At 42.7% G+C, this 288358-nt stretch overlaps 5 protein-coding genes across 5 annotated transcripts; 2 read left to right on the top strand and 3 right to left on the bottom strand.

Annotated features, from left to right (window-relative positions):
* The first annotated feature begins 61212 nt into the window (after nucleotides 1-61212).
* Nucleotides 61213-70593, top strand: mylk4b (myosin light chain kinase family, member 4b). Its single transcript, XM_041935605.1, has 13 exons — nucleotides 61213-61867; nucleotides 63268-63349; nucleotides 63969-64389; nucleotides 64546-64775; nucleotides 65256-65361; nucleotides 66170-66263; nucleotides 66887-66996; nucleotides 67098-67239; nucleotides 67611-67681; nucleotides 67779-67907; nucleotides 68007-68238; nucleotides 69114-69162; nucleotides 69260-70593. The coding sequence occupies exons 1-12, from the start codon at nucleotides 61340-61342 to the stop codon at nucleotides 69156-69158; spliced, it is 2190 nt and encodes a 729-aa protein (XP_041791539.1). The 5' UTR covers nucleotides 61213-61339; the 3' UTR covers nucleotides 69159-69162; nucleotides 69260-70593.
* Nucleotides 70594-77759: 7166 nt separating this feature from the next.
* gmds (GDP-mannose 4,6-dehydratase) lies at nucleotides 77760-234414 on the top strand. Its single transcript, XM_041935297.1, has 11 exons — nucleotides 77760-77986; nucleotides 90066-90110; nucleotides 91757-91844; nucleotides 92620-92729; nucleotides 128588-128780; nucleotides 129953-130057; nucleotides 139285-139412; nucleotides 199194-199312; nucleotides 199653-199749; nucleotides 232645-232713; nucleotides 233895-234414. Exons 1-11 carry the CDS (start codon nucleotides 77888-77890, stop codon nucleotides 233955-233957), a joined length of 1116 nt encoding a protein of 371 aa, XP_041791231.1. The 5' UTR covers nucleotides 77760-77887; the 3' UTR covers nucleotides 233958-234414.
* A 5856-nt stretch (nucleotides 234415-240270) lies between these two features.
* LOC121605542 (forkhead box C1-A-like) lies at nucleotides 240271-242456 on the bottom strand. The gene has a single exon (XM_041935491.1). It carries the CDS (start codon nucleotides 242149-242151, stop codon nucleotides 240736-240738), a length of 1416 nt encoding a protein of 471 aa, XP_041791425.1. The 5' UTR covers nucleotides 242152-242456; the 3' UTR covers nucleotides 240271-240735.
* A 12812-nt stretch (nucleotides 242457-255268) lies between these two features.
* On the bottom strand, nucleotides 255269-259487 carry LOC121605556 (forkhead box protein F2-like). Its single transcript, XM_041935511.1, has 2 exons — nucleotides 258026-259487; nucleotides 255269-256114 (listed from the first exon to the last, which is right to left on the bottom strand). Exons 1-2 carry the CDS (start codon nucleotides 258999-259001, stop codon nucleotides 255942-255944), a joined length of 1149 nt encoding a protein of 382 aa, XP_041791445.1. The 5' UTR covers nucleotides 259002-259487; the 3' UTR covers nucleotides 255269-255941.
* Nucleotides 259488-263882: 4395 nt separating this feature from the next.
* On the bottom strand, nucleotides 263883-265713 carry foxq1b (forkhead box Q1b). The gene has a single exon (XM_041935588.1). The coding sequence runs from the start codon at nucleotides 265527-265529 to the stop codon at nucleotides 264633-264635; it is 897 nt and encodes a 298-aa protein (XP_041791522.1). The 5' UTR covers nucleotides 265530-265713; the 3' UTR covers nucleotides 263883-264632.
* Nucleotides 265714-288358: the final 22645 nt, after the last annotated feature.

The raw sequence follows: 288358 nt of genomic DNA, 5'->3' as shown, positions 1-288358 counted from the left end.
CAAATCTCACTGCATACAATACAAACTCCTGTTCTCTGAGTCGCAGAGTCTTTTTAAGTCGACCATTTTGTCATTTTTCTAAAGAATATCTGGACATAAAACACACGTACATCTGGCCCAGACTTGTCCGCATCTCACAGTGTAATCGGTTTTTTGATAGCAGCTACGGTTTTGACACAATCGCAAGTTGTTCGGAAGAAACCGACAGCGAAAAAGCCGCTTTTCAAGGGAAGAGTTTAACAGGTGCAACTGTCATTTACACACACACCGGTCAATAACCCACGCACACACATCTGCAGGACAACAAGCCTGAGAATGATTATCTTAACGAGCTCAGTCAAAACAAGGGCATTGTTTGAAAACAATCTCCATCCAACAAACAGTTAAACTCAGCTTCACCAAGCGCTTTGCCAAAAAGGTTGAGACAGTAGTCACACAAACACACACACAAGCAGGGCTAACCAACAGCTAAAAAGTGATTAAAAACAAGCACGTCAAAACTGAACAGGAACAGGTAAAAAGTGGGAGAGGTAGAGAGGTAATTATCAGCAGGTGGGGCAGAAGTTACACACGCACACAAACAAACACACACACACACACACATTCAGACACACATATACCAGACACATCTCCATGTAGGAGCTGGTTGGGCTGCTTGTGTAGTTCAAGCAGACACACACACACAAACAGACGAAGACACACACATACGCAGTCACACACAACGACAGATACATAAACACACACACACAGACAAATGCATAATGAAAACCCCATCCCCCCGCCCCCTTGTTAACGCCGTTGGCTCTGTTAGCTCTGTTAGCACAGTTAGCTCTGTTAGCGCTAGCGCCGTTAGCTATATTCGCACCTTTAGCTGTTAGCTCAGTTAGTGTTAGCTCTGTTAGCTCCGTCAGCATTAGCTCCATTCATGTTTATTGATTCAGTTCATTAATTCATGTTAACAGAGACATGAAGCAGAGGAGAGCAGCAGACACAGACAGCTGAGGTGATCAACAGAGACAGACAAGGAGAAAGCCACAGAAACACAGCTGAGAGCAATTCATTAATCAGGGACTGACTACCTCTGATATCTGCCGTTTTCTCAAATTGCAGCCTTTTTCAATTGTCCGCTGCTTCGCCATAGTTTCTCCTAGAGACTTCATTCAAACTTTAAAACGTAGATAATTTTGTCGGCTCAAAATGACCCTCGGCACATTTTGATATCTCTTACGGTTTTCGAGCTATGACCATCGAAGGCCGACGTAAGACGCAAACAACTGCGATAAATTTCCCATAAGAAATGAATGGGGAAATTTCCTCAAATTTCAGCCTTTTTCAATTGTCCGCTGCTCGGCCATACTTTGTCCTAGAGACTTCATTCAAACTTTAAAACGTAGATAATTTTGTCGGCTCGAACACACCCCGTGTCCCTTTCAAAATTTCCCAGAGGGAATTTTCTAGTTATTTTTCATCTTCCTCCAAGTTTTCGTCCTCAAACTCGCCCCGCAGCTTTGAGAAAACCCTCGCAAATTATATATCAAAACGTGCGTATTGTTCGGGATCGGTGTGCTATTACTTTTCTCAAATTTATCGCAGTTTTTCGCGTCGTAAGACGCGAAAAACTGCGATAAATTTCCCATAAGAAATGAATGGGACGGCCGAAAAAAACAAGATTGAAATTGGAGTTTTTCAAACATCTGTAGCTCAGGCATACATTCACCGAGAGACTTCATTTCAACTTTAAAATGTAGACCCAAGTCTGGTCTATTGGTGTGTTCATCCACATTTTGATTGGTCCTATAGTTTTTGATCAGTCACTGTTCAATGACAGTGATCGTTTGGCGGGAAATTTTGAGATTATAATGGGTGTGTATTGCGCGGAATGTTCGTGCTAGAGTGCGTGCTAGAGTGGCACAGAGTCTAAAAACGATCTGAAAATCTTCTCTTTTTCTCGTCGCTACGGCCACAAATTACACTCTACACGCATAATTTTGGGATCAGTTTGTAGACAAACTTGTCCTCTTTCGTGTGATGTCCTCGAAAAAGCCGAGAGACTTACTGAATTTAAATAGTGAGACGTTTTGTGCAGCCAGCGCCCTCCTGTTCTCCCATTAAGTCCCATGTTAAAATTCAGAGCTGTTTTGTGAGCAAAGCAGAAATGCCTCCTGTCTTTAGATCGCCATAAAACGAAAAGTTGTTGTGTCAGGAATAAAACGAGATGATGGTCGGACTCAGGAAGTTCTCGGGAGTCCGATGATCTATAGTACACTCTGATACGAGGTACGGTTCTCTCACCAGAGGATTTAGTTCAGGAGGTTCGCCGAACCCAAATCTCACTGCATACAATACAAACTCCTGTTCTCTGAGTGGCAGAGTCTTTTTAAGTCGACCATTTTGTCATTTTTCTAAAGAATATCTGGACATAAAACACACGTACATCTGGCCCAGACTTGTCCGCATCTCACAGTGTAATCGGTTTTTTGATAGCAGCTACGGTTTTGACACAATCGCAAGTTGTTCGGAAGAAACCGACAGCGAAAAAGCCGCTTTTCAAGGGAAGAGTTTAACAGGTGCAACTGTCATTTACACACACACCGGTCAATAACCCACGCACACACATCTGCAGGACAACCAGCCTGAGAGTGATTATCTTAACGAGCTCAGTCAAAACAAGGGCATTGTTTGAAAACAATCTCCGTCCAACAAACAGTTAAACTCAGCTTCAGAAAGCAGTTTCGCAAAAAGGTTGAGACAGTAGTCACACAAACACACACACAAAAAGGGCTAACCAACAGCTAAAAAGTGATTAAAAACAGCACGTCAAAACTGAACAGGAACAGGTAAACAGTGGGAGAGGTGCAGAGGTAATTATCAGCAGGTGGGGCAGAAGTTACACAGGCACACACGCACGCACACACACACACACACACACATTCAGACACACATATACCATACACATCTCCATGTAGGAGCAGATTGGGCTGCTTGTGTAGTTCAAGCAGACACACACACACAAACAGACGAAGACACACACATACGCAGTCACACACAATGACAGATACATAAACACACACACACAGACAAATGCATAATGAAAACCCCATCCCCCCGCCCCCTTGTTAACGCCGTTAGCTCTATTAGCTCTGTTAGCACAGTTAGCTCTGTTAGCGTTAGCGCCGTTAGCTCTATTCGCACCGTTAGCTGTTAGCTCCGTTAGTGTTAGCTCTGTTAGCTCCGTTAGCATTAGCTCCATTCATGTTTATTGATTCAGTTCATTAATTCATGTTAACAGAGACATGAAGCAGAGGAGAGAAGCAGACACAGACAGCTGAGGTGATCAACAGAGACAGACAAGGAGAAAGCCACAGAAACAGACGAAGACACACACATACGCAGTCACACACAACGACAGATACATAAACACACACACACAGACAAATGCATAATGAAAACCCCATCCCCCCGCCCCCTTGTTAACGCTGTTAGCTCTATTAGCTCTGCTAGCACAGTTAGCTCTGTTAGCGCTAGCGCCGTTAGCTATATTCGCACCGTTAGCTGTTAGCTCAGTTAGTGTTAGCTCTGTTAGCTCTGTTAGCATTAGCTCCATTCATGTTTATTGATTCAGTTCATTAATTCATGTTAACAGAGACATGAAGCAGAGGAGAGAAGCAGACACAGACAGCTGAGGTGATCAACAGAGACAGACAAGGAGAAAGCCACAGAAACACAGCTGAGAGCAATTCATTAATCAGGGACTGACTACCTCTGATATCTGCCGTTTTCTCAATTTGCAGCCTTTTTCAATTGTCCGCTGCTTCGCCATAGTTTCTCCTAGAGACTTCATTCAAACTTTAAAACGTAGATAATTTTGTCGGCTCAAAATGACCCTCGGCACATTTTGATATCTCTTACGGTTTTCGAGCTATGACCATCGAAGGCCGACGTAAGACGCAAACAACTGCGATAAATTTCCCATAAGAAATGAATGGGGAAATTTCCTCAAATTTCAGCCTTTTTCAATTGTCCGCTGCTCGGCCATACTTTGTCCTAGAGACTTCATTCAAACTTTAAAACGTAGATAATTTTGTCGGCTCGAACACACCCCGTGTCCCTTTCAAAATTTCCCAGAGGGAATTTTCTAGTTATTATTTTTCATCATCCTCCAAATTTTTGTCCCTGAACTCGCCCCGCAGCTTTGAGAAAACCCTTGCAAATTATATATCAAAACGTGCGGTTTGATCAGGATCGGTGTGCTATTACTTTTCTCAAATTTATCGCAGTTTTTCGCGTCGTAAGACGCGAAAAACTGCGATAAATTTCCCATAAGAATGAATGGGACGGGCGAAAAAAAAAAGATGGAAATTGGAGTTTTTCAAACGTCTGTAGCTCAGGCATACATTCACCGAGAGACTTCATTTGAACTTTAAAACGTAGATAATTTTGTCGGCTCCAAATGACCCTCGGCACATTTTGATATCTCTTACGGTTTTCGAACTATGACCATCGAAGGCCGACGTAAGACGCGAACAACTGCGAAGACTTTCCCATAAGAAATGAATGGGGAAATTTCCTCAAATTTCAGCCTTTTTCAATTGTCCGCAGCTCGGCCATACTTTGTCCTAGAGACTTCATTCAAAGTTTAAAACGTAGATAAATTTGTCAGCTCAAAATTAATACCGGCACATTTTTTGATATCTCTTACGGTTTTCGAGCTATGACCATCTGAAGACCATCAAGTTTCTCACAAAAATGCTCAGAATCTCTCCCTCTACAGTGGGTGATGTCATAAGTTAGAGTGAGACAGCCGGTGAAAAATCGCCTGAAATGTGTTTCTAAAATTGCCGTAAAATACAAACGGTGAATAGGAGACACATAATTTTGGGATCTTTTGTAGACAAACTTGTCCTCTTTCATGTGATGTCCTCGAAAAAGCCGAGAGACTTACTGAATTTAAATAGTGAGGCTTTTTGTGTAGCCACCTCCCTCTAGCTCTCCCATTGACTCCAATGTAAAAATTCAGAGCTGTTTTGTGAGAAAAGCATAAATGCCTCCTGTCTTTACATCGCCATAAAACGAAAAGTTGTTGTCTCAGGAATAAAACGAGATGATATTCGGACTCAGGAAGTTCTCGGGAGTCCGATGATCTATAGTACACTCTGATACGAGGTACGGTTCTCTCACCAGAGGATTTAGTTCAGGAGGTTCGCCGAACCCAAATCTCACTGCATACAATACAAACTCCTGTTCTCTGAGTCGCAGAGTCTTTTTAAGTCGACCATTTTGTCATTTTTCTAAAGAATATCTGGACATAAAACACACGTACATCTGGCCCAGACTTGTCCGCATCTCACAGTGTAATCGGTTTTTTGATAGCAGCTACGGTTTTGACACAATCGCAAGTTGTTCGGAAGAAACCGACAGCGAAAAAGCCGCTTTTCAGTTAACAGGTGTGTCATTAACTGTCATTTACACACACACCGGTCAATAACCCACGCACACACATCTGCAGGACAACAAGCCTGAGAATGATTATCTTAACGAGCTCAGTCAAAACAAGGGCATTGTTTGAAAACAATCTCCATCCAACAAACAGTTAAACTCAGCTTCACCAAGCGCTTTGCCAAAAAGGTTGAGACAGTAGTCACACAAACACACACACAAGCAGGGCTAACCAACAGCTAAAAAGTGATTAAAAACAAGCACGTCAAAACTGAACAGGAACAGGTAAAAAGTGGGAGAGGTAGAGAGGTAATTATCAGCAGGTGGGGCAGAAGTTACACACGCACACAAACAAACACACACACACACACACACATTCAGACACACATATACCAGACACATCTCCATGTAGGAGCTGGTTGGGCTGCTTGTGTAGTTCAAGCAGACACACACACACAAACAGACGAAGACACACACATACGCAGTCACACACAACGACAGATACATAAACACACACACACAGACAAATGCATAATGAAAACCCCATCCCCCCGCCCCCTTGTTAACGCCGTTAGCTCTGTTAGCTCTGTTAGCACAGTTAGCTCTGTTAGCGCTAGCGCCGTTAGCTATATTCGCACCTTTAGCTGTTAGCTCAGTTAGTGTTAGCTCTGTTAGCATTAGCTCCATTCATGTTTATTGATTCAGTTCATTAATTCATGTTAACAGAGACATGAAGCAGAGGAGAAAGCCACAGAAACACAGCTGGGACCAGTTCATTAATCAGGGACTGACTGCCTCTGATATCTGCTGTTTTCTCAAATTGCAGCCTTTTTCAATTGTCCGCTGCTTCGCCATAGTTTCTCCTAGAGACTTCATTCAAACTTTAAAACGTAGATAATTTTGTCGGCTCCAAATGACCCTCGGCACATTTTGATATCTCTTACGGTTTTCGAACTATGACCATCGAAGGCCGACGTAAGACGCGAACAACTGCGAAGACTTTCCCATAAGAAATGAATGGGGAAATTTCCTCAAATTTCAGCCTTTTTCAATTGTCCGCAGCTCGGCCATACTTTGTCCTAGAGACTTCATTCAAAGTTTAAAACGTAGATAAATTTGTCAGCTCAAAATTAATACCGGCACATTTTTTGATATCTCTTACGGTTTTCGAGCTATGACCATCTGAAGACCATCAAGTTTCTCACAAAAATGCTCAGAATCTCTCCCTCTACAGTGGGTGATGTCATAAGTTAGAGTGAGACAGCCGGTGAAAAATCGCCTGAAATGTGTTTCTAAAATTGCCGTAAAATACAAACGGTGAATAGGAGACACATAATTTTGGGATCTTTTGTAGACAAACTTGTCCTCTTTCATGTGATGTCCTCGAAAAAGCCGAGAGACTTACTGAATTTAAATAGTGAGGCTTTTTGTGTAGCCACCTCCCTCTAGCTCTCCCATTGACTCCAATGTAAAAATTCAGAGCTGTTTTGTGAGAAAAGCATAAATGCCTCCTGTCTTTACATCGCCATAAAACGAAAAGTTGTTGTCTCAGGAATAAAACGAGATGATATTCGGACTCAGGAAGTTCTCGGGAGTCCGATGATCTATAGTACACTCTGATACGAGGTACGGTTCTCTCACCAGAGGATTTAGTTCAGGAGGTTCGCCGAACCCAAATCTCACTGCATACAATACAAACTCCTGTTCTCTGAGTCGCAGAGTCTTTTTAAGTCGACCATTTTGTCATTTTTCTAAAGAATATCTGGACATAAAACACACGTACATCTGGCCCAGACTTGTCCGCATCTCACAATGTAATCGGTTTTTTGATAGCAGCTACGGTTTTGACACAATCGCAAGTTGTTCGGAAGAAACCGACAGCGAAAAAGACGCTTTTCAAGGGAAGAGTTTAACAGTTGCAACTGTCATTTACACACACACCGGTCAAGAACCCACGCACACACATCTGCAGGACAACAAGCCTGAGAGGGATTATCTTAACGAGCTCAGTCAAAACAAGGGCATTGTTTGAAAATAATCTCTGTCCAACAAGCAGTTAAACTCAGCTTCACAAAGCTCTTTGCCAAAGAGGTTGAGACAGTAGTCACACAAATGCAGAAGTTACACAGGCACCCACACACACACACACACACACACACACATTCAGACACATATATACTATACACATCTCCATGTTGGAGCTGGTTTGGCTGCTTGTGTAGTTCAAGCAGACACACACACACAAACAGACGAAGACACACACATACGCAGTCACACACAACGACAGATACATAAACACACACACACAGACAAATGCATAATGAAAACCCCATCCCCCCGCCCCTTGTTAACGCCGTTAGCTCTGTTAGCTCTGTTAGCACAGTTAGCTCTGTTAGCGTTAGCGCCGTTAGCTCTATTCGCGCCGTTAGCTGTTAGCTCCGTTAGTGTTAGCTCTGTTAGCTCCGTTAGCATTAGCTCCATTCATGTTTATTGATTCAGTTCATTAATTCATGTTAACAGAGACATGAAGCAGAGGAGAGAAGCAGACACAGACAGCTGAGGTGATCAACAGAGACAGACAAGGAGAAAGCCACAGAAACACAGCTGAGAGCAATTCATTAATCAGGGACTGACTACCTCTGATATCTGCAGTTTTCTCACATTGCAGCCTTTTTCAATTGTCCGCTGCTTCGCCATAGTTTCTCCTAGAGACTTCATTCAAACTTTAAAACGTAGATAATTTTGTCGGCTCAAAATGACCCTCGGCACATTTTGATATCTCTTACGGTTTTCGAGCTATGACCATCGAAGCCCGACGTAAGACGCAAACAACTGCGATAAATTTCCCATAAGAAATGAATGGGGAAATTTCCTCAAATTGCAGCCTTTTTCAATTGTCCGCTGCTTCGCCATAGTTTCTCCTAGAGACTTCATTCAAACTTTAAAACGTAGATAATTTTGTCGGCTCGAACGCACCCCGTGTCCCTTTCAAAATTTCCCAGGGGGAATTTTCTAGTTTAATATATTATATCTATTATGTATTTATATTTTTGTCTCACTATGGTGTTGTAAGGTATCCACCTAAGAAAGAGACACACTTTATTTTGATACGCCCAATCAAATCTTGTATAAAGCTCTAACAAAGCCACAGACCTTGGAAGAGCATCCCACAGGGAAAGATGCACTACATCAGCTTGATAGCTACGCAGCTACTCTCTTTGTTGGCACTTGCCTGCCAGCTGCTTTCAATCAGACTCAGACGTCAATATGAGCTTCCAGCTGGCTGAGACGGAAAGGAGCATTTCTGATGTTTCCCCAAATAGCGTTGCTTTGTAAGTGTCGGATGTGTAAAAAAAGCAAAAGCAACGGTTGTGTCCAAACTACTACTCAGTCACTGAGATGGAGAGAATTTAATTGGAAAAATTTAATTCGATATTTTGTTACACCTAGAATCAAAAGCAAACAGTTGAGTACTCACCAGCCATGCTGGAGACTGTGTAATGACATAGATTCAGACCACACACACATTTTGTGGAATTGCACAAATATTCAGCCCTTCTGGGAGAATGTTCACTCAGTTCTCTGCAATGTGCTGGGATATATGATTCCTAAATCTTGTCTTGTTCTGTACTTTGGACATTTGGATGGATCGGTGCATATAGGAGACCAATATCTGATTAAGATTCTCTTGGTGGCTGGGAAGAAGGCCATTACTACAAACTGGCTCAAGACTGAAACAATGGATGTCAATCATAGACGACATATTAGCGATGGAACATTTCACATACAAGTTGAAAGTGAAAGAACACATGTTTGTTAAAAGATGGAGGAAATGGTTGTTATATACGGAGAGACTGGATCTTACATAATTGTATACAGGCTCTGCTCTTGATGATTGTATTTTCTGTTTGTTTGTTTGATTTTGTTGTTGTTGTTTGTTATTTGTTTTTTATTCTCCATAATCCAGAGGAGATTGTATTGCAATGTATTGTTAACAAAAACAAATAAATAAAAATTGTTTAAAAAAAAAAGCAACGGTTGTGTACCAAATCAACTTATCAAATCAATTTGTTTCTATCGCCTCCAAGTGGCCAAATAAAAAAATCAGTCGTTGCAGGTTTACAGGCAGATTCTAAATTAGTGTCCACTATTAATCAAGAGTGGTCTATGAATTATTTTTCTCAGATCCTTCTCAAGAGCCACACGAGTCATTATATGTCCTTTTCTACAAGCTATCGCAGTACTCTGCATGACGAGTAAACTGAGTTTGACATTAAAACCAGGGGGGTACCCCTGAAAACATCTGAAATCAGAATCAGAAAACTATCTTATCTTATCTTATCTTATCTTATCTTATCTTATTTTAGTTGTCTGGACCTACTCTGGTTCTAATTGATTGTAATCTTGTATTTTGGACTGTTTGGACCGTTAACTGACCTCAAATGGAGGCACACATCTCTGTTCAATATGTTCAATATGTTACACCTGACAGGAAAAGAGGGGGCTTGTTGGCAGAGTATCTGACCTTTCATAAATCTCATCATCGTTACTCTGACTGTGTGAGATGAAAGCGTACCAGCTTGCCACCAGCAGCAGGGGACAGAGGCAAGGTGTGTTTGTTTGTGTGTGTGAGGGGCTATTTCACACTGTTTCACCCACTTTACCTTCATGTCTCAGCGGGTACATGAAGGACACTCTAATGCCTCGGACCCTCAGATGGGTAAACACCTCCAACCAGAGACAGCGGCATCCTTTTGCCCATTCTGCACAGGAGTCGCCTCTGGAAGACAGAAGGACCTTGCGGGAGAAACTCTCCAGCGCAGAGGAGGAGAACAAAAAGTTAAAGGCCGACCTCCGGGATGCCATCAAGGGGATCGGCGAGAGGGAAGAATGGATTGACTATTTGAAGCGTCTGAAGCGCACACATGAGGAAGCCATCAAAAGCTGGAACCACAAGTGCAGGGCGCTAAAGGGGACCTGAAAAAGAGAGCTGAGGAGTTGGTCTCTCTTAATCAGAGCCTCCTCACTGAGAAAGACGAACCTGAGAGGATGGGCGCCTCGGTAGAAGAGCTTGAAGCCTCCGGTTTAGTGACAGCCCTGAAAGAGAAGTGGCAGGCAGAAGTGAGCCAGCTGAAAGAGGTCCTCATGCAGAAAGACAAACAGATCAGCAGGGCCACCAAAAAAAGACGAGCTCGGACCAATGCTTACATCGTCACCTTGGCCCAGCTGACGCAGAGTCGGCTCTAAATCAGAGCAAAGCGACCTGCGAAGAACTACGAGAGCGGCTGGCAGCAGAAGACCGAAGCCACCAGAAGGAGCTCTCTGAGAGAGAGGAGAGCTTTAGAAAGGAGCTCTCAGATGACAGAGACAGGTGCAAAGAGGAGCTGTCCACACTGTCAGAGAGTTGGGCCAGAAGAGCAGAGCAGTGGGAAAAAGAAAAGAAAGAGCTGGAACAGATGCTGCTGGTCAAAGACAAAATATGGGCCCATGAAGAGGCAGCAAGGAACGAAGACATCCAACAACCGACGCAAGAAAACATCCAACTCACGACGAAGAAGAAGACAAAGAAGAAGAGCAGCAGGAGGTCATTTTTTGAAATTTGATGACCCTCCCCATCTTAAATTACTTTTTGTTTTTTTTTCCAAAAACTCCAAAGAACGAATCATTTCGATAAAATAAACAAATTTAAACTAAACCCGACACAAATTGTATTTGACTTGATGGAATTAGGTGGTGGCTAAAGTGTCTTGTTTGTGTAAATGGGATTGTTAACAGCCTGAAATAAAGTTATTGGACTTGTAGCAGAAAAACCAAAGTGTGTCTTATAATTATAAAGGGGAAGAAAAAGGTCACAGATGTGACTACTTTATATTCCAGTGGTTGTTTTGGTGTGTTGAGAACAGCGGCTGACCAAATCAGCAGGAGTGCAGGTTAATGACAGCATCTGTGTGATTGGCTGTATGCACATTTGAGAGCAGAGATCACAGTCTTTCAACTGAAACACATGCACACTGCTTCGGTCACAACCAAATCGACATGAATGAGTTACTCTCATTGCAACTGGATGGAGGTCAGAATTCAAAATGAATGGGAGGTGCAAAAAAAGCACCTCCCATTCATTGTGTGATCATGCCTCTTTGTTGCTGTAGAGGATTGAGCAGCGGTGCTTTGTAGCGCCTGTAGATGGTGGCCTGCACTTTCTTGATGACTTGAAAAATGTGTCAAATTGACTGAACTTGCTTTATCAAGTTATCAGTTGAAAAAAGAAAAGAAAAAATGGTGGGAGTGAAGGTCTGTGAGCTACACAGAAAAAATACTTGCTTCCTGTTTGAAAAAGAAAACACCTCTTTAAACTAATGGCAAGGTTGAAGCATAGACATTAACAACTTATTATATCCTGGAGATATGTGCTTTAAGTTGGAGGTCACCTAATAATCAGCTGATGAAATGAGTCCAGCCTGGAGTGCTCCTCCTTGGTTGGAATGAAAACCTGCAGCCACACGGCCCTTCATGGGATAGTTTGGTCATGCCTGGACTAAAGCATAAACACATTTTGCTCTCAATGAGAGGACTACTGCTGCCGGCGGAGGGATTCTATGTACCTGCATACTGCCATCCAATTGAGGCGGAGTAATACGTCAACCTACGGTCTGAAATACAGCGGCCCATTTAATTCCTGCTGAAAGACAGGCAGGAGATGAGTGTAAATGAGTTTAAGATATATAAATAATAGAGATAACTTTGTACATCATGCTTACTAATAAGTTTTCATAGAAAGCTAAAAATGTTTTGATAGAAAGTGAAAGTATAAAAACGTGGGTTTGTTTGAATCTGGTGCGATATTTGTTTTTTATTAATGAGCTACTGAAGTTCTTCATGGACCTTCGACATGAAGTTTGCTCGCTTCAGCTGACATTGGCAACGTTAGCTGGCTAGCTAACTACACAGTCGAGGGCAAAGCTGTGGCAGCTTCAACTTCACTTTGGGGGAGGGGTCTGACGGTGAGCACTGAGACGCAGCGGGGAGAAATGGCAGAGCGTACTGCTCCACTTGATTTATTGTGAAATAACCCAAGTGTCATTTCATTTCTTTTTCAGACCTCGCGTTGCAAAACATTACCTCACCTTACAATGTGGCTCCGTGACGAACCACACCGGTAAATGACTTTTAAAAAAAATTTTACTATGAAAACTATGTGATAAAAAAGTGAACCTTAATTCTACAAATTTAACTCAGAATCACCCCAAGCATCGGTTTCTGCCTCCTAATCTTTAAAAACCAACTAACCTTTTTTAAATCTTAGCTGATATGACCCCTTAAGTGCTGATACCAATATATCTGTGATTGGACAATATCAGGGCACACTGTAAACCCAAATGTTCAAAATAATTAAACTAAGTATTGCAAATTTAAATTCTAACATTTCTATTGACTTAAAGATTTTGTTTTTTTTGTCATTTTTTTAAATTTTCTTTTTGAGTTAATTAAACTTTTAATTTTTGATTAACTTCAACTGTTTCAACATTACTGCATGCGTCTGACATCACTCAGTAAAACAAGTAACGCAGGAAAGTGGATCTGCTCTCCTAATTTTCGGCAGTAATCAGCATCACTGAACACTTCTAAATTTTTAGAAGTTTTTCAAAATTAGCAGGACAATTTGTCAGAATACACACCACACTGCTAATTTTGAAAAACTTCTAAAAATGTAGAAGTGTTTCTATTGGTCTATAAATGTAAATTAACTATACAAATTATTTTAACGATACAGCACACAAGAGGCTCTGGATATCATAATGTAGTCTGAGTGTGAGGACAGCTCCTCATCCTCCTCTGGGGACTATGAAGACTTAAAGACTGACATGGAGGAAGCCTCATAGGTAGAAACAGATCCGCTGGCTGACACATCTGAAGATGAGAGTGAAGGGGAGATGGATGAAGCAGATCAGCAGGAATGGACATCAAGAAATGGGGAAATATTTTGGTCTCCCACAAACTCTGCAACACTCCGCTATGTCCCAACATCCACAGGTTTGATTCCAGGACCTACACACTAGGCTGCTGCCCGAATCAGTGACCCGACGTCCAGCTTTGCTCTGCTGTTGACGGATGAAATCCTGCACCATACTGTGGCCATGACAAACCTGCATTGGAAGCGCTCAATGGCTGACTGGAGAGACATGGACACAGAGGAACTGCAGGCTTACATAGGGTTGCTCAAAGAAGAGAAAGCCCATCATCATCCAGGATTACAACAGATGTAAAGGACATGTTGACAGTCTTGATAAGGTAGGTGCCATTATGCATCAGTCACACACACATTCATTTATTCTTACTCTTATGTACTTGTCAAAAATATATGTAGATTTTTTTTTATCATATAAAACAAATATGTGTGTCATGAGAAAGAATAATTGGATCATTTATTCATATTGTCTTGTTTTCTGTTTTGGGGGTTTCTTCTTGTTAGCACCTACTCCTGCAGGAGGAGAACCAATCGGTGGCCACTGGCCCTCTTCCACAACCTGGTTGATGTGTCACTCTACAACGCTTTTGTCCTGTGGACATCAATTGACCCATCCTGGCAGCAGCAGAAACCACACAGGAGGAGGCTCTACATCGAAGAGGTGGGAGACATGCTGCATGATGCTGACGTTGACGCCACATATCCAGAAAAGAAGGCATCCTCCCTGCTCATCAGCTGCTGCAGGATTAGTTGCAAATCTCCAGGCTGCTGCTGCTGCAGGTCCCTCTCTCATTGGCAAAAGTAAGGGCAGGAGGCAGTGCGAGTTTTGCAGAGACAAAAAGAAAAAAGTTGGGAACACCTGCTGCAAATGTGGGAAGTTCACCTGTAAAGACCACAGTCTGTCCATCTGCAGCCTCTGCTCCACCTGAGATGGACTCCGCCCAGACATGCTCTCTATTTCTGTCTCCTGCTCTTTCAGTCTTCATTCATTCAGTGTTCATTTTTCTAAATTAAAGGTTTTCTGGTTCAAACTGATCTTGTTGACATGACAGTGTAATCAGCATTTAGTAGGAAAGAAAACGTTTACCTGTGGTAAGACAAGGGCTTGTGAAAATCGTTATATAGCAATATAGGCGTAGATTATTACCTTTAATCTGACACTCCAAAAAAATAAATTATGCATCAAGTTCAATATTGCTGCCAATCATTGACCCATCCCAGGGCCTAATAATAATAATAATGATCAAATACTCATTGAAATGTATGTTATGGAAATTATTTGTGTTTTTTGTTTTATTCCATAGGGGAAAAAAAGCAGATTTATGTAAAGATACTGGCATTTAAAGGGTTAAAAAAAAATCAAAGATGAATTAATATATGGTATATATGTTTCAGGCTGAAGTAGTTTTAAAAAACTGAACCATTTAAAGTGTAAAGAAATATTAATGTATAATATTTTTAGACCAGTTTTTGTGAAAGTGACATTTTTTGCCACGAGGGACAAATGAGTTTTTTCTTAAATCTGACGTTCCAAAAAAATAAATTATGCATCAAATTCAATGTTGCTGCCAATCATTGACCCATCCCAGGGCCTAATAACAATGATGATCAAATACTCATTGAAATGTATATTATTGAAATTATTTGTGTTTTTTGATTGTTTACACTGAAAAACAGCAGGTTAATGTAAACTTACTGGCATTGAAAGGGTTAAAAAAAAAGATTGCTTAATATTTGATATGTATGTTTCAGGCTGAAGTAGTTTTAAAAGACCCAATCATTTAAAGTGGAAAAAATATTAATGTATAATATTTTTATAGCAGTTTTTGTGAAAGGGACATTTTTTGCCACGAGGGACAAAGGAGGATGGATTTTCAAGGGTCTTTTAAGGGTTATATTAACATTATGTAAGGTGATGTATCGTTGTATTTCAACATTTTAGATCTTTATTGTTGAAATACTTTTGCTTCTGCTTGTTAATATTACCTCGACTGTTACTACCACTGCTACCAGTAGTAGCACAAGAACTCACTGTAAAGACTCAGTAACAGAAGGAAAGGGCCAACCCCTCCCTGACCCCAACCCACTGGTAATGTTCCATCCAAATTTATGCTTCCTGTTGCTCAGAGTGAAATGAGAGACAGGTGTGGACCTTCAAGAAGTTCATTTTATTCTGCTGTTCTTGACAGACTTATGAGCCAGTGAGAAACTTGCTGGAAGCAAAGTTGCAAAATCAAAGCGCTTGATTTCATCCAGTTCTGATATTTAGCTGAGTGGAAAGTTAAACACTGATTTTCTTTTTTCATCTTTATCTAAATATGATGGAATATAGATGAGTGAAATAATGACTGTGAGCCTGCTTTTGTCATTCATTCTAATGCGTTTGTCTGATGGAAGTAATCCAGTAACAAACCTGTTTCAGTAGAAACACACTGAAGGATTTGGATGTTGCTCCTCAATACGCACAATCATGCCGCTGCTGCAAATACTGTGAGACTTAATGTTCGGTGATCAAAACATCAAACCGTCTGTGACAGTGAACGTGACAACACAGAAAACATAAGTCTTTATATATTTAACTGTGATTCGGACTTTGACTCCATAGAAACATGACAGCTGTGATGAGGCTGGACGCGTCCTGAGGACGGCTTCTATGTTCCAGATGTTTTTACTGGATAAACCTGGAATCTGTGAGAACAGCAAAGACCTAGAAAGGTCAGTCATTGTCAGATGCTGACTGATCTTGTCGCCACTTAGTGCGATTGAAATGATTCATGTCATTACTGCGGCTGTGCTGTGTGCGTAAAATGCGTCACTTTTTGTGGCAGATGTGGATGCTGCTGCTGTGTGATGATAACAAGTGTTTCATCAAGTGACAGGACAGAAAACTTCATATAAACAGGTGTGAGCAACAAACAGAACATCAGCACTGACGGTTCTCCAAAAATACGGATTCTATTTATGAACATGAGCGACTTTACTGATAAAAGTCATTCATTGAACCTTTTACAGGCTCTTTCTTACTCGCTTAAAAACAACATACTTTAGTGCATACTTTCATCAACAACATGGTTGCTATGTTTTGTCTCCAGGGGCAACATTTCTGGATGATCATCATTTAAAATCCGACAAAAGCTCAGTCGCTCAAGAAAAGAGGTGCAATTAATCACATGGATTAATGAGGTGTAGAAGTGTGTGTTCAGGTCAAAGCTCGAGTGTTTACAGACATTCATGTGTCATATATTCAGAAAAGCAAAGAAAATATTGAAATACACATAAAATCATTCAAATGACTGATAATTTCATCTTTAAAACTGCTCAATAAAAGAATCAAAACCACCCATTTCTATCATCTCCCAGCTCAAATCGATCCCACACTGTGAATTTGAACCATAAGTATTGTGAAGTCTTTGAACACAGCAGTAACTTCATACATTATATGGTGACACTCTGGTTTGCAGAAATCTAGCTGGAAATGTTTCCTTGAACATGCAACACTCAAACACAATAAAACTGACATGATGAGGGCCTTTGATTATATATTTTGGCAGATGTTTGACATGTGTCAATTTGATTCTGTCAAATGGGAGATATTGTTGTGTGTACAGTCAGTGATAGTATAACAGCCTTTTGGAGGCTGCGTAATTGCATTTTCCTCTGTCGTATATCATGATCATATATTTTATCATATATTTTATCTTTCTGTCTTTGTTTAAATATACTTTTAACATTATTTAGAAATATTTTTGAATAAAAGCAACAGATTTCTTTTGATTTGTAGAACCTAATAACTCCTGGACAGTCATCTGGAAGATTTTCATTTTCAATTGGAATTTGTAAAAAAAAAAAAAAAAAAAAAAAAAAAAGCATTTTCAAGTGCAGTGACAGCAGAGCAACATCCTGAGCAGAAGGACAAGCAGAACTGAAAAACCACACAGTACATGATGCACTCAAGGGGACTGGGACTGCTGCAATAAGGCAATCAGTGGACGACCTAAAGTTTAAAAACTGAACTACTTTTGATGAAGAAAGTTGTCCGTTTTATGTATGAAGGGTGTAAAATTTCTATCAAAGTATAATCTAGAAATGTAGTAAATGTTGTCCACAATATAATAATACAAAACAAAAATCTCATTGTTAGAATTAGAATTACATTTTTACAAACAACCCAAACAAATGTCTTTGAAATGTGCCCATATTTGAGGTTTGACTGACACAAAATCAATGTTTTTGTTTCTCACGTGTTTGGCCTCACAGACCACATGACGCTTCATTGCTAAATATGACTTAGTCGTAAAACTGCTGGGTTGTCAGCAAATGAGAGGAAAATATTGACAGCTCTTCAGACAGGAGGACAAGTTCATTAAACTGTATATTTAATAAACAACCAGTGCAATGAACACATGACCAAGAGCAATGGCATGAATAAAGATTAGAAAAAATGATTGATGCTGCACCATGAGTCAAAGTGGAAAACAGTTGAAAAGCTTTGGATGAATACACTCCTGAGCCCAATAGCTGATCAATGACCCTCATAGGCGTAGGAACCAGGTGGGATGGGGGCACGTGTCCCCTCCAATATTGGAGACAGGGGCATTTGTCCTAGCCACAAATTATACCGCCAAGGAGAAAAATATTTGATTTTGAAGTCTTTAACTCACGTGCTTTTATTTTGAAACTGACAACTGACAAGGGATTGAATGCCCTGAAGCTTACAATGACCTGGATGAATGAGAATATTCACAGGCATGCGTCACTACCTGGTTACAACGTGATGTATCGTACACCTGAGTGGTCATTATGCTTTGGCTCATTGGCGTTCATCACATAGCCGATCAAATGTTTGCCCAAACTCTATCTGTTGTTCATTAGCTTTGGGTGAATTTCTTCTGAGTCGTGTGTATGAATGAACTGAAGTATTTCTAATTGAACTGTTACAATATGAAGTTCAAAAAGCTGCTTTAGAACGAGGCCCAGAACAGGATGAAAGAAAGGGCACGAGACTGTTTGTTTGTTCCTCGTACTGAAATAATTCACGTTTCATCGGTGGTTCCCAAACAGAGGGCAGGAGACGAGACGATCACAGATGAACACTGAATAATAAAGAATAGATAAATGAAATAAAAATGAAATGATCTCATGTCTAATCAAAGCTACATCGTCATTGTACAAACACACCTTAAAGATAATGGATCAGATGAAATCCTTCAAAAGTATAATTTGATAAAGTTTGATAAAGTTTTGAACATTTCCAGCCATAAAAACTACATTTGCGTGTATAAATGGCCTCCCCCCAGATACAAAGTGTTGACTGAAAATATGCCCATCCCTGTGTCAATATAGGGTTCAAGATTGAAGATTGAAAAACTTTATTGGCCATTAATGCAGACGACAATGGAAATGAATGTGTGGGGGGTTCATGGCTGACGCAGGTTCATTTGGATTTTTTTGGTTTTTGCATTATTTGAATTGTTCACACTAAAGTAAAGTTAATGGTGTCCAAACAGGACTTCAGTGTTGTTTCAGTCAACACTAACTCAAAAAACAGTATTTGATGACAGATAGCAGCACTTCTTCTTCATCACCACCATAATGTCGTACACTTATTCTTATATTGTTTGTCTTTATTGACGGACACAGACACATGCCTTTTTATTTTATCTGATTGATTTTTATTTGATTTTTATTGATTGCCTTTTTAAAAAATTTAAATGATTGATTTGATTTGATCGCGCTGTCCTGAAATTTACAGGACAGAGGGATGGGGGGAGAGGGTAGGGGGGTGAGGGGGTAGGGAGAGGGGGCTATGGGGGAGTTTAGGACACTGAAGTGGGGGACGGAGAGGGGAGGAAGGGAAAGGGGTGTCAGTGCTTCTTATGTCAAAATATAAGTGAGCACCAAATAGGGGGTTGGGACGAAGGTAGGGGGGAGGAGAGGGAGTTGCGGTTGAGCAACCAGCAGCTTTCTTCACCTTCTCCTCTTTTTCTTTCTTTCTCCTTTCCTCCTTCTCCTCTTTTTCTTTCTTCTTCTTTTCCTTCCTCTCCTCTTTTTCTTTCTTCTTCTTTTCCTTCCTCTCCTCTTTTTCTTTCTTTTCCCTTTCCTTCCTCTCCTCTTTGTCTTTCTTTTTCCGTTCCTCCTTCTCTTCTTTTTCTTTCTTTTCCCTTTCCTTCCTCTCGTCTTTTTCTTTCTTTTCCCTTTCCTTCCTCTCCTCTTTTTCTTTCTTTTTCCTTTCCTTCCTCTGCTCCTTCTCTTCCTTTTCCTGTCCAGTCTTAGAACTTTCCATCTTTGTCTCTGTCTCCTTCCTTTTCTGACAGAGCTCTTCCAGTTCCTCCAGCTGTTGGATGATGGTCTTCCGGCTCTGTTCCTTCTCAGCCAGCTCTTTGTTTTTGGCCTCCAGCTGTCTGAGTCTGGTCTCCCAGCTCTGTTCCTTCTCAGCCAGCTCTTTGTTTCTGGCCTCCAGCTGTCTGAGTCTGGTCTCCCAGCTCTGTTCCTTCTTGGCCAGCTCTTTGTTTCTGGCCTCCAGCTCTCTGAGTCTGGTCTCCCAGCTCTGTTCCTTCTCGGCCAGCTCTTTGTTTCTGGCCTCCAGCTGATGGATGATGGTCTCCCAGCTCTGTTCCTTCTCAGCCAGCTCTTTGTTTCTGGCCTCCAGCTGTCTGAGTCTGGTCTCCCAGCTCTGTTCCTTCTCGGCCAGCTCCTTTGTGAAGTTGGCCTTGAGAACTTCAGCACTGTCTGTAGCCGCTGCGAGCAGTTGAGAGAGATGGTCTTTCTCCTCTCTGAGGACCACGATTTGGGCGCCCCTCTGTTTCACCTGCCGCTCCAGTTGGTTCACCTGCATCTGCAGCCTCTTCTGACTCTTTGCCATCTCGCTGTTCTCCAGGTGCTGGATGTTTTCCACCCGTTCCACCTGTTTACTGTTTTTGTTTTCCAGAAGCTGCTCCAGTCTACGTATTTCTTCTTTTAAGTTGGAAATACTGTAGACGTGTCTGCGCTTTGCATTCAGAGATTGATCTCTTTCATACAAGGCGCGGTTCAACTGTACTTTCAGATAGTTGTTCTGGTGGCGACTGTGCTCAAGAGCACTTTGCAGACGAAGAAATTCTGCAGGATGGATTGGATTGTTTGGGTGGTTTCTGGGGTTGCTTCTGTAAGCCATTGCACTGTCTGTAGTAGAAAGTATTTGTTGGTAATAGACTGTGTTGGTCTGCAGCGGACTGTACTTGTCTCTAGTAGAATGTATTTGTCTGTAGCAGACTGCAATTGTCTACGGAAAATCTGGATCGTACGTGTCTTACTTGTGTGTAGCTAATACAAGTTAGTACAACTCTGTTGTTGTCTGTTGTTGTTGGGGTTCCAGTTGCTTGGCAACATAGCCACTTCCATTCTATTGGTTGGTTGCACTGTTGGTGGGCGGGGCTATTCCTTCTATTGGTTGTAACACACATCAAAGCACTGTTGGTGGGCGGGGCTATTCCAGTATCCCAGTATTTTTTTTTTCCATACTTTATGTATTTTTAGTTTTTATTTTTAGTTTTTACACTTTTAGAGTTTGGATCCACAGGAAATTGTAATACCCACCCCAGCCACAGCCTGTTCAGCCTGTTGCTGTCTGGCAAAAAACAGACAAGTATCTGTTGCTGGACCACCAGACTACAGAGCAGATTCCTCAACTCATCCTGTCACTAACGAACTTGCACTTGAACCCAAATGCACGACTCAGGAGAAAAAGTGCAAATCAAACAATCTTTAATGACAAAGTAACAAAATAAATCACTCTTTACAGAGGAAGACACAAACTACTCTAATAACTAAAGATTGCTCTCAAGGAGGAAAACAAAAATCACTCTTACGAGGAAAACGACTGTGACAGGAAAAGGCAAGGCAAAGTATCAAAATAAAGCATGGCAAGACTGTGGTAATCAATCAGACAAAGTAACAAAGAAATACAAAACTTGATAACAAGACGTGGCATGGAATGGCATGGGTTCAGACTGCACAAGACAAGAAGAACTGGCACAGGACAAAGGGAAACGCAGACTATATGTACATATGAGGTAATGGGGAACAGGTGGAAACAATCAGGGCGGGGTAGACAATCAGACAGGTGGGAAGGACACCAGGAAGTCAAGGGCCTGAAACAAGAGGAGAGTTAGGTTTCACAATAAAAACAGGAAGTCACAAGACAACATAGACACAGGGCAAAAACATAACTTAACACAATTTCTTGGACATGACATCCTCTGCACTTAACCATAAAAACACAAACAATACTTGGATACTTTTGAAGTGCTTGTATTTGAGTATTTGGACTTTCTGCCATTTTAAAGTTTTGCTCCACTACATTTCAGAGGGCAATATTACCTCTCCAATTTTTTTTTTCCATTTTCCATTTTTCTATCCAACATTTTGCAAATAGAAAATTAGAAAAACACCTCGCAATCTTACTTCTACATTGATCTGATGAATAAAAATACAATTTTATGGAAAATTAAACTGAACTGTCTTTTAAGACCTGTACTGCACTTGAAGTTCATGAGTGATAGCTGCTAAATGTGAAACAGCCTCAACAAGCACACTGTGGGCTGATCTGAGTTGCGTCCTACAAGAGGAGATCCACGGGTCAGCGAGTTTTCAATGTCACAAAGGTGGCTCTCTTTTAACCTGGCCTTGCTAACCTATGCTACACACCTAACCTGCACCAGAGGAGGTTACGTTCAAAGTTTCAGATTTAAATCGCCAATAAAAACGGCCATCCTATCACTAAATCTGTTGCTGACAATATTCTTTATTCCACAGGAGCCTAAATGCAGTTAGTTGATGATGCACAAAATATATATATATATTTTTTTCCATTTGTCTTCAGGTCATATTAACACTTCAAATTGTATCATATCATACATACACTAAAAGAATGATGAAGGCATAGCAACTACACACCACTCTGTTTGATTGTGCTTTCTATGCTTGGTCCTCATTTGCTGCCAAGTCTGTTTTACACTGATGGTATTGCAGGTAAGAGAAAACGGAGAAGAAAACTGATTAGTCTGTTCACTGTAAAAAAGAAAAAGCTGAGAAAACGTAAAATATAAAGGCAATGTGATGAAAGAGATTTTTCTCAACTTTTGCCTACTGTTGTTGACTTAACTAAGGTTTACACGTTCTGACAAGAGTTCTGCCAACTTGGATCTTCTTGTTCACCTAATTAGTGTCTGTGTGTCCAGCAACACACAGTCACTCATACACACACCCTGACTGTTTTGTAAACCTGAACTTGACCACTTGCACAATAGAATTATTGGCTGTGTACCCAGACACTGAAGTTTTACATGGGTATAACTATGCAGCAGTTAAAAGTTCTTTGAAATTTTACCATCAATGAACAGGAAACAGTTAAAACACCAGTTCTGTGCTTCATGTGAGGTGGACAACACATCAACAAATCTTTTAAAATACTGCATGACAAAATACAACCATATATTGTGAACAACATCGATTCCTCTGACTAAAATTGGCATTTCGAATAATGATTTATCCACTTAACCTTCATAATGTCCAACCAGGTCAAAATGACCCATTCTGTTTTGACTGTTCCCTCCTTCCTTCCTTCTTTCTTTCTTCCCTTTTACTCCTTCCCCTCCTTCCTCTTTTTTCTCCCACTCTCCTTCCTTCTTTCCTGCTGTTACGGCCGCCGCCGTATTCTGAAGAAGTTACTCCCTCTCTCCTTAGTATGCATGAGTGTTTGTGTGTGTTTGCGTGTGGTTGTGTGTGTGTGCATTGGAGTCTGCCCCGCTGTTCCCAGGATGCCTTGCAGCAGAAGCTGATTGAAGCTTGGATCTCCTGACCCTGTCCACCTGCGCTGAGGAGCTGATCCATCAATCAGGAGCCATCTGGAAGGATAAAGAGCCAGCAGACCAGCATCCAGGGGCAAGCTGTTGTCGGCTCTGCTCGTGTGCCTCTTTGTGTTTTGTGATTGCTAAATTCTGTAAATTTACTGAGGCACTAGTTTTGTAGAACTAATGCACACATCTTAAGCTATCTGTTAGCCACCCAAGTTGTTGAGTGCTGTTAGTGTGTTTTCTGTAATTAGATTGCATTAGTTAATTGTTTTATTGTCTTGATCTTTTTGTTTTGTTTTGTTTTGCCTATATTGTAACTATTTTAACTCCAGGTTAGAGACTCATTTGTTCGTGTTTTACAGCACTCATCAGTCCTTAGTTGCCTCCCTTTTCATTTTGTAATCAAAACTTACTTTTGTTGATAAAAAGCTTTAATTTAACCTCATTACATCTGGGTTTATGTTACTTCCCTTCCCCCTGGCGAGCTGGTTGTAACACCTCCGCTCCTTTCCTCTTCCCTTCCTCCCTCCCTCCTTTTCTTCCTTCTTCCTCCCAGTACTTCCTTCTTCAATCACACAATTTACATTGAAATGTTGAATTTTTGTGGATTTTCACCCTTGAGTGTGATCTTGAGATGTGTGATCGTCATGCTCCAGGTGTTTTAAATACACATACACAGTCTGTGTGAATGCAAGGCCAGTGTGCACCTTGTCCGTGATGAAGGCGTACATGTTTCACACCGTCATGTGACTGGCCAGCCCCGCCCCCTCCCTCACCGGCTCTGACAGTGTGTGGGATGCGGGAGACAGCAGCGACAGTCAGACCGGTGACTAGTTTGAGCGAGGTGAAACGGTCTGTAGGGCACGTTTCCAAGAATATGACTCGTTTATAAAGTCTTGTTGTTGGTTTACATTTATGTTTAGAAACCATGTCTTTTAAGTTAAGTCATCTTAATCCTGGGATGGTCGCTCGTCCAATACTTAACTGCTAACTTTTTCAGTGTTCCCAAGTAACGTCGTCATATTGTCACACCGCTGTGGGATTTGTCTCGTCATGGGGTTGTTGTCTTGTCATTTCCTTTTTTATTTTGAAGGTCTAACTCTCCTCTCATTTCAGAGCACTTGCCCTTCCTCATGTGTCCTGTGTGTTCGCCCCGATCACCTGTTGTCTCCACCTGTTCCTGATTACCCTTCATGTGAGTCTCCTGCCGGAAGGTAGGAGCTGGCACTCATGGTGTAAAATGTGAGTCGGGTCAGACACAATTTTCTGTGCCAGTCTGGTGACGGACTGCTCTTAAAGCAACTGGAGGGGAGGATGATTCCTGACCCCTATAATCTTCATGGCGCACCAGACTGGCAATCTGTGACCTTGACTGCACAGTCAGGTTGCCGTACCAGGCCGCAATGCCATATCTGATGATACCTTCCAGTGCAGCCCGGTGGAAGAGCAACATGATCCTCTGCTCCACTCCATAGACCCTTAGTCTGCGTAGAAAGTAGACACGCTGTTGGAGTTTGGAGCAGAGGCTTCCAACATGTACCTTCCAGCTGAGTGTGTGTGTCAATGTGGACCCCCAGATACCTGCTTGAACCCACCTGACTGATGTGTTGGTTCTTAATGACGACTGGCTAGCGACTGGCTAGCTGTCCCTGCATCTGGTTGTTATGCTAAACTAGGCTATCCAGACTCCATCTCCATACTGTGCATACATACATACATGCACAGACATGAGGTGTCGGTGTGTAGGCTTTAGTGACATCTTGTGCTGAGGTTGCAGATTCCAGCTGTCTGAATACCCCTCACCTCACCCTCCCCCACGGTGGCCACTAATCACACAAAAGGCGCTCACTAGAGCTGGTGTTTTGTTTGTCCGTTCTGGGCTTCTGTGCAAACATGGCAGTGCATCATGGCGGACTGCCTGGAAGAGAACTTGCTCCCTCTGATATAAAGGACTCATTATAAGGTAACAAAAACATGATTCTTATTTTCAGGTGATTTTACACTAATGAAAACTGTTCTGAATATTCAGTTTATTTCTGCCACTAGATCCTTCTAAATCCTACACACTGGACCTTTAAATGACTTTTGGCTCCAAAACAAATCCAAAACAAGCTGATAGACACACATCTCTGACATATTATCACCCTATGAAGTTACATGTAAGAAAACACTTTCCTACTTACAGATTTAGCAAACTGCCATTTATTTGGAGTCACGTTGAGGCCACCAGATGAATTCACTCTGTCCGTCTCTCGAGCTGCTGGGTGTTCCACTTTCATCACCTGCTTGTCTCACGCTCGGTGCTGGCCACATGGTGCACAGTGGCTTTATCAGAGCTTGTGTGCTAAAAAAACAAGCACCTGCCTGCTGCTTCTGGAAATGGGGTCGAGGAGAGCGCTGAAACTGAATCATACAGTAAATGTGGAGCAGCAGAGCCGGGTGATAATTCTCTGTTGGTTCATGACCTGGTCACATTACGTGGGGCCATTTGATTTGTTGATATAAAACATATCTTTTAATGCAGTGCGGTGAAGGTGACACCTTCATGCACGGCTGGTTCATGAGTGCAAAGCGTGTATGTGTGTTATTGAGACTGAATAAATGCAGAACATACGGTACCATGGTGCATAGTTCATGACATATCACCAGATACCTCAGCTGCATATCCACAATACTGACTTCATCTTAATGCATGACTCTAGAGTTAATGCTCCTCTTAGATGCAATTAAATACGGTGTTATGCATTTGATACAGATTCTGGAGCGATTCAGCTGCTCAGTTTGAACCGACAGAGGGTGAACACTGTGTACCAGCTCTTTCAGTGTTTGCTCAGATTTCTCCAGGTACTTAACTAAGTACTTACACATTCGTCAAAGAGCTTGTTTGTAATTACATGCTCTTATTTACAGCTTTAAGAATATATACCTAAGATGGTAACTTGTGCCATCAGCAATCAGTGCCAACATGCTATAGTTATGTACACACTGGCACCACTGGTGAAACTTTCTGTTACTGTGAATAGTTAAGTGAGTGGAGCACAAGTCTACTATTTTTGATTTGAACAATTTTAGAGAAAAAAAGCAGAATCAAGAGTTTGGGCACCCCAAAAAAATTGAGCCTCTAACCATAATTAACTTGTTCAGGCTATGGCTGGTTCACAATCATTTGGAAAGACCACAAGATTTCAGTTTCAAAGCTTTAGAAAGCAGCTATGGGCTCCTCTAAGCAGCAAGCACTCTGAAAATTTTAATTACTGACACCCACAAAGCAGAGGAAGGCTGCAAGACAACAGCAAAGAGTTTTTAGGTAGTTGTTTCCTCAGATTGTAATGTAATGATGAAATGGCAGTTAACAGGAACTGTGAAGGTCAAGCTGAGGTCTGGGAGACCAAGATCAACTTTCAGAGAGAACTACAAGCAGACTCTGAAGTGGTGGTGCACGGTTCTACAAATATGACCATCATGGAAGTAATCAGAAGAAAACCTTTCCTGAGTCCTCACCACAAAAATTAAAATTAGATGCATCATCTAAATAAGCCTGATGCATGGTGGAAACAAGCCCTGTGCACAAATAGAACTTATAGATATGTTTGGAGAAAAGGGTTCAGAATTTCATGAAAAGATCACCTCTCTAAGTGCAGGGGTGGATCGATCATGCTTTGGGCTTGTCTTGCAGCCAGTGGCATGGGGAACAATTCACTGGTAGAGGGAAGAATGGATTCAATAAAATATAAAAAGAAAGAGGATAGCTTCTACAGTAGCATAATGGTCCAAAACACACCTCAAAAAATTCACAACGGACAAAAATCTGTGGATAGACCTCAAAAGAGCAGTGCATGCAAGACAGCCCAAGAATGTCACAGAACTAGAAGCCTTTTGAATGGAAAACTGGGTGAAAATCCCCCAAACAAGAGCTGAAAGACTCCCAGCTGGCTACAGAGAGTGTTAACAAGCTATGATAGCTGCCAAAGGGGGTGTTAGTAAGAAATGACCATGCAGACTTTTGCTTCGGACCCTTTTCCATTTTTGTTACTTTGAAACTGTTAAAGATGGAAAGAGTCATGTTTAACTTTATGACTTTTCAAAATCAGGTCATCTTTTACTCGCTTAGCCGTTCGCAGAAACAGAACTTTTGACCATGGGCCAAATACCAGTGTATGTCATATCCACAGAGGATTACTCAGCAAAGCACAAACTGGTCCAAGAACGCAGTGAACACCTGTGCATGTGTGCAGTGTGTGTTTCTGATTCAGTGAGTCAGTGGTTAAGCTTCATTTTCAGTTCCGCTAGAGACAGCATGTATTAAAAGCATGTTATAGAAGGGTTTCTCAGCTTTCCTGACCTCAGTGGATAGGGTTATCAAGTATAGTGAGCAGTAATGTACATCTAATCTTCCCACTGTAAGAAAAAGGAGGAGGTAAAGAGTGTTTACATACAGGGATAACTGTTATAATAATTAGTCAGCCACTGTCCCCAGTTCAAGATTTACATGAACACCTGAGTCAGTCAGAAAGTGTACAGTCTGAAAGCAGGTAAACGATGAACAAACAGACCCAAATGCTAAACTCAGACAAGGGAGGCTTTAGTTGAGTAAAAGTCAGTGGTTTTTAATGAGTACTCAAAGAATGTGCAACAGACGAATCCAGATGATCCACACAAAAACTGCAGAGACGACTGAGAGTGAAGAAGCCAGAAGAGTGTCCAAATCCAGTGAGGGCACAGACAGACAGACAGAGAGACAGACAGGGCACGGACTGAAGCAGGCGAGGGTTTGGATCCTGAACTCGACAAACAAGACTCAGGAAAACAGGAAAAGGAGGGAAAACTGCAGATCCTCACAGAAACAGCAGATTCAAATACACAAAAACTACATTGTCCATCATAAAGTGGTTTAAAATTAAATTTTAAATTTTTAAAATTTTAAATTTTAAATTTGTCTTGAATATGCTAACAAGTAAAAACACACAGCGGGCCTGCACAAAAAGAAACATCATGGTGTATTAAAAAAGGTTTGTGTCATGCAATGTTCAATGCTTTCTGTTAATGTACAGCTAAAACCTGTTGATACTGAACGCATGCTTGCTGACAACGTATTTCATTTGTTTTCCACTGAAAAATCAATCTTGCAATACACTATCCATTCGTTGTGACTACAGCATTAATCAGCGTTAATTCAACATAGCTGAATGCTGGCAGAGGAGCGCTGACTCGTGTTTTGTATTTTATTCACAATATCAGGTCATAAAATACCTGCAGGAAGCCACTTGGTCAGCCACTGGACTATTTATTTAGCCCTGCATCATCATGGACTGTCACCAGGCAGCACAACCATAAATGTGCTGCAGCTTTCCAGACATGAGATCATGTCAGCGTATTGTACTGACCATCGCCATCCTCCATGAATGCACCTCAGGTCAAGGCGAACACGGGTGCCCTCAATTCTGCCCGCCGAGGGGAGCAGCCTCTGCGGCCGCCCGCCGCGGTCAGCTGGCACGCCAGCCTCATTGTGTGCCCACACAGCTGTGACCTTCTCAGGGATCACCAGAGAATCTGCCTTCCTGATTGAGTTTCCAGTTAAGATTAAGCGCGGCCCCTGGAAATCTGTGTCAAGTGTGCAGCGTGTCGCCCGTCGGCCCCCAAAGTGTCCACCTTTTGTTCGCAGCTCTCGTGCAGTCAGCGCCTGAAAGATTTAGACTTCACGCGATGTCCGTGTCCCTCGAAAAACAGTGATATGATACATCTTTAAAACTCTGCCGCAACCATACCAAACGGTTTACGCAGCATATTAGGCTGAAAATACCTCGCAGTAAACGCAGCTCTTAAACCTGACCTGACAGGAGGCCCCATGTCACACAGCGTGTCTGCTTCATGACTTCCTGACTGGGAAACTGAGTTGCATTGCTCTGTTGTACAGTGATGGCAAGATTTGTTTGTTTAATGAGGCTTTTTTAATAATAGACTCAGAGATGTTTTATAGTTTTGTTGACTTTCACTTTTCAAATGCTTTTTCTCTCACTACAGTTATGACGTGCAGCTTCGACACAGGTCTGTTTCAGTCTACAAATGATCTTAACACCTCCTGTTCAACGTTGATGTTAATCCTTCATCATCCAAACTTTAATGTTTTTCAACTAGATTTGATCCGAAAACCTTGTAGCACTTCATAACAGCTTGACCTACATTACCTTAATTCACATCAATAAATTCAAGTGATTACTGCTGATGCTCACCCACTATCACTTCACCTAACAACTTCATTAAAGGGAGATCTTGCTCTCTTGTTCTAGGTCACGGTCTACTGTTAAAATGACACGTCGTGGCGTTTTACTGTATGTACAAGTGAGAGATGTTTTGTGGCTGGTTCTTGAAGGACCCAGTTTAAATCAGACTGTGGGGGCAAAGGCAGGTGTTGATGGCGGTTGGGTCAGCCAGCAGCTGTCTGTGTTATCGTCCGCTTGCTGTTTTCTATTAGTCTGACGAAGACCATGGTTTTCACACGCACCGCTCGTCCAGTCATTGTACAGCATGTTGATTTTCAGGTCTGAACAACAGAGACTTTATCTTATCTCTCAGTGAATTATGGGGCTGTTCATGAAAACTTTGAGTGTTCCTGTGGCTGCTAATATTAAAAGCTTCCAACATTGATTGTAATGATTGCTATAGAATGCTTTGAATACACATATTCCCCGTGACATTCGCAGAGTGTGACAGCACTCTGCCATGTTTCTTGTGTGGCAAACACCACTGTTGTCCCAAGATAATCTAATTGAGTGTGAGCTAAATATAGCATGAGTGGAATACAAACATTTGGCCCAGGGCGACGGTCTTGGACTGATGTAAAGCACCGTTAAACCCTACAGCAACAGGCACCAGTGTAGCCAATTAGCACAGAGAGAGAAGGTAGAGGGCCGGGATGGAGACAGAGGAGAGAGGGGGGATTCAGTGTCAGGACCGAAGACTAAAGACTGAGCTCACTAATGGGAAGGTCAGGACAACAACAGATGATGATAAACACAACAGACGATTATGAGGCAATCCTGTGAAAGGCTGGTGCACCGGAGAAACTTGGGTTTCACAGCAAAATGTTAGCAACTAATCCGTTGAAAATTCACTAAAATCAATTCAAAACCGAAATAATTGAAAGGAAGTTCATGAAAATATTTTGCAATATCAGAGATTTTAAGTTATTCAGTGAACATAATGCTCATCTAAACTTTGTGTTTATTAATCTGAGTGTATGAGTGCATCTCTCTGTGTGTGTGTGGGTGTGTGTGCACATGTCTGTCCTGTGACATGATCATTTAGTTTGGTATGAATATGCTGTTTTGTGTAACTGCACCAGGAGCTTGCATATTTCTTTTCCTCCTAAGAAAACATGAATTTTTTAGAAATGTGAATTGGTCTCATGTGTTCCTTTGCAGCCATATCTCCTAGAAATGACTTTTATATGCTACTAATGTCAAGAATGAGGTTACAGGGGAACTAAGGGTTGAACCCAAATGCAGACACGAGGGGGAGCTGGTCAAATTATCAAATTTATTTAACTCAAGGAAGCAAAACCAAAACTCAAGGAACTAAGGAAAGCAATCAAACAGGTAGGTAGGCTTACACAGAGAACGATGACGACACAGGGAAACATTGAACAAACTCAACGAACGGGGCATAGGTTAAAACAAAGACAAGACTAGAAACTCGCTTACATGACTCATGGCATGACTACGACAACACTAGAAACACACTTACGTGGAACATGACCTGGACGTGAAAAAAGACAGCACATGGAAAAACACTTACTAAAGGCACAGGGCAAAGGCAAGGATTCACAGACAAAGACAAGACTAGGAAACACTTACATGGACAAGAACAAAGACAACATCAAGGAAACAGGCTCACACAGAATCTGGAAGGACAGGGTCTCTGACAGGAGGGTAACAGAGACAACGACCTGACAAAGACTGGGGGGAAGACACGGACTTAAACACACAAGGGAGGACAACTAATGACACACAGGTGAAACAAATCAGACAATCACAAAGGCGAGAAAACACAGGGAGTAAAGCAACCTTCAAAATAAAACAGGACGTGACAAAAACGGACTATGATAACAAAAAAGGAGAATCTTCAACATAAAACAGGCGTGGCAAGCACGGATCATGACTAATTAGCAACAGCAAGTAGGTTTAGAGGGAAAAGTATTGCTGACAGAATTACGTTGTGTATTTTAACATGATGACAAAATGTGTTCATTAACATACCTGGCAACTCACAAAAATGTTGATCCTGATGTTTACTGGCAACGTATTTCATGTGTTTTCCGCCAAAACAGGCAATCTTTTAGTGACTCGGGTTGGTTAATATTAGGGAAAGATTATGGTCTGTTTTAATACAGAAAAAGTCAGCAGTGACTTGAAACTTATAAATCTTAGAGTCACATAACATCTGACTCTGAGCACAGTCCAGGCAGTGATTAGGTCTATCACCATCACGTAATAATCAATGCAAATTAGTTGTAAATAAACATATTCTAGGACACACTCGACTCTGCACTCTGCTCATTGTATGTTTTCTGGCCTGCAACTTTTACTTTTTGGTTCATTGTCACTGCTGTCATCAGTGTAGGTAGCAAGAGCCACAGCAGGCAGCTGTTTTAATATCCTGTTTATATGTACGACAGCTCTAAAAGCTGACTGGACACCACTTGCCCAGCAGACAGACAAAGTTGGTGACAACCAGAGGACACAGTGAAGCATTTCACAGCTAAAGAGCCAAATGCTTCCCCCAGGCATTAGCGGAGACCCCGAGCTAAAAGGGTGAATATTGGACAGAAATGATTGCTCATCATCTGTGGGATGTGTAAATATAAGAGTCTGTTTGCCATACCGGCTTAACGGGTGATAATACGTTGATGTTGTGTTCACATCTTGTTTTCACCGCCTTCAAGTGGCCAGAAAGGTCTGCCAGCTTAAACAAAAAGTAAACAACAAGGAGGATATTTTTTCAAAGCCCGGTCTGTATCTTTGCTCCTTCGTCATTTCGGACCCCTGCCTCCCCCTGCCTCCCCCCACGCTGTATCTCTCTCCCTCTCTCAGTCTATCATCCCTCCTCTTGCAGAGACACATGGCACTCTGGCATGCCACTCATTCCATTATAACAAGCCACATTCCCTGGATCACTTCCACAGCTCTGTCCCTGCTCATGGTTCCTGGTCCCAGAGCAGACCCCCCCCCCCTCCTTCTCCTCCTCTCACCCGCCCCCCGGTGCTTATTCCTGGGCGTCTGTGACTCCCACTACAGAGAGCCACAAGCAGTCAGAGCTTGCCATTGAGCTGTCTGTCTGCCAGTCACACTGGATCAGTTAGTCCTAGCTGTCTGGTCTGTAGGACGGAGGAGAGCATCCAGCACCAGGACCTAAAGACATAAACCAGTGGAGGAAGGAGACCTGGAGAGACGGACTCCATCACACCCATGAGAGACATGGGAGGAAAGGAGAAGAAGGTTTTGGTGATTGCAAACGTGCCCAGCTACCAAGGGTGAGTCTTGCAGGGTCGTTACCACGATGACAGAGGTCTTGTTTGTACAAACATTGCTGCGACTCTGTTTCATGGCGCTACCTTCACTGTCCCTAATTGGAACAGTTAAAGAGACATTTTCGACCTGCCTGCGCTGACTATTTATGCTATTCTCCAGAAATGCAAAGCAATCTTAAACTTGCATAATGACCGTGTTTTGAATTCTCACACCTCTTTTCCTGTGATATCAGTTACAGCCCAGTGCAAGGTGCCACTTGTCAAGTTACCCAGCTGACACTGATTTATTTAGCGCACATTTAGTCTCGGCTCGGTTTGAAATAATATTTGGCAAAATGCTTTTTCTTCTTATCTGTTTTAAAGGCAAAGTGAGTTTGAAGGCAAACACAAACTGAAAACTTTGCTCTGGTGTTAGAATTTCAAATAGAGCTCCTACATCACAGTGGCAGGGTTGAGTCATTATGTAGATTCAAGTGCAATGGCGCAACAAACCAGGCAAAGGGATCATTTATCCCGATTAAAAAATGAAGAAAGCAAGAGAATCATTTATGTAAAATCTGAGTTGCTGAACCAGTGCTGATTCATGGATAATTTTTGGTGCAAAGCAGAACGCAACTCTATCTGCTGTGGACTAAAATAAGAGCTCTGCTTTGTTCTTGGCGAAATGGAAAAGTACATTGAGTGGAAGTTCTACAGTTACACTGTTCTGCAGAGGTTGCTGAGTTGTCCGTGTGAAGCATTGGAGGGGCTGTGGGAACCGAATATGTCTATTAGTAAATAAGGAAGTCAGTAAACTTTATTTATATAGCACTTTTTTCAAACAGCCGTTATAAAATTGATAGTGAAAATGCATTAGTACACAGTACGAAAACGGCAAGTAGAAATGCGATTTATATGACAGAAAACAATACAAATAGAAGCAAATTTAAAAGGCAAATAAAACCAGCTGCAAGCAACAACTTGTACCTTATACAACCTGTATAAGTGGTTCCTTAAAAGGTCTTTAAGACATGGCACCGACTCAGCTGACCTGACAGTGAGCGGCTAAGATGGTTAAAGAACAGTATTAGGCCACAAATGGCATACAAACACAGTATCTGTGCATGCTGCACAGCCTGTGTGTGTGTATCTGGGACACCTATGGTGAGTTACTGTATACGTGCTCTGTGTACGTGTACGTGTGTGTGCATTGCATGTGGCAGCATTTCAGGGTCGCCCGAGTTCGTTAACACTTTGGCTCGGCCATAAGAGAACATCCTCCGTCCAACTATTTATGCACTGGACGCTCCGGAGAGCAATGGTGATGATACGTTGATCATGACTTGGCTTTGAAGCTGCGGCGAGCTGGCAGGCTGGAAAAGAGAGAATGCCGAGTTTAGAAAAATAAACCTGCTGACCACTTGATAGCATCGCGTCGGGCAGTCAACATGTTTAACCTGATGCCTCTTTGAAAAGTGGTCGCCGTCATTTGAGTATCCTCTCTAATGAAGCAGAGTGGCCTGGGAAATATATTCAATGTTTTTCTTTTTTTTTGTGGTCCTGTTTCCTGGTTAATGAGGCTGCAGTTGGACAGTTTGTCCTTTAACAGAGGGAATTCAGAGATCTACACTTTTTGCCCCTTTAAAAGTGTTTTGACCTCGTGTGTTTTCTGTGTTTTACTGACTTTTATGTTTGAACTTTAACCTTTGCCTGCCTTGCTGTCTGAGCTGAGACCAAAGACAAATTTGGTGGGATGATAATGTTCTGTGCTGTTCTCTTCTCTATACACACACACACACACACATACACACTCAGAGACACCTCCCCCACATTCCTATGGTTTATAGGCTTTGATGGCTGTTTCCATGCCACTACTAAACCAGGACATCAGAGGCCCCTGAGGGAGATAGCACCCTGGGGTGAAGACTGTCCATTCGAGGCTGCCCCTCCTACCCAGGCTGTCTGGGACTAGACCCTCTGTCCTGGCCTGATACTTAAAAAAGGCCCCTAATCTGCCCTGTTGCTGTTTTTGTACCATGTCCACATGCAACAAACAAGCCCTAGCAGAGTTAGGCCTTGGATTACTTACACACTTTTACATAAGTATGCACTATATACGCAGATGCATGCACACGTGCACACAGCACCAGCAGACTCTGCGTCTCCTCTCGCCACTTAATGTTGTCTTAGCTGAGAGCGACTGCTATGTCTGTTTACCTATCAGCGGATACACAAAGCAGAAGCCGAGGTGCTTTCTCGATTTTCATTTCAGAATGCGCTGCGTGAAATGTGGACTGGGCAGAAGGGGCTCACTCTGAGTCATTGTGCAATATTCAAGCCTGCCTTGTTATTCTACACCAGATCAGATGAAGACTGAGAGACCCACTGCTGTGGCAGATAAAAATAAATCATTTTCAATTCAAATATGGCCATACACTGCCACTTTAAATATAACATCTTGGATTATTTCACTTTGATTATATCAACATATTGGTATTGACTCTCTCTAAATATCCCACAAAAAAAGATAAAGTGGCTATTTCACATGAAATTCATGCTATTACAAGAGGGTAAACAACACGAACAAGACTCATCTGGATTTTTTTAGAGTTAGGAAAGAGTGGAAAGCACAGCTGTCACTGTAAATAACTGCTGATAATCGAAAACTAGCACAATGTTATAAGAAAACCACATGTTCTGTTTCTACATGAGCTGAATACACAAGGTACAGTGTGGAAATATGCAAGCATACAAGTTGTTTGAACAGAGCTTTCATGGTGCAAGGCCAGCCCTTTTCCCTTGCTTCCAGTCTTTGAGCTAAGCTAGGCTAAAGGCAAACCCCTCCTTTTACTGGATGCACAGAGAGGAACCTGATTTACATGTTGTTGCTTAAGACAGGAGGTCAGAGTAGGCTTTTCACACACCCTGGTGCAGCTAAAGTGTTTTGATTCTGATTAGGTTCCTGTTAGTGCAAAAATGTTTTATACATTTCTAATATTTTAAAAAGTAAACCATTTTTGTGCATATAGTGAAAAGTATAATACTCCACTGCGATTAGGCTCCTTTTTAAGCTACACTTTGAGAAGGAGTGTATGTTTTCCTGTGGACCTGATTTGTAGCCGTATATTTTCACTGCAATGGTTTTCTTATCACGCTCTTTATAACCCCAGTAGCATTTGTGTCCTGTCCAACACATAAAGAAGAGTGACACAGAGGAGTGCATTATCACCTGTTGCTACCGTCTTTCATGGCCTCTCTCTCTTTAACACCCTCCATTGTCCCCAGCTTGTACCTTTACACAATTAGCCTGATACAATAAACCCACAGCTATGTACAGACATTGATACAACATTTGGCCACAGTCCTGCACATGTAGAAATATTTTTATCATACCAAAAACATCCTGCTGGTGCCCCTACCAATTAGCATCACAGTCATAATCAGCGCTTATTGTGCATATGTTTTTTCTTTTTCCTTTAATGCCCACAGACAGCCATATTAATAGATTTTGGGCTATCCTCTGCCTGTGGGGACGTTTTAACAATGATGTTTGCTCTCGTCACTTTGTTCTTGTGGCACATTTGGCACTTTAGAACGATGCAGACCCTCCCTCTCTTATTCTTTTGCTCTTTACTCTTCTAAACATACACTCCTTGACTCACACAGGGTCTTCATGAATCATAGCTACTTTAAGAGGTATGAGACACACGCAGTTCTTCCTATCAGTTACATGGAGGGATTATGATGGAGAAGACAGATAGGAACCCCCTTGCCGTTTTATGGAGGGGGATTACCGAGGGCCGCCAAGCAAAGCAAACATACACAAACTACAGCATTGCTTTGACAGTGACTCAGTGGCTACTTGCACACATACACGCATAAAACACAGCCACATACCACACACAATACCCTTATGTAACGGATTGGTTAAGGAAACAACTGCAGTGAGTCAAAGCGGCCACAATGGAAAGGCATCCATTCAGCTTTAATTCCTGTCTGCCTGGCAACAAGCATTGTGAGAGCTCCCACCTACTAACGGTTTTTCATCAACGGAGGTTTTCCATTTCTGGCGATAGCGTGCCCCTTGACCCTCACCCTGTACCACAGAGCACCCAAAATAAAGCCCTTTAAAGTGAGTGACCCAGGGTCACCCAGCCCGCCACGAGCACCAGGGCTCTCCAGGGCTGTGCGCCATCTCAGCACCGCGCCGTCAAAACAGGCATGAGGTTTCTTGGAAGGCCCTCTTCACAACACCAAATTTAAAGAAACAGGCTGGGTGGTGCTCAGGTCAGACAGCTGTTCTCTCTCACAGTGAGGAGGTGGTGGAAGAGGTACTCAGCTCATTTCCAAAGGAAGAGCAGTGACATATAAAACATTACAAATAAAATGCTTGCATTTGAAATTCATGTTATAAAATAGTAAAGGAACAGTAAGAAGTCTTCAACACCATAAATACTCAAATAAAAGACCTGCAACTCAAAACTGAAGTGACACATGAGTACAGCACGGCCACTTTGTACCTCTGCTTGCAGTTTAACAAACTGATCGAACTTGTGGCACTTCCAGATGCACGCTTTGAGAATAGCTGCCATATTGGTTTAGATAAGGGCGTCAGCAAATTAATTACACAGACTTGTAGATCAATATGAGTATTTCTTGAGTCTGGTCACTTTAGCGTGTGAGTGTGATAATCCAAATCTTCTTTGTACTTTGTGCCATGCTTTTTTTTTTAAATAAACAATACAAATGAATTAGTTTTGTAAATGTATTTGTAGAGTTGATGCATCTGCAGCCTCAACCCGTTCCTTCCGACCAAAGGAAAAAAAAAAAAGCAGAGAGACGATTATAGAATTTGAAGTTGTGACAACTGTAAATAAATCACCAAACGTAAAAGGGCCAACATAAGGAACAGTGACAGGTGCATCCTTGGCCACTCTCTCAGTTTTAGCACTGGAGTTGAAATCCTACCCTGAGAGAGCCCCTGATGCTGAAGAACAGCCCTGGCTGCAACATACAGTCTGCATTAGGGGCTCATGCACCATGCTGAAACTACAGCCACTCTCTGACCTCAGTAATTGTCAAGCAAAGGCAGGACATTTACACTCCGGAGGTATAAATATCTCCAGTGATCTTCCATGACTCCCCCAGAGGCTCAACAGGTAGAGCGCAGCAGAAAGCCAGCTGTCACCAGCGGGCGTCAGGGTGGATTTCTCCACCACATCATCAGTCATCCCATTGGGATCTGTGATACTGCCGCTACTACCGGACTACTGGAGGGCTGGATCAAAGCATATGGAGTGCACCGCTATTTCAACAGTGTCGACAAGGGTTGGGCAATAGATTAGGCAAGAGGTTTTGCTATACTGCTTATGCCAGTGCAGCTATCCCAGTCATTTCAGCAGGTGCATTAGATAAGTGAAGGCAATGTTGTTAATCAGTTTTATGGCCGTGTTTACAGGATCACGTACTTTGATTTTCCTGGTATTTGATTTACAAAAACAGACATTCCCTCCCGCTTACTGATTCAAATATTCTGTAACTGAAAGATTATATTTTTCAGTGTTTTTTTTAATGCTGAATACATTTTTCAGCAGATTTTTTCTTTATTAATCGTTTGGTCTATAAATTGTCAGAAGATGGTGGAACTGCCCATCCCAGTTTACTGAAGCATCAATCTATACTATCTAAAGGGGCTGGAACTAAGTAATGTTTAGTTCTTGAAAAAGTGTCAACTTCATTTCAGCTCTAATTGGAATAAAGAAAATACATACGCCCTGAAAGAAATTTGCAGAGGGGCTGCAACAACTCGAAACAGGACTCAGATGCAGAGATTTCAATGAACACAGGTGTATGATCACGCAACCCAGAGACCTCTTCGCTGAGTGAAAAAATAAACAGGCTATGAAATTAACCGAAAGTTAATCTATCTTGGCGATGTAGCAGAAATCGCAAACTATACAATGCAATGAAATGAACAATAAACAAAAACGTACTGATGAAGGATAAGGAAAAGAACACTAAAGGCTACAAAAACTTAAGCAAACACTCCCGAGGGAGGAAGAACTCAAAAGGCTATGTAACGAAAAACACTCCAAAAGGGAGGAAACCAGACTAGAGAAAATAACCAAAATTCACTCCTAAAAAACAACAGAGGACCTACGACAGATAATGAACAATGACTATGAAACAAAAACACTTTTAAAGAGGACTTTATCATGACTATGAGCAAAACAAAGACCAAGAAGGCAAAAACTGAACTATGAAACTTACAAACAAAAAAGTCACTGGAACAAAGGCTTATGTAGATAAATACTGTGGCCGTGAGCAAGGGACAAAGACACTCTGGCACAAGACAAGGGAGACGCAGACTATTTAAGCACGTGGAGGGTAATCAGGAACAGGTGGAGACAATAGGTAATCAGGGCGGACACACCAGTGACACATGAGGAAGGGCAAGTGCTCTGAAATGAGAGGAGAGTTAGACTTTCAAAATAAAACAGGAAATGACAAGACAGAAAACCCAAGACGAGACAAACCTCACCACGGTGTGACAGCAACATTCTTTTCATTTGATACTTTACATTCACAAATTAATTTAGTCAAAAAAAAGGTTGAAAATACTGAAAAATGTCCATCTCCATTTTCTGAAAGCTAGGGGTGCAAGGTGATGCCTTCACATCAACGTAATCAGTAATTCAAAACCCAAATCTATTAAATTTACAGAGATTTAAGACAGAAAAAGCATAAAAATCTGACATTTGAGATGCTTGAAGCTGCACGTTTTGTCTCATGAAAGATGTAAAAGAATATTGTGGAAGTGGCATTGTTTGTAAAGATAATGCAGGATACTTCTCACGTTTCGACTCGGAGGCGTGAGTCTCATTTATTCATTTTTCAACACCGTTAAAACATGGCGCTGCGCATGAACAGTAATGCTGCATGTGTAAACATCACCGGAACATATCATAACCAGAACTCTTAAAGTGACCGCACGTATTATGCGCAGTGAAACATTAAAACCCTTAATACAGAACTGAACACAAGTGTACAAAGGTGAATTATGCATATATCTGTAAACGCTAAGAGCGCTACACATGTCCCCCCAGAATTCACTGTACAATCAAAACCTGAGACACAAGTCATTGATAATCAAAACCTGAGAAACAATTTAACGATTAGGCGGGCGAATCAAACGTCCACAGCGGCTCCGCTGAATGGGAGGTAATGGAATGGGAGGCAATGCAACTGCCTGTGGGGCAGCCCCAGAGGAAGGCGTTGGCGTAACAGGGGCGGGCGGCGGAGGCCTAACCCTGGGACGGCCTCGTTTTGGGGGTTGTGCCAACTCAACTGGCCTGGCTAGATCCAGGTGAGCTGGTTTAAGACGGTCCACAGACACACATTCCTGTTTGCCCCCAACGTCTATCACAAAGTGCTTGTCCCCTGTCTCTATGACACGGAAAGGGCCTTCATAAGGTGGGCGGAGAGGCCCACGGTGACCATCCACACGGATGAAAACGTATTCAGTGGACTGTAGGCCACTGGGGACATGAGTGTTCGGTGAACCATGGCAGGACGTAGGGAGTGGAGCAAACAGCCTGGCATTGTCTAATAGGTTAGACAAGGGGCTGTGGCGCTAGGCATGAAATCCCCAGGGACCCGCAATGGCTGGCCGTAAACCAGCTCTGCTGAGGAGGTCTGCAGGTCTTCCTTCGGCGCTGTCCTGATGCCAAGCATGATCCAGGGGAGCCTGTCTGCCCACGAACTGTCCTTCAAACTGGCCCACAGGGAGGCTTTCATGGATCTGTGGAAACGCTCACAGAGGCCATTGCTCTGGGGATGATAGGCCGTAGTACGGTGTAGTTTAACTCCCAGGTTTTCAGCGACAGCGTTCCAAAGTTCGGAAGTAAACTGAGCACCACGGTCTGAGGAAATGTCTGACGGGGTGCCAAAACGGGACACCCAGGTGCCAATGAACACACGTGCAACGTCTGCTGACGTTGTGGAGGACAGTGGAACGGCCTCTGCCCACCGTGTGGTCCTGTCTACCATCGTCAACACGTGAGTGTAGCCCTGTGAGGGTGGTAGTGGACCGACTAGGTCAATGTTGACGTGGTCAAACCGCCGCTCCGGCACTTCGAAGCACTCCAGTGGAGCTTTTGTGTGACGGTGTACCTTAGCACGTTGGCATGCCACACAAGTGCTCACCCAGTCCCTCACGTCTTTCTTAAGCCCATGCCACACAAACTTTTCTGCCACCAGCCGCTGCGAGGCTTTGGTGCCTGGGTGCGAGAGGCCGTGGACGGCGTCAAACACAGTCCGCCTCCACTTTGCAGGCACAACAGGCCTTGGTGAGCCCATGGAGATGTCGCAAAGCAGAGTGGTGCCAGCATCGTCGAACGCCACCTCTTGCAGTTGTAGACTAGTTGTGGATGAGAGGCAAGCCTGCACGTCCGGGTCTGTGGCCTGATCTGCTGCCATGCTGCTGTAGTCCAGGCCGAGGTGGACTGCCCCCGCAAGCGCACGGGAGAGGCAGTCCGCGACATGGTTGTTCTTTCCTGAGATGTGTACAATGTCCGTCGTGAACTCAGAAATGTATGTGAGCTGACGCTGCTGCCTGCCCGACCATGGCTGAGTGACTTTGGACATGGCAAAACTCAGTGGCTTGTGGTCCACAAAAACGGTGAACCGGCGCCCTTCCAGTAGTGAACGAAAGTGTCTGATGGCCAGGTACACGCCAAGTAGCTCTCTGTCGAAAGTGCTGTACTTCTGTTCACTGGGGCGCAACTGCCTGCTGAAAAAGGCCAGAGGCTGCCAAGCGTTACCCACCCACTGCTCGTAGACCCCACCCACCGCAAAATCTGAGGCGTCCGTGGTGAGTGCAATTGGGGCGGAGGGGGCAGGATGTGCCAACATTGCGGCCTTAGCCAGGGCCACCTTAGCATCCGCGAAGGCCTTGTCTCTCTCTGCTGTCCAGTCCACTGCACGTTTAGGTTTTCCGCCTTTTAAAGCTTCATACAGGGGTCGCATGGTTTAGGCGGCTTTGGGCAGAAAACGGTGGTAAAAATTAACCATGCCAAGAAACTCCTGTAAGGCTTTGACAGTGACTGGGCGTGGAAAAGTGGTGATGGCTTCCACCTTCGATGGGAGAGGGACAATCCCGTCCTTTGTGACTCTGTGTCCCAGAAAGTCAATGGCGGACAGGCCGAACTCGCACTTGGCTGGGTTGACTATGAGCCCGTGCTCCGTGAGTCGCTCAAAAAGTGTGCGAAGGTGTGACATGTGCTCTGACAGGGATGAGCTTGCCACAAGGACATCATCAAGGTACACAAAAACAAAAGGCAGGTCCCGTAGCACAGAGTCCATGAGCCGCTGGAAAGTTTGAGCTGCATTCTTGAGCCCAAAAGGTGTGCGCAGGTACTCAAACAACCCAAAAGGTGTGATCACAGCTGTTTTTGGGATGTCGCTGGGGTGCACGGGCACCTGATGATAACCTCTGATTAAGTCCACCTTTGAAAAAATCACTTTACCAGCCAAGTGTGCAGAAAAATCCTGGATGTGCGGAACTGGGTAGCGGTCAGGCGTTGTCGCGTTGTTGAGCCGCCGGTAATCGCCGCAAGGGCGCCAGCCTCCCCCAGGTTTGACAGCGAGGTGAAGGGGTGAGGCCCAAGGACTGTTAGAGCGTCGAACAATCCCCAAGCGCTCCATGGCCTCGAACTCCGCCTTTGCTGCTGCAAGTTTCGTTGGCTCGAGGCGCCGAGCGCGGGCGTACACAGGCGGGCCAGCGGTGGCTATGTGGTGCTCGACGCCGTGCTTGGCAGTGGTGGAGGAGAAGGTGGGTTGCGTGAGTGCTGGGAACTCGGCGAGCAGCCGCTGGAAATCGTTCGTGTTAGAGAGCAGACTGGAAAAGTGCACTGTGTCAGAGTCAGTGGGCATGCATGCATAAGAGCAGAAAGTGACAGCGTCGATCAAGCGGTGATTTTTAACGTCCACCAACAGTCCATACGCACATAAAAAGTCGGACCCTAAGAGTGGTACGGCCACCTTGGCCGTCACAAAGTCCCAGCCAAAACGCTGCCCCCCAAAACACAGTTCAACGTGTCTTGTGCCATACGTACGGATGGGACTGCCATTGGCGGCTTCCATGGGGGGGCCGTGGGTATCAGCCACCACGTCCACCTGTGAAGCAGGCAGAAGGCTCCGTTGTGCCCCTGTGTCGCAGAGGAAACGCCGGCCAGAGATGGAGTCGCGGATGAAGAGCAGCCTGCCAGTATGGCCGACACTCACGGCCACTAGTGAGCGCCGGCCTTGAAGTTTCCCACTCCACTGTAGCTGCATGGAGAGCGGCAACGTTTAGCCTTGGGGCCAAACTTCACATGGTAGAAACACACACCTGAAGAATGCTGACCTGAAGGCTGCTGACGACGAGGAGCTGCTGCTGCGATGAGTAGGTGATCATCCCCTGTCTCGGAGACGCCCCCTGCAGGGAGGAGGGCTGCTGCACAGGGCTGCTGAGAAGCCAGAAAACACTTATCAGCCTCCGCGGCCAGTGCTCTGCAATCAGTGGTCGCAGTGTTGGCCAAAGCAGCTCTCACGTGTGTAGGCAGTTGGCGCAGGAAAAGGTGCATGAACAGAAAATCCGGGTTGTTGTCCCCCAGCAAGTCGAGCATGCGGTCCATTAACTCGGAGGGCTTACTGTCGCCGAGCCCTTGAAGAGAGAAAAGCCGGTTGGCTCTCTCCGCGTCAGACAGTTCAAAAGTTTTAAGCAGAAGTCTCTTCAGTGTTTCATACTTTGTTGTCGTAGGAGGACGTTTAAGAAGGCTCACCACTCTCGATGCCGTGGAACTTCCGAGGGCAGACACCACGTAGTAGTATTTAGTGTCGTCAGCGGTAATCTCACGCAAGGCAAACTGTGCCTCCGTCTGAGCAAACCATGCAGAAGCCGAGGATTCCCAGAATTCGGGGAGCTTGAGAGATACAGCGTTGGCCGTCATGGTTAGGCGATCTGGATACGTCCAGCAAACAAACTTCGTTCGGGGTCACCAGTGTGGAAGTGGCATTGTTTGTAAAGATAATGCAGGATACTTCTCACGTTTCGACTCGGAGGCGTGAGTCTCATTTATTCATTTTTCAGCACCGTTAAAACATGGCGCTGCGCATGAACAGTAATGCTGCATGTGTAAACATCACCGGAACATATCATAACCAGAACTCTTAAAGTGACCGCACGTATTATGCGCAGTGAAACATTAAAACCTACGAATTAACACAGAACTGAACACAAGTGTACAAAGGTGAATTATGCATATATCTGTAAACGCTAAGAGCGCTACAATATTTAAATTTTCTAAATGCTTTTTCTGTTGATTAACTAATTGCTTTGACCAGTAATTTCAGCAACTGTTGCGTTGAATGATATATTTTCTATATGTATTTCAAAGGTTAATAAAAACCTTTTTGTTATTTCAGGTCAGACAAGAACGCTCTGTGCAGTGAGTCTGTTTCTGGAAAGAAGAATGGAAAACTCCCACCACCCTCTGCCGTACCACCACCGATACCCATGTCCCCCATCGTTGAAAAGATGGAGGGGCTGAAGGCCATCCGCAACCGCAGCAACAGCCTCCGTCTGGGCCGCCTGGCCTTCTACCGGCACCTGGAGAAGGTGGAGACCATGCGCTCCTTCTGGGAGCTCAAACATGTGGAGCTGGAGGGCAGAAACCAGCAGGTAACATGCGCTGCCTTTACTCTGCTCACTCTTCTCATCACACAGAAGCGTTACACTCACTCCCTGACAACTGCACCATAACACTCTTTCAACCCTCCTCCTTTAGTTTTTTGCACTCAAGGACACTTTATTAGAATAAATCCTGACAAACTGATCTGAACTCTGCCGCCATATTTAATTGGATCTACTCAATCAAATGTTGACATGCTCATTTGTCAAAAAACATACCAGACTTCCTGTTGAGCCCATTTACTAAAACTTAAGTATTCATGACTGCTGACCATACAAAGCATGCAATTGTGTTGTAATTCTGTAAGCTGATTTCTGGGCCATAGCGAAAATGCCTGGAAGGTATAAGAAACAAAACTCAAACGCTTTTTGAAAAACATTCAGAAGTAATTATATTCAATTTGTACAACTGAATTAGGACTTTTAATAGACTTTTAAGGTCGATCACACAGCCGGTATTCATGCAAGTGAGACTGTATGTGTTTGATCTCTTTGCAACAATGCGTTCAAAACCTGAGCCACACTCAGCAGGCTGTGCAGAGGGGAGGAAGAGGGGAACTGAAATAACCAGCAACAGACACTGCTCCAGTTCCAGCACCTGTTGGCAGGCACAACATGCCCAGACAGGTGGAATACTGTCCAACAGGCTCACTAGAGGGAGCTGCAGATCTTTTAATGTTTTTTATTGTCTGTTTGAACCTCCTCAACTTACAGCCTGTAAGACACACACACACACACACACACACACACACACACACACACGTCAGCCACAGACTGAAGTGAATGTGGCGCTTGGTCAATGCACACAGATCTAGTTGCCACAAGATGGCGGCCCTGAGCCGGTTTGCTGTGCTCGCTAAGAAAATGAATGCAGAAGACACAGATTTGATGAGTTACAGTTACAGTCAAGAGAAGATTTTCATTTCAGATGCTCCTGTGGTACCAACAAAAACTATGAACTATATAAATAACTATACAAAGGTCATCTTAAACTATGGAGGTTGACTTCTAATGTTAATAGATGGAGTTATTTATTTGTGTTTAAACAGTGGCACAGGTACTTGATCTGTAAGGAACCAAAGGAAACATGTAACATTACATAAATACAGTTATTTAACATACAGTATGAGGTTCAATATGTTTTTTCTGAAGCAAGTTGGCATGTTTTTCTATCAATGCAAAGTAAACTGAAGCGGCTGTTATCATCCACATTCTGCGATCTTGATCTTAGTGCAGTAAAGTAAGTCCAGTAAAGTTGCAGAAAGTCTTTGCATTGTGAGCACGTCTACATTATGTTGGGAATTTGCCTCATTTCTTTTTGTCTGTCCAACTCTACATCAGTGGTGCTCTCACAGTGACCACCAGGCAGCGCTCAGGGGAGCGTTCCAGTTAGATGGGAGGCACCATCTGTAATTCATCATAGTGCCCAACTCACCTTCCTCTTTATCTCTGACCTCCAACCTCAGCTGCTCCTGTGCTCCACCACCTTTTCTGTCCCCCATCCTCCCCCCGACTGCAGTTTGCACTCTTCACTTCAGAGTGTAATTACTACAAACTGATCCAAACATTATCAGAAACAAGCCGCAGATCCACCAGCTTCATTCACAAACGCTGCCGCTCTGGCCCTGCTCCCTTCTCCTCAGATTCCCACTGGGGAATATTTTCCCTCCCAGGGGTCCTGCTCTGTCACACCTTTGACTCCTGAACCCCCCCAGCTGTTGCTGCTTGTTAAACCAAGCTTGCTTTGGACTTCTGCACTCTACAAAAGTCGACAATCTTGAAAATCCTGAAAAACATTTTGCCTTTTTATTTGAGTTTTTAAGTTTTAGTAGAATTATGCTGTTTTGTGGCAAAACAATTGCCACAGTCTACAGTGGGATTTAGTGAATATAATCCACTTTCAGTTGCCATTTATATTGAGTTTTTGATTAAACAGAACTGCATGATTTCCTGAGGTTGCTAATGGATAAAAAAAAAAATCAAACTTCAAAGAAGTCATCCTCTCTTAAAAAAATGTGTAAAGTCACAGAGGTTAAGCTCCTCGTACTTTAAACCAACATGTTTAGCAGGGCACGGGGAGGGATCTGATCTGCTTAGCTGCAGTGGTCACATTTCATCATCCAGAGTAAATCATCACCTCCATTCAGACAGATAGCTGTCATACACACAGAGGCACGTACAGTCCAAACTGTCCTCTGCTGACAGCACAGAGTGGATCTGTACAGTCTGAACATACAGTGTACAGGAGGGACAGAGCGGTACTGTGGGTTTCTTTGTGTTTTATTTTTCATAATGTCGGTTAATATCATAAGTTGTTTCTCTCTTTTGTCAGAGTGTGATTTATTACTTTGCACCCCCAAACATTTGTCTTAGTTTTGCCTCGCTGTGTGGCGGGGCCTCTTTTCTTTCTTCTCTCACACAGTGTGGACACAGTAGCTCACTTAAAACCACAGCTACTTTAGCGCTGGTGCAGCATGTGGCCTCAGAAAAAGATAAACTTAGCACCACACAGATGCAGGTGTTTGTTTACACGTGCGCGTGATCGTCGACTTGTTTGCCATTGTACTGCAATGGTGCATGAGCACGACGTCTCTGTTTGTGAGGTATAGAGGGCGGCAGTTGGACAGATATACTTGGGAGCATGCACGCTCGCATGAAGTGCTGTGTCTGAAGTTAAAGGATACCGCTGGGGTCTCACTAGCATACCGGCAGCAGCAGCAGGCATCTGATTCTGCGTACAGCAACGACACCCTGAACCCAACACCACCTGTCACGTTCTCGTCTCAGAGACAGCATGTTCTCTCCTTTTAGGTCCTGGGGTGGGAGGCAGGGAAGAAGTCGGGTGGAGGGTGAATGGTTGGCTGGGTGGACAGGTGACTTGAGAGCACAGACCTCCTGTTCTTGTCCGGGTCTTGTCGTGGAGTTTGTAGCGAGCGAGAGACTGAGCATTCAATGCACAGCGACAAAAGCTCTGCTATCCCATAATCGACGGCCGCTGTCTCGCCCGATGTCAACAACTTGTTGCCCAGCACCTGAGACTCCTTCGCCACAGGCGGCAGAGAGGCTGAGCTAAGACAGACAGCCTGTGAAGGCGGACCACAGGGACAGGAAGAGGAAGGATTCCACCATGGAGAACTTCCTAAAGGATAAAGATATTTGGATATTGGGGAGTGTGTGTCTGGTGGCCACTTTCCTGTGGCGACGGTGGTGGAAATTATTCTCCGTTAAGAAGAGAGGAAAGACCACATCGTCCGCAGACATACAGGTAATGCGGCGAGAGAGGAGTCTGGGTCCTCACACCTGTGCTACATGTGAGCAGGAACATGCCAAATGTTCATTCAGTCTGAATGAACATCTGAATGGTTATAAATAATGTCAAAATCTTTGTTTATTGTACTCAGCTGTCATGCTGTGGATCACGGCAGACGCTGACAAGCTGCAGGCCTGCGTGGACCGGAAGTCTTATGACCCGCCCTAATGCTGCCACGTCATCAGAATGATGCAATCTAGAGAGTTTCCTTTGTAGCCACTTTGACTGATCTGACCAAAGCTGATGTTGCCTTGTGTTTACTGATTGGAATGACATTTGGTGGGAAGTTAGGCCATAAACCAAGGAACAGGAGACACGGTTTGTGTAGATCCAGGTGCTGGAATTTAAAGGATTTCTCAACATAACAACTATGCGTATTTCTAACCATTTTCACAATTTCATTCATGAAATATAACATTAACTTGAATAAAAAAACCTGGTGGTTGTCTGCCACAGCGTGTACCCCGCTTACAGACATGTTTGTGTCAGCTCAGGCTTTGACAGATTTACACTCTGCAGAGAATTATAATAATGTGAGGGTCACAATTAAAAACATTTAACATATTTCTATTGATAATAAAGAAACAGATTTAGATTATTTATGAATGCATTTAGGCCTCCTAAGCTGGCTAGTGGAGCAGAGCAGTAGCTGCAGACATCGCATGTATCTGGTTTGATTGATGATATCTTTGACTTTGGAAAGAAGATTCTGGAATATCTGAGCTCAGCAGTGCTGCTCTTATCTGTGGGTGGCCGAGTGTCTGCTTTCACTGCGAGAAGAGTGACAGGCTTATGAATTTCAGAACAGGTCTTCCCCTTGCTAGACTGTTATTGACTAATCAGGCCTGTGTGTACAGACTACATCTTACTGGCAGTAAAGCTAATCAGCTGAGGCATCCCTGAAGTCTGTGACATTTCTGCTGTCGTGCTGCTGAAGTGAACTAAACATGTTGCTTTGACAAAACAATGCAAAAACCGCAGTCTTTGAGCAGCGAATCGGTATTTCATCAATGTGTCGCCAGAGTGTGAGCACAGGGCGGTCAGTGGAAAACATAACGTCATCTTACATGCGTCACACACTTGTCACAAGCAGCGACATCTAAATTCATCTAACTAAACCACTCCCTCCACGCTACGCATGCCGTGCCCAGTATAAACCAGTTTATTATGTTAACATAATCCAGCAGGAAGCAAATGTAATTGACTCCTCATAAAGCGTGAGAGCTGTGGTGCTTTGAGCAGTTCAAGCCTGTCAGTGTCAGCTCAATATTTTTATTAGTCTCGGTGCTCTTGGCCCAGCTGACAGTGGGCTTATTACTGCTAGATTTATAACTCTATTCATCCTTTCTACTAGCCTGGACCGCAGCCTGGTGGAACTACAGTTTTTTAAAACCTGGGTTCAGGACAGGTTAATCCTGTTTCAGTGAGATCTGTCCAGGGTGCTGAAACAGCCCTCTTCCTCATCTTAACTTTCTTACTTTAGTTGTGGAGCCATGTCTCATTCACATCAAAGTCCATGAACCTGAACACATGTGAGCGCTCCCTCAGTTGAACTGGGAGAATTTTCATCAACTCCACATTTACTCAAAAAGCCAACACGCAGTTACGGCTGCGAGGCAGCTGGATTCAGGAGGATTCACCAGATCACAAGAGATCGTGGAATGGACCAATCAGCTATGTGAGGTGTGGTTTAGGTGTGTGTCGACAGAGAGAGAAGCTACTGTTCACCTGAAAACAATAAAATACGTTAACGTAGGTGCTGTTATAGCATCAGTTATATCAGAATTGGACAGTATTCAATTGGAAAAAGAGCAAAGAACGGCCCTGAAGGCTTTTGGCTCTTCTCCTGACAGGCTTCTGCAAGAGTTTCAATCTCCTACACACTCATATGGTTGGTTGGTCTGATTGGTATAAGTTAGCCTTATAGACAGATAGATAATCCAATCAACTGCCAGTATTTTTTCCAAAGAGTTTCCAAGGTTACACCCACAACATCCTGGAAATAATGTATTTGTGTCAAAAGAACAAACCAAGTGACAGGACCTGTGTTTGAACAGGGACTCGTTCAATGAGCACAAAATAATGACATTCACTACAGTTGTGCAGCTTTTACCAGCCATCCTGCATCATCTTTATGCTGTACAGTGTTTTCTGACCGGCATGCCATAAATATAATAATTTTTATGATAATAGACATGAGCTACTGCGCAACAGGAGAAACCATTTATTGAGTGGATCAGTTTTATTTTTGGACACTAATTAGGCCTGTACTTGTAGTTTGGTGTAATTTACGTGTGTTCAGCTGTTGCTGATTGAAAAGTGTTGATGTGATGTGATCAAACATGTCTTGAAAATGAACAAGAACATCCGGAAAAGAAGCTAGATTGCAGGCGTGTCTTAGGCCAGTGACACGCAGTAATGGGTTTGTACGAGGCTGGTACAGAGTAAACTGTAGCTTGTGCTAATGTGTATGAGCAGGGCTAATGTGAGAAGGGCTTCTCCTGCCTCAGATTCTCACACTCGCATAGCTCAGTCGAAATTAGCACACAAACAAATAGAGGAGTGGTGGGAGAACAGAGCCAGGGATAGTGCCATGAGACGGATCAAAGACTTTAAAAAGACAAAGAAGGATAATGTATAATGTCTGTTTTATAGATCCTGCAGTTGACAAACCCCTCACATTTTCAAATAAAGGTATCCTGAGCACTTGTATTTTCTGCTACATCGATGTCTGGGCAGTGAGGAGGACTTCCCAGTGTCCAGATTTTGACTGAAAACAGAAAGACTGGAATCCCCTGGTTCACCAGCAGTGTTCTTATTGATATTATAGATAAGCATAAAAAGTGCAATTGAAGCATAGCCTTTGTTTAATATAGTGAAGTGAAACTGAAGGATAAGGATCTTTAAGCTGATTCCTATTCACAAAGACATTGCTGTGTTTTTTGCCTTTATAATACTCAGGACTGAACTATATTTCCTTGCTGTTGTTGATGTAAATACTTGAGCATTTATTTACCTACTGGCCCATGATGAAATTTCCCCTGAAGGTACCCTGCACTCTGAGAGAAATACTTTCTCATTTCATCTGCAAAAATGATCAAATACACTTTATGGTAGCATCTGATCAAACTTTGGGAAGAAAAGCCTTTACTTTAAAGTCAGGGCATTAAAGAATTATTACTGTATTCAGTGTTGCCAGTTTTTCTGTGCTTATGGCATTTCTTACACTGTTGAGTGTTTCCACAGCAATTTTATGACCACAATAAATCCCTAATGCACATTTTAAATGCTGTGAAAATATTTACTTGACATAAAAAAATTGCGTTCACATCAATAATTGAGTGTAACAGTGCCATACTGTATTTTATATTGACCAGTTACACAATCGACCGTCTGTATTTGGAACTGAACCTACATTTTACATTTGACTGCCGATCCTCAGCTCTCCTGGCTCCATGTTTCTTCCTCTGTCTCTCTCTGCCATGAGGACTCAGGAGGAATGTGCTGTTTTAGCCTGGACTCATCTGGCCTCTCGGTTGGTGTCCACTTTCAGCCGTTTGCATAACTCATTACCATCACAGCGCTGATGCAAAGTGGTGGGGCCTGATACACACACACACTTGCGCACAAGCACAAACGCATGCATGCAGCCATTCAGGTTCATGCAGGTTCATCAAGTGCAATGATTTACTATCTTGTTGTCAAACTGCCTCTGAGGGTCTTCCCACCCTTGGAGTATTTCTCCAATGTTAAAAATGTAAATGTGAGTCTTATGTGTGCACGAAGCCATGCTGACTTTTCCATGATGCCTTGTGTTGCAGAAAAGCTACATGAATGGGCAAATGTCACATTTACATCACTGGTGTCAGTAGTAGCTTCTGTAAAGACCACGATTATGATACAGAGAGCTAATAAGAAATACCCGGGGAAAATACGAACTCAGCTTCTAGCTAAGTGCAAACATACGTAAGTATCATTTGTTTCTGTGGTGGGAGTCAGTGGCATGAGGCATTATAATGGAGGTGTCCAAAAATATACTCATGAAATTAATCTGCACGGTCCACCAATGCTAATGAGTAGATGCAGCCATAGGAGCAGGGCTGTGTCTCTAATCCCACCCTGTCTACTACCTACTGCACGATGTTTAATTTTCAAGCATTTTATTTGAGGGGCTACATTCCAACTGTTACTATGAACTATTTCATTCACTCAAACCGTTGTCGCAGTGGAATGAATAATGGGGTGTCCAAAGCACAACTACCTCCAAACAAAAATGTCATAATGCAATGCTTTGCTTTTGATAGATGCGAAGTTACTGTTAAATGCAAAAATACACCTTTCAGTGGACGGGACCCCTGAAACTAATAGTCTGCCTCGTAAGCCCATTTGGCATGGGCATCTATTGCTGCAAGATACTACACTATATCAGAAAACAGACCCCCCAATAGTGGCCATGGTCACTATAGGCTAAATACCACCCCACTTGCCCCCCTGCACAGCACCATATTTCAGGTCTTTTTTTTGTTGTTGTTGTTGTTTGTCCTGAACTTCTTTACTGCTGCAGCTCCACTGGGGCCATATTTTAAAATTTTCCAACTGACCACCGTCAGCCCAACAACTGGCGATAACCTACATATTCATGCAGGTGTGGCAGTTTCAGCTGGGAGCAAGTGCAAGTGGTAATTTCACTATGTTTATTTGTTAGTCTAATTAACAACAACAACAAAAAAAAAAATGTGTCAAGACAGGATATATCCTCACAGCTATTTTTGAAAGCTAATTCACAGCTGCTGTAGTCTGAGGGGAGGTCAAACCCATGCTGTTGCTGACTTTTACTAAGTTTTGTTCCACAAAGACACGAATGGGACGTGAATTTGGGTGTTACAGTGTCATGAACAGCGTTGTGAAAATCCGAAAAGCTGAACTCCAAACAGCAGGAATTCAGGTACAAGCAACAAATGTTACATTTTCTAGAGTATTAGGACCCAGAATGCTACGCTCAGACAGACAGGAGGCTGGGCGAAACTTCATCAAGTTAATGAATGTTCAGGAGAAGGCAAATCCAGATGAGGCTTGGTCCAAGATGACAGGGTCCAAGTAGTGACTGATCCAGGTTCCTTGGCTGAGAGCAAACATACAAGAAGATTTGGGCAGCTGGGCACAGACAAACAGGGAGAGTCAGGAAGGCAAGTTGCAGACAGACAAAAACTGACAAACTGGTACTTAGTTTTCTCTGGGGGTCTTTGTCGTTACCATGTTGGAAGGCAGATAATTCAACAAATACTGGTTGAAACCCCGCAGCCTAAACACTGTGTTGGCAGGTGAGTCTTGACTTCTTGATTGAGCGCAGGCCTGCAGTAACACAGACCAGACTTACAGACAGGGGAGAGACAGACAGGAGACAAAGGGACTGGAAAACACAGGAGCACAAAGGGGGGAAGGAGGAGCGACTGCAGCCTCCTCTGCTGCTAATGATCAATGATGAATTAAAAGCTGCTGCTTCTCTGTTAATGCCTGCAGACATCATAGTCAAACACCATGCAGAAAAACTGAATAAGTAACTCATTTCTGCACCACTTCAAAGTGAGTACTGGTCTGGTGTTTCAATTGGCATCTAAATGTCAATATATCTTAGCAGTGTTTAGTGGTACATATTTTCCAGTATAAAATTGTGATGGTCAGAATGAGGATTTGTCAGCTGTCAGGTGAAAGCCATTCGCTGCAGGTAAGTCTTGTCGCAGTTGCAGCTCAGCCAGCAGCACCAGCAGCAACAATCTAGCTGTATGGGCAAAAAGTAAAGAGAGGAGCCATTGTGAGATGACAAGAACGCACATCAGACACACAGCACTCAGGACGTAGGGCAGCGGCTCCAGGTGAAGTACCAAATTTTCAGAAAGTCCCCTCAGTTGACAGCCCAATGTGGTGCTTCTTACAGTTCCCATGAAGTCAAAGTCAGTATTTAAAGTGTTGTATCACAAATGTCTTTTGCTATACAAAAGACTCAGCTCGATATCACCTTGATGCTGTTTACCTGTCATCAAACTGGCCTCAGTCAGTCTCACACAGACATATATCCTGATATATAACCTATATCAGTATGTACCACATTTCCTGATTTTTGAATTATATGCTTGACAAATTAAAGGAACTTACTCATATCTGATATTTCTTCTCGAGAACCTTTGTGCAAATTTTCAATGAAATATGCAACAAATATAAAATATTTTTCCATTGTATTTGCAGACAAAATAAGTCTGGAGCTTGTTCTGAGGACTCCACTGTACTTTTGTGGAGATTCTCTCCGTCCTGTTTGATGTGATTGTTGTGTAGCTGGTAAAAAAGGCTCATGGGGTCCTCCTCCTGTTCAGAACTACCCCGTTTGTCTGTTTGTTAGTTTGTTTCTTTTCCACTTGCATCTGTGTGAAAGAAAGCAAAGCGTCATCCAAAAAATGAAACATTTCCCATCATGCCTAGCGCTGGATGAGTAGTTTGTTAAGTTTGTTTTTTTATGTTCCAAACTGCAGATGTTGCTTTTTGTAGTGTTTGTTCAGAACATGCAGGTTTATGTTGGTAATTGTCATTTTAGTGCAGGTTTGTAGTTTTAACCCTTAGTGATGTGGCTGCTTCATTTCTCAACACCAGCTGTATTTCATTATTCTGGAATGGATTTCATCACCCCTGTGTCGAACGTTATTATAATCAAACATAATAGACTGTGTTCGTAAGTAACAAGTATCAGCGAATACCAGTATTGTGAGTGAGGTATTTAATCTGTTAAAGTAAATAGTGTTTGTAGTTACTGCCAAAAGTAGTGGACTTTCAGTAAAGCATTACTCTCAACACTGCTCACCACTCACACACACAGTGAAACAAGCAAGATGAACAGCAATAGAACCATAGTTCTATAATGACGACTATAAGAATAATAAAAACCAGCACATCAGGACTATAATGAACTGTTTCTATTGTCAGACTGCTGACATGCTGACACAAACCTGAAATACTGAGAGAAAATGTTAACAATATGCTACGTTAACTTAGCATAGCATCAGTAGAATTGGTAAAACTGCAAAAAACCAAACAGAGCTGTCAAATGAACATATCTGTACTGGCAGATATACTTTTTCTTTTTTTTACACTATCCCCATTTATTAATGCAACAAAAAAACAGTCTTCTGTCTTGAATAGTTGGCCACTGCTGATAATAAATAGCTTGCGGGTGAGCTCACGGTCCGGAAAGCAATGGCAGAAGGCTCAAAAATTCTGCAAAAAAAACCATCTGAAGTGACATTTTCACAGACAGCAGTCAGTGGTGGAAGAAGCACTCAGACTGTTTTTACTCCAGTTAAAGTGACACGACAACAGTGCAGAAGTATTATGCTGCAAAAAAAAGTCCTGCATTCAAAACATTACTGAATATGCAAAAGAAACCAAACAGTAAAGTACTCATTACCTAGAATGACCCCTGTCCTGATTACAATTACAATTATAACACATTCATTGACATAAATTAAGGTATATCTTATCTTATCTTATCTTATCTTATCTTATCTTATCCAGGACTGTCTTAAAACAGTTTCAATAAAAACTGAACAGGGCTGCTGCATTACTGTTAACTCTGCGTTAACTGAATGTTTCACAATACATCTAAGAGCATCTTAATCCAGATCAGCACAATTTTACATGGATTTCACCTTTAGACCTGCAAACCACAAATTTCACCCTAACCGGGGGAGTAGCAAAAAGCAGCACAGTGGGGAGTCAGGTTAATGTTTTTGAAGAGTGCATTGGATATGTTGCAGTGTGTAGAATTTGTCATGTGTGGATGTACTTGGAGTTCACAAATGGGAGATGTCACTCACATGACTCCAAACACTTTTCATGTGCTGTATGTGCAAGTTGATTGTCATACAGAAATTGATGGCAAGCAATGGCTGCCTGATTTACTGGAAGTTGAAAACACTGAGTATTGAAAATGGTCTACAAAAGAAATAACACTAAGTAAATAATACTAGAGGTTTTTGGAATTGTTACTCAAAGAGTGTAGAGGTAATGAATGAGAGCAGGATGAAATCAAGATGAATTAAACTTATACCCAAGATGAAGTCACACTGGCAGTCGATCTGGCATTTGACTGCAGGTGGTGTTTATGATCTGTCACCATGTTCAGCAGATCATATACTGCAAACATTGACGAGTTGGATTTGTGTGAATATGTGTGTGTCCGGGTTAGTAGGTCAGGGTTCAAGGTAACCAGAGAACAGCTTCGTGTTACACTGTTTTCTGGCTGCTCCCAGGTCCCAAGTAGTCATCAGCAGGTTGTATGGTCAAAGAAGGACTAAAGGGTATATGGTCCTCTTCTGCCATCTAGTGGTGGAAATCAGAAGTGCAGCTTCCCTATAGTTACAACATCACAGCTTACTAATGATTTACATGTTTTAGCTCATTTACTCCCAGTTATATGCACGTTACATTGTTGCTGACATTTTGACACATATTGACTGATTTACTATGCAAATTTTCAGTACAACACAATTCAATTCGGTTTCAACACGTTTCTTGTATTTGTCTATTTTTAGTGTTGGTGGATTTGGTTGTCCACGTGGGAGGAGAATCCTCACATGAATTTGTTGAGCAGTGTCGTCCGATATCAAAATGGGCTGCGTGTGTGATTTTCAAACACTAAATGGCAGCACAGTAAGGCAACCCTGTGACATATCATGCAGTAACAGGACGGAGTAATAAACCTCATTATATAGAAAACATGCATGTCTTCATTTTTGTATTCAGCACCAACCTGACTCTGCATCATATAGCATTTATGTACTTATTAAGGTAATAAGGTGATCTCAGACAGGAAGAAGCTTTTTTGCATGCATTGTTTTTGCTTTCCTTCCTTCCTCCCCTAGAGTCCAGCCTACATGAAGACCAGAACTTGGTCCTCAAGCTGCAAGTTTGTGCTGGCACTGTGACACTGAGACGCCAAGGGAGACATGAGACCCTCTGCTTGAATTCTCCACTAAGCTCTGCTCGTTTTTGCGTGCATGTGTTTGGATGTATGTTTTTGGGCGGTGGGATGGACCGTCATTCCACGGGGTCAGAGGTCAGCATTTACCCTGAATCCTCTTTCAAACACTGTCTGCCCAGTTGTCTTCATGTTACATAACGCTGACAGCAAGCAGCAAGCTCAAGATAACCGAGGGAAGCTGGTTTGTGTGGATGTATTTCGGAGTCTGTGCAAATACTTATGTGACTTATGTAACATATTTACAGGTGGAGCCACATCACCCTCTCCAGCACAAACACACACACACACACACACACACACACACACACACACACACACACTTTACAGACGTCATACAGCACCTCTATTCCATGAAAGGAATTTTTTAGCGCCTGTCTGAGGTCATAACAGAGAGAGCTGAACGAATGTTATCACAGCAGCTGAACTGTCAAAGTACAGACTGTCATCAGCCACTGGTGACACAAGTAGGTTTGTCAGATAGAAACGCAGCAGGTGGAGCTACAGAGATAATGTGCAGCCTTCTTTCCATTGTCATGTACTCGCCAGGTCAATGAATTACACGTCATAAAAAGAGCCGCCTTCCAAAGCCGCCTGGTGATTCCGCCAATAATACTGCACGTTCACACTGTTCAAACCCTCATAACTTTATTTGAATTCTAGTTGTGACACAGAAAGTTTCCAAAGATCTGTCAGAGTGAATTATGGGAAAATGCAGAAGTAGATTGTCTAAGATTTGTGGCTATAAAAACGTGACGTCTTGAGTTTTAACATTTTGCATTAGTGAAGAAGCTACTTTGCAATGTAACTAATAAAAGCTGTGCACACACTTATACTGTGTGTGCTTAGCAGCCTCTATATGTAATTTATCACTATAACGGACTTTGTTGGCCAGTGAAGTAAAACCCGCTTATGGTGAACTTGGAGAATGACAGGCTTTACGAGTTGATGAGTACCTTTTGAATGCAGTTATTTGAATGCCATTATTTTGGTCTCGGTAAGGCTGCTGCATGTGGGGCGAGCCATGATGATGGTGTGGTAAATACTTTGTGGGCAGGGATGCCATTTGGGGGGGAAACCCTGGATGGTTCAGGGGCACCGGAGCTGGACCAGGGCCTGGCAGGAGATCAGAGAGCTGTCACTGAGCTGTTGTTGTCAGGTGGAGTCTAACTTCTAGTCTGTTACTAGGCACCCCTAGTAGTCTGGATGTGCATAATTCAAGATTCAAATCAACTGAACATGAAAATGAAGCCAGCACACTGTTTCATATCTGTAAGAGACTTAACAGAGGCAAGTCTTTCTCTGCAAAGTTTGTCTGATAAATTAATCGCAGTAGAAACTGGAGAAGAATAATTCAGTAAAGGCTCAAAATATAGAAATAAACATGTGTATTTTACTCAGCTTCTTTCCACATCATTCTGCTTTAGCTTGCCAGGCGACAGTACTGTTGAATAAGGACTCACCACATCAGCAGCCATTAGCCTGAGACACACGTTTGTTGCATGCAGGCAGTCTATTATTGTGGTTCTGGCCTGAAGCTTGTTGCAGTCATGTTGTTCAGGCCGTTGCACTGAAGCGAGACAGGATTACTGGACATTCTGTGGCACTAGAATAAGCATTATGTATTGTCCGTGTCTTCCTACTGAGTAACTCTATATGTGCTGAAAGTGGCGAGGCTGCGTCAGTCTCATTCCTAACCAGCGCTTCTACACCACACCTGCTCTCATCTTACCATGTAACCTTTTATGAGTGGGGATTTCAGAAATTGTCCAACAGGGTACAGTTAAACCTGCTGCTGGCCTCAACAGCAGACCCAGACTAACCAACCACCACCCTGCTCCTCTCCTCATTCATCTTACTACCGTCTACTTCGCTGGATTGTTTAAGTTGTCCAAATATGTGTCTTTAATTTTGTCAGCCATCTGTCAGAAATCATCAGCCATCTGTCAGAAATCATCAGCTCATCTAGTGGTTGTGGTGTAAGCAATAACATAATGCATGGTGAGCCGATATAAGAAGAGTCCATAGTTATCGATATGTCATTTCATATTGACAATGGATCAAATGACCATGTCTAATGTTACTGTTATTGTCTGAGTCTTGTTTACATCAGGAGCAGTTATTGGTTTTCAGTGAAATAGCTCTTAAGCCCAACTTGCTCAGAACCACAAAGTTACATACAACAAAGTTAGCAACTAGCTTGTGAACAGTAGCGACGGAGCCAGATACTGTATGTCCCCCATGAGTTGTTGAAGACCAACACAAAGCTAAAAGCAGTGAACATTGGACTCACATGACTCCAAATCAGTGCTAATGTTGCATTGCATCCATTAGATGTGTAAATCAGCAGCTGCTAATGAACACGTTTGTCATAACATCCTCATAAACTGATAATATGGTGAGTCTATAGTTACCACTACCACTAACTGATCAAATAGTCAATTAATGCTGCTTTTAAGTGTGTTTGGAGTCAAATGAATTGGTTTAACTAGTTTCAAGATGGAGATATTTGTTGTAAATACAGTGTAATAGAATGATGTGTTCATTTGCAGTAAAAACTCAATGTGAGAAGTTTCTGTCTTTGTCGTAAAGAGAAACATTTGGCTGGTAAATGGTGGTTAAAAGCAGTTTTCAGTAAATTTACTTAGAATGGGATCTGTGGATTATGACCAGGTTATTGTGATCTTCTTTGTGTATTTCCACAGCATGTGCTGCGCTCTGTCTGCACTTGCACAGTGTCCTCTTTCCTTCTCACCTTAGCTGGTAAGTTGGCACTGGGGATACGAGTGTTAAACCTGACAGCTGACGAGTTGTCTGTACTGGGAACGGTGCGAGGGACAGAGTACAGGTCAGTTTTTTCCGCTGTTGACAGATGGGTGCCAGTATATAGGCGCCGGCGCTTTGTCACCCTGCCTACTCCAGATACCACTGTACTGAGACGTGGAAAAGTTTGAGGTCAGTGTGCACAGTCAGACACGTCTCAATAAGTGACAATTGTTTGTGTCTGTTCGTGAAAATGATCTGATGTGTTGTTTCCACGTGTATCTGTGTCAGTTCATCCTCTTTAATTCTCAGCTAAAACACATGTGCAGTGAGTTTCCTGTATCAACACTTCTTAAGTGTCAGCTGCATCACCTGCTTCCTGTTTTCTCTGTTGTCTCGTCCCTCACGTTGCAGGGACAGTCAGTCTTTATTGGGAAGCTTGCAGACTCTTTCCGACTCCAAATGAAACCAACCCTGTTCAAATTTCCTTTACTAAACTTTTTCCTCTTTGCAAAAGATATGATTCAATCTGTAGAATTTTAAATGATCAATAATATGAACAAGGAACAGATAATTACAGTGTTAAACCAAAATACACAGGTACATATCTTCCTGTATAACAATGTTTAATATTTGTATTGAACTGTAAACATGAAATAAATGAAGTCAAAACCTGCATTTGGACACAAACCTGGGCTATAAAGGCAGTGGTATGGAGCATTGGTCCATGTTGTGTACTTGGTTCTTTCCAATAACAAAATAATAGCACAATAACGTAATTTAGGGATTATCATAAATTATACTTTAGTTAACAAAGCAAGTTATTGATTTTGGGGATTATCATCTTTTTTGAAGGTTTGGTATATAATAAAAACTCATTGACAAAAACATTAATCTAAGAGCGTGGTTTGTTTGCACTGTTACAGCAGGAGAATCGTCAAGAATGTATTTCCTCAACATTAAAAAGTGAGGGAGTATTTTTCTCTGAGAAAGCCTCCACCCTGGGGATTTGTGGCAATTATGCAATGTTCTGCTGACACATCCTCTGGGTAAAAACAAATCAGTTATGAGACCCGAGTGGCATTTGACGAGGTTCAGAAATACCCACAATGCTTGTGTCTTTAACAGAGGTCCAAGTGGTTAATAAAGTTTTTGCGGCCTTGCACGCGCTTGCACCTGTCACCCTGCTTCCTTTTATGGAACAATGCGAAAACCTCTGCATAGAATCTGAAAAAAAGATCCATGTGCTGCAAAATATACTGTATACTTACACTACTGCATCTACCTAAACTCCGCTGGTGTTCTTCTGTTCTCCTTTATCGACTCTTCATTTTATTTGTTTGTCGTACTTTTTCCGGCGTCGTATTTCAGTCCCAGATTCTTGGGATTCTGACACCTGACTGAAGGGCTTTTGAAGTGTCTCAAATGTCGCATAGTGATCCTCTCCAGCACCCCCCCTCCCCAACCCACATCAATCCCCAACTGCACACCCGAGCCCTCAGCTCTTATCACTGGCCACTCAATCCCTGACGTCCACAGGGGGCTGCACTTTAATTTGGAGGCCAGCCATTTGCTATTCTTAAAACTCATCTTTGCGGTCCAGTGTTGAGGGAGAGATCTCTGTTCTCCCTCCACTCCTTTTCTTCTGCCCGTAGCTTTCTCTTGCTAGTATGATTTTGTTGTCGTTTCCACTGAGCCTGCATGAAAGTGAACTTAATTGTTGAGTGAAAAGTTTTTGCCTTTTGTGAGGACGTCTGCTGTAAGTCAGCCATGAGCTCCAGTCTTGTCAACTCTTTAGCCAAAGTCTACGATCCAAACCCTCTTCATGGTCAGAAGCCTGGTGGAAGGAAGCTCTCTCTTAATGGATCGGACAAGACCCAAGCTTCATCATCTTCACCATCACCTTCCCCCCTTCATGACGCCGCCCTGCACTGCGTGGAGACCCGAATGGACTCCCTGAGCTCTCAGATGGAGCGCTTGCTCAACATGCAGCAGACCGTCTTGACCCGTCTGGACGGCCTGTCCCAGGATGTCCGAGGCATGGGTCGGGATCTGGCCTCCATGCATGAAGACGGCCACGGGGGGAGACGTGGGTCGGGAGTCAAGGTGTGCAGGGAGCTGCGCGGGACCGTGGAGAGGGTCAGCGAGCGGGTAGAGAGTCAGGGACGCAGGCTGGAAGGGGTGGAGAAGCTGGTGGAGGGCACCCAGCAGGTGATCAGCTTCATTGGCGAGGTGGTGAAGAGCTCCAGGCTGGTGGAGCTGTTGTTTAAACAGCCTGGAAACAAGGCTAACAAGAAGGTGAGAGCTTTAACATTACAGGCAAGGCTTTCCAGCAAGATGTGGCCTAAAACAACCTGAAAATCAAGTGTTCTTCCATCGAGCTGTCTGTGCTAATTCAAAGAGGAAGCTGCAGGGAAATGTTCCCATAGTTCTATTACTGTGTGCTGTGTCGTTAATGGCAACATAGTGAGAGGTGTTATTGCATTGTGATCATAGCGGCAGATGCATTAAGTTGCCCCAAAGGTTGCAAATGACATCGTCTTCATTTAGTATGTGACCAACTGACAGTGACATAATAAATAGCGGGCTCTTAAACCTGAAGATTTTGTAGGTAAAATATCAGCATCTTTAAATGGCTCTTACAGGTCTTTTAAATTCCCTCTTGGCGTGTAAAGCTGCTACTTATTCCTTCTGATATGGCTCCTTGTAAATCTATTATTAGCCGCACTGTACTCCAACATGTGTTCTCTGTAATGTTAAGTAATTTTCCTTCGTGCAGTGAATGCCGTATGCTTCGGAGGTGTAAATGATTACAGTCAGGCTGGTTATCTTATCTCAACCATGTCTTTATCAGCAGTGGGTTGGACTGCACTGCACAGCCTCAGTTTAGCACTCGTCTGCTCTGTTCTGAATAGGTGACGCTGCTGCATTGATTGATAAGCCGCGCTGTCGTCCTTCTATGACAGCCACACATAGTCTGCGTCACATTGTGCTTGTTTGTTATTCCCGACGCTTGGAGCAATATGAGGAATGCACAGAGGACTGTTGCATAGCTTGCACTGGCCTGTCTTTGCAGGATGTCTGCGTGTGTTTTGTGTGCCAGGTGGAATATCTGACATTCTGCCGATTCAGAAGCTGTTTCGAGGAATGGGCTTGTGCTTAAGCAAACATATTTATCACACCAGACACCATCTGTCAGACATATTAAATGACAGGGAAGGAGGGCAGGAGGGATAACCTCAACTTCCTTTCTGCCATTCTGTCAAAATTATCAGTGCCATTCATCAGAAGCATCTTTTAAAGATGTTGTCCTTACAGTATGTTCTTTAATCACCGTTTAGTATAACAGGTTTCCTGTGCTGTGCAGCATGTCATCTGCTGTAGATGTCATGTGACCTTTCCTCTTACTCGCCCAGAACATCATACTTGAGTTATGGGAGCAACCATAGAAACACTAACAAACACTCTGGCTTGCTCCTTGACTACTGCACAAATGGAAACACATATATGACCATGCTGTTGACATCAGAAATCAGTTTCTTGGCTCCGTAGCCATAGCTTACTTTTGACCCCATCCGCAATTGAAAAAGAACTGCTGCAGACACAAGACCTCACACAAGAGTCTGGACTTCTCATGTCTGTCACTGCGTGAATCCTTTATCTGATGCTTGATCTTTGTTTCTTCTTTCTACAACAAGGCAAAGGATGACAAGGATAAAGCCAAACTGAGCCTGAAGGGCTTGAAGGCCCAGAAGAAGAGGAGACCCCAAGACACGTCAGGTACGCTCAAACAGGAAATAATACTTTACCTCCAAATCTGGTGAGTTTCTGCAGAAACGTGCTTTGTTAATTGACGATCGACTGGAATAAATATGGACTTTAGCCAACAAATACTGTATTTTCGAAGCCAATATAGACATAAACAGTCTTGACACAGATGCCTTAGATTTCTTTTTAAATTGTGACCATGTTTCTATGCTCACATAACTGCGCATTTGAGCATGGTAGCATTAGCTAAGCATGTTAGCATTAGTCTAAAAAACAGTGACACTGACAGGAATTGAGGCATTCAGGCATCATGTTAGAATTATGCTGTTATGGACTTAAGCATTGCACAAGTGGAAATTTTGACCTGTTGATGGTGCCACATGAAAAGCTAGAGGGGACACCAAAGTCATTAGGATTCATCCTCTGATGTCATGCTCTAAATCTTATGGCAATCCTTTCAATAGTGGTTGAAATATTTTACTATGGATCAAAAGTGGAGGACGAGCTGACTGACATATATGATATATGTATATATCATAAGGGAACTGTGTTCATGTTGAGGTCTTTCATTCAAAACATACAGAATGGCAGTAGTCTCTTACGGTCGTTTGCTTTGTTTCTCTCACATCAGACACATCCTCGCTGACTGAACCTGTGCTGCAGAAACAAGTGGAGAAGCTCAACAGGCAGAACACTGAGCATTCCCATGGAACTGCAGAGGCTGACAATCAGAGAGGGGAGGACAGGGGAAGTGGAGGAAGAAGACAGGAGCCGGCAGAGCTGATCCTGGACGGACCACACACCTCCACCGCCCGGTCAGAGGAGAGGAAGAAGCCAGCCAAGGAGAAAGAGGAGGGGGAGGGGGATGTCTTTGAGGACTCAGAGTCAGAGGAAGAGGAAAAGGTGGAAGATGTTAGTCCAGGAGAGGCTGGACAAGTGGAGGATGATGGGAAGAGGAAGCATAAAGGAGAGGCAGAAGAGTCTTCAAAATCAGAAACAGCATCAAGCGTCATCCCAGATATCTGCAAGACCTCCCTCCTACCACAGGACAGGTATGTCAGCATTGTCTTTATTTTTAACATATACTTTTCTTTTATTTATGCAAGTCAGTGAAGTCACATAAGAGCAAATTCTCTGGAAGAAAAGGAAAAAATGGAATAAAGTAAAATCTTCGCGTTCTCGCTGTCTTATCTTATTAACACGTGCAGCTCTGAGGAGGTCGGCGATGTGGCCACTTGCAGCAAACGTCGAGTCACGGAGGAAGACCTGGTGAAGGACGACCTCAAGAAGAGCAGAGTGGAAGACAGTAAAGTGGAAAATGCCGACGGACGGGTGGCGGAGGGGGACGAGCCACAGGCCTCCAGATCTGACGAAGGAAAGACAGAGGTGGAAGAGGAGGGGAAGGAGGGTGAGGCGGCAGCGAAGGAATTTATCATCGGTGAGACGTTGTGTTTTGACAGCGCGTGGATGCATGAGAAACAATACCAGAAGACTGGACTGCTGCTCCCATTGAGAACACTGAGATAATGTGTTTGTTTTGTTAGTTTATTTGCTTGCACTTCAGGCAAATGCATGTAGGACTCCTGACCTCAGTAGCTGCATATGGGCCTGTTTGAAATCTACTTTTGTACCATGTTCAGGTGCAGCAGCTCTCCATGTAGACCCAGCCTTGTTGTTCGTTGGTGACATTTGACTTTTTGTGCCTCAGACTTTGAAACAGATCCAATGTCATAACACCATGCCTGTTCAAGTGTCACTAGCATGTCAGCCGGCACAGCAGATAATGAGACATTAGCATGCTGCTATTTTGATCCACTTTGTTCCTGGGGGCTGAGGCCTCTTTCTCCGTCTCTGTTTCACACTCAGCTACAGCAAACCTTTGATTCATTTTGTCTGTATGTCTTTATGGTTTCTCCAGACTCAAGCCCTCCGCCGTTAGCACCTTTCGATCACCGCATCGTGACTCCCAAACCCCATCAGATAGCCACCTATTACACTATCAACAGGGACGAGGTCCTGGGAGGGTGAGTGAAAAGAGAAGCTCTCAAGAGTTTATTTTCTTTCCGACACATCGGCCTTCTCTAATGAAATAACAGCAATCAGTGTCAGTGAAATAACGCAATCACACCCTGTGAGGGGACACCTAATAGTTTTTTCTAAGACTTTTTAATTGCCCTCTAAAGGGCGGATGATTGTGAGCCTCAGGGGAGAACTTGCGAAATAGCGGGTCTCTCTGATGTAATAGACCAGTGCTAAATCCTGCCTCTCCAACTGGAGATTACCCCTCAACATGCAAGCACATTTCTCAGATCCCTGACATTATGGCCCAGAATAAAGCCCTAATTACTGAGTGACTGAAGGAGCTTATTATGGTGAAGTAAGAGCTTCTATTAATTATTATTTTCATTATCAATAAATCTGAGTTATTTTTTTTTACAAATAATTGTTAATAGTTTGGTCTGTGAAAGTCAGAAAATAGTAAAACAAAATGACAAGTTCTCAGTGACCAAAAAGACATTTGGACATCTACAAATTGGGTCCGACCAATAGTTCAAAATATAATCCAGAGATAAACAGTTTACAATGATGTAAAACAGAGAAAAGCAGACAGTTCTATTTGAGATGATGGAAACAGCTATTATTTGGAATTTGACCATGACAAACTCAAAAAATCAAAATAGTTGTTGGTCATTTAGTGTTGATCCTGTATTTCTTTCAGCTCTAGAATGTGTTTTATAAATGCACACTCCAGTCCGTGGTACTTCTTCTGCTCTGCCTCTAGTATCCATGCATGTGTTTGACCCGTCGGTGTGTTTGCGCTTCTTTCTCTAGGGGGCGTTTTGGACAAGTCCACAAGTGCATGGAGAACTCGTCTGGTCTGACGTTGGCTGCCAAGATCATCAAAGCCAAGAGCCAGAAAGAGAAGGTGCAGTCATGATCAGCCAATGAAAGCTGAATACGAAACAGAATATGTCACTGGGATGCCTGCTTCCCCAGACAGTCTAATGGATGGTTACTTTTATCACTGCTAAGCACCATTAAGGATTACATTTCAAAAATAGACACAGCTCAACAGCCAGGGGGTGTGGGCAGGTGGCAATTTGTCAGCCCCATTGTGTGTTTTTGCCCCGGGTCACCCGAAAGCGATGTGAGACAGGTCAGATGTCCGAGCATAGCTCTGTGGTTACAGTATCATCTGAGATATACAAAAAGCTCAGAGCCCACCAAAAGCCCACAAACACAAGGCCAAGTCCTTGGCTGGCTCACATTGCTGTCTGTGATCATCCGTGACAACACTGACCGTGTTGGCAAGTCCTGACTGTCTGTCTGTCTGCCTGCCTGCTTGTCTCTCTGCACATTTTGATGACGCAGAGCAAAGGAAGCCCTGCTCCTCATCCCCAGTTTTTCTCTGAACTTTTTAAATGCACCTCTCAAATCTTGACTGACTGCTTCCAGTTTTGTTCAGTTTTGTTGTGAATTATCTTCAATTAATTTTCCACTCTGTGTGTTGTGATGTGTGCTGCATGTGTTTCTGTCTCGCTCTCTCAGGAGGTGGTGAGGAATGAGATCCAGGTGATGAACCAGCTGAACCACGCCAACCTCATCCAGCTCTACGCCGCCTTTGAGTCACGCAATGACATCATCCTGGTCATGGAATAGTAAGTCTGGGTACATGTGTGTGTGTTGGTGTGCGTTGTCTGTTCTCATTTGTCAGTACAAGAAAGCTACAACTGTGCGTGTGCTTCGCTTTGTGGCGCAGTGTGGAGGGAGGAGAGCTGTTTGACCGCATCATTGATGAGAACTACAACCTAACAGAACTGGACACGGTGCTGTTTATACGCCAGATCTGTGAAGGGCTGCAGTACATGCACAAGATGTACATCCTACATCTGGACCTCAAGGTAAACCTGCTTCAACTTAGGATCTCACATTTTCTCAGTCAGTGATATCTTTAGGTTTGCTGCTTTTCAGCTCAAACCTATACTAAAATGCCATTTTCCATTATTTATACTCTATTTTTCTTCTATATGGCTTTATCTTATTTGGTTTGGTTAAACTAATACAAACACTCCACTGCAATGACCATAAGAAATCTCCTTTTGGATGACAGGATGCATTAAAAAAAAATTCTGTCCTGTTTTAATGGCTATTTCTCTTGGCTATGTCCACAACATATGAAAGAAGAAAGAAAACACAAAACACAAAACCAGCAATTTAATTGAATTCTACTAAGCTGCTTTATCTGTAATCTTTCTCTTTTGTTCCATTTCAGCCAGAGAACATTCTTTGTGTCAGCAGAGCTACTAACAAGATTAAAATCATCGACTTTGGCCTGGCCAGGAGGTAACATTTCTCATCTGTTTCCAGTTAAAAGCTGTCATTGCAGGACTTTGTCAGCTGAGATTTATCTCTCACGTTTCTGCTCGCGTGTCTCTGACAGGTATAAACCCAGGGAGAAGTTGAGGGTCAACTTTGGAACGCCTGAATTTTTAGCTCCTGAAGTCATCAACTATGAGTTTGTTTCATTCCCCACAGACATGTGGAGCCTCGGCGTCATCACTTACATGCTGTGAGTTGTGGATGCTCATTCGCACACACACACACACACACACACACATATAAAAAGACACACAGTGGCATCCCTGACCTGTGTTTCCTCTTGGTCCAGGCTCAGTGGCTTGTCTCCCTTTCTGGGGGATGACGACAACGAGACACTGAACAACATCCTGGCCTGTCAGTGGAACTTTGAGGAGGAGGAGTTTACGGACATCTCTGACGAGGCCAAAGACTTCATCACCCGCCTGCTGGTGAAGAGTAAGAGCTGGAGGATGAGCGCAGCAGAGTCCCTCAGACACCCCTGGCTGTCAGACCGGAGTCTGCACTATCGGCTAAATCAGAAGGTAACCTGCACCTTATATTTAAGACCCTGTCTAAAACCATCTTAGTGCACGGTTAACCAGAGCTGTGGTCAGACCTCTGAACAGACATGACTCCTGCTGCCTTTTCCTGCCCACAGCAACAGCTAGTGGCACCTTGCAGAACATAACAAGCAGCCAGTCAGACCTCTTGTTGCTCTTCTGTGGGTTTTAGGTGGTACACTGCTTAACTAAAATTAAAGCAGTCATGAAATGGAAACAATGAATATTAAAGCCAAAGACAGACGATTATGAGCTGGAAAATGATGCCCCAATTTATTTATTGTTTAAATATATATATATATATATATATATATATATATATATACACTGTGGTGTGAAGTTGAAGTCACACCACAGTAATTTATTTTGTATATAACCCAACCCTGCATACGCTCATTCCCCTGAAAAGTGGGAGTTTCTCAGTGGCTGAATACTTCCCGGTTTGTGCCATATATATATATGTATATATATATATATGTATATATATATATGTGTATATATGTGTATATATGTGTGTGTGTGTGTATATATATATATATATATGGACACATTTTTGACTTTAGATAGTAGATGGTGAAGAGTGAGAGATACAGCAGGACTGCTTGAACACTTTTTTATGGAATCTTTTGAATGAATATTAAATCTTAAATATTTATCATACTTTTTTTTAATGTTTCAATTGAAAAGCATGGAAGTTCATTCCTGACCTTGCAGAGCTGTGAGACAAAGCACAGCCACTGTTATTGAACATTAGCTGCATAAACAAGTTGAAATAGATGATATGTGGACACATAAATCAGCGCTCATACAGGCGTTTGCTCCAATTCACTAAATCAGTGGATTCTCTCTCCCTGCAGAAAAACAAGTGCCACTCCACACATGCTCCTTCTCCAGAGAGCTAGACAGGTAAGAGCAACAACCTAAAGCACTGCTTCTCCACTATCAACAGGACTACTTATAAACTTGAAACCTGAAATCTGCCTTTCTTCTGTTTCCCTCCTAGAAACACTGTGAGGCCCTCAGCATGCCTTCTGACAATGTGTGGCCCTGGAGCCAAACACTGGACCAATGCTGCTATACCTGTATGGCTGCTGGAAAACTACTCTCTGCTTGGCATCCTTACTTTAGCTTAGCTCCACAGCTGGTAGTTCTGACCCGAATAGTGATAGAGAAGCCTGCAGGAAATAAAGAGACTTTTTAAAGGCTGCCTTCGAGGCCCAAACCACCTGTTAGCATGCTAACTGTCCCATAGAGCACAAACACCAGACTGAACCAGTGAGGACCTTCTAGCTCTGTGGTGAGTTACTGTAGCTGCCAAAGTCAAAGAGCCACCGGTATCACAATAGGGAATCACAGCAAAGTGTTAGACACTAAAAGCCTGAATCGCTTGTCACTTCTACAACTTCCACGTGTATCACTGAAAAAACCTGTAACTCATCGGTTTAGCATCAAACAGACACTGTTGTTCTCCCTCTGCCAGTGATCAGTTTGACATGTCGTCCTGGTTTGTTGCATGCTTTGCACTTTTTGGCCTATTTCTTCAAGATTAAGCAAACAACTTTAAACAAAATGTAGAGTGAATGCTGTTATTTAAATGATATATTTTTGTGAATACTGATTTTCTTTCTTTCTTTTCATTTACAAGTCTTATGAAATGTTAATCTGTCGCGAAACATAAAGTAAAAATAGGTGTAGAACTTGGTTGAAGTTGAAGTCACACCACAGTAATTTATTTTGTATATAACCCAACACTGCATACGCTCATTCCCCTGAAAAGTGAGAGTTTCTCAGTGGCTGAATACTTCCCGGTTTGTGCCATATTCAGCCCACATTTCTGGTATATTTCCTGTAGAATGGATTTCCTTCTGGACGCGTTCATGCCACTAGCTCGCCTTTGCTTCGGCAGTTTGGAGTAGCCCTCTCACCTTCCATGAAGGCATAACGAACAACAGAATACTACCTATGAACGATTCATGTTTATGACTGAAGTGGGTTCTTATGTTCATTTATTTACTGGTTCAACACCAGACTGTACTTGAAGTGCAAAGCTTTGGTTTAAGATGGGGTTATTTTCAGGGGAGACAAGCAGGCCTTCACTCAGTTATGCACATCCTACATGTGTAGATGCACAGTTCAGCTCGATGGAAAGCCATTAACAGCGCAGAGAAGTGCTTTATTGTCCCATTCTCTCTAAGAGAATGGAAGCTGGATGAATTTTCTTCACTCAGTTGTTGGCTGTTCCATTTGGAAATGGAAAAGCTTTGTGATTTTGAATACTTGTTTATTTGAATTTATGATACTTTTTTTCAAGTTTTCTTGTGCAATGATGAGACATAAATAAATGTAGAATATGAATAAGCAAATAAAGAAAGCACACTAGAAAACATTTGCAGCATTTCTTACAGTGTATCTCTTTGGAAATTAAAAATTTATGTTATGCTGAGTTTTGTAAATATATATGAAGAAGAGTACATGAGATTGTAAATATGTGGGCCTATCAACATTTTAATGTTTCATATTACTGCATGTCCACGCACTCGAATCAGCATTCTGCAGAAGCCTTGACGGAAAGAAGTAAAGGGAAAATGCCCGAACATAAATTTCTAAAGAAATATGACAAATATTTGCAAATCACGTTCCATGGGAAATAATCAGACAATAATACCTCCTGTAAGGGCATCTTGCCTCCAGAATACAAGTGGGAAATGAAAAAACATTGCATAATCATTATATACATACATTATATACAATACTTAAGTATAAGTGCTTTTATGACAGTCAGGGAGAGCAGCATTAGACACAACTCCTACCAGTACTTCATCCTTAGACTATGATTTCATCTTTGAAGCTGAGAATTGTACAAGAGAAATTATTTAATTAGATTTAATGATTAGATTTAACTCATGAGATGTTCTATTTGAATCTCTGGACCAGTGGTTGAATGTCCAATGATTAACCAGTGGTGGAAGAAGTATTCAGACCCTTAATTTACTTAATTTCGTAAAAGTATCAATACCACACTGTGAAAAGTCTCCATAAGTAGAAGTCCTACATTCAAAACCTTACTGAAGTCAAAGTATACAAGCAAACTGGAAAAGTAAGTTTTCCAAATGGGTCAGTAGCAACACAAGGAAATTATCTCCTCTTCTTTTCTTTGTGAGTCCCTCAGCTCTGCGTCTCTGTGGGTGTGATACTGACACACCCTGAGGACGTCTGCACCCACGTTTGCATCTGCCAAGTTTTCATTGTCTTTATCTCTGGTGGCGGCTCTGGTGGAACATGTATTCAGATCCTGTTCTTAAGTAAAAGTGATATCACCCTGTGATAGAAATCCTGCATTCAAAGCCTCATTTAAGTAAAACTATGAAAGTATTATAAGCAAAATGTAATTAAGTATGAAAAGTGAAAACAATGATTCTGCTGTAAAATAGCAAAATGCTCCCTGTCACTGCTTTACGGTCATATGATGTTTTTGGATTAATATTACTGCTGCACATGCTGTACATGTTTAAGGTTGATGTCATTTTAACTGCTTTATATACTGTTGACTGATTTAATCTATAACGCAATGCATCATATTCTATAAGATCATCTCATTTGTAGCATCACTGTCCTGCCAGAACCACATATCTCTAAAAAGTCAGCTTTCGTGAGCTCAGAAAAATGGCGACGTGACAATGTGTTTTCCAGCTAATCCAAGATGGTCTGAAATAGTTTATTTGGCTTAAGAATGGAAGAAATTTCTAATTCAAAATCACCAAATCTGGAGATATGTGGTTTTCACTGGATAGGAGGGGTATGAAAAATAAGAAAAACAGTTTTTAAGAAAGTAATTAAAGCTAGAAAAGTGTAGAGTAAGGAGTAAAAAAATTACAATATTTCCCTCTGAAATGTAATGATGAGTAAAAGTATAAATTTGTATGAAATGGAAATACTTGAGTGAAGTACAAATACCTCAAATGTATACGTAAGTCCAGCATAGTACACAGTGGTTACACAGTGATGGACACTTGGAGCTGCAGGATTCTTCATCTCTGTGTGATGGAATTTTATGTCACTTGACTGCACCTGGTGGGGGCCTTAGGGTCGTGGTCAGGTAAAGGGGTCGTCTTCAGGCCAGCTCTGGATCCAGGTGAAGGGAGAGGTCTGTTTTGCTCTGCTGGAGTAGAATGAAGCTGTTGGGTTGTTTAGGGAAAGTGGCGCCCTTCGGATAGGGAGAGAAGCCCCGTTGCTGAGGCGACCAAGGGCATAGGTGATAAGCTGTGCTGTCCTCCAGACATTGCAGGTAGACTGTCTCCTGTTAGAGGAATGTGTTGATGGCGACCTGAAGACGCTTGCAACATGAGCTGGGGAACGTGGACGAGCATAGTTTCTTGTTTAGGTATGGAGAGCCAATCAATTGATCACACATATTCTTAATGCCTGAAGAATGACCATGATTGGCCATGAACCAGATCTGGCGCTCCCAGCTAGGATAAAGGACTGATCATGGGATGCATCCCTCAGAATCGAGGTGGCACGAGGCAGAGTTCACACTGTGTTGATAATCTCTCTGTTCTCCTCGGCCGAGCATCAATAAACCCTCCTGCATTGAGACATCGAAGTCTCCAGACAGCTTTCATCGGGGGGGGCACGAGTAGACCAAATACAACATTTTTCTTTCAGACTCTTCACATAGTCAGCTCTTGAGAATTCAAACCTCATTTAACAACTGAGATCCAACTATTTCCCTTCCGTATCACTCGCCTGAGAAATCGAACCTCTCTCTGTGCATGAGGAGACGGAGAGCGTAACGAAGAGAAGACAGCCAAAGAGGGTCAAGGCAGAAAGTCTTGGACAGAAATGTGAGGACATTTCTTATCACTTGATATGCTGAATTTGCAGTTAGCTTCCCAGCTGAGAAAAGAAAACTTTTCCCATAAACATACCAGACAATGGACTGGGTTCTGGGTTTACACTGTCACATAAAGCCTCTCTCTGACGTCTGTATTTGTATTTGCCATCTACACTGGGAACTTTTCACATCCCTCAAAGTATCAGGTTGCTGTCCCATAATGAGCTTCATTTATCAGTGCAAATCAAACCTTTGAAGCAAGCGAGGGGCTCTGAGAACAGGAAGAGAAGAGGAAATCCACCTCCGACCAAAATTCAATTAGTTAACATAAATAATTTCACAACCTCATCTCAATTAAATCTCCAAGATCTGTTTATTTCTGCCTGACGTCTCAGTAAAATACACAGACACATTCCTTCTGTCCAGTGCTGGAACAAGGAACATAGATGATGAGACACAAGGATTTTTACCAGTTAAGCTGAGATCTGGTGACTGTGAAGGCAATAACATATGATCTGCATCATTTTCATGCTCATCAAACCATTCAGTGAGCCCTTGTGTCCTGTGGACGGGTGCTTTGTCACTCTGAAGGAGACCACTCCCATCAGGAGAGAAATATGTAATGAAGCTAGTTAGATTTTTTCCTCTTGTCACTTTGATCCAAGCTGCAGAGGTCACCTGGGCCTCAGCCATGTATGAGCGCCTGAATGCGTTCTTTCTCCATTTATTTATTGAGGTTTTCCCTTCAGTGGGTCACTCATGTGTATTCATTCGTACATATAAGTACACTTTTACAAGACTGCCATCCAGTGGTGTTCTTCAAGAGACTTGAGTATTTCCATTTTATGCAACATTATACTTTTACTCCACTACATCTCAGAGGCAAATATTATACTTTTTACCCCACCACACTACTGTCTGACAGCTTAGATACTAATTACTTTTCAGTTTACTATTCCTTAACCCTCTCCTGTCCAGTGAAAACCACATATCTTGAGATTTGGTGATTTTGAATGTGAATGTTTGTGATAAACTGAAGGAACTGTTTCCGTGTGGGTTGAAAATTCCCCTACTTAGATAAACTTTTTTTAAAAAAACTCTTGGAGTAGCTGGAAAATGCGTCATCACAAAGCTGAAAACAGGCTGCTTTTCTGTCTAGACTTTTTAGAGATACATAGTTCTCACAGGGCAGCGACTGTAAGAACATATGCTGATTTTATAGAATGTGATGCACTGCTGCAGATTAAACTACCCAACAATATATAAAGTAGCTAAAATGAGCTCAACCTTAAAAATCTATGCAGCAGTAAAATACAACATACACAAAAATACAACAGTAACATTAATCCAAATACACAAATATGGTACTAAAACACTGTCAGGGACCATTTTACAGCATAATGAGTGCTCTCACTTTTCATACTTTAAGTACATTTTGCTGATAATGCTTTCATACTTTTATGTAAATAAGGATTTGAATGCAGGACTTCTAACACAGGGTGATGTCACTTTTTTTAAGAACAGGATCTGAATATGTGTTTCACCAGAACTGCCATCAGAGATAAAGACAATAAAAACTGGCAGATGCAAACATAGGTGCAGACATCCTCAGGGTGTGTCGGTATCACATCCACAGAGACGCAGAGTTGTTTTCTTTGTGTTGCTACTGACCCATTTGGGAAACTTACTTTTCCAGTTTGCTTGCGGACTCAGTGTGACCCATGGGCCCCTCAGAAGGAGTGGGTGAATGCCGAGGGGGACATCAACTGGAATCTTGCTGAAGAACAAACGTATAACGACAGGGTTGATTGCTAGCTGCAATATGAAAGAGACCTTCTATCTCCTATTCTCTCAGTTGAACATAAACCTGCACTCTGTAGTGTTCCCACACACACAACACATGTGTGAAGGATTGAGGCTTCTGCACAGCAGTGGACACACAGTGAGAGTCAAATACCTCGAAACACACAGCGAGACACCTGCCGTCCAAACAAGAGAAGAGAAGAAGAGCCCCGAGTCAGGACAGAGCTCTGCGTTGTTCTCTTTTGATCAGGCGGGGTGGATGAGCAGACCGCTGTGCTTCTCAGGACCCCAGGCACTTCTTGTTTTTTTTCTTTTTTACACGAAGATGTTTTCTTAAGACAGTAATGAAATCACACCTCCCATCATGCTGTGCACTCTGGGAAGTCAGGCAGTGAGAGAGTGCTTTCACAGCGCTACTGACACTCTCAGCTGGAGCAGATGTTGTGATGTATGCTCAAATATACAAGAATAATAAGAGATTAGGAGCTGCTCTGAGTGTTTGATCGCTCCTGTTAAGATAGTGTCTCAAGTGATGTGAAATGTATCTCTCTGTCAGGGTCGATATGCTAAATTCTGCTCCTGAAATTGTGTTTACCTTGGCACTCTGGCAGATCAATTCTATAATAAATGTAACCAGTCAAAGCAAGATTTTCCTCTTAAATTTCCCCTGAAATAAGGTTAGAAGAACACCCTTTTTCCAGACTTTATGACAGTATCACATGCATTATATTCTGCATTTGATTCCTACCACATTTTGAAGCTATGATACTTGCAGTTTGCTTCATTGGCATCACCAAATCCAACATATCAACATATTTGGGATTTTCAGAAACTTGGGATTTTTATTCAAATTAGAGACACGGCTCTGTGGGTTCGAACACTGACCCCAACATATGTTTGTAAGACAGGAGGAGTTTTCTTGACAGTGAGACTGAGTAGGCTATTTGTTCCTCTGGCAGTGATGCACATTCAACAAGAATCATGTCCACAAAGTGCTGACTCATTAGGCCACAAGTCAACAGATCCTCCTCTGTGATGTTTTACCAGGATGTTTACTGAACTACGTTTACACAAAATGCAGGCAGGGCCATTGTGTTTTACAGTTTCAGAGCATTTTTTCATTTGGTTTTTGACAATGCTGCTGTAAAGAAACGTTACAGTGTGTGCACACACACTCCAAAACAAGCACACACAGTCAGCAGTGTTGCTACTGGATGTTGATTTCTCAGTGGATGTTTTTTTTTTGCCTGTTCCTGTGTGTAGGCTTGCTGCAAGTTTAAATCCAGAATATGGCAATTCATGTGAGTGGTGTAGAGTTGCATGTACAGTACTTTGTTACTTTTTCGTTAACTGTGGCAGGACTGAGACAGATGAAAAGCATTCTGGTGGACAATTAATGCATAAATGTCAAAGATTTATCTGGGGTCAGAGGGAAGAATATGTTTCCAGTGGTAAAGAAAGCAGATTTTGTACCTTGAATGGCATGTCTTTGCAGCTGCCAGCTTATGTTGTTTGTGTAGCTTATTGCTGAAGATTGTAGTATTTGTTCTTCTTGCACTGAAGTTCACTCAACAAGAATAATGTCCACAATGTGCTAACTCATTAAATGTATTGCTTAAATGTGAACCCATTAGATCCTCCTCTGTGATGTTTGACCAGGATGTTTACTGAAGTGTTAAGTTTAGAATGAGTATTTGTTCATCTTACAGTGGCACTCATTCAGCAGAAAGAGCTGCCATGTATAAAGTGTCTTAGCTTCATCCAGAGCCAGTAGAGACCCACATTTCATTGCTGCAGTGATTTTGAAAATAGATTATTTTTGGAAAAACAAAATCCTCTTTTTGCTTCAATGTCCCCTGATTTAGAGACTTAAATTTGAGACACACATGCCCAGGACCCTCAGGTTAGAGAGGGAAAGGCACTCTGATACCTAACAATACTTATATTGGATTCCTTCAGTACTACTTCTTGCTAACAAGACAAATAATGTTTAAAGATTATTTTTATTGTCCTGGTATAGACTTTTGGTCTACAGACCACCTGTCATCTGAATACTGCAAATTCCTTGAAATATGTCCACAATTCTACAGAAATTGCAACAAAAAGTGTTATAGAAGGATTCCTTATTATTCTGAACATTTTAAGAAATGGAACAACTCTATATATGTATGGAAATGCTGTGGTGCTTTAAAATATGTGCAGGGAACCCTACATATGCACTTATTCAGTAACTGATATGATAGTGGGAGAAACAGCATTGTGGGGAAAAAAGCAAACAAACATTTAAAATAAAAACTGCAGTAGTTCAATGAAAATGACCTACAATTCTCTCTGTTATTTTGAAACCACAAAAGAGTTGAGTTCTAATTTTTTCTTAAATGTTTCCCAGTTTCATGGTTATATTTCAAATTCCATCTTTATTTATCAGCATGACATAATTTCATTATGTGTCAATCTAGCTCAACACATTTTTTTCTTATTTAAGTAAATGTAACAGACAATTGTAGAGACAGAATAGGTTCATGAAAGAATAGCAAGAAATTTTTAAAATGTTAGGGAATAAATTTGGGGATTTGCACAATAAAACTATGTCTAGTACTTGGAATAATGAAGTATATTCCGAACAACTACAATGAAATACTGAAAACTTTTTTTGAGATTCTCTACGTAACAATAAATAGCCACACAAAACAACCTTTCGGATATAAAACAGGAAGCTACCTTTCCCCCTCCATCCTCCAGGGAGCGCTGTACGGAGCCACCTCCAGCTCTCGCAGAGACCCTACCCTCTTAACTGAAGCCTCCTCTGTTGCTCCCAGATACTCTCTTTCCATTGGCTCGTCTCATCGCCGCTTCCTGATATGTACTACAGCCAAGCCCCCAGGAAGTGCGCCGGCTTTGAAGCAAATTTGACAGTACGTCTATCTGCGGACACACAGTAGCTTTTTGTCGGTTCTGTCGTAAGTTTCGCACTAAACATCCAGACGGTGAGAGATGGCCCAGTGTTCCGAGCCTGCTAACGTTAGCTCCGCGGTGAACGGAGAGCCGAAGAGGGAGAGGAAGGTGGCCGTTATCACCGGCATCACTGGACAGGTAACGTTACTCATTCATACTCCAGCATCTATTCACACTGTCGGATTCCTACAGTTGCTCAAAGGCAAAGCCACGAACAGCTGACTTTCTTCTGGACTTTTTATTATTTCTTTTATTTTTTAAAAGACCTTAACGTCTCCTAACTTCCGGTGCGGTTGACACCTGTGCCAGGTCAGTATCGCCGCGGTCGAAAAGTGGCTGATGGGAAAGTTATGCCACTGGTGCGTTAGCGGCACGTGCCGATCGTTAGAGCGGTATGCCGCTCGTGTTCCACCGGCAGTAGGCACCGGTGAAGATAAGCTGTTATTAAAAAAAACAAAAACAAAGACAAACAAAACACTGTGTGTCCAGCACACATGGACATATAGACTAAACTCTCTCTCTATCACACGCTGGCACCCCTTGAAGAACCGGTGGAACCAGACGTGGTATAGTCTACCACCACCGAGTGACTACCTTTGCCCTAAAATGATATCTGACCCGTGTTTTGTCTGTGGTGTGTAAACTGTGCTAATCCCTTACATTGACCATGCTAGCCAAATGACACTGAAGCTGTGTGTGAAGCTATTGTCTCATCAACATTAACTTTCCCTGTTTCAATGTAATGGCAGAGGGGAAGAGAAATATTTCTTGTCCAAGACAACACATGCTTCCATTACAAGGAAGTTGTCAGGTTACACATTAGCCATCTTTCCATTAAGTGATGTTTGCCCACTGAAATTCCCCCTGTAGCAGCTAAATAACACCAACTAGCTGGGCAAGCAGGTTGTTAGAGGATGTGAACTCTGCCCTAATGTTCCCTCAGTGATCCTTCCATTCAGGGCTGTGTTTATATCATGATCATATACAGGTTTTAACTGCGTCTCCTTGTCACCTGCGCTCTTGCTTCTCTGCTATCTCAACATCAAGGACCAGAGTGGAACTAAATCTTGCACTTTGTTGAGTCATCCTTGACATTTTTGTAGTTGTGTGTGATTGGATGTAAACTGAGTAGCTAAGTGACCCGAAAGTGAAGTGGAGGATGTAGAACATGGCCTGGCAGGGTTGAAATCCTTATCACAGTGTTATATAAGGTCCATACTGTGTCATATTTCACAATTAGGGCATCAAACAAATGATTATTTCAATGATTGATTATTATCCTAATTAATTGGTTAATTGTTAGTATGTTATTAATATTTTGCTGTTTCAGAACCCAAAGATATTCAGTTTACTATCATGACAAAGACATGCACCAAATCCTCACATCTGAGAAGGTGTGAAGATGAAACAAGCAAGTGTTTGATATTTTTTTTCTTGAAAATTCCACAAACAACTGGGTAGTTTCTTCAGCGGTGTGAATGCTAGATGTCGAAAAGCTTATTGCTTGCTTTAAAAGTTGAATAATGTCAATAACGTAGATGTAGGGAAGATGTGAAATTTTCTAAGGTTTATTGAAAAGCTGACACTTTACTGAATTGCTGCCTTTAATTTGAATGGAGAAGCAGCTGAAGGTGATTGAAGAGCTGGGATTAGGATGAAGGATGCAAAATGTGCTATAAACTGGGAGCTAAACTGCATAGCTGGTCTTCATTAGCATGACGAGGCAGCTGAAGGAGTATGTATAATGGCTGGGAGCTAAATTGCATTGCCTGACTAATGGCTTGGAGCTAAATGCATTTGCTTGACTAAAGAATGGATGGCAAACTGCATTGCTTGACTTAGATGCAGCCCACTATATGTGCAATTCACCTAAATAATCACAACGCAAACAAAAGTCTGAACAATGGGCAGAGAGGAGTGGTAGCCTGGCAGAACTGGCCTTACTGGTATTCATGTCCAAAGAGAATGACGTCAGCGTGAGTCAGTGGTTAAGTGACACTACAAGAGTGATGATGGTGTCAAGAATGTTTGCTATCATATTACTCTTATGGCTTTGTTTTTTGGAGTTTCTTTGCCAAGAGGTGGGGATGTTGTGTCAATAGGAAAGGATCAGGACCCGTAATTCATTCATTACGTCATGACAACTCAGGCCACATTCGTCTGTCTATGTGGTTGAGCTTTTGCTAGCACGCTGCCTCTCTCTCTCTCTCTCTCTCTCTCTCTCTCTCTCTCTCTCTCTCTCTCTCTCTCTCTCTCTCTCTCTCTCTCAGCTTTGGCACTATGAAAAAATTCTTATAACGGTATTGTTAAATTCTGTGATTCCATCTGTTTTCTGCATTGTGGAAATCTTAGGGCCCTATAAACTCTTGTGACATTTACTGATGATCAAAGTAATATCTTTTTCGCATTGTCATTGTCCTCTTCGATAATAAAGTTTATTATTAAGTCTGAAATGTACTGCTTCAGTACATGTCTATGTCATAACTTTTATTAGACCCCAAACTGAGGGATCCCCTTTATTTACTCTGTGTTTAAAAAAAAAATTAAAAAGTTCATATTGGCCAAACTATCATCTTCCATCCTATTGCATTATTATTTCTTGTCTCAGCGTATACCTTGCTCTGAGCACAGGTGTGTATAAATCAATAAATCTGAAATCAGTATTAAGGATGAGCCCAAAATTTGTGGTTTGATATGAAAAAAGTAAAAATAATATATTTTATTAAAATAAAATGAAGACACTCAGTTGTGCTATTTCATCCCCCATCCACCCATGCTGAGTATATAATGAGACATTCAGATTCTCAGATTTTGTTGATACCAATGGCATAATGATTCTGCATATTTGTCCTTCGTCCTATTTGTTCTTGCTTATTAATTCTCATCATTTCCCTTATTGATTCCTGATCAGTTACGTCGTAAAAACAGTAGGTCTACACAGGTTTTCAGCATCATGCAGCCTCTTTATTAACTCTGAGTCTGAACACAGTGTAGAAATGCATGCATGTGACAGAGGTGTGCAGAAGCTCCACAGGTTAACCGCTGTTTAATTTGGAACCGGTTCTCATCTGGAACGGGTTCTCGAATCCCATCCCTATATACCGTGGTATCTATCCCTGTAATATCTGTAGGTTTATTAGGCCATTGCAAGCAATGTTGATGGGATTTACATCAAGTGCCTTGATTTGTCAGGTATTTATCAGACATTCCAATATGATATTTTATCCATAAATGCAAATGAATTAGCATAAAATGTCCTATATATCAGTACATATTGTGAAATGTTCTATATATCAATAAATATTGGAAATAAAACTTAAGTAAGAATTGATAAGCCATGATGGCAGTTTTTTTTTTTTTCATACTGCTTCTTCTTTCAATCAGCACTTATGTAGTGGTGAGATATTTGCATCAGTGGTTGTGTGTATGTAAATAGAAGTGTGTGTATCTTTTGTTGTAGTGGTGTGTGCATTGTCAGTTTCTGGGAGTTAATTTTCATCAGAGCAGCATAATAATAAGCTAGCTATAATAATAATTAGCAGAGACTTGGGGATTGTTTCATGGTATGAGGTGAAAGTTGTCAACTGACAGAGGTCTTGGAAAGTCATTTTAAACCTCTCACATTCTTTTGTCAAGTAGTACTTTTCAAAGCATCTTCTCCCCTCGTCCTCTCTAAAAGAAAACAAAGAATAGCAGCGTTAATTCATTTTTATTCTGCCTGTCATGCCGATACCGGTGAATACCGAGAGCCAGTGCAGGAGGCGTGCAGGCAGGCATCTGGATAGACCATCTCCGAAGTCACTAGCCAGGGTGTCGGGGTCACAGTGATGCCATAAATCGCCTGGTGAACTACTGTTCATAAATTTCAGGGCAGCATGCTGTTCAGTCTGAATATTTTTGACTGCTGTCTCAGTGTGAAGTATTGGGGTGAGAGGGTGTGAGTTATGGGAGACCACCTTAGTGCCAAGGCAGCGCTGCAGAGCCGGGCAGGGGCTCTGGCCGATAGTGCTGTTTTACGATCCGGGGTTGTGAAGAGGACAGCTTTGGCCCCTCTGTTCAACAGTAAAACTTTATTTTGGCTGAGAGGTTCAAACTTCTTGTTCAGCTCCTCTGGTTGGGAAAACAACTTCACTGTGATACGACCCCTCGAACTGTTTGATGCTCCTGCTGCAAGCCTCTTTTCTTCATCCTTTGTTGGCGTTTGATACACTCCTCTCATTCCTTCCTCCCTCCTTCCACTGACTCCACTGTTAGCAGCGCAGGGTAGAATCTGAGTGAGTGCCAGCAATAATAATCATAAAGCTAAGAATCTGTGCACACATCTCCTCTGTTGCTCATAATGGCTGCTGATGGCTCCTTCAAGGCTGATTCCTCCTCTGAATGAAGTCTGGTAACTTGCAGTTAGACAGGAAGAGATGTGTGTTCAGCTGCAGTTTGTGGTAAAAAGCTGAATCAATTTAGCCAACAAGCAAACTGCATATGTCAGCCTTAGTGTCAGTGGTGGAATGAAACTAAGAACATTTACTCAAGTGCTGTTCTTAAGTACAAATTCCAGGTACTCTACTAGAGTATTTCCATTTCATCCAACTTTATACTTCTACTCCACTGCATCTCAGAGGCAAATATTGTGCTTCTTACTCCCCTTCCCTCAGATTGCACATAACTCAATGATTTTATAAACTATGATGCAGTTCTGTAGATTAAAGTAGCCAACAGTATATAAAGTAGCTAAATGAGCTCAACCATAAACATTTACAGCAGTAAAATGCAATTTACACAATAATGCAGTAATATTAACCCACAAACATCATATATAATACACTGAAGAGTTTTACTGCACGATGAATGCTTTTGCTTTGATAACTCATCATACTTATTTTAACCCAAACCTTGATCCTTTCTTAAACCTAGTTTGGTTAGCTTGTTTCTGGAAAAGGTCCGGTCCATCCTGAGAGCGATCAGCCTGCCAACCCCTCTCAATGAGCCAAAAAGTCTGTATTTCATAGTTCATCCATTCTACGGATGATTGTGGAGAATCACAAAGTTGTCTATTAGATGCAGGAGGTGTCACTTGGGTTTATTTTCGTTCGCCAACTCTGTATTAAGTTTCAAACTGAGTAGTTTTGTTTCCTTCCTGCGATCCTGAAGAAGATTTTTTTGTTGGGATAACGACTCATTCACTCACTAGTTTTATATTATATATAAAACAGCACATATTTCATAGTTTTTCTGTTGTACAGAAGCTGATACTCACAGAGAATTATAAAGCCTGTTTATTAGATGCAGGAGTGTAGCTGGAGATCATTCACAGTGATCCTGTACCAGATGAATGTGGTTTTAATGTGGCCTATTTCCCCATGGTTGACAGTGTTGTCATGGTGGCGTTAACTGCTGGAGACAGTGTTGTGTGTTGTTGCTGCTGCTGAGTACACACATTGACGTTACACCAGAGGATTTGCTATCAGCTCCTAAACTGCAGATACAGAATGTGTCTCGTTTTCTCCTAGACACAGTTTCTACAGCTCATGTACACGCAGTCGTAAGAATAAGTCTGAGTCAGAAAATAATATGGACCAACTGTCTGAACCTTGTGTGCCTCTGTCTCATGCTGGCCCAATCACAACAGATGTGACATTAATTCATTGGTTAAGTGTTATTTTATCACCAATTGTCCCATATGTCTGACCTTTTAATGAAAATATGATACAGACCTTTGAGTAATAATTTTGAGAACCCCTGATCTCACTGTAACAAAAACAAAACGGCTAGGGGAAAGTGAGCATGATGGTTAATAATTGCAACATCATGGGAATATTTTTTTTTAACTTTCTATATACTAAAGGTTCCATAGGGGGGAACTTCTGTGGCTCCATGTTGTCATGGATTTATAAAGCAGCTAGTGCTGAGACACTGCTTGCGAAGCACGACTACACAAAAACACTCTGATGATTGGCTCTCTGACTGAAATGAGTTTCTGGCCAGGATTATAGACAGGGTTACAGGACACAACAGGCTGAACAAAAAGCATGGGCTGGGCCAAACTAATTCTCTGAGGGACGAAATTAAACACTGAAACTACCCGTACCCAGGATGTGTTTTCTGTGTCAGCCCCGGGGGGAGACCTCTGAGAGACCCGACTCACAAGTCTCTCTGAGTAGAGTTACAATAAACCACTGTTTCACAAAGCAAAATGTGAACAGATTTCCAGGAATCCTGGATAAAACAGGTTATACTTGAATTGAATTTCAGCACCCTGGATAAAACAGGTTTTTATTCTTCAGTGTTTCAGATTGCTCTTGTAATGACAAAACACCAAAAGGGAGAGCGGCAGAGATTGTGGAACAAGTTGGTTTCCTGTGATAGTTAAGGTGTGACTGGCCTCTCCTCACAATACAAAAGGTCTCACTCAGGTTTCTGTCAATCACTGTGGAATATTGTGTGCCACAGAATTCACTGTAGTGTAGAAAGGCAGGCAGTTGGATCAGGGTACACAAAGACGGTATCAAGAGGAAAAAATAAAATCAAGATTATTTTCTTCAACAGTAGCCATACATTGAATAAACTTAACATTTTCTATAATTACTTGTCGCGTTACACTAGTCACACTAGTCTCTCAGTGGCTATTCCGGGATACTCAGTATAGATAAATCAATATGGCTGAAATGGACTCTTGAAAATGCTTCTTGCATGCTGCTGGTATTGCTGCCATCAAGCTCTGTTCATTTGCTTCAGTGACATGCCTGGTGTACATGTGCTTGTGGGTGTTGTGGGCTCCATTAAACCCTATCAAGCCTAATTGCAGACCAGTGGCGTGCTTGGCAGCTTCTCCCTGCGGTCTAAAGAAAGCACATTAAAGTGATTCGTCTGTAGCTTGTACACAATGACAAATAACCTCACGTACAACCATGAACTCAGTTTGCATAAATACATAATGCCTGCAGGCACACAGACCAAGGCTCTTTGTGCCTGTGTTTTCTTTGTTTGGGTCCAACAAAAAAACAAAACCAGAACTAGCTTCCATTAGGTATTTTTGACAGAATGCTAGGCAGGTGATCAAACCCTAATTTGGTATCAAAGGTTGAGCATTGCCAGTGATACTATTGATAAAGGCCCCAAATAATTCACTGTCCCACCAGCAGGGGGTACTAAGCTCATAGTACTGGGGTTTGTTCAAGGACATCATCTTCTCTTCTCTTCTCTTCTCTTCTCTTCTCTTCTCTTCTCTTCTCTTCTCTTCTCTTCTCTTCTCTTCTCTTCTCTTCTCTTACTACATCATATTTGGCCATACTGTTACAATATATACAAATATGATCAAATGCCAAACATCCAATGCTCTTTGCTTCTCAAATGTGAGTGTTTGCTGTTTTTTTGGTCTTTGATGATGGGGATTTGAACTGGTAATTGGACAAAACAAACAATTTCAATAAGTCATCTTGGGCTCTGGGAAATTTTGATGGCCGTTTTTCACTTTAATCTGATTTTACAGACCAGATGCATAATCAAGAATATAATCTCTGGATTAAACAATATAAACATAATTGTAGTTGCAGCCCTACACACACAGTCAGGCTTCCCCAACATTTCCCACATTGAAAAATGTTGCAGTTCTTAGAAATATTTAATCATAAATTGTTAAACATTCATTAGAATCATAATTAACAGACATCAGATGCTGCTTCTCCAGCTTTGTCTGTCATATGTTTTAAACATTTCCCAAGGGCACATTGTTTTTAATGCGATGGACAGAGCTGAATTTTTTCAGCTATATTTCCTGTTGCTTGAATTTTTTTTATTTTATTGTTGACAGGATTGCATATACAGCATTGTTTTATTGTCAGTCACCTGTTAAGATTGTTCACAGAGTGCATCTCACCAATATAAGCTTGAAAATAAGTTAAACTAATAAACAACAGTGTTCTTTCTGGTAAGAGTTTTGGCCACAGCTAAGGATCAGCACTGAACCTCGATACTTGTGTACTTTTGATGTTAACCACAATGTGTTTGTTTCATGTCATGTTGAAACTGTCACGTAACAAAACATTGCGTAGAATGTCTGGTCAGAGTGCCAGTCTTTTTTGTTTTCTTCCGGTAGTCCCTCATTTTAGTTAGCTAGTGTTTGCAGTGATGAACTAAGCATGCTGGAGTGATATGATTATGTTAGTACTTGAGAAACACACACACACACACACACACACAGCAATGTCACCTTCTGATATTGATGCGTATCCATCCTCTTAACCACACCACACGCTGATGATGTGTTAATGATGATGATGATGATGGGAATGTTGATTGGAGCTAATGATAGCGCTCAGGGGGTCGGGGGGGGGGGGGGGTTTGAGGAGCGAACATTGTTCACATTTTTCCGACACATGGAGTGATTTAGTCTAACATCAACATCAGATTTAGTTTTTTTTTTTCTTCTATCCCTTTCGCTCTTTGCTGATTTTTTTTTTGTGTTTGCATGTTTCGGGAATTCTGTTTCACTTTGTCCTTCTTAACCTTTGTTTCCCTCGACTTTTAGGTTATGTTGTTCGTTGCCACTTTTGAAATAGTGGAATTTCAAAGGCATAGAGTTTTACACCACACATGTTTCAAATCTGTAATATGTCTAAGATTTTGTTTTTGAAAGCATTTAATATGACTAGTGTCTGTAATTATACAGTGCATGCTTGTCATTACTCCCATGTACCTTCTATTTGATTGTTGGTGACAGTGAGTTCTTTTCATGTGTTATGGCGTAATTGAATTGAATTATAGCCTTTTAAGTACTAAAGATGTTGGATTTCTTAAACATGAAAATCAAAGTCTGTATGGCAAGAACAATGCCAGCGAGTTCACCACACTCTGTTCAGAGGCAGTAAAAGGTTTCACACCTGTGCCTGAATGCAGCATGAGTTTTTTGCACTCTTGCTCCCCCTGCAGACCATCCTTGCTAATGCAGACAATCCTCAACATTCAGAGGAGGGACTCAGTTAACGCTGGTGAAGCATATAACACAATTGTGTTTTACTCAGTCTAATACAATTAACGTTCACCCTCCTGTTGCTGAACCAGCCTTTTGGCTTACAGTGTTCAGTGTTGTTGTAGAGTAAAGAGATCATATTGTGTCAGGGGTTGAAATAAGTCTTTAAGGAGTTTGTGCAGTGGCATCGGCCAGGCAGGTGAGCATGTATCTGTGTGTGTACGTGCGTGTGTCCAACCTCCTGCTCTTACTAAGCGCCCAACTCCCCATAACAGGAAACAGCGAGGTGAGGCCAGGGTTTATGGGCTAATACGGCCTCAAAGGAGCCTCTTGTTTTGAAACAGAGCTGCAGCTCTTCATGCTTGTTTTCCATATTGGTCTGGCGTGGAACGCTTTGACCCTGGCACGGTGGCAGGAAAACATGACACCGGCCGGAGCTTTGAACGCCGTGGGGACAGGAGAGGGGCTTTTTGTGCCCGTGCCCATCTCCCCCTCTGGGTTAGGCAGAAACAGGTTGTGCATCAGTGCCAACTGACCGCACAACCTGAGTGCTCAACCTGCAGAAGCTGAAAATTATCTTAAAAAAATATTTAGAGTAGCACTAAGGCATACATTAATTTTTATAAAACAAATAAAACATTTGCTGTTAATGTGTCTTTAGAGGACTATAACAGCTTTTTAGCATTTTTAAGTCCATCCAAATTTGTTTCAGGGCAAAAACCATGACAAAAGTGAGACGTATGTACAGCCAAATTAAAAGTTTCCTCAGAAAAAATGGCCAAATTTATCGTCTTATACCCTCTTCCTTGTCTTCAAGCAGCAGCCATGAGGTATGCAGACTAATGTTCTCAAGAAACACCTGTAGAGATTTCACTAAAAGCTCTTGTATACAACATTAACACATGCAAAAATAAACACACACCACCATACATTGGACCATCAAAGTTCATTCTCAACCTTGGAAACAGTAGTTGGGTATAATATCCACACGTACTAGATCTTCTGCTGCTTTCAAGTGCATATCACAGTCTTCATCACTGGATGAGATTGTCATTGAGTCATGGGCTGCTTTACGCAAACCAGAACATGTGCAAAGGAAGTCAGCAAATCTTCATCCTCATAACACACAGATTTCAGTTTCTTATGATTGAACACGAGAGCCAAAACATAAAAAAACGCCTTCTTGGATGCATTCATCAGACTAGAAATTTGAAAACAGCCATATCAACAACCAGAGAAGTGACATCTAAATGGGATGTAGTGTCTTGTTTTGGCCTTACAACATATTGAGTCTGTGGTTCAGTCTCAGCGTTGTCATCAACCCTGTTCTCAGCAAACAAGCAACTACAGTAACAGCAATCTGTCAGGGCTGTGTGTCCATCAGCTCCTTGTCGTCTGCGCTCTGTTGGCCATAAATGGACTAACACAGCTTTAATGCAACTCACTGTGAACCAACCTGAGAGATAAAGTCTCTGCTTTTTCTTTTTTTAAACAACTACCAGAGTTTTTCCATCTTGTAGTTGTCAGTTTGGGAGGTAAAGCTTCTACAGACAAATCTCCCATGTCAGTCTTGGCCCACCTGTGCAGTCTTTCCAGGAGCAGGCCCTAATGCAGCCGAACATTACAATCCCGCCCGCTGCCGAGTGCAGGTTCCTGGGTGTCCCCCAACCTGCAGCCCTCCCTCCAACCCTTCCTCCTCCGCTCCCCATCGCCCTCCACCTCGACGGTTACCTCCAGACCTGGAGAGGACACATGGGGCAGGCAGCGTGCGAGGACGTGTGTCTGCTTGTGCGTGCACGTGTGTGTCTGCGTGTGTGCACGTATGTGAGGGGGATTGAGGGATGAATGCCATGACTAGTTCGGAATGTTCCAGAGTGTTCCAGAATGTGCGGTCGGAAAGTCTGAGCAGGGAAAAAAGACGAGGAGTACCATGGGTGAGGGGAACAAGACCTTATTGACAGGGCTCGCACACACGGTCACACACACACACACACACACACACACACACACACACACACACGCTGGCCCAGTGTCTGCCCAAGGCTCCTGATTCATGTGGATGTTACACCTAATGATCCCAGTACTCTGTATTCAGCTGGAGGTTGGAGGTTTCAGGAAGGTTGTGTTCCAACACCATAAAAGAGTTTTTCTTTGCTACTCATATCCATTAATGTGTCATGGAGTGAACAATATACAGGTTTACTTTCCAACAAATCACTTCACCGGCCACTTTTGTACTTCGTCCATTTAGAGCTTTCCTGGCGGGTTTCCCTCGAGGGTTCCCTGCGACGCGTCTGATGTGTCCGTGCATTTGGACATCTTTTGGCATCAATGAAATGATAAAAATTAGTCGTTTGCTTTGCTTTACCTCTTCAACGAAACAGCTTGTGCTTCATTGAAAAGTTCTTTGTCCATCTTTGTCCAGCTCTCCACATTAATATTGACCCTCGTTTTCTGTTTTTCTTTCTTCCTTTGTCTTTCTTAAAGCAGCATTGTTTCAGATTTTCCCATTGTTTACTCGAGACCTCCCACACGTCACTGAGCACATAAGAAACGTGAATCATTTCATTGATGAGATTATTATCTAAAAAAGCAGGAGCATTAGCCAGCATGTACAAACCATTTTTATACCATTTGCCTTTTTTTTTTTTCATTAAATAGGCTGGACAATGTATGAATAAAATGATTATTTTAGATCTACTTTCAACCAAATGGTTTAGGAATAGTGCAGATTAAAAATAAAAGTAATAACTTGGGCTATTGCATCAAAGCGTATTTTACATAATCGATTTATTACATTATCAATTTTTTCCTTGGGAAGAATTTACAGGTATATATTTAGCTTATTTTTTATTATGTTTTTTTCACTAAAAATATTATGTGGATATTCTGGGCCTTTTGGAAGCCCTGTTCTCCCACTGTTAGTTTTAGTTTCCTACTAGATAGAAGTGATCAACATTTGGTACACTCCTGCCTGTGTGTGTATCTGCTCTCACGCTACACTGTGGAGCATCAGTTTTGGTTCTCCTTGAACTTTAGAAAAGACTTAATGCAACTACAGCAAAGTCTGTCTTCTAAGACCATGTGAATCAATTACACTTGATGATATCTTGATTAATTCAATGATAACTGTGGTGGTGAATATTTTATCGTGTTTTGTGTCAGCAGAAATGATATGTGTGTACCACACACTTGTGTATTTGTCAATGGCGTTTTACAAGTTCTAAAGGGCGCTGTCTTCTATCTTTTCAGGATGGTTCCTACCTGGCTGAGTTCCTACTGGCTAAAGGCTACGAGGTGAGAGAGAAATCCAAGCTGTAGACTTAACAGTACCAAGAACTTGCCCTTTGAAAGCTCAGACACACACATACACAGAAATGAATGCAGACACTCCTGAATGCCAACAAACACAGACACAAGCAGCGCGACATTCCCACGATAAGCTACATCCAGCCACAGCAGTGTGTGGGAGCTCCTGACGTAACTCGACAGTCAGCTTTGTGCAGGGACTCACACCTCACCCTGATAAGACCCTTTGTGTTGCTTTGAGCCCGTTCACCCCTCACCTTTTACCCCTGGGTCAGACCATTAGCAGGGAAATGGTTGTTATTATATGGTCGTACGAGTGAGGTCACAGACTTTCACCTGCCGCACGATGTGTTTTCAGGAGCACAAAAAGTCAACAGCCTGCCGATGCATGCAGAGGTTAACGAGCTGTTTCTGACTAACTGAAGCTACGTAAGGCTTCAGCGGTTGTGTCACGCCCCTGAAACATGATGACTATACATACAACACATTTGCACATACAGTTCATGCACGTTGCAGCAGTGCTCATTGTGTTTTTCTGCTCTGGTAGCTGCATGACTTCATTTCCCCTCTGATGTGTAGTGGCACATACACAAACACACACCATCATCCCAGCCTGCCTGGTCAGCTTCGCCATCTGCTGCCTGCTTCAGAGACAGCAGAGAGGAAGTGGACTGGGTCCAGGCAGGAGATGCTGCATGAGGAGGGGGTGGGTGGCATTAAAGAGGAGCGCGCAGGCAGGCAGGAAGTGCACAGTGAATAAAGGAAGTGAGGTCAGGGCACAGCGTCCTCCCACTAATGGACTCCCCTTGGATCAGGTTCTGTTATCTTACTTGAGCAGAGCTTCCTCACACATCCCCCTCAGAACATGGAGTACAGATCACAGGCAGCATTAAAAACACAGTGACCTGGAGCAATGAGACACAATATTGTTACATTAACTTTTTAAAAACAAAATGCTGCTCTATCCATAGCTCTTTCACACAAACACAATGAATCAAAGCAGACCGCTATATCATATTTCACATCTTTATTAAGGCCAGAGAAGTAATGGCAACATGAAATATGTCTGTTTTATGTATTGCAATATAAAATGATCAGATTTTATGACCCATTTAACTCAGTTTAGTGGGAGCCTGCATCTCACTGCAGAGCCAGTTCACTTAGAAAACTGATCCACTGGCAGTATGTGTGTGATTTATAAAAAAAAGTATGAAATCATCAATACCGACTTTGAACTGTGTTAAAGACTGAACCATCTGCTCCAAACTGGATCTCCACCAGTGACTATAACACCCTGTTCACACACACACACACACACACACACACACACAGTACAGGTTCAACGTGAATCTGCTTCTTTCAGGTTTGGTTAACATAACAGTTCATTTCCTGCTTCTTATAATACCTCCTTGTTTTGAATTACTGCATATTCACCTTGCAAGTATGTGTGAACACATTTACACTAACAAAGAAATTGTAAACATACTGTATTGTTTCAATACAGTATGTTAAAGTTTGTGCTCATGTTAATGTTAAAAAGTCAAGTGGTTTAAATAATTATTGTGAAATAATAAAAATATGGTTTTCTAGCCTGACATGAATAAATTTCCTTGTATCCATTTCCTCTGTCACAGGTTCATGGCATTTTGCGTCGTTCCAGCTCCTTCAACACGGGCCGCATTGAGCATCTTTACCAGAACCCACAGACGCACACTGAAGGCAGTAAGTATCCTGCCCACACCACCGCTGTCTGGTTCATTCACAGAGAATAACAATTTAGATATTACCTATCAGGCTATTTAATATTACCTGAGATTTTTATTGTTTTTGTTCAAGTTTTGACAAGAAAGTTAGTGAGGCACTTTTATTACATGTCTGCATTGTAACTGAAGGTTACAAAATACAGTTCATCCATCAAATGTGGCAGCTGCCAACAGATCAGATCCTGAATGCCAATTTACTTCAGATCCTTTCTTTGGTAGTCCCCTCCCCAACCTATAGACATTAAACTGTGAAGGTGTAAACACAGGCAGTCTATATTTATATTCAGGCTGTAGGAGGATGTGCATTAGAGCTTGGTACCTTAGTGAAGAACGCTTCCTCCAGACTGCAGTAAAGCTCCATATCATGCACATGTAGCAGATTTCACATTGACAGTAACAGCATGCCAGCTTCCGGAAAAAAATCTTTTGGGAGGAAAGAGGAAGGAATTAGAGTTACTCCAGAACATAGTTGTCTTATCCCCAGAATCAGCTGGCTGTAAGCTGACGTCCATCAACGGGGCATCAAGTTTTCACATCTGTCTGTTTTAAAGCACACAGACACAATCAGAACAGCAGCTGCTGAGTTTTCAAAAACACAAGTCAAAAACTGAGTCATGATGTGTGAATTGCTGTAGGAGCTAGTGTTTGTCTTTAAATATGACAGCAGCTGCTTTTAAGTGAGTCCTGTTTTGCACGTGGGGCTAACAGCGTTTGTTCACCCTACTCTTTGTCAGACATGAAGCTGCACTACGGCGACCTGACCGACAGCACGTGTCTGGTGAAGATCATCAACCAGGTGAAGCCGACAGAGATCTACAACCTGGGCGCTCAGAGTCACGTCAAGGTAGGTTGATCCCACACACACATCTCCAGGATTTTCATGCATCTTTACTGTGTCTTCTACACACTGCGCTTCTCCAAATGAATCAACTCAACTTCCCCATACGACCTCTGACGAACACGGTTAACTTACTTCCTATTCCCTGGAATCACTGCGCAAGGGTTTGTTTTGAAGAGCCACACAAAGGAAAAGAGCTGATAACAGTCTTGATAACAACAAATATGCATTCCAACAACATACTGTAATCATAGTGAATCTGAAACCATGCAGTTAGACTAGATGAGTAATGAATACAGTTGTCATGGCCAAAATAAAACTAGTTTCTGTTTGTGCCACCACAGATGGTGATGATCTGTTTTAACTGATTTGTAATCCATCACAGTGAACTATTTGTTTTTATTTTACATAACTTTTTATTCAGAGATATTCTATCATCACATGATGAGACTTTTGAGCAGGGGCTGTTATGACATTTCTCCATGTTGCAGCATTGAAGGACATTCTGTAGTGTGAAATTTAAGATTTGGTTATTTAAGGCGGGGGCTAGCCTCAAGCAGAGATGAGGAGTGGGCTACAGAGGTCTGGTAAGCCTACTTCTCTGCACACCAACAGATTTTCATTCATTTTTCAGAATTTAATGCATTAAGTTCACCTTTAATGAAAAAAACATGGATTAATGGAACTTTGAGAAGGATTAGCTAGTAGTAGCAGTAGTAGTAGTAGCAGCTTCCATGTCCGTTCAAGTTCATTTTCATGGCAACCTACATGAGTTGTAGCCAGTGACTGCAAGGAAAGCAAACTGTTCCAAAAACTGCAGTTATGCTTTGTCAGCTGTAATTTAAGGCATGCAAGGTTTGTAATTAATGGGCTTAAACATGTGTGCCTTCGACACACTGCTTCAAGCCTCTAAAACCTATTTTTTCTTTTGCCCAGCTTGGGTTTTTGCCATCGCGTGCAGTAAATGTGAAAAGCTTCTTGTCCATTAACATTTTTATTTGTCAAGTCAGTGTGAAACTTGGTGGATACCATTTCCTCCACAAGTACCATGAACTGTTTTTGATTCCTGGTGCTGCGTATGGTCAGCACTGAGTGCTGCTGTGAGTATTAAACAGCAGATGATGTTAAAAAGGGACTTTCAGTTCTGGGAAGTGAGCAGCTCATGTGCGGAGGATGCTGGAGCTGATGGGACAGGAAGTAATGTTTTCTTGGATGGGTCAGTCAGTGCCACAATGTCCCTTTTGTCTTGGAGCTCCGCGGTGATCCCAGGAGATCCTTCGGCGCCGCCCCCCCTCCTCCTCCTGCCCCTCCACAGTGGGATCTGACACACAGTCTCCAGGCAGCGCTGATCCTCCGTCACCATGGCGGTTTGGGTGGGATGTGGAGCCAAAGGCTTAGTCAGATCATAGATAATAAGGCCGTTTGTAATGTGAACATGAGACACTGCTTTTAAGTAGCAGTAGTTTCTTCATTGAATCCAACCACATTTTGGATGAGTTTGGTATCATTTCATCATTCAGCTCAGTATAGTTAGATTCCAGCCTTTGAATCCCGGAGTCAAACTGGAAGGGCCAGGTCAGCCCGCACATCTAATAGTCCCATGTAATGTAAGCTTTTCTAAAACTGCTGATTAATTGATTGATTAGGAAATAACAGAAAATGTTTGAGTTATAGTTTTAATATGAATCCTTTTTCTCAGTTATTATTAAAAATACCAAACACATGCTGGTTTCACTTTCATCTAAAACTGTTTCACTGTTCTCCAGTATCATTACGAAATTAGTATGAAGTAACTTGAATCACATTTTTGGCCCTTTTGGCCGAAGAAAAGTCAAATGAGCTGGCTGACAAGCATTCGGTGTGTTTTTGGCTAAAATGTTAGCAAACAGATGCTTATTAACACACCAAGCAGACAAGGAGTAACATTATCATTTCTTTGTAGTTCTGTTTGTGTCCACTTGATCAATATAAGCTGTAGCCGCTTTCTTTTTTAGCTGCTAGATGTTCCAGTTTCTTCACCAAACTAGTTGTTAACTTTGTCTGTCTGTTGCTTGGTGCTGGGAAGGTTTATCAGTGCTTGTTTGTTGAAAACAGCTGCCAGCTGCTGCTGATGCTGCCATCGTTTTTGAGCAAAAGTGTCAGAAATTATCTGGAAATTCTCTGGAATTTCTCTCCAATGTGAACATTTACTGCTTTTCCCTGCTTTATTGCATATTCTGAATATCTTTGGGTTTTGGACTGTTGGTTGGACAAAAGAAGATCACATATAACCATGGACTTAAAGTAATTGTTATGGCCATTTTTTGGCAGTTTTTTTTAATGATTAACCTGCAAGTAATATATTAATTGATAATGAAAGTAATCCTTTGTTGCAACCCAAGATCCGAGCTCATAGTAAATCTATGGAAATGTAAAAATAAACCTTTAAGCTAAAAAAGTTTAAGGATTAATTTGATGCAGTGTTTAGTGTAAAAATGGTTTAAGAGTCATATTTTGGATGTTAGGTTTACAACAATTTTGTACTGAGGCTTCGAACATTTGCCTTTGTTTCATTTTTTGTAGACTGAAGGATTCTGATTGATCGTAAACAGACGGATTGCTCACAGATAAAGAGAAGCGCATGCCGATACTGTAAATGTGCGACTAAGACTGAAGTAAGAGGAGAACAGAAAAAAAAGCAATGCGGGAAGATAGAAAGTAAGAAAAAGAGAGTGGGAGAATGAGTGAGAGAAAATGATGACTCCTCTCTCCACATCCTTTGTGGTCAGAGGCCATGACTGCTCCCACCTCCCACATGGAAGATCATCCTCAGGCCACACACACACACACACACACACTCACACACTCAGAGTGACAGAAAATCCCTGTACCTGTGTGCGGCTCTGCTGTGTTTATTTGTTTCCACACCAATAAACCCGGCTCTGGTAGCTCTTCACCACATGCTGCCTGCTCTGAACAGCTGAGCTGCTGGATTACTGGCAGCGGTGGTGTGGGGCAATTTCCAGTCTGTCCCACCACAGAGGAAAAGATCACTCACACTGGCTGCTCAGCATCTCTCTCTCTCCCTTCCCATCAGCCCTCACCCCGCTGCCGTCGTTTTACAGGGATTCCCTTCTGAGGCCAGCGTGGTCATCAGACTCCCCCAGGATGCTTTAGTTGTAGTATTGGTTTGAGTTGGAGTGTCTGTGTGTGTGGGTGCTGGTTTCCGTTTTACAGAGTCATCACTGAGAACAGAGAGAAGGTTATTTTCTAATGCTGCAGGGGCGGAGGTGGACAGGGAATAGTGGATGGATGCTGGAGGGCCAGAAAGGCAGCCAGCTGCAGTATCAAAAGATCAGCACACAAGCAAACAGAAGGGATATTCTGTCTTCTCTCTGTGGCTCTAACAGAACAGCAGAGGAGTTGATCAGTTGGATGTTTGTGCTCGGACGTCTTTCCCTAGAGCAATATTCCAAATATGTTATCATAAGCCATAGGAAATATGGCTAAAAGACTTGATAGACAGTACACATAGACAGTAGTTTCCTTATAAGTTTCTGTGGAATTGTTTATTACAGTGCTCCACACTGACTCCACCAGTATAAACTATGAGGATGGATTACAGCCAATGAGCATCATCCAGAAAGCGATTATGTACTTAAAAGCCTTTGGGATTAATTGCACAAACAGTGAACTGCTTCACTGTTTGCAAAGGAATCGAAGATGTTGGGTGGTGAATTGATGATAGGAGACACTGAGGTAAAGTTAAATACATCAGTTCCTCTTGGAATTTGTGCTTGTTAGTTTTACTAATTGTCATCGGTTCAGCAAAAAATAATCAAATTCACACTTTTATGAGCCAAAGCAAAAGCAAGGAGACAAAGATGCTATAGCTACACTATTGGCTGTATTCTCGCACAGTGACCATTTTAAAGCTGATCTATTTCTAATCTAATACCAAAAACGAATAATTTTGTTTAGGTGCTACATGGTAGGAAGCGCTCTGCTTACCTAGCAGAAAACTGCAAAGTTTGTCAGTCCCAGTTTGCTCTGCGAGACGTACAAGCCAGCCTGTTTTCACAGTCCCAGCTTCATCCAGAACTTTGTCTGTGTCTTGTTGCTTTTTCTGGTCAGAAACCTTCAGGAATGCAAGTTTGAGTGACAGGTTTGGGGTCAGTTGGGTCTCATGTAGTTGTGCAAGTTGTGTGTGTAGTTTGTGGGCTTCAGTGACCAAAAGAGACTTGACTGGTCAAAACTCCTCATTTGGGGGGGTCTCCAAATTGGAAAATGGAATGTGTCTTACTTCATATAGTGTATTCTAAGCTCATAACAGGATGTGCTAAAAATAAGAATCACCAGGAACATATGGATGGATTTAATGTCTTTGTTCTTTAAAAAATCCAAATAGAAAAAGAGAGCTCAATTTCCTAAAATAAGAAAAAACAACACTGTAGCATTAATTCATGAATTATGCATCTTTCTGACATTAATGAGAATTGAATATTTTGGAAACTGCACTCGTGAAATATGCATGAACAACGAATCCGAATGGGGAAGTGCTTACAGGCTGCTCACGTTAATCTGTTCTGCATCTGAGGGTTCAACACGACCCCATTGTGTTCTCCCACTGAAGCGCTTCACAGGAAAGCCGTGAACAAAACCCCTCAACGTGGCTCTCTCCGTGCGAGTTCTCCCACCTGCAGCTGTCACAGCAGACGCACAGGGAGACGGGCTGAATTATTAACACACCTCGCTCATGACAGGGAAAATGACATGACTGGGAAGGTGGAAAGAGTTTGGGGAGGTGAGAGGGTATACATGAAGCAGCTCTAGGTTTCCACCTCATTGTTTTTTAAGGCTTTTGAAGACAAAAGTGCAGATTGCATTCAGGAGACAGACTTCCTTCATCTATATCCTTCATTAGCCATATCCGAATTCCTCCTCAGAAGGACTTATCATCATCCTATTATCTTCTTACAGCTCACTCTCTCGCTGTTAGCCTTTGGTCTCTCCCCCATCCGGGTTTGCAGAGTGTCCCACGCCAGAGACACACACAGGATTTAACACGCCTGTTTCCCCACAAAGCTCGGTACTGTTTGCTCAGAGTGTTGATGCGTTTATAGGCCTAAAGCGGCTATTGTGCAGCCTGTCAGCAGTTTACTCTCATACACAGGCAGTAATACCACTCCTTACTACAGTTTGTGGGCATGTTATGCAATCCTTGTAACTTGTTAGTAATGTGATTCAGTTGTTTTGACTCATGTGTCATCCAGCAGTGTGTGATGTGTGGGTAGAGGATATTGTAGTGTGTTTACATCCACAATTTTCTGCCTTATTGGCCCTCCAACTGTTAAAGATGTATTTCTATGCACTTGCCAATTCTGCTCCAAAAAAGCATAACTTTGCTTTCCAGTGGAAATCATGTACTCCCTAATTTGGTGATTTTTGTTTCAGATAAACTGAAGCATTAAGTGCTCTTTTATGGGTTGAGATTATTCACCTGAGGCTAATAAAATTGTCTTTAAACCAATTGGGTTATCTCATAAATGTATGACCATGAGGCTAAAAATAAGGCTGTTTACCCAAATTCATGAAAATGTTCAGATATTTTCAAGAGATGTTTTTCACTGAACAACAACAATAAATCTAGATTTTCCTGCTACCTTGGCCAATAAAACATTAAAAAAACCCATTAAATTATCTAAAAAAAATTCACAAAGCTTAAACAAGACTGTTTTTATCACATTTTGGGGAAATATGGGTTTCTCAGGACAGTGAGGATAATTGTGTGAGCACCAAATCTCATACTTGTTTGACTGATAAAACCTTTGAAGAACCTCACAAATCCCACGAGTCACAATCAAGCTAAAAACTCTTTTTCCTTCATAAATTGATGGAAAGTTGCGTTTTAGAGAAGCATGTCTTGCACAGTACAGTGACAGTGATTTTGCTGCTTTTCTAAGTCTGCCAAAAATTACAATTCTCCTAGTTCTTAATCTTAAAAAACACTAAAACACCATTAGGCTATAGCAAAACGCACGTGGCTTAAAACATGACTTCTCCTTTGTTCCTAAAGGGCTGACATTTTAGAGAAACATAGCTATCTTAAAAGTGAATTGATGCAAACAAAGATTTTTCCTTAGATCATGAAAGCTTTTGGAGAAACCTGTTTTTTGCAGGACAGCGGCAAACATTTTGTGTAGCCCTCAGTGAGTGATGAGCGGCCTCGTCTCTGTAACAGCCCATTGGCCGGGTGTACTCACTCTCTGATTGGTGTTTACGTTACTCCCGTCCAATCAGCCCTCAGTGGCACGCTTGCAGCGGCGTGTGTATCTCACAGGGATAAAGACTCGGCTGGAACCAAATTAGCGTACTCCCCACTGAAGTATGTGTTTTCTGTCTCTGAGGACTCATTAGCTGCATGTGTGCGGTTTGTGTGTATTTAAGGTGCCATGTTTTCCATTGTTTTAAAATTGCCTTGTAGAATCAGAATCCTGGTGGTTTTGGCTCAACGGAGATGCAGTATAATCTCAGCGGCCACATTTTCTCATGCGTCCCGCCTATTGAATGAGCAGAAACAGGACTGTGTCGCGCTGGTGGCCTGGTAGTCAGCGGTCAGAATAGCTCCCCGAGCAGGCTGATCCCTGTTTTGAAAGGTTAGGCCTTCATAGAAGACAGCCTGCCCGGCCTGGGTCGAAAGTGAACTTTAACTTAAGAATAGACTCGTCAGTGCCAAGAGAAACAAGTCTGCACTTTCCTCGTTCAGAGTCAGGGAATGTTTTGTGGTTGTGCTTTGTTGCTCCACTCATGAGTCAGTTCTTTTTCTGTTTTCCAGCAAGGTTGTAACACATGGAAACATGCAGTTCGGGAAAGGAGGGAGGGGGGGCTTTTTGAGGTTTGTTAAGTAAATACACACAGTCAATAAATAGTATCACAAAGCTAAATATGATTGCATCTAAGTCAGTATCTTAAATCAAACCCCAAATATTCCAGATCAAACTGTCTAGTTTCTGTGATGTACAGAAGCCAAAATAAACGCTACAGATGTAGTTTCACCTGTGATTAATAGATGGCGGCAGTGAGCCACTGTGGACGACTCCCCTGATGGTTTCAGCCAGGACTGTAGTCAGGTACTAGATAGTACCGGGTCCCAGTCAGGTCTGGGAAATAAAATGTACTTGAATTTCAACTTCATTATAATTAATCAATTATTATTATTATTATTATTATTATTTTAGTATTAGTAATATTAGTTATAAAAGTTATAAAATAGTTATTAAGTAATCCACACATTTCATTCTGAGCACTTTAAAGATGAAAAGGTTTATCTCTACTTAATCAAAAGCCAAGCAGTTTTTTTCAAACTTGTTTCCTAGTATAATTTTTGATGATTAAGAAAACACACACACACACGCACACACACACACATATATGTATGTATATATATATATATATATATATATATATATAATTTGTATTTGAAACTGCATTACAGGTGTAACAGAACAACAGAATTACAAATAATCACAATTTTCTAATCATTATTTATTGATCAATCATTGCACGCGAATAAACCAAAGATTTGCAAGTTTCAGCTGTGTGTGTGAATTTGCAGCTTTTCTCATGCAACCTGAGTATTTTGGAATTTTGAACTGCTGGTTGGACAAAACAGTTTAGTTAAGAACTTCACTTTGTTCTCTGGGAACATGTGATAAATGTTTTGTTGTTTTCAATAATAAAAACAATCCTTACTCGGGATAAGAACATGGAAATAATTAGTTGATTAATTAATATAGTCGACTGACGCAACGGATTATGTTTCATTTTTATTTTTCACACAAAACAGCTTCTGTGGTTCCAGCCTCTCAGTTTTGTTCGTTTGCTCCTTTTCTTTGTCACGTGTGACAGTAAGCTGAATATTCAGGTTTTGGACTGATTTTGAGTTTTCTGCATTGGGCTCTGTAAAACTATAACTGGCTTGTTTCACAATTTGGGTCTCAAACATTCAGCTCCTCTACAGATGGATGGTTCAGTACAGGTCTTTAGTTAGTGCCCAGCCAAATGAGTAAAAAGTAGAAAGACACAGCAGAAACAAGAGGAAGAAATGATTGAAAAGCTATAGACAGGAGATCAGAAGAGATAAAATGGTGCCACTGCAGAAACTATTAGAAGAAATTGTTGGATTTTAGCTCTTCTCACTGTGTCTTCTTCTGCTACATCACATTCTCTCTCCCTTTCACCTTGTGCTGTTAATTCCATTTTTACCCCTGGTAGTGATTGACAGTAGCCTGTAGCAGGTTTGTTGGTGCGATACTTACCACAACAAACAGGCAAAGCTGGGATCGCGCGCTTAATGAGTTCAGTGTAGTTAGTCGGAGGGAAGAGCTGAAGTGGGAAGACGGTAACCAGGGATTACACTAAATATTTATCAAGCTCATCAATCTTCCTGTTGCTATGTCCTCTAGGGAGACGTTTGGCAATAATAATCAGCTTCATACTGGATGTTCTGTAATGATTTATCTGGAGCTCTGGTGGTTGTATGATCAGTGAATAAGGCATGTCATGGTTTAAACGATTTTTCATTAGCTAATGGAGGAGGAGGAATGTCCACACTAAATAGGATTAAAAAATTCAGAATTCAGATAAACTGGGACAAATCAGATTAGATTGTTAGATAATAAAAAATCCTTCACTTTAATTGAACAACCATCACAGATACTTTCCACTCCGTCAGCCTGCATATTTGGTTGTTTATTATGGTAAAATGAGAACATCTGCCATAGTTTCAACATGTTTGCCTTGATATTTCAGTTTATTTCCGTATTTTGAATGATTTAGCTATTCTCTGCACGACTTAATATAGTCACTCACTGCAGGCTTCGGTTTTGGTGTATTGACGTTGTGGCTTCACTGATGGCCTCTTATGCTTCAACTGCTGCTGTAATATTGAGGCAGCTGAACCCAGAAAAAACATATCTGCAGTCTGAGTTGGAAAGAAGATTGATGCCCACGCTGTGTGCCATTTGTTTGCCTTTAGCATCAGTTAGCAACTAGCATTGCTGATAGTGCTTCCAGTAAAGGGAGGGTAAACCGCACCTGTGATAAAAATACCTGTGCAAAGGCAACATAATGTTCAGTCACACTGAGTTTACACAATGAACAGAGAGACACACAGCTCAGTTGACAAAGAGATTTATCAGTATTGGTATTTTACTCTTGTGTGCACACATAGTGGTGTTTACACAGACATTATATCAGTGTACAAAGGGTTTTGTGTGCAGACTCACTGACTGTAAACATACCCACAAGCAGAAAGGCTAAGGGAAGATGCATCAACAGATCTGTGCTTTTATTTGGTCTGTTCTCACCTGTTTGGCTGCTAAACGCCACCTAGACGTTCTTATTATTTCATGAGGTAAATCAGTCATAATATCTCCTTCTTCTGTCATCAGTGCAGCCTCTTAATTGCACTCAAACACCCACTCTGCCTCTGACACACAGTGAAAAGATGCAGCCTCGCTCAGTTCTTCCATAAGTGACATAAGCTCATTACTCATAGTAAACATTGTTGCTAATCTGCGAACACGTCCTGACTGCTGCTGCCCACTCTCTGCTGTGTGTTCGTTCACACCCTCACAGACACACACACACACACACACACACACACACCAACACTTCCCCTGCTAATGGCATGTTTGTGTAATTCAGCCGTTTGTTTGGAGTTTTTCTTCAGAGCGTAGCCAGCAGTTGGATCTGCAGCTCAGAAGCTCTTGTTTCTATTTCGAAAGGAAAATGATGATGCTAAGTTCCAATTAGAGCTGAAAGGCAGAGCCCCAAAAACGGCAGTGTAATTGTTATTTCACAATCTGTAAATTCCCTTTCAAGAGTGTCACAATCTGTAATCATTCCAAAAGGCAACATTCCCTTTATTATTTTAGAGCATATGTGGATATACTCCATGTTTTCCGCGTGCGGAGGACATGAAATCTGTTGGGTAATTTGAGGATTGCAATCTATTTACAAAAGCCCGCCGTAATGAGCTATGATCTCACTTGTTTGGATCACATCATGGAATGATGATCAGGGAAGAAAAACAAGGAGAGGCAGAGTTTGAATCGAGGGCAGAGACGAGATGAGAAGTGGGCGAGAGGTGGATGAGTTACAACATTAGATACTTATCTAGATGAGTGTAATTGTTTTAGTCTTTCTGTGACTCAGTGAAGGTGTTATTGTACAGAGTGGATATTTTTTTAATCTGTAGCTGCTTTGTGTGTGTAGACTGCTGCCTTTGCCTGTGTGTTTTAATTGAAGCTCTAAATCAGGCTGTCATACCTGTATGAAGGGTTGGGCCACTCTTACCTTGTCTCCTGTCAGCCAAACAAACAGACCTTTATTCTCGGAGACAGAGAGAGTGGGATGTTCAGGTACAATAAACAGCGATGCACAGCTGCTCGATGATGCACTCTCTTCAGATTGCTTTGTTTTGACTCCAAGAGCTGATATTTTAGGCAGTTGGACAAAATTATAATTGAGCTTTTAATGATAAAAACCGCAGCTTTAACTGGATGGCCAGCACAGATATTTCCTAGTGAGTCAGTTTGAATGTCTGATCAAAAACCTTTCCTTTTTTCTGGATCTGAACACACTGGAAAGAATTTGCCCAGCAGATTCTCTCATGAATCACCTGCTGTGGCCCTGTAATACACACAAGAATATTTGACAGCTTAATGAAATACAAATAGTAGAAATTAAAAAAGGCTACTGCTAATTATCAGTCTGTGTTTTTGTTTCTCATATCTTATTAATTTATTATTTATTATTCCAATTTTATTATTTAGTTGTAGCTGTATCATTAACTGTATATAGCACCTTTCAAAAACAACTCTTTAAAGGGCTAAATGAGACCAAAAAAAAGCCCAAAATATACATAATACTCACAAGAGCACAATGTACATTATGTAGAAACTTAATATTTTAAGGAAATCATATACATAAGTTAGAAATGTGAAGTTAGAACACAACATTACACCCTCATGTGATTGCTAACATGTCCATTCAAATCCACGGGCACCGATATGCTGCTATAACAGCCTCCTCTCTTCTGGTTTCCCATGTTAACACCTTGCAAGCGTCATTTGACAGTTGAAGAATTAAAATCTCATGCATTGTCAGTGTAACAGTATTGAATGATTGACGTTGCTTGACATCAGATGCCCATGTTTGTTTGGTATTTAGCCACCTCCATATTAATGAATGCCAAGTCTGATATATTGGAGCTATTTACCAGTGGAAAATGGCTCCAATGTGCTCCAGTCCATTAAAATGTTTTAAACATATAAAATGTCCTTCTCTATAGCTTAGCTGTTATTGACCTATGTCTCTGAGTGTGTATGAATCAGGAGGGATGTGTGTGTGTTCACACACATGGCCCGTACACCAGGACCTTCTGCCAGCTCGGTGCTGCCAGGTGCATGAGTGGCAAACAGAAAAAATGATCATTAATCAAACTATCAGCGCTCGTTCATTGTTTCTCTCTGCCTTCCTGTCTCGGCCGATTTGCCGCTCACTTTTTCCGTCTTAGCTCCAGTGGAAAATTTGTTCAAACAGACTTTTTAAGTGTCTCGGGATCTTTTAAAGGTCTAAAACGTGTGTATGAGAGTGTAAGTCCTTGCGCGCAGGCTGCCGTAGGATTGTTGTTAAGATTGTGATTACTCCTTATTATCATCATTAGCGCAGGTACCCACAGCGTGAGAAGCTGGTAGCAAAGCGTGATGAATGGCTCTGCTCTTTGGGAACGTTGAGTCTGTCACTGAGAAGAATGGTTTTCAGCTTTCCTCGGCACCATCAATCACCAGTGCTGGCGTCTGGTGGGGCAGGTTAGGCGGACGGACAGGCGGGGTGAGGCTGACGGACATGTGAGGCAGAGGAGCGCTGAACTGTCAAGAGGCCGCCAACTTCCAACTGTTGACTTACAGCGTGTAACCTCTCGGCCTCCCTGAGCTCATCCTGCAGACAGATTCCTGTATTTGTTTTTATTTGAATCCAACCTGGTCATCATTATCACATAAATCAGCCAACGGTGGTGTAGTCATTTAACATAAAGAGAAACTAAATTGAGGTTATCTGTGGGGCTGCAGCCAACGATTATTCCTTCATCAAATGATTGTTTTTACTGTAATAATGTACCAGTACTCGATTTTTGAGGCCAACACTATATTGATATTTAAGAGTTAAAACTCAGATATTTATATATATATATATATATATATATATATATATATATATATATATATATATATATATATATATGACATTTTTGATGAGGATTTTGAGAGAAATTTTGTTAATTTCTTGTTTCTTATTGACAGACATATATGCTGATATATCTGTTACAAGCTAATACTGTCAAGTATTGGCCTGCCTTATCATTAGCCTGTGCTAAAGCTGTAATTCAGATTAAAATTATTTCATAAAGTGTCAGAAACTATTGCCCAGTAATGAAGTTCCTACAGCCCAAGATGCTTCAGATTGCTTGTTTTATTCATAAACAGACCAAAACTCAAAGATATTGAATCTATGATGGTATAAAACACAGAAACACAGCAGATCCTCACACTTGAGTGGCTGGAACCAATGCATTTGCCATAGTTCCCTTAATAATGAATAAATTATTCTAATAATTAATGAGTTGAGTAATTTTCAGCTGTAGATGTCGGTTTTGGAAAACAAAAAACTGTTGCTGAGCCACGAATGAGCAGAAAACCATTCTGAAGTCAAAAAGATCTCCGAGCTGTTTTCTTAAGGATGAAAGCGTGGCGGGCCCCCTCTCAGCCGTGTAAATCACTTTTGAAAGTGCCCTCTTAGCGGGTGGCGCATCGCAGACATGCTCAAGCTGCAGTAAGTGACCCTGAGATATGAGTGATATTTGTACGTGTGTGGGTGTGTATTGCTAAATGTGTCGGCGCATACGCCTGCGTTTGTGTGCAGCCGTTTGTGGCGCCTTGAGTGTACGTTTGCAGCCCAGCGTGTCCCATGTGTGACGGCGATGGCGAGGGTGACGACAAGGACGAGGAGGAGGAGGAGGGAGGGAGGGGGCAAGGCGGGTGAGTGGGTGACGATACCTCACAGAGAACAGAACGCGATTAGTCAGGAGATCATCCCTGCTCTGCTCTGTCTGTGTGTGCAGTGTGGGCAAACTCCAAAGAAAACACTCCACTGTTTACTTTTCTCTGCTCTCCACACACACACACACACACACACACACACACACACACACACACACACACACACACACACACACACAAAACAATTACAGAGAGTTAAGCAAGAAATGACACAAGGAAGAGTGGGTGTTGTGGGGTTTTTTTTTGTGTACGTGCTCCACATGTGTGTCTACGTACAAATGCGTCTCTCTTTCTCTTTCTCTCTCTGCTGTAGGTGAACTCTTCATAATTGGGGTGTCAGGGTCTAGCTGTAGCTTAGCTGCGAAGCTGGAGGGTCCCCTGACATTCTTAACAGTTCCCCCAAGCATTCCTTCCCCACATTACGAGCATAATGACAGGGGGGGAAAAAACCCATAGATACACAAACACTGGCCAGGGCAGCATTCACACTTTCCCCTGTCCAGCCAGTCATTTTGACAGTGACGACCATTACACACACAGACACACACAGACACACACACACACACACACACACACACACACATGCACACACCTGGGACTTTGAGCCTCTCATGCTAAATCTTTCCTCTGTCTCCGTGCCACTGGTATGGTAATATCTGCTCTGGCGATGAGCGGGCTCGGTAATCTAAGCTCAGTGTGTTTATACATGTGTGGCCAGTGCAGGCCACCACCACAGCTAAACGTTTACAATAATAGTCTCCAAGTGATGCCTGTTGTAATAAAAGTCAAGCGTCCCGCCCGGTGCAGAGAAACCAATCTGTCGTGCTGATCTTATTATACTCAAATTAAACTGTCGTGCCTCAGGCAGCGAGGCTGTAAACTGTGGAACTTGAACAAAAACACAGTGGCTCTCGCCAGAACCTCCACCACCATCATTCACAGGTGTGATGCTGTCTGTGTGTCTGTGGAGTCGAAACGCAGCCAGTTCAGCATGTGGAGACACTGTGGTGGGAATATATCAAAGTTATTTCAAGCCCATAACTCTTCTTTTGTGTTAACTGTTTAAAAGTCACTCTGCTGTTTTGTGTGCTGATGTGCAAAATCCTGTCTGAAATTCAGGAAATATTGGTTTACGAATAAGTAAACAAGATTAATAATTAGATCAGACAGGTGCACACATGCTTTCTGTACTTAAATATTTCTGAGATTGCATGCTATATACTTTGGTTGGCAACAGCGAGGCACTGAGGTTCAATACCCTGCCTTTCATGTGTGATACAATGATATTATAGAACTCTGACAGTGTGAATATCTAGGCCAAAATGTTCTCAGTGTACGCCGCTGTAAATATATGCTGGATAAAAGTCTGGAGGCAGAGCTAAAACCTGCTCAAGAAACCTACACATTATAACACACCGTGATAAAAAACACAACATTCAACAGTTTCCAGAGGTGTAACTTTTCTGCTATTGTAAATGTGTAATAACCATATTATCATCAACTCTAGGTCAGCATCTCCATCATTAACTTATTTATTGTTGAATCATTTAGTCCATGAAGTTTTTAGGCAATATGTTTGTTATGTTATTATTAGACTGGTGCATTAAATCCTTTTGAAACGTGCTTTACTGATATGATTCAGTTGCATGGGTGGTCAGAATAAAAGGAACACCTTTATAATATGAGGTTCACTGCCCTGAGCTACAGCCTTTTAAAATACCATAGACTTGAATCAGTGCCTCTCTGACACTCTAAACAAAAGGCATTTTTAATTTCAATGCTTTTGCTTTGTGTTGCATTCAGTTATGCAGATGTTTGCGTTTTTTTTTTTTGCACTCTTGTATGCTGCCTAGGTTTTACTGTGTTGACAATGAGCAGGATGATTCTGCAGCAACACTGAATTTATTTCTTGTCCTTTCAATTACACTAACAATGGGGTAGAGCTATCAAGTAACTAGCATGCAGTTATTTAAAAAACAATAACCTCATAGCCCGCTGAAGATACAGATATTTATAAGGCGCAGTGTGAACCCTGCACAGCTGCTGATGCCTGCTGGTGCAGGACAGTTTTGAAGTCTGTTGCAGCATCTTGTGTTGCTCTGGATTGTGTCTTAACTTGCATCGCTTTGGCAGCCTAGGCCCTGAGAGCGAGCACCTCAGAGCCAGACGCTTCTCTCAGCGACGTGTGTTCATTCAGTGTGTGTGGACCCTGCTCAGGTTTAAGAAACACGAAGGCATTACCAGAGTGTCAGTCAGCACCTCGCTGCCCCGGGGAGGGACGCAGCGACACACACACACACACGGTGTTACACAGAGTTAGCCGTGGGTAACTGTATTGTTGCAGGGCTGTTTTATGGTTAGAGTTGGTTCTCTTCTCATTTATTGACTTTGACTTGTGGGTTGAGTAAGAAAATATGGCCCATCATAACCACATGTGAAGTCTCAACGCTACTGTTCCTTATTTCTGCAGATTTATGCATCACGCTCTGGATGTTGCTGTAGTTGTTGTAATTTAAAGAGTGCTCTGTGTCTTGTTATTCTCAAATGAATTGGCCTGACACTGATACTGTCATTACGCTGCACTTAGACACGGTAAGAAATTGCTTTGTTGAAAATGATGAATCTGTGTGACTCTTTAAACTACAAGCAGCATTCAGAAACTAATCACACATACTGTGGCACAGTACTACAAAACACAACAGTGGGTCTTGAAGGACATTTTTGATTAAATATATATATTTGAAAGAGTTAAAAAAAAAAAGAGGCTGGGGTTTCTGGAAAAAAAATATTTTATCATGTCATGCACAAAGTGAGTGATATAAATGTTTATAATAATATTAAGAGAAGCCACGTATTTAAGGCACTTAAGCAATAATGCTTAGATTTTTGCAATTAAAACAAAAATCAAAGGACAAAAATTAACAAACAAAAGTGCAAGACAGGAAGGAAGGAAGCAGAATGTGTTGTGAAGACAAATTTCAAACTAGCTCATAAATATTGGGAGCTCCATACTATAAAACTTACATAAACTAACATACTATTAAAGAGTAGATTTGTTATTATTGATGCATCTAAAGCATTTTGAAATTGGCGTTCAGTGCTGCAGGCTTCATTTCAAGCAAACATGTTGCATGTCTGCATTTTAGTTTACAACATTCTTCCGCCCTTTGTGCAGATTTATCGATCTACATTGAATCAGTCAGTAATAAAAATCAAAACTTGATTATCAACAATAGCTTTGTAAATGTGAGCTCTATGTTGTTATTCCTCTTTCGTGAGTGTACGGGCACACGACACTGGCTTGAAGGTTTTCATTAATGTTGGAACAGACCTCAGAAAAGCTCCTTACTTAGTGGAATTGAAGAAATAAAAGCTGACAAAACAATGGGAGCAGAAAAAAGAACATTCACGCACACAAAACCAAAAAATTTCAACTGACCAGCACTTGGAGAGAAGGCGTTTCTGTTTTTTTGAGAATAATGGGAGTCTGGGCTCCAGCAGGCAAAAAGTCTCCGCTGCATTTCATTTTTGTACGTGCTCCAACAGTCTGTGAAATTTACCATGTAGCCATGTAACAACTTAAAGCCTTTATTTAGTCCTGGAGAAAGTTTAATCTTCCTTCAAGAAGTCAGATCAGTTAGTTGAAGACTAGGCTCAAGCCAGGACTATTGTCGTCTCTTAGTCAAACCCATGTTTGACTCAGACAGTGTTTTCCGCACACAGACAGCAGCAGAAAGGGTTATAAAAAAATCATCAAACTCAATGAGCGAGTGATTAGCTGAGAGGAGCAGCTGCCAGGGCTGCCTTGGCAGAGCACCAGGAGTGTCATTTTGGTATGTTGTTGTTTGCTTACAAATGTAACCGCACTGGGAGATTGTCACACAATAACAGCTCTCATTTTTCCATGTATGTGTCTGTTGACACTTGCTGTCGGATTGAGAGATGATCCGTGACAGCTACGTGATGGGCAGGTCTCAGCAAAATTCCTCAAATGGCAGTTACAGTTGCAATGGATTTTTTTTTCTTTCTTATTGCTTGCTCCAAAACAGATCGCTGTCTAAGATGAATAGGTTTGATTAATTGTTTGGCTCACTCTCTTCCTTAGAAATATCAGTCTAGTTTTGATTGAGTTCCTGTCATAACTATAAACATAATTTTGATTCCTACCAAGGCTTGTCTCATGCCTGATGCCTGTCTAGTCTGAGGAGGTTGTGTGAGAGGTTCTGCTGTCCCTTGGTTGGTTTCCAACATCCAATGACAAAAACCCTTTGAAAGTGAATAAAAACACATCAGCTCTGTCTGTGCCCAGTTTTCCCTCTATCTCGCAAAGGCAGGAAGTGAACACCGGGTTCTGAATATGTGAATATGCAGATGAAGTGTAAGGTATCACTGCAGAGGAAGAGATTTCATATGCGAGGCTTTGAATGGGTCTCTGTGAGCTTGAGTCTGTATCCGCTCCCACGCGGTAAACGGGTAAGGCGACCCCGGCTGGACGGGCTGTGGTCAGCCTCGCCGGGAAGGCAGATGTCTGAGAGGGGAGAGCTGTGTTGCTCCGGCTGCTGTGGTGGAGGAGTGGAGAAGAGGTGAGGACAGAGAAAAGATAAACAAGGGGGACACCAGATATGAGTGTGGACTCTTGTCTACGTTTATGGTTGTTTCAGCGTGGTACCACTGATTTGTGCCAAATCTAAGATAAACCTGTGACATCGCAAAGTGCAACGTATTTTTATTTATTTATTTTTTCAGGATAAACATTCTGCTACCTGATAACATACCTGCACTCTCAAAGGACGGGTTTGAAAGAAACACAGAGTTTAGTGGCGCACAATGGACTGGTGTATGTGAGGGATGAGATGAGACACTCGCACTATTTTATTTTTGAGATTAGTGCATTTGCACTGAACATTCTTAGTAACATTTGAAAGGAATCCACCGTTTCAGAAGTTTCAGGAGACACTGACAGTTTGCACAGTCTTTCTGGTTTCACTGCAGCTGATGCACTGTGGATGTCGATGTTTGTCTATATGCATTGTGTGCACCCAAAGAGAAAAGCCATTTAAGGACAAATTGTCAAAAGATAACCTGGAAGCAAGCTTAAATAAGCAGTGAACATTAATTGACACTGTTGTAATGTATATGTTTTAGCCTGATTTAGCCAAATGGCTAGTTAGCATCAAGCAGTTCCCAGACAGGATAAAATCTTAAATTTACATGACAGTCAAACATTGAGCGAGTACGCTGGCCCTATTGACTGGGTGTGAGAATGACCAGAGCTCCATATGTGATGCACAATCCTATTTTTGCCACTGTCCTGTAGGTAGCATAAATACCACCACCTTCCCCCTGTGGTGAGTGCTGGTGGGCTTTCAGGGAAAAGACGAGAGGACGGCAACCTAAAATCAAGAACAGGTTCTGCAGAAACGGTTGACAGTGCTGATAGATGCATGGTTTCTACACCTCCACTCGTTAAAGCGGTGCGTAGAATTGTTAGGCGATTATGATGACATGCTTTGGTGTATCTTGTTTGATACTGCCACTGGGGGGCACCACACACCAGGCCCTGTGTGCTACCTATTTTATTTACCGTAGCCTGTTTATCGACCTCTTGTATTAACGGTTTCCACTTTCGCCACCTCCAGGATGTACCAAATGTACAGTTCGGCTTTTTTGACATGGCGAACAAGGCTTTGTCAGACCTTATACTGAGAGAGCACAATTTGGCCGTATTTGTGACTTCAGAGTAAGTTTCAAACTCCTGCTGGTCTGCCTCGGAGAGTGTGTGTGAATGTAATGATATTTTCTCGAGCAAACAGCTGGATAGCCAGAGGTTGCGCTTGTGGTTTAGCCAGGTTGCTGTTGGATCGTGGGATAGTTCGGGTCAGCAGAGTTTCTTCCTGCATGTTCTCCTATGGCTGATCGTCATCTGTCCATCAGTCACTGACCTGCTATGTCTTCTGTTCACAAGCAACTCTGGCTGATTTTATATAAGTTATTTCGCTGCAGTTTTAACTTGGTACAAACTGTTTCACGGCTAGTTTCATAGAACATCCTCCTCTTCAGGGACTGGATTGCAGTTGTTTCGGCTGCCCCTTCCTGGAAATATTCTTGCCACATGTTTCTTTGACATTGTCTTTCTGTTGTGGGATACGTAGAGGAAGATAAAGGAAAGCCACTCTGCTACCCTGCATGGCAGCGAGAAAGCCTTTCCATTGGTATCCAAAACTTCCAGCAGAGCACTTCCCCTTCCCGAAAACCCTTCCCTGTCACCGGCCTCCTTCAAAGACCGGCCACTCCGTGACGGTCCGACCCCGGCATGCCGACCCCTGCTCCGATGTTCCCGCCCTGGTGAGAGAGGCGGGTGGAGCTGGGCTGGAACTGAACCCAAGCAATTGTTTTCTGGTAACCTTTCTACGTGTGTGTGCGTATTTGTGTTTGTGTGTGTGTCCACGTGGGTCTGTAAAAATGTGAATCATGCGTTTGTGCTGATGATATGTTGCTGGTATTTAAGGTCATGTGACATGGACAGCGATGATGATCTAAACACTGAGGGAAACACTGGCTGTTAAACTGATGAGAGATGAGTAATACAGAATGTAGGGAAGGCAGAAAAGGCAAAACACAGTCAAGGCAAAACTTTATGATCAGTGTTAATATATATATTTTTTTAATTTACATTTTTTAATGTATTCATTGTAATGTAAAACATGCAGCTGTAGAGGCCATGTAACATGCAAAAAAATGAAACAGCAACAACAAAAACAGGAATTTAAGTCCAAGAAAAAAAAAACATGTACCAAATAAATAATTTATAAAATAATGGACAGTAAAATACATGATCCTGACTCAAGGCGACCCGATTTCCTTGCCTGCGCAATAAGCCCTCCTGACCATATAATCAGAATAAGAAAGGAAAAGATGTAAAAGGTGAGAGTCCAGTATTCACCGTTGTTTTAGCTCTGGTTTTGTCTCCAGCGAATCCTCAGAAAAATCTCCACCTCTTTTGCTAACTTTTAACTGTTGGTTAAATGTTGCTGGTAACATACTGGTTGATGAACCATACAGTAATTGGACGGTATCATACCAAAACAATGAGCCACAGGGTTGTTTCATTATTTTCTGTTGGTTCAACTCACCTTTTCCACATTGCTTGTAATCATTTTTTCTAGAAAACTGTCCCTTTGTTCCCTTTGTCACCAACAACGTATCACTTGTTTGTGCAAGGAGGGAGCTGAGAGAAAATAACATAGTGGCTCCTGATTGGACCAGAGGGATGATGTGTTTACTCTTGGCTTATATTCAGCAAACACTCAGGTGGGTGCAGTCGTCATCAAGCACGCTGGTCACCTTTTCATGCGTGTTTGTTAAGCCGACAGTTACTACTTGTGCTCATCGCTTCAAAATATTGTCCATGCATTGTAATGTTTGCAATCAGCAACAGTGTAGCTTTGTCAGACCAGCGTCAAACCTATCTGCTATCTGGAGCCAGTTTAATAGAAACAGATGACAGAGATTGAATTCTCATCACGGCCCAGGCTCTGCAGCACATGATCCCATTAACCACGTTGTGATATCTCTTCCCAATAAGGACAGCCCAACGTGCCATCATCTCAAGATTGATGACTGGTATTAATGTGGATTACTGGATGTGTGTATGTGTGTTTCTTTATAAGTGCTAGGTTAATTTTAGCCCCTGTGCTAGCACCCCTGTAATATCCATAAGCCTCTTGGACATTCCACCAACAACACACACAAACGCAGTCTGAATACTGTAGTGGGGTCACTTGTGATTGTATCGCACAGTATCTGGGTGTGTGTACGTGCACAACCGACGTCAGGATTGTGATTGATCAACTGCTCTTCCCTTAACTGAGTCACATATTTTGTGTGTTCAAACAGAACAGAGTGGACTTGGCTGGGGCTCATATGAAAATATGAGCCTGTGTGCTGATTTATGTGCTTGAATGAGAGCCAGATATTTCTTAATACAAGCATAATAGTTTATCAGCAGACAAGTAAAAGTTTGTCGTCCAGGTTGTCCACTCCTTTTTTGTCAGCCCCCCAATTTAACAAAATATAATTCTTTTCTTTTGTTTAGCACCTTTTAGAGATGAAGAAATAATGGGGGTGGGTGTTGTGTGGGAGGCCATAGACAGGAAAAGGGGGGAGATGGTGAAAGACGTGGAGGAAGGCATGGAGATAAGACAGTGCTAATGTCTCTAATCCGCTCCAGATGAAAGCTGTTGGTGTGACAGGGTTGGGAAGGGATGTGAAAGGTTGGCCACTCCTACATCACACCATCTTCTATGACGCTGCCTCCTCATGCTGTCTGACAAGCCATCACCATAGAAATGGAGAGAGCAACACACACACACACACACACACACACACGCATCTATCTGACTGCGTGGCAAAGGTGGTTTGCCACCGGTTTGTTTCGCTCGCCCAGCCCAGGTCACGTTCTTCGGCTGCCTTTGTTTTAGCAGTGTGCCAGCGCTGGGCGGCTGTGCAGGTTTCTGTGTAATCACCAGACTGTATCTTCATCACTTACTATGATTACACATGCAGACTAAGTTGATGGATTAAAACAGTTTGTGGTAGTAAATCTAATGCTGTAGTGCATTTACATGCCACTTCTCCCTTACCCTAAGCCTATGTTTGAATCAAAGCTTGCTAATTTAAAAACAATATTACAGCAAAGTCACACAAAACAAGTATATCTCAGGAAATTGAGACCCCCTCAAGATCTTAAGATACTCAATCTGGAGTTACTCTCACATCAAAGAGTGCATGGTTAGTGCAAGTGCTTTATAATGGTTAATAAAGAGTCAGTATGCTGCTGACATGCATGCTAATTTTGCTAAGCAACTAGTTAATGGTGAATATGTGTACTTTAATATAAAGTGTTGCCATGCTATTTGTTTCCAGCCTTCCTCTGGTCCCTCTCCTGCTCTGTCTGCTATGGTGCTTATTTCCAGATCAGTCCTGTTTTTTTGTTCTTCTCTGTCAACCAAATAACCTTGGAGGCTTGCAGCCAGGATAACACACGCCCCATAAACCTCCCTAAAGAGACACTTTCAGTGACTCTGCAAGACAGACGACAAGGTATTTATAACCGAACAGGCACCGTGTAACTACCCGACCATAACCTGCATCCCGCTCGTTCTCCTTTCTCTAAGACGCACGCACACCAACACATACACATACAGCTGTTGTGCTGCTGCTGTCCAGGGGGTCCTGGGTGGGCCGGGATAGACTGACTGGGGTTTGAGGTGGGCCAGGACTGCAGAGAAAGAGGGGAGGTTGTGTAAATCAGGCATAATGTTGGAGCAGAATCTGGGCTCCGTTTTGGTCACATGGCTCTGTGACAGCTACCAGGGCAGCCAAAGTGTGTGTTGGTATGCGTTATTGTGGCTGACTGTGTGTGTGTGTGTGTATGTATGTGTGTGTGTATGTATGTGTGTGTGTATGTATGTGTGTGTGTGTGTATGTGGGTGTGTGTGTATGTGGGTGTGTGTGTATGTGTGTGTTTTTGTGCGTGTGTGTGTAACCAAAGAGAGGTAGCACCTGTAGGGGCGGTGGTGTCCAAATTTCTCTTCTATTCAAGGATCATGCATGGTGGGTGGGTGGTGTGTTGGTGGCTTCCTCTGCTCACAAGGACAGCATTCACCAACCGAGTGTTGCAGGGCGGGTTGTGTAGGTGGAGGGGTTCGACAGGGGTGCTGCCAGATGTAAGTGGAATCTGTGGGTGTGTGAGAGGGGAAGAAGGGGAATGGGTGGAGAAGAATGTGCCAATTTGTCAAGTCTTACCTCCCCACCACCCCCACCCTCTAATCAGAGATGATGCTGGCTGCTGATTACAGCCAAATGGCACAGGGGCAGCAGCTGACGTTGGTGGGGGGGGTGTAAGGTTAGCGAGGAAAGATGGAGGGTGGAGGTGTAAAGGGGTTCAGTTTGGCCCTGGCAGGGGGTCTCAGATGTGGGAGGTCCTTCCTCACCTCTGAGTACTCACTTTGAAGTCATCTGGTTCTGGTCTGCTGATAAAAACTGTGAAAAACGAGGGAGAAAGAGAGATGTTATCTGTTAAGGATGCTGTTGTGTTCCTGTGTGGGGTGAAGAAGTCTGCAGTGTTGGGTCAACAGCGTATTTTGTGTCTGTCTGACAGCTTCAAATTGTGGTTTTTAGGTGCTCATCAGGTCTCTCTCCTGATATGGAGGATGTTAGAGGTCCGTTACAAGTGAAACCTCAAAGTGACGTGAATGTAACCCTATGAGTGGGGAAAAAAGAGTGGACACTCATAAATAAAATAAAACAATGACACGCTGCTTCAATTATAAGAGCTTTTGGAATGAGATGATAGATTCAGGTTAAATGCTTACGTGTTTGTCACTGAAAAAGTGCAACATCCACCACAGCCATCAATTCTTTAAACCACAAAGAAAATAAAACAAAATTAAGTTACAAAACTAAGTTCTATAATTCAATTTCACAAATCAGCAAAACCAGCGCTTGAATTCGGCCCAGTAAAATTGTTCAACCACTGAAAAAAAAAAAAAACAGCATTCTTAAAATCCAAATGATTTCTCTTTTCCAACAGAAAACTCACAGTATTACACAGACGTGTACAGTGGATCAGTGCACTTCAAGGTGCTGCTCTGCTCAGGAGAAGCTCTTCCATATTGAAAACAACATGCAGCAGGAGGCTGCTGAAAAATCAAGGAAGTTAAGAGCTTACGTTACATGATGAATTGGCTTACAAATGAAATGCCTGTTGGTTAAATTCTCTCAGTTGATTAAGAAGATGACGTTTCAGAGCCTTGAATTAACTCCATTGTATTTTATATGACACCCCTGTGGCTCAGATCCTTGCTTATGAGTCAGTACTCAGCCCAGGGTCAGAGTTCTACTACAGTCTTCTGTTCTTTGGATACACTATGTGCTGTGATGCCGTCCTTCTCCAGGTGCAGGCTGACTTGTGCTGAAGCACACACCAAAGGTCTAATTTGCATCTGATATCATTATTATTGAGATTTAGTGCTGAAATTGGTGTTTAAAATCTAAATGTTGCTTCTTTATAATTACCAATCTGTTTACATTTTCAGTCACTATTAAATAGTTTCTTTAATTATGTTTGTCCCACTCACATGGTTGATGGTGGTTGGAATGGTCTTTGGCCATGTGCACAGCAATGCTAAAACAGTCCCCAAAAAACATGCCTCCTCTGCAGCGTGGATGAACTTGAAAATTGCTAGTCTGTCATTGTAGTTTGGACAGGAATTACAATGCTTTGCTAAAACAATGATGTTGCGTGCACAGACTTGGTACAGCGTACGTGGCTTTATAGCATTCAGCCAGTTTTCTGTTGTCTGCAACTCTCTCACTGATCCCTCATTTTGTCCTGCATGTCTGTATGGCTGATCACAAAATACTGCTTTTGGTGTTTTTGTTCATACTGCAAGATGACTCAGTCATCAGTGCTATCGCTTTCTGTAGCTGACTGTAGTGTGAACATGGCCTTACACTCCCAAATTCCACCGGTGAAATCCCTGAAAAGAGTGTCAGTGATGACAAAACTCGGTCTGCCTGTTTATTCATGTGTGCCAGTGCGTGCACATGTGTGACTGCTCCACACAGCCCCCGGGGCGTGACCGCAGCACACTGCAGTAAGACTTGTTGCCATGTTTACACGTGTGTTTATATTTGTGAGGAAGGAGTGATTGATTGGTGGTGAATGTCTGCAGGGTAGATCACACGATGGAGGGAGGGGGGCAGGAATGAAGAGGTTCTTCTTTTCTTGATTGAGTTCCCTTTCCTGGCGCTCTTAGCCAATGCTAATGGAATGGCGTGCACGACTGCACCTCTGCTCTCCTAATAAACACCTTTTACTACTCATTACTGCTCAGATGTCTTCCTGTCCTCTCTCTTGCTCTTTTGTCCCCCTGCAAATGTCTCTTGTTGAAGCACTGGAGCAGGTTTGAATAGTTTTGACTACAGTGACATCCAGCACATGTTGTTGCTCTTGTTGTAGCTGTTAATGTACTTTTAGACAAACTCTTTTGTAGTTTACTTATGTGGGCTCTGTAAATAACAACTATATTGATTACTGCGTTTTACTTCCTGTGGAGAATTAGTTTCTTTGCGACCAAGGGGCAATGGGACTAATTTGATCTGTATTTTTCTTAATCCGGTTTCCTTGCCACAGTACTGTGCATCATGCTGTGTCTAACTCTTGTTAATGATATCTTTTTCTAATTTGTTAATGACTATCATTGTGTTTATTGTCCAATTCTGTTTACCTTCATTAAAAACATTTATTGGAAGTGTGTTTAGGTTGCTTCAAAGTGAGAACAGAAGAAATACTTAATTCCTAATTTGATATCCAGCTGTGCTAAATCTGTCAGTAGGATTTAGGAGGCTGTTAAAAAGTTACAGGTTTGTCTAGAGCTGAAACAGTCAGTTAACACAACTCAACAACACAACGCTAAATACCATCCCCTTTTAAGTTGGTATGGCAAACTTGTTTGCGAAACAGCTGATTATTTACCCATCGATTAGTTGCTGGGCAACATTATAAACCCAATATTCTCTCTTTTTACCTCTATTTTTGGTCTCTACCAACTCCTGAGGGAAAAATCTGGCTCTTTAGCAGCCAACTATGTTCACCAGCTAGTTGCTAAATGTGTCTGTCTGTCCAACTGGTGGTTGGACAAAACAAGAAATTTGTATTTTCACATATTTTGATCAAACTACCAAAATCTGGTCAAACTGTTTGCAGTTGTTTGGACGTGCGTCTGGCAGCGGTACTGGGAAAACTGTCAGAATAAAATGATGGCGTTTTGGACCACAAACTGATTACATTGGCTCAGGCACCCGTCAAATTTCCTTCATTCTGGTGCCCAGAGAGATGGAGCGAGGCAGCAACGGCGGAGCGACTGGCCACCACCTGTTCACATCAATGCCATCAAGAGAAAATGGTGCAGAGAAAAAGCGAGCAGGAGTGAAAGAGGTAGAGCGGAGTGCCGGGAGGCAGACAGGGACTTTCCAGACTCGACTGCATAAATCCTGAGTTTGACAGCTACTCTCCAACCCTCAGTCTACCTGTCCTGACATACGCTCTCACTGCACGTATTTCTCCATAAGTGTGCTACCCACCCTCCCACGTCTCCATTTGTCTCTCTCAGATCCACCTGATCTGTTTGACTGTATTTGTTCATTGCCATAGCTGCAGCAGTCCCCACACTAACCGAGGAGAACACGCCTGTAATTAGACACAAAAAGGCAGAGATCGAGATATGATCGTAACGATGAGTGAACAACAGTGTGTGTGTGTGGGTGTGTGTGGCGGGGGATTAGTGGGTTGATGCATGTCATGCCATGTATAGATCCATGACTTGATATACTAATTATGTTGACCTTGAATTTGCCTTTCTGCTTGAGGTATCTAAGTTTATTTTTTATCTTTTAAGCTCTCTTTAAGAACATCAGTGTGTTCAGCCTCTGTGACTGTCTCTGCACTTGAGCTGTGTGTACAGTGAACAGTGACAATAAAAGAAACACCTGAGTAAATGAAGGAGAAAATCTGTTTTGGAAGCATACTAGTTCACTTCATTCTCTGTGTGAAAGGTGGCTGCCAAGAAACACAAAGTCATTTCAGTGATAATTTTCATCCCATAGTGAAGTGAAGCTTTAATGAGACTAAACATCTCGTCTCACAGGATGAAGATGGACACATCTTGTCACTTGCAACAATTCTTCCTCATTTGGAATCCTGACAACAACTCTTTATCAGAAACAATAAAACAATGACTTCTCATTCTCAAGTCTTTTGGGGTCAGTCCTTTGGCCTGTTTACACTACAGGAAGTATTGGCCAATTTATAGTTTTCCGTCTCCTTCTTACCTGTGGCCCCAAACGCCCTGATGTACCAGCCCAGGATCCCTTTGAAATACGTTCACACTGGGCGATGCCGCAGCTCATGATTGACATCAAATGCCAATGCTCACTGCTGGAAGTAGTGTGCCCTTTATTAAGCGATGCTGACACAAAAGCTGTGGAGGTTGGAATGTATGGAAATGGAAAGTATCATTTGAATGCTTGTAAATATTGGAATATTATAATATATTGCCAGTCAACACGCAAGTCCTATGTCTTCCTATGCTGAGGATTATGCTTCATTGAAGTGGCCAGGTGTGAATGTTGGAGGTGCATATTATTCACCTGCGACATCCAGCTTCCTGCATCTAGCTGAGCAACCTGAGTGACTTAAAGAGTTATGTGCATGTCCGCCTATAAACTAATATCCTTCATTAACCCAACCATAAAACAAGTCATGTAAACCATAAAAACATGTAAACCTGTTGTGCTATTCTGGGAGCCCTTGTTAACCAGACGCTCTATTAATAAACTCACTATTTTGATTTCCTTCCTTCCTTCAGGTGCACTCTGTAATTAAATATCTTTGGAGGCTTGTATTGTTTCCGCTTGTCACTGTGTCTGTATTTGATCTTCAGCCTTCAAATGTCACCCTTTGAACACAAAGCGTTTTGGCTACAAGGCAGTTCTTGGCAGGACGTGGGTTTGAATGTGTGTGAGTATTGTATGTACTGCGTTGTTTGAGAATTTCTGACATACTTGTAATGTTTGGAATCTGCAGCTGCATTGTTTTTGCTGGTCAAAGTCTCACATCCCAGATCGTTATTCCTGTAGTTTTACCGGGTTGTGCGTTGGCCAGGAAGGGATAGTGTTATTAAAATCCATTTTAAGCACCCTTGGTTCCCAGCGTGAAAACACTTGATCAAAGAGCTAACAGGCGTTCCAGCTGCATGACGCAATGCCATACATTCATGTCTCTGTCTCGCTCTCCCTGTCACTCACTGTGTACACCTCTCACACGCCTAACCTTCGTTGAATAGTATTGTGTCTGCGTCTCAGGGAAAGGCAAATTGGCACACTTCAGGGAAAAAAATAGCACTTTGTTTTTCTAACAGGTGTGTGTGTTTATGCACAGACGAGCTTGAGTGACACAATTTCCAACAAGACAGAACTGGAGGTGGAAAGATTCCCCCTCAAGTTTCATCACAGCACAGCAACACGTGATGATGGAGATACAGCTCTGTTTGGAGAGCGGGCCGTTGGCGTGGGCCTGCATACAGCAACAGTAGCTTAGGCTACAGCAGGTAGCTTGTGAAAACACAGAAGATTGTGGAGTACTTCCAAATCATGCTCTTCTACAACCATGCAGTCTTTACTGACCTCTCAATCACAGACTAACTTAATGATTAGTGTTGACTTTTAACCATCATGTGACGTAGTTATTTCTATTTTTGTAGACATTTGCTTCAGTCTGTTTCTGTACCCTAGTGAAAAAATAATGCAGATAGATATTAGTATACTGAATTACTACAGTGTACTTGCATTGCACACTATTAAATAGTGTACATAAAGTGTGCTGAATTGGAACAAGTAATTGTGCTTATTACACTTAAATAGTATTTAAGTTGGACAAAAGTCCAATTTAAGTTGTATTTCAGTTTTTTTTACGATTGCTTCAGCACAATTTTGAAAACAGGGCTCATTCTGTCAGAGAAAACCACACAATTGACACAACCACACTCACAAGTAGCAGAACACCTCAGATCTTTTGCAAAATGAAACGCTTCCATCAAAACTGTACAGTAATCTATAAAAACCCAGTGCTGTCACCAGATGGCACACACATGGTTCATATGATCCGATTCTGTTTGGACCAGTTACACACTGCTGTGCTCAATCTAAACAACTTTAAACATTTCTACTATTCTAATCATATAGTCTGGGTTGGATTGTTTCAGAGGTACTGTTAGAGTAAAGTACATGAATATATTGACCAAAGACAACACACAAGTCCAGTTCTGCACACTGATGAAATTTCTCTCCACATTGTGGAATCAGTCAATACATCCATGCATTTCCAAAGGAAAGAACATAACAGAATCTAAATACAGCAGAATATAGTGCACAAACACAGCAAAAACATTTGTGGAGACAAAATGAAAAGAAAGAAAAGAAACCCTGAGCATCAGCACTACGTCCACTTCACAGGCTTTGTCCTCTCTCACAAGACAGCGAGGGAAGAATCTTCCTGAATGGTGAATCCAGCCCTGCTCAGACCAGAGTCTGCATCACGTTTGTCACAGGCCTCCTCCATGGCTTGAATGAGGGGGATTCTGCCACAGTGCTGGAGATCATAAACCTTCTGCTGCCTGCTGAAAAAAACTCCTCAGTGGGGTTCAGGAGGGAGAGCATGGTGGGAGGTAATGGAGTAAAATTGTGGCTGCTGATGAAACCAGTTTTGGATTTTTGTTGAAGGCAGGTACACTCACCTCTTACCTTTTTATAGTGCTTATGCCTGGTTGGTCAGTTTACAATTAAGCGCCTAAGTGTCTGTACACCTGACAGCTGGGTTTGATCAGCTGGTTCACAGGTGTGGTATTTTGAAAGGCAGTGCCTTGAATGGAAAGGAAGTGACATCATATTAGATTTCAGTGTCTAGTGTAGAGAAGTGTGTGTTGTGTTCTGTAAAACAGCGTGATGCTGAGAATGTGCTTATAGTTGTGCAGATCTGTGTGTGTGCAAGCAATTGTAAAAAGTAAAAAGTCTAAGTATAATTGACGGTGAAATTGGATTGTTTTAAGTATACTTAATATACTGCAAATTTACTAATTATTTTACATTCCACATGCGATTCTTCAATTGAAAGTGCAACTCAAATACATTTCTAATGTAACATCTAATGTAGTTACAAATCTGTCTACATTGGGATACTCATGTATTTTTACATACTTCTTGACCATTTTTAATAGACTTTAAGTGTACTTGAAAACTCCGAAAAACGTATTAAAGTTCAGGATTTAAAGTGTACTACCAATTTGTTTAAATATATTACACTTGTAATGTACATGAAATGTTCTACGAATGGATAACAAGTACATCCACATTGGTATATTTCTATATATTACTTGAGCATTTCCTGTACACTTTAAGAGTAACTATAATCCTAAAATTAGGCTACTAGTAGTTTTACATACTTCTTAAGTGTTTACAATACACTTAAATATACTTTAAAACTAAGGATGAACAGGATGTACTGTACATATACTGTATGTCCTCACATATATTATGCATTCAATGCACATTAATGGCTGCCTGTCCTTGAAATATTTGGCACCTCTTCTTATCTGATCCTTGGAAGATATTGCTTCCTTCCTGTCATTGACAGCATGATGCAGCGTTCTGGATGTTTGATCTAAAGATGAGAATAAAACAAGCTCTTACTAGCTTTGTCTGACAGAAGTGTGAAATAAGTTTATGTATCAGGTCAGCCTGGTATGGACTGAATATCAAATCGATATATACAGATTAGCCAGTAAAATTATACTTTTGAGTTGGTCGTGACAGCATAAAATTGATATACTATTACTTTTTTAAGTGCACTAGTATGCACACACTTACTGAAAATACACTAGAAAAGTATTTGACAGCAATTATCTCAAACCTTTAACACTTTAAAAATGTTAACTTTTCATTAAAACATATTTTACAATATTATATTTATTAAAGTATGCTTTCAATAGATTTAAAGTAAGAACACATTTATATGAATGTACTGGAAAAATACTTTGCAATATTTAAATATACTATGTTTAATCTTTTTTCACTCTGGTAATATACTGTACAGTTGTACTAATAGAATTCTGCTACATTTTTAATGTTCAGCTCTCAAAGTTTTTACTTTTTTTTTATGTCTACTCTGTTTTCAGCAACATTGACATCATTTTGTCTGGATTAGAGCTGAATCTGATTACTAACATCCATTTAAACTGGGGTTTTATATCGTAATAGCCAGTCTGAGGCAACAGGTACCTTCTGTAAACACTGCACTTGATGCTACTCCTTTAATGTGCTGTGTCTTAAGCACAGCTGCAGCTTTTGTAGACTCTCTATTCCCATTGCTGTGGATTAGAGGTTTATTATTACACAAATTATGTACTTAAAAGTGCTTTGCCCAGCCATTATTCCCACCCTCTGATTACTGATCCAAAGAAAAACCACATTCTCCAAACACTAAGAGAAGTAGCGCTGCACTACGACCTCATGTTTCCAAGGGAAAGTGGGGTCTATATCTTGGTTCCATAATGCAGATGAGTGACACTGCAGTCGAGCTGATGAAAGCGGAGTAATTGATCTGTCTGGCAGTGCGTTGGTTGCCAGGTCGGGTCTAAACCTTTCTCTCCTGGAGGGAATTCAGCCTGTTTGTCTTTGCCCTGTTAACACACGACTGCTCTAATTTCAGTTGGCCTGTAATGTGATGAGTAAAGGTGTAATTGACTGTGGTTTCTCTCCACAAACCCCCACCCATACTCCCTCTGACACACACATGCACACACACACTTTCTCCCTCTCCTCTGTCTGTTTCTGTTTTTCTTGTCTTCCATACCTGCCTCTCTTTTTCCCTCTCGCAGTCGTTTCCACCTCCAGGGCGTCTTCGTGATTTCTTTATTTGGGTCTTTGCGGTTGGCAGGAATGTGCCAGAGTTTCACGAGTTTCAGTGTTCGACAGTGTAGTCCACAATAACGAGCAAGTGATGCTCATAGAAGGGCAGTCCGGCAGCTTTAGCTTCTATGATGGTATGATAGCTGTTTACAACAGAGGTCACCAATCTGCAGCAGGGGGCCAGGACCAGCCCTATACAACAGCCCTATACAACATCAACAGGTTGATGTTGTATAGGGCTTGTTTCAGGTTGTAGTACTAATAATGATAATGATAATGAATCTTTTTCTTTTGTTTACTGAGAACAAAAGAAAAAGAATTTAATACCCCACGCATCAAAAACTGCACCACAATGAGAGAATAGCTCAAAAGCTTCCAAATTTCTCTGCCATTGTACAGTTTTCAGGTAATTATTCATTATTTAAGTCTAAAGAAGATTTTAATTTATGTTATAGATAGAGATTATTCAGAATCAAATTAGAAATTAAAACCTAATAAGAGTCTGAACAAAGCTGAGATAAGAGAGAGAGAAAAACACAGACACAAAACAGAAAAACAAAAAATTTAAAAGGCATTCGGTTCCTAGTAAAGACTTTACACTGCCATATTTTAGTTTATCACTATGCACTTTTACACACAAATATGTATTGGTGTTTTGTAATGATGTGCTAATTGTAATATAAATGACGACATCAACTCTAAAAGATTACATTATGTACACCTGCCAGCGTGTCCCAGATCAGCGCTTACATGCTAAGTGTTATCAACAGATCAATCACCAGTATGATCATTAGGGAGTGTCAATTTGGCCAATTCATTTTGTCATCTGTCAAACCAGAAAATGGTCTTGTACTGAAAATATGACAACTTCCCATCACCTATTGCCAAACAAACTGAAGGTATTCATGTTATAATGATATTAAACACAGAAAAATAAGCTAAAGCTATGATAATATAAAAATACTGATAAAGCTGTAAATTGATTACTTTTAGAACTGGTCAAATCGATTCTGATCATAGAGTGAGGTTACTCTGAAATGACAGAGGCAGTCTTCTTCTGTCATTTCAAACAGAATGACCCTTCTTCTTCTTCTTATATGTGAATATCGGTGGATCTCCTTGGTTCAAATGACTTTAGCAGTTTTTGTGTCTGTGCTCTTGAGTGATTGACTTGTACACAATAGAAGTCTACATTCTTCTGCCACTGTGTATATACAACATAATGCCTTCATATTATCCTGTGCTGAAGGCCATGCAGGTATGCAGAGCGAGGCCACGGCTGGATAAATGTAGCTCATATTTATACATCTGTCAAGCCACGCACACCAAAACTCTGGTATATGTGAGCACACACACACACACACACACACACACACACACACACACACACACACATGTGCAGAGTCACATTCCCCAGTTTCAAGCATGCATTTCAACAGGCCTTGTGTGAGCAGGAAAGAAATGAAACCACTAAATGCAGCACATATATCCTGTGCATTTAGAACCTTTTAAACGGATCGCTTTTTTTCTGGGGTCGGCGGCGGACCCCCAATGCTGACAGAGCCTGGCTGAATTCCCAGAACAGAACAATATCTGCCAGGTCGACCGAGGGGCCCAGCAGCCACCCCCCAGACACACACACACACACACACACACACACACACACACACACACACACACACACACACACACACACACACACACACACACACACACACACACACACACACAGAGTGGTCTACACAAACGTCTGGCCTTTAAACCTTCAACGCTCAGGCCCTGCCTTACATAATGACAGAGAATGGAGGCATTAAGGCAATTTGTTTGATTTAAGTTGTCAAGGCGTCCTGGACCCTGCCCCTCTCAGCTGGTTTTGATACCTGGAGTCTGTCTGTGTGCGTGTGTGTGTGTGTCAAAACCGTCTTCGTGTTGGAAAAGCAAGAGGAACGGGGGGACTTATACACAGACAGCAGGGCATAGGGGGGTAGGGAGGTCCGGTAGTAGCATAGAATAAGGTTTATGAGGTCCAGTGAGAATGAACAGTGACAAAGCAGGACGAGAAATATGTGAGGAAGGAAGAGGTGGAGGAGGGGAGGAGCTCTACAGTGACGGAGGAAGTGCTGAAGGTGGACCTGAGAGAGCTGAGATGACACTATGTCTGTGTTTGGAGAGAGAATCTGTCTTGTGAGTGTGTGACTGTCCCCTCCCCTTCTTCGATGAACATGAAGGCAGGTCTGTTTCAGGTTCAGGCTTCACCAGGAGCCAGTATGCTCCAACCCTGGCTGCACCAGTCCAGACCTGAGCAGCCCCAATCTGACGCATTTATGTAAATGTTGTCCAGTTACATTTCATTCAAAACTACTATTAATTTTTTTTTTTTTTAAGTAAAACCTTATTTTTTATTTAACAAAAGAAGCTGAACTTGTGGAAACACAAGTCACAAAACACAAGAATGTTGCTGAAATATAATTGGCAACAATCAGTTGAATAATGGATGAATAAATGATGCTGACAGTCAAACAAGATGCAATCAAATGAATTGCTCAAATGAATTGCTCTGACATTGTGAGGCCGTTTGGTGAACAGTTAGTCAAAACTTCCCTCTGACATCTTGATGGACATCATACAACATGTCCTCAGTGAATGAGAGCGAACTTTTGAGACACTCATCATATTCAGTTTCCAGAGAGCCTCTTTGTCAGAGAGGCATTCATTCAACAGGCTTCAGTTTGAGGCTTCGGATTGTGGATTGGCTTCTATTGCTCACATATTGCCATCACTGTGTCCACTACCATGTGTTTGCTGGAGAAAACGTCATTATGTAATGTACTGTGCATGCTGGCGTATACAGCGTCCCCTCGCCTTTTGTTGTAAATGATGTAAATGGAAATGCCAGAATGCAGAGTAAGTGTGTGAGTGAAGCGTCACAGGTAATTACACTGAGCTCCGGAGTGTAATTGAACCTGATCAAACCTGCTCACTGTGTGTGTACGTGTGTCTGCGCTTGTGTGTGTATGGACTTTGAGTGGAATAGAGGCCCAGTGTTCTTTGGTCCCGGCTTTCAATAAGGGGTCTTTATCTGACCGTGTGTACAGCGCTGGTGAGGAAGCACTAAAGGGCCAACGCGTTTCCTCCATACAGACGTGGCTCATGCCGCTCGCTCCAGGTGTGGTGACCACTAACCGGCACGGCTTTTAACCGTCACGCCTGATTTGGAGACCGAGGCCAACCTGGCGCTCACACAAGCACACACAGTCCAAGTACGCAGCGTCATACACGCACACATCCATTTCTAATTTAAACTTAATTTCCCCCCAAGTGTTCATTAAGTTCCATCCCATCTTGGCCCTCAGCAGTGGAAACAGGCATTCTGGGAGTTGGAGTATTTAGTTTGAGGTATGAGCTTTCTGATTGGCTCTGATGGACTCCAGAAACATGTTCCTCAATTATGATCTCCAACGTTGTTGCCGCTCGGCTTTTTTTATGGAGGATATTGTTGACTGTGAATTGTGATCTGTGATTGAATATAGTTCTTATGTGATGTAACTCAGACAGTGGCCTTGTGACCTTAGTCGTGTTACTCATTTCGTTTTCAGTTGCACTTTCTTCGTGCTGTGTTGCACATGATTACTAAAAAGTTGGTGTGAAACTCGGGATGGTGGTTGAAAGTTCATTAGTGATAAAGTTGGCTGTTGAATTCATCAGACTGTGTCATTGTCCACAGCAGAGCTGTTTTTTAAAAGTCCAGTGCAAGTCTGTAATCAGTCAAATCACATCTCCAAAAGCAAGCTCCTCATTGAAATTACACAGAATTTAAACATTTCACTTTCAAAGTTTTTTTATATTTTTCTTATTTTACATAACCAAGACCAACCGCTATGTGCACAGGTCTAATAAGTGACTATGCACACTGTGTTGCAGTGCAAGGCCATGATCATGGTCATGGACACGGACACGGTATTATTTATTTTTCTTGTTCTGGGATTTTTCCAGGTCAAATCTTGAGACCTAAGGTTTGGAGCAGTCTCAAGTCAAAAGTCATTTTTGTTACTTGGTACTTACCAAAAGACACAAGTCCGAATGTCATGTCTCAAGTCTCCAGCTCTTTTCTTCAGTCGACATTAAATAATATGAATTCTTTACAGAATTTGGATTAATATGTAAAGGAAATTTTCCCACCATGGTCCCTTTATCAATTCTCTCTCTCTTTTTTTTTTTCTATCTCTCCCTTAGGTGTCCTTCGAGTTGGCCGAGTACACCGCTAATGTGGACGGTGTAGGCACGCTTCGTCTCCTGGATGCCATAAAGACATGCGGTTTGACCGACACTGTGAAATTCTACCAGGCCTCCACCAGTGAGCTGTACGGCAAAGTTCAGGAGATCCCTCAGAAGGAAACCACACCCTTCTACCCTCGCTCACCTTACGGTAATACACACATACGTAATGTACCATAGATTCAGGTGGAAATACACACACGGATTGCCCAACATTTTCTACCTTACACCGTTTGTCCAACGATTGCGCATGGCCATGTAAGGGAATACAAACTCAGATTGCTTGATACCTCTGCAGCACTTTTTCAAAGTGTGTGTGTGTGTGTGTGTGTGTGTGTGTGTGTGTGTGTGTGTGTGTGTGTGTGTCTGTGTCTGTGTCTGTGTCTGTGTTTGTGTGTCTGTGCGTGTGTGTCTGAGTGAGTGAAGGGGCTTCAGTGCTCAGGCAGCGTTTGAGCTCTCCACACACCCCGAGGCCAAACGTCTGACTGAAGACTGGAGTGGCTCTCGCTTTAACAAAGACACCTTTATATCCACAGCACTCAGCACTCACTTTCAACACACACTCACACACACACTTACACACACATGCAGGCTGTACACGTGTGTGAGTGATCAGGTTTCATGTTCTCTGTTGTCTAAATGCTCTCCTCACTGACACTTTCCCCATCTGTCAGCGCTCAATCTGAGGCTGCATGGGAGGCACATACCATCATGTGAAGGGCTGCTCCTCTATTAATTAGACGCGAGAAGCGGGCAGGCGGGGGTTGCCATGGCGACGTCCCTTAACCTCCAGCATATATCCTGACCTACGGCTTAATCAACGGGCGCCTCCCTTTGCTCGCTCTGGTATTCCCCTCATCACAGGAGAAGGGAGGTGAAGGAGGAGGAAGATGGTGAGAGGAAAAGAATGGAGAACTTTTTGCACAAGCCTGCTTTCGGTCAATCAGCAGGAGTGTGCGGTTCACGTTCCCGATGGTGAAACGTGATCTGCGGTACCGCTGTGTTCAGCTTTGACGTGAAGTGTAGTTACACCACAGATTCTCTCTCTTTTGTGGTCTTTCTGCAGCTTTGAGAAGAGAGGATCAGTCTTCCTCTCTCTGCTTAAATTGTCACTTAAATTGTAAACTTGTTAGTAGATGCGTCAAACTTTGTTGTCTGAGTGAATAAAAGCATCAAGTGAGTGTGAAAAGCCTGCTTGTGCACTGCTGCGGTCCACAGAGGAACGACTGTGCATCTGAAAAGGCTGTTGTGTGTTGTGGTATTCTGTCACTTTTTTTGAGTGAGTGTTTGGTTTTAATATGCTTATGTCACCTCTGCTCTCAGGTGCTGCAAAGCTCTACGCCTACTGGATCGTGGTGAACTTTCGTGAGGCCTACGACATGTTCGCCGTCAACGGGATCCTCTTTAACCACGAGAGCCCGAGGAGAGGTGAGCTCACAGCACGACACGCCGTGTCACCTCAAAGTGACGCTGTGAACAGTGAAGCTGTTTTTTTTTTTGTCCTAATGTTTAAGTGAGGTTATTGCAGCATTTGACAGTATTAGAGGAGAAGAGAAGACAAGAAGATACGATTGATCACATGAGGGCTGAGCATTGCTTTTGATTGAACTGATTACAAAGCCTTTTATTTATTTATTAGCTTTATATTTATTGTAATTTGTGTCCAGCATTTTGTCATAACATGAAGGTTGTAAGACAACCTAGTTTTCATATTATGGCACCTCCCCCCTCCTCCACCACACCATATATCTCTATAGATAAATAAATAATACAATCAACATCATTTCTGTGTTATCCTTTTAAAATTCCACTTACAAATAAACGAATAAAGCTTAAAAAAATGAAATATAGTTTTTTTTTCCAAAAATCTTCCAATAGGCCAACTATTATAAAAGAATATAGAGTGCCATGGCAACAATAATCTCATGATACATGTAATATAATGTTAAAAGTAAATAATTCCAATACTTATCAGATGGTCTGTTAATTAACTAGTCTGCCAATTAGGAATGATCATATATAGCAAATATCATACAGCACTTAGTCTGAGCAACAGGCTAAACCCACAATAAAGCAGTAAAACAGAAGGTAAACCATTGTTGGATTGTGTAAAAGTATTCAATTACATGCTCTATATAAAGTCATATTCATGCACTGGTGGAGCAATGTTTCTCATAACTACTTGACACGTACTCACACACATTCTGACACATAGTGAGTGGGTTGTGGTCACATTTTTAATATGTGCTCTGAGCCCCGAGGGTCGCAGGCGCTGGTTTAACCCGATTTACACGCCACCGCGACCCAAAATTAATACCACATGAGTGCAGCCCAGCGCTGCACCCAGGTCAGCAGCTCAGGTGTTTATGATTTATCCCCAAATGAAGGCCCCAGCCACGACCCCAGCCAGGGGTCAGGGGTCAGCCAGTAAACCCTAATGGGTTACCACAGATAGATAGGTGTGGGAACTGGTGTAGTTTACAGCCAGTTAAGTAAAGATGGTGCGGTCGCCATCAAGGTCTTGTAATGGAGAATTAGTTGACATAGTCGACCTGGATGACAGGAGGGGTGATAAAACAAATTCGGGAACACTTCTAAAAATTGGTTAACTAGTTTTGTAGTTTATCAAGCAAGAATGTCACACACTGTGATTCCATCCTCACACATTTGAAGATTTGCTGCCTTTATAAATTGAATATCTTTGGGTTTTTGACAGCTGGTTGGACAAAAAACCAAAACACGTTTTGAAGATTTCGCCTTGGGCTCTGAGCTCTGGAAAGTTTAAATAAATACAATAATCATAGTTGCAGCCGCATAGATAAACTGACGGGCTGATTGAGCAGCTGTAAAACCGAATTCAAAGATGCTGGTGTCCTTTCCACATGTACACGCGACCTTATAAGGCCAAAGCTGGCTGCCCACTTGATAACATGTCCTTAGCCTTTTGGTCCTTGGTCAGCTCTTTCTCATCTCCCTCTCTGACTCTGCTTCTATCTTTCCATCCTTGCCACACACACACATACACACTCCTTTCCCTTTTCTTCCACTCTCTTGCCTCATTCCATGTCTTACTGCTCTTTTCTCCACAGTCAGCATTTCTCCAGCAGGCCATCGGGTTTACTCCTGCCACTTCTATTCTCAGAGTTACGGCTGTTGTTGCTCATAAAGCAGGAACGCTGCGCTGTGATGTGGCCAGATGTCCCACGGCTGCCTTGCACAACCCAGTGTGGCGCTTGTGTTGGCTGGATTGGCCAGTGTTTACCCAGGCCCCCGGGGCTCGTTGTGACCCTGCCGCTGCTGCACTGAGGGGGCGTTTGGCCATGCACTCCGTCAACCACAGGAGGGCTATAGAGGGGAGGAGTTGGTGCTTTGAGATGCACAATCGTCCGTGGCACATTTTTTTCATTGTTGGAGTGTAAGGTTGTACTGTAAATTACACAGTGTGACGTACGCAGCTACTGTCCTGATACGTGTTACTGTACAGAGAGAAAACTGATTCAACATTGAGTTTATAGATGCTGGTAACATCAAATCTTACATGGAGCTGTTGAACATTGTATGCTAATCCTCTGTCCTCACATGCCACTTGTACCTCTGGATACTAATTCAGGAATGAAGGAGGATGTCCATGATGGCAGTTTCAGTGGCTCTGACATCATCACTACTCCCCCTCCCACACACAGGAAAAGCTGCGATGTCATTGCCATAGAGTGCCAGTAGCTGAGTGTGTGTATGTTTGAGAAACAAATAGATGTTTGCCTTCATGAGAGAGTTTTTCCCTTTAATAGCAAACTCACTGAGTCTTGCTCTAATGGTCTAATGCTAAAGTGGCCTACCAGTGGCCAATCATCTCCATAGCACAGTGTGGCGTGGCATGGTGTGGTGTGTCATGTAGGATGGTCTGGTGGCTGCTGGGAATGGCTGGAGAGGGGAGAGGGAAGAGTGAAACAGCACCATTTTCCTACCAGACTTATTGTCCCTTTATATGATTCAACAAGTTCTGTCTCCTACAGCACCCAGGATGACTTAATCCCAGCAGGAATGTGCTTTTGGTTTCTCTTACAGTTCTCGTAAACACCTGACCGCTCCACCAATAAACAGCCGTTCTGCATTGTTTTGTAGCGAAAGGTCGACATCGGACAGTCGGGCAGGAGAAGTATCCCAGTGGAAATCCAGCGTGAAGCAAAGCAAACAGAAGCCCGCATCTGCTGGCCGGTTCACACCGCGGCTAGCTCCTTTCTGGTTAGCTTAGTTGTTAGCCATAACAAACAGCCCTCACACTGACTCTGAAGGGGGGATTAGCTTTAGCAGGGGTGCTAAATAGACTCCATATTGCTGTGACATATGAGACAGTACAGTACCCCACATTCTCTTGGCAAGAGTGATCAGCAGTGAAACCTGTGCAAATAACCAGCACATGTATTTATTTGGTCATCATATTCAACAAATACACAGCACCTCAAAGTGCCCCAAAATCAAATTTCGACAATTAAAGCCAAAACTCTAGTTTAATTTCTAGTTATTAACAGCCTGTTGATCTAAGGCTCTGCAGTAAATCAGTAATATGTTTTGTGTGTGTATCCACTGTTGCTCCTGCTGACCAGCTCCAGTTGTAGGCTAATCCCCTGGTTTATTTGGGGAAGTCCCATCCATCTCTCCACCCTGAGAGCTCTGTGGTTCACGCTTGGCAGTATAGAATAATATACTGTTATGTTAGGAGAGAAGACCAGTTAGCATTGGGGAAGTTAGAATAGCACTGCCAAAGTCAATGCAGCCCCCCCAAATACTCACACATACAGCCACTGAGCCTCTACATGCCTCGGCTTCATCTTTCTGCTTTCGTTGAGGTTGAGCCCAAAAGGTCAGATCGCATGATAGATTTGTAAGAGGATATGTTTTCTGTTTATTGGAGAGATTGTTTTCAAAGGAAATCTTCAGATAGGAACGACTCGGTCAGGGGGGCGTCGAGGGGATTTGGCAGTATCTCGTAAGACGCACCTCGGCACGGAGTGGGCACTCTTTGTTTTTCGGTCTTTCGTTTCGTCAGGTGTTGATGAGATAGGGCTGAGGGAGAGCAGCCTAAACACCAGCTGAACTGTGGCCAGGTGAAGAGCGGCGTCTGACAGAGCTGATGACGGAGTCCTCTCTTTCCTTCACGCCTTCACCACCTTGTGGTTCCTTCCCTCCGCCTCAGCCTACCTTTGCTTCAAGCACGTCACGTGGTTGTTGAGGTTTCTACCTTCAATCATACGCATTGCCGCCCTAAAATATGTGTTTGTTGTCCCAGGTCACCATGGTAACCAAGAATCTTGTTGACAGAGTGCTCACTTTGAGCAGCACTAATTGCGGCGTGAGTTGAGAGCACCCCGTCGCCTTTCCCAACCTTTGCCAGGTCTCCTTAGAGACCTGCGGGAGGACAATCCAACCCCAAAAATGTTGCTTTACGATCATTTGATTTAGCTGAAGTGCGGGATGCTGCCAGACACGATTACGTTGTTGTTTTCGATACTAGGGTGAAACTCTTTTCGTTCTCTCTGTGGAGGTGGTGCTGTCAGTGTTCGAACTCAAGAAAAACAAGTATCATCTACTCCCCTCTCTTTCTCCACACCCTCCCTTTCTTTCCCCACACCTTTGCACACCCTGTGCTGTCCATCCATTTTGTTGCGTCACACCCAATTTAAAAACAGTGACTTTATTGGTCTTTGTCTTTGCAACCCTCCAGCACCATCCCAGCCTTCCTCGCGTTGCATTTCTTTCTCTCTGTCCCCTCCCTGTCGGTTGAGTCAGCCCAGAACGAGGGCAGCAGTCTGTCAGGTGTGAATAGACGCTGTGTTGGCGGGGCTGAGCGCATGACCTCTCTTGGATGTAACGCAAATATTCTCTCTTTGTCGAGGCTCCAGAGATCAGTCAGAATGTGAATTGTGCAATAACGGTGATGGCAGACACTGACAGGTCTTTGGCCTGGGTGGAATCTGGCCAACCCCCGACTCGGGGAAGATTCCTCCTGCAGAATCAGTCAGTACTCCTGCAAGTCAGGTATGTTGTCCATAGCTCAGTACCCATAAAGAAGATGCGTATGAGATGAGGATGCATTCATTTAGATGTAAACAGGGCTACACGGTCGACCTAAATCCCGAAATGTGTGGGAGTGGAGCTAGAAATTAAAGGTTGCATTTTTCACTTCAGATGTACCACAAAGCCTTTCACTCCCCGAGGTCGTTGCTCAAAGACAGAGTGGAATTATGGGATTTGCAGTTCTGGTTGGATTCCAAAACAGGTGTGTAAACCCTACGTCGAGGTAACCTAAGGGTTTCTATTACAACGGTGGCAATCAAAATTAAGTCTTGGCTATTTTTTTCTTTACCAGCTTGAAAGTGTGGCCAGTTCAGACAAGCTCACGACAGAAATGACTCAACTGTGAAATATCCGGAAAATACGTAGAATTAGTCTTTGTGTTCAGCTTTTTCAAGTAAAGTAGTCGATGTACCCTCCCATTTTTGGAATCTGGCCCATTAAAGCAGCCTGCGTTACCAAGTCATTCCACATTTTATTGAGAAAAGGGAGAACTTCGTAACATCCTGCAAATCACCTTGGAACAGATTGATGTGATGAAACACATACGGCAGGTCTAAAGTTGGAAGAGAGACTTGGCTGAGCGAAGAGGTGGATGTTCTACCTGCGCAACTGTAACATTGAAGATCAACTTGATGAGTGTATGACACGATTCAAGATTTGAATTTACTCTGCTTTTCAGTTTTTCCAGAGCTAACGCGCTATTCGGCTGAGCCATGACCACACATTATGACTTCAAAATAAATGTGTGATTTGAGGATCACGCTGCGGTTGAATGTTAATTAGAAAATGCATATAAATACACAGTAACATAAATGGGTGCTAGTCAGACATCTTGAGGTCTGGGGTGTGTAAGGTCTGGGCCGTCACACAGTTTGAAGACAGACTTCATTAGTCACCTTTCTTTAACAGCATGGTTCTAACAACAGAATATGTTGAGTAACCAAGGCCAGTAAAGCCAAAATCCCCACAAACCCACAGTCCCCTCCCTTACTCCCCCACACCCGAGCCCCCAGCTGACAGCTCCCGTCCCCATCCTGTCTGGGCCCACATGGCCTGGCTCTGGATGGGAGACATCTCTGCACGTTTCCCCTCACTCACCCTCCTCCTCCTCCCTTTTCTCTCCATACTTCAGCCCAGCTGTGCCAACGAAGCCCGTGTGTTACGTTCTTCCTGTCGCTTCTCTGGCCAAAAAATGAAAAGGGATGATGGAAAAAAAGAAAAGAAACGTTTAAGTGAGAAAGAGAGGGAGAGAGAGGGAGGGAGAAAGAGATTGAGTGTCCGTTTCTGGCATGGTTTTTGCTGTCTGCTCAGTTTTCACGGTCCGTGGTTTTATTAGACTTTCCGCCGGGCCGCGGGCAAGGTTAAACGGCCACCGCTGCCCCGTTTGGGCTCGAAACCTCTTGTTAGCCCCCCTGGCTCCCCTCGCCTGCCTCCACCCCTCCTCCTGGCTGTCCTGCGGTGCCGCTGCCAGTAAAGGAAACACATTAACACCCGGGCCAGTAACAGAGCAGGCTTTGTCCGCAGCCAGGCAGGCCGCTCCATTAGGCCCATGCTCTGGTCCACACCGCACCAATTAGAGCAGCCAGGGAGCAGAGCCACTCCAAACAGAGGTGTGAGCTTTACAAGGAGACTACAGGTGTGCTCAGGGGGAAATAATGGACTTTATTACTGATTGGGTGTACTGTGCTACACTGTATCCCTCTGCCACCTTTTTAAGAGCCAACTCGGCTCTGCAGAGTTTTGACAACCTGTGTTTAACCTGCAAACTTGAGTTTCCCTTGGATGTTGGATCAAATTAAACCCCTGCTTTCCAATTTACTACAGTAACCAATCTAGGCTCTTGTTACATTGCTTCACCCCCATTGGGTCCTAATATACAATACGGAGAGCTGCGACTAATGAAAATGTAGTTGTTGTGTCATTGTTTTTTGTAATTGATATTTAACCTAGAAATTTAAAAACAATATTGGAAACTGTCCATCACAAGTTTCCCAGAGTTTCCAAGAGCCCAGGGTTACATTCCAGAAGTGCGTGCTTGTCAGACCAAAACCTCAAAATATTAAATTTACTATGAGTAAAAAATGGAGAAACACATGGAAAAAAAGAACAAAAGTTGTGTAGAGCAAAAAGGGAATTGTGTGAACAATGCCGACTCATGCAGAACAAAAAAGAAGGCTTTGAATGGCAGTTTTGCAATGTTTAGCGCGGCAAAAACTGACATTTAAGAAGATAACTGATCAATTGTTTGACGCATTCCAGCAATTTAGTATTGCATTTCCATACAGCTGTGAGACTCATAAAAAATAAGTTTAGTAAGAAGAGCAGTCGAAGATGAAGATGCACAGGCTTAGATATCCATCTTTTTAATCCCCAACATGGCTCAAGATCCAAAGACACTGTATACTTACCCCTATACCTCCCATGATGCAATTCAGTAACATCTTTTCATGAGACGCTCCTCAGAAAAACCCATGTCTTTAAAACTGCGTGCCCCCACTTTGTAACACAGGCTCAGACTTTGACAAGTTCCTCCAGATTCGCAGAAAACATGACACAACTGTTTCTGACTGAGTCGTATCCCAGATGACTAGTCAACTGATGCTCATGTGTGAAATCTGCGGAGTTCCCCTTTAAAATATTTGTCGATTAAGTTTCTCTCCATTGACCAATTGCCTAATCGTTTGAGCTCTGGATATATGACATGCGAATGCTGTGTGTTCGCGTTGATGTCCCTGCGATGAGCCTGTCTGGCTGATATGGATGAGAGCAAAGCTGACAATCTTGGCTGTGTCCGTTGCAGATGAATAGTTGTTGCTTCACATTTGACTGCAGTTCGCAGGAGCAGTGATACCTGCCAGAACAGATGACCTGCCAGGTTGGAGAACGGCCCCCAGGGCTAGATCAGACGATCACGCAAAGTCAGGACAGGTCTGACATCGGAGGGGGTTTCCATCGGCAATTTATCTATGCTCTGTAGACACGTGCTATTTCCTAATGATTGTGCGAATAACATTGATTCACAGAATTCTGAGCAAGACATGGATTTTGAGAATGGACTTTCCTTTAAAGTGGTGCTTGTAGTGCGATCCAGAGAAACACTGCACAGAGCTTTATTTAAACTGTATTAAGGTCCAGCTCAATATGGCGACAAAGCGGCGTTGACATGGGAGCCATGTGACCGGCTACCAACACACAACATGCTGTATTTTCTCAAATAAGCGTGTCTAACCTTCTCTGGTCTGTTTTTGCTCAGCCTGCCCAGGGCTGTCGCTTTCCTATGAAATAATTACTACAAATTTGGTGCATTCGCATGATTGGGTTCATGGGATTTTCCTGTGTCTAAATGGAGGCTCTGCTCCATGTCAGAGCAACAGTGATACAGTGTCGAGACAGAGCCGCTGTATTACGGCCGAGATGGGCGCAGCGCTAAAAGGCAACATTCATCTCAGACATGATGAGTTTCAAAAACAGCATGTAGGAGCTCTTAAGAGGTCTCGAAGAGGTTCACACAAGGTTGTGGGAGATTTATGTACAGTAGAGATGTTGTGTTGGCTAAAAATAGCCAACTCTTTGATGCAAGCTTCAAGCTTTCCTTTGAAATTATATTTTCACATATCCCCACATATCTGCCATTTTGGCTTTTGAACATAAGACAGAAGAGCCTAGCCAGAGTTAAACCCTTCAAACTCTAATAAGCTGTTTCAACTAAGATGGTGGCATTATTAGACACGACACCCTAATATTTAGTGTTGATTTCCATCAGTATAATGCTGTGTTTGGGTTGGAGGTCTGGTGCATTTATTCGCAGGCTCTCCGCGGCCTCTTTCTGCCCACGGCAGGAACAGAGAACATGACACCGTCCCTAGTGTCCCGCCAAAGCACCCAAATACCCTTCTAGTGGCACAGAAATAGTCATTAGGAGCTCATTTGTTTTCCCGCAGATAGCATCGCCACGTGTGCCGCCTCAGAATGAGGAGCACCGCTGGGCGCCATCTGGCAGAGGAATCGGCAGTCGATGTGGTGACTCTGGACTGGACACTGCACCGGCAGAACCAGGGTGGTCCTGTTTGGTTGTCATTTTTCTGTGGAACTTCCCTGTTGCTTTTTCTTTTTACGTTGGCAGACTGATGCTCTGAGATTTATCTTGGCATCCAGCCCAGATTTGACACTGAAACAGTGAATTAGAGAGGAAAATGAGAGAGAAGGAATCTAAAAGGATCTAGTGGCTGTAATGTGAGGTGGTAACGAATTGATTTGACTCAGGGTGGCTTTTTGCTTGAGTTTTTGCTTTGGCTCAAGAAGACTTGGAGCAGCAGTAGAGGTTTGGATGTCTGTCTGTGTGTGTGCGTGTGTGTGTGGTGATAGAGTGTTATGGAGAACGTTGGTAGGGATCCCTAAACACCATCTTCAATGAGGAGGACTCGATTGCATCTGCGATCTGCTCTTTGTTTCTCTGTTTCTGACTATCTGTGTTTGTATGTGTTGGACCAAGCTAAACCCCTGTCATATTTATATCCTGTGTAAACTGTAATTGAATTCAGAAGATGCCAACAAAGCATTTTTTAATGTATGTGTTTCAGGTTCAAACTTTGTGACGCGTAAGATCAGCCGGTCTGTGGCAAAGATTCACCTTGGCCAACTGGAGAGCTTCAGCCTTGGCAACCTGGACTCCAAGAGGGACTGGGGCCACGCCAAAGACTATGTGGAGGTAAAAAACACACAACCATAATCACACACAAACCCCGGGAAATAGACACAACGTGTGCGTGCACTGCTTCAGAGTTGAACAGGGTTCAGATGTGCACATAGCATTAAACAGGGCATGTTTTCCCAGATCATTTGAGGCCGCAATATGCGATCTGCATGAAGCCTCCTATGATTCTCTGCCAAAAGAGAAACAGAGATAGAGAAAGAGACGAGGAGCGGGAGGAGAGAGAGAGGGCCGCATGCTGTGAGGCCACAGACTGCACTCTGGTTTCCCACAACTCACCCATGTCCCAGATCCCTTCAGGCCCCCATTGCCATTCCCCGAACGCCCGCAGAAGAAAGAGAGATATTAAGGGAACGCTGCGTCCTGGGGACGATGACAGAAATATGGTGTTTGTGTTAACGTAATGGTGCCAGCAGCAAGCAGAGAAAGGAGTTGGGAGATGAAACGAACAGTGGGGTTGCCACGTCCAGGAGCAGACGGCGCTCAGTGTTTCTGAATGTGTGCTTTTCACCCCGTGCGTGTGTGTGAGTAAGCGCACATTCCTCTGTGTATGTCAATGTGTGTGATAGGTTAAGGTCGGAACACGTGTGTGCGGCTGTTGAGATGAAAGACTCGATGGGTTGCCATGTCTGACAGCAGACCCCTCACTGTGGACCGTGTTATTATTAGGAGGTGATGGTGGCGGAGGTGGCGGGGGGCGCTCTTTGAGATGGGAGTGGGGGTGAGGAGGTTACAGTTGGGAACCTCAGTTTAACTGCAGATCACAGTGTGGCCTCGCTGCATCAGAGCAGGGTGGTAGTGAAGCAGAGGTTCATGCTGTTAAGGCGCGGCGCGGAGGTGTCGATGGCGTCAGTGAAGCATCAGTCACTGCTTGATATGGGAAGACTTCTGATCGGTCATATCCGCTTTTAACCACACTGAATAATTTTTGCCTCCTGTGGTGGGAAGTCTAACTTGGAATGGAATTGGTAAAATGGAAATACAAAAAGTTTGTTGTTTTTGAAAATGAATCTGTTTGTGGGATGGTGTGTCACTGTTGCGCAAATCATTCACAACTGATAAAATAAAGAATGGTCATCGTACGTCCACTAAAAGTGTTATTCTGCGGTTCTGACGACATTATGGAAAGGCCCCCCCACGGAGAAATAAAACATTTTTCTTTTCCTTTCACTGGATCTGGTCTGTTCGTTATTGTGTCTCACTCAAGGAGACGTCTCACTCTGAAGTCTTGCAAGAGTTGAATTGTTGTAAGAAGAAATTGGCGGCAATCAGACTTTGTGTTATACAAGATTTTCAATGTCATGTCAGACTCGGTTAGACAACAGACTGGATCAGGCCAAAGGTAAAGAAAAATGTTTCATTTCTCTGTAGAGATGTTGTCAGACACTCACAAAAACAATCTGACAGGCAGTGGCAAAAACAAGCACTTTTAGTGGACGTACATAGATGATGTGCAATCGTCTGGAAGGATTACATTGCAGCCTGTGTTGAGGCTGCCAGCGGCAGCGCTCTCGCTCAATACTGGACCACTTTCAAAAATTGTTGTCTCCATTAGTCACTTAGACACAAAAACATGGGAAAATAGATTCCAGGTTGAAAAATACAGAAGTCTCCCTGTAATGCTGCTATTTTGAGAAATATTGAGGTTGTCATTAAACGCTAAATTTAAAATGTGAGGAAAAACAAGTTCCAGAAGCTGTGGCTCTGCCCACTTAGCTACGGTTATGTGAAACAACAGGACTCGTCCATTCTTGCAAGTAAAATTCTGGTTGTTGGGTCTCATTCAGCAGATTCATCCTGTTCTGTTAGTCTGACTGACCAGTTGTGTACTGTGTTGTACGTGCAGCCCTGTGTTGCTGGATTTGTGTGTGTGCGGACTGGCCTGTCCAGGGCACCCTGGTTTGAGACGCTCCAGGTTTCCTGTGGGAACGGCCGACATTCCAGTTCTGGTGAATCAGGCACCTCCTCGCTGTGCGTCTCCAGTTTCGGAAAGGCGGATTTCGGATAGCCAAACAGAAGCCCGAGCTGCTGAGGGGAACTGAGGTGGAGGAGGAGGAAGGGGGAGAAGATGAAGGCAGGAGGGGAAACAGACTTGTGTTTGTGGGACGTTTGTACGTTCTGCATAAATGAACCATCTCTCCTGCAGAAAGTTCACCCCGCCCTGCAGACCATCAAAGGCCGCGACTGTCACCACGACCTCCTCTCGCTGTCTCATTTTGAAACGTCCACTCAGCCAGCGTCAGCACTGTGTTACCATGGCAAAGCCAAACAACTGGCAATTTGTAAACAGAGCCATGTGTGTCTGCTTTAGGCTGACAACTGCTTTTCCTCCCTCTCTCATTCCCTCTCCTCACCCCACCCAGGACAGGGAAATTGCTTGTAATTGGCTGTAGATGGATTGCGGGTGGCAGGAGGGGCGTGCTGTGTGTCTGCTCTAACGACGTCTGAAGGCGTGCGGCTGGCTGGGCATCGTCTCAGCAGGGTATCGGGTGTCTGTCCCAGGCAGGCAGACAGACCTGGAGCTGCCCAGCTACTCTCAATGGAGTCCTTTATTATTATTATGGCATTATGGAATAGATGCCGGAGCTGAACGCTTTAGTATAAAATCGACAGATAAAATTATTTAAATCCTCCTGATCTCATTTTCCTCAAAGGGGTTAAGCTTTGGACTTTCTGTTTTGTGATGGCGTTTGAAACATTTGGCTACCCTTTTTATTTTATTTTTTTTAACGTGGTTTTCTGGGATTTGGCAACACAGAACAAATTTCTCAGCACGCCAAAGAGAAAAGGAAACCCGCAGTAAGCGCTCATTAAAGACTCTATCTGAGCAGATAAAGGTGTAGGAGTCTGCCGTCTTTACCAAGGACCGCCCTCCTCCCTACTCCTTCCTCTCATCTCAGCCTCTGCCCCCACCCTGAGTTGGCCCATGGTTGGTACAGCTGTTTGGAGCCCCCCTACACCTCCTCCCCTTCTGGCTGCAGAGAGCCATTTCCTGTGCAGAGAAGAGGGCTGGCTGGGAGGGAGCAGGAGCTGAAGTCGGCCTGGTGGTTTTGGCCCTTTCTCTCCCCTCGGGCTCCATCCTGCCTCACGTTCTTTCTGTCTTTTTGTCCGTTTCCTCTCCTGTCTTGTGTTTTTTATGCCTAATGTTTCTGCCGCCTCTTAACCTTTTATTTTTTGGTGATTTGTACTCCTGAATCACTGGACCAGTGACTCCCTCTTGTCCGGCACTCATTTGGCGAGCAGATACCACCCAGTTACCAGATATTTCCCTCTGACATCTAATAAGCGGCTCTTATTTTTCCCCTGACTGGAGCTGGCGTTGCTGTTCTCATTGCCGTAGCGGAGCAGAAACTGTTGCCAGATGAGATGTGGCTGACCCGCTGACACACAGTCCCGACAAGCCCTCCTCCCTGCTCTTGTCTTGTTCGCATATTTATTTTCAAAATATAATTGCCTGTGAAATTCTGGTCTTTGGAAGTGTTTCCTTGCAGTCTTCAGGTGTGTGTGTGTGTGTTTGTGTGTGTGTGGTTGCCCCTGTGTGGCGGTAGCTGTCTAATTCCTGGCATTGTGTTGAGGCAGCGAGGTGACAGAACAGCCCTGATGGTGTCATTTTTCACCTCCTTTATTTTTCTTATCCTTTTTTTTTCACTGCTGCAGCTGCCTCTCTGTGCTGTAATGGTTACAGATGAGGCTAATTAGCCAATCACAGCACAGATCAGGGCCAATCACAGATGATTGATGAGAGCGCTGGGCCATTCATCACATGTTTTTGGCCTGGGAGGTGACAGCGGGGGCAGGCTTGGGAACAGCGTACAGTAAGTTTGACATTTAAGTCTACATTTTGAACTTTTTGCTGCGGCGTGTATCCAGAGCGACCCAGCACAGAAAAGGGCCTAATTATCTTTTTAAAAGACATTGTGACACGACTTGGGGCACAGATTGATGCGGAATGTCTGACCATGAAGATCAGTTCGAAGTGTGTTTAAGCTTGACAAAAAAAAAAAAAAAAATCCAGGTATTCTATCAATATATACAGCTTATACTCCGTTCAGGTCAGGTCAAGTGGCCACACAGCCAAGCTGATATAGATGATTTACCCTCACTATTTTCTTACATGTCTTAAGATTTTATGAAGGTACCCTGTGACATATTATCACACTATCAGTGTCAAGGACTGTTGTCAGTCCAGGTACAACAGGTACATTTGATTTTGTCACTAATTGTCATTTCATGTGCACTAGCACTACTGTACTCTGTCGTCGAGGGTGCTGTGGCCTTGCTGTACTTCTGCTCTGTGGTATAGATATCTTTGTGTGTGTGTGCGCGTCATATGCGTGCCAGGATCTTTACAGCAGTGAATCAGGGAGCTGATAAATACCTCTGCCCGCTCTGTAAGGTTTTAATAAACACAGCTGGAGTGGTAAAGAGCTAAAATGGGAGCTAATAGGGCAGAGGAGAGGGAGCGTTAGGTTTCATCACCAAACCCTCCTGACTTTAAGTATAACTCCCTGACCCCTCAACTGCTGCTGCCCCAACACATCCACCCAGGCATATTCATGATGTCATCTATGTGTGTGTGTGTGCGTGTGTGTCTGCAGGGGGTTAGGCTGAGTGTAGATCATTTAGTGAGAGACTGTGACAGAAGCAACTGTCATGTTGACTTGGCATCCCACACAAGCAGGATGAGTAAACGACAGCAGCTGTGTGTGTTTGTGTGTGTTTGTGTGCGAGCAAGTTTTGTGGCGTTAATTGCTGGTGAAATTCAACCCATGGCCTTAGCAGAAGCTCAATAAACTGGGGTTTGCCCCCCTGTGGCTCAGAGCAATAAAACCTCACTGAACCTCCAGCAACCTCATGCACACACACACACACACACACACACACACACTCTTGTTGGGCTTATTTGACTAACATGTACATTTACAGAGCATGGTGGCTAAACATAACAAAAACATTTTGTGCCTTTCAAGGACTAATAAAGGATGTCTGATCCCAGGTCTGAAGAGTTTAATTGGTTCACGGAGCCTCTAAAATGTGTAATTCTTGCTTTGCTTGTATTTTAGGGATTTTAAATTAAAATGGATTACTAACAATGTTGATACATCAACATGTAATGAAAGTAATTAAATCCTTGCATTTCCGAAAAAGTCTCTCAATGAGCACAGCACAGAAAATACTTTGGGTGATATAAAGTCAATTGAAAAATAGGAAGAAAACCTAAAAAAGCTTTTCTCCATTAAAGAAAAAAAAAAAAACTGCAAAAGAGCAATTCATATTCAAAATATTTTTGGGGGAATATTAAATCTTGTTTTTTCCTACAAAAGACACATTTGCTAGTGTGATGTTTTTGTTCTGGTTTTAAGCTAACCCTAAGCTGTCATAGTGTTTTCTTGTGGTCTAATTTTAAAGGTACCTTAATTCCATATTTGCAACACAAATTCTAAGGGTCAGTTCTCAACTAAAAATCTGTAGAAATCTTGAAACCTTCTTTTAACCGGAGCATCTGGGTGTTTTCTTCAGTTTCTTCACTGTTTCATTAAGTAAGTGATTAAATTTATCATCTCTTTATTCCTGCATTAAGTGCTCCTTGTGCATATTCGAATGTAAGCGATCGGCACACACGCAGGCTGAGGTTTTGCACTGAAACTTTGCATTGGGCTGTTGTTAATTTATCCATGACACACAGGTAGATAGAAGAGAGGTTCACTTGGATAAATACACAGGAAAACGGCATAGGAGGTGAGAAACATGTGTGACGATAAGAATAATGAATTGGGTGAGAGACACTCTTGCGCCATCTCCAAATTCTAAATCATCAAACACGGAGTGAGTATTTACTGTGGCACCGGACCAGAGGGACAGAGACATGGAGAAAAATTGTGTAAAACTGACTCCCTCTTGCTGCCCTAACAACAGAAGAAGAGATAACTGACAGTTCCATGGCAGTACTCGAGGTTACTGCTTTTGTCAAGAGATCAGATAGGATTACACTAAGTGTGTGGGTTTTGTGTGTTTCTGCATGCATGTGTATGGGCCCAGACACACAAACCTGACCCAGGTGTCCTCATTTTTGGGGTGAGATTCAGGGATTTTCAGGGAAAGTCTTTCTTTCTGTTTTTTTTCTCTCTGTTCCTGTTTCTGCATTTTTTTCTTACCCCTATGTTTTATTCGCACTCAGCATTTGGCCGTACAGCTCTGGGTGATTGGCTGAAAGAGTTGGATCAAAGCTATGATTGGCCGAAGTACAGCTGGTACAGGGAAAGCCAGAAGGGTTACTGGAAACTGGAAGTCCTTCTGTGTTTCTACAAATAATATCAATATTGCATTGTTCCTTCAGGCAGTATGGCAGACTTGCAGTCCCAAAACATGCTGCTTTGGGCTTTGATTATTATTATTATCCATTTTTTGTCCCAGTCTTGTTCAGCACCGCATATTGTGCTGTTTCCTGCAAATGGTGATTAACAAGTTATTAGTTGTGATTTGTAGGCATATTTCTGTTGAACCTATTTACTGAGGTACCCTCATCTTATCTTGATGGTTAGCAAATTCATGAGTGCAGCGCCTTTAGTTCATGTTTGAGCCTGAATGATGGCGTCACCTGGCTTCTAAAAAGCAACCGCAGTTTTACGTAGAGAAGCAAAAAATAGACAGAGCGTCAAAATGCTAACCTGACGCACCAGTCTGGGAAGTAATCCATGGAAAACTTCAACCAATCAGATCAACGGACCATGTGTTGTAAGTAGGACTCTTGCTGAAGCCAGTCAGAAGAAGAGGGAAAACAATTTTTCCTCAGAGAAAAGCCTTCTTTGCTCTTCTTTCAGTGAAGAAATACCCTCCAGTTCTGTTATAACTGATGCTACACCAGCATCTATGCTAACCTCTTTAGGAGCTGCCATCTTTGTTGTGCTGTCATTGCACCTAAACCACGTCTGCTTGTAGCTGCCAATGATTCTTCATTGGACATTGATTGGTCTGTACAACTGTGGCTCGCCACAAGTGCGTAACTTGAAGCCTGTCGAGGTGGATTCTTGCATTGTGTTATCTTTTGTGATCCACCTGCCTCATAAGGAATTCAGAATGCAGAGTTTGAGACTGATTTCAAGTGCACCAAAGTTAATTTTGGGGCTTTTTTTAATTATAGGGTTTACATCATGTATTGATTGGAGAATGTTTTTGTTCATCACACCTCCTCATCCATACTAATCATATTGTTTTTTGCTTGAGAGTAATCTGTCCCTTATGTTTTGTTAAGAAAAAGAACCATCCAGAAGCCATACCTTACTTGTTTCTGTGACAGTGATATCAGACAGGGCCCTAAATAATGTTGTAAATAAAGGAGGACTTTCATTATGACCTTTTGCATCACTTTTGCTTTTCATTTTATTTCTTGTATACTCTACATCATGGTAAGATCACGTTCACTCCTTCGGTTACCCTGAGAATTGTCACTGGAAGCTATTGTGAGCTAATCTCTTTTCACTGGGCAGCCTCCAGCTGGTGAAGGAGATCGTGTGATACGATTGAAAGCTCCAGAGCACCTATGAACCCTGTGCCGCGGTTGTTTTTCAAATCTACTTCTTGTTAGCTATGCGAGAACCGTTTTTCTGTTCCAGTTGCCACTCTGTGTTTTGGTTCTGATTCTTTAATGCAGAGTTAAACTTCTTGAATCGTCTCTCCAACTTAATGAATCTAGTTTTTGTTGCTTATCTGCCTGTAGCCAGTCTTAGTGGTCAGTGTTTGTGACCTCTTTGGCTTGCTGTCCCTCAAAAATGAAGCGAATAGCACTCACTGTCCCCTTTTGCAGGAGTTGGTAATGAAGATGATTAAATTTGACTTAAATATGACTCTATTTTCCTGTTTCTAGGCTGTTTCACTCGATGAAACATTGGAAGTCAAGAGCCTACATAAATACTGTACCAAAATCATCCTCCTCCTCCCCCAGTTTAGGAACAACTTTTGGAAGTTGTAATGCATATTTATGTCAGATTTAATGAGGTTTTATTGCCGTATTGATTGTGAGTGCAAATCATTTTGAAATTGTTGGAAGCAAAGATTCATAGTAAATTTATAGTAGGCATACCAACGACTTTTTCCACCTGACAGAGTCGAAAACACCCAAGTGGTGCTTGTCTCTGCCTTTTAGTACAAACTACAGGTGGTCTGTCCAGCTGGCCACCTCTGACAGTTCTGGTATGAGAATTGTCTTTCTCTAGGTCTTTCTTTAAGGGAGAGAAGAAAAGTTGAAAGTCTTTCATGTTGGAAGTAACTTTTTGGATGCGTTAGAACGTTTACTTTGCAGTATGAGCTTTTCCCTATTTTTTTATAGCCTAAATATTAAGAGTATAACTTTATAATGGTGAAAACAAGAGAAACGATCATGCCACTGAGCTTTAATGGTACTCCAGAATATCTAGTATTTTTTCCCCTAAGTTTGTACTGTGTGTGCGCATGTATGCGTGCGTGTGTGTGCGTGAGGATGTGTGCGTGCTGCAGCAGCTGGCTGTTTCTCTCAGAGTGACAGGCCTAAGCTCTCCCCTGCTGGGTTGAGGATGAAAGCAGATGCTCTCCTCCTTCTTCTTCTCCCGATCTGTTTTTCTCTCCTTTCTCCTTGCCGCCTTGTGTAACCAGAATCCTCAGCTTTCATATGAGGCCTGCAGGATAGTTTGCACCCCGGAGTCCCGTGGAAAGCAAAGACGCTCATACGAACATAGACAGGCTGTCAGTTAGCAAGACAAACAGACATTTAGAAAGACAATACAGCTGCACAGATATGTGGAAATATACATATTATTCATTGAAGCAAGGAAACCCCAGAGCCATCAGTGGTGCAGCAACATACAGGAAACTGTTTGAACATCTACTTATCAGATGTTCAGTTCGAACCAAAAAGACATTATTTTATATTATATTATCCCTCCTTTAAAGGTGCTTCATGTAAAACTGATACCATATTTTAAGCTCTGTTGTTTTGAGTGACAGCTTTCATACTTTCCCTTCCTCCACTTGCCAACTGTTGCTTTATGTGTATTTGTTTTGAAAACCAAGAAACTCAATATGCACCAATCGCAGATCAAAAAACAGTGAATATGCCAAGTTTAAACTGTGAAGTAAATATCGTAATTACAGTCATGTTGTTCTTATGGAGGATGCGTCCAAACTTTTTGGGAATATGGGTTGCTGTTTTAACATAGACCTGCTTAATAAGAAGAACATTAACACACACAGTCTTAAATTAACAAAAAAAAAAGATTTTAATTAGGAAATATCTGATCAAAGAATGGGTAAACAAAGCTGAGAGACTGCCCAACATTCAGTAGCAGCTTTTTTGACAGACCTGCAGCAGTCTTAAATGAAGCATTAAGTAAATAAAGGCTGAATCTGCCAGTGCTATATATTTCTCAAAATAAATGATTGAATGATGAATGATTTATTGTTGTTAACAATAAATCTACGCTGGCTTACTGCATGCCATTTATGTAGCTTATTTCAGATGTTTTTATAGCAGGAAACAAAGCCGTAGACTTTCTTTTTCAGTGCAGGCTCTGTGTTGTCCTGCAGTTTAGGCCCGTGGTTGACAGGTTTGGTTGGTGACGGCTTTGAGAGCAGCAGAGAGTCATATCTCCCACCTGGATAGAGAGAGCAGAGCAGGGCAAGAGGGGCAGGAGAGGGTGAAGGAGCAGGGGAAATGGATGGGCTGATGTGTCCACAGGGGGTAAGAGGTAGGAAGGCTCAATACCCTGCTGGGTGTTTAATAGGTCGAGCCAGGGGGGAGTGTTCCAGCTGGGGCTCATGAGTTGGGCTGTGAGGGAATTTGAGACAGATGGAAGTCCATGGACTTCCCAAAATGTTTTTAAAATATCAAAGCTCCAGCAACAATGGTAGTGTTCACTGGTTTTAAACTAGTTTGACTTATCTGATACCTCAGTGTGATGCTACTGGCGGCTAACGTAGCCTGAGCCTGGAGCCTGGAGCCTCAAGGAGAGCTGAGGGGAGGTGGGATTAGAGGCTACAGAGGTCTGGTTATCTAAAGTCTTGCGAACTCCACACCACCAGATTTGAGTCATTTTCAAACTTGTAGTCTTCAGCCCTATGTCACTTGAGTCAGCATGTAAAATAGCTGGAGTTCCTCTTATATAAGGTCTTGCCTCATGACTCTGATAAAGGCCACAGGCCTGAAATGTGACATTTTCATCATAAAGGCTGTTATGCTGGAGCTTCGATATGTCAAGACCGCCTCCATTCCCAATGTAGCTTGCATGTAGGTAAAGTTATGCCACAATTTACTTAACAAAATATTCATGATCACATGAAATTTTCCCCAAATTGCCCCTCCAATTCAATCCTTGCATATCCATTCCAAGGGATAGTTGGTTTAAACTCTCCTCGATGAAACCATTGTGCCAAAAACAAGGCATATTTTCATCCAAGACAACTTGAATTCAGCATGTATTCATTCATTCATTCTATGCACTTTTTCATTTTTTACAAGTAACAACTTCTTGTGCTGCATATCATTACTTCTTCATGTATTTAGTAAATTCTGTGGCAGCATGTTGCTTTGGGTATAATTATTATAATATTATAATTATAATTGAAATCAGGAGCTATTTGATCAAGGAACATCTAAACAAGATTTCAAATGTGACCACACATTTAATGCCAGCTTTTGGTACTTGCTGTTTTCAGTACTCTGTGCTACAGACACATTTCAGCTGGTACCAAAAAAGTACCGATTCGATACCCAGCCTTAGTGATGCCGACAAAGCTTGACTGAATGGAGTGCATGAGTTGCATGAAACAGAGACGGAGCAGCAGTAGATAGGGAGTCCACAGCTGGCCTGTGAAGCTGAGACACTCCCTGATAGGGAAGTGTGAGAGGCACCCTAATGCAATAATCTCTCTAAGGCCTGTGTGTGTGTGTGTCTGTCCTTGTGTGTGTTTTTGAGTGTTGTCATATGGAAAAGGCTGAGTCCCGTGTAGTGACATTTTAGGGAGTATCAGTATGAGTCACGGAGTAAAGCGAAGCCCACAGACAGGACTGAAGGAATAGAGGGATGTTTTGATGGCTTGGGGGTGGGGTCATCTTGTTTTAATTGTCTGAGGAGTCTGGCCGACTCTTTGGGACTGGAATGTGTGTGACCTCCTCTCTCGCATCCTTCACACTCCCTCGCTCGCTGTCTGTGGCTCTCGCGCCGTCAGACGGTGGAGCGGCTCGTGGGAAGATTCTCCGTCCAGACTGCAGAGTGTCGAAATCGAGCCAAATATCACAAGAGCTCAGTCACAGCCTCTGCTCTCTTCACTCTCTCACAGCTCGCTCTCTCTCTCTCTCTCTCTCTCTCTCTCTCTCTCTCTCTCTCTCTCTCTCTCTCTCTCTCTCTCTCTCTCTCCCTCGATTACATTTTTTGTCTGAGTGACTGACCCCTTTGATACTCTATGCACATACTTTGTGTGGCAGTGTTTGTGTGCACATGCACATGCACTCACATTGCATGCGTTTGTGTGTGTGCTTACGCGAGAGCGTCAGTCTTACTTGGCTTATAAGAATAGATAGCTCCCATTGTGCACATCTGAAAAGTATTTGATTGCGTGTGTGTGTGTGTTTGTGTGATATACTGTTTTTACTTTAGGTTTAATATATACTGTTGTGCTCCTGCTGCTTATTTCCTTCTTCTGTGTTTTTCAGCGTTTCCACTTCTTAGGGTCATCTTCAGTGCATTTTCAGTTTTACCATGGCAACATCAATAACAAAAATTCCATTATGCGATGTTATATTGATTAAAAACGTTTGGCCAAGTGTGCATGATGAAAAAAAATGTTTTATGAATGTTAACTGGAATATAATCATGCATTTGATAGACAGCACTCTCTTGCCATTACATCAGTTATATGAAGGCAGCCCCCTACTCTCCAACCTGGACAAGCCTGTCGCTCACATTACAGCGGCTGATGTAGCTTGTGGGGTCTGGTTCATCTGTAAGCATACCTGGCAAGGACATGCATTTACATGATGATGGCATCACATGAGATCATGTGAGCAGAGAATCCACTTTGTGGCCACCCACAGTCATTTTGCACCAATCAGTGTCTTGTGAGGAACTAGTGGCAGGCATTGTTATCACTCAAAAACAACAATGACGACTCCTAAAGAGGTTAGCGTTACCATCAGTTCTATCAGAACTGGAGAGTATTTCTTCACTGAAAGTAGAGGAAAGAACAGCTCTGAAGGCTTTTCTCCAAGGAAAAGAGGTTTTAGCTCTTCTCCCGACTGGAATCGGCAAGAGCCCTACATGGTATAGTTTGCTGATTTGAGTGGTTGAAGTTAGCCTGTAATAGACAGATGGTTCATCCAATCACCTGCCGAGTATTTTTTGAAAGTGCCTGCCCTTTTCCAAACATTTTTGAAGGATGACCTCCCAGATGGTTCTGTGTAACAAACCATCTGGCTTGTCACGTTACCTGCAATCACCTTGTGGAAGAATCTGTTCAGCTGTGTGGATAAATAAACTCTTAATAAGAGAATCCAGTCAGAAGTTGCAGTAGCGTCACAGGCTAAAAACTCCATTATTACGTCAATTAGGTTCCACTGGGAGGTACTTACGCAGAACTGCCTAATTTAAGAACCTGATTGTGGTTTTTTTTATGAGCTAAACACAACTGCAGGTACAGAGAGGGAGTGAGTCAGATCCAGGCAGCATTTTCCTGCCAGGCGTGCTGAGAGCTGCCTCAAGTCTATTGAGCGTGGCAGAGACAGCATCCCAACCAGTCCACTTCAAACAAGCCTGATGGCTTTAATGGAATGGAAACATTTGTTGGGTCACAGCACTGAAAGCCTGTCTTCCCTCGTCCTACAACACCAAATGGCTTCCTCATGTTGTCTGTTTTTTATTAGACTTCTAGTCGATCCACGTTCACACAGGCGTTTGATATTAAACCGGGCGCACGTCCCCGTATGGTACACAAGCTGACCCTCACACTCACACAGATATTTTACACTCGCAAGCATGCCGGCATGCTCAAGCGCACATGTTTGCAATATACTGATGGGCAATTTAAGAACAAGGTCACGGTAATAAACCATACATTGTACTTGTGTTAATATTGTACACATATTCAGACACACATGCATGCTGCACATAAACGGCCGTAGACTTTATAAGGAACAACAGACGTGTGTGCACTTGGGCACATGTACAGCGAGATTGGAGACCTGTGCATAATTGGTGAGGAAATGCTGTGCCGAGGTGTTGGTCTGATGGATGAGGAGAGAACCGACATGGCGTTCAGAGCCTCTCTCTCCGCCACAATGAGGCTTTCACTCGACGCTGCTCATATTGAACTCTATCCTTGTTAAAACAGCCACGATGGAGAGCTGTGTATTTGCTTTTAGAAGGTGGGACTTTCTGAGGGAGTGCCAGGGATCTCTTTTTTAATTAAGTGGCCCCAGCAATGTGTGTGTGTGTGTGTGCGTGTATGTGTGTGTGTAACCTGAGGGGAGGCCCTGTCTGTGACCTGCAGTGATAGCGGCGGTTTGTTTTCATTCTAAACTTGCCCCAGAGTTACTGGTTTTGCACCTTATTTGACCTCAGCCTGACCTGGCCGTCACCTCTCGCTGACCCTCCCCTCAATGCCAGGGCCAAGCTTTTTTTTTTTTCTTTTCTTTTTTTCAGTGACACCTCTCTGTTTGCCTTTTCCCTTTCACTTTTCGCCCTGTCACGTCCTTTCCTTCCATTTTCCCTTCCCTCTCTCCTGGTTTTCCCTCACTCTCCGTGTCTCTGTTTGGCCCTCCTCACAATCCCCTACTCAGCTTCCCGTCACATGTGCACTGAGCCGCCGTGCACATGTACATGCATGCACACAAGCGAGCACACACACTCACTCAATCAAAGTGAATGATTGCACATTTGCCTCGACAGTTGCTATAAAAAGATCCGCCCACTAAACACTGCAGTCCTCTCATTATATCATTACCGACCCACAGCAGGCAGGCAGCTCTCTGACTTCTGTCTCCTTCTTTGTTTCTCTGTTTTCGACTCTTTCTGTTTTCATTTATGTTTCTGTTTAGAGAACAGGAAAGAATGGAAGAAAAGTGTGAGACAGAGTGAGAGTAAAAGAAAAAGAGGAGGGTGGCGCTGTGGAGTGAGAGGTGGGGAAATGCGCCATGGCGAAGGGGAATCCCTGGCTTTCCATTGTGGAGCGGAGGCTTCATGGCTCCAGGGGGCAGGCCAGCTGAAGTGTTTGTTTATGTCTGTGGGCCAGAGGGGAGATTCGGTGGCCATGTTCAGCAGCTACATGAAAGGCTCTGGACACTCTAATGAGACGTAATTACCGTGCATGTGTGTTTACGAGATTGCGAGGGAGCGAGGAGGAAAGAGAATGAATAAGCACGTTTCACCCTCCCTGTGTTTACTCTCCGTCTTCACAAATCTTACGTTTTTCACGGCGCAATAGCTTGCCTCGTTGCTCTCCAAACCAGCGCAACCTCAAAGTATAGACCTCGCAGATTGGTGACTGTCAGGGCCTGTCATGCTTGTTTTATTCCTTGAGATGTTGAGCTGCAGACTGGTGTGACATGCCGCGAGGTGGGTAACGTAGTCTCTAATGTGCCGGCCACGTGGCTTCAAGGATTCAAAAATACACCAGACACAAATTTAGAAATTCAGAGCAGAGAGATGCTGCTGTAAGAAAGGTGTGTGATTATCTGCTGAAGAGGATGGTGGAGGTTAGCCACCAAGCTTTTGATCTGTGACCAGTGCTCATTTACCCCAAGGTAACTTTTTTTTTTACTTGATATTAAACTCTATTCAATAAATATATGATAAAACTGGTGTTGTTTTAGCGTTTTGATATTATCACTAGATCCCATTAAAAGACCAAAACCAAAAAGTGCATGACTCCGTGCCATAGAACCCTGTTGCCATCAAGAAGCTACAATTACAATGTTTTTATTAGATCCAAGATGGGTGATGTAGTACTGATCACTGAACGCCGAAACAACCAAAACAACCAGACAGTAGCAGTCATACAGTGTCACTGAACATCTCACACCAAAACATCCACTGACCGGCCATTTATTATCTAATTAATGCACAGTTTTTAACATGTACATTCACTGCTCTCTGTCACTGTCAGCACACATAGAACATTTCATTGTATATATTGTTTATTGCTTCACCATTCTCTGTATAAATTGTTTGTTTATTTAAGATTTTTCCACTATTTAACTTATTGTTCAGACTTTTTTATGTCTTTTTTCCCAGTTAAGTACATAGAGTGCGATGTTTAAGCCAAGGACAAATTCCTTGTGCGTGCACACAATAAAGCCGACTCTGATTCTGATTCTGAAAAACACTTAAAGCACCATATTATGAAGAAATTCTGGTTTTGGTCTCCACCATTTCCTGAGAAAAATACCTGGCTCTTAACTTTTTCTATGTGCCATTTAGTGCTGAGCAGGTATTTTACTGCAGGTGGAAACAAGGCTGATGAGAGTGGTGATCAATACCTCTTCCATTACATGCTGTTATTTCATGTGTTGTTACTATCAGAAATATTAAGTAATGGACCTTTAAATGTTTTGGACTATGGTAGAGTTAGATATAAGTTGTACCAAGTTGTTGCTGCAGGGACAATATGTGTTAGTGGGCTAAATTTTTGATGGTTTTGGTTTCCTACAGGTATATTTTTTGAATAAAGGAAAGGTGAGATAATGGCAGTACTAACCTTAAAGATGTAAAACATGGGCTCATAAATTTTGTGATGTAGCATCTAAGCTGAACTGAGCTGACAGCAAGGTCTGCTGTCTGTCATGTCATACAGGGGTGCGTGGGCAGACCATGATGAGCTCTTAAATGGCCTGGAACTGGAAATATGACTGTTTGTATTTACAGGCCATTTAGAGCTTTCCACTGGCATTCACACTCTCTAACCAGAGAAAACACAAGCTGCTGCACAGCAAACACCAGCCTACGTGTACTGTGCGCCTCAGCCGCTCAGAGCTCTCTCTGTATGCTTCAGAGTGTGTGCGAGCACACGGACACTCGCCGCCCCAAAATAGAATGCGCCCCTAATTACTGCTGCAAACACAGGTGTGGAAAGCCAGGCCTCCCTCCGCCCAAATCCCAGACCCACCGTCCAGCACACAGCACCCTGTGTGTTCCTGTTTGGGAGCACAGGAAGTCCAGCGTGTCACTGTGTGTGTGTGTGTGTGTGTGTGTGTGTGTGTGCGTGTGTGCATGCAAGCAAAAGTGTATTTCCAAGTGTGGCAGAATGAGTTTGTGTGTGTGTGCATGTGTGTGTGTGTGAAGGAGAGTTTGTGTTTGTATATGAGTGAGTCCAGACCACACCCTTTGAAGTCAGCAGTGCAGTGTGTTGGGGTTTGGGCACGGACACACAGCCCCTCCGCTGGCTGGCTGGAAACCCTATACCCCACATCAATCAGACCTGCCACTCATAAATTATTCATATCCCAGACACACACACGCTTAAACACACAGTTTCTCATCCTTAGACTCTGTCGTTTTTGCCTCTTATATCTCCAGTTGGCAGCAGAAGTAAAATAGGGTGGGTGGTGTTACTGTTGGGGGGTCTGCCTCCATTCAGCCTCAGTAGGTTTGAAACAAAGGTGGGGTTGTGGAGTAGTGAAGGGTTGTCTGTTTATCCATTGCAGGCCCAGATTTTCAATCTTAAAAAGAATCTTAATCATGAAAAAGAATCAAATCATTCACACATTGCTGATCACTTGTACTGTTTTTTTTTTAAACATTTCTGTCCTGAACTGAACTTCATCAGGTAAGAGTCTCAAACTTTAGCTTAAATTCTTTTACTGTCACAGTTAATAATCACATCTGTCTAAAAGACATTCAAGAGTGCAAGAGATCTTCCAATATTTTCAGCTTCACACAGCTGTCATCAGCTGATTGAGGGCTCAGTTGTCATGGAGATAACATCATTGTCATCACATGACCTAAGCATGGAACATGTGATTACAGGTAGTTTTTGTGGAGCAAGTCAATACATGGACTGCCATGTGATGACAACTGACCAAACTCACTGATGAAGGCTGTGCTGTACGGTTGAAAGCTCCAGAAAAAGCTCGGAAGTAGACCTTCCTGTATCAAAAAATACCTTTCACACATAATTTGTGGGTTTTTTTTTTTGGCATTAAAGTTATAATAACATTGTACTCACCAACTTGAATCAAAAGTGGCAAGAAGCACGTAGTGAAGCTCCGAGATTACCCAAATCCATTCTCACACTCACACCCAAAAAATTGTGACTCAGACTTTTTTGTCATTCATCACAGCTTACAGACTGGCCTCCTGCTTCAACTTTGACATATTGTACCAACCGTAGTTGTGCGTGCGTGCGCACACACACACACAGTTTTTTGTGTGAGTGCAGACACTTTCGGTTTTGAAATGGTTTTATAATATTTTTATATTTTATATTGGACTTTGTCACTGTGTTCCCAAATCTCAGCAGTTACTCTGAATCTATTGATGGCCTATAAGGTCTAACAAACCAGAATTATCCTTTGGTCCTGTGTTGAGTTTGCAGTTTACAGGCTTTAATAAAGCACACTTCATATTCAAATATTTGAAAGCAAGTCACATCCGTTGCCATGCCCGTTTTTAGGCTCTGGAAAATGGATGGGCCCTGTATGGAAAGCTATCTGTCATCCTCCACCTCTGTCAGTTTCTCTCCCTCTCTCCCCGTCTGTGTATACGTCTCTCTCCCAGCCTCAGCTGGTATTGTCCCACACTCCACCAAGCCCAAAATGAGCAGTTTCCAGTCTACCATTCTTCTGACGTCCTCGCCGTGCGTCCTGACATTTTCAGACCACAGACCAGATTCTCCCTCCTTCACTTTTGTTCTCGGACGTCAGTCCGGTGCTGAGGCAGATTGAAATAAGACCTCAGAGGAGAAGCTGTTATTGACCTCCTGCTGTGCTCCCAACAACTATCGCTGCCAGTGGAAGACAGATGTAGACGGAGACAGAAAGTGACAGAGAAGCATTAGGTCTTCCAGGCAGACAAGCAGACAGGAGCTGTGAGAAAGAGCTCAGTTTGACATGAGAATTAGCTTTTGTAAACAGTTAGAGCAGTCAGTGTCAGGCTACTAACACCCCCGGGTGTTCCGTTCCCACATCTTCAGAGGCACAAAGTTTGAATTAACAGCACAAGATTTTTAATAGGATTTGAATATCTTGAGTGCAAACTGTAGACACATGACATCTGTTTGGCTGCACTGGACAAAACTGTACTTATTAAATTTTCAAAGCTTGTTTATATTCATATGAGGTCACTGTTGAATTATTGATTAGGGGAAAAGTGTGAGGTGGTGTATTTGTCACCGAGGAAGGGTGTTTCCTGCTTAAACAGCAGCAGATTCCCGGTCGTCCGCACCGTCTGTCCGTCTGTCTTCTCTCTCTCTCCCTCTCAGTCTCTCCACGTCTTTCTCACTTTGAGTCTCAGCACGCTGAAGCCAAATGGAAAGTGACCCTTGGCAGGCGGCGCCACATTAAACACAGTGGGTCACTGTCGGAGAAACATGCTGGCAGCGTTTGCCGAAATGCGCTGGCGAGCTATTCAGACTGCATTTGTACTATTTTACCACGCAGTTGTACAAGCTTTGGCAAAGTCACTCTGAGGTACGCCCAGAGTCTTAGCGAGCAGGGAAAGCTGGGGAGTTTTAGAAAGACAAAAATATCAATTTTGACAAATGAGCCCAGGCGCCATTTTTAAAAAAAAAATACATCCTGAGAAAAGAAACAACGGGCATTGTTGACCGATCTGACTGGCTCTCACGGCTGCTACAGGAATGGTTAAACACAGTTACAGTAGCCAGGGGGGCCCTTTTTGGGTTGGGGAATATTGTGTATGCAAGTGTATATGCCTCTATGTTATACGTGTGTGCGTGTGCGTGCGTATGCGTGTGTGTGTGTGTGGGCTAGGGCAGGATATGAGGAAAACTCTGAGCAGCTCACTGGATATTTGTTCGCATTAACTTGGATCGTTTAGTTTAAACAGACACTGAGCTGGGTTCATGTCCAGTTCGCAAAGAGTGTGCCTGTGCATGTGTGTGCCCCTGGTTAACTGACGTATTAGGAAAGTTAATCTGGCATCTCACCAAATTGATTGAAAAGCAAAAATGATTGATAAGCGTATGTATGTAATCTTGCGTTGTTGTGCAGACCACCAGTGGTTTCAGGCAGAACCAGATCCTCTTGATGCTATTGAATCCCCAACCCGCCTACTCCTCCTCTTTCCTCTGGGCAGGGCTTGGCTGAGGTTTACTGTAGCTAGCACAAGAAGCCAATAAGGTGTCAGTGTCCTTTCAAAGATCCACAGATGGTCCTGTGTTAGACTGTTAGTGTGCTCAGATGAGTAAGATATGAGAAACGCGGCTCCCAGGTTGTTGTATATTTACTCACGGACGAGAGACTCCAAGACTCGTCCCTTGTTCATATTACTGGGCATTACTCCGAGTTATAAAGAGATTATGGCAGATTGAGGACAGATTATGGACAAAAACCTGACCTATTGTGTTTCATACAGCGGGCTGTGAACAGACTAGAATTTATTAACATGCTCGCCGTGTCTCCTTCTTGTCTATTTTCACAACCGCTGCTCAGGAGATCCTTTTTCTGAGCATGAGGGAGATTTTGGTTCTGTTTTTGTAACTCGGCCCATAGTTCGCCTAAAACATTGGTGTCACTTTTTAGGTAGTACGATGCCCTCCCACCAGTGAGTAGCTAAACTAACCCACTTTGGCTGTTATTGTTTGGAACATTTGTGATCAAAATATCATGACCACTGCTGATAGTAGTAGTCTGTATCGTTTGACAGTCATACAGGATACAGTTAGGGCAATCGAGAGGGTGCTCCAAAAAAGATCCAATCTGCTATTTTTGTCTGAAAATGTAACAAACCTGGAAGAAAATGGCAACTACGATTCCAGAATTCAGCATGAGCTTCTCTTCTCCTTTGCCTTCATTGGTCTATGTAGAATTTCTAGTCAGTCAGTGCAGTCAGTTTTTTTCGTCCTTGTGAATGCACTGATGGTACTTGCTGATTGTTAGCATGTTTACCATTCTGGGTGGAGTGATAGGCGTCCTATGTTTAGCCCTCTGAAATAAATGTTGTGAATTAGCCCGTGATGCGACCTCGCCGCATTCGCTGCTGACCCCATCCATCTTCATTATGCTTCAATTATTGGCTAAAATTGTAATTGCCATGCCTCTCAGTCTGCATGAGAACTCCTGGCACATTGACCGCGTCCTGGCTCGGGCCATAACTCACCAGCGTGGCCTCCTCACCCGGCCGCTGCCAGTCCATCCCGAACCCACCGAGGGTAAAGTGGAAAGGTTAAACGGGCGGGCGGTTAGGGAGGGAATCAGAGGTCATGGCTCCAGTGAGAAGCGCAGCCAGAGTCCACTCCCAGAATTCCGAGCTGGAATCAGTCTTTGCCGGCCACGCTGAGAATTATGGGAAAACCTTAGACTATTAATCACAGCCAATGAGGTGGAACCCGCCTGCATGAGACTGAACTGTCAGGGATTACTGATGTGTTGTGTGAGCAAGAGAGTGGACATGTGTGGTGTGATTCCCTCTGCATGCAAACTGTTTGACCACTGACATCATGCTGGTCCAAGTGTCTGCTGCGAGTCTCTCCAGCCAGTTCCTTAGTTACAACACGCAAAAATACAAAACAGAATGATATCTAATAGAGTTAGAGTTGATTATTTTTGCGTGACGTTGACCGTCTCATCTTACCATGTGACCTACAGTTACATCATCCTGACCCCAGTGTCTGTTATCATTTCTCTGAGAGAGTAGTAGAGAGTAGAGAGTAGGAGCAAAGCAACAGACCTGTAACTATGTAATCTTGTGTCATTGTAGTGAATTGGGAGCATGATTAAAATTTTGCAATCTTTCTATGTTGTATTACCAAAAAAAATAAATTAATAGGTTTGTTCACAGAAACAAATAATGAAGTAAAACAAGTAAAAGTAAAAATACATTGAAAGTAGAGTCTTTGAATGTGTTTTTTACCAAACCAACAATCAAAGAAAATCTTGAGTGTCATTTTGATTTACAGACACATGCACTCAGCTGACAGAGCAGCCCTTTATGAAATCCTGCCTTCATTCAGGACTGAATGCTCATACTTTGTTGAAACTGTTTCATAGACGTTTTAATCGAACTTAATGGTCTTTTGTGATGTTGTTCAATTGTATTGCATACTGAGAGGTGTTTCAAATGTTTAGCCCATGCCACATACCAGGATATAGCGAATGGTATATCCTCACTGAATCCCATAATGCAGCTCCCACACCTCTGCTTTGAAATGCAGGCTTTCTGTTAAAAACAGTTAGAACTCTTTAGCCCTTGCTCAGCTCAAACCCTAAAACATCAGGAAACCGGTAAAGAAGAAGCTAAGCGAGGTTTGTTGTGCAGTTGGTACTTTATTGCTCACGGCTTACTTCTTGGATGCTTCCAGTCTCCTGTCGGCTGTCACCCTTATCACAATAGTCTTATTGATGCACATGCTGGCTAATTGAAAGCAGGTGTATGTGTGTGTGTGCACGCATGTGTGCGAGGAAGAGAGAGACAGAGACAACCACTGTTTCTGACCTCGTGCACAATTGCAGCACTCGTCACTGAGCATGCGTGTATTGCGTTTTAGTGCAGTGTTGAGTGGCGTGTGGGAGCCTCCAGCAGAATCCAGAGTGCTGAAAGCAGACCAGTGGATCGTGACGGGTTTGCAGCTCATCTCTAACAGAGAGTCTTGTGTCTGTCTGTCCATCTGTCTGTCTGAGCATTAGCACCTCTCTGTCTACTCCTGCACACTCCACTTTGCCACAGACAGAACTGATGACAAGCCGCCTGCAGCAAAACATGTCGACACATATTCAACAATTACCTGAGAGCGCACAAACGTCTCTGGCTGTCTTTGTTCCACAGCTGCAGTGTCCCACTAGACACCCCACACGTTCATCAGTCTATATTATCTGTTGTTTGCTTTTGTTATTTTTGTTATTGTTTTTATGCAGTTTTGTCGAGCCTCATAAAAGTGAAAACCAACCAGATATGAATAACCCACAAATTACAACGAGTGACCTGAAAGGTAGTAAACTCCACAATACAATATAAAAAGCATCTTTATTTTTGGGTAATTTTATATCTTTGCAAAATGCAAAAATGGAAGACAGATGTGTCAGAGAATGCATCAAATACCTTTTTTTTGCTCCATCACATGTCTGGGCTGCTGTATTACACCCATAGTCCGATGCTTCAGTTTTTGACTCGGCATTCAAACATTACACATTGCAACACTATGACAAGTGGTAAACAGCACGTCTGTTCCCCCATCACTGACTGTTGCCTGAAGGTGTTCATGTTCACATCCCTTCTATTTTTGACAAGACGCCCTCAGAAGTCCAACTGGATTTTTGTTTGTTTAGGCTACATTTCTGAAGAAACTTCCTCTGATACATCTGAGCTATGTTTAACTGCATTTTGCTGCTTTCTTGAATGTAGTTGCAAGTACTTTACGTCACTGATTCCCGGTTGCATTGCTTTTGACCCCTTAATGTGAAGCAATAACTACCTGAGACCCCTCATCATAGGCTGCACGCCTGTAAGTTATGAGCAGCTCAATTGAAGAGTTACACTCCTGTCTCATCTTAGAGGCCCAAATGGATCTCATACTACAATACTTAACAAGAAAGGAGCAAATAACCCACCCCCCACCCTTGTAGGTGCACTGGTTGCGCAAGTCCTGCACGTCTGACTTTCTCAAAACTATTTCACTTAGTCTGTTTTGTGGCTTCCTTGACAACCAATCACATCTGAAAGTTATGAGCAGCTGGATGCTATGTAATGTACAAAGAATTATGCTATCTCTTTATTATTACTTAATGTCTATTTCTCATTCACTTGTGCAATACATTTTTTGTATACCTCCTAGAAAGCAGTGGAGACCTCTGAGTAGATCTGTATTTGTTATGGCCACTTATGGTGTTATTGTATAAAAACTTGCTTCAAGCCGTTGTGTAAGTACAATGGCTCTTTTTGTGTCCCCTGTATGGACAGTATGTTTTACAGTCAAGATGGTGTGCACAACAGTATCTTTGTGGTTACCAGCCTCCGGCATGACACACGTATGAAGTGTGTCTGCTGTGTTTGTTGCTCCCTTGTGACTGTAGAGATCGTGAATCATCCCTGTTTGATGGATTTTGGAGTGTGGGCGCCTGAGAATGTGTGTTAGCATGTGTGTGCGTAACACAAATGGCCATCTGTCGTCTGACTGTTACTCTGTGAAGGGATTTGAGATTGGTGGAGGTTATTTGGCAAATGACCCCCGACTCCAAACCCTCTCCTCTCTCCACCTCTCCAGAGTCTTCTGTCTGTCCTGCAGGCTGAGGTGAAGACATGCGAGTTAGTGTCAGAGACCAACATGGCTGACGTCTGCCATTTGTTGTTGCATGTGCTGGCTTTAACCTCACCATGAAATTCCGGCTCCTGCAGGAGCGTTAGGGTTATTGTGACGCTGAGCCCCGAACCGACTCCAAGGTCAGAGGTCACACTCGCATTTTTAAAGGGACAGCAGTTTGTTTGGTCCATTCTCCTCATATGTTAGAGTGAATGCGGGTTGAGTTTGAGTAGTCAGCATCTCTAATGCTATTAGTAATGTCAAAAATGATCTATTTTACTTCAGTCTCATAAGATTGCTGCGATGTATGGGAACAGGCTCAATGTTTGCTACTGTATATCTTACCATTTTAGACCATTGTGTGTGAACCATTTATGCTAGCCCCTAGCAGTTTGCAAATAGTAGAATGTCTTAAATGAACAAGTAAAGCAGTGCATATTACAAGAAGATCTCCATCTACGTAAAACTAAACTGAGCAATAAAAATGTCCAGATAAGAATGTCCTCTGAAGTTATAAAGAGCAAATGTTTAAACTTGGTTGGAGTAACATTTTCCAAACTCCTCAGTCGGCCATGACATCTTCATAAAGCACATGTGACCACTGATACTGTAGGTTACATTGTTAATGGATGACATTTAATTTTCCCCTCTGGCGTGTAAAGTATGCAGGATGGAAATGTGTGCCTTTTGGGAGTTATAATCAGATTGAGATATTGCAGTCCATTTTTGTATAATTGCATATTGTGCCACGGTAAATTGTTACACCCACATCTTATACTAGTTCAAATGTGTCATCCCATATTCGGATAGGCTCTAGCCTCTTTGTGACCTTGGACTAAGCGTGCAAAGAGAATCTGTCATGTTCTTTATCTCGGCTCTTTGATAAACATCCATGCATCTTTATACATGTGGCTTCTTTCCTTACATTTACTTTTTGAAAATTTGACATTTTGAGATACAGGAGGTGCCAGAACGATTTTCAGTTTTAGATTTTAAATTTTGAGTTGAGCCTCAAACACAGTATTACTAATTTATTTTCAATTTCCAGTGGCATGCATTGCTTGAGATTTAACCAAAAGGGCTCCAGTTTTGGGTGTTGGTGTTCAAATCTTATTGACTGGCAGTCCAAGCACCAGGTGTCTACAACGTTGTGCAAGAATTCTGGTCACAATTAAGAGGAGTCATTCATCCCTTATCCTCCCACTGACAGAGATCAACTGCCAGCATAAATTCCCGTGGTCAGTCTCCCATATCAGATGGTTTAGCCGGTTCTATTAACTTTGCATATGTAATACTGCATGGCAACTCTTTGTTACACGGCCAAACCAAAAGAAGAGTTTGGCAAAGCGGCAACACAACCTGGCCAAACACATCCAGGCAGGCCACGGGGTGAATGACAGTGTTTGCAAAGTGATTCTTCACAGTTGGTCAGTAACAGGTGTGTGTGTCTGTCGGTGTGTGTGAGTGATGTTACCAACAGGATCTCTGGCCAGGGGTCTGGGTCATAAATCAGAGTAGGTAATCTCCACAGCGATGATGTTGGCTCCAGGGTCACAAGCCTGGTATCAACCTGGAAGAGTAGTGTTTCTCTGCACTGGCCATTAACTAGCCTGCCTACATTCCCACACAACACACACACACACAGACACACACAGCAGGCCGTGAAGGAACATGGTATCTAATGCGACATGTTATATGAGATGAGGGGCAGAGAGGGAATTCCTTGCGTAGGTGGGAGAGGAAAGAGATAGCGGTTCTCTTGAATCCACTCCTTTTTAACAAGTTTGAGGAGTAAGAGGTGGAAGGTCCAGCAGAGATGAGGCATAATGGATTGGTGATATGTAATGTAACCACTCTTTTGAAGTATAATCCTCGGCACATGCCACGGCTCTGGAAAAGGAGGGTTAGTTCATGGCGGTGATGGCAGCCGTCCACTGAGCAGTGATTTGTGTTCCTGTCTGGTCAGATCGTGTTTGGAGGGATTCTCACAGCTCTTGTAAATCATCTCCAGTTCCCCTCCTTAAAATGGAACAACATACCATTCTCTCTTTTGTCAATTTGTCTTCCGCTTTCTCTCCGACCTCTGTCTCTTCCTCATCCATGCTCCTCTTTTTATTGTCTCTCCATTCTCTCAGTCTTACTCTATTTGGGTTTTTTTCCCGTCTCGTCTGTCAGTGCGCCCTCCTCGCCGAGCCTTCTGTGGCCTCACACTCACTGACAGACAGAGAGACAATGACAGCGGCTCTGTCACAGGGCCCAGTGGCACACAGTGGCCCCGGCACCCACACCGATGAGGTGATAAATGACTTAATGAGCCTCCTCGCACACTCACCCGCTTAGACCTGAGGCGGGTGCTTGCTTCTTCATCAAGGTGCTCCAGTGGTCCTGCCGCAGAAGCCTATGGCGCAGGACCCAGCTGCTCCATAGTTTTACAAATTAAATACCTTGAATATTGAATTCTCAATCTTCCATTCACTTTTAAAAATATAGAAACAACAAGAAGGCTTGTTCTTGAATGTGTTTTATTTGTCATGTCACAAAATATAGATTTATCTATGAACTGAGAGGAAGCTAGTTGCTCTGAATTCATTATTTATCAGTAATATTTGTGTTTACAGTTTTTCAATCAATATAATGATCACCGTTACAGATATGTATTGGCAGGTGTCGTCTTTAGACTCATTAGCAACAGAACACAGCATAGAGGTTTGTAACACCACAAGATTTTAAAACCCTGGAAAGCAGATGTGTGAACCTCTGCCTGGTCACGAGGCATATGAAAGAATTACACCAGTGATGCTCAAGACTAATCTACAATTAATGTTCACAACTTTTTGGCTTGATGAGTCAGCATTTTGACTGAGACATCTGCATCGTCATCCAGCAGTGAATGTTAATAATGTTGATCTGAACTCAGTCTTAGTATCATTAAAAGTCCACTGTTCTATTTGCTCCACGTCTTGTCAGGTAGAGCCCGAGCTGACCAATGACAGCTCTTGTAGTGTCTGTACGCATGTAGCCACGATGTGCTCATTTTCAGGAAGTGCACAAAACTTCTGGCGAGCTGTGGAACCTACGCAACATCCTGAGACACAAACATATCAGAGTTTTTCTGTTATACCCACTGCAAAGTCCTAAGCTCAGCTGTCCTCCTCCTCTTTTTTTCCACTCATTGCCTTCTTCCTCCACCACCCTTATTTTTTTGCTTCTTTCCACCCTCTCCCTGTCTTCTTTCGACTATATTTATGTGCATCTCCCTTCTCCACTCTGTGATGGATTTAGTGCTGCCATGCTCAATTTCCCTGACCGGTCCATCCCCGCAACTCAGAGCCCTTCTTTATAGCCCTGCTTCACCAGTGTGGTGCGCTTGTGAACTGGCTCCTCCTGAAACACGGGCCTGGGAGAAGAAAGGGCCTGCTGTGTGAGCAGGAAGCTCGGAGGAGGTTGAGCAGAGGGGAAGGGGAGGGGAGAAGAGAGCGACCTGGGTGTTCCATGAGAGTGGACCTCTTGGCTGTTATCCTTTCTAATTCCCCTCAGTGCAGAACAGCAGGGGGGAAGAGAGAAGAGAAGGAGCAAAAGGGGGGTGGAGGATGATGAGGGTGAAGGAATCATGTTTTCACACCAAAGGGAAGCAGGCGGGTGGGCTGAGGGAGCGTCTCTGTGTACATCTGTATAATGCAAGCAACAAATCTTATGGATTATATTCAGTTTATTACAACCAGGGTCTTATTGGTTATTCCTGTGGCTAATAATAACATTGTACCCACCAAGTTAGTTGCTGAGATCAGAGAACATGGTGACATTACTAAAAATAAATCAGACAGGCCAAGAAATGAAGGCAGTCAGACAATGAAACCCCCAGGTTACCCAAACTTATGTGAAAGAGAAAAAGAAGGCAAATGATAAAGTTATTACCCAATCTGTCCGTCCATCCACCGGTGTTTACAGAACTTATATACGCCATACTCCATAGTCCTGCCTCCTGTACAGTGATGGGTAAAAAGCTGTTTTGTGAAGTGCTTTTATCTGAAGCATCTTCTTTGATCATTGCTTGTCCTGTTGGACTCAAACATACAAAAACCAGACAGATCACCTGTTGAAATAATGTGTAGATTATGATTAATGTCGTGAAATCCCTGAAAATACTTCGGGAAGACAATCTCCTTTGCTACAGTACCCTGTGACAAAGATCTTTCTGTGGACATGAAGAACAGTGCTAATTTTTGTTCTAATTTGTGCAGAAAAGCGAAACAAACTGAGGAGAAAATGACTAGTTGGAGTTAGATTGTGGATGGAGGCACTTTGGGAAGAACAAAACTTTGCAGATAGAGCTGGATAGCAGGATAGCCTCCTGCTCATGTCTGGATCCAATACTGTCATTCAGCTCTGGGTCTGGAACAGATTCACTTGAAGGGCTCAGGTCCTCTTCTTCTCTCTCCCTCGCCCAGCCCCCTCCTGTCCTACTGGGTGTGGCCCTGCCCCCTACCCTGGTCTTTACCCCCTGTCTCTACCTCCCTGATGGCCACTACACACTGAGCTTCAACCTCCACAACCTCCAAACACCCCATCATCTGGTTCTGTTTGCCCATCCCGCACCCTCCCCAAGGCCACAGGAAATAGTTGGAGAGTTTGTGGGCCAGTTTCCCCGGGGGTGGAATTAACAGGTGCACCAGTGTTTGTTTCAACTTTTCTCAGTACATTCATTGCTGTTCTTTAATGAAAATTTAATTTAGTATCTCAACAGGTATCCTAAATGACTAAACTGTGCTTACTTTCCCCCCTGAGAAATACAAAGTAAACTGAGAAGGAAACCAAAATCCCACATAGTCTTGGGTCACTTGGACTCAGGTTTGCTTGCTAGACCTTGTCAAAACTGAAAAATCTTGAATTTTTAGTGTAAGAGTAATCAGTTGAAGCAATTTTTCAACAGGATTTTGTTGTTTGTGTACCCAAAAGTTGTTTTATCTCCAGCTGGAAGAACAACTGATTGCATCTCACAGTAACAAAGGTTTTTTTTTTTTTTTTTTTTTTTGCGTTGTTAGCAGCTCAAAAATGCTTTCAGTTAAAGAAGGTGACGAGAAAAATGGGAAGAAAATGTCAATGAGCTGTCCCAGGTTCCCTTCAACTAAGTAAAAAAATAACATTCTTTTAAAATTCAAAAATTTTATATTACTATTTTTCAATAGTCAATATAAACTGGTAAATTACCACATTTTATTTCCATTTTTAAAATAAAAAAGTTGCTTCAAGGTGATATTCTTCACAATGCAGATGTTGCGTCAGGTGCCACCGGGTGGCGGACGGCAGGGAAGTAAAACGATAGCTCTGTTTGCAGATGATCTCAGAAGTTTTAGTTTGCCGAAGCCCCTCTCTCCTTTAATTGGCGGCCATTTTCCCCAGCTGCCATTATAGCAGGTAGATCTGCCATCTTGTTCTCATATTACCTGGGATCCCCCTTAAGTGAGTCATCAGATTGGGTAATAGCAGGAGAGAGGCGGTTTAATGGCATACAGGGTCGTCTTGGAGGGTCGAAGGTGGGAGGTCAAATGTTGCCATAATCCCAGGCTCCAGGTTCAGTTCATAAATCAGAGCTCAGCAGCTGGGAGGGAGGAGGGGTAACTGATTTGAGGGGAGGGGGCATATTTCACCTGAAGAGGAAGCAGAGCTGACAGCCATCCAGCAGGTTTATAACCATTGTTGGATTAGCACCTCTGGTGTTGGAGCTGGTGAGATACAGTAATATGGGAGAAGTTCGGAGATTAGTGATGTTAGGAAGAATAGAATGATTCCCACAAGAGATGCTACTGGGGAATCTGCCTTTCTGTCTTAAACATGCAATTTTTCAGCCTCACGCAGACACACAGAGTGGAGCACCAGGTGCTGATTGTTTGCAGAAGGAGTAGAGTTTATTGATAGTGCTACATTTCACTTTATGTGGGCTAAAATCTTTTTTTTTTGCAGCAGCAGCAGCAGCAGCAGGTAACATGAGCCTCATTCTTACTGGGAAAATGTACAGATGAGGTTGAATGACTGTAAAAAAAAAAAAAAAGGAAAAGAAACAATAGAAAAAGAAACGTTGGGTCTGCCATGTGGAAACGACTACAAAAAAGCAAGGAAGGCAAGCTGTAAAGACTCAGTGAGGCTGTGCGTGTGAAAGATGTCTGATCTTAACTACATTTGATGCAGCCACATTTAGCATCCGGCCAGCTCCATAAATACTGACATGTCTGTGAGTAGACAGCTTATGTCTCATTGGTTTTTATAGCCTCTCACTATATTCATCACACAACCTGATTCAATCACAGCGCTCGCTCTCACACAACAAATGACGTACTGATAAGGCCGCATTCTTGTGCTTGTTTTCATTGATAAACATGTTTTGATTGGCAGAACAATCTCACAGACAGACTGAGGCCTGCAGGATATCAGGAGCAAGCGAGTGAGTGACTGTTTCCTGTATAGACAGGAAGTGAGGGCTTTTATGAGGGCAGTGCATTGATTTCCTAGCATGCCAGGTCTGGGAGTGCAGAGAAAAGAGCCGCTTCCTGCTGAGAAGAATGCCATGCCAGCTATCTGACTCTCAACAATCTCACAACTGTGAGTGTGAGAGGTTGTGAAAGTAACTTTGGACTGTTGCCCTGTGGGCTGATTTCTCATTGAACTGCACCCTGAGGTAGAAAAGAGAGGCCGTTTGTTCAGTTCACAATAGAAGAAAGAGCGTGCTGTCGCTGCTTCCCCAGCCAGCTTGGTGCTCAAGTAACAAGGGAATCGAATGGGAAAAAGAACTCACTCAGTGCACTTTATTCCACCAGCACGCTCTGGCACACAGCCTTCATCTGGGTGCTTTACAGGATTGGAAAGAGTCTTTATCAGTGAGGATTAGAAACATAGCTCAAGCATGCTGCATTTCCAGCAGCTGTAACTGTAAATAAAATTCTTGTTAATCGCTCTGAGAAGCTTTTGAAATTAGTTATGTTTTGTTACCTGTGGGGTTCGTTCAGTGACTGTGTGTGTAGTAGTAGTTTTTACTGCATTTGTGTGATTTTCTGGTGTTTTTGGGGGAGCTGGCCCAGGAGAGGTTATGATATGAGCAATACCAAGTTCTTTTCTGTGTATTTCCTGAATGGTTTCTTCTGGTTTTGTGTGCACTCCACCGCTGAGTGCCTTTGAGGAGAGACTGAAAGTGCGTAATGTTGTTCCAATATGTTCAATTCGTCTCATCAAGGCCACATAGAAATGTCAGAGGAACACGGTTGTTGGAGATCAGTGGGCTGTGGGATGCAATCAGAAGACTATGGATGCACACTTTTTTGTGGCCACACACAAAGGTGGAGTATAGACATTTATGACTTAGTTGGATGACTCGTACATGCTCATTTGTTTCAAGCACACTGACCACCTAACGCAGATAATAATCACATCAAACCCTCAGCCGAGCAGCCTCACATTCATAAGCAGGCCGTCCGAGCTGGAAGAAAACCAGTGTGTACCTCTGACAATACCATGGTGTCCACATGAGCCCCCTTGTTAATTTGACAGCACTTGGCAGCCTGACCTTCATGCAAACATTAAGTCCATGAGTTTGTGAGAGCAGTGAGGTCTGGACATTTGGATTCATCTCACGTGTCTATTGTTGTGGATAATTCTCTCAGACATCCCATTGTGTTTGTACGGGCTGTGTTCTCAGCCGCTCTGTAAAGCAGGCTGATGTAGACCCGGTGCTAAAACATGCTGCTTGAATGAAGACCGGACTCTTCTAATAAGTCACTTAATTTGGCCCAGTTAGTCCTTACATTCGGTTAAATCGGTTACAAAGGGAGAGATGAAGAAAGTGAAGTCGCATTCCACTACATTAGGACGTCCTGTACTAAGTTTCTTCCCTTGAGGCCTCCTCCATCCTTCCTTTCCTCCTTCTCCTCCCTCCCTGGTCTCTTTACCTCATACTCCTCCCTCAACTCCTTCACTCTTGTATCATCCTCTATTTTTTAACACCTCTCTTCTGCTCCCTTCCATCCCACTCCCCCTCACCCTCTTATCTGCCCACATCTTTCCCTCCCTCCATCTCTCTGTCTCTCCACCCATGGTTCAGGGCTCGAACCTGTGTCCTCCTCCTCTTCCTCCTCCCCGACAGCTCCTCCATGTTAGCCGGTGGTCTCTCGCGAGGTCCCGGAAGGATTGATGGTATTCTCCTCCTGATCGGCCAACAGGCCAGAATAGATGGCTGACGCAATTGTCTCGATTACCTCAGGGAGGGGGGAAGGCCAAAATAAGAGGAAAGGAAGGCCACCCCACACGCACACATACAGTATATGCATGCATATGTGCAGATCAACTGAAAAACGAACACTGTCTGCATCATCTGTTGGGCTTTGGTCCAGCAAGGCCTGAAAAACTCCTCAAGAAAAGTCACTCTGTATGTGGTGATTGGCTGTTTACATTCTCTGAGCTCTTCACAGTCCCCCCCCCCTCCCCTCCCCATCCCTCAGGTCAGGGGTGAGGGGTCGGAGGTGAAAGGCGAGGTTGCGGGCTGTGTCTCCTGGAGGAGAGGAGCTGGTGTTGGAGGTCCCCTCGCCCAGCCCCTCAGTTTAGTCTGAGAGGAGAGGAGCCTCCTCCTCCTCCCTCCTGCACATCTGGCTGCCCCCAGAACGCTCATTTGGAGGGAAAACAAGAATGTTTTTATTTCCCAGGAGAGAAGAAGAACTCCAGAGTGAAACCACAGAGTTAAAACACAGAGAGGCATCCTGGGCCCTCACACAGCCTGCTGCAAGGCTGTGATGGCGAGGACTTTCTCTGCTCTCTCATACTCTCTCAGCCTCTCTTCCTGCTCTCGTTTCTTTGCTCCTTTTCTCTGTTGTCTTTCTTTCTGTTCTTTTACTCATTTTCAAAGGCAACGAACAGACAGACTCTGCGGACAAGCTCATTTCCTAAAACTTAAGTTCATACATAACCGCACCAACAAACATGTTTTGTTGGAAATGTAGTGCCACCTAGATTGCCTTTTTTTTTTTTCGCAGCATAATGCTAAAATGTTTATATTGAACATATCTGATAATTCTGAACTAAACAGTTAATGTGTTCAGTGTTGAGGTCTGAAAGCTGGCTCATTGCTCAAGCATTGCTCATACTAATTTTTAAATTCTAATCTTAATTATTAATTTAATTAAATTAATTTAATACTTGCGGATTTTGGTTTCTTTTAAAAAAATAAAAGTTTTTGTATAAAAAATATTTATTCCGCAAAATTGGTATCAAAACAAACAAAAGAAATCATGTTTTGGTATCAGTACTGAAAGTCAGGTAGAACATTGGTTCTCAAAAAAAATGTAAAATGGTATCTGGCCCTTGTTTTTCTGGTTCAGTATAGGCAACTCAGTGAACTTGATCAGGTCTAGAAAATTGTGGTCATGGTTAAATATTGATTTGACATGTTGCATTGACTTTTTCAACATTTTTTCAACCAAAACCACAATCTTTGCCCAACCTCACACACATGGGACCAAGGAAATGAACCCTGTGTCAAAAATACTGCAATTTATTTGTAGCAGGCGATCCACCCCGATATCGTCTCTCTGACTTCTGCGCAGGGGAAGGATGTCACACTTTCTCAATTGTAAAGAAAGCTGCCAGTGAATATTCCAGGCAGTAATTATATTTATTCAAAAATGTACTCATATGGCAAAGACCATTATTGGTAGTCCCATTTTGTAGGAGATACAAAGGGGTTAAAGAGGCAGACTGCGCTTAATGACAGATAAACACAGAAAGAGACATCAGACATCTTTTTTTTCCCCGTCAACAAGTGATGTGCTTTGTTTCAGCTGCAGCCAAATGCAATCAAAAGCTAATTTCTAAAATTTACAAGCAGCTTGCAGCCTTCTCCCTCCCTCAGAAACACGCTCGTCTGTGGAACCTCTCAGACGGTCTTAACACATGTGCATACAACACACACATGCACTCATGCATACACAGCTGTGCTCTATTACAGCAATGTACAGTAGCCATCTCTCCACCCCTCGCCTCGAGCCCTCTCTGTGACTGTTATTGGAAATGTAGCGCTGCTGTGGGAGCAAGCTCATGGCGGATTTATATGACACAGGTGCACGCTCTGGAAAGCGCTCATGTATGCGTGCGCACACACGCACACACACACACACACACATGTCAAGAGGCACGCGAGCGGACCAGCCCGCAAAGACTAGATCTAATGTCAGCAACTAAATGTCTACACCACTCACAAGTCACAACACACTTCAGACTTACACACACACACTCACATAAGTGTCTGAACTGCTTAGAGCTGTATGCAAACCAGGCTGAAAGTATCACCCAGCTCCTCTTGTTTCTGCCGCCTGGTTAACCTCATCTGATTCTGATTTTTGACTTTGCGTATTGAATATGACAAAAATGTCTTTAATTTTAACTTAATATATTTTCCTCTTTGCCCTCGATGTCTAGATCGCTCCTTTTGTTCTGGGAATATGCCAGGCATTTCCTCCGTGTGCTATCCCAGTTTTCCAATAAGAGGGAGGCCGGAGGTATGCGCTGGGCGGGCTGGGCTCGCTTTTTCTCTGGCGTTCTTCGATGGCCTAACGGAGGCAGGAATATCGCAGATACGGTTTCCCTCTGGAAAACAAAGACATTCCAAGTCGAGTGCCTACACAGCAATAATATCTGCTTAAAATTCCAGCCACGTGGACTCAACTACAGTACCTGTGGATCTCGCAGGGTTTAGTGTTTTGTATCAGCAAATGCACCAGTTAAGATGCCCCAGATTTCTTTACCAAAGAAATTCAATTTGAAGTAATTTAATGCAGCATTTCCGAACAATCATCCTCGAGCCCAACTTGTCGATTTTTTTATGGAAGACCTGTATGTTTGATTCAATCCTGCTCCCAGGGTACCACTGTTTTGACATAATTTGGATCCCAAGCTGAAAAATCTGAAACCCTTGACCTAAAGCGATTGCTGCTGTACACCCACATGTGGTAATGTAGTGTTAGACATATGTATCTCGTCAGCCCATCCTTTGTGATGTTCATCCCACTATATTGAGGAGCAGAGGGCAGGGAGGCTCACTGCGCACCACATGGTACTGGTTTAGCCTGTTAGTGCTGATCGCTTCTTTAATGAACAAGTAGGTTGCAGTGTTTTTTCTCTCTGCGTGCATGTCTCATGGGGTCAGGGTTACGTTGCTTGAGGTTGTTTGAGGGTCTTCATCTTGGTTTGAGGACAGCAGTTGTGGACAGGAATTTGTTTGCACACTTCAGACACAGCAGCAGCAGAGGACTGTACATCATAGTTTAATGAATGAATATGTGCACTTTAATATGAAGTGTTACCATTTAGTCACATAAAAATCACTTGCATTTGCCTTCAGCAGAGTAGTGATTGGTATTAGTGCGTCATAAAAAAATGAAAGAAATGAGAGTTGTGGTCAGAGCAGTCAGGCTCTGATGTTTTAATTGAATAGCCACAGCAGTAACACACTGAAAAAAAACAGCAGTGGAAACCGTATGAGGCTAAAGCGGTAAGAACATAGACTAGCGTACATTTGTTTTGAATCTGAGGTTTTCAGGCACAAATGATGTCTGGATGAACAGGTATTTGGAGGTTGTTTAGGTATGTAAAGAATTGCCCTGGTGGCTCTGCAGTGTGCCATGTTTTAACAATGGCAGTGGGAACACTGAACTTGTTTCGGGCTTAAAAAAAAAATAATTCAAATACAGCACACAAACACAATCGACTTCTCCACTTTTTAGTTTTCCTCATGTTCTTGGTTAATTTTCTTTGAAAGAAACTTCTGTACACCAGTAGTCAGTGGTGCAATGCCATAAATGACTCTAGTCAATCAAAATCTTTGACTTTGTGCTTTGTGTGCTGGTGAGCAGGCGCAGAAGAGGAAACAATCCCACAGCATTTAAACAAACATTAGCTTCGGACGTCACTGTGGCACCAGATATTAAGGGTGTGTTGTAGCATGCCATAAGAAATTTTGCATGAGTAATGATGAGTATTGTTGATAATGCTGGGTATGTTTACATTAAGTCAAAATGATCCTCTGCTAAGTGCAGTCTTACAAATCAGTTAGAGAATCAACAGCAGAGATATTATTCAATAATTTGTTGCTGACAGTGTCAGTCATGCTGGATAATTGTTTCAGCCGTAGGGTCTTTGTGCGGTTGTACATACAACCCTGATTCCAAAAAAGTTTGAATCCTCTGTGAAACATAAATAGAACAGAATGTGATAATATCTCAATTGAAAACAGTAGAAAGACAATATATTTCATGTTAGACCTGATCAGCTTCATTGATTTTTGAAAATATATCTGCTTATTCTGAATTTGATGCAGCAACACATTTCAAACAAGTTGGGACAGGAGCAACAAAAGACTGGGAAAGATGTGGAACGCTCCAAAAACACCTGTTTGGATCATTCCACAGGTAAACAGGTTGATGGTAACAGGTGATAGTATTATGATTGGGTATGAAAGGAGCATCCTGGAAAGGCTCAGTCGTTCCCAAGCCAGGATGGAGCGAGGTTCACCACTTGTATAAAGGAGATTAATACATAGACTCAGGAACACGATGTAAAACTGTTGTCAGTAAACACAGTTCATTGGCAAATGATCGCATAAAGTTTTATACAGCCTCCCAACTTTTTTAGAATCCGGGTTGTACAACCAGCAGTGCTGATTCCGGTATGTGACATTATTTATTGAAGCGTTTTAGCATGAACAACAGTGCGTTTAGCTGTTACTGTAACTGTCACCACACCTGTATGATGTCATTACAGCAGGTGTTTTTCAGTTCCTTCAAGGTTGTGTGTGTTTATCTGATCATATCTGTACATGCCTGTTTTGCATCCTTTTTTAAAATAGCTCTGTGGGTGTGCACTCGAGTCAGAGAAAGACAGAGGAACATACTGTAGATGCTTATCGGTGTGGTCTAATCACTACCATGTGCTTTCATGGCCTCTTGCTTTATTTGGTGAGGCCGATGGAATCCCAGCAATTAACCTCCCTTAAATTTTACACATGGCCCATCGTGTTGGTCACATAAACTGTCCCACTGAAAGAAGACCAGGTCCAGTTCTGGACTCTCAGCTAGCGTCTTTTATTTTGCCTGGGGCTTTTACTGCCTCTGAGCTCGCCCTCCTCACTCCGGTGGTCCTCAAGCCTGGGAACCAGCTTCTCTGCTCAGACGAACACACACACACACACACACACACACGCACACACACACACACACACACACAGGAGGAAACTTTACTGGAGCTCAGATTTCCTTTGTTCCAAATGATCCCCTTTAATTTTTATTTTGGTAGAAAGCAGAGCTGCTGATTGTGAGTTTCTGTTTAATTTGGCGTGGATTATTATTTTGGCTAATTGGCTTTTAATGAGGTTTTAACTCAAGTATGTAAAGAAGCTGGTCTGGTTCTGTACCACCCACCTGCAAGTTCCACTCAAGGTCAACCCCATCCAGATCTGCACCTCTGCTCCACGATGTGTAATGTAACCTTAAAGTGCTTTTATTGTACGTTAGTACCGTTTTTGAAATACATGTACTTAAGTATTGTCATCATTGTACTTTATACTTCTACTCCACTACATTTCACAATACTCTAATACATCTAAAGTTACTAGTTCCTTTGCAGGTTTTACACACAGTACAGATCATGTGATCATCTTATAAGATGTGATGCAGGATTGAACTCCTGACATGTAGAGTACTTACAACATTTAATTGTTGTGAATGCACCAACAATGACATAATAGACATCATATGATAATATAACACTGAAAATTCTGCATGATAACTGCTTTTACTTTTCATACTTAAAAAAAAGAGATTGGAGGTAGTCAAAGGTCTTAAAATTAGCTGTGTACCTGTAAGTAATTCGAATGTCTCCTCACCCTTGGGAGAATTCCTGTAGTTCATATCATCAGTTAAGGTCTTGGCATTTCCATGAATCGCTACCAAATAAAGACTGAATAGCTGCTTATGTTCTAAGTTTGTCTGCGTCTCGTTCAATGAGAGGTGCACTTTTTAACAGTAATGGTGTTGTTTTATCAGTAACAAGTAATGTCACAAAATGCTATTTTGATTTGAGTTGTAATATCATTGCCCTCCACTCTCCTTTAAATGGCAATTTAAACTGAAATTGTTCAAAAAATATCATCAGCGTCCATTAATGATATGAGGATTAGCAGAAATATTTGCTGTTTTTAATGTGGAAGCATGCCATGCCATGATTTTTCTCGCGATCAGCCAGGGTTTGGGAGAGTTCATTTTACATGACAAAATGATCTTGATTGCAAAGCTAATGGAGGCTGCAAGTGCCAGTTATGGGCTGTTATGGAAAAGTCACAGTCAAGGGTGATTTACAGTAAATAAAATTGCATGCCTTTGTGTATAATGAAGTACAACACATTCAGATGATGAGAGAAGCTTTTATCACAGTTCACTGATACATTGTTGTTGTTGCATAAGTGCCTCACTCAAGCTGCTGCCTCCCTCTGAGTCTAAACTGTTATCTTATTAAAACAAAGGATTCTTTGAATATCTAGATTCAGGGAAACACCCTCAGGCCAATTGTGTGTGTGATAGGAAGGAAAATATTTCCCACTAAGTCTCAGCGAGTGTGCCTGGGGGAAATTCAAAACACTCCTGTCGTTTGTTCTGTATCGCGCTCCTGCCAACTGTCGCTAGCATACAGAAAGTGCTTTTGTTTCTTTCAATTTTTTTTTTGCATGTTTGCAGACTTAGCTAGAAGTGTTCCCGTTTGTTAGTGGATGTATTTTTTAATGTTCTGAAGTTTTTGTACAGTAACGTGTGGTGTAGAGACACACTGTGTTTTATGTTGATGAAAGAGAAGGTGAATGAGAACGACAGAGGTTTTTTTTTTCACAGCACATGCCTCAGATCACACTGGCTCTATTGTTCAGAGGCTGGTTGCAGAGATGAATTGTTTAACCCTGCCTCCACTTCTGGATTGACTTCATAGTTTGGTCTGCAGTATTTTGTGTGTGCATGTTTGTGAAGTGCAGTGTGTGCGCAGGTGCATGTTTTCATTACTCAGAATATTTATGCGTGCTCATACAGCTGAAATGCTGGAAATTCATGGCTGCCGATGCCAAGGCCTTTGGCCAGCAGCAGCAGATGAAATATTAAGTGGTTCCACTGATTTATGCAGCAAAACTGAGAGTTTGACAGAAGTTGTACTCGACCGTGATGAGGAAACAATGAGGTTCCTGGATAAAATTTACTAGTATACACATACCCACATGCACTGAACACATGACCACCCACCTGTTTGCTGCCCAGCCGCTCACCTTTCTTTTGGCTGTGTTGCACTGAATTTGAAATCAGGGTTTTTATAAGTTTGAGTCTGTTCCCTAACCTTAAGCATGCCTCAGCAGGCGCTTCCCTTGGAACAGATGATACAAGCGGGTCTATCCTCTGGCTGCAGTTATTCTTATTCATTAAAACACCAGCTGAGTTATGAGTAACGATCATGTTGAAAGATTCTGCTGTGCATGACGTACGGCCAGTGCCAACGTTGAGTGCCAGTGCAGGAAGTAGTGTGTCTTTTCATGTAGTGAGGCCAACAATGAAGGTGTGTAGGTCGTAGAACTGGATGGGCATGTAGCGCATCTGCATTTCATGCAAAAGATCAGCGTCCAGACTAACAATGAATTTGTTGGGGTGGGTTTTGCTCGTTTTTGGTTACCCAGACCACAAATCTATCCCAACATGCCATGATATTCTGGAAATGGATGAATAATAAAGGTCAAAACGTTATCACATTGAACACTCAAAAACATAATTGAGGGGAATCTGAGGATCCTTCAGTCAGTACTGTGTGTCAGTGTAGAAACACATTCAGGTTTCGCTTATTTCACAAAATGTGGACAAACAGGACTGCAACAAGTAGTGCATTTTACTCTCAGAACCCAGTGAGTTTCAATGGTTTATAAGACTGGTTAGAGCTATTACAGTCTTAATCAGGCTACCAGAACACTTTTACAGTGCAGCATGTAAGTAGGTCTAACAATAACAAGGACAAGGAAATAAAAGGGTTGATTTCCTAAAAAAATAACAAACAGGTTTGTTCTGTCATTCCTCTCAACTTCAACTGCTTCATCACGCTCTCTCAGGAGGAAGTGGGCTCTCCTCTGAGATGAAGACTTCCTTCAGTGACTCCCACTGCAGCTCCACAGGAAGGGCTGGAGCAGAAGTGTAAGGGCAGACTTAGTGCACCCTCAGGCACCATCACTGGGATGGATCTATTTAGTTTGGGGGGAAGGGGGATGGGACATAAGAATTAGAGAGGATAGAGCGAAGAAAGCTGAGAGGAAGAAAGTGTGAGCGGTGGATGGTGGAAAGGAGGGAGGGAAGAGGTGGCTGAATTTTTATGTTCATTCCTAATGACTGGGAAAACAGACACTTCTGGTCAGTGCTGCAGTAGACCACCTTTGATAACTGATAACATTATAATGACTCAACAAGGGACCTGTAGGTGTTAAAGCTGGCCGCACCAATATCAATGATTCATGCACATGCTTGTGCTTTATGTGGATACATACACATCTCAGGGGTGTCTAAGGATTGATGTCATTTCACTTTCTACCTGCAATGTACCTGTGCTGTTTTTTTGTTTTAGCAAGATGTTTTATCTTTCTGGTCATTGGATGCCAGGGGGGTGGGAGGAAATCTTTGATGCCTTGAAGTGGTGTATTAGTTCACCCAGACAGTGTCATGATTTGGACACACTGGAGTTATTTTGTAGTTCATCTTCAAAGAAGGCAAGATGAAAGTGATATCTTTTCGATATCACGGTTCGGTTTTGATTCGGGAGTTGATTTGAATTGACTCGTGACACCAGGATTTGGAAACTAAGGGTTCCCACCCTGACTTGGTTAAGAACCAAAAAACAAAATAGATCTTTAAAGTAGCGTTTCTTAGAGATCTTCTCTGCAGCTGTTAACTCTACACAGCTACTGTACCATTTAAACTTTCCATGCGTATTTCAGTGGGTAATGGTGCAGACTTTGGGAACCTCTCCCGAGAACCTTTGACGCACAGAGTGCCATATGTGAAGACTTTGCAAAGGTCAGCACGAACCACTGAAAATGGCCGATCTTCACCACTGCTTTATTATCCGTGTACCCCTCTGGGTGTCTGTGTGGAATAATGTGCAACAACAGCCACAAGACTGCAGAGCCCCTGCTGCAAAGCTCCAATACAAACACAACTCTCTCTCTCTCTCTCTCTCTCTCTCTCTCTCTCTCTCTCTCTCTCTCTCTCTCTCTCTCTCTCTCTCTCTCTCTCTCTCTCTCTCTCTCATAGCCACGGGTGAGGCATCTGTTTCCTATGCTCAACATGTGGAGGCACTACATTCAATACACACACACACTCACACACTCTCTACTGTTTACAATACTCCTGTCTTATCTTACACATTGGACACATTACAGGAACATTTAAAAAACACACCTCTGATGCGGTGTGTGTGCGCGTGTGTGTGTGTGTGTGGCCATGGAGCGACCATGTGGAACGTTTTGATGACACTGACTGGTAATTGCTTGTCCTTTTCAGTCTCTGTTGGCCCTGAGTTTTTGTGTTAATGTTCTGATGTTATCACCTCAGTACAGGGATGCCGCTGCCATCTGGCCTCCCTGCTGATAACACTGGCAGACATGTGCGATTATGTGTGTGCTTGCGTCTGTGTCTTTGTATGAGGCAGAGTTATATTTATTGATCTCTGTGTTTGTGGTGAGTGTCACACTCCTATTTATGTTTATGCATGTGTGCGTGTGTTTTGCTGCCTGTATGCTTCAGTGTTTTGTGACAGTACATTATTGTGGCCAATGTTACAAATGTTGATTTTTTTTTTTTAACTGAGCTGTTATCCAATCAAAAACTGTTCATCCAATCAAAGGATCATCCAGATAAACTTGTTAAAATATTACAGTTAAACAGAAAATTGAACTCACAGCAGTGGGTATAAATAATATATGAGCACACTTCAGCTATTGCCTCGTCAAAATAGTGCTTCATGCAGCCAGGGCAGAGGACCTGCAGATTACAGACATGTTTAAAAGCATCTGTGGACTGATGTTTCTGACTATGTTGAAACAGGTAAGTTTTAGTCAGTCAGTGTTGCAGACCATAAAAAGAATTATTTCTAATATCAAATCATTGATATGATTGAGAAACAAAAGGTCTCACATGCTTAAAACGTGAATCCAACAAGAAAGTTACAGTTGTTGAAATGACCTAAAATTAAGACATGAAAAAAGACCTTAATATGAAACACATACAAACTAATTAGTAATTGAATTGTAAAACAAAACAATCTCTATATATTTTTTAAAAAGTACATTTGATTTATTACTGTAGTTTTGTGTTTCAGGGCTATAATATCCGTAACAGGGAAAAACATGACACACGTCAGACGAGCTAATATCAAACTCTCAGTCATCATGTGTAACAGTTATAACCGTATTGAAATGTTGTGCCACAACATAATTTGAGTGTGTGTCAGTTTTTTATGGTGTTTTGTTACTTCCTGATGTCAGTATCAATTCAGTCATTTTTATCCCCATAGCTTTCACTTTCTTTATGATCTGTATTAGACGATGATGTTGTCATGGCGCTACAGAAGGCAGATAATGAGGCTGGCAGCAGCAGCGTGCAGCAGGTGATCACAGATAGCCGACTAGAAAATAAATTCCCACAGGAAACTTGGTGTGTGCCGGTGCGTTTCAGGAAACGGTGAGTGTGTTGGTGTTTGCGTGTGTGTGTTTCGTGGCTCCATTCGCTCCTGCTGCGGTGGTCAGATAACGATAATGAATCAATGGCCACTCACAGGAGAGACAAAGAGGACGGAGGATGGAAGGGGATTTTATCTGTTTTTAAAATATTATGTTGTGCCCATTTCATGTTTTGTGAAAATGATGAATGCGCAGTTTCCCAGCAGTCCCCAAAGCCCCCGAACATCTCATAACCACCGCCTCTCTCTCTCTGACACCCAGCACTTTATCAGTGTTGTCTCAGCATATGAGGATAAGGCAAACCACATGTTAGACAGTGTTAATATTGTGTTGTAAGGTTCTGATGTTTTTGAACCATCAGTGGCATTTTGTTTTTATACTCCTTTCTGAATATGATGACTGTGTGTGGAAATGGTGAGGTTAAGCAACTAAAACTACTACTAGTTAAATTTGTTCAAAGTGAAAAAAATGTAATTGTAATTGTTGGTTTAAAACAAAAACACCCTACAGTTTTCTATGTAAAGTTTATGCCTATTCACCACTCCACCATGAGGCCGCCACCCACAGTCTTTGTTTGGCTGCAACCAGGACACAGCACTCCCTGCACTGGATCTGAACGTTGAGGTTGGACATGAATTATGTGCTGCGGAATTGAACAATATAAACTTAATTCCGAGGGAGACTAGGCTGACATGAAGTAACTTGGCTAACATGAGGAACAGACTTTGGCTCTAAAAGACAGATACTGTAGTTCATCAATCTCTTGCTCGTGTCTGTCCTGTCCTACACTTAAAGAAAACAAGGAGTATTTGCACTAAGCTGCAATATGAAACTTATTTGAATTGGAAACACCTCCACGACAGACACACAAATACAAGAAGGGATTGCAAGCTGCCCCCAAGATGGCCTCAATAAACTCAGGACGTTCTTGAGGGGCGACTGAGTCCAAACTCCTGTATAGTAATGACGTCCTAAGAACGAATGCAAAGTCATACAAAATTAATTCAAAAAATAATTTCTTCACAGTCACCCGGGCCACAGACAGTGATCATTTTCTACTTTATTTCAATATCTGTAAATTCTTCAGAAGTTGTCACTTAATAGTAAACACTTTTATATTGACCACTGATTTCCTTAAAGGTTTTCTTCTGCAGTGATCGTTACATACCGCTTGATCATAGCTGATGATGAGTATAAGCCTATCGGACCTGGTCTGACTTCAAGTCAGACCTCCACACTCTACTCGAGCTGGTTGCTGTAATTCATTTCGTACTTGAGAATGGGTCACACACCACGACACTGCCACATCTGACATAAAGCTTTGTTGCATGTCATCCTTCATTCTCTCCCACTGCTGACTATTAAAAAAGAAAAAAAAAGAGAAAACAATGATGCTCATGCAAAGAAAATGTGTGTATGTAAAAGTATTATCTAGTGTAGGAACTGCCCTCCAAGCTGTTGGTGTCAAATGATTCCGCCCCTGCAGTCCCTCCCAGACTGCCTAATCAGTCCAACATGGCCCTCGTTTCGAAGGCAGCCCGTGGAGGGCCCGTGGCCCCCGCACCTCCATAAATACACCAACAGCTTTCTTAAATATGTGACAAAATACTGTTAAAGTTTACAGGCTGGGCATCTGTGTGCACCCTGCTTTCACCAGGGGAGGAGTTACTCTTCCACCTGCAGTGGAGAATTGAGGAGGAGGGAGAGGTGGAGACTCACACTGGGCTTTAGTCGCTCACACTCACGCACACACACACACACATACACACACACACGTATCTCATACACACACCTGCTCTTGATTGTCCAATTTGTCAGCGATGTAGTGGCCGCAGGGGTGCATGGAAACAGTAAACAGGCTGATAGCATCTCATATGAGATCACTGCCGCTGGAACCGTATTCTAAGCAGAGAGACTGAGCCCAGCATCGACATACACTCATGCATTCACACACACGCACACACACACACAGAGCTGTGAATAGGAAAGCAGGCATTGTTCTGAGTGACAGATGGAAAGCTGTGGAGTCTTTATGAGCATTTACAGTGTAAACGGAGTCTTCTTCTAGCAGTGCTGCTCCTGGTTTCATCCTTGAGGTCAGGGGTCATGTGTCTCTGGGTCAAAGTTCAAACTTAACCTGTCGAGGAAGTCTGGAAATTCAATTCACAAAGATGGCTTAGATTGACATCCATACAGTCAACTTGCCGCCCCCTTGCTGTCCTCACTGCTCCTGGTTTCTCACTTAAACCTTCTAGGAGGGGAAAAAGTGTGACTCTCCTCGCTTTTTTTACACTTCTATTGAATCTCGACGCTCCTTGCTCTTTCCATTCTTCCCGTTCTACAAACAAACAAGCATCGTCCATCTGTTCATCTGGTCTGTCTGATTCCAGTTTCCCATGGCGTTATCACGTTATCTGTTTTCAGATTTTGTGGAAAGACTAAAAATATTACAACTCCCACAGTTCAAACTGCATCTATCTCCTGCTATCAGAGCCGCTGTTGCAACCAATCACATTACAACACCGCTGATAGCAAAACATACGTAGAGTTTGTTTCCTGTGTTGTGTATGGCGTTATCTCCACTTCACACATAATCTGGGTTCAGTTTCAGCAGGGCGGCAGGGTACCGTCCTCCTTTTGGAAAGAAAATGCCATTAAGGTCAAGGTCAGTAGAGATGAGGAGATATACAATTCAGCCAGCTTTGAGTTTGGTGAGGCCTATTGTTGCGTGATTGTCCCACTTATAGGTGTTTTTACACTGATACTACTACTACTGAGACTAAGTAGGAAGTGAGGTTATCATCTGACATGGTTTACTGAGTTGAATTTAGAATGGATTTGATTTATTATACAAGCCTAAATACAATGTTGTCAAAAATCAAAAGGGAAATTATTATTGGTCCAGGTGAAACACACTAAGATATTAAAACTGAACAGTTCATTTAAAGGGAAAATACTGATCAAAACACAATAATGAAAACCTATTTTGTGGTCAAAATGCATTTAGATATAAAATAAGTCTGAAACAGTTATGATAATAAGATGGGTACGACGTCATTGTACCTTTACGTGTGAATTTTTTTTCTTTAGCAGGATGATTTAAAACAGCTAATCCTCACATTTGAGAGGAACCAGTGAACATTTGACATTTTTCTGAGCAGTTGTAATTCATGTTGACAAAACCGTCGATTGACAAATCAAATAAGGAGCAATTTGTTTCACCACTAACGGAATTTACAAGTTGACGCCCCACTCCCGTCACATCCCGTCAGGGTCCGGCATTCCCTTTCAGAAATGCTTTTGGCATTGACTGTTCTCCATCACTCTGCAGATTTTTCCCTCTCTAGGAACTGTGATATTGCGTTCTAGAGCCAGTTTGCGGTGCATGGAGAGAGAGATATACAGTATAAGTAAATCTCAGTCAGTGGGCCCATTAAGCCGAGAGGCAGCATTCATGTCGCTCTCCTCCTCCTGCTGATGTTTGTTTTTCTTCCTGCCTGTTCAAAGAGGGCAAAATAAATAAAGTGCTTTTCTGGCCAAGCATCACTTGTTCCACTGCTATCGATACCCTCTCTCTGACAGCCGACGATGTGTGTGTGTGTGTGCATATGCATGTGTGTCCAAATGTGAGTATGTGTGATACAGTATGTTAAATAACTCCAGAAAAGCAACTATTTTAGACACCTTTCACATCTTATTTAGCCCCTGCACACTGCCCATTTATATCCTAGCTCTGACAGATTAGCATGTAGCTACTATAGTGTGTGTGTGTGTGTGTGTGTGTGTTCCTGTCCCCCCTTTCCCCCGAAAATGCAAACACACCCACAGCAAATGAGAAGGCTCCTTTGAGAAATGTGTTTCTCATGTTCTCACGGTGTAAAAATGACGCTATCGCCAGGCTCCAAGAATCAGCAGCTCTGTCCACATTACATGGAGCTGGGCCCAACCTGTGTGTGTGTTTGCGTGCGTGCGTGCATGTGTGTGTGTGCGTGCGTGCGCATGCATGGGCGATTTAGTTTGCAGTGTGTATTTTAGGGTTAAATAGTGAATGACAGTCTTTATGGGACCCCTTCCCTTCCTCTGGTGAAAACATGGAAAGATTGTTTACTGAGGACTCACTGTTCATAGAGCCAGAGGTCACAGTCAAGTTCAAGTGTGTGTGAATTTGTGGACTTCCCCGTGCATGTGGCTATGTTTAGATGTACAAACGGACTGATAGTATCAAAGGAATGGGTGCAGGCTTGATTGATGGCATGAACATTAGTTTTAGGTGGACGAAGGAATTTTTGTCCCTTTGCGATGGTCTTTTGCTTCATCAAGTATATGTCTGACTACATGTTTATATGATTGCTAAGTTATTGTTGTGGTACATCTCTAAAGCAGGGTGCTGTTGTAAACTCTTAAGGCTGGAGCGGTCATGCATACATAACCAAAGAACATCATCTACCATTTGCTTAGACAAGGACAGAAGGAGAAAGCCAAATTGTCAACCGAACTTCAATACATCATCCACAGAGAATCCAACAAGATGACTGAGTGACAAAAAAGCAAAAATATCATCAAAATATTGAAGAAAAAAATCAGCTATGTGTGGCATTAGCTTATTATGTCCACTGTGCATGCTAATAATGCTTGAGCATGCAGTGTTTCACCAAATCCAGATGATAAACATCCAACAGCCAACAAGTCAGGATTGGTTTTGATTCCTTTCTTTTGTTTTAATTTATTCTTCTCTTTCAGTATAAAACACACTTTCCGCCATCATCATTTTTAAAGTCTTTTCAGAAACAACATTACAAAGACCGTCTGTCTAACTTTGCTTTCTTGAGGTGTAAACAAAGCCTAGTTGTTTTCGCTTGAATGCTGACAGGGAGAGAGATTTTGTGCCGCTGACAGAAGGGACAAAGAGTGCATCCTTTCTTTTTGTTTTACTAATCCCCTAAACAAGCCTATCAAGTATATGTGTGTCATTCAAATGGAAAAAAAACTTGCTGGGCTAGGCTTTTAGGATTATGTTCATTATGTGTCTTAAAGGCTCTGTACACCACAGAGTTTTCGGTTATTTTGGGTGAGTTCATCTCTGTTCATGTTGGAGATGGGCAGCGTTGTGCTGGGATTTATGTGAGGTCACTCATGCACTGATAAGAATGAAAGAAGTGTAAAAAGTCCAACCTTAACAGGTGCAGCATAAATAACAGAGCACTTAGGGAGATGTCATAGATGCGTGGAGGTGTAATCACGCAAAATAAGTGAAAACACTTGTGGGGGTGGACAGTAAAAGGTGCAAGGGCTTAAGGTTGCCAGATCGAGGTGGTGAGCACAGAGTTTGGCATACCGGACCTGGCAACCTCACTGTGATAAGATTCTGGAAAATACTGCTCCTAGCATGTAACTCACCATAAATCCATACATTTGAAAATGTTGTGTTTTGTTTACAGATGAATCTAACACTTCACACACATACTTTGTGTGAATTAATGACTTTTAAAGCCATCAGTCAGCATATATTTGAACGTTCCTGCTACCAGTCTTTATGCTAAGGTCAGCTCCAACTCTGTGCTTAATGTAGGACTGAGTGAGTGGTAAAAATCTCATGTAGCTCTTGAAATAAACATTGACCTATTCCTATTCCTTGTTTTGAGCTGGATTAGATTTTGAATCTGAATTTTCTCGCAATTTTCTCGTGTATATTCCATCAAAGGAAGGTTTCTGAACTTTTCTTGCTGCAAAAGGACCTTGTTAAGTCTAAACAAGAAGCAGTCAGCCCCTTATTGCAACATGAAAATACAGCTTTTAGGTGCACAGAGACATAAAATTTAGGTGAAAATTGCTCCATTGAAAAGGTATAGGTATTTTTTAGTGACAATATAGGAAAAATGTGAATAAAAGCCTTACAAATGTTGGTATGTTCCTTTAAGTTGTGTCTTCCTTGGACACAGTCTTGATTTAAAATACTTCAGGGACCCTCCAGCAACAGCGCTTTGTGAATAAAATGTTTCACGGCAATGGACTGAAATCTCCCTCATCTGTCAGACTTTGTGACCTCCTCAGGGTAACAGGCTGTTGTCTGTGGAAGAGCATCCTCTGAGGTTGACCGCTGCTGTGAGGCTCGGCCAGCAGAACATGGTCAGAGCGCAACAGACAACGGCGAGGTGCGGTCGTCTCTGCGTCATCCCCGACCATGTTACAGCAGCGTGTGCATGTGTCTCTGTGTGCGTATGTGCATTCAGGGTGAAGTCAGACTGTAAATATAGCCTCATCTGTCTTCGGCTCGACGTCCAGACAGCCTGTGTCTGACAAGGAAAAACGCTGCAGTCTCTGACTTTTTTGGTCAAAGCACAACAGGAGAGAGGAGAGGGAGGGAGGGGCAGGGGGGAGAGGAGGGGAGGAGAATGAAGAGTGTGCATATGTGAGTGTGAGTGTGAGTGTGTGTGTGTGTGTGTGTGTGTGTGGGGGGGGGGGGTTAAAGGGGAGAGGGTTTAATAATTTCAGCCATCTCTAAAAATAGGGGGCTTGGTAAAAGAAAAAAAAGCTGTTCTGCTAAAAATCACAGCTCCATAGCAGCCATTTGGATGATGTGTGCTCCCTGAGGTGGAGCCTGGGAAAGTTAGCTGTGCGAACTAGCATGTCTGTGTGTGTGTCTGTGTGTGTGTGTGTGTGTGTGTGTGTGTGTGTGTGTGTGTGTGTGTGTGTGTGTGAATGTAGACCTAAATTGAATGATTGAGGTTCTTACTTGTATTTACGCAGGATAGGGTTGGAAAGTAGTCTTGTTTTTGGCTGATATGGCCTGGTCTGCCCTGAGTTGTTTGGCCTGGCCTCCTCTAGCCCAGTTTCATTTGGTTTGTCCTGGTATGGTCTGGTTCGGTCTGGTTCATGGTTCTGCCAAACCACCCTTTACTGACTCATTACAAGACCGTCAGGGATTGTGGGACGTGGGCAGACACAGAAATAAAAAAGCCCAGTCCTTATATGAGTAGAGAAACTGTAATCAAACAGAACTGGGTAAAGTCACATAAAATATGCTGGAAAGGAAAACTCATTTGATGAAACTTTCTCTGCTCAGGAACTCCTGGAATGTTAGCCCACCAGTCTCCAGTTCAGTGCTTTTAATCTGCTTTCCAACTTCATATCTGGGCCCTCTGGCTGCCCATTGAAAGGGTGTGGGCCTTCATTGTGCTAAACTGAGATTCATTTAAATGTTATTTTTACCAGCTGGTTTATCTGTACTGGTTTGTAATGGGTGGCAGGACTTAGTCACTGAGCCTCAGACTGAAAGTCTCTGCAGGTCCAGTTTGAGAAACATTTGAGTTTTGTGTTGTTACGTTGTTATGGCCAAATCCCAGAGGCCAGAGTACAAACTGGAAACGCACAGGAAATACTGCTTCATGCAGCATCATTTCATGAATTACATTTGATGTTTCCCCACCCCTAATGCTGCACGTTAGGGGTGGGGAAAATGAATTCACTTAAAGGTGCAATGTGGACATATAGCCAGAATTTGAGTTGAAACTGAACATACAGAATGCGAAGAAGTGTCAGTTCTAACGTTATGTCAAAGATGTGTATGTGTTGTGTTGGAGAGATATCCAATGAAGTCAGCATGCTAACCAGCTAGCCCAGGCCCATCCTGTCTCGTAACACGTGGGATCACATGATATGAAATCTCGTGGAAACAAACTAATAGCTGCTAACTCAATCTGCTACTCTGTTGCCTAAACACTCCCAGCTACAGCAACCTCAGAGGGTCAAAACTCAAACTTAAAACTCCCAGTGGGTTTGAAAATACAGCCACTATTAGGTGGAGACATTGTGTGCCAGGAGAGGGCAGCATATATAATATAAAATATAATATATTTTATTAACCAATATTATACACAGTCAGGTCCATGGTTCTGAAAAGACAATATTCAAATTCAGTAGTTTAATATGTGAAATATGTTCGCTTTAAGTCTCACATTTGTGCTTCAGTTTTTTTCCGCGGCTCTACACATTTTGTCATCAAAACAACAACATCAGCATCTTATTTTATTCAGTATTTGCTTATGGCACTAGCTTGATGAGCAGGAACAGCTCAATGTAGCGGTTTTCTTTAAAAAATATTTTATTTACCATTTTTATTCGCAGTATAGCGCTGAAATAAAAGTCATAGTCTCTCTGTTTCCATGGTCTGTATTAAAAAGCAAGCAAAAATCCCAATAAAATCATAATATTGAATACACATCCAGCCCCACTGCACGTAACTCCATGTGTGGTTAGTTTGATTCTGTGTAACTGCTCAGTTTATTGTTCAAGGACATACATACAGTGAATGTTCAATTGCAACAAATTATTATTTTGTAGTGAATTTAAAGTTGGCGTACACATTGTGCTTTTTAGGATTCATTGGAAGTATTCATGGTTTAATTCACTGTAAAATATCTGAATCACTGTGTGGTCTGTCAAAATTATTGTCGGGATTTTTTGACAACAGTGCCAGTATATGATAGCTGAGATTTGGTCATGATACCAAAGTAATACCAAAGTCCGGTGAATATAAACATTAGAAGCTCAGAGGGGTTTTCTGATTTAGACCTGTAAGTATTTAGTCAAAGAATGAACTACCACTAATATGATGCTGTTGAATGCCAACTGTCAAGTTCCAAAAGTACTTTTTGATACTTGATATGGACACATTTCTCAAATAGGACTGAGGTTTAAAGCCACAGAAAAGAGAGCTGATCCAGCAGACCTGCATTAACCTGCCTCTCTGTTGTGTCAAAATGTTTGCACTGATGTGGATGGTGTGTCACTGTTGTGTTGGCAGTGCTGTGGACTTGTTATGTGATATACTGTTTAGAGAGGCGGGGGCGACACAGATCACCTGGTTAATGAGATGCACTTTGCATATTAGTAGATGGCCCGAAGGGGAGGTGTATGGAAAGGTGTGTGTGTGTGTGTGTGTGTGTGTGTGTGTGTGTGTGTGTGTGTGTGTGTGTGTGTGTGTGTGTGTGTGTGTGTGTGTGTGTGTGTGTGTGTGTGTGTGTGTGTGTGTGTTACAGCAAGGACGCCCAAAGAACAAAAGGAATCCTTTTAGAACAGAGTTTCAGAGGAAGCTGTCAGACATGTCCGTTCTTCTCTAATCCAGTGTTTGGGATTATCCTTCACTGTTATGGAATGCTGTATAACGCACTCTCTCTCTCTCTCTCTCACTCACACACACACACACACACACACACACTATATGTGTTTTCCATCATGTGTAACTTCAGACTCCGCTCAGGTGACAAGCATGCCCACTTGTCAAATGGATGTGTCTTTGTGATACAGTGTGTTTGTTCCACTTCCTACTAGCACGGATGACAATGCCCTGCAAACACATAGGTTGGGTACTTATTTTCATAATATTAGTGAATGTGCACTGAACTCTTGAGGGGACCACAAAGACACTTGTAGCCAAAAACACAGGGCAGATGGTGATCCAGTCAGTCCAAAAAAATGTGGATGATGGTGAAAGACCAAAATGGAATTGAAAGACAGTGCCACTCCGCTGTTGCTCCTAGAGAGCCGACAGTTTAAACTGAGATGCATTAAGAATTTTAGAAATAGTGATTGAAATTGTCGCTGCACAGTTGTGCATTCCAGGATGAGTTTAACCAGCTACTGGTTAAACTCAGGTATATCACTGATATCCAAGGAGTGTGTCCTGGATATCTTGTTGAGCCTGTTATAGTCATCACTTGCCTTTGAAATAAAAGTTATAGTCTGAAAACTTTCTAGCAAGCAACTTTTCAGTCCAGTTTTAACAGGCACCTGGACCTCTTTTCTGGCCTGTGCTGTTATCAGCTGCTTTGACAATAAACTGTGGAAAAATACGGAAAGCTAAGTCCACAAGCCGCTGCTCCATGAAAACAGTGTCACTTTTGTTCATCTCCATGAAATCCTTTTCATTCTGGGCGCCATGCTGACAATGGACCGACCAGGATCTGCTAAACATCGAGTGGTCTGCTAATGCGGGGCCAATGCGGAGCCACCGCCCCGCATATTTCTTGCTAGCTGTGTCATAACAAATGTCATAGTGGTGTTTTGTCACTGAATAACTTCACATTCACACAGGCTACCTTCATCTGTCAAAGGGGGCGACTGTAGACCGTGAGCAACACAAACATGTCTGCCTCTACCGTCTCTGTAGATGTGTTCAGTTGTTCACCTGGTGGCACACGGGAACACAACACATAAATCAGTTTTGTCACCGCATGAATATACATACATGTCAATGATGGCATCTGCACTGCGTGATCGACTATTCAGATTGCAGAATGCAGGACGTTGATTGATGATTTCCGTTACAGAGGAAGAAATTGTGTATGTGAAGGTACACAGCGTGTCGAAATTTTTGGAAACTGTATTTTGACACGTCCATACTATTATGCAAGATTGACGTTTTATGTATGTACACTTTGAACCATGTTATTCAAAAGTGTTTGAGGTATGAAAAAAGCTGTCAAAGCCAGCAGAAAACGTGTTTCAAGATAGGCCTCCGTTATGTGGACCAGGTCTTCTCCACTGCTGCATCCTTTTACGACAGCTTGTATTATGTTGTACAGTGTACTCTGCAAGTAGTACATGAAAATATGCAAAAGGAAGTTGCATAACAAGTGCAAAGTATAGTTTTAAAAACTGAAATTGGAGTCAAGATTGAGATCTGTGTAGGGGAAGGAAGTAACCCATGGAGTTTTAACAATCTCTGAAATGCTGTGATGCAAATAAAGCGCGGTATATAATGACAGATTTGACCAATTTGTAGTTAAACATAGTCATATGTAAACATCTACAGTCGTATAAGGTTATCTGGTATGCCCCGAGGCCATTCTGGAGTCGTAATTTCAATACCATTTGCCTAATCTCAGTACAAGATGGCTGCCTATGATTTCCTGTGTGTCAGGGAAGTAGTGGCCTTGATGGATGTGGGTCCGAAAAGACCAGCTGATAACACCAACTTGTGACATCCATGAGTGAAACACGGTTTGAGACCAAATGTGACTGTGCTCTGTGATGTGCACGTGTCTGTGCACATGCATGTCCACATGGATGTCTCGTATCATAGCTGTGTGTACAGGTCATTAATCTCATTATCAGTGGTATGAGGTGGGGCTGGCGGGCCAGAGCCTTGTCTGTTCCAGTTCAGGCTTCCCTCTGGCCCCCGCCAAAATAAGAGCGTTTTTCTTCTTATTTTTCAGGCTTTAACATTCTTGTCTGGCAGCTGTGCAAGCATGTTGTGGAACAGAGCTGAGAACCTCTTAAGCTGGTAATGATCTGGAAAAGCCAGCTCTGGTCGAGCTCTGTACCGGCGAAGACATGAACTTGCAGCTTCTCCAAAACTCTCAGTGCTGCCATCAGGCTCAGTTCTGCAAGAGCACGCTGTCTATTGGCAAAACCGCAATGATTCACACAGTCTCAGGTGGCTTTAAGTGATTAGACATTAAAGGCGGCCAATCCATTTATGTAGTTTGTTTGAAACTTACAGTTTATCTTAAAGCTTTGTTTTTATTTGTGCAGGAATTTGAATGGATCCCTGTTTAGTAAGTTCATTTGTGGTTTCATGAAAAAGCAGCTTTGTCGTATGTTTGCTTGTGTGGGTGAGGCAGAAAGTGTGTGTGTGTGTTTTGTGCATTTGTCCACATGCGTGTGTGTGTGTGTAAAACCCTGGGGTTAATGGCATTAGCAGGCCGTGATTGGGGCTGATGGCTTTCTGCAGCCATAATAGCGGCTCCATTAAGTGTTTACTGTGAGCCATTCCACATGTCAGCTGTAGTCAAGCAGCCAGAGACGGAGGGCAGAGGGGCCGAAACAGCCTGGGACGCGGGGAGGGAGGCGAGACACGGAGCAGGGGGGTGAGGTGGGGAGGATGGAGGGGTCAGCTGGCTGCAGAGGAGGGAGGTCCAGATAAGTCATCACTTAAGCTGTGGTTTGGAGTGCTGTTTGCTCCCGTTTTGCATGCCAGAAAACATCCGCTGTCTGTCTCAGAGCAAGACACTTATTTAGTTGGTTTATTTATTTAGAGATTCTATTCTCTTCTGTTCATTCATCCAAGCTAAATTAATTTACAGGGATTGAAAAAGCGTTACACTCTGATGCGTTCACACTGGCAGATGTTAGATAAAAGAAATGGAGTTTATGCCTGAAACAGCATATTTGCAGCCTTTGGTTTGACAGTGGTGAGAGAGCACTGTGTGACCAATACAGGAGCATTCTGAGTCAGCAGACTGCCTTTGGTTTGTACCAGGGATTTTCCCGCAGCCTAGTAGCTTTGCTTGTGCTCTATCTGTGCTCTATCTGACCGGGCATATGGAAAGGATTAAATATAATACACTTTCAGAAAAAAAGAATTGGCAGCCACCACAGCTGAATGCTGAAGCCATGAAAACTCCTTCTACTGTATTGAAGTGACTTTCTGTTTCTCTCGAGATGTTTTGTCAATTTGATGTTATTAGAAATTAGAAACTGAATAACTTTTTTTCTTTTTTTTTTCTTTTGGTGACTGCTGTTTCAAGACATGTTTTATTTTGAAAATACAATATCATTACCAAGATTTAAAAAGTTTATAAGCAACTATGTTACAGCAGGTTTCCTTGATTGACAGCAGTTTGACTTCAGTTAGGGAAAACCTTCACTAGCATTTTGTCACATTTAATTAATTTGAAATCCTAATTAAAACTGTTTGGATTTTTATTGATGTTTATTAGAAGTCTTTTTTGACTAATTTCAGATTTAAGATTCTAATGTTTGATTTATGTTATGTGCACTTTATCATCTCATCCCTCCAGCTGGTGTTTTGTTGTCCAATAAAAATTCAAATCAAATAAAAAATTAAGAAAACTAAAGTAAAATTGAAAAATAGTTATATTATTGAATGATTTATTATTGAATTTAATACATAACTGTGGTCAAGGTGCTAGGTATGAATAAACAAACATTTTGTATCATAATTTAGTAATTTATTGGGACTTAGTGAATTTTCTTCAAGTTGAACTTACAAATTGTTTATGGTTGTGTGTGTGTGTGTGTGTGTGTGTGTGTGTGTGTGTGTGTGTGTGTGTGTGTGCACATGTGCGTGTATCCGTATATACAATATTGTCATTTTGCTCAATCCTATTTAAATATTTGATGAAATAATACATTCCCATCAGAAACTTCAAATGTCACACACACACTACACATCCATGTTTTTCTATGGTCTCTGAACAAAACACAGTATGTGAACTTTGGTCACCAGGTTTCCCCTGTGAGTGTCAGAATATAACTCAGGTGAAGGAGTTGCGGGTGGTTGCAGGGGTCAGTCTCTGTCTCTTAGCTGTAGTCGAGTGTGGAGTGCGTGATGGGGGTCATCCTGTGGCCATGTGAACAGGAAGGTGCGGGTTCAGTGTGAAGGGCTGAACCTCTGAGCTGTTTATCAGATAGCTAATGAAGCAGAGCAATCCTGAGAGAGGGGGGAAGGGGCAGCACAGGGGAAAGGAGAAGAGAAAGGGGGCAAAAGGTAAAAGTAGGAGGGGGAAGAAGAGTAAAAGAGTTTATGAAAAAGATAAGTGTTTAAATGTGGAAATGTCCACAGCGAGGCCAGCACTCTCCTCTTAGCTGTTATCAATGATTGGGGTGAGAAGAGTGAAGCATCTCCCATGATTTCCCTGAGCCTTATTCCCACTACAGCGATCAGAAAATACACATCTCATTATTTATCACATTTCCTGGTTAAAAATCAGCAGAGGCCGTGTCACTCAGCTCCCGCTGTAAACATTTTCTCTGGCTGCGAGAGAAGCCGAGCTGCGCTCCCAACTCCCATCATCACAGCCGTCCAGTTTATAGAGCTCACATTCATCAGTGTGGTCTGCAGGAAAAGGGAAAGAGCCCGCTTTATTACACGTTCAAATAATCAGCCAGTCAGATGATCAAAACACTGTTACAGTGTAGATGTCAGTGTTTGATATTTCACTGTTTCCAGTCATAATTAATCCTGCTCACATCAAGCAGGGAAAGGTTGAATTATTTTGAAATGGTAGAATGTGAATTCACCTCTGATTAAATTCTCAGGCTACATCTATGGTCTGTGTTGTTTATGTTATAGTGTGTTGCAGTGTAATATGTCAGGCTGAAACTAATGATTCTTTTCACAACCAATAAATTATATTTTTAGATTAATTGTTTGATCTAGAAAATGGCCAAAACGTTGTAAAGAAAATTACCACCGCAATTTCTTATAAATTGCTTGTTTTTGTTTGACCAAAAGTCCAAAATCCAAAGATAATCCATTTCCAATGAGATGAAACAGAGAGATGCAGAAAATCTTTACATATTGGAAGCTGAAATGTCAACTTTGCTTGAAAAATGTTTGAAAAGATGAATCAATTATCCAAGTTGTGAGTGGCATACAGTTGTTCTACCAATGGTGCCACACTGTTGCACTGATCTACAGGTGGCAGTAATGTGCCCAGACATATTACTCCTTCATCAAAAGCAGGGAAGAGGAAGACTACAAACTAGTAAACATGAATGTAAACAATGCTGGGCTCAAAAAAATGGAAAAAAAAAAAAAAGCTTTGCAAATGTTTTATGGAGGGAAATGCACTGGAGACTTTTGTTAAACCTCAAGGATATACAAAATGCAATTTTGCAATTTGGTGATTAACACTGAATACAAACATAACTAAATTCTGTTTGTATACAAGAAAACTCCACAGGGCCCCTTTGAGCAATACGTTGACAGAAAGACCAATTTGGGTTTGTAACATAATTTAATTCTCCTGTCAACTTGGCAAGCACAAAACGTGGAAACAATTAGAAACACAAATTCTGATGGCTTTCTGGTTGTGGAAACACGAACATACTTCGATTTGTTTGTTCGGCTGTCACTCATACAGCGAGGTGCCACTATTGGTCCATGTAGCAGTGTGAGAATCTGGTGTGTTCATCAGGGGCCGGAGGGTGAGAGGTCAGGCTCAGGGGAGCCATCAGCGCTGAGCGGTCAGGTGACCCTGAACGATCCTGAGATAGTGCGGCCTCACCTCCCCAAGGAGGAGCATTCCATCACCGTCTGTGTGTGTTTGTGTATGAGCGTGTTTCAGAGCAGGCATGCGCTTATACAGTCAGCACATACAGTGCTTTAGTACACAGAGTGTCTCAGCATATCTTGTGGAATCTTTTTTGCAGCAGCAGGGAAAAAAAAGGTCTGGTGCTTGATCCATGAGTCTTTTTGAAGGACACGTTGATTCAGACCTAGAAGATATCATTGCCATGAAATTTAGCATCAATATCCATAATCCCCAAAAGATCAGTCCTAATGACTGTGGTGACCCCTCCCCGAACCTTCCCCTGCCATTGTCAGGTCAGTCATAAAGTACAACCATGGCTCCAAAGAAGTTGGGACGCTGTGGAAAACATAAATAAAACGGAATGTGGTCATTTGCTAATCCTTTTTGAAATATACTCAGTTGAAAACAGTGCAAAGACAATATTTTTACTGTTTTACCTCATCACCTTCATTGATTGATTCAAATATAAATTCTACACAACATGTCTAACAGCCACATTTCCATGATTATGAATCATGATATGATTCAGTTTCATGGTCCCCAGAAGATCATTTGTTGTGGTGTTATTGACCCTTTATTTGGCCCAACTATCAGGTCAAAATTCCCCCCTGACCAACACCTTGGTTCATGAAAGAGTATCTCTAAAGCATGTAGCCAGATTAACATGAAAGCTCTCAAATGGATAAACCCTGTGTGAAATAGAAAAGTCATCGAGAGGGTGTTTCCGTCATTTTTCTTTTTCTTTTTTTGTGGTGTGTAATGACCGTTGAGGCTTCTAGGGGCTGCTACTGGAAAGTTAGACTTTCGGTCTTTTTTCACGTGTATCCGCAGGAGACAAACGTATGAGTACTACTGCTGAGGGAACACCGAATCTGCTCAATGTGCAGAGGGAGACACCCAGCCTCTGCTCCGTCCAACTGTATCACATAAAACATCCTGATGTGGCTGGATGGAACACATGCACACACACACACACCATTCAATACAAATCCAAGTAGAGCACTTACACTGTGCTGATGTGTTCCTTGGAGAGCGAGACAGGCAAAGTGATTAAGTCACCTGAATAGAGACGGAGAGGAAACCAACTCCACACCTATCCACCTTTCTGCTGCAGAGAACAGCCAGTAACTGTTCGGCTGGGCACATTTACAATCAGCCAGAACAGAACTAACAGCGTGGCTAAAAAAAACTTCACTGCACTGCACGAGCAGTCTCCTATTAAAGTAGTAGTGTCATAGTACACGGTGTCACTTATCTTCAGGAAGTGTTGTTTTGACGTCTGTCAGCAGCTGTTTTATTAACCTCTTCATCTCAGCAGCTCACTTAAGTTATTTCTTCTTTTACCATTCCTCCTTTAAGTATTTGTTGAGTGGTTGTTGATCTCAGCATACTTTGGTTTATTTGTAAGTAGTGTGACAAGAATCTGAACCAGAACTAAACTCGGTTCAAATCAATCAATAAATTTAAATCTCCCCCACGCGTACTGTATACTATTCTTTAAACATGTCTCTGCTTGTGTCTTGATTTCATTTGTCAGTGTATGTGCAGATTGAGAATTTGTCTGTCTGCCTGTCTGTCTGTCTGTCCCTGGCGAGTCTCTTCTAATCAGGCCAGACGTGCCAGAAGTCAGCAGCTCTGACCTGTTGGCTCTGTTTCACCATAAATATTATGGAACCACGCACAGACGCCCTCGCTGGCTGTTTAATATAGTGCTGGGTCCATTAAGGGACCCAGACTCTCAGCTTTCACTGGGGTATATAGGCTAATAATAAAACTGCCAGAGAGATGCACTGATACTGACATCAGATATCGGTCCGATACTGACTCACATAGAGGGATTGGGTATCGATGACAATGGGCCAATCTGCTGTCGGTTATCAATACTTTATTAAATAACAATTCAGATCATTTATATCTATGTATTTATTCGTTAGATTTTGTTTTATCATTGATTTTGGAATCAATGATTAAGTCAACCTTGACGTTACATACAGTGACCTCAGTATCGACACTTGAAATTGGCAGATATCGAAATTCATGTGTCAGAATTTGATCGGAACTGAAAAAAGTGGATCGGTGCATCCTTGTACTGAACACAAGTCAGAACTGGATGTTGCCATACTTTTATTTCCGGAAGCTTATTGTGTCTAACTTTGCTCTAAACTTTTCGTCTGCTGTACGGTGTCATTTTAAGGTGTCGGACAGTGTACAAATCTGTTTGCGTGCATAGGTGCCTGTATTCATGGCCACATGTGCGTGTTTGTGTGTGCCAGCAGCGCAGCGAGCCTATGGGACAGCTCTGTCCTCCTTTCCCACGGTATTTGTCCCATGAGCCCCAGCGGTGACGTCAGGACAGAGGTACGGGCGAATGCCCTGCTCTGAGGTCGCAGGTTCACTTCCTGCCTGTCAGGACAAAGTTGGGCAGTGTCCAGTGTGGAGCACTGAACTGTCTTTATGATGTCTCAGTGGTTTGACCTCTCCGTCTGTCTCTGTCTCTTTCAGGCCATGTGGCTGATGCTGCAGCAGGAGAAGCCAGAGGATTTCGTCATAGCGACAGGGGAGGTGCACAGCGTGAGGGAGTTTGTGGAGAAGGCCTTCAGACATGTGGGGAAGACCATTTTGTGAGTGCCCACACAAGCACAGATACACAATTGCTGTATTAGCTTTATTAGCTGTTAGCTCTGTTGCCAAACACACTGCAGGTCACTGCTGTCCACCGGCTGCCGACAGCTGATGCTCACCTCTCATTCACCTCCCTCTTGTGTCGTGGAAGATGCTGACATGTTGGTGAAGGTTTGTGTGACTGTGTTGATTTCAGAAAAAAGACAGGTGACATGTTTTGTCTGCGTGAGACGCTAAAGAAACAAACTACACAAGGAACAATCAGGGAAGAGTGGACGGCTGAACCTTCCAGCAGCTGTGGGAAAATGTTCCGTCCTGTTAAGGTTTGTGTCTTTCCAGGTGGGAAGGAAAGGATGAGAACGAGGTTGGCCGTTGCCAGGAGACAGGGGTGATACATGTGAAGGTTAACCCAAAATACTTCCGTCCTACTGAAGTGGTAAGTCAGGTTTCCCCCTTTGTTTGTGTGTATGTGTCTGTGTTTGTCTTTGTCATGTCATGTCCTGGCCTGAATTTGGTTTAACGGCTTTAATATCTTCTTAATGGAACAATATTTTTCAAACTTGTTGGAAAAACATATTTATGAGGATTGAAATGAAATGTTTTATATATTATTTACTTTAACACTGTTGTGGAGTTAAAAGTATACTATGCTGGATGTTCCTAATCAACAGTATACAGTAGACTCATACAAAGGTAACCTCTCTCAATCATCACTTATGACACAGTAGGAGCATGTGGCGGGGTCTGTATCTGCAGAGACCCTGCGTGCACTTCACTTACATTCACACAAAATCCGGCAATGTGTCACCTTCCCACAGGGTCATGCGGAGGTGTCGCCGCGCTTTAGAACGTTACCGCCGTGAAACAATCAGAAAATAAAGTTTTATTTCTCTGATTCACTGCTTTGTTCTCTAACTCGGCTCCCTCTCTCCATTCACTCTCTGGCTCGCTCAACCACCGCTGTTCTCTCCCTCTCTGCCGGGGAGGAAGGGCAAACTTTGAACGGTGTGTTCACAAACAGCCACTGCCAAATCCTGCATAGTGTGCCTTTAATGGTGCCATTATTTTAGCTGTCTTTGAAGGAGCTTAGTGTGTGCACACATTAGGTGTGTTACAGTAGCTGCATTAGCTGGCACATTATCCATTTACTGTAGGAGTTTAACACAAATAACATAAGAAGCATTTAGGTATAAAATAGTTTATGGGTCACCTGGTGGTTGAAGGGGTTTAAGGTGCATTCCATTTAACCGTCACCTCCATTGTATGAATGTGTCACCCTCTCTCCATGGTCTTTCCAGTAAAGGCAAAAATCCCATAGAATATTTTTTATTCATGCTTTATTTCACTGGTGATGAGGAGAAATAAATATGACTAGCTCTGTCTTTTAAAGTTAGCACTTGGCCTGAGCACCTGCGGTCTGTGGCTACAGATACAGCCAGGTTGACAGCAGTTGTTGATGTTGGCTTCAGTGAGCCCCTAACTGACAGACCACCATGATCATTCTCATTTGTACGTTTGACCTCAGAGATTTGTAAGAAACCTACGTGTTACTTAATTGATCGTAACTTAGAGGACCATGCTGGTGGTTTGAATGTTTTAGCCACTCAGTTGCAAATTTTTTATGTTTTAGCATAGCCAGCCATTCTTTTTTCCGGAGCATTAGTTCATTTGTGATTTTGTGCTTGCTGTGCAATTTATCAGGCAGAGATACAGTCAATATGAGCAATTACAGTTACTGCAGCAGAATATAGTTGGGCTATAATAATGTATAATTCATATAGTTCTATGTAATTCATGACACAGCACAGCACATATTTCCTTTTACATACACCTGACCTTAACATGAGTGAATGTAACGCATTTTCTCTGTATGTATCTGATTGCCGGTCATTGTGTCTGGAACTGTACACTTATCGTCCATAATGGGCCCAGTTGACAGCCTCGGGCTGCTTATTGTATACTTTTAAACAGCTGGAAACAAGCCAGTCAGTCTCTTAAAGAGTAATGTAGGCTGCATCCTGCAAGTGGGTGTTGAATGGGTGCTCATATTCAGGCAAACAACCTTGAGAAGCTTTTTTTAAAGCAAGGGTGTGTGTTGGATTGACTCACTCAACTGGTGAGAAATGATTTGTCTTTTTTCATTAGCTTGTGCATGGACAAGTGTGCCTTTACCCATGTTTTTAACAGCTGTGAGCATCCAAACCAAAAAATGAGCCATCATATTTTCCCTCCATCTGTAGGTGTGAAGAGTCTCTGATATTCGGGAGGTCTTTCTCTCATCGCTGTGGCCCGGGGGTATTGTGGCTGCTCCCTGGGGACGGTGTAGGGTTACCCAGGGGTGTTGTGCCCGAGATTAGCTGTCAGGTTCTCAGTTTAAAGCCAGGAGCGCCCCTCTGCTGAGCTTTGGCCTGGCGAGATTAGAGCTGAGATCCAGTTGAGTGATGGCAGAGGATTATCAAGGAGTCCCTGCTGATGGACTGCTGATGCGATGGAAGCAGCAGTCACACACCTGGGCCTGTATTCTTTGTGCATCTTAGCTCATTCATTCAAAGTGTTAACCCTGAATCCACACTGAAAACCACTCCAGATACTGCTCAGATCAGCAAAGAAACAGTCTGGTATCTCTCACAAGAGCTTTTGTGATGTATCAAAAACGGACAATACGCCCTGTAGTGTCGATGCCTACCTGATGTTGACATGTGATGGGGATGGAATGCAGTTCAGACCATCCAGTCGATCAATAAGGCTAAAACTGATCCATTTTGATAGAGAGTACATGTAAACATCTGCCTGTAGACTTTGTGAAAGATTTTAAGATCCTGCCAGAACAAAAAATAACACATATTAATACCCTTGAAGAGGTGCTAGTGAATTTGAGGAGCTGGATAATGTCCTATTTGAACAATATTTTATAGATTAAAAGACATAAAAAAAGAAACTCAGTACATTGTCATGCAGTCCAAAACAACAGCCCTATAATAAATCTACCTAACTGAGTTATTGATTCATTTCTTATTGTTTTAGAAGTCATTCAGGAGGCTGCATGAAGTTTCCGTTTTATTGGACTGCATCATATTCTAAGGTGTTTCAACTATTTTCCTCCTCCAAATCTTCAAAGTAAACATTGTCTACTGCATACCTGGAAGACAGGTGCATGAAAAAAAATTGAGATGCACTTCATTGCTGCAATGGACTTTTGTCAAGTATCGCTTCTCCGTGTATGTTGCTTGTATGTTTGTGAGGTGGACGAAATACAAACACCTTTAGTCACTGTAGTGCAATCCAATACAACCCCACCACAAACTACAACCTCCAAATGTACAACTCAACTCTCCAACTCTCCAGCAACTTCAGTACTCTTTTATTATTCCTAATGTGAGACTGAAGCCAGTCAGCATTTTAAACCAATATGCCAGACTAAATGTCTCCTTGCTCCGTCTAAGGGTGTTTTTGTCACTTACTGCATGTGAAATTGCACTTTGCTTCTGCATTGTTTTAGTGTACATTGTGCTTAGTCATAGTAGTAGCACCACATATAGGGAAATGCTTGGCATTGCATTATTCTGTAACAGTGTTTCTATTTTTCTTGGCACTGTTTATGCTGCAGCGTTTACAGCACAGGGTTAAAATGTGCTGGTCTTGGCTCAACAACATGAAATCTTACCAATGTTAACCCTGTTCCACTAATTAGAGAATGATCACTGCAGATCAGAGAAGTCCAGTGTTGAAGGCTTTGTATGATCATCACAGCATTCAGAAGCATCATGGAAGGTCCAAGGTTGAACTGAACTGAAATCAGTACTACCATGTATCCCTTTTGTGAAAGCAATGCCATTGCTATCACAGATGGATGACAGTTAAATACATAGGCTGTCGGGCTCATGAACATTTAGGCTTCAGTATGAGTCATGGTGCATCCTGCAGACAATTTCTCATAACTGACAGATGTGGTTTAACCTTTTGTTTTTCTGAGAAGACAGTACGTGTGAAGTCTAAAGCTAGTCCATTTTCCAACTGACTCTATTTTGCATTTACATTCTCCTGGTTTAAAACTTCTCCTGGATAAAACAGAATCTGTTTTCTAATCTATTTTGGGACTCATTTATATGTGGAAATCAGATCAGACCTTTTCCAGCATGACTTTCATCTGAGAGTTTTCAAGTTGTGATTTTTTGCACTTTCTAGAGGTGAGCAATACATCAGAACCGGACCTACTTGTGTTCACACTGCAGGGCTCCAGCAAGTAAGATGGGTATATCAAAATGCAACATAATGGAGATACAGCCAAGATGTATACAATGAGGATCTGCCGACGTGCATTGGACTAGTTCATATGAGTCATCTGGTACTTAGTGGAGAATCCAGTCTGCAGTGTAGGCCATACTCTTAACTGATAAAACAGATAATTGTAGAGTAATACTGGGCTTGGAAAGTTATTACATTAAGTACACTACACTTCTGTCCATACCCCCCAGCTCCCTCTCTCTAGTCCACATGAGCTCTCTCTCCCTGACTTTCTTGTTTTTCAGTGAATGAAGTTGAATTACCAGCAGTTTCTGTTACTTGGAACAACTCAGAGGGAACAGAGGGGGAAGATAAGGAGAGGAAAACGGCTCAGTCACAGGGGGAGATTTCTCTGCTCTGTCTCACTGTCTCTTTATTTCAGGGGTAAGGTTTAAAGAGAATGAAGAGTATTTAACCTCTGACCCCTTCAGACAGGAAGTGACTGACACCATGCTCACAGCTCAGCCTTGTGGCGCTCCTGAAGTGGAAATACCTGTCATCAAGTGTGTGTATGCATTAAGAATTGAGCTGACCTAGACTCTTTTTTGTTGTTTGCTGTTTAGGTGCAAGATGATTTGGGTCTGTGTGGGGCCTGTGTGCAGATGTGTGGCTGTATGTGAGAGGAGTGAGTCCTCAGGCTCTCTGCTAATATACTTGTAATTCATCATTAGCCCTGTCAGTGTGTGTGTCTGACATGAGCTCATTTATCTACGCAAGCCCTTGGGACAGGGGCAAGCAATCAGGGAGGGGGTTTGAGGGAGTTAAACATGCAGGTGTGCATCACATGTGTTTTGCAAGCGTGTGTTTCTTTGTGTGGACCCGTGCACTTGCCTGTTTATTTGGGCTAAAATTTCCTCAGGCTGCAGAGGTGATGGCGAGTTTGTCACTGGTCACAGAAGCTGTTCACTGGATGTGAAACATGCTGCTTACAAAAGAAAAGTTATATATCATCATTATGTGCAGATGTGAAAGCAAAAGATATGGTTTGAAGCTGTCAGTGCTAGCTGAGCTAGTGGTAAATTTCAAATTGAGCCAACTGTCATGGCTGCTGTTTGCTGCCATTGTATTGGCTTTGCAGATCTTTCAATCACACTTGTCAGCCTATGGGTTTCTGCCAACACTGAGGTTTGGCTCAGGTGACTGGTCTCTGCCTGAGCCTTTGCAAAGGTGTGTCACAATGTATTATGCTCTAATAGTTATGATTGGCTTTGGTTGCCAGGTGATGCACAGTACCTTGACAATGGATATTTCTAGTGTGATCAGATGGTTTCTTCTGTCTGGTTCTCACAGTTGTGTTTAGACCTTGTTGAGGGATTTATGAGGCTGGAAATGATTCTTGACAACATATTTTCAACATGAGAAGTCTAGCACAGAATATGCCAGAAGAAACGTGCAAATTACAAAAGCAATTATGGGGGAGATCCCAATTTGCTTCAGTGAGTGCTGGAAACATTGATTCGACCAAGTTAGTTTGCGCACGCATTTGCAATAGTGTTAGGACTGCAGGGAGAAAATGGGACTGAGCACAGGGCTCACAAAGACACTAGAATGAATAGCCGCGAGTACAGGGAGGGGCCCATAGATGATGCCTATGTAGGGGTCCAAAATTTCGTGCTACGCCCCTACGTGTCGGTGCTAATGCAGCCCGGCTGTCATTTTTCCACAGTTCATGTGTCGCCGGAGGGTATAAACTGCTGCGAGTTGAATGACAGCTCTGTGGTTTTTCTCCAACCTCTCGTGCAGAGGCGGAGGAGAAGTGGTGATAAATGGGAAGTTGTCTTTCAATCTGTCTTTATCTCTCTCTGGCCCATCGCTGTTCACATAACTCTTCCTTTGTCATTTTCTCAGCACACCTCCTTGCCCCTTTTGCCCTTTTGCTCTTATGTCTGTGTCTCAGTCACAGTGATGCAGCAAGTGTTGGTCGGCAACAGAAGAATGCCCTTCTAGGCGAGATTATCGTCCTGTAAGAAAAGAGACAGTTGCCCCCTTTATCACCTACCACCTACTCACTCCAGAGACCAGAATCGAAAACGTCATCCTTCCGTCAGACAGCCAGGACTGATTATTGAAATCACCTCAGACTATTGTGGCTGCAGCTAACAATATTCCTCTTGTTTTGACCATTTCCACTGAAATGTAATCAAAACAGTACAGGAATCGGTTACAAGTAAATCCACAAAAATCCGACCTCAAAGATGACCAGATTCTCCATAATAAGGATTTTGTTGTAGCAACAGCATGCTTCCACTGTTCCAATGTTTTCACTTTAAGCATGGTAGTTCCCCAGTGCTCCATGCTGTCTTTATGGATACAATCTAGATGTCATCTGCTTATATTGACAGGTGGGAGAGATTACCATTTCCAAGCTATCATTCTCATGGCAGCTGTAAGATGGGCTAGCCGGAGGCACCTCTGCTTGGGTTCCAAGGTGGAGAGGTTTATTTTTTATTTTATCTTTTTCCATTCATAATCTTTTCTATTGATCAAATCGTTCAATAGCAGTTTAATTAAAGAAATGTATGAAAATAGTAGTAAATGCAAATTGTAAGTTCTCAGGTCCAAAAGCGCCAACTTTAAAAAAGCTTGAACCAATGAATGCTTGTCATTTTGGCTTCATAAACACTCCAACTGAAGGTTAATCAATTGTCAAAATTCTTGTGTAATTTACTGCCGGGCAATCAACCAACTAATAATTTCAGCACAAGATCACTTTGTGATCATCACACTGACTTCAGTACGCTTCACAGCGCCATGACCGGGAGGATATTTATCTCTGTGGTGTGTTTTGATTGACAGAGAGGAATCCTCATCAGAAGTTCCCATGTATCAAGAACTACAAATGTAAATTAGGCTTTGTTAGAGTCACGTACAAGCATTCCCTGCAGTGCAGTCATGCACCGTCAATACATGACTGTTCAACCTTTTGTTTTAAACGTGCAAGTTTATTCTTGTGCGGCACAAACACGTGTGAAAAGCAGGAGCGCTACATACCACTGCTGCTGCACGGGCCTGTGTGACTCAGAGTGTGGAGTGTGTGCTGCAGACACATAAACAGACACACTGAAATACACAGTTTGTCATATCAGGTTCAGGTTTATCTTTGTGTTCATGCAAAGAGAGGAAAGACACTGATTAAATAAATCCTGCTCTTATCTTTGCTCTGACCCAGTGCAACATCCTGCCACTACATCAGTTAGTGGTGCCATTGTTCATTATTTATTCGCTGTAAGAGTTCTCTGAATGCTAAATTTGAAATTTCACTCTGCATAAGAGCAGTAGCTCAAATTCAAGTACAAGCTAAGGCAGCCTAGACCGATGCTAAAGTGAAGCAGTTCCCACAGACTGGCATGAAATAATATGTGGTAAAATGTGGGTTGCTTTCATACCTGTGGGATTTGGACAGAGCAGTTGCCTTGCCAGTTTTTGTCCAGACTGCAGGTAAGAATCAGAAGCTTCAACATCAACCTAAAAATAGCGCCGTTGACACACCACACCTCGGTATCTGTCAACTGCCTGTCCACGAGTATGTGTGTATGTGTGAGAGTCTGATTCTTAAGTTCCTTCTCGCGTAAGATAGCTGTCATTCCAGAAGTGAGACGTGCGTAACAAATTCATCAGAAACAAACTGTGCTGCATATTCTTATACGTCATCATTCCTTCCGTCTTCGGATGAGGAGCTCAGACAATGGTTCCAGTGATCCACGGGAATAAAGACGGCTGGTGTTGTGGTAATCTTTTATAACTGTTGGCAAGCAGAGTCAACCCACCTGTTCAGGTCATTAACGCCACAAAGACACACCTGACTGATCTGGTTACTAAATAATGTTTTTCAAGCTTTATTGAGTTTAAAGGACAATTCCATCCTTACATACTCTGACACAGTTAGATATCATCAGTGTGTGATGTTGAATGCATTCCTCGTGGCTTTGTGTTGAAGTGTTGTGACCTGCCTTCACTACTTCAGTTAGTGATCTCACGAGTCTCACAGAGCGTCCTTTGACTGCTCCCACAGACGGAGCCTGAACTGAACAAAGGAGGACATAGGACAAACCTGCTAGCCTACAAGAAAACTGTTTGTGGACAGTTGATTACTGGAAACCCCAATTAGACCCCTCATAGGGTGGGTAAAAGGCCCTGAGCTGTTTGGATCATTCCACAAGTAAACAGGTTCGTTGGTAACAGGCAATAGTATCATGATTGGGCGTGAAAGGAGTATCCTCGAAAGGCTCAGTCAACAAGAAAGGATGCCGACCCTCTACTTAGCTCAGGTGAGCTTGACTCACTTTCTATGGTTGCGCCACTCATTCCCTGCAACGTTGTCCAATCAGACTGGGTGGTTGGAACCAGGCCCAGCATCCTCTTCTCATGTCTCCAGTTGCGCACTGAAGCTCTGTCTTGTTTTCAGTTTGAAACTAGAATACTTTAGGACAGACATTAAAACCAATAATCAGCAATAATCATCTTATATTTTAGATAGTTTGCAAGCCTGAATTGTCGCTGCACTTAATTAATATCTATGTGTATTATGGTATTCCAAACCAAGAAAAATATCCAATCAAATAAGAAGACAGAGCATATGCAATGTATGCTGCTTGTATAGAACACATAGATGGTTTTTCTACTTTGTCAAAGTGTGTTTTCCCTTTAATCCTCTTCAACATGGGCCATTGTTACAAGCATATTGCACAGCCAGACATTGTTCAAACACATGAAAATGTATTTTGACTGCTAGTCAAGGTCTTGAGGACTCAAGAGATATAAAACATGTCAGATGAAACTGTGGGAAAATGTGTATAAAATGAAAAGTGTGCATAAACTCACATGACAGCTTGAAACTTTCCAACTGATGTTATGGTGCAGCCATGAAAACATAGTGGTTTAAATAATTCATGCAGTGTAAGCATTATATAGTTTCAATGAAGTGTTGGAACAACAAGCAGAGACATAATATATATGTGATGTTGTCATGCAATATGGAAAAGAACTGTATTTTCTAATCTCAAGGCTGCTAAAATAGAAGTTTAAGGGGGAAATTCAGGATTTGAGAGTTTAAAGATGATGATAGGAGCTGAAGAAATGGGCCGTGGTGAGAAACCCCCTACCTTTATCACTTCATATACAGTTTGATTGCAGAAAAACAAACCCTAGCTTCATCATTAAATTTTTCAAAACAAGAAACCATCTGGTAGGTTATTATTTTGTTATCAATCTTAGAATCAATACTAGAAGCAAAACATCATATGTCGCACTTTAGCTGCAGGATTATGCAATTCATTGCTCAGTAGAGTTGGAAAGCAGCAGAGCAACAGTAGGCATCTAAAATATTTGACTAGTTTTATTGCTGTATCTCAATCGTACTACAAGCTAATGTGGAACAGTTAGAGGTTGACATAGTAGTAATGGGACTGAAAGAATACAATAATATAGGTATATTTATTTAGGTTGTAGAGCACTTCAAAAACTAAAGTGCTTCTAACAAGACAAACATTAAAAAACAACAGCATTTAAAAGCAAGTGGGAAAAATTACGGTTTAATAAAGACCTCAATACATCAAGCTAGGCTGCAGGTAAATGTTTGTACCAAAGTTAAATGATTTTTTTTTTCTCATTTTCCTTTGTTAAAGTATAGAGCCATATCGTTCATCTGTCCTTACTTTCTTGTTCTTTCATTTCAGCGTTTTATAGATGATGCTAAAAGACGTACAACATCCCATTCATTTCTACATTGGTTTTATAAAGTATCTAAAGTTGGTTGCACAAGATTGCTGATGCTGTTTGACCATGTGACAAGCACTTGGTTTGAAGAATACTGGCCCCTTTAGAGTCCACATGGTGTCTTTTGTAGCAGTGAATATGAGGTGCTTGGTTCACAGGCCTCGTTGAAGAAACAGAGTTGGTGTTGGGTTTCATTTGACTCCATGCAGGCGGTCCAGACCTCATAAATCCACTCCCAGGATCCTTGTAGTGCTGTCTCCACACACAGAATGACTATTGCAGTATCTCTCACTGGAAGACGATGAGACAAGCTCTGTATGAGTTGTCTTAGTTTTTCAGCAGATATTGTATAACCATTCTTCTTGACCCCACCTTAAATCCACACCAGTGATTGCTGTTACTCCCAGAACCTATGTCCTCCAATAGAGATAATGGAAGACAACTCCTGCACAGACTCAGTGTGAGAGAGTGAGATTACAGCAAACACTGTGTCAGATCCCACTATGAAGCAAATTCTTTGTCCTAACAATGAGAAAAACAGGTAAGGCCCCGCGTCCGTGTGTGTGCTGCTGACATAATGGCTCCTGGCAGGCAGTAACTCATACACTTCTGTCCCTGTGCCCCAGAGAAGATTTAACAGTTGGCCTGTTTTGTTGCATAATAACTGCTACTTAATGACGCCTGAAATATGGAGGCTGTTTCAGAGTTTCCCAGTATTTGGTTGGAATTCTCTTTAGCTGTCCAGTTGAGACGTTTTTAAAAACACAAGAGGCTCTTGAAGCCATCAGCTACTACTTCTTCTAGAATTTTATTTTTACAACATGGGTCTTATTTTCATTCTTGTGGTCATAATTCCTTTAAGTTCTTACGGCATTTTAACCACCAAATTAATTATAGGAGTACTATGACATGGCCACACGGCATGACAAATCACTACAATGGAGACAACTCAGTCAGTGAGTAGAATCGTCATTGGAACAACCTGTGATTTGAATCTTGTGTTGTCTACACAACACAGGTAATAAACTTTTATAGTACAACTGCAGACTGAGTATCTCAAAGTGACGTATGCAAACCTCAGTGTAAAAGGGAATTTGGGAGAAAAGTGATGGAAAATCTTTAATGACACGCTGCTCTCTGCCCCTTGGTTCACCCTCATTTCCCAGACCGTGCCACCACTCGTGCACTGCTTCCTGTAGTGTCGTCTGGTGTGATTGCCACTTTGCCTGACAAAGTTGTCAAGAGCCATTAAGAAGAGGAACTGTACTATTGAACTATGGTTTGGATGCAAGCTTCTGCCCGAACTGCTGAATCAGATTCAACTTATTTCAAACGCTGGTGTTGCCGAAAGGAGAGTGATCAGACTCTCTTTTCAAGAAGTCCAGTTCAACCCAATTATCTAAGCCCGTTTTATCCGATGGAAAAGTAAAGGTGAAAGTTATCCCAATCTGACCTTTGTATTTGTTTTAGTGGTGAACTCAATTTTACAATGCAGCAGACTGTTGCAGTTCTGTTGTAAATACTGTATATGGTCCAGGAAATTGAGTCTAATAATAAATCAACAAGCTCAGGTCTGTTATACAGTATATAGCTGGGTGCTAAATCCAACCAAACAAAATCCAAAAATCTATCATTGCTGCAGTGTTTGAAACTTGCCTGCCTGTGGTCTGCCTGTGGTGATGCTGCTTTTCCCCCTTCCAGATCATAGCCATAGGTAATTAAAATGAGATTTTTGTGTATGTTTGCCTTCATTTTTACTTTCGAAGGAGAACTTTAGGGATGCCCTATGCACTCCCTCCTTTTTTTCCCTTTTAAGGGATGCTTTTATTACAAAATGCTGTCACAAAATTAATCAGCCAGAGTCAATGACCTGCCAAGATAGTTACTATGTTGGATTCATGGATCTGATTTCAGTAAGGCTGTAGGCTGAGGTATTCACCTTTATTTGTCAGTTATCATCCAGTTAAATATGGTTTTGGACAATGTGGGCCTGTCTGGTCGGGAGGGATAGGAATGAGCAGCTATTATTATCCTGCTTTATGTCTCTGGCAGCGTAGTGGTGTCAGTCAGAGGCCGGCGGTGGTAGCCAGGGGGCCGGTTAGGACTGCTGGCTCTCTGAGGTGCTTCATCTCGGGGCCGAGGCAGCAAGACCTCTAACTGAACCGCAGCCGTTTGGATGGAGAAGTGCTGAGGCAGCAAACTCAGCCCATTTCACTGGGTGGAGTTCCTATACTGTACTATAGGTCTTAAAACAAGAAGAGATGGCGGTCGGCTGCGAGCCAGTGTATGACTTTATTATCATGCAAACATCGTCCCAAAGCTGGGATTCGCACATCATTGTCAATTATTTAGTTTTATTCCACACTTGCTTCCCAGCGGCACTTACCACCAGCATCTGTGATCAATTTGTGCGATTTATGTGTCACAAATTAGTCTGTGTTTTAAAAGCAGCATGTGTCTGTGTTTCACCCTGTCGTATTGGGTGTTGGCGAACAGACTGAACTCCAGGATTCCTCAGATTCCTCTTGAAGCCAGTGATAAGGGGAAATGCGAGCTAAGGAGAGGCCTTAGTGTTCTGACAGCAGTTTGCCGCATTGATGGATTGAGGTGAATGCTTGAACGCCAGACAGACATAAAGAAGCAAATGGCTTTTATGAGCAGCAAGATTTATCCATTGAACAAGCTTTGTTGAGCTCTGCCAGCTGAATTTATGGCACTTGACACACGAAACAGGCTATCAGCGCTAAGTTTGGATGTTTGGCAGAGGTCCATGGTACTTTCACACCAGGGAAGCATGAAATATTAGCATTATTTTAAAAGGTATCCGTATACTGGAGAGGAATTGGTGTCCTTTTCCAAGATGGTTCACAGTAAAGCCATTCACTTTTCCCTTACCTGGAATTCTGCTGTCTGGCAAGATCACTGACAACCAGGCTCTGTGCCGCTCTGGATGGAAAATGATAGAGAACCATAAAAGACGAGGTTGCTGAAGTGGTCGCGCATTTTCACCCGTAGTTGAATTTTGTCACTGCCCAGTTCAGCTTGTCAGCCAGTTTCCATAGCTATTTTAACAGGATTTTTAATATATCAGGCTGAAATGAAGAGACTACCAGTCTACTCAGTCTAGGTAAGCAGACTTTTTAAACTTTTCTGCTGCTACTCGGTGGTGTCAAAAACAATATGACAGGTATGATTTGTTTGATCATCTTAGGACATTCTTAGCTAAGTGTACACGTGGATTATCTCTCCACTGTATGAATTAGTGAATATTACTCTTCCTCTTCAAATAAAATCACTCAAAAATCAGCTTTTAACTGAACTTATTTTCTGTGTGATATTCATTCTGCTCCTGAGCCAGAAAGCTGTTTGGAGTAAAAGCGCAGGGTTTGATGTGTCATTATGGTGACGACCGCTTCCCTCTGTTTGACAGTATGTTCGTCATGTCTGTGCTCATATTTCCATAGGCCTGCTTATCTGATGATGGCCATTCAGGTCCTCAACTTCCTCTCTGATCGTTTACACCGACTGTCACTGTCCCTGCATGAAACCGTTCACTCTTCCCTCCCTTTCTATTCAGTTCAGTGACGCTAAATTAACATGACATTTTGATCAAATAACGTGATATCAAAGGTCATAGTACAAATAGTTAAGTACAAAATGCATACAATAAGTACATTAAGAAATAACACATGACAGAACATACAATAAATACATTTTTAAAAAGTGTATATACAGTAGAATGGAAAAAGAAGAAATCGCCTAAACATGTAGGGATTTTATCTGTGTGTGTGTGTGTGTGTGTGTGTGTGTGTGTGTGTGTGTGTGTGTGTGTGTGTGTGTGTGTGTGTGTGTGTGTGTGTGTGTGTGTGTGAGAAAATGATCACCTGTCAGTTTCAGTGACATTAAGCTCTTGTTCCAGAGTTTGATTGAGAGTCAAACTGTAATTAAAAGGGATTATGTACTTGAGAAACCACAACATGATCAAAAGCAGATCTGTGTTTAGGGAGAGCACGCTCATGCAAAGTTTACCCACATGTTAGGTTCGGGTGTGGTTTTCTTTAGTATAGAAGCTATGATTTAAAGTACTGCTCTGCTGTCAGCTATGTGTATTTCATACTAAGTGGCTTGTTTGACTCTTTCTCCCGATCACATGTATAGAGGTGTATAGTGGAAGTGGAGGCGCAGGTTACAGAAGTATTTTTCACCACTGTTAATTCTTATTTCAGAGTTTTATTTTAAAGATGCTCCCCAACATAGAAACACAGGACTCTGCTCCTTACCATGGCTTTGTTCTATGGCCACCAATCTTAATTCTCACCAAAATCCTCCTGCACCTTTCACATTTTCTAAAAGAACCAGATATTCTCTTACACAGCTGCTCAGCTTTTGTACTGATGATACATGTCCTAAATTTGGCTCTGCGTTGTTATACTTAATGCAGCTTCCAGGTACTTTCAAGGGTTGCTGGCAGTTCTGTGGATTGTGACTGGCCGAGCACATGTGTCTTCATATGACAAACACAGACAACTGCATGTTAGGAATGCAACGTACAGCCAAACAGTGCAAGACCAAAATTAAAAATATGTAGCAAGATTAGAGAGAAATATATTGTTACAAGGCATGCAGTGGAGGAAACCGCAGCCCAACAGTGCTTATTTTATGGCATATAAACTAGTATCATATGTTTAGTGATAAATCAGTGCCAATTTTTTGGTTTTCTCTTGCACAATCGCTTTTTTTAATTTACCTACAGCACACATGATGAGGTCAGTCCCACTGTAGCCTTTTTAATAAAGTCTGCTTGAAATGTCCCATTTTTTTAAATACAAAGACGCAAGTATGAACCTTGTGCCAAAGGCTCTCAAAGATTGCAAAAGTTCAGTTCAGGTCAGTTCAGTTAGTTACAGGCTAAGTTCCTGCAGTGGGAAAGGGCTAGTTGTCTATATGCAGAATATGAGCAGAACTTTAACTTCTGAAACCTTGGAATCCCAAAATAACTCCTGCTACTTCACAATATTATTGTAAAATGGTTGGTTTTCTTTGCTGGAGGTCATCACAAGCTCAGCGTTACCTCCCAGTAACCCGATCCTGTGCAGCACTAAAATACAGACTTTAAGCAGGGTGTAACAGAGACACACCAACACAATGACACAAAGAGGCCAGCAGTGTTTCAAACATGTTTTTAACCATGTCCAATTCTTTACGTGAGTGGTCCCTGAGATCAGACAGATCTGTCAAGGGGACACTAAAACGGGGGGGGGGGCTGTGGGAGGGAAGACGGAGGGTTTCCGACGGATACCACTCCCTCGCCACGCGTGAACTGATGTGAATTTAGGTGACAGGAGGCTTTAACCCCTGGGAGAGGATCTGTGTGGGGAAAAAGGGACGGAGAGGGCTGAAAAATGGGATTGACCCTTAACCCCCAGAGTCGGTAATGTGATCCTGGTATCTCTATCGTAGAGGGAGAGGGGTGGGGAGGAGGTCACCAGGGGAAAGGGAAGGTAGCAGCCACACCGCACTGCTGATTAGAACTTCCTGTGGTCAGCCACAGCTCCGCAGCTTTGAAACACACAAATGCACCCACACACACAGAGGTGCGTTTCAGACAAACAGTACATTGAAAAATGTGTAAAACAGGCACAAGTTCAGCACTGTTAAAACCATCTGACAGTGCAGTCAGACTCACAGCATACTGTATCTTATGTCAGGCAGGGCCGGACTGCGAAAAGCCCTTCTAGAAACACGCCAAATATTGTGTAATCTGGAGAGGCTTGCAAATATCTAACAAAAAGTCAGGCCAAGTCAAAATGGCTCGATGAGATTTTTTTTGAAACAATCAGGCCACCACAAACACTATCTGACCTCAAAAGACCAGATATGAGCAACTTTAGAAATTCAAGATAATAGTTCTTGAGACTTGTTTATGTATTTTAGTTCAGTTCAATTTGGGAGTTAAAAAGACATTTGTTCTTTTTGCTGCTTTACACCTGATGGCGAGGAGCTTCTTCAGGAGGTTGTAACTCAAAAAGAGGTTCATACCACCTCCACGCATGTGCAGTCACCAATGCAGCAACTTGCACAGCTGGCAAGTGAACCTGCATCTCTGCCGAGTGTTTTTTCCCTGGGTGCACTGCAGTAAGCTTGAAACATTTAAGGACGGAAAGTAAAGCGCGCTCAACTTGTTTTAAGAAATTTCTAGAATCAAGTGGCACTACCCGCTTTCAATTCTGATCAATTTTAAACCTTTATACAAGACACTTATTCAAAATAGGCAAAGCCATCAAGTTTACCTCTTCTTCTCTTAAAGATGTTTGGGAGATGAGTGTGACAACCATGCAATTCACTTTTCAGACATGTTTCTTGTCAGCTGAAGGGCGGAAAATGAGGACCAGCTTGCATTGAAACAAGTGTAACAGTCCAATGTAAATGGTGCTTGACATGATTATGTATCTTGGATGAGAAAAAGTGTTGCACTTCAAAAAAAAAAAGTTTGGAGGGGCACAGAAGAGACAGATTAAACAAACAAATTGTCAAAAGCAAAGCCGAGATATGACTGACCGAATTTTAGTCAACCGTTTGGATCAAGCTCCACAAACTCTGGATCCGACATTTCCCTCCTCATGACGAGTCCGCTGAACTTCATGTATAAAATCTGTGATAGGCCGCAACATCATTTAGCATTAGTTCTGGCTTTCTTTTTTGCGTTGCAGTCATACTCTGCGGGTAAATTGTATAATCTGCCAGTCAAATCAGTGTGAGATGTCAAATCTGGAACATGCCATGACGAAAATCACTGCAACTTTGTCTTCTAACCCGCCACCACTTGCATGGTTTCATCTACATATAAATAGTTTACTTTCTCTCTTGACCTTTATTGTTTTAGCCCATGAAGACTTCAAGAAAATATGAAAATGAGAGGCAGCTTATCTGCGAAGAACACTGACTGTAAAGAAGAGCTGAACGTCACTGATATGAACGGTGAAAAAAGCATGCAAAACAGCCCGGGGATGTTGCGTCATCACTAACCTATACGGATTTGAATAGTGTCAGGGGAAGAGGACATGATTTATTTTTTTGGATGCACGCCTCTCCTCTTTCCGTCTTCCCCTACTCTGCAACAAAGCATCCATAATCCTCTTGAAAAGAGGAGAGGGAGGTTTTGTTCATTGTCATAAAATCTTGTCTGAAGGTGTCTGTTTTCTTGCATGCTAATACACCGCATTTTCTCGCTCTTCAGGTGAGAAACAACTTAATCAACTTTTGCAAGTCTGAGTGGAGAGGTTGGGTTCTCAGTGGCAGAAACTACAGTGATTTATTGTTTAATTGAGCTCCCTCGTTAAAATTAGCTGTAACTGATGCCATTAAAAGCTTGGCCGCCAGCCAAAACTCTGGGTTGTGTAACAGCACAGGTTTTGCATGCAAATTCTCATACTGAGAATGTAAGACTACACCAAGTGGAGCTGTGTTGTCTGGTGTCTTCTTTGTGTTTTAAGCTCAGTCTGACGGCTGAAACAAACCAAAAGAGGAGTTCTAGGCTTCTTTACCCGAGCAGGAGCTTTAGTCGGCTTGTAGCAGAAAGAGAAAGAGAGATTGTGGATTGTGTGAGTGTGTGTGTCTGGCAGTTTGGTATTTCCTGAAGGAGTTTCCTCCTACCGTCAGAGCGGAACCACCCTGGGCCCCTCAGCCGTCCAACCCACAGACTGACCCGGTACTGCTCCCAGAGAGAAACAGACAGACATGGCAGCAGTGTGGAGCCACACTGGGTATGAAGGTGTACGAATATAGAGGCGCATTGATAAAGATGGTGACAAACAGTGGAGTGAGTTGTTATTGAGGCAGGAGCGTATGGCCCTGCCACGCGAAGGCAGCGTCTCCAGATCTGCTTCAGGCTGTAGGCAGCTATCCAACAGTCTGAGAGTCTGCTTGTTTCTCTGTAGACCATATTTGCATACTTTGCCGTTACTTGCACTGTGATGTCAGCGTTGTGATGGATAGGTATATCTTCAGCATCTTACAGTAATTCATTGGCCGCGGTCTGCCCCAGAGATAGTGAGGGAGCACCGAGGATCGTGGGCCAGGATTCCTGCGCTATCAGCCGGCCTTACTCGGCGCTCGGCCTGACGAGAGAAACCTGCCAGATGAGGTGGAAAGAGGAGAGGGAGAGAGGGAGAGAGCCTTGTTGACAGGGTGAGGGAGAGAAGGGTGAGTTATGTCAGCCTGTGTCTTTGCCCCCTAGTTCCAGCTGGGCTTGATTACCCAGAGTTCTCGACTGAGCAGCTTTGGGGGAACATGGCCGTCGGACTGTCAGAGCAGAGAGGAGGGGAGGATCTGGGCAGGTTTTCAGACCTCAGCCCCCGGGCTGAACTGGGACCAGTTCTCGCCAACAGTGCTATATGACATTTTTATAAATGATGCTGTTTTGAATGTTGGGCTGTAGTGTGAGGATTATGAGACCGAGAATTTAAAATAAAACTCAGTCTTTCAAATGTTTAGCTCTTCAAGGTTATCTCAGGTTCTATATGCAGCATTTTTAACATCAGTGTTTGGACAACATTTCCCATAAAGCCTGCTGCCTCCTGCCCCTGCACAAATTTAAGAACCTGTTCCCTTCATTCCCCAGATACATCACTCTACTAAGGGCAGTTGATATAGATAAAATCTGTACAAAATACGTAATTGCATATTGAAATATTTATATCTAGTCAATTGTAATACAGTATTTTCGGAAATCCAGTTGATAAATCATTTATAGAAAAAATAAGCAAGTGGGAATGTCCATTTCGGGCTAATTACATGAAGTAAATACTTGAAATTCAAAGTAGTGTGTCATGCTGTCCCAGTACTGCCAGAAAATAGTCCCGCTCATTTTGATGTGCAACACATGCGAACCAAGGTAGAGGAACCTTTTTAACTGCAAACATGCCAATAGCATTCAGCAATCCAATGTGGTCGCAAATATTACATGTTTTAATATGTGTCTCCGTAACTAAAAGTCTTGGTTAGGTTGCTTGTTTGGTTGTGATTACTGGTGAATTTATTATTTAAATGATTTTTTTTATTAAGTCTTTGGGATGCAGTGCTATTTGTCAATCTGAGAAACCATCTCATAAATACATGAAATGATGGCACTTGAGACGCTTTCACAGTCTGCACAGACGTCCCTCTTGAGTCTCTTTGTCTTCATTGGCATCAGGGACAGGAGAAAACATGAGCAGAGCTGAGAGTGGAGCGTTTCAGTATGACAGGAAAGGCAGGAAGGAAGGAGAGGAACGGAGGAAAGTGAGTAAGGGATGGAGGTGTAGCACTGGCTCAGAGTGACTCGCTGAGATTTTGATGTGTGTCTCTGTGAGAGTGTGTGTGTGTGTGTGTGTGTGTGTGTGTGTGTGTGTGTGTGTGTGTGTGTGTCCCATAGAGCACTCTGTTTATAAATCAGAGAGTCAGGCAGTGTGTGTCTTGCAGGGCCGGTGTTTCCTGCAGTGTAATCTGAGTCTCTGGTGGAATGTGTGAACCACATCCGACTCCACTCCACTCGAGCCCCCGACTCACTCAATATCCCACTGTAAACAACCCGGCCCTGCCAGGGTTTCTGGAGCGGGACAGGTAGGGTCACTCTACCCCAAAAAAATAACAGAATACGGGAGATGCTTCAAAATAAAAGCACATCGGGTGTGGTCTGCAAAAGTCAGTCTTGGAAGGTGGTATCGAACTGTGACTTTCAGTCGCTGTGTTTTTCTGCAATGAACCTCCATCTCTATGACTTTTTTATTGTGTGTGTGTTTGAGTGTGTGTGAGAGAGAGAGAGAGGTTTAGACTGAGAGGTTAATTGTAGTGTGACCTCTCTAATGTCTGGCTGGCTTGTTATCTTGATTGGGTAATTAATTCTGGGGCTGCTCTCCTCAGTCGCCCTAGTATTCACACACTCATATGTCTCTTTTTCACACACACACACACACACACACACACACTTTCAAATTCTCCTGAACTCAGGAGCCCCCACATTCCTGTAACCCTAAGGCTGCTCCATCGCATTACTTTTCCTCTCTCTGTCTCTCTCTCCCACTCTCTCGCTCTTGCTCAATTTATTTCTCTTTCTCACTCAATCATTCTCGGAGCTCGCTCGTCTGTCATATTGGGCTCCCTCCCACCTCCTTCCTAACTGCTTTGCCCGACCCAAGGGGTGGAAGAATATTCTTCTACTCATGCGAAAGCAGCGGTACCACAATGTAAAAACACCCTGTCCCAAGTAAAAGTGCAAAAATGTTTTGAGACATTACATTACATGAGAGTAACTGCTGAGATGTCAACTAAAAATACTGAAAATAGATTCAATGGATCAACTTAAGAAACTTAAGATGTCAGACAGTTGGGCAGGTTGTAAACAAGACAAGACTTTCCAGATTATCTGGACTAGTGTATCTGATGGCCGAATGTGAACGCTCCCACAGTGACGCCTATATTCCCTTATTGCACAGTGAGTCTGAACATTGGCAATAACAGCAGTTCAACCGGTAAATCAGTTAGTAAACTGAGTGGTATATAAGACAAACGATTTAGATATAATATTACAATCCACTTCCAAAGTTACAGCACTGTTATGCAAAATGTCTCCTTTCAAAGTATTACAGAATGTTAGTATTACATGTAGATGTACTGTATGTTAGTTAGGACTGACTCAATGGAGAGCAGATTCCATGAGCACCAGCTTTATGGTAACAACAAGCCGTTTGCATTCACACTGGGCTCATACATACAATGCTAGTGGCAGCCTACCTGCATGTGAAGTGTAGAAACTTTGTGTTGTATTAATTATATATAATTATAATATTGTGCACCACAGTGTTTTCACCAACACCATTAACAATGAGACTTGTAGCCGCAGGTTCAATACCGCCAGCACACATAGAGGCACTTAAATGCTGTAGCAGGCCTGAGCGAACTCACTACTTTATCTACTGTTAGGTACTTTTTTTTACTTCATTTTCATCGATCATCATGTTTTGCATGAAAAGTCTTTAGCTGCAAAGTAGCTGGTAAGCACAGACAACTGTAGTGGAGTCAAAAGTACTACTACGTCCTTTGAAATGAAGTTTGAGTAGCGTAAAAATCCTCTAAATGGTATTGAACACTGTGCTTGATTAAATGCTTAGTTATGTTGATCTAGCGCTCTCTCTTCTCCCGTCTTTGTGACTGTGGATTTGGGAGCATGCTCTGCCTGCCACCACTTCCTCTGAGCGACAGACAGCTCGCTGTTTTTCTCCCGGCTTTATCACTCTATCACCAGCCAACAGACATAGAAAGAGAGAGTTAGTGTGAGAGAGAGCGGGTGAAGGAGTGACTTTTCGCTCTCTCTCTCTCTCTCTCTCTCTCTCTCTCTCTCTCTCTCTCTCCCCCCCTCTCTCTCCCCCTCTCTCTCTCTCTCCTACACACTCACACTCTCTCAGGTTCTGGCTCTCCCTGTTTGGGCACGATGAGAACGGCAGATTATTGGGGCTGATAAGATGAGGAATGCTGCTCAGAGAGGAAACGCCGTTCTGCAGGAGATGTAGCCTATAGAAGACTGTTCCCTCCTCCTCCCCCCCATATGTCATCCAACACCCCCCCCCCCACACACACACACAACACCAACACTGATCTTTTCCTCTCCCTCTGTCTCCCTCCACACCGGTGTGGCAGGATAGAGACGAGAGAGCGAAGAAGGGAAGGGAGCAGCGATTGAAATCCTTTGACCCGGGACCGATGGGCATGCCCATTCAAGCCTCCCTCTTTCTCCCGCTTGCCCTCCTTTTACCTCTCTGACTATTTCTGCTGCTTAGACATCATTTCTGTTCAATATTGACTGTTTCATGACTGTAAAGCAGTGTCACTGCAAAGAAATCAGTTGACAGTTTTCACAGGAACTCTTACTGAAGAATTACTCCCATGGAAAATTATCTCGATTATCCAGAACAGCCGGAGAACTGTCTGAGGAAATATGTTCTCTTGAATTTTGTCATTTGTGTTGGGGTGGAGGGAAAAAGTAGATAAAGATAGACCTACTTAGCAAAAGATATCCAAAACGTTCCTATGACTAGATACGGTGAGAGGAAAGTGAGAAAATATGTCTTCTCTTAATTTGGTGGAACTGTTTAAAGCATTTTATCTATTTCCAGCCTGACACATTTTTTTAAGAAGCAGAAACTGAATCCAGACATAATTTCACCCCATTTTCAATATGAAGCTTATTTCTAATTGTTTTCTTAAGGCTGGATTTGGTGCTTAATGGCTTGTTAAGAAGGCTGTTTTTGCAGTGAACCTTCCAGCCTTTTTTAGACCGCTGAGGTCCAGGATCGGGATTTGACAACATTTTCTTGAATTGGAATCCAGAATTGCATCTGCCCGTTGAATTTAAGCTCTGTGGAAAGTCTTACTGTTAGTTGTTACTGTGAAGAAGATTTCTGTGAAACAAACAAGAACTAAAATTCAAACTTCGACACTTTCATTTCTGTGTTGATCTTAAACAAGATATGAGAATAAGTCTTTTCTGTCCCGTTAACTGTTATATTTGTCTTGTGACCACTGGCCTACACAAATACCCCAACTTTTTCAACAAAAATAGTCGATAAAAAATAACACATTTGTGAGATTCCAAGCTCAACAAATTCAGATATTTTACCAACATGGAACCAAATCCAAAATTGAAGCAGGCATCAGAACCCAAACCTACTCCAATGAAAAATACTGAATATCTTAATGGCCTTCTTTTCACTAACCTACTTGATACAAATTGTGTGTACATTTTGAGTATATAAAACAAAGCTTTTCTCTCATCCCTGAGCAAACTGGACTCGCAGCAGAGAATGAGCAATGGCTGGTGAGAGTCGGAGAGGAGGGACGAGGTTGAACACTAACATGTTCATAGAGCAGCTGAGGTGAAAAAGAGAGCGAGAGAGAGAAACAAAGAGCTAGAGACTAATAAATAGTGTGTAGGGGGAGCTGAGCGTTGCAGACAGCAGATTTTGTGTGGAACCACCTCGTCTAATGCTGACACCGCCGAGAGCTCAGCCAAGGCCTGAATCAGACCACATATATCACATCCACTGTGTGTGTGTGTGCATGTGTGTATGCGACCCTGTGTGTTTGTGCACCAGGTCCTTCAGCCATTACACCCCTCTGGATGCCTCTCCCTCACATCTAACATCTGTGTCACCTTTACCTAAACAGATCCTAAAATGAGGGCTGGTATGTGACCTATGTAGTATGTATGTTTGTGTCTTATGGGGGCTGATGGGTGACTGAAGGTATTGTTCATGGGGTCGAGGCCAAGGCTGTGGGGCAGGAGGGATTTTGGACAGTTAGATTGTGGCCTCTTACCTAATTTCAATAATCTAGCTACGCTGTTGACTTGCTTAAAAACGGGTCGCATGACAGCTTTTGTTTCTTGCTCTGTTGGACTTAGCGATGCTGCCAGTTCCCAGATCTCAGAAATTATAATATTACATTAATTCATATAGCGCCTTTCAAAAACAATGTTCCAAATTGCTTTATAAAAAAAAGCAAATTATAAAAATCTGTGAGATCCAAAACACAAGATATAAAACAAAAGTAAAATAATTTAAATACAAATCCCATCAGTTAAGAAAAAGCCATTAGATAAAAGTGTTGTGAAGAGATTTAAAACAGCACACAGAGTTTGCCTGCCTGAGATCCCCCAGCAGGGAGCTTCACAGCTGAGCAGCCTGGACAGCAAACTGAGCACAGAGTGACCACAACAGATGGAACTGATGGCCAAGGTCCTGGATGCATACAGTAGCTGTATAGATTGTGGCCAAAAATCAGAGCAATGATCCAGTTATTCAGCAGAAAAAAAAGATGAGTTTAGAGAAAAGTCCAAGAATATATAGACAATAAAGATTTGGCTTTGCAAAAATATGATATCATATTGTGATGTTGCACAAAAACCAACTTATTCATACTAACAAATACAGAGCTAAGTTTGTAGATTAGGTTGAAATGTGCAAATCCAGATTCACTGCATCTTGGAGAGAGAAACTCTCAAGAAACTGTCAATTTTTATAGTTTATTGAAGTTTGTGTCGTCCAACAATTCAGTGGATTTTACCCATCAGCCACAGCTTATACTTAAACAAGTGCAGTTTGTTCCAGTGATGTAAACCAGTGATTGTCAGTTAGGCCTGGGGACCCTGGGGGACGTGAGGCTCGCAGAATTATGCCTCCTGATTAAATATAGTTGTTGTGCCTATAAACGTGAGGTTGAGCAAGAACGCCAGTACAGTATACCATTATGTGCATTACTCCCACATGAAGACCTGAGTCAGCAGAGACTCTCATAGTTTTATCTTAGATAAGAATGAACATGCACACAGTTGAGCAATACATTGAGTAACAATGAAGGGCACTTCGGTGTCAGTCTGCAAAACAATAAGAACGTAAAAACAAAAATAAGGGACATTAAACCTAATTTTCAGTTCCCAAATGAGTAGTTTGCCTGTTTTGCAATGCCCTAATCGCCTGTTCCACAGCTGCATCAAGCAATGTTAGCATTGTTTCTGCTGAGAAAAGATATGAGTTTTATTCACTGGAGTGATGACCCAAACTACAGAAATTGGACCCAGATTTTTTTTTCTCCAAAACGACTGCGAGTACAAGAGGCTGTTGAAGAATCTAAACACCGAGGCCGGGTGTCAAAGCCCAGACAGACCCCTCAGTGCTGGACAGAGATTACACAACAATTAAGATAAGAGTGGGTGACATTTTCCCCTCCCTCGCTCCCTGTCTGTCCGTCTGTCTGTCTGTCTGTCTGTCTCTCTCTCTCTCTCTGTCTCTGTCTCTCTCTCTCTCTCCCTCTCTCTCTCTCTCTCTCTCTGTCTCTCTCTCTGTCTCTCTCTCTCTCTCTGTCTCTCTCTCTGTCTCTCTCTCTGTCTCTCTCTCTCTCTCTCTCTCTCTCTCTCTCTCTCTCTTTGTAGTTTGATTGTAAAGAATGTTGTTTAAAGATTGTTTAAAGAAGGGAAATTATGTTCGGCTTTGATGTGTCCTGAAATATGAAACACCCAGAGGCTGATAGAAATGCGAAACACTCATCTCACACACACACACACACACACACACATATACTGGCTGTATTGCACAAAGCGCTACTTCACCCAAACTACATTAAACAAACGTGCAAACAGACTAAACACACATTTCACTTTTCAGTGGAAATGACTTAACTACACAGTTTCAGTTTGACCTCAGTGGAAGTGAACAGTCACCTGAGCACCCCACCACCACCACCACCACCACCACACTCTCATTTTCCCTCCACCCCTCTCTCTCTCGATCCCCCCCTCCCTCTCCATCTCTCACTCTCAGTCTGCAGCTTTCTGCTGACTCCAGGAATTATGATCTGTTTCCCGTCCGCAGGAATAATAGAATACAGGAGGAGGGGGGGGTCGCAACAGCTTAGTGGAACAGTAGTGAGGAGTCCAGCTCCACTGTGGTTACACACTCTGCGTGTGTGTGTGTGTGCCTGCAAATACATTTATACCCAGATGTGCGATTTTTTTCCTCTTCATTTCCATAAACTTCACACATTAAAATATTGCCCTGATACATGAACACACACACACATAGAAACACGAATTAACCCACGATTAGCAGCTATAAATCGACGCCCTCATCCTGTTATCTTGACAGTAAAAGTCTCACGTATACAACCAGGCGGCGGGCTGCGGATCTCTCTCCAAAGCGCTGCCAGAGCCTTTGGGCACTTAACACTATCGGCAGTTAGATCCAGCCGCTCGAGTGTGTTTGGAGTGTGTGTGGAGTGTGTCCTTAGCGGCGTAAATATTTATCACATGGCTCCCCCAGGAATTTTAATGAGCACTGATGGAGTGCAATCAACACAGCAGAGCCCAGAGGAGAGAGGGATGGCGAGCGCGGCGAGGAGATGAAGTGACAGTTTGTGATGTGATGTGTCACAAGTGGCTTTTACTGTTTTCCTGAGGAGATTCACACTGTCCTGCTTTTCTGCTAATTGTGTCCTCTCTGTATGCATGCGTGCGTGCGTGTCCTGCATTGGTCCATCTGTAAATCAAGTACTCTTTTAAGATTTGAGGCTGCCATATGTGTGTGTCTGTGTGTGTGTGTGTGTGTGTGTGTGTGTGTGTGTGTGTGTGTTTGTGTGTCTGTGTCTGTGTCTGTGTGTGTGTAGTGTAGTGTAGTGTAGTGTAGTGTACATAGACATCAGGGTGACAGGGCCACCCCTTAGAGGTCACTTAACACATTGTGTGCAGGCCAAGCTGCATGGGGAGTGAGGGAAGGAAACTTGAGCTATAACTCACACAGCTCTCTCTCTCTCACACACACACACACACAGAAACACACACACTGGACCTGACCTTTCACCTTTGGCTGGGAGTGGCTAATAATTCCTAAAGACACAGCATCTCCCAATTCATTTAAATGTATTTCATTGATGCTTTCTTAGCTTGATTTAGTTCAGTTGACCTTTTCAACTCCAATCAGCCCAAAGCAACATGAAACCCACAGAGCTTCTGTCAGTTTTAGTGACGTCCCAGGTTTTTCTTAAGAGGCCAAATTTATGAGGTAAAATCTAGAAATGATTGCATTTGATGGATCGGTGCAGCCACAGAAAACACAGACTTGGCTTTCTGTATTTCACTTGGTGTAAAAATCATGTAGAGTCAATGAAGAGCTGGAACAAGTGGACACACAGGAAATATGATGCTGTCAATAAAATTACTTTTCCCATACTGAAGCTGTTGAACAGGAAGAAGGGAGAAAAACTTGATTTTAAGGTGTTAATAATGTAAAAAACATACCACACATTGGAACATCATATATATAAAATAGGAAATCTCCCTCAGTTCAGTTGAGTTCTCTGATCTTAATTACCGTGATGAACATATATATTGCTATCCAAAAATCTATATACAAATGATACCTTAATAAAATCAGCGTCACTGTAAATCAATCAATTCCTAAAAAACTACACTTTACAACCTCTGACTGTTCCTTTCTGTCTGTCTTTTTCAGTTCAGTTTTGAATGTTGCTTTATTGCTAAGAATTATAAAATACACTTGTGTTGTCAGTTGTTGCATCTGGTCTGTGAGTAGCTATTAGCTGTAGGCATCCCAAAGCAGGGTGCTAGGCTCAGTTTGATTCATTAGTTAAAGAGGTCAAACAAAATGCCCCAAAAATTGAGAAAATAATTATTTTCTGTGTGTTCTGTTTATCATCTCACAACCCCTGTGATATATCTTGTGACCTCTTATGGGGTCCAGACCCCCAGGTTTATAAACAGTGTTGTAATGTCTGAATGTACTAATACAATCAGTCAAATTGGCATTATTGGCAATTCTATGGAATAAGCTTGTTGTTCTCAAAGCATATTGCAGTGGACTGTAAGTATAATGAACGTATAGTATAATTTTGAAGAAAAAAACAACCCACTGCACATTAGCATGTCATCATGTAAGTCTTGTGTTTCATCCCTCCCTCCTGAAGGGAAGGGCTGAATCTGGAGTCTTTTGTGAACTAAAGGAAGTGATAAGTCGTGGCGATGCTGGCGGAGGTGCAGTAGAAATCAGCCAGTGACAGATTTGTGAGTCTGGGTCTGAACAGGAATGATGAGGCTCTGTCTTTTTTGTCGGAGTGCGTCCCCACCTGCACACGCTTACACCAGCTCACACACCTGGTCCACACGGTGAACGCAGCAGCCTCCACGTTCCCACAGATGTGAGGGAGAACGGATTTCTCCTCCTCGCCCCTTCTTTGTGTCTCCACCGCTGTCGTAATAGCGATGCATCCTGGGTATAAAAAGCCCAGGATCAGGGTTGAGTTCTTCCATCAAAACCCCAGCAGGGTCAAAAGTCAGAAGATCGGGGTCTGGTCGGAACATCTGGGTCTGCTGGGGACACGGAGGCCGTGAGCTTCAGACTCTCACGGCCACTTTATCTGATTTGCTTTGAAGTCGGTGCATTCGTAGCCTCATGTCCACTACTGTACAAATAACAGAGACGCTACTGGACTTCCAAAACCACATCATAGTGTCCCAGCTTGCAACCCTCAGAGACAAAGAGGGAGAAGGGACTGTTTTCTCCAGAACGTTTGATCTGCCTCGCGTTAGTGGGTGGGTTTCCCGTAGGAAGAAAAATAAATACAATTTCAGGACATGCAGCATTCTACCTATCCTTACATACACGTGCTGTAGGTGCTTTTGTGTGTGCGTACACACGCTGCTACATGTTTGTGTGCGTGCCCTCCTGTGTTTGGGGGTCAGCCCCAGTGTGCCGTGTGATTTATTGAAAGGCCTCGCAGTGATACCAGAATTCCTTTGCGTTAAATGCCTGCTCTGAGTGCCTTTTACTGCCTGTGTGCTTTATGGACCATGATCACACTCTATTTGTCTCTCACTTTTACATTTCTAAGGATTATTTTTTTTTATGGCGTCTCGTCTTTAGGAGTGCGGAGAGTGTCAGGAAAAAGGCAAGAAGGGAGAGGCGGGGAATGGCAGGCCATGCTGTTGGCAAGTTAAGATATTTTATTCCGGCTAAAGAGAATTGGCACTCTTCACGTCTGAGACTGTATCATCAAGGTTATGGCAATAACTGAGCAATGAGTCCTATAGAGCGCCGAGGTCACGCCCCTGTCTGAGCTAGCTAGCTTCTGATCAAACAAAATAATCATCAAGTACTCGGTTGTGTTTAGACAGATACTATTAGTTTATCTTGAAATATGGATGGACTGTACCAAGAACATGTTTCGGGTACCTTAGAAGACGTATGGATGTTCGTGGAACAGAGGCGAAGAGGGAAAGCACGACTACAGCTTTCATTTGTCCCAGTAGGATGACGAGTCACTGGAGCATCACCACCACCAAGAGCCATAAACATCTCTCGGTTGATTTACCAGTCCAGCCAATTAGCCAGTGATTTAAAAAGTTTGTTCATTGGAGAAAGGTCAGAGGACCTCAGTTCTGTAGAAGAGAATCCAGTTACCAGAGCATCCAGTCAGAGCTTGTGGTAAGGTGAACTTGGAGCTGACACCTTGTTTATTTGTACTTTGCAACACTTTTGGATTGGATATGATGCAGTTTGCTGTTGTGACAAAGCTTTTTGAATATGCTAGAGCCCTGATTTCATAGCTCAACCACTGAGGCTAATGGATGCTGTAGCACTGAGTGCCATTCAACACATAAAACTGAGAAAAAGCAGTTTTCATAAACAAAGAGTAGTGTGTTTCTGTGTTGAGTAACACTGAGCTTACTGTTATTAGTAAACTGCAGATGTTCACACTACCAAATGGAGTAGGTGATGATGGTGATGGGTATCATTGTGACAGTGATGATGATGGTAAACAGCAACAGTTATGATGTTTCTGTATTTCTGTTACTCTGCCTGCTTTAAAAAAGACAAAGACATCGTAACGAAACCAACCCTGGTCTTAATAGTTCCAGCTTTGGTTCACGAATAAAATCTATTTGCATATGCGTTCTCTCTTGATTCCTACTCGTGGTTCACATCAGTCCTCAGAGACTGTGATGCTCACTCACAGGCCGGCAGCAAGGTCTCAGATGGTGAGTGGGTGGAGTTCATGTCGTCATTTAATCTCTGAAACGTGTTGAATGGTCCCATGGTGAGGGACACATTTTGTCACGGCTAATTTTCGGCTTTCTTCCCCTTTTTGTTATTATCACTGCTGCATATTTTCAGACATGGGCAGAGCTCTGCTTTAAACAGGATGTACCAAAATGTTGGGTTTGGTTCCAAATCGGATCCATATGAAGATTATATTGTGCCCCCATCTGTTAGTAGTTCATGTTGAATTATTTGCTACATGCTCTGTTTGGGGTGAGTTCACTTGGCCACAGAACAGTCTTGTTAGCAGTTTGGAAGCTGCTTTTATTCCGCTGAGCTGCGCTCGGCAGACGGATCTGCGAGGGTGAGATCGTCTGTCACCTGCAGAAATCCTGGTTGACAAAGTCCAGGCGCTGGATTAACTTCCTGGATGCTGAACTGTGTGGTTGTCTGCTAAGACGGCAGACTTAGCAGACAAGAGTCTGATTTCAACAGATGTTCACCTGCCAAGCTCAGATGGAGATTTCAGAGGCCGGCCATGACAATGACGAAAATGATGATGATGATGATAATACAAGCCACTTCTTACTTCCTGTTAGCGCTGGGTATCATTTTCAATTTTTTGCTATTACAATATAATACCAGAGTTTGCCAGTACAAAATTACAGATTTTTAATTGCTAAGGGGAAATAAACATTTTTTTACCTACAAATTTTTCATGTATTTTCTTTTAGACTTCTCAGTGCCTTACTGTTCAACGCCTTTAACACAAGCAGCATTACAGGAACTCTGCATTAATAAAACCAAGCACCTGATCTCAGCTTCGATGCCAACTTTTGATACGTGACATTTTGGTCACACTCAGAAAGTACTGACTTGTCCACAAGAGCCCCTGTGATGCTAATTTGGTCTTCTGTGCATGTCCATGAGGGTCTGTGTGGACCGTCCTTGTACTCAACTGTGCATGCTGACACATGTGTAAACACACCTGTGTGTGCAGGCACCCAGTGTATTATAAGCAGATTTGTGTCTGTTTCGGACTGTATCTGCCGCTTTAAAGTACTGTTGCATTTACATAAATAAACTCAGGACAATATATGATACATTTCTGCAGTTTGTATTTGTGTGATCTTGTACAAAACAGGGTGATGGCACACAGCCAGAATAATGACTTCTCCATCTCCAAACACAAGCTGTATCAAGACAACACTGTTTGCACTGGTTGCCAATGCAAATTCCTGGTTAAAGTTGGGCAAACGAGTCAGCTGGAGCCAACTGGAGCTCGCCTACAAACACATTCTTCAATATGTCAGTGGTCCTGGCTTCAGCTGAGGTGAATGAAAGATGGATGGCACCTTGACTGAGGCTACTCACAGCAGGTAGTTACAGCTCACGGCATATATCAAGTGCGCTTGGTTGTCGTTGCCAAAGAAGACGGCTCAGGTTAAGGTCTTACCTTAGCCTCAGAAAGATGGGGTCTTCCCCCATGCTGTTCTTTCACACGTCCTGTTGTCCTTTTGCATTTCATCGACAGGGCACTATGTTACAGCATGGAGTTTATTTCAGTTCTTTTGATCTACATACAGTATGCATGCAGACAGACAGGCTACTTCAGGGTTGTTGTTTTTTTCACTTCTCTGCAGCGCTGCAACTTTCTTGTGTTTGTTTTCCTTCCCTTTTTTTGGCATCTGCCTCTAACAGGCTCATTTCAGATAAGACCCGCCCCCTTGGCATTTAGCAACCAATCAGAAACCGTGGATAGCACAAATCTTAAACCAGGTTTGGTTTCGACTGAAAATGTACTATCTGTAACACTTGACTTCAGACCAGCTTCAGTGTTCGTGACGAGGCCAGTTTATGTTTCTTTTATGCCAGTTACAAAATGTTCTCCATTACAAACCTTAATCAATATAATTATGAAGCAAGTGGATTATTTAATATAATTGTGGAGTAAGTCACCCTATAATAATTACATTCAGCACCATGATGAATTATGTCTCATTGCTGCAGGTAATTAGTCTGAAAATGTTTCCAGTTATGGCTTCAGAGCCAAAAATGGATGTGAGTAATGTACAGAGCTGCTCACATGAGAAAGAGCTGTTTGTCCTGCTGGTACAGACGGACGAGAAATTGGGCCGTAGCGTTCATCTGCTGGGCTGCATGTGCACCATGTACAGTTAAAAATAAGGACTGCTCACCTGGAATTGAACCACGTTTTCCGACTGAGCAGTGTCACAGGCTGAATCAGCCTGTACTTGTTCACTATGTGTGTGTTCAGTGTTCTTGCTTTTGTGTGTAATCAGAAGAGTGCGATTAAGCGCCGTGGAGCCTCACTGAGATGTGGGTCCCTGCTCTGCAGAAGGCTGAACTATGCCAGTGCTGCCGTGAGCGTTCCTCTGTAATAAGATCACCCAGAAAAGACATTTTCAAGAGCTTCAACGTCAGACAAAAACACCGCTCTCTTTTTGCGCTATATGTCCGCTTGTTTCGTTCTGCTCTCGGGCTGTTAGAGTTCTAATTAATTGAAATTTAATACCTCGCCATCCACTGTTGTAGACAATAATGTGCTTCCACTTTGTTCAACAGACCATTTTGCGTTTAAACACAACAATTCCCTGAAAAGAGTGGAAGCACTTGACTGTCCTAACCTCATCCAGCACCTTTGGGGTGAGCTGGGTTTTGATATATAGTTCAGCGTCAGATTTCACCTTTTGATAACGTCACTGAAACAAGCGGGTGCTCACCAGAGAAACGGCCGTATAGCTCGACTTTGCAGGCAGGTTAATGCGAGTCATATTAATGTTTATTGAAGCAAAGGAGAAAGTCAGGTGATGTAGTGTAAAGAGCATGAAACACAAATAAGACTTTCACTCACTAGACCACAGTTTGTGTCCCGTGTGAAAACAAAAGTCCACTCAACAGTAAAGTGCTTATTTTAATCCCTAATCTTTTCCAAAACCTAACCAAAGTGTGACCTCTTCACTATGTTTACCACATGAGGACGAAGGACCAGTGACAAGCTGGTGCTTTCCAACAGCGATGTATGTCTCTGTGGGAGTCTTTGGTAATCGACCTATACAGTCGTTTAGTTATGAAGATGTGTTGACTAAAGCACTAGGCTGATGTAAATTATACCCCCCACGGAGATGGAGCTGAGATGGAAATAGAAGTCAGAGAAAGCCAGAGAGAGGAAGAAAGGAGGTTTTACAACCAGGACGTACAGGGAGACATTTTTTTTCTGTCTCTTTGGTGGTCTCAAGCAGGGTCTCGTTGGTTCTTGAACCCGGTGCAAAGCACAACAGGGGGGAAAATGTGTAAGGGGTTGAGGGAGGTGGGGGGTGAGTGGGGGGTCCTGGGCTGGGGGGGGGGGGGTTACACCACCAGAGTCCCACAATTCATCATCCTCTGGCACCGACTGGGGCTGTCTGGACAGAGAGGGGGGATTGATGGCCAGCGAGACTCTGTGACCTCCCTTTTCCCCGAGAGAGGTGTGTGTGTGTGTGTGTGTGTGTGTGTGTGTGTGTGTGTGTGTGTGTGTGTGTGTGTGTGTGTGTGTGTGTGTGTGTGTGTGTGTGTGTGTGATCATCACCCTCCATCCCCTGCATCCTGTTGAGGACATCGAGTTGGACTCTGAGTTGAGTCCAGTATGTCTTTATATGAGGACGACACACCTGATCACATGACAGATTATTTATTTTTCTTCCCCCCCTCTCCTCTCTCTCTCTCTCTCTCCCCCTCCCCCTCTCTAACAGGACTACCTACAAGGCGACAGCACCAAAGCATATCAGGAGTTGGGTTGGAAGCCAAAGGTGTCTTTTGAGGTGCGTGTCACACACCTGGCTGGGCTGTAATTAATATCATGATATTAGTGATTATTTTGCCACACAAGTACAGACAGGGAGAGATTTGGTGAAAAAAAACAAAACAAGTCAAGCAATTCAGTGTGAAATGGATGAATATTTCTGAAGGCCTGTGAGGGTTGTGGCAGGGACTCTGCTGGAGAATACAGGACAGATAACTACATGTCTGTATGTGTTTATATATGTAAAAGGTGGGTGGGATAGTGACAAGAACTATGTAATACTCCTTTTATAGCAGCCAACCTTTTATTATTATTAATGCATCACACAGGAATAACAAAGATGCACAGACTTCAGTGGCCCTCGTCATCCACACAAGAAGCTACAGAAAATCAGCAAATTAGCTGATTAACTGAGAGGTTTATCTCTTAGAGAGTGAGCACGTCTTATGTCAGCCGCATATCAACCTACTGTATGTGAGATGGGAAGGAATATGAAATAGTTTCCTTTATTGGAAACGTTTTTAAGCAAACTTCATGGTGGAAGGCATGGAATTTAATAAAGATAATAATAACAAAAGAGGAGATTTTCCAATATATCTCACGATATGGCAAAGGAATAGAAAGCCACATGTAAAACCGAACTCAAACTGATTTTCAGCTGCAGTGCCTCAGACATAAGTCTCCACACTTGTAAAGCAAAGACTCAAATGAGTGTCCTTCTATCATTATTTTATTATTATTATTATTAATATGTTCATCATTTGCTTGTAAGCATTAACACGGACAGCATATGCTGTTGTGACCAAAGGGCTGTGTGTTGATTGACATTTTCTGGGCCACTGTTAATGTGGTGCCTCCGTTTTGATTCTGATACCAAAGTGATCCTTTTTTGAGAAATATAAATGTAGTTTTCTATTGTTAAAAAAATCCATAGTGCTCAAATGATAAACGCTGACTAAACACCAGCAGCCCAGCTTTACCTGAATAGAATTGACAGAATTTTGGATAAAATCAGGAACTAACTGATCCAAGAATAAACAAAAAATTCTTCAAACTTCTTCTGACACTGAAAGCCAAATTTGGCGCTTAACACATTTTTTATATTCTGTGCAATGAAAAACTATGGAGGTTCAATATCCAGCCTTAATCATCAGTCATTTTTGAGCTATATTGACTTGCGACCATGGTGTCCCTCTGCAGGAGCTGGTGAAGGAGATGGTGGATGCCGACATCGAGCTAATGAAGAAAAACCCAAACGCCTGAGACCGAATCAGTCCAGTCCAGTCCAGCCAGGACAGAAAGCACTCCTGTGTTCTGACGCCCTGTGTCGTCTTTTTACCTGTCTGTCTTTTCCAAATCAAGTGATCTTGTCCTTTCTTCTTCGTTGAGGAGACTGCCTTTGTGTCTTGGGTCTATTTCTAACATCATGTCGTTTTGATTTTGTTTTGTTATCACAGCAGAGGTGCCTTTTTTATTATACAACTGATCATGTCATAATTTATATAGGAGCATTTTAAGGGTAAATGTGTTTGTTTCTTTTGATTGTTAGTGAATTGATTTTTGTTGACACTTTCTATTCAGAATGGCTGAAATGTATAAATAAAGAGAAGAATGAGAAGATTTTGTCTTTTATTGGAAAATTGGAATCGAGGGGTTTATTAATGGTCTGACCTGTATGAATAATGAACCATTTGGTACAATAAAAGCTGATGTTTTTCCATGTTGTCCTCATATTTGTTGATTTGTTTTTGTGATGAAGAGGGGGCACAATTCTGTTAATAGAGACAGGTATTGAGGTAGCAAATCTTTATCCTGTGTGCGTGTGTGTGCGTGTGAGTGTGTGCGTGTGTGTGTGTGTGTGTGTGTGTGTGTGTGTGTGTGTGTGTGTGTGTGTGTGTGTGTGTGTGTGTTGCCCAGGTTGTGCAGAGGTCGGCTGGCTCAGCTCCTGTCTCTTCTCTCCCCTCTGCTCGCTCTCCAGGGTTTTTCTTTGCGAGCACACTGCGCTCTTGTATTCGGCAGGAAGTGCGTTCCTCCCCGAGAGTCCCAGAGTCCCGCTCTCAAACGCCTCTTGTCTGTCCAGACTGGCTGCTGATTTCAAAGGCACTGAGCGTGTGGAGCCTAGACCCGGACCTGCTCTGGTCCTGATGATGATATAGCCGCCGGCTTCTCTCACTGATTCAGTGAAAACGCTTCCAGAAGTTAATTAAACTTACTGACATGTCCTCTGTCTCTTGGACAAGCAAATATTTCGCCTCTGCTTGTCTTCAGTGAATTTACACTCCATTGGAGAGTATCTAAAGTCTTTAAACTGCTGTGAGAGGATCAAGTGTTTCTCCAGCTGTTGAATATCTGCTGTTTGCGAGGAATCTTAATCATCTTTAATACTTTTTCTCAAAATAAGTCTGTGAAATGAAAATGCTTCATTTGCATCTGTTCCTCTCGTCTTACATCCTCTTGGATTACTGAAATAAATATAAGCACGTACAGACTTTATAATAAAAGCCACACATTATATTTAATAACGTCTCTCGGATCTATGATAGCTGACTGTATTTGTGCGGGCTGTGCCAGTATTTTGGGGGATTTATTAGTGGTGGAAGAAGAATTAAGATTCTTAACCGAAACAAAATTAAAAAAGAAAACTGCTTCATAAAGGTTTTCCACTATCTGCAAAATAGATTTGAAATGTCAAAAATAAAAGCTGTGATTATGCAGCACAGTTGTTCCTGTCACGGTTGTATTATTATTACAAATTTTATTTTATTTAATAATATAACATTATTATTGCTGATGCATTTTACTTCGATCAGTATTTTGACTGGTGGAGCTCGTTTTAACCACCTTGTATATGGCTGGACAGTTTTATCTAAGGCAGACCATCATATTTAGGAGCTTTTCTTATAGATTAGATATGAAATGTTAATCTGTAAAATAAAGAAAGCTGTCAGATAAATAACGGAGTAAAAAAATGACAGTTTTGAGGTGAAGTGGGCTGTAACAGCAGAAAATAGTTTTGCTTTTTTTTTTTAAGAAAAAGTAGCTCATAATGGAGAGTACATGCAGTAAATGTACTCAGTTACTGTCACCACAGGGTCTACACTGGGGTCGAGCGGTTGGACATTGATCTTGTACGGGGGGCTGGAGGTCTCAGTGAGCGGTCTGGGGAGGGCGGGATGGCCTCTGTCTGTTTTTGGGGACAACACCTACAGGACATTTAAAAGCCTCTCTGATCGTCGTGGACAGCGCCGCGTCTGCCGGACTCTAAACTGGGAACAGATGTGGCTCCGAGGTTGTTTGGGCCCCCGAAACCGCGCTGAGACCACAACACACACACACACTGAGCCTGAAGCCTCGCGCAGGTGCACCGCGCGCCCCTCAACAACAATTAGGGCAGTCTTGTGATCCGCCTTACTGTTGGCGCACAAAGAAAGTGAAGCCGATCTGGACCTGGAGCACGAATGCAAAGGCGGAAAAACGTCCATGCAGCTAAACAAACGTTTGGAGGTTTAAGCAGCTCTAACGGTCAATTTAAACTCACGAGGTGGTCAGGGAGTCCACAAGTCCTTGTAAAATAAGAATATTACAGTGTTTCTCTGCCAGCCTACTGCGCAATGTGGAAAAAACCCCTGAAACGAAAGCAGCGGGAGGCAGAAAAACGCTGCGTCTTTCGCTCAAAGCAGCAGTTTTAAAACTGACAGATTTTTCCTGTGAAACGCATCATTTCGTTGCCAGAAAACGGAACAAAGGAAATTAAACTAGCTGTTCATGTTGCGAGTAGTGCTGCCTCATCATTTATTATTAATAATGTAGAAGTTATTCAGGCCAAAGCAGCACCATCACTGTGTGCGTCATTACAAATAGTCTGACTCTTCCCTCTTTCACAGTATCACTGGCAGGACACGGCAGCAGTCTAACTCCTCTTCACATTTTCATCTTGTCCACAGCTCCTCCACACAAACAGAGCAGAGAGGTGTCACTAAATACAAACGAGCATCTGGTTCAATGAAAGAAAGTCAAAGAAACAGTGACTCAGGTTGTAGATCTCTGCAGGAAATGAAAGCAGGCCTGCAGCCTAGAAGACTTGAGCTTAAAGCTGCCTAAAAGAAGAAGAAGAAGAGTCCATCCAGACAGCAGCTGGCGTCACCGTGAAATTCATCAGCGGCCACACTGCACATTTAGTTTCACCTCAGTTGCACTGAGATGTGGCGGACCTCCCTCCTCCTCTGAGGGCTCGGGCTGCTCTGACATGTGGACCCGGTCTCAGACGGAGCTCCGCGGCTCCTCGGGACGCGGACTCTCACAGAGCAACGCAAGAGGCAGAAAAGTCAGGGAGGCAGATGTCTGTCGGATCCTGCGGGAGCGAAGACCGAGAGAGGAGATCTCAGCCGTGGCTGCTGCTTGAAGGGATTTAGCCCCCACCCACCCACACACACACACACACACACACACACACACCTCAGAGAGAGGAGGTGAGCAGTGTGTGTAGTCTACATGTTTCTTCACAGCTGCCACAAGTGTCCTGTTTTTAAAGTTGAACGCCTTCAGTCTGTCATCCAATAGTCACTGTACGCTGTTTAAGAGTCCTTCACGGGTGGTTTTAATATAAATTACACATTTCAATCGTTTAAAGAAGCTCCATGGGGCCTCACGAGCAAGATTATGTTTAATATTAGGTTTTTTTTTCGATTTAGGACATAAAACATGCAGCGATTTTATGTCACTGATCACCGCGTGAATTTTTCATATTTACATTTTGCCTCCAGCTGCAAAAATATACTGAATAAAATAGAACAAGTCAAACAGTGCAATCTGCCTGCTGTACCTCAATTCGTTAAAAAAAAAAAAAAAAAAAAAAAAAAAAAAAGGTCAATTCTGCAGTGTTTCGGACTTTCTTCTAGAAAGTAATTCCTTAAAAAATCCAAATTAGCGCCGGCGCAAGAAAATAGTTCCTCCTCACTCTAAAAATGGCTCCTGTGTGCCTCCGCTGAGGCTCCCAGGTGTTTCAGGTGCTTTTCAAGCCGATCCGTTTCCTCTAAATCCCTCGGTATCTGCCAAACCTTTAGCACATGAGATGTGGGCTATCAGGTTGACACTCGTCTCTGAGAGGCTCATCATTGTGTGAAAACTGCGGTTAATTCGCCAAATAAATCGGCAGACACCTGGTGCCGTACAAGACGTCTGCGCGTCTGCGGTGCCTGGAGGCGATGTATATTTTACATTGATGTTAATTAATACTGAACTGAACATTAAAATACCTCAAACACAACGTGGCACAATAACAGAATAATTCCTTAGGCCTTTTGAGTGCGCTTTTAGTGCGCTTGTTAGGCGCGTTGGCAGCGGTTCCAGCCTGAGGAGCGCTCCTCTGCTCCTCTGGGAGTCTTTATTTTGCCGCTGCAGGCCTGTAAACTGCCACAACAATGCAGGAGTCCACCAGTCCTGTCCCACTGAAGCTGCTTTAGAAAAGGTAGTGACAGGCTTTACTGCAGGCCTCTCGCCGCCCTTTCCTAAAGCGCGCTGTTGACATCCCCTCCACTGACCTCCATCACCTCCTCCTGTCTTGTCCTTAAAATGAAAAATGCTTCGCAGCCGTGACTGTATTTTCCTTCCTGACCCTTGAGTTCCGCATCAATCTTAAAGACGTTTGTTTAGAAGCAATACTCTCAATTTATTTGAATTATTACGCACCTTTCTGCTGTGATTTGGGCGTATTTAAATTTATTTTCCTTTCTTTCTTTTTTTTTTTTTTTTTACAGCTGAACCCCCCCAGTGGAAGGTGCAACCCTGGAGCCAATAGCGCATTGTTTACGTTAGCTTTATGGGCTCGACTCATCAGCCTGGTGGCCCTGGGGAGCGTTTGCGCGCAGGAATTTTTAGTTTCACTGACTCATTAAAATCTCATCCACACAGGCCTAAAAACTGAGAGTCATGTCTAAGCTTTCACCGCCATACACTCTCTCTCTCTCTCTCTCTCTCTCTCTCTCTCTCACACACACACACACACACACACACACACACACACACACACACTCACACACTGCTCCGGTTCCAGAGGTGTTATACTGTCTGCCAGAGAGTGAAAATGTCTCATCAGTTCGCTCAGCGTCTGCAGGCTGCTGCATCAGAGCACAGGTTAGAGGACTGAGGCGCTCCGAGAGCTCAAACACACAAACCAACAAACAAACATACAAATCAGGGTTTTTTTTTTATGTAATATTCAAACTGTCCAACTGGAAAAACACTGACTTCTAATATCCTGTTATTATTATTATTATTATTATTATTATTATTATTATTATTATTATTATTATTATTGACGATGGTGATATAATAATAATAATAATAATAATAATAATAATACTGTTGTTGTTCATTTTAATGTTGTTAACAGAATAGTTTTAATTGTACTTTCTTATAAACACGTTACGTCACCTATAGTATCATTGCGTGGGTCAAACCATTGAGGCTATTCAATTCAGGCTATTAACTGATTCATGATGATAGCTTTTTATAGTTATTCTTTATCTGAAATATTTTGACACATGAATTTTATAAAACTATAATCCTAACAATGATATCGGGATAACATATGGACATGCACGTTGCCATGTGGCTCTGCCTGCACGCATAGAAATATATATATATTTTTTTTAAGTATTGATCCTCATAAGCATCTGGATCTGGGGAAAGGGCGGGTGGGGGGTCCATCAAGGCCCACGTCATCAGGGGAGTACTGAAATAAATAAATATCTGACAGCAGCAGTGTTTCAGTCAGTGAAAACAGAGCGGTGCTGCTGTAATAGTCGAGCCTGCAGGACAACAAAGTGCCCAACAGGCCGCTCTCCGTCCTGCCTCCGCAGATCTTATCGATCACAGCGTCCTGCAGCAGCGGGACCTTTGGGGTCTGCTCCCGCGGCCAAACGCGCTCTGAAGACAGCCAGAATAAATGCAGCGGCAGCTCTTTCTGCAGCCAAACCCTGCCATGATTCCCAAACAGCAGTCAGACGGAAGCCTGCTCAGTTGTAATGACTGATTTGTTTTGCTGACAAGGCCTTTCGTGAGTTCAAACCGCACCGCTGAGCGGCTGCCACACGTGTGTCTATTTACCGCCTGCATTTACACTTGAATGTTGGAGAGCTACAGCCTGCAGGATGGCCTCGAGCTTTTCCACTGAGAGCCAAATGAAGGCAGATCTGTTTGACCCCTCACGGGTTGATATTTTAACCTCGACTGTACACCGTCTAATTTGGCGTCTGCAGACCTCCTGATAGCTTTTAATAAAATATTCTCTCTTGAACTGAACAGTTGGTATGAACATAAATTGTGTGTTTTTTTTCTTTTATATGTTTGAAAATTCAAATTATGCGGATTCACTGAAAGAGTAAACGCACTCTGGCTATAACGCACTAAAACTCCTCGCACAGTTTCTAAAAAATACTCATTTTTAGAGTATTTAACAACTCAGAATTATTGTAAAATATTATAAACCACGAATACATTTTGACCTGCTTCTCTAGCTCTTCATTTCAAAATACTCCTGTCCATTAGCATTACCACTGCTAATAAATCACTCCAGTTAAAATCAAATAGACGGCACTTTATTAAACAAACAAAACGTAATGCCTTCAAAATAGTTTTTAACAAATAGACAAAATGAATAAAATAAGTCAAGATAGACTACAAAGTCCCTCCTCTATTTCTATACAAGAACTGGGACAAATAAAGGCAGCAATAAGAAAACTGGGGGGGAAAAAGTGTTTGGTCCTCAACATCCATCCACTCCCTTTTCCTAAAAAATAAATTACTATATTAGGCTATAATTTACAGTCTAGAGTCATAAAAGCTTGTGTTTGAGCCATCTTTATAAACAAGTCTCAAAGTGAGAGGGAAGACACTTACGTGTTTTTGGTGTTACACACGCCTCGATAAGAAAGTCTCTGAATCTCTTATGTCCATTCGGAGTGTGAATAAAGACCAAAAGTACAAAAAAATATAGAAAACATATATTAGAGTTATTCATTTAGAAGACACGCTTTGGCTTTCAGAACTTGCTGCAGTCATAAACAAAAGCTCCTGAGGTGCGGTAGATGGACTGGCCGGGGGGGAAAGCCATCTGACAGCTATTATTCCCGCTGACCGGGGAGCCGTTCAGCCCGATCCGCTGGGACTCAAACATCTCCCGCACAGAGTGGAAGTTCTGCTGCTGCGCCGGGTAACCCGGGCTCAGGTGGCTCAGGTCCCCGTACCAGGACGCGATGCGTCCCTGGTGCGCGTGGTGGCCGTCCTGGCCCGCCTGGCTCAGGTTGCCGTGACCGAGTGGGGACGCGGTGGTCGTGGTGATGCAATAGTCGGGCAGAGCCTCCTCCACCGTGGTGGAGGGCGCCAGGTGGCCCCCGGACGATCTGTCCCCCGCGTACAGGCTCATGGCTTGCATGTTGCAGTGATAGGTTGCGTTGGAGTTCGTGGAGATGACGTTCTGGTTGCAGGTCGTTGAGCTGTACGCGGGTGTCTGGTTGGGGGAATAGTTGAGCGACAGTGAAGGGGTGATACCTGTCCGAGAGGAGGCGATGAGTGGCGGGGACAGCTCGGCCTGCGGAGACCCCCGCAGGGTGGTCATGATGTTATCCACGCTGAAGCCCTGCGCCGGGGCCTGGCCGTGGTGATGGTGCTCTGGTCCATCCATGCTGAGTGACCGGGTGGAGGGCACGCTGTGCGGGCTGCCTGTTGACATGCTGCTGCTGCTGTCTGGACTCTCGATCTTGGGCACGGCGCTCAGGGCCGGGGACGCGGCCTGAGGCGGCGTCGAGGTCCCGTTCTCCGTCTTTATATCCTGGATCCGCACCGGCTGACAGCCCTGCACAGGCGGGTCCTGCTCCCTGCCAGGGGTGCGGGCAGAGGGGTCTTTTCCCTGCCTGTCCCGCTCATCCTTGTCCCTCTGCACATCCTTCTTTTTGAACCTCCTCCGGCGCCGTAGGAAGCTGCCGTTCTCAAACATGTTGTATGAGTCTGGGTCCAAGGTCCAGTAGCTGCCCTTACCGGGTTTCTTATCGTCCCGGGGCACTTTGACAAAGCATTCGTTGAGCGACAGGTTGTGCCTGATGCTGTTCTGCCAGCCCTGCTTGTTGTCCCGGTAGAAGGGGAACCTCTCCATGATAAACTGATAAATCCCGTTCAGGGTGATCTTCTTCTCCGGTGAGTTCTGGATGGCCATGGTGATGAGGGCGATGTAGCTGTACGGGGGCTTGACCATGTCCTTCGGCTGGTGCTGAGGGGTGTACGGCCCGTACGCCCGGGCCATGCTGGCCGGGTACTGGTCGTGGGCCGCATGGGAGTACATACTCATAGGCGCAGGCATCCCGGTGTATCCACCGCCGGCCCGGTAGTAGCTCTGGTCGCTGCTGATGTACGGTACAACTCCCAAAGAGTTGGGGCTGGAGACGGAGTAGCGCGCCTGCATCCTGCGCAATGCGTAAAACCTCCCCAAACTGCTTCCCCCCAGAAACTCTCACAACTTCGCCGTGTGCTCCGATTCTGTTCGTCTTTCCTCTTCTTTCTGTGTCGTCTGGAAGTCCTTTTTTAAGCCGCAGCTCGCCACGGTGAAGCGGAGAGAGCGCACACTGCCGCAGTGAACATTAGGGAGACTGAGAGGGCTAAAGTACGGCTGGAGGAGCACGAGTCTACACAGCGAGCAACTTTTTTTTTACCCTTCACATTTTTTCCTCCCTTTTGGCTGCTCGGGCTGCTCCTCCCCGAATGTGTGCTCCATCATCCAATTGGAGGACGAAATGAACCTGTGGAAAAGCTGCATGGCGACAAAAGTTACTACACCCCCCCTCCTCCCTCCTCCTCCCCCTCCACCTCCCTCTCTCCTCAGCTCAGACATGCAGTTATTAAAATGCTGTTAAGGGTGTGCCCAAAATGATGAAAAATTCACTCAATGACCCAAATTGCGACATTTATTATTTTTCATTAATTTATCAAATTGCCAGCCATAAAATAAGTTCTCATTAGTCTATTTCGGAAAAGCAGACAGTGAGTTTATTGTGGGATAACGAGCCTGAAAGCTTCGGACCGAACTGGCGTACCCTCCTCTTCATCTCCGACGCGTCAAAACTCTGCGTAAAAGTGGAAATTCACCAAAACAGAGCGCCCAGAATTTACCTCAAAGGCCTTCCACTGATAGATTCTGTTCTATCTGTCTTTAATCAGCCGTGGGGGCCTGAAATGACAGGCCTTTTCCTGATTTCTGTTAACATTTCTGTTATTAAAACATTTCAGGATTCCTGAACCTCTAATCAGAGCGAAGCTATCGCCGATTAGGGATGCAAAACGAGCTAACAGCGACCAGGCTGCAGTCAGCTGCGGCTCAGCCTCTGAATCAACAGACGGACATGAAAGAGAGAGGATGCCTCCCTCCCGCTAACAGACAGCGCCGGTGGGCGGTGTGGGGCAACTCATTAAAGGTTAAATGAAGATCATTTGGTCGAGGTGGGTGAGAAAAGGTCCCCTGGGTGCGAGCGGCCGCTGAGACTGAGGTGGGATTTTTCAGATGAAGACCTCCAAATGTCATTCACACTGAGCGGGTGTCAACAGAACCATCAAAGCCCCCCACCCCTGCCTCCCACAAAGTCACGTTTCGTTGTGTTGATTAGAAAGCGTCTTTTCAGCCTGATTGAACAAATCGTTAGAAAACATTACAAAGTTGGAGATGATTAAAGGAAGATGGAATGAATCATTTTTAGGATGGCAGGAGAATAAATTAACATTCAATAATCGCAGTCTGTTATTATCAAACTGAGAAAATTCACATAAATATAACAAGATGAAACAACAAGTATTTAACGTTTGTCCTAAAACCTCCTTTCCTTTTTCTGCTGAATTGTTGATTTGTCATTTAACTCTCATAGTTCTGTAGTTTGAGATCAACATATTTCTCCGCATGTTTTACATTTAATTCATTACGCAATTTTTATTGGTAACATTTGTTGAGAGATGTCCATTGGTGCGTGTAATAATGTCTCAGAAATGAAAGTTATTACTGTCAAAGTGTGAAGCAGCCCTGCACGTGGAATCACGTGGTTTTATTTGACGCGTTTAGGGACCAAAGCAGGCTCGTCCATCTGCGAACAAATAGTTTATTCATTTATTCGATGCAGAATTTCCTGACAGTTTCAACTCCAACGCAACATTTTATTTACTTTACACAATAGCTCCATCTTTTATTTAAGTTAACGGATTCAGCCAAATGTAGCAAATTTAACAAATGAATATTCCAGACATGTGACCAAAACGAAAATAATTCTGAATGTCTTTATTGGTAGAAACTTAAGACCGTTAGACTCTAATTCTCTGAAGCTGTGGAGTCATCATGAGGCTGGACTGTGCATGTCAAGCTTCACCTTTTAACTGACACCGTATTTAGGCCAGCTCATTGGTATTAAACTACATCTAAGAGGCCATGGAATTAATACAAACTGAGGCCTAGCGCAGTGAAACAAGTAGAGACAGCTACTTTAAATTTTCTTTATCTGGGAAATTGACCTGACTGACACATTTTCAACAGGAATTTACAAGATTAGTTGCAATAAAAGAGAAACTGAAAAATTCCCATCCTGATGAAATAATCTGAGAGGATCTGATTTCTCTCTGATCGTGTGTGAATGTGTGTGTGTTTGTGTGTGTGTGGCTGTTCTGCCTCTCTCTCTTTGCTCTGTGATTTGCATGTGTTGTCAGACCCTTCATGAGGAAGCAAAGGCAGAGCGGTCTGTCACCTGTGAGGTCCAGGCGGCCGTGACTGACCACTGACCCCTGCTGACAACGCCGAGGCTCGCCTGCATCCGCCGCTGAGTGAGGTGAGCCTGAGCCAGCAGCCGACAGGTGGAGGGGCCAGCCTTACAGCTGTGGGCTGCTGCTTGGTCAAACATTTGTGCAACGTTTAATGGGCTCTGCTCTTTATTCTGTGAATTAGTCATTAATGAGGCTTTTGTTACAGGAGCTCTGACACTTGTTATTAACAGGATGAACGCGCTCATATCTGCAGCACATTTCCCTCCATCTGTCACCACTGATATTCCAATGAAAACCAGCCACATCCTGAGATAGTTTGGGACAAATTTGTATTGTTTTATTGTAAATTGAGGGTTTCGGGGATTTTAAACAGAAAGTCATGCTGAGAGAAAGCTGAACGCTGCTGGAAAAATATTGCAGTAATTCTTGCTCATGTACGACACACTCCTGCCCCCCAGTGGTCATTATGTAAAGTGTGTGATAAGATAAGATAAGATGAGATAAGATAAGATGGACTTTATTAATCCCCAGCCGGGGAAATTTGGGTATTACAGCAGCGGGTAATAGCAGTTGGAAAAAACACACACAATAAAACACGAAATCAAAGAGAAGCGGGTGGAGCTGCTGTAACTCGCCGCCACTCGTGCAGCGCCATCTTGACAAATGATGGATGGATGCTGTCACCATGCTGTCAGTGAGTTTTTACCAGTATTGGATGAAGTACTCTAATACTCTTATAATATACTCTAATAATCTTATCTGTGACAAGTAAAAGTCCTGCTTTCAAAATATAATCTAAGTGAAAGTACATTAAGGGCATCAAAATATACTTAAAGGACCAAAAGGACTGAGTTGCATATTATACATTCTATTTATATTGTATTATTATACATCTGTATCATGAGATTTTCTCCTTGGGGATCAATAAAGTTTAATCTTCACTTATAATTATATAAATTAATTTATTTATTGATTATATTTTGCATTATTAAAGTGACAAGTCACTAAAGTTATCTTATAACTGCAATGGAGTAAAAAGTACAAAGCTGCAGTACAAAGCAGCAGAAAATTTAAATGCTCAAGTCCCTTAAATCGACTTAAGTACACCTCAGTACCTTGGTAAATGTACTTGTTGTTACTTTCTCCACTGTGTTTAAAGGTACTTTAGCTAGAAAGCAAAGAAACGTCTCTTGGTCTCTTGTGGGTTCATGTGTTATTAGTTGTGTATCTACAGTTCAGACAGAACATCTGTTATTGAAAAATGTGTTTTATCTCTACAGTCTCCTCCTCTCTCCTCCATTTGTGGTTAGAAGAATATTTCGTAGTTATATTATTTCAGGGTTTACCATTAATGCTAAGCAATAAAATACTCTATTCTTTAACCATGAAAAGAGAATTTCAGTGACTAGTGATGATGTGACAGGGCATTTTAAACTTTTAATGTTTCTTATAGATGCTTTTCAGACTCCGGGTACAACATACTTGGTGAGTTTCACCACCTGAAGTCATGAATCAGGTGAGCAAACAAATACAGTATCTGTGCAATAAAGAAATCTTTTGTATCAAAAGAGATATTAATGAAGCCTATTCTGTCCTTTCTTGCTGATTCAGTTTTATAGCTCAGACACTGATGTACAGATAATATGTATAGAAACCCTGAGTTAAAGCACATGTTGTATACTGTGGATATTATGTTCTCATGTGTTTAGAACAAAGGCTGAATGTTGAAGGTTTTTCTGGGCATGAAATGCAGCATTCCCTGCAGACCGGCAGTGACAGGTTCACTGACTTATTATATTATGACTTAATTATACTTAGAATATGACTTAAAATCAATATTTAATTATTCAGTTACATAATTAGAAATATGACTATTATAAACTTAAATTTATATATATTCTCTTAGATATTTACAGGCAAATAAATACGCAGTCGCTGTAGGTAAGAAATGGAACATCAGCTTCATTTCCGGTTTTTATTTCCAGGGATCATCAGCGCCATCAGTCTGTGTGTTGCCAAACCGGCATTATGTATTGACACAGCGCCCTCTGCTGCCACATTGATGCACACGCACTATCAGCAGCACCAAACAGGAAAGTAAAAGAGGGAAATCTAGACTTTATGAGCAAATTTTAGTTCATAAAGTTCCACAACTCTATAATACATATTCAGTGTAATAAAAAAATTAAAATTATAAGTGCAGAGTATTTCAGTTCTGTATTTTACTGGTGACCCTACATCAGTCTGTGGTCTGATCTTCAGAAGGCTCACTCCTGAAACTTCACTGTGTCATCGACTGTGTTTATATTAAGTGCTTAATTAAACACAGACAGATTTCCAAAACATCTCAGGATCTCAAAGTCGTGCACATTGGAACCGGTTTTCAAATAAATAGCTGCCAATCATCCATGTGCAAAACATTAATCTTGTGCTTGGTGCCGCGGCTGTGACTGGTTAGAAGAGGGTGAAGCTGTTCTCAAGGCCATAAAGCGCCTCACAGTATGGCAGTTTTGCCTCTTTTTTTTCAAGCCCAAAACTTGACATTTAAAGCCAGACAGGCCAACGAGCAGAGCTTCTCTGAAAATCCAAATAAGGCCACGGGAAGTGACTGAAGCTTGAGCTGTTTCTGATTTAGTTGCCCTGCTGAACAGTATAATTTTCTCGCATGATGACACGCGAACAGGCTCATCTATCTGTATTTGCACGCCATTTCAAATGAAATCAAGATTAGCCCAGAAACTGAGCCAAGGAAATATTTACATCTGTTTGCCTCAGTTTATGTTGAATAAACTGCCTGAAAAATGGAACTTACAGTATTGTGGAATTGAGTTTCCCGCTCAGTCATATCATTTAAGAACCTGTAGAATTGAACTGAGCTTTACTTTGATTTTTTTGGCCTGAGTGTAAAATTGGCAAACTAAAGAAAATAGGTTCAAACTAGTTCTGTCAGCAAGTCTTGCAGGAAGCTGCAACATCATAAAGATCTTAAAGATGTGAGGTAATGTGACAGTGTCTCTAAAATTGGTCTGTCATTTTGTTTGTCTGTTGCTTTATGCATGTTGCTATTTTTCATATACAAGCAATCTAGACCAGCAACTCATGTGTGAAGAGATGTGTCTAATTTAACAGTAGTGTGCTGTATGAATTAACAACGAGCTACACCACAGGAAATGAGTCAAATTGGTCAAAGCGAACTAGCCAAGCAGAAGTCCAACCTTTGCTGCTAAACTCTGCCCTCTAGTGGAGGATGTGAAACCACCACCTTCCTCTGTACAGATGGTCCCTCTTTGCTTTTCCTTTTTGTTCCTTTCTTTCTTTTCTCTTCCTTAAAGCAGCTTCATCTTTCAGGAGAGGCACGACTGCACTGCTGTCAGCTTGATTTTAACTTCTCAAGCTTTGGCTGAGTGCACATGCTCTTTGCCATTCACACTACGACAGTATTACCTGGGGGTCGTCTAGCTTCACGATATCCTGTATCTGCTGGTCACTGAGCTGCTCCTCTGAAGCCACTGGAGATAAATGCCTTGTTTAAAGGCATCTCTAATGATAGAGGGCCAGCATTATCTCTTCTGATATCCCCTTTGGGTTATTATTTATTTATTTATTTTTTGCCTGTTTAGGTGAGCTTACAAGATCTGAAGAGCAACCAACCTTTTCATTCCACATGCACTTACTGTAGCAGACTCTAACTGTCATTGCCCTCTTCATCTGTATTTCATTTGACCCAATCTGCTAAGGCACTGTTTCATATCTGTATCTTCAGGATGCTTGAAGGTGTCCAGCTTAGATACCTTTCAAGGAGGAAGATAAGATCAGTCGTTTCAGATTAAGAACTAGAGAATTTTTTTTTTTTTTTTTTTTTTTTTTTTTTTTTAACACCAGTCCCAGTCTCCAGCTCTGCAGAGCTTTACTGAGTGAGTTTTCCAGATGGAAAAAGCTACAGCTGCAGTGAGAGCACAGGATCACAGCATTTCAAAGCTCAGTGTCTGTGAACTGGAAAAGGACGAAGCTTCAGCAGCTCAGATAGAGCAAACTCCAAAAACACCCTGAGTCCTGCCATGAGGCTTCAGAGAGTCTGAGTCTTAACCATACAGCAGGGAGCCGCTGACAGGCAGGTTTTCCTTAAGGTGCAGCAGATGGAGGAGGCTTTTTTAATAACCAGGTGGCTCTGAAGACTCTGTGGAGGAGACTTTCCTCCCAGCCTCACCAGCAGACTGAGCAGCAGCCTCAGAGCCACAGCTGGAGGATAAGATGTGCATTGGCTCTGGAGGAGAAGGTGCAAACGTGGGCGACAGTGTGGTGTTTAAATCTGAGCCATCTGGAGATCTGAGCTGAGACAGATTTTGGAGAAAAGGCTGGATATTTAAACCTCTGGCTCCACCCATGATGGAGGAGGAGACCGAAGAAGACTGGATGGTTTGATCAATTCTGTAAGTGAAGCAAAAGAGCACAACACAATCTACGGTGCCACTGAACCGCACTGAATCTCATGTAACAATGCTAGCTTTATGTTAGCGTGCAGCTGTGGTATTAGCATGCTCACATCAGCATTCAGTCCAAAGCAGGCAGTATCTGAGAATAGCAAAGCTCTTTTCATTTATTGTCAGTGATGAAGGAACTATTCAGATCCTTTACTTCTGTAAAGGTACTAATACTGTAATGCAGGATTACAAGCAAAAGTCCTGCACTAGGGATGCTACTTCAGTAAAAGTATGTAAGTATAATCAGGAAAATGTACTTAAATTATTCACAGAAGTCATAGGTGTAGACAAATGTCCCCTGTGACTGTTAGACTATTATACATTCAATCATTAGATTACTATGACTCATGCATTCATGTGAAAACAGCATTTTAGCGTAGCTGGTTGATGCATCTTGAACTACTTTGTATACAACTGCAGCTAATGACTACTTTAATTTTGGATTCACCTGCAGATTATTTTCTCCATTAATCAATTAATTGTTTGGTTTGTAAACTTTCTGAAAACAGTGAGAAATGTAGTCAGAATGACCCAGAGCCCACAGCGACACCTTCACAAGGTTTGTTTAGTCCAGCCAACACTCTAAACCTCCAAATTCTACAAAAATACATGAAATTATGAAAATAATTAAGGATTAACTGCAGCTCTTCACTCTTTGTGAAGCTGGAACCATGAAACGTTTTACATGAAAACTGAATGAAATGATTACAGAAATACTTGTCAGTGAATTTTCTGTCAGTCGATAGATTGGTTAATCGACTGATGGTTTCAGCTGTACTGTTTAATCTAGACCAAACCATCATGTTTTATAAGCTTGAGCTGTAAAGGGACCAGTAACGATAGTCTGTCAGATAAATGTAGTGAAGTACAAAGTAAAATATTTGCTTTTGAAATGTAGTGGAGTGCAAGTACAAAGTGGCCTGAAAAGAAAAGACTGAAGTAAAGTACATGTAGAGTACTTAGGAGCAACAAGGTGGCAGAATCCCTTCATCTAAATCTATTCAGATGGTGAGCTGATTGAACAGTGAGTCACTCCGCACATACGGTATCATGAGACACATTATTTACTGAAGGAACTGACATAACAACAGGCTGCATTATAACTGGAATCCAACACAGTTTGCGAGAAACCAAGCTGTTTGTTCGTTTCCCAGCTTGTTGTGGCTTCATCCATATGAACGTAACATTCATTTGAGAGATACATTTGTTTGCATCTGACGCAGAAGTAGAACGAGAACATTGACATCGCTTTCATGTGTGTGTCCAGTAGGCTGCGGCGGGAGGTCTGCAACATGTTTAGCCTACAACCACAAGTCCAGAAAGGCTGGGACTCTGAGTAAAACATAATGAAGAACAGAATGCAGTCCTTTGAAAAGGAACTGTGTTTACTGACGATGGTTTCATGAAGTGTTCCTGAGCCCGTGTAGTTACATCCTTCATACTGTCACGTGTTCACAAAGTGGTGAAGCTCGCTCCATCCTTGCTTGTGAACGACTGAGCCTTTCGGGGGTGGCAGTCTTGCTGTCACGCCACCATCACCCCCCCTCCTCCTGATGGAAAACTCAGCTCATATAGATGAACCGGTGATCTGAGCTACATCACTTTGATACCTACTGCAGAAACGTGATATGATGCGTATTGAACATACAAATTTAATGTATCTACAGAACTTGGCTTGGCTGTAGCCTCAATTCTAAGACAAAAAAATGAAACGTCGAATCTTCATTTAAAGTAAGATAATAACGATTCAGGATGTTATTTCTGCTCGTCCATCCAACACACCGACTCATTTATCGCAGAACCTCACATCTGCATTTCCCTGAGCTTGTCTGTGCTCATGGTCTCATTCATCCGACCTCATTCTCAGGCCAAATCGTGATTTTGTAGATAAACACTTCACAAAATATTTTGTCATTCATTTAGACTTGAAACTAGCACTGCTCAGTTTGGAAAATGTTAAAGATCCCCTCATCTTTTGACATGTTTCAAGATGTATAGAAAATACTCTGCACTGAATAATAATTTGTGTCAAAAAAAGTTCTAATATTTTGTTAAAATCCTAAAAATAGCATCTGCTTCTTCTCCATTAAACATCCTGAATCTATCGTTATGCTAATATGTGTCACTTTAAAAGTTTAACTAGTTCCCAGGAGACGTGTCTTACTTTACTGAAATCTATTTTCAGTGTTTGTGCACTGCTGGCTTCAGATTTCTACTTCTGTAAGTTGAATATTGGACCATGATTGGCCTCCAGGCTATTTGTGATGTCACAAATCATGCTGGTAGGCACGCCTATTTAAAACTGGATTTTCAGTAGGCAGAGAAACTTTCCACTTTCAGCAGACGTATGCGAAAACAGACTTCTAGTGTCAAACTCTGCACATACGTCACTCTGCACAGTTAGGCTCAAACACTCGAGTGTGAGAGGAAGGAGAAAAACAGTGGAGGAGGATTTAAGGTTCTTTCAGTGAGTAGATACAACTGCACCTCTACATAATAACCAAGTTCAGCAAACTGATCTCATATAAATGATTAATTAGCTCTGCTAGAAACTTAAAATTTATGTTTTTTTTTCTCTGCTGCTGTTTTTTGTGATTTCATGTTTGCTCAGTGCTGGTGTAGAGGTGTGAACTCCCCCCACACATGAGCATCATGTCATTTTCCTCCGTTTGGTTTCTGTGGCTGCCATAGTTACATGACAGTCAGGCATCATCATCATCATCATAAATAAATTGTGAATTTTTTCTGGAACATACACCTTGAAAGCACTATGTCAGCGCAGATGACAGAAGCCCCTGACAAGTCTTTAATTAATACCTGTTCTGATGGACAATTTATCACTTTGTTCAACCAAATTGCCACAAACAAGCTGTGAATGGGGCCCACCAGCAACTCCTGTGCTTTGCCCCCCTAGTGGGTTAATCCAGCCTGGGCTCTAAACACTGTGTCTATGTAGGAAAAGCTTTCAGTAGGTGCAAATCACTGACACAACGCTCAGTTTGCATTCACCCTGAAGCCCTTTTGAAACACTGAAGTATCCATCGTGCATCTTATAATGCATCTCATACATACAGTATACACAGTGCATGTATGTATTAAATTCATTAAGATATAACAGGTGGATGACATGGAGACTTTTACTGTAAGTAAAGATTTATTTTGGTTTCTGAGAGTTATATTAATGGAACATGGGCCAATGCCTCTCACTCTCGGCTTCATCGTCCTACTGCAGAAATGACCTCTGTGTGACGGTCTCAGCCACTGGATGGCGCTGTACTCCACCACATTCAAAGTTCAACACGCCACAAAAGCCTTGTCATGGAAAATCCAGCAGCTGCAGGACCACTTTGTGTGACTTTCCATCATGGAGGGTTGCATTCAGGAAATTAGAGAGGACTGTTAAAGATTTTTCTTTTTTCGTATCTGACTACTGATGCTGTTCTTTACTCGCCGTCAATCCCACATGACATTTGTTGTACCCCAAACTGTTCAAAGGAGGGAGGCCACTTCATTAAGATCAACAGGATCCAGTCAGTCCCTCCCTCACTGTGTTTTTCTGACACTGATTCTGGATCTGAAGCTTGCTTACAAGCAGATTATATCATCATATGTCAAATGATGTACAAAGATGCCCTGCATAAATTGCTGCCAGCCACACCTCCTCTTGTCATCGGGGATCAAACCATTGAGCTGGTCCATAATTACAAATACCTTGGTACTAACATTGATGACAAGCTGTCTTTTGATCTCCATGTTGATGCTGTTTGCAAGAAGCCACATCAACGCATGTACTTCCTGAGGAAATTGCGGAGTTTTAATGTTGACTGCACTTTTATGAGAATGTTTTATTCTTGTTTTATTGAGTCTGTTCTGACATTTTCTTTTATTTGCTGGCATGGCATACTTTCCCTCAAGAACAAAAACAGACTGCAGGGAATAGTGAGAGTGTGCAGCAAAATTGCAGGCATTCACCTCAATGATCTCGCTGACATGTACAAGCTCAGGACCCTGAATAAGGCCCGCTCGATTCTCACTGATGAGTGTCACCCTTTGGTTGGTGAGTTTGTGCTGCTCCCGTCAGGCCGCAGGTTCATCCTGCCAAGATGCAGGACCAACAGACTTAAATACTCTTTTGTCCCTGCTGCCATAGGTCTTCTGAACAAGTGACTGACTAATGTACTGTCCCATCTATTATTTTCTCTGTGCAATATGTTGTTGTTTTTTTGTGATTGTTGCCTGTTTTTGTTACTGCTGGCTGTAGAGCAATTTGCCCCACGGGGACAATAAAGACTCCTTGAACCTTGAACCTTGAACCTTGAGCCAGACCCTTCCTTACTGTCTGCATCACAGCAGGACCACAGGAGACTGCATCCACGTGTGAACTGGTGTTTCACATGTGTCCTTTTGGGCAGTTCAAATGTGAAAGATATTTCTTATTTCACATGTGGTTTTCATTTGTAAACACCCTCACCTTCATGTTAAAAGCTGGCTGAATTTAATTCAATATTCCTACAGACTTACTCTTATGAGAAAAGTCATGAGCTCAGAGAAAACCTTTGAAACCCATCGTGCACTTTAACAAACACTGACCTATTAAACATCTCAGCTTATAGGACACAAATAGTGACTCCACAGAGCATTTTAATAAACTGTGATTATATTGGTGACCTATAAGGAGCTGCAACTGCCAAATCACATCTGCATACGTGTGACAGTCATGAGCTGCTGCATGTGATTCATGACCCACACACATGTAGACAGAAACTAGAGCAGCAGCACCGGTTCAGCCGCCCAAGTCTGCTTTCTGTTTGTGTGACGGGGCAGCTCTGCTCCAGTCTGATCTGTTTACCGCACTCTAAAAATACCGCTATGTTGCATTTCCATAGACGCAGGCCCTGCCGTTTCATTTGTTTATGTGGCGTCTTCAGATGTTGGCAACCCTGGATGTCCACATGGAGAGGAGCAGCCTCAGGATGCCAAAGACTTTCAGTTGTGATAGAGGTGGCTGTGAAACATGGAAAATGTGGAAATATTCAAACTAAGAACACTCTGGTTTTCTAAGAGGAAGAAAAAGGCTCTTCTTCATTACAACATCCTTTTACGCTGTAATCTGACTTCCAAAGAACGTCTATGTTTTGAGCCTCACACCTCATATCATCAGTCTACAACTAACTAAGTGTATTTACTCAATTTACTTTACAACTTTCAAGGAAATGGACTTTACTTGAGTATCTCTACTTTATACTACTTTATAATTCTCCTACACCTTTCAGAGGGAAGTGTACGTTTTACTCTGGAGAAAGCTGATAACATGATTCCTCATTTTAGATCAAACCAACAGGATTTACATTAACTCCACTCTGACAACATACAACATTAAAATGCTGTTTGCATGATAATAAATAAGTAACGATAGTCCATGAACATATTACGTGTAACCACAGAGGCCACTCAGCTGAATAATGAGTACATTCACTTTTTATCTTTTAAATTTACTAATATTTCTGTATTTTTACTAAAGAAAGATAAAAAATGTGGGACTTTTTCTTTGGAGCAACAGCATAGAGAAATGGAGCTTTTTATTTTTTATAGCGGTGTTGCTCCATTTGCTTAAGTAAAGCATCGGAATACTTTCTTCCACCACTGTAACGCCCTCATTATAATAACAACAGCACACCAAAACTGAAACCATCGAAATAATACAAATTTCAGATTTAAATCACTATGAAAATAAAAACTATGAATTAAATGACAAAAGATCCTTTAACTGAAAAATAAGATTCAAGGCAATCGTTTTTGAGGCAGCTGTATGTTGCACACTAGGTTGTCATAATGTACACTTGCCTTTGTTATTGGATGTCATTCGTTTCAGACAATAATACTATAAGCTGACCATCAGTGGTGGGAGAAGTGATCAGGGTCTTTACTTGGGTAAAAGTAGCAATACCACAATATGAAAACATGTCATATGGAGGAAAAGTCCTGCATCCAATCCATTATTTAAATAACAGCAAAATATACTAAGTATGAGAAGTAAAAGTACTCATTATGCAGCAGGATCACTCCCGTCTATAGTATTATTTTATTATAATCACTGATGTGTTAATGTGTAAGAAGAACTTTAATGTTGTAGCAGTCTGCAAAGGATGTAATTTTAACCTCTGCGCTGTCCAGCAGTTTAATGTATCAACGATCAAGCATTAAATATTATAATCTGGTTTTGCATGTTTAATCTTATTCTGTAGATGAACTCCAGCAGCCAAATAAATGAGTACAAGTATCTCAAACTGAGTTTAATGTGCTCAATCAATTTCCATCGACACTGACCACACTGGAAATGTGAAAATGGCCAGGAGGCAACATGAAATGTAATTATGTCTTTCTGTTATATACAAACTCAATCTCAAGATAGCTTTTCTACGTGGATGTGCATGGAAAGACAGAGGTCTGTAGGAATGTAGCCTAAAATATATATCAGCTTTATTGAAACCTTTTACAAGACAAAAAGTTGGCAAAGGGTTATACATTAAGTGCAAGGTTTGTTGCAGTTCATGTTAGCCTAAAGCGTCATGTGTGTAGTTACTCTAATAGGATAGGACATAGGTACATTGAATATAATTTGTTTGCACGTGTTACAAGAGCAAACACATGAAGAGTCGTGTTTCTGAAACTTCTTTTGAAGAAGAAAACGCTTGTCAGGGTTCATATAGGCAAAGTGGTTTTTGAAAGGCCTCTGGGGTTTCTTCATTCATTTCCTTCATTGCATAGTGTTCTCAAGTCCAACCAAAAGGCTACTTTGGCTGCATGTAGGAGGCAAACGTGTGAGGGTGGACACCAGGATACATCCTGCTACGAGTCCTCCAGAAAAACTCAAAAACAAGAGAAAATTCAACATGTCAATTGTTTGTTCTCACGGCGGACCTGCAGTTTCACTGCGACCGTCGCCGCCTCCTGTTTGAAGTCCACAGTGACAGAGAGCTCACATCACGCAGGGTTTGATGTCCTGACAGACGCTCTGGGGATGGTGATGGTGGTGATGGTGATAGTAGGATCCGCCAGCCGAGGGGTGGAAGGAGGAGATGCCGTTAAAGTTCAGCACAAAATCTTTCCTGTCGCACACCGAGGAATGGCTCTGATAACGAGGGATCCCCACTGAGGAGGGAGAGAGGAAATACATTAATGCTCAGTGTGCTTTATGAACGGATTCTTCTCATTTCGAGCTTAATCCAACTTTTATATTCAATTATTCTGCACACACACAAAAAAAAAAAAAAAAACACAGCGAGTGGACGGTAAATATCGTTTGTTGTGAACAGAAATTCGTGTTTTACAAGTCAAATATCTTCTAAATAAAATATAAAATTGTCTAAGATGCTTCATAAACCGCAAAATGTGTATTCTGGAGTAAAATGTGGACTAGAAATGAGAAATATGAGGCAATCCTTCTCAAAACTTCAACAAACGTCGGCCTGATCGCGTCATACAGGCTTTAAAATGAACACAGCTGACTGCCGAGGAGGAAAAGGCCTCTGATTTATTTAGTGAAATTCGTATTAAGATTTTTTTATATATATAAATAAAAAAATAACCTTCTCCTTAACCACCTCACACATTTACGGACTTACCGCTGCATAGATTTGTCATTTCTTATAATAAATAGATTTTTTGTTGTTAAAAAGTTTTTGGATAATATTTTTGAACACCTTCCGCAAAGTGACAGCGCAATAATTTCCCCGTTCATTTGTATTTTAAAAGGCACCGCTTTCCTTTAGCCAGCTCTTTAAAATCAAGTCAATGCTTTTATTTGGATCTCTAACCAATAACGATAATCTGCGAGACAGTTTCCCCTGGAGAGCCCTAAACGTGCAAGAATATTTAAATTAGACTCGGTGTCCGTCATTTGGAGAGTGGAAGTGAGCCTCTGTTTCCAGAGAGAGAAATGGGGAGGCTGTGGCTTCGTCAAGGTCATAAGGACTCCAGATGTGACTGTTTTTCAGGGGAAGACAGCAGGCTTTATCCTCCGGGCCACAGCTCGCTGCCCTGCGCCCGCTTTAGACAACAGACGAGCCTCCCTGACTGACAGTACAGTGACCGAGCCTGCGCTGTGCAGTCCAGCACATTTATCCTCCTCACAGCCTCAATTAAGACGCTGCGTAAAGTTTAACCAGGCCCGCCGTCTCTGGTGGATACGCGGTGGCTGAAATCCTCCGCCGGTGTGGTCCGACCTGCACAGTCTTTGTTTGGTTAACCTCTGGGACCCTTTCGGGCTCCAGCATGAGTTACTCGCCTCGGTGAAATCCCCAGACTTTAGGAGAGCCTCAGTGTGTTATGTTAGAGTAAATGAGCGTGAACTGGGGCGGCGAATTAGGAGCGCGATCACAAAATAGCTGTTTTTCTTCATCTATTTATTAAGCTAAATATCCCGTGAAGAATTGCACAGAGCCTGTAGACTGTGGATTAAAGGGTTGGGGTATGACACATTAGCAGCTCTCCCAATTTGAATCTAATGGATTTATTTATTCGTTTAAATCATTTTTAAAAACTCATTTCACTGAGCCCCGCTTAGACCAGTGGGTTTTATAATTCAATAAACATTCAATGCTACTTTAATATTCAATATAATAAGACACACAATTATTAAATAATTTTGACACGAACAACTGTTGATCTTAATAAACGATTTGACTCAATTAATGAGGAGAAAATACAATTCAGCTATATGATGGAAATTAATCGTATTAAATGATGGATTTATTTTTTATTACTGGCCTTGTAGGAATATGTGAACTCCCCTTTGTCATTATTTTGCGGTCAAATAAGCACGAAAATCCGTATTTAAAATATTAGTTATATTTATGAATTATATGTCTTCATCACTGAATTTTTTCTCCTTAATTAGGAGCGATCACAGGCCGCTGCTGCAGACAGAAACTAAATCCAGCCTGTCCTGCAGATGAGGTGGCCGTGCTGTGAGGATTATTATCATGTGTTTTTATTCCTTTATTTTTAGGATAATCCCCACAGATATCATCATCATCACCGGTGCGAGTCAGTTTGTGGTACCTGATATGTCGCTGGTGTGGCTGTCCCTGCCGTTCTGGTGAAGGTAGCTCTGCTCCAGGGAGTACGGCGACATGCCGGAGTGTAAACCAGAGGATGCGGGGCTGCTGGAGGCTAGAGGCTGCTGTTTGATGTAGGGGGAGCCGCCGGAGGACGCCCAGTGTGCGGATGTACTGGCGTACGGGGAGTGGCCGTCCAGCGCGCTCGCCATGGCTGGAGAGGACGGCACGGGGCTGCTGCTGCTGTCCGGTCCGTACTCCCCGTTAGGCGGCACAGGACAGCTCGCCATGTATGTGGATCCGGGGCTCGGGGACATGTGGGGTACATGGTGGCCACCGCTCAGCCCGTCGTACCCCCCGGCCATTGAATTGCTCATCATGTCCAAATTGTAGCTGTTGCTGTGACAGGCCAGAGTGGCGGATGGAGCTTGAAAGTCAAAACTCTGTGGGAGAATGGAGGTGCCGAACCCTATGCCGTTCATCATCCGATACATGGGCTTCAAGGCTTGACATTTTCTTCTGAAGCCTCTGGGTCTGCGACGAAAAGAGCCTTCCTCGAACATGAACTCACTGCCCGGATCAATGGTCCAGTAGTGGCCTTTCCCCGGCCTGCCCAGCCCTTTGGGCAATTTGATGAAGCACTCGTTCAGCGAAAGATTATGCCGCACCGAGTTCTTCCAGCCCTGATATGAGCCCCTGAAGAATGGGAACCGAGCCTGGAGGAACTGGTAGATCTCACTGAGTGTCAGCCGTTTGGTGGGGGAGCTCTGTATTGCCATAACGATGAGAGCGATGTAGGAATAAGGAGGCTTTTCCGGTCGCCTTAAACCGGAGCTCGTCTTCTTCCCTTTAATGGCGGTGGGCGAACTTTCTGTGGCGGCTTGTGGGCTCAGCATGGCGGGGTGCAGGACGCCGGACGCCGGGCTGGATCTCAGAGGAGGCGGAGGGTCCAGCTGCTGCTGAGGGGTCTCGGTCGTCATGTCAGCACTGACGTACGACTGGCGTAGAGTGAAGAGAGGGAGTGAGAGAAGACGAGCCGCGAGATGTTTCCGAGGAGAAATATATCGGGATCCGGCGGTCAAGGTCCTTGCAAGTGAGCGTTACACCGCCAGTGGTCCTCAGAATCCCAGCGCAAAATGGAGTGGAATCTGTCTCCAGTTACGCACGACTCTCCCGTTACGCACGGTGCTCCCTTGACGCATGCAGAACGCACGGCGGGTACGCACTGATAGAGAGAGGAAGAGGAAGAGAGAGTGGGGGGAGCTGGTTATCCACTGGAGACTGAGAGTCCAGGGCTGCAGCTCGACACAGAGGCTCCACTGGGTGTCACAGCGGCGCTAAGTGGTGCTGTGTGGCGCGCCGGGTGTCCATCGACCGCCTTAATAGTTCCTCAAGTGGAGGAAACGCGAAAACCCCTCGACTTATTGCGCGCAACGGTCCAGCCAAACAAAGCTCGACCACCTATCATTTCATGAATCTTTCTTCCCTCTGCGAGAGCCCCCCCCTTCTCCTCATCCGCACTCTACGCCTGCAAATCTCCCTGAAATCAGTGACGAATAGATCCACCCCCTCCACCCTCTTGCCAAATTTGGCCCATGTCCACCTACCGTTCTCAGCAGCGTTAAAGCCCCTCATTCTCTCCTTGTCTTCTTTTCTTCCCCTCCCACCTCCTCTCTCCAAGTTCGAACTACACGCAATTAAGCCATCTATCAAACCTCCCCCAGACATCCCAATCAACAGCGCCACACGCCAGACGCGCAAGTTAAAAAACGAGCTTTTCTCCTCCTCTGGTCCTGCATGTATGAAGTGGTGATCTCAGCCCGATGTGCCACGGATCATACATTTTCCTGACACGAATAAACCACCACAATATGTGCAAAAAGCCCAGCTTGCGATTCAAACCATGATGCCCAAAACATGCACTTGGGCCTACACGATATCTGCGGCAGCTAATACCCAAACGCGTCGCTGTGAAGCAATAAAAAAAAGCACCATCTTGTAGTATTTGTATTATTTTGCTCATAATTTCCTCCCAAACTGGTCCAGAGGATAACAAAAACAAACTGTCGCGGTGCCGGGCTGGGGCGAGGAGTGTGAGAGATGGAGAGGTGGTGGTCTTTACCGTGCGTGTGTAAGCAGGGGGTTGCTCTGAGTAAATGACTTTGACATGAGTGGAAGCAGGCTTTTTCCATCAAGCCCGGCCCTGGATACCACACACAGCGCGCCAGTGTCAGCTTACCGCCCCGGGCCAGAGCCGGTCCCATGGGCCCCACGTTCATTAGAGACAGAAAAGCGAAATTAGGCGAGCGGGCGTCGACAGTTTCCTCCCCTATGGAGACATCACACACAGATTTGTCCAACATGACGGAGTTATATATCCCATAAAGGTAATATCAACATCCGCGCCGCGTCGGAGCGGAGATCATTGGGCTTTGAAGGGGGGAAAGAGCGTCAAGTTTTGTGGCTGTCGCTAAACCGAGGGCTTTTTGGTGGTGTTGTGCATATTTGCCACGATGTTTTTTTTTCTTGTTCTTATTGATTTCTAATCATGCATATGTAATTTTCAGCATCACCATCAGTGAAAAAAAGAAACATAGCTCCATATTTTTCACATTTTATTTCACATGCACAAATATGTCTCTGTGCACGTGTTTACCCACACAACCTTTTTAAATTTAGATATAGCCTGGAGGATTTTCCAAACAATCACCAGCAACCTTTGCACTTTGCACAACAAAGGATGTGCGGATAAAATCATTTTCCACCGTGACACACGGCGCAGTTTGGAGGATCTTAACGGCCCCAGAAATTTCCTGCGACATCAAAACTTATGACCCCCGCCGAGATCAGGATGCGTTGGCCTGCAGGAGGAATCTTTGTTCTGGGAGCGCTTTGAAGACGGCGCTCCGGCTGTTTTTACGCACCGAGATTATATGAGAACCTAATTTAGCCTTCTCTAAATATGAAGTGGCTAGCGGCCACCACGAAAGCTATTCAGAGGTGTTTTTGATAGAAGAGTTTGTCTTTGGAGTACAGTCACGGCTGGAGGCCCGTTTAAGCCTGCTGCCGACATAATAAGGCCTTCTGTTTGTTTTCATGTTTAGGCAGAAATATATTGTCTATCCCCCATAAAATATTAGCTAGATAAGACTTTGAGAGAGTGTTTGTCGGGCTTCTTGACCTCAGGTAACCTAGTTCAGCCTATCTTGAAATAAAATATTCACGGCCTACAATTATACTTTATTTAAATGAAGTGCAAAACACTCACAAAATCATACGAATCCTGTATTTCTCGCTAAAAAATATTTATAAATAAATCATAGATACTTAGAAATACAAATTCCCCCGAATAATATAGAAACACAATGTCAGGCTATATAATAAAATAAAAACAACAACAACAATAATAATAATAGTAATAGTAACAACAATAATAACGAGGTCTGTCTTTAATGTCCTTTTTACCCCCCACTGTCATATATTAGATAGGCCTGTAATAAACAAAATTCATTCAATAAAAGAATAACAAATATTGAGTTCAGGTCCATTTAACGGTAATCTAATATTCTTTGGCTGCTCGGGTTTTCTACCTCCGCCTGTGTTTCCTGTGGTGGTGCCGGGAGCTTTGGAGCTGCCTCTCCGGGACTCTGGGAGGTCAGGCGCGGTTCAGTTTGCCGGAGTGACAGACTGTTTGGACTTCCTAACATTGTGCCTGCCGTAAGGCTTGGTTTCATAACACTGTGGGCCTTATTCGCAGGCAGTCAGCCCTGGAACAGGCCTGAGCTCCTCCTCAGACAGCATGTGGACCGGGTCGAAGCAGACCCAGGATGAAATGCAGAGAAAGGCTGTTTACAAACTTGAGGGACGCGCGTCACGTCAGCAGGGATGTGAACAATGCAGGGATACTGGGAGGACTCGGAGCCACGTGACAGCCCCGCAGACAGGTATGCTGTTCCGGCGTTTCACCTGCAGGTTGCAGCATTGTCCCTGAAAACAGGAGCGAGTCTCACCTGTCACCTGTCAGACCGCTCAGTGCGCGCCGAAAACAGAACTCAGGCCGGTCTGCTTCTGCTTTAAAGCCACAACATGCATGTGCGTAACGATCAGAGAGGGGCCACATGAGATGTAGAATAGAGGCCTGCTTAGTATAAAGCCATGGCAAGGAAATCATGAAAACCTGCTCAGATATTAAGATGACTGCAGTAATAAAAACACCGGACATTTATTTGGAAATCTGCAGATTCGTTTTGACCAATCCAGCTGCATCACAGGGGTTCATGTCCCAAACTACGACATCGGGATTAAAAAGATTGCTTGAATCCTGACATTAAATACTTTTGTCTTTTGCATCTGTGGGATTTATTATTTTGAAGAATTAAAGGAATAAAATGGTTACGCTCGCGTTTCAATGAATTGCAAAACAACATCAGGAAAGCCTTTTGTAGCGCTGTGGCATCAGTCTGATGGAGAGCAGCTAAACACTCTTGACAAAGACACCTCAGTTTTGTGGCGTTACTTTGCTTGTTGTGTGATTGCATTTGGTAAAAACGAGCCTGTTACTTAACCGGCAAATGTTTGAAGGAAACTCCCAGACTGAAAGCTTTTTTTGATGCTGTACAAAATAGCACGCACACTAAACAAAGACGCAAGACTGACTGGAACCGAGTAAATTTGATACCAGAATTATCGGAGATGACTAAGAAACCAGAAATGCTATTTTACCTTTCGGGAAGCTGTGTGTCGGAGTCAGTATATTGACTGTACATTGAATTTAGACCAAAATTTCCACGAGAAGCATAACACTGAAAGCGGCCTGTAAGGATGACTCGTCAGTGGACCATGATGATGATGATGTTGATGATGGGTCTGGGGTCTATTTCAGGACCGCGGAGAGCAACTGCAGCCTCCTCCGGACACGAGCAGTAAACAGCCTGCAGGACAACGCGCGGTGCATGTTGTTGTTTGTTTGTGTGTGTGTGTGTGTGTGTGTGTGTGTGTGTGTGTGTGTGTGTGTGTGTGTGTGTGTGTGTGTGTGTGTAAATCTGAACATCCGGCCGACACAAATAATCAAATCTGCTGATTGTGTTTTGGTGGCGGAACACAGTTCACACCGCATCGTTGTCCCTGTTTTGTCTCTTGTTTCCTGTTAGTTTGTGATAAACTGTTCTGTACGGATCGTGACTTCGAACCGACTGCATGCACCAATCATTTTCATATCTCCAGGGAACATTGGCCTATTCAATACTGTTGTTTTGCTAAAACGTAGAACAGTAAGTAATACTATCAATGGGCTGTTCATGTCAAATATAATAACAACAATAATAATTTCATTAGTCAGTTCTTCTGGATAGACCACTATAAAACCTTTTTATAGGAATGAAACCTTTTTTTGTGGCAGATTTTATTGTGGAACCAGAGAGTTATTTGTTACTTATAATAATATTATAAATTGAGTGCTGCTCTGATAAATGTTGAACCGCGGCTGTTTTTTGGTGTGTTGTGGGTGTCTGTGGGCTGGGCACGTGTGTGTGTGTGTGCATAAAGCAATAAATAATAACATAGCATAATAATGATAGCAATAGCGTTTTTATGATGACTCTTTATTATTTGATCTGTTCTTTTATTGGTTTACTATGGTTGTTGCCTCTTGCAATATATCAATAGACTGACTTTTTTGTGCTATTCAAATAAGCCACCATATATATATGTATATATATATATATTTACATAGATTAATAATAAAAATCAGTGAAGAGTAAGACGATTCTATCTTAATAGGCATTAAGATATACTTTAATTGCATTATTTTGATGTTTATTTGAATGATTGTGATGCAGGAGTTCATTTTCAAAAGATTAGGAGACCAACAATTGGCTGCTTTTGTTGGCTTCACAGGAAAGCCTCCTCTGACCCATCTCTCTTGTCGAACAGGTGTAAGGCCCGTTCACTCCCGCCCCCACTGATCTGTACACCTGCTTGTGATCTCACCAGCGCCCTTTCATGCCTGTCATGAATAACTCGCTGAACACCAGGGTCCCATTGTCTCACGTTTTTTTATTCATAAAAATACCAGGCATGCATGAATCAATCTCAGGAAAACGTCGGGCATTTCCATGCGTTTCTAGTGCGGCCACGTGACTGCTCATCGCAGCTCAGTCAATATTTTTCTATATACAACAATATTTTATACAGCAGGTCATACAAAACACGAAAATATAAATAGATGAATAGTTTTATGTTTCAACGTGGCACTTAGTTGCCGTCATACAGTAGAAATGACCAATGAACCGTGGGTGCGTGAATACGCGCGCGCGCACACTCACACACACACACACACACACACACACACACACACACACACACACACACACACACACACAATGGAATGTCCGGTGATGACAGCAACTATTTGTCACCACTCAGTTAGATCTATATGAACAACACGCCATGTTTGTTTGTTTTTTTTTTCACTGCAAAATGACTTACAGTAGTCATGGTGAGACAGACAGAGTCCCAAACAGTTTAACAGCTAAAGCACTGAAAGCTAAGAGCGCCCACAAAAGTGCACATCATGGGACAAAACATACAAGTCTGACAGCAGTCCGCGTGCTTTATGAGAGCAAAGAGTCTATATGGAAGCCTCGCGCCTTGCTGGGCATCCTGAGCGCGTGGAGCGCGGCCTCAGGTGCGGCCATGGCCGGTGCCGTCTGCTGGAGGTATCTGAGTGCATCCCTGCTGGGCTCCGTGCCGCTGTACGCCCCCTCTGACAGGTACGTGTGCTGTGGCGGATAGCTCAGAGTGTAAGGCAGTATGTGGGCCCCTGGGGGCCAGTAGAGCCGGGGGGCGTGGGTGTCTGCATCAGCGTGGCTGTCCTCCTTCCGTTTGAAGGGTGTGCTGAGGATGCTGTCGATGGCGAAGGAGCTGGAGAACTTTGCCCCCACCCTCTCCTCCGGGGCGGGGAGGCGGGTGTCCTCGCTGAGGATGTCCGGGCTCTCCTGCTCTTTGGGGGACCTCTTGGCAATGCGCTTCCTCCTGCGCCGGAACACCCCGTCAGCGAAGGTGTACTCGCTCTGCGGGTTGAGCATCCAGTAGTTGTCCTTGCCCCAGGGCCTGGACGGGTCCCGCAGCACTTTGAGGAAGCAGTCGTTGAGTGACAGGTTGTGGCGCACAGAGTTCCTCCAGCCGGTGTAGCTGCCGCGGAAAAACGGGAACTTCTTCATCAGGTAGTCGTTGATCTCTGCCAGAGTGAGGCGGCCGCTGCTGGACTCCCGGATGGCCATGGCAATGAGGGCGATGTAGGAGTAAGGGGGTTTGGGTCTGCGGGTGTACGGCTTCCCCTTGCTGCCGTCGCCGCTCTGGGTGACAGGTGCCGGGCTGTTGGCCACGCAGTCCCCGTCCGACCCCAGCTCGTCCCCGGACAGAGGAGACGGGACTCCTCCCTCTGCATCCATGCACAGCTCCAGCGGCTTCTGTGCGAAGTGGTGCGCAGAGAAAACTTCAAGTTTCATTTTCCCGAAAAAGAAGGAAGAGCGTCTCCTTGAAGTGTCTCCTCCGCTACAGTCGCGTCTCAGCTGAGCAGCAGAGCAGGTGCAGCAGTCCTGACAGCAGAAATGTCTCTGAGTGTTGGTGTGTTGTAAAGACTCGTCTGAAGCGCTGGAGGCACCCCGAGCCTCAGTCTGGAGCGGCAGAACACTGATCTGTCTCCGGAGACACGCTTGTCTTGCTATAATATAATGCCTCAGCAAGGGACGGCCCACAGGCGGGGTTTCCAGCTCGAATTCATTGAAGCGATTGAGTGATATAATATATGTATGTTTACAATTGGACGCTACCGTGCCACGCCAGTGGAGGGAAAAAAAAGTGAGGGAGTGAGGCGAGAGAGGGCAGGTATGAAAAATAATTAGTCTGAAGTGCAACCCCCCCCCCCAAAAAAAATGCAACCGTCCATACTTTTAGAAAGTCATGGAGTCGGTTATCACACAGATTAGAGACACAACAGCATCAGATGCACCTATCAGCTGTTTGTGTACACAGTTCTCTAACAAAAACACCTTTCCGGAAGCAAAATCGACGCTTGAAACCCTTTAAATAAACTTTTTCTGCTGGATGATGAGTCAACAAAAACTCCCTTTTCTGTCTGGATTCCAGATTCAGTGACAGTGCTCTAACATTAAAAAGATCACGAAAAGGTCAAATGTAGTAGAAATGCACGTTTTCAAGTTGTAATCAGTAGTTTCAGCCTTGTTTTGATATTTATCCTCTTCACTGCCTTTCAGTGAAAAACAACTGCGCTTCTCAAAGGTGATAGAGCCACTTACACTTGAGGGCACTTTTACGCACACCAGCAAAGTCCCCAGAGAGCCTGAACAGTTCGGTGCTGAGATAAATTAGTCAGAAAAATGTCGGATTGGCAGAAAGAAGAGAACAGAATAGATGGTAAAAACAGACGAGGCGGTTCACTTGAATCTGCTCCTTCACCGGCACTCTGGTGGAACGGGGAAGTAACGCGGACGCGAAATTGAATTAAAAGAGACGTTTTTGGATGAGTTCCACAGGACGCACAGTGAATGATATGTAAGCCCTCGGGTTAAGCAAGAGGGCTGAGGGAATAAAAACAAACAAGAAGAAGAACAACAAAAAGAAAACCCAACAACAGAAAGATAAATATTGCCTGAGAGGTCATGTAAAGTTCAGAGCACCTGCATGCAAAGAAACAGCAGAGCGGCAGAAGCCTGGGTGGAAAACAGGCGATTCACTGTGCGTTTGAACCGGTGATGCAATGCAGTGAGGGAGGCAGTGTCTGCCTCTCAGAGCGCTGGTGAAAATCTCACTGTTGAACATAAAGGGGAATCCTGAGACCCCTAACACCACCACTGTATTGTTGTAGTTCTTCAGTTTCTATATTTAAAGTTTGATTATATATTGGAGTTAGTTACTCTGTCCTCTGATTTTCTGATGTCCTCATTATCCAAAGTTTTCATAGGAGGAAACGGTGGCATCTATTTTATGTAGAAATAAGCACAGCAGGGTCAAACCATAGCTGTCAGTCCAAGAGTCACATTCTTTAATGACAGCCACGTTTGAATTCAGTTTTCAAATGTAAGGTGTTACTCATTAAATTCCCAATAACATGCATAAAAACTGAAAACTGCTATAATAAACATAGCTAATTCTAAGCATCTTATATAGGGCCATTTCAAACATTAGCGCCTCCTGGTGGAAGCATCAAAAAGGACAGACAGCCGTGGCATTGCGTCATCACAGTGTGTGGAATCCACAGGAAGATGGCGTCAATTTTTACTGCATTTTCACAGTATTTACACATTTTTCTTCAAAATGAAAACTTATGTCATCAGAACAATGTGAAAAGAAATTATAGTGCTGCGTAGGAATTCTACACAATGTGTTTTTAGGCTATTCAGCATTCTGGGTGAATGAAGCTTACTGCTACTGGACCGCAATATAAAATTGTGGATGGGTGGCATTAATATGATATTATACAAAGTGATACAACACAGTAGTAGAATAGGTTTTGAAACTATTAGTAACCACTTAATCAGCTTGCAAAAGCTTTAGCAATCTCAAAAAAAAAACAAAAAAAAAAAACATAGCCAGTAGATTTGAAGTAACTGGGACAAATGAAATAATCTAACTTTGTAAAACTTACTTAACAATGAGCAAAATAAAATCAATTTGATAAACATAACTACAAGTGACAAAAATGTACACAAGCCCTAACACCTCTGTGGGGCGCCCCCTGCTGACAAGGTAGTTTTACACTTTGCCAGCTCAAAGAGATTGAAACACCAAGCTCCTCTTATTGTATAAATAACCAAAGGTTACTAATATATACAATACAGAGGAGAATTCAGGACCTCCAGTCTATTGTTGTGTCATTGCAACACGGGTTTGGTGATGTAACCATGCTGACCCTGATCACCAGTTAATATATGAGCCATAAATGAATACCACATTACATTTGTGTGGAGACATTTAGTCAAGCTGCAGTCAGTAAGCTAGTATTTGTAGGGGGGCGTATCTACCCGCACAAGTTTTAAGTAAACTGACACCTGTAAACCAAATGTCTGTTTGTCCCACTAACTCTTCTCCTGTCAACACCTTTCAGCCAGATGACGATGCAGAGAGCGGCAGGGGAGTTAACATGAGTTATGAGCTTGGCCTGAGGCCAGTAATAATCATTAAACTGTCTTCTCTGGCACTCCCCCGTCTCAGCTGCTCGGACTTTGCTGGGGCCTGAACAACTTAATGTGAGTTCAACTCTGTACACTGTCATGTTCTTGTGTGTGTACCTACATCGGGATGCAATAAATCTTGGGGATTATGCTAAACAAAAAACACATGAAAGACCCCTGAAGGAATAACGATGTATAAGAATTTCATAATGATACCATGGGATATAAGATAAGGTCACTATAAACTGCTGCCTACCAGTCTGTTCCTGACACGCACTGAGATATGAAATCTGCATGGCATCCTGAGCCGTTTGTGTGTCTCCATGTTTCAGTTTTATCACCTAATTATAACTTTGGGTGTACAAGACAGGAGTGAGATCGGCAGAGCTGTTTGTGTCTGTGTGTGAATGTGTGAAAGCAACAGAATTCAGAGGGTAAGTAGGTTACTACGTGTACATGTTCTTGAAGTCTGGTCTGTTTTTCCAGTCATGTTAATGAAAGGCCTTAGAATGGCTCCTTGGTTTGAAACGAATCTGTCGGCTGTCACTGCTCAGTGGCAGATATGTGCTTTTTAAAGTTCAGACAACTCAGATTTAGCTAAAGGGAAAGATTATCTAGATAACTTGTTTGAATAGAGAAAATGAACCTTGGCCTCCGTGTCAAAGTCAATCTTCCATCACTCCCTTCATTTGGAAGACTTTTTGTTGTGGAACAAATACGCCATGCTGCTGTTTTGCTCCTCAGTGTAAACTTAGAACATTTCTGGCTTTTTCATTTGTAAATGTACAATGGTGTCATTTCTCTGTGAGTGGAAGGTGAACCAGTGTGGGTCTTGGACATGTTTTGCTTACACAGCTACATCATAAAATCTGAAGTCTGGAGTCGGTTCCAATATCAGAAACTCTGCAGTTGTGATGGGAGAAAGGATGTCGGAGAATGCAAAGGTCGTCAGACATCCTCTGATCAAATTTAGCTTTTGGAAACGGATTCCTCCTCTCACTGGGACGCTGCTGCAGCAGCTGGAGAGTTGAAACCAAAATGTTTTTATTGAAACTCAGGAGGCCGACTGCTGTGAGCCTAAAACCAGAGCCGAGGAAAGCAGCAGCATGTGTGCTATCATTATCGCCGCCGCTGTACGACACTGTGACGAGGCACACGCAGAATTTTACCTTGCTGGGCTGGTGGTAGGTGTGTCTGTGTGTATTTTTTTTTTGTCTTTGTAGAAGTGTGGTGAGGTTGTATTTGATTTCAGGTGCTCTGCCAAGATTGCTACACACACCTGTGCTGAAATGATTTGGTGTGAAAGGCAGCACACCTGTTTTCTCTTTTTATCCTCCACATGGCAATTTGAAATCAGAAGTGGAAAGGCAATTTCCCCACAGGGCTCAATGAAGTATTGCATTATTCTTTCCCTCCGGATATCTGGATTAAGGCTTATTTCAGAACATTGCATCATTTGAGAAGGTCAGGATCATCTCGTCGCTCCAGGTTCTAATAGATATGTTTAATGCAAAGACATTGCTTTAATTGAGAGGTCATCAAGGTCATAAGAGTACACTCTGCTCTGCAGTAAGACTAGAGAAACACATCACGCTTATACAACCTGTTAATGCGTCTGTCCTAAAATTGGCACCTTGTTGTTTTAGCTCACCTAAGGAGATTGAAGTGTCTCCTTTGAGCAGGAGGAGAAATGTCTTTTAAGTGCTGACACGAGTGGAATTCCAGCAATGTAAATTCATTGGGTAAATCCTCCGCAGTTCCAAAAATAGCCCCACCTCTCCGGCGGTCTGTGCTCACACGCTAACCCTTGTCTGCATGTCTCTGGATGACTTCTTACCTGTATCTCATCTTTGTTTTCTTTCTTCTCTGTGAGTGAAGGGTGTCCAGCCCCCATGTCTTTGTATAAACAAAGTGCAGACTGTGGGTGAGCAGGACAGGGAGGGACGGCAACAAGAGGCGCTGCGTAGCTGAGATTCCCAAGATTCCCTGCAGCAGATCTAGTCTCTGACAGAGGCCACTGATAGTCGATATGCTTCATTTGGGCGCACAGGTAGGGACGCCGATGTGCCTACTTCACAGCCAACCTAAAAACCAGGCATTCCACACCAATTCCACTCATTCCTGTACTCAACACAGTAGGCACCGGTACAGGGGTTTGTGTACGGGGGTGTACGTTTGTCTGCAGCTGTGCGTCTGCTCAGGTGTGGGTGTGAAAGACTGTGAGATTGCGCATGTGCTTCTGCGAAACAGAAGAGAAAGACACATACATTCCATCTTGTTTATTCTTCGAGCGGTGATTACTGTAATTACCAAACAATGCAGCCCTCTAAACGTTTTGCCTGCTTTGTTGCGCCTCTGTAGAATCACACCTTTGTGTTTAGGAGGATAAATGGTGGGGGGTGCCCAGTCCATAAAATCGGAGGCACACCTGAACACTTAACAGTAACAAACAAAAAAGTTCCCATGAAGCTGTTGTGATACATACCACAAGAACTTTCTGTATTGAATGTTCTGATAAGCAGCTGCCGCATGTAGGAAAAACACACACACACACACTCACACATACACACACAGAGACATAAATACAGTACATGCAGTGACTCACAGAGTTTTCATAAGTGTGGTTTGATGAGCGTAAATCTCTGCTGCTTCTGTGTCAGCGATTAATAAATGAAATCTGATAAAATGAAGCAGCATATCCTCCAGTCAGTTGGCAGCCACATGTTGCTATTTTGGGTTCTTCTGCATTCTTACCTGAGGCGCTCACACCCTGCCAGACCAACAGAGAGAAAAAAAATAGATACATATAAATAAACGGAGCCAACAAAGTGTAATTAAAGTAATTAAGGAGAGAGGTGAAGTACAGGTGAAGCACGGGTGAAAGGCAGCCTGGCACTGCTAGGACCTGAATCGCATTCAAAGGTAGTGATGTAATTCTGGGTCCCCCCTCTGTCTCACTACCTCGATACATGCAGTATATTTTTACACTTCTCAAACACTTTTACACTTCTGGCACAACTGCCAATCTACTATCTACTATCAGTCAGTTTACCACCCTGTACCTCAAGTGACCCTCTTGACCCCAAGTTTCTCTGTGATCGACCCATGAGACCCTCTACTCAGCCGAAGCGCAGCTCTTGGTTGTGCAGTTTCCTACATGGTCAGCCCTTGGGTGCCTGTGGTAAACCCAAGAGCCCATGGTTAGCTTAAGTGCAGCTCTGAATGGCCCAAGTGACCCCCCCTCCGGTCAATCCAAGTGCACCTCTGGTCGGCAAAAGAGCTCCTCTGGTTCCCAAGTGATCCCCTTGACCCCAAGTACCCTGTGGTCAGATGAATTTCTCTTTGGGTTGACCCAAAGTAGCCCCTCTAGTGGGCTCATTTGCCACACAGGCAGTGGTACATGACCTAAAGGCAAAAATGAATCATACACCTAATGGAAGAAGTGTACCTTGGATGGTTGAACTACTTCTTTTGAGCAATTTTCAAACTCTGCATGTGTATTTGATGGCGTGTGATCATACATTTACTGTAGGCTTACTTTTATTCACGACATTGCGCTGCTCAAAGTCTGCACCATCACCTGAGCCCCTCTGCTGTCTTTGAACAGGCTTTCCCAAACCTGACATCAGACGGTGGCCTGCAGTCTGCAGCAACTCCAAACCTAACCCCGTCAAGGTAGAAGAAGACCTGACAGCACCGCTTAATCCTGCCTGTAAAATGTTACTGTTAGTGCATGTCTGTCAATGAACCAGTGCCATGTGGGAAACACATGCTGCATCCATGCCCTATCTGCCGCTATCGTCCATTTCAACTCTTCACACGCAAGAGTCCCCTCGCATGCAGAGGGGGGAGGTGTGGAGCGAGATTAGGTGGTGGGTGGGTGGATAAAAAAGAGAAAGAAGCAATGATTGATCTTAGCCATAGACACCTCGCTTTATCGCTGCAGCTGATAGGACCTACCTCTATTCAGCAGTGCTGTAGGCTGTTTTTGTGTAAGCATAAACACAGGGCCAAATCAGTACCTGCACTGCACTGTTTACCTGGCAGCCGTTCAGCCCTTTTCTGTCTAAACTTGAAATAGGATCCAAACACTCTACTCACGCATAGTGGTTTGCACGAGATGTTTCGCCTGCCTCTCAACCTACCGCGGGGCTCCGCATCGCTATTTTTGCACTGTCTGAACCTTAACCACCCCTCTTATTTCTTTGATTGAGAGGTGGAACATCTAGCTCGGGGGCTTCAACTGCAAACATAGCACTGATTTTTAGCAGTTACCAAGGAATCATACCACAGACAACCCAACAAACACCTCGCTGATTGATAACATTAGTCTGTGGATTATGATCCCCTTTTTCTCACCACAATTAAAAGAACTGTCACAAGCCTGTATCCTGGACTTTTAATATACGACTTTTTGCTTGTCATTCAGCACATGATTCAGTACATGAGTCTGAATGTAGCATGAAAATTTAAAACAGTTTTACTATAGGGTCAATAACTTACATTTGAATCTCAGTTTAGGAAATTATTAGAAAAGGCAGATGTTCATTAAAAAAAGCCCATAAATTACTCAAGCAAAGCTTTTGCTGGATTAAAGAGAATATTTTACATATCCTGATATTTCAGTAGCACATAATTTTAAAGGGACGTTCCATCAAATGTACATATTAAGTTCAGTTTACTCATCACAGAGAGTATCATTCAACCTGTTACGACAGTTGAACTAAAATTTCTTCTGTGGCTCTGGAGGGACCTTTCTAAAGTCTGACAAATTAAACTGATGATTTCAACAAGGCTTGGACAATTTTCTTTTAGCAAAAAAGTCGGTGTTACAAACTGGGGCAGTGGATTTAGAAAGACATGAGCATTTACTAGGCAGGAAAGGTTTAATGAAAGAGGTTGGAATATGGGAAACATCCAGTATTGTGGGGATTTGATTTAAGACTAAAAGTTGGGATAGTCTGAGCTCATCTGTCCTGATTTTTAACATTCTTTCTTCTTTTTCTTTGGACTCTCCAAGTCCACCAGTTTTTGGAACTACAATACTAACTTGCTGGAGTGACATTCATCTAAACACACACACACACACACACACACACACACACACACACACACACACACAGAAAATGAGCTGGGGAAAGAGACTGAGGTGGGTTTAAAGGCATTAATTCATGAAGCAGGAACATCAGTCATTTCCACACAGCTGTCACTGGATCAGTGGTTCTGTCTGAGTGTGGCTGAAATGTTGCAAATGTACCACACGTGTGAATGTGTATCTCCAATTTTCTCAAGCTTTTCTGTTGCACAGCCCCATTTTGGAAGCTGACAATGTCGCATGATATCAGCCAGTTTGACAGCTGTCAGGTTGGCATGTGAATTTCCTGAAATTGTTTCATATTGTACTTCTACATGCAGAGCGGCAGAGAAACTGTAGACTAACCCTTTTCCTAATTCAAATATAAAAGAGTTGAATGTACGTGTTTAATTTGTAAGAAAGTTTTTTCTAATCTCTGTGGACTTTACATGGCTCACTGCAGGGGTAATTAGAAACCTGCTCTCCTGGGCAGATGTTACTGTTTGTAGTAAGTGCTATTAGATATTGATCTGGTGATAATGCGTAAATGAATATCATTAAGGATCGGAAGTTTGATTGGGGAAAAAAGGCCTCATCTCCTCCGGCTGCCTGTGGGGTTATAATGTGTCTGCCTCCGCTCTCGCATTGATCCACAGGAGCAAACAGCAGCTGTCTGGCTGCACAGCAAACCTCAGCACCCATCTGGTGTAGAACTTATCAGATAATATAAAATGTTAGACAGAAGAACATGTCTAGACAGTCTTCAGCATATCTTCAACATTATGTATTTGATAGAATAATCAAGGCAAACGGCAGTAAAGGTTAGGTGGAGACAGTATTTATGTTCCTTTAAAGCTTGGATCCTAGAATTCTCCAGCATCATTAACATTTCATTTCATATTAAACAACAAAACTTATGTTATTGTATCTTTTTATTGGTATGAACAATTTCAATGGAGAGGCCAAAACCAACAATTATTTTTCTTGCTAACAAGCATGTGGCTTTAGGTGTGTAGCAACATATAGCCTTCATGCTACAGAACAGTGACCATCAACTGAAGGTCCTCGGGGCGCCACATTCGTCCAGCAGAATATCAATGAATTCAAAAATGTGCTTGTCTAAAATTACTCAGCAGTGGTAGAGGTTGATTAGCTTGCCAACCCCTGGCTATGAGCCAAAAATTCTGTAGTTCATTGTCCACCCACTCTACAGGATCAAATTATTCTCCAGCTCCATCATCTCTACTTGTGGACCCACCATCGAATCGCCCGGCTCCCAGGCTGACCAATCGCTGGAGCCAACAGCAGCAAGAGGGCTCACTTGGGGTTATTTTCGTTGACCAGCTGTTGTTCAACTGTATTGAATCTCAAGGTGAATATTTTTGTTTGTTTCTTGGGATCCTGAAGAGGAATATTTTTGTTGAGTTCAGGACTCATCCATTGGTAGCAGACCTGCGGGTTTTGGATTGAACACTGAATGCCTCCTCGGTGGAGGTTTTCCATGTTTTAGGGGTCTGTTCATCGTAATAGTTTATTCCTCTCAGCTTGTCACAACCTAGTGAAGATGCATCAGTACTGAAACACGTTGTCGAGCATGTTCATTCGCTGATAACCAGATGTCATACTTGTTATTTTACATAGAAACATAGGACTGTGCTGGATAATAAAACAAACCTATAGGTTTACGCTATGACCATCACTTTTAATTTGTCGTGATCTGGTCGTGTTCACTGGGAGGCTGCTGAGCCCTGTTCTGTTGCCTGCAGTGTAAACACCAATAATCTGCCTTTGCCCCGAGCTCTCGGTTGGGGAGGACTCCAGGCAGATAACAGGGCCACTGGCTGCACAGCTAACTGAGCTAACTAGCTAATGGCAGCCGGCAGCTACAGGGAAAGATGGCTAGAGAAAAGAGTATAATGAGCAACAGTTAGCAGTTACCCTGGTGATATGCTACCCCATATTTATTTGGTGCAATCTTTGACAGGTGGCCAATTCTTACACAATATGTGCCTTTAAGCGGGAGAGTTTCATGCCAATCCAAACCGTAGAAGTGCCTCGACTGTGAGTCACATAGCACTGAGAATGCTGTGGCATCCCCAGCTTGACTGCAGGGAACCTGGGTGTGATACTGGATGACCAGCTGTCTACATCATTATGATAACCCACTTGGGCAGATTCATTCTCTACAACGTTAGGACGATACATCCAGCCCTCACCCAGGAGGTGGTACAGGTTCTGGTTCAGGATTTTGTCATTTTGTGTCTAGAACTACCGCAACTTGCTCCTTGCTGATGCGCCTGCATGTGTCATTGAGCCTCTGCAGCTCATCTGGGCTGCAGCAGCCCTGCTCTTCTTAAACCTACCCAAGCTCTCCCGCACTACACCGCTCACTCGTCTGCACTCTGGACTGGTTACCACTGGCTCCTCAAGTCACACGTACTTGCTTACTGTGCTGTGAATGACTGAGGCTCATCTTACATCCAGGACATGGTCTAACAATACACCCCAGCTCGTCCATTACACTCTGCTACTGCCAATCTGACAGGTAGCTTGGCCTCCTTCTAGGCCAAGCTACCTCTCAACAAAATCATGACTGTTTGCTGTCCTGGCTCCACAATGGTGGAATGAGGTGCTCCAATGGTGGAGCATCTTCCTTTACAAACTGAAAACTCACCAGTTCATACTGCACCTTGGCCCATAAATAAAAAACAAACAGAAAACACCTCTTTATCTCTTAGTGTCTCTCAATTTAGCACTTGAAGCAGTTAAATTTGGAAGAATGAATTTCTATGGTATGCAGGAACATCTTTATCAGCCTGTGGATTAACAGACAACACTTAAGTTGTTACTTAAATATGCATTCTTCAGGGAGGTTGCTGCTTCCATCCAGTTATCCAAATATCACCCATATATATGCAGCAGATGTTTAGCTGAAGTTTTTGGTGTGATTTTTGGCCCAATCCCCAGCTCTCCTGTTTAATTTGGAAATAGATCCGACCTTTGAATGTACATAGATTCGTTAACTCCCCTTGCATGCCAGAGAACAGGTTTGGCCATTGGGACAGCCAGGTGGATGGAGGGGAGGAAAAAAAATTAGAGGCAGAAACTGCAGCATCTGCTTGTTGACCGGAGTGGGCGGTCATGGGTAAGCACCACAATAACAGCGGAAGGATTAGCTAAAGCAGAAGTGTGATTGTACCCCAAAGCCCTTCAGTCAAATGTCCTTCAGCTGTGCCACAGCCAGTGTCTTGCTGGGAGAAACTGTTGCTTACAGTTTCAGTGCTGAGGCGAGAGCGCTGGGTTCACTGAGGGGTTAGACGAGGTATAAATAGAATCATGTGTCAGTGATTCATGTACACCCCTGCTACACTTGAATCCAGTGATCTCCAATTATGCTAAAAAAGAAGAAAACCATAATTGCTGCACTGTTAAGCTGGTTCATGTCAGGAGATGTGTCTCTGCCACACCACTCTAATTGAACTTTCTCTGAAAGGCGCTGTGAGAAAACAGGCGGTAACTATTTATACAGCTACACACCTGACCAGGCATCTATCCAAACAAAAGGTCTTGAACCCAGCCCTTGCGTGCCTATCCAACCCAGACATCTGATTAATTACAGTGTGGCCGTTAAAGCGAAGAAAAACTAGCTGATGAAAAGTCAGCGAGTCTGCAGGCTCAACCTGCCCAAACAGCATCATGCGTGTTAGCTTGTAAAATTCTCCGTCCTGCCCCCCTCCCCCCTCTCCGTGTGTTTCCTCCCACACACCCCCCTGCCGCCCTCCTCTGCTCCGGGCCCATTCGTGCAGACGAGGTAAAACATCTCCCTCGCTGTGTCAGAGCCCCGCAGGTGGGCCCCGCGTGCTCAGGTAGATAATATCACTGTTACTATAGACTGTGTTTGGGTTAGCTCAAAAACACTTTTCACGGCAGGAGCAAAACAAAGTGCTCTGCAGTGCGTGATAACAGCGGGAGCTGCTCCCTACAAATTAACCTGTGGAAACACTTTGGCGTCGCACGAAACACACACACGTAATACCTGCTCCTCCTTTTTTTGTAAATCAAAGTTTACATGATGTTCCTCTGGGAGCATGGAAACATTTTTACATCTAGGATTTAGGAGATTTCTCTTATATGTAATCCACCAAAGGAATAATGTTAATCCAAAACAGTGAAATGAGCCTTTATGTCCTGGTGGTTATGTTTCAGGACCAAGCTGCCTTATATCCAGATTGAAAGTACTGGACTGATTGGACAAGTCATTCTGTTTCTAATCTGCATACTCTTGTGCAGTAGACTTTATAAATTGTCTTTCTTTAAACAAAAGAAGCATGAATAGCTCGAATGTGCTCAGGGCCAGAAGCTGGGATGGCTTCCATAAACAGATCACCCAGGTGGTCCATGTGTGAGACAGGGAATGCAGCGCCGGTTGAGAGGCCTGCTGCTGCAGTCACAAACCTGGATCTTCTTATTTCAGGAGCTCCCTCTGTCTCTGAGCAAAAGCCTGAACTTCTGCTGATGCCATGAGGATCTGATTCATATTTACAGCTGTGGCACCAGATGATTCTTGCTGCACAAAGAGGACTGGTGACTTTATCCAGCACACGATTTTAGCGGTACACAAAAAGTAGCTGGGAGTTTTTCACCTCTGACATTGTTCAAGGCCAGAAGGCACACAATGAGCAAACGTGGATGTTTTCAAAAGGATCATAAGAAATTGACTTGCAGTGAAAAGGGAGCCGTTTCACAGCAAACTGTTGTTCCATTGTTATTATTACAGCTGATAGCAGAACAGTGACTTTATCTCATCAATTTCTCAACAATATCTGTCTTGTTGGCTACAGAGAACCTGTTCTAAATTAAAAACACTTCCAAATCTCTAATAACAGAGATTTGTATGTGTTCACTGGTTCTGCATATTGATTCACTTGCAGTGGTCCAAGCCCTGTGAGGACATCAGCAACAAGCACCTTTATCTGATTCAAATTATGTAGAAATATAACACATTTGAGATTGTGCAGCGTATGAACATATCTTGTTTGAAACTATGTAGACCACATGTACAGGCCTGGAGTTTAATGAATGGAAAATAATCACACTTTAAATCACATTTGCAATTTTGGTCAGAAAAATTGCAATTAGTTTTCTGACATTGTTCGAGACAAAGTTTCTCATTATTAGTGCATCAGTTTGAATCCTAGCTAAAGCTTCAACAAACACACCATCGTTGTTTTCACTTGTAGCTTTTTTATCCATTTATTGGAAAATGGAAATCATCTTAACAAGTCTTTCATCAGCTGTGTTTCTCCACTAATGTAGATTGCTCATATTCTGTCAAAAATGACCCAGAACACACACAGCTCCAGTTTTACCATCAGCCAAATCCAATCATATGATTGTCATTGCATGCAGAAAAGGCAAACAGAAGATCATAGGTCTAAGATTTTTGGTCTTAAGTGGCAGATTTGTGGAAATCAGCATGTTCAACTATCCCGGAAAGCTCCCTCCACAATCCCCTCTGCCTGACTAGAACTGCAGGACGCTGCTCCTGTGCTTGTTTATACGTTTTAGTTTATATTGTGAGCTGCTCCTGACGCAGGCCTCTGAGCGCAGGGCCACACCGTAACGGCTCAAGATTTACAAGATGGAAAAATACATTCCTCACACCTACACACACGTCACGTGACAAGCATATTCCTCATCTTGTAGACAGGTGAGGGATTACACCAACAATGCCAGACGCCTCTCTGCTTTATGCAATGTTTGGATAGCATTTTACATAACTAGCATGTTTTTGTGGCCTCTCTTATCGCGGGTCAAACTTGTTTCGTGAAAGACATTGACCCGGGGCTCTGCTGTCCCATCACCTGGTGTAACGCACCTATCATCTTATCATACTGACCTGAGTTATTGTAAGGGGCTTGTGTGCTCACAGATGACTTATGTACAGTGAGCGTGACAGATCACCTGTCCCATGCAGCCTGGTCATTTGCTCAACATGTCCAAACATACTGGAGCTATTAGCCGCTCGCCCGTGTTTGTCTGAAAAAAGGATTAGCATGAAATATGAGGAAACAGTGACTGACAGTGTGTGACTCTGAGGGTAACCCAGTTAGTGTTTCACAATGCTTAATAGTGTCAGGTAATAGCTGTGAGTCATTGTTGAGAGTATGCCATCGCGTGTATGTTGAGCAGTTGAGGTTAGGCCTGTGTGTGTGTGTGTGTGTGTGTGTGTGTGTGTGTGTGTGTGTGTGTAAGTGCTATTAAAAACTGGTTCCTCTGAAATGTTGTTTTGACAGGTATCAATAACGCAGGGATCACCAGATATAGGGGGTTCCCTCCACGGTCACAAAAAAATGATTTGATTTCCTTTTTATTTAGCTTTTATTTAGTCTTGGGATGGTTTTTAGGCTTAACCTGTAACGTCAGGCTGATGAGTCAGGTCTGACATTACTCATCTGGGTTTGGATAGAAGGTGAGGAGGACATGTTTGTCTGTGGCTTAAGTGCTACAGAAGCTTCTGTTATTGTTTTTGTTGTACATGTTAGCTCTCTGACTGCAGCTCTAAAAATAACACGAAGCCCATAATTATGGTTTTAACTTAAAGCCCCCCTCCTCCTTCATTCCCTCCTTGTATTCTCCCGTTTAACACTTGTGCTGATTTATGGTGTATGTGTGTCTGTGTGTTTGCCCGGTGATTTATGGCATGGTTGCTGTCAGTCTGTCAGATTTTGCGCAGGAATGCATCCTGTGATGTCAGAAAGACTCATTTTGATCACGCAGCAAACCCAACAGCTTTATACGTCTATGGAAACTTTGGCTGATGGCGTGAAGTTCTGGCCCTCAATAACAATGATGAGTTTATTTATAGTGCTACTGTTGTGTTTGCATGTGAGGTGTGGCACCGAGGATAAATTGCCACCACTTAGAAGGCCTCTCCTGAGCGCCTCAGGCCATGTTGACAGTAAATTAGACAGCCAAAGTTAGCTTGAGAGTATACACATTTAAACAATACTAAGAATCTCTACAGCTATGTTAGTAGCTCCGTGAGGCTGTACTTAGACACTGCCATCCTTTGAACTGAATGCAACCATCAGCATACTCATGTGCTCACAGTGATGTGCAATGCTAACATGCAGATGTTGATTAGGTCATATTTATCAGGTTCACCATCTTAATTCAGCTTGTTATCATGCTAACATTAGCAGTACAGCTGAGGCTGATGGGAATGTCATTAGTTTTGCAGGTATTGGGTCATAAATCAAAGCCCGGGACACATTGAAATTTTGATCTGATGATGGCATTATAGGAAAAGTCAGGATCAACATAAAGACATTCTCTGTGTCAGATATCATGGCAAACCATCCAGTTTTTGGCAAGATCATTCACCCAACCGTGGCCTAGAGGTTGGAGAAGCGGCTTGTGGTCGGAAGATCGATTCCCCCACCAAACCGGCAGTAAAATGTGGGTGTGGTTAACACTTAACCCCCCTATATGCTCCCCGGGTGCCTGATGCGGCAGCCCACTGCTCCTGTGTGTTTCACTGCATGTTGCATGTGCATGTGTGTGTTTCAAAAACAGTGATGGGTGAAACGCAGAGAAGAATTTCACAGTTTGGGATCAATAAAGTGAATAAAATTTCAAAAAAATTAAAAATGTCAACCTCTTAGAGGGACTAGAGTTAACGGGTCATCAAAGTCATTAGCTGTGTTTCCCTCGATTGTCAAGAGAATTTTAAGCGAAACTTTGAAATGCTGCAAAAAAAAAAAGAAAATCAGAACTAGGCTTGTTTCCATAAACTGGTTTGGAGCAAATAAACAAGGCTGCGCAAAGTGTCGTTTTGTCAGAAGTTGGTGGTATAAGCTACATTATTGGTTATAATAAAAAAGAAGAAGAATGTTGAAAACCGGAAACAATGCAACCCACCTTAGCCACCTGAGAGAAAAATGGAGGGAGGTCTGCAGGAATTTACTCGTTTGGGCAAGTTGTAATTGTTCTTTCATGCCAGCTAGCATTAGCCATGTTTTCTCGTACCTGTTGTTGGTACTATCAGCCATGTTCTTGCACCTGATCCTAGGAATATCTAGGAAGACGACGACAGTGGCCACGGCTTCTTCTTCTTCTTTGGGTTCTTCTTTTCAAAAAAGGCAAAAACCACCTCAGCAAAGTCAGTAGGGTTCATCCTCTGGGGATCATGAACGTTGACGAGTTGGTCCAACTTAATGCTGAAACACTTTTCCACAGAACATAAATACAATGCAGTGTTATAAAAATAAAACTACTTTGTGTAGAATTAATGTATTGCAATTTGATAGTGTCTTATGTCTTTACATGTGGTAAAAAATCCAGTTAGTGTGCCTGTACAACAAGCCCTACATGTCACTTCAGAGACAAAAATAACTTTGACATCAGTTGACAGTGACTCAGCAGACAGTGATAACAGCATGTAACATCTGCTGCTGCATATATTTTGCCATAACCACAGTCTTTCTCTAATATTAACAAAACCTTAAGTGAAGTAATGTATATAGTCGTCATGATAAATAAAGAATTGTTAATGTTTTTGTCATTAAATTTAATCTTGGCCTTACAGAGTCATCCAATATAAATGTTTAGAGAAAGGGTTGTTTTTACGAAATGTGTGTTTTTAAGTACACACATTTCCTATAAAAGTCAGGTACAGGCAAAAATGACTTTGAGATTAACATGGATTGACTGACTCTATGGAGATCTGCAGTCTCCCCTCCTTTTCTCCTCTTGTCTGCTGTCAGTTTCTCTCCTGTCTGTCTAGTTGAATGGCATCACTGCAGGGCGTGGCCGACAGGTCGGGCCAGCCTCCTCTCTGATTGAGCACAGGTGTGCTCAATGAAGTAATCACGACCCACTTGCACACAAAGCATATAAGCTCCAGGGGCTCAACCACTATTTGTCGAATCGTCTGCCTACCAGTGTGGTGACGACACAGACCTCCTTATGTGCCTCACCTCTCTGTTTGCTACTTGTTAGCGATCAGTTTTTCCTGACGTGTGCTCAGATCCATCAAGCTCACCTGCTCTCGTCTGTGCCCTGACAGTCTGCTCTCCCTGTTCAACCTTGGACACTCTCCAGACCTGGTCTTTATCTCGTCTGTCTGTTCTCCCTTAGTATTAGTGAACTCTGTTCATCATTGGACTCATTGCTGGTTTACCTGCTGAACATTCATTAAACTGTTCTATTAACTTATGTCTGCTCTGTCTGAGCTTGGCATTTAGAGTCTGTTAAACCCCAAAAATGTAGAAAGTGGTAACAGACTGTAGCATCTGCTGATTGGTCAAAGTCAGGTGACAGCGTCTGAGTGTGTCAAATCACAGGCAGCAATCGTTTCTGCGCTGCGAAAACTCAAATGATTTGATAACATCAAATTTCACATTCATGGAGTCATCTGACAGGAAGAACAACATACTTCAGTGCCAACACTGTTTTGAGTGATTGGTTATCATGCATTTTAAGCAATCATAGAGGAAACTGGAGGTAACAGAAAACTGGCTTTTTAAGGTGTATGTGAAGAACGCCGAGCAGAGTTATCTTGAGAATTGCTTTCATATTGGATGATTCTGCAGTGTACATTTCATATCTCGGCCTACTGCCATAAATAATTGCCACTTAATAATGGCATGTCAGGGTCAGACATTAGCATTTAGCTTTGATACTTGTGTTGTAATGAATGTTTTGGAGGTTTGGAGTATAGACACCCACAGATACAGAAGCACACACATGCTACGAATCTGAAGTTCCTCCAGGTATTTTTCCTCAGAAATGGGAGCACATCTTGGTGATAATTCCCAGTATTCAACCTAAATTTGTTGTTTTATATTTACCCTTCCATACTTCCATGTAATATATCTACAGTATGTCTCCTTTTGATAAGAGATTGCTGAATGTGAATGATTACCAAGTTGCGAATTGAACTTGAAAAGAAAAGCACTTTGTTAAATGCTACTGTGGCTCAAATGATGTCCTCAGAGTCCTGTGTTTCAGCAGTAGTTAGAGACAGGGATGTAACAACAATCCGATCAGGTTTCTCCTCTGCACACTCAGTGGAGCAGCTCCACCTGCGTCTGCCTGCTGCCTATCAGTCCTCTCATCACCGCTCTGCTTCTGCTGTAACCACATTATCACGCGTGCGACTATAACGTGCCAGCGCATGCGGGTGAGCGTTGGCACGCACAGTGAGGTGTGTGACATCACGGAGGCGGGGCTGTAGATCTGATCTGACGGGGCCAAGCAACTATAGGACACTGCACAGCATAGACTGACAACACAGTCCACAAAATAATCAATCAGATAGTGTCACTAAGCTTTTAACAAGCTGTTTTCTGCCTCGCCAAAAATGTGTGTGTGCCTTTTAAGAGTACATCAAGCTCCCTGAGAGGTCTTAACGCTTCAAAGAAAAGAAGAACTAGATTTTTGTTCTTTTGATCTTCAAATGAATTTTTGCATGACAAACATTGCTTGCCTTTTCATGTTTTACCTTTTGAACTAAGAGCTGAGACAGGAGTGGTATGTATTTCTAGAATGACTAAATACTTTACACATGCTTGCATGGGATCAAATCTCAACATCTCATTTCTAATCCCATCTGTGCATCCTTGTACATAAAAAACAAACAAACCAAAAAAACAAGATGTACTCACAGCTCCTATTGGTGCTGTGTTGGCGTTCAGGCTTAAACTGGCAACACCTGGGTTTACTGTTTTATTCTTCTTGGCTTTTTACAATGGGTCTTCTGTCAAACCTGACAAACATCGAAATACTACTGTCACAATGATAACTGGTTTAATGAGTTAATCTACTTTTAGTTTTCTGAGGATTACTCTAATGTATGGTGGCCAGTAAGTACCAGGAGGAAAAACTGTGAAACAACTTTAAACTTAAAAGTTTAGCAATTGAAGAGCAAAAAAAATAACATTTTTCACGAAGTAAATTACTAATTTGTGTTCTGTAATTAATAATGTATTCAAGAATGAGCAAAACATGAGATTTAACAATATTGCTAACATGTAATGTTTAAGAGATTGTTGTCTGAAGTTGTTTGAGAGGCAAAATCTGAATTATATGTACAAATAACTTTTTATTATTATTATTATTATTATTATTATTATTATTATTATTATTATTGTTAATCCAACTCCAATTACAGACAATGAATTGTAATTAGTGAGCATTCTTTTATTTTTAAATTAGGCTCGATACAAAACTAAATGCAAGCTAGCTTTTAGCCTAAAGGGGTAGCCACCCTACCCACAAGGTTAACTTAAAGGTACGAGCTGTGTTTCCTTGGTAACAATTAGTGACGCATGCTAACCTGTTTCATAAACTGACTATGAAAGAGGAATCTTTGTGGTTTGCTACAGGTGTGAGGTCTTTTTAAACTTTCCTTGCAGTCTTTTCATGATCTGTTTAATCACCATGAAGAGTCATGAGTTCACTGACTGTACAGACATTAGCTGGAGCTATTAGCTTGCTAGCATCATAGGCATCGTGTCTGCAGCGTGTGTCTTAGCTCAAAGTTTACCGAGCTCTAATTCTATTATTTCCTCATATGTCTCTGTTTTTGAGTGAATTTTCAAGGTGTTCATCAGCATTCATTGTTGAAGTGATAATCTGTGAAATATGTGCAATTGAAATATCTCTAAAAAGTGAAATGTCTTTGAAGGCTAACAGTTTTTTCTAGAAGTTTAATGTTGGGAGAATGTGGGAGCAGCTTAAAGCAGTTACTTGCTAAACTTGGTAAAAATGTTATAAGTTGAAAAATATCTTAATTGGCCCAAAATTCATAGCAAATAGTGAAGGACTTCGTCAAAATTTACTCATTACTTGCTACATAGTGAATTGCATTTATTTTCTATAATTTAACGTCAGGGTACACAAAAAGTGCCACAATGGAACTAAAAATAAAAAAGAAATAATCCTAATCTCTTTTTTTTTTTTTTTTTTTTTTACCAAAAGTCCCTCAGAGCAATGGTTAATTACTGTTATGTGACACTATACTACTCAGTGTTGATTAATAAATGTCTAAAATGTCAGTTTACTACCATGGAGATGTTGGAAATAGAGAATGTGTGTATGAGGAAGACAATACTCGTTTTTTCCAACCAATAGTCCAAGTAGATTTCCAGGACTGGTGCATTGGCAACAGCTCATCTATGCATTTATCACAAACTTCTACACTAACTTTTATGGCTGTAGGGGATTGTTTACCCCCTTTTTAAAAACCTGAATGTCATTTTATGAACTTATCAATTGAACTCATTGATCCAGCTAAGGAATGAAGCTGCACAAAAACACTTTGGACTTGGTAGAAGTCCTCTGCTCAACATGTTCATCCAGCCTGGTATCAGTGCCTGGGCCCACTGTCTAGCCTCAAACTTGACAGGGGGGCCAGCAAAACCCACCACAGCAGGTGATTACCATGTTATACAGGTACACACAAGCATCATAAATACTACAAATATAGCTTCTGATTACCTACCTAATTTCCCTTTGTGCTCTTTCAAGCGTCTTGAGCCCAGGGGCCAGTCTGATGAGGTGGTTCCTCTGGTGGAAAGAGAAAGAGAGCGCCAACACCAAGGCAGTTGGGAGCTCTGCTGACACCCGAGGGCAAAATATGCCAGATCCCCCACATGATGAACTTTCCAAACTCCTCCAGAGTGGTCTGCAAGGAGACCTTCATCAACACTGTTCATCGACACACAAACGGCTGATCTCAAACCTTCAAGCTCAACTGCAAAACAACAACTTCCTTTGCTGGTCAGGTAAAAATAGGCTAACCAACAACATTTCCAGAGTTTCAACTGGCTATTCAAATGTCAATCAAGTGTCCTGAATGACAGCAGTATAGCACAACCTAATCTGCAACGGAAATCACAAGTCTAAACTGGAAATGGACAACAATGGAGGTGTTGTTAGGATAATATTTGTAGATTTAAAAAGGCATTTGATACTGTCAACCACCTGTAATTTCCTAATTTACCAACTGTAATATCTACAATATCTACATGTACGTGCTGATTTGGAGTCCTATCTTGCAGATACGATTTAGTGTGTAAGGGTGGGCTGTGAAACACCCTAATTTACTGAACTAGCAGCTTCTAAACTCAGTGCAACAATTGATGAAGGGTTAGGGTTAGCTAAATGGCTTAATGGTTCACACCTATATCTTGATGTTAAGAATACTTTGGCGTATTTTTTTTTTTAAAGTAACCATCATCCCCCACTTAGCATGCTGTATGAAAAGCTGCACTCAAACGAAAGGCACAAAACCTAAGCCCGTTCTCTGTGTGTACAAGCAGACCACAGTGAAATAAAACTCAGTGCTCACCATCACTGCAACATTTTTGACAAATATGACATCCTTAGTTGGGAAATCTAATGAAATACACTTAAACCTCCATGATGTTTAAGATCCTAAATGGCAAAGCTCCTGCACTCCTTAGTGCTTTGATTAAGCAGAAGATTTCCAGCAATGGATCCACAAGATCTGCTCTTAGAGGGATTCATTAATTCAGCAAATCAAACTTTTTGTAGCTTCTCAATTGTGCTACTCAATCAGCTAAATCAAGAAACTGTGCCACCTCCCATACCTTCACATAAAGTCTCAAGACCTGGCGTTTTAAAAGTCAGATGTGAAAATGTTTAATTAAAAGAATTATTATTGTTTCTTTTGGCTAACCTGCTGCTTATCTTAACTTTATACCATGTCTTGCCCCTTGTCAAATGGTCATCTTTTCATGGCTGAGGTGTGCATGGAATACTAGCTAGTACAATCTGGTATGATCTTCTGAAGTTGTGTCTCACAACTCTGTGCTGCACGGCTTATGTGTTTGGTATGTGACATCACCGTTTCACTAACTTGTAACTGCAACTTTACAAGTAACATTTTTGTCAATCTCCATTTCTCCATGATTGTTATATATTGATGTCCTATTGCCTATTGCTGCACTGCATGTGTCAAAAATGGCTGTAATCTGTATTGCTTGGTTGTGTTTGGCTGCTTTATGTGGCTTTCTTGCACGGCAACATGTCCTGAATAGTAGATATTGCTGTTGTATTATACAGTACTAATGTTTCACTGCTTCCTGTTGCTCTGCATGAGTTCTGAACTGACTTGCGAATGCTCTGATGCTGTCTTTATGGCATCTTTTTATTTGCTGTCTGTACATTTTAGGCATCACCTCACTGGTTCCAAAACATCTGCCTAAAAGTCTGCAGCTGGAAATTAACCAGCTGGCTAACATTGGCTCATTTACAGAAGTGGTGATTGATGTGTGTCCTTATGAATAAATGCAAGAAAGTGAAATGACAAGATTTTGGAAAACACACAATTTCTCTTGGTGTTTATATCAGATAACTTTCAAAAAAAGCAGTTGGACATACACAAATTTTAATATCTGCTGTCTAATCCAGGAAATAAACATATAAGATGAGCTAGCTGATGCAGCAGGATGGGCTGAGACCTCAAAGCATGCCACCATAATCTTATCATTCTTAGTCACTACAAAACAGCTGCTCGTGTCTCCATGTAATCTGTCACTCGTTGTGTTACATAGTCTTCCTGGTAGGGCCTGACATGCACCAGCTAATGGCATCTTGAGTAGAATGAAAATGAAGTCGAAGGAATGTGCTGTTGAAAGAGAACAAAAAAGCAGCCTTGTAACGTCATTTGCAAAACAAAGACATAAATATGTTACAGTCATTTTCTGGCTGTAGTAAAGCACACACATTCTTTCTGCAGCACACAGGTGCGTGAGAATTTCTTACACTTGATTTAATGAGCTGTACTCTCGGATCAGATAAGCCTTATCAGATCTGTGCTCGAGTTGTTCTGTATAAACATTCAAGATAATCTGTGCGTGTGTTTGTGCATGCAATATCTGTGGACGCGCACGTGCGCACACACACACGTGCATACTCATACAAGTGTGTAGAATATGTGGTTGCATGTTTATGTAGGACAGATGTCAGAACAGGAGCTTAGGTTTAAACCCAAATAAGGCAGTAAATTTGAACTGGCTGACTGCCACGAGGTGACCAG

This window comes from Chelmon rostratus, chromosome 4, assembly GCF_017976325.1.
Source record: "Chelmon rostratus isolate fCheRos1 chromosome 4, fCheRos1.pri, whole genome shotgun sequence".
NCBI classification, from domain to species: Eukaryota; Metazoa; Chordata; class Actinopteri; order Chaetodontiformes; family Chaetodontidae; genus Chelmon; species Chelmon rostratus.
The sequence above is the reverse complement of the archived record's forward strand: the minus strand, read 5'-3'. Positions and strand labels throughout refer to the sequence as shown.

Excerpts from the sequence above, each read along its gene's own strand:
- mylk4b (XM_041935605.1), top strand. The coding sequence starts at position 61,340 with ATGAGCTCCAGTCTTGTCAACTCTTTAGCCAAAGTCTACGATCCAAAC. Across the intron at positions 64,390-64,545 it reads TCCCTCCTACCACAGGACAG|CTCTGAGGAGGTCGGCGATG; the intron begins GTATGTCAGCAT and ends TAACACGTGCAG. Across the intron at positions 66,997-67,097 it reads ATCATCCTGGTCATGGAATA|TGTGGAGGGAGGAGAGCTGT; the intron begins GTAAGTCTGGGT and ends TTTGTGGCGCAG.
- gmds (XM_041935297.1), top strand. The coding sequence starts at position 77,888 with ATGGCCCAGTGTTCCGAGCCTGCTAACGTTAGCTCCGCGGTGAACGGA. Across the intron at positions 91,845-92,619 it reads ACAGACGCACACTGAAGGCA|ACATGAAGCTGCACTACGGC; the intron begins GTAAGTATCCTG and ends ACTCTTTGTCAG. Across the intron at positions 128,781-129,952 it reads CTACCCTCGCTCACCTTACG|GTGCTGCAAAGCTCTACGCC; the intron begins GTAATACACACA and ends CTCTGCTCTCAG.
- LOC121605542 (XM_041935491.1), bottom strand. The coding sequence starts at position 242,151 with ATGCAGGCGCGCTACTCCGTCTCCAGCCCCAACTCTTTGGGAGTTGTA.
- LOC121605556 (XM_041935511.1), bottom strand. The coding sequence starts at position 259,001 with ATGACGACCGAGACCCCTCAGCAGCAGCTGGACCCTCCGCCTCCTCTG. Across the intron at positions 256,115-258,025 it reads CCACACCAGCGACATATCAG|TGGGGATCCCTCGTTATCAG; the intron begins GTACCACAAACT and ends CTCCCTCCTCAG.
- foxq1b (XM_041935588.1), bottom strand. The coding sequence starts at position 265,529 with ATGAAACTTGAAGTTTTCTCTGCGCACCACTTCGCACAGAAGCCGCTG.